The following is a 288,358-nucleotide window of genomic DNA, read 5'->3' as shown; positions in this document are numbered from 1 at the left end:
CACACAACCACAGTGGCTCACTGCCCAAAATGTTAAGTCTGGCCCTGTCTTGTGAATTCCAGGTGGATATCAGCCCTTATATGTAGATTCTAGGTACAATTAACTTGGCTCTGTATTCTAGGCATTACAGTAAGGAGAGAAAAACTGGAGGAGAAATTCCAACATGAAGGCTGCTCTAACACATACTGGAGAACCCTAGAAGCTGGACAAAATTTGGAACTGCAGATTTAGGTTTGGAGGGGCAGGAAAGGAAGCCACAGGGACACTTGGCACATTTATGGGTATTCAGGCAAGAGAATGAGTGAAATATTTAGATTCTCAGGCCTACTCAATGCAAATGTGTGAACCTAGCTGGGTTTTCAGGCCACATGCTATTTGAATCAATTTAAAGTCTGAAGATGCTGGGGGAATGAAAAGACACAGTGAGAATAGCTGATTAATGCCATGTTTGTTTTTGTAGAAATCTGGTCAAACTGCACTATTAAGAATGTTAGATCCCGGCCGGGCGTGGTGGCTCACGCCTGTAATCCCAGCCGAGGCAGATGGATCACAAGGTCAGGAGATCGAGACCATCCTGGCTAACACGATGAAACCCCGTCTCTACTAAAAATACAAAAAAAATTAGCCGGGAGTGGTGGCGTGCACCTGTAGTGCCAGCTACTTGGGAGGCTGAGGCAGGAGAATGGCATGAACCCGGGAGGCAAAGCTTGCAGTAAGCTGAGATCACGCCACTGCACTCCAACCTGGGTGACAGAGCAACACGCCGTCTCAAAAAAAAAAAAAAAACAAACAAAAAAGAATGTTAGATCCCAAATAGGCAGGAAGAACATTCAGCCTGCAGACTTTGAGGGCAGTGTGAACTTTGCTGCATGACTGTGGGTTGTGACTGGAAGCCCAAGAGAAAAAGGTCCATACAGAGTGAAGCCTTGTGAACACATTATGTGTTAATATCAGGTCTAGTAATTCTGAACAATGTGAGAGAAATATAATTAAAAACAGAGGCCAGGCACAGTGGCTTATACCTGTAATCCCAGCACTTTGGGGGGGGCGAGGCGGGTGAATCACGAGGTCAGGAGTTCAAGACCAGCCTGACCAACATGGTGAAACCCCATCTCTACTAAAAATACAAAAATTAGCCAGGCATGGTGGTGTGCACCTGTAATCCCAGCTACTCAGGAGACTGAGGCAGGAGAATCACTTGAATCCGGGAGGCGAAAGTTGCAGTGAGCCGAGATCAAGCCACTGAACACCAGCCTGGGTGACAAAGAAACACTCCGTAACCATCCCCCTCCCACTGCCAAAAAAAAAAAAAAAGACAACGATTGTTGTTGTCAGCAACAGCCAAATGGAAGAAATGTACAGGGCAAAAAAAGTGAAGGGGAAAAATGGGGTGGGTAGGTAACAGCTGTGATTAAAGTAATCCCCCATCTTTTGTGTTTTCCAAGGTCATCTTACTGCACAGAACACCCTTCCTGTTTTTGATATCACAAAGCCACAGACTCTCTAAATTCTTTTTTTTTTTTTGCCTCATAAATAATTGAATAATAAATTGTTAACCAAACTTTGCTTAAGTTTTTTTCCTTCCTCAGGCCTCCTAACTTAGACTCAATCTTACTCTAAGCTAACATACAAGCCCTTTTTATGACCCTCTTAAGAATAGGCTGAGTTCTGGGTGAAATATTCTCTCACCTAGGATCTGATTTTACCATGTTTTTTCCCTCCCTTCCCCTCCCACCTTTTTTTCTGACCCTTTTTGTGCTTCCTTATTATTCATACTAAATAATTTAATAGACAATCATATATAAACATTTCTAGAAGGTGCCAAGATTCATCTCATAAAATTTAGCATTAAACTTGGACATTCAGAGAGCAGAGTACAAAATAGAGATATCCACTGTTACAAATTCTAGATCCTATAAAAAAGAGGATCTGATGTTTTGACAAATATATGAAATTCATCAATTAATCTTTCACATTTGCTTGTGGAAATGTATTCACTTTCTATAGTCACAGTGGAAGAAAAATTTTCTCTATTTCTTTTCCCTAGTAGCATTCCCAAAGCAAAGTGAAAGAATTATTTATTTGAAATCACCCACTAAAAATAACAGACATGAAAAGCTAACTATGGCTGGGTGCAGTGGCTCACACCTGTAATCCCAGTACTTTGGGAGGCTGAGGAGGGTGGATCACCAGGTCAGGAGTTTGAGACCAGCCTGGCCAACATGGTGCAACCTCATCTCTACTAAAAATACAAAAATTAGCTGAGCGTGGTGGTGTGCACCTGTAATCCCAGCTACTCAAGAGGCTGAGGCAGGAGAATCACTTGAATCTGGGAGGCAAATGTTACAGTGAGCCAAGATCATGCCATTGCACTCCAGCCTGGGCAACAGAGTGAGACTCCATCTCAAAATAAATAAATAAACAGCAGGAAATTAGACTGAAGTGGCTCTAGTGCCCTGTGCTCATAAGTAAAATATCTGAAACCTAACTTGAATGCATTTCTTACAAATTACTATCTTAGGATGAAAAAAATTCAGGCTTGGCCTATCATAAACCTGCAATTAACCTCTAATTATATAAGGAGGACATTTCTACCTGGAACATGCAAGTAAGGTGACTGCATAACTGTAACCAATTCTTGAATCTGGTTTGCCTTCTCAAGCACTTTATAAAACCTTTCCTTCATGCCCCTCACATGAGCCACAAACCACGGTTGGGCGCTTTTCATTTCACCAATCACTGTTTGCTCCAATGAACTCATTAATGTTTAAACACTGATGTTCTTTAACTTTTAGTAGGAGAGACCATACGTGGCGGCTCACTCCTGTAATCACAGCACTTTGGGAGTCCGAGGCGGGCAGATCACCTGAGGTCAAGGAGTTTGAGACCAGCTTGGCCAACAGGGCAAAACCCCATCTTTACTAAAAATGCAAAAATTAGCTTGGTGTGGTGGTGCACATCTGTAATCTCAGCTACTCTGGAGGCAGAGGCACAAGAATCGCTTGAGCCTCAGAGGCAAAGTTTAGAGTAAAGCGATATTATACCATTACACTTTAGCCTGGGAGACAGAGCTAAACTCCATCTTAACAAAAAAATTTAATAGCAGTGTTGGGAACAGGCCCCCCAAAATCTGGCCATAAGCTGGCCCCAAAACTGGCCATACACAAAATCTCTGCAGCACTGTGATGTGTTCATGATGGCCATGATGCCCACACTGGAAGGTTGTGGGTTTACCAGAATGAGGGCAAGGAACACCTAGGCCACCTAGGGCAGAAAACCACTTAGAGGCATCCTTAAACCACAAACAATAGCACGAGCGATCTGTGCCTTAAGGACATGCTCCCACTGCAGATAACTAGCCAAACCCATCCCTTTATTTTGGCCCATCCCTTCGTTTCCCGTAAGGGATACTTTTAGTTAATCTAATATCCATAGAAAGAATGCTAATGACTGGCTTGCTGCTCATAAATACGTGGGTAAATCTCTGTTCGATGCTCTCAGCTCTGAAGGCTGGGAGACCCCTGATTTCCCACTTTACACCTCTATATTTCTGTGTGTCTTTAATTCCTCTACCACCGCTGGGTTAGGGTCTCCCTGACCGAGCTGGTCCTGGCAAGTGGCATCCATCATGGGGGCTCCAATGCAGGTCAAAGGGTTGCCGGAGCGATGGTTGGAAAACATGGAACTAAGCTGGAGGACACCCGAGTACTCTTAAAGCAATCCCCGTGGTGAGTAAAAAGGGGAGCTCAGAAGCATCAGGGTAAAAATGGGACAAGTGTGGGGTCTGGTTTGTTCCACCTTGGAACTTTTTCACACTGATGATGAGGAGGAAGGAGAGTATAACGAATTAACAGAAGAGGTTACAGAGCAGGTTTATTTGCCAGCTAAAGCTAAAGCGGCAAAGGAGGGAGAGGTTCATTCCTACCCTTCTGCACCCCCTCATTATTATTTTGAAGAAAAAGACCCTCCAGATCTTTCTTTTCTGGAGGACACTGGGCAAAAAGTAGTTGCCCCAGTGACTGTTCGAGCGGCGCCCCGAGTGACTGCTCTTAGTTCTATTCAGGCAGGAATTCAGCAAGCTAGATGAGAGGGTGATTTAGAGGCTTGGCAGCTCCCTGTTAGAATACACCCTCCAGATCAACAGGAAAATATTATAGCTACATTTGAGTCCTTTCCTTTTAAATTACTCAAAGAATTTAAACAAGCTATTCATACTAAAAAAGAATGTAGAAATAATCAGCGAGTCAGGCCGCCAGATAGGGGAAAAAAGAAAACTGCTGAGCCTGAAATATTTCCAAAATGTAAAAAAGGAAAATATTGGGCTAATCAGTGTCATTCTAAGTTTGATAGAGGAGGGAACCCAATTTTGGGCAACACCATGAGGGGCCCATCCTGGGCCCCGTTCTAAACTGGGGCATTTCCAGCTCAGGCTGTACTCACCCCTGTACAATGTCTGTCCCCCGCCACAGCTGGTAATGCCACAGTAGATTTATGCTGCACAAAAGCTGTGAGCCTTCTGCCTGGGGAACCCCTGCAAAAGGTCCCAACAGGAGTCTGTGGACACTTGCCAGCGGGGACAATAGGATTACTTTTAGGAAGGTCTAGTTTAAGTTTAAAAAGGGGTAGAAATACATACAGGAGTCATTAATTCAGATTACAATGGGGAAATTCAAATTGTTATATCTACTTCTGTTCCCTGGAAAGCAGAGCCAGGAGAGTGCATAGCACAGCTCCTGATTGTGCCGTATATGGGAATGGGAAAAAGTGAAATTAAACAAACAGGTGGATTTGGAAGCACAAATATACAAGGCAAAGCAGTTTATTGGGTAAATCAATTACTGATAAACGTCCTACCTGTGAAATAAATAACTATTCAGGGAAAGAAAATTAAAGGTTTGGTAGATACAGGAGCGGACATTTCAATCATTTCTCTACAGCACTGGCCATCTGTGTGGCCAATTCAACCTGCTCAATTTAACATAGTTGGAGTTGGTAAAGCCCCTGAAGTATATCAAAGTAGTTATATTTTGCATTGTGAAGGGCCCGATGGACAAGTTGGGACTATTCAACCAATTGTAATTTCTGTACCTATAAATTTATGTGGGAGAGATTTATTACAACAATGGGGAGCACAAGTTCTAATTCCAGAACAATTATATAGCCCTCAAAGTCAATGTATGATGCATGAAATGGAGTATGTCCCTGGTATGGGACTAGAAAAAAATTTGCAAGGTTTGAAAGAGCCACTTCAAGGAGAAAAGCAAAGTTCTCACCAAAGATTAGGATATCATTTTTGATGGCGGCCATTGTCAAGCCTCCAGAACCTATACCTTTAAAATGGTTAACAGATAAGCCAATTTGGATAGAACAATGGTGGCTAAGTAAAGAGAAACTGGAAGCTTTAGAGAAATTAGTTACTGAACAATTAGGAAATGGCTCCAACATTTTCCCCTTGGAATTCTCCAGTTTTCATAACTAAGAAAAAATCAGGTAAATGGAGAATGTTAACTGACTTAAGAGCTATCAATTCAGTTATACAACCTATGGGAGCATTACAGCAAGGATTGCCTTCTCCTGCTATAATTCCAAAAAATTGTCCTTTAATAGTCATAGATTTAAAAGACTGTTTCTTTACTATCCCTTTAGCCTAGCAAGACTGTGAACGGTTTGCATTTACAATTCCTGTGGTAAACAACCTGCAGCCTGCTAAGTGTTTTCATTGTTTTACAGATGGGTCTAGTAATGGTAAAGCTTCTTATTCTGGCTTGAAAAGTAAAGTTTTCCAGACTCCCTATAAAAAGCAAAGCTTGTAGCTGTAATTGAGGTATTGACTGCTTTTGATATGCCTATTAATGTGATTTCCGATTCTTCATATGTGGTTCATTCCACACAGTTAATTGAAAATGCTCAGTTACGATTTCATACAGATGAACAACTGATAACAAAAGCAAAAAAGGGGGCGAAATAGGGATTATGGGACAGCCCCTACACAATTGAATCTAGCATTATTAACTTTAAATTTTTTGAGCCTGACCAAAGGCCAGATGTTATCAGCAGCTGAACAGCATCTACAGAAACCAGCTGCAAAGACAGAAGCAGAACAACTGGTTTGGTGGAGAGATCTGATAACAAAAAGTTGGGAAATAGGTAAAATAATAACTTGGGGTAGCGGTTATGCTTATGTTTCTCCAGGCCAAAAGCAATAGCCGATTTGGATACCATCAAGACACCTGAAACCTTATCATGAGCCAGATGCCAAGGAAGAGACTCTGGGAGGATCCCAAGGACCCCCTGGTTGCAGCCATGTCAAGACTGACACTGAGAAGGACCCCAACTGTCATGAGCAACACCCATTGAACACAGCCACCCACTTGGGGACAGATCAAGAAGCTGTCACAGATGGTGAAAGAAAACCTGAGGAAAGTGGGACAACCAGTCACCATGAGTAATTTAATGGCAGCTATGATAGCAATGATCACCACTGCCATGAGTATTCCTTCAACAAAGGCTGACACAGAGAACAATTATACTTATTAGGCATATTTATCAATCTTAGCTGGAAATGATGCCTGGATGTAATCACTCTATGGCACAGTTACACATGCTTTCTGATCTCAGTATTTACCATAATAAATCTGCTGCTACATTGAGGCATACTGCCCTCAAAAACCTATTTGTAACAAAATTGACCTGGCCAGAAAATATGAATGTACTTGTTTAGGAAGATTGCATTGCAGAACAGGCAGAGGTGCTGCACAATGATTCCTATGGAATCATTGGTCCCCTAAGGGGATGTTTGGCTTGAATTGCACTTCTCAGTCTGCGTGCCATGGCCACACTATGTTCATATGGTCTGAACAAAATGGTCAGATGGTAGAAATGATAAAAAGTATGGCAAGAGTTCCTATTATCTGGAACAATGGTGGTATAGTGGCACCTCAACCTCAAAAGATATGGCCCATTGTAGGAGCTAAACATAAGGATTTGTGGCTTAATAAGATCAAAATTTGGGAAAGAATAAAAAAGCATCTAGAAAGACACTCTACAAACTTGTTTTTGGATAAAAGAACAAATATTTAAAGCATCCCAGGCACACCTGACCTTACTGCCAAGAACTGGAGTGCTTAAAGGAGCTGCAGACAGATTAGCAGCTAGTAACCCATTAAAATGGATAAAAACACTTGGAAACTCTGTGATTTCAATGATGATTGTACTTTTAATCTGTGTTGTTTGTCATTGTATAGTCCGCAGATGTGGATCCTGACTCCTGTGAGAAGTAGCTCACCGTGACAAAGCTGCCCTTGCTTTTATCGCTTTGCAAATCAAAGAAAGGGGACATGTTGGGAACAGGCCCCCCCCCAAAATCTGGCCATAAACTGGCCATAAGCAAAATCTTTGCAGCACTGTGACATGTTCAAAATGGCCATGATGCCCATGCTGGAAGGTTGTGGGTTTACTGGAATGAGGGCAAGGAACACCTGGGCCATCCAGGGCAGAAAACCACTTAAAGGCATTCTTAAACCACAAATGATAGCATGAGTGATCTGTGCCTTAAGGACATGCTACTGCTGCAGACAACTAGCCAAACCCATCCCCTTATTTCAGCCCATCCCTTTGTTTCCTATAAGGGATACTTTTAGTTAATCTAATATCTACAGAAACAATGCTAATGACTCGTTTGCTATTAATAAATATGTGGGTAAATCTCTGTTCGAGGCTCTCAGCTGAAGGGAGCAGCCCCACAGGGTCGGTGGGTCTCTCCCCATGTGTGGAGGTGAGAGAGTGTAGAAATAAAGACACAAGACAAAGAGATAAAAGAAAAGAGAGCTGGGCTTGGGGGACCACTACCACCAAGTCACAGAGACCGGTAGTGGCTCCGAATGTCTGGCTGTGCTGTTATTTAATGGATACAAAGCAAAAGGGGCAGGGTAAAGAGTGTGAGTCATCTCCAATGATAGGTAAGGTCATGTGGGTCACATGTCCACTGGACAGGGGGCCCTTCCCTGCCTGGCAGCTGAGGCAGAGAGGGAGCAGAGACAGAGAGAAAGACAGCTTATGCCACTATTTCTGCATATCAGAGACTTTTAATACTTTCACTAATTTACTACTGCTATCTAGAAGGCAGAGCCAGGTGTACAGGATGGAACACGAAGGTGGACTAGGAGCATGACCACTGAAGCACAGCATCACAGGGAGATGGTTAGGCCTCAGGATAACCACAGGTGAGCCTGACTAATGTTAGGCCCTCCACAAGAGGTGGAGGAGTAGAGTCTTCTCTAAACTCCCCCGGGGAAAGGGAGACTCCCTTTCCCAGTCTGCTAAGTAGCCGGTGTTTTTCCTTGACACTGAGGCTACCGCTAGACCACGGTCCGCTCGGCAATGGGCGTCTTCCCAGACGCTGACATTACTACTAGACCAAGGAGTCCTCTGGTGGCCCTGTCCGGGCATAACAGAAGGCTCGCACTCTTGTCTTCTGGTCACTCCTCACTATGTCCCCTCAGCTCCTATCTCTGTACGGCCTGGTTTTTCCTAGGTTATGATTATAGAGCAAGGATTATTATAATATTGGAATAAAGAGTAATTGCTACAAACTAATGATCAATGATATTCATATATAATCATATCTAAGATGTATATCTGGTATAACTATTCTTGTTTTATACTTTATTATACTGGAACAGCTTGTGTCCTCGGTCTCTTGCCTTGGCACCTGGGTGACTTGCTGCCCACATCAGCTCTGAAGGCTGTGAGACCCCTGATTTCCCACTTTACACCTCTATATTTCTGTGTGTGTGTCTTTAATTCCTCTAGTGCCACTGGGTTAGGGTCTCCCCGGCCAAGCTGGTCTCGACACCAGAGAGACTGGGGACCCCAGGGCTGCAGCTCCTCCCACACATACACTGAGTTGAGTTTCTGCCCTGATGACCTGTCTAGCATCTCTGAACACTCTGGGAAGACTCTGGGAACAATCTGCAGGTGCAGAGCTGCTGTTAGAAACAAATGCTCAGTCCCACAAAGGAGAATCAGCACTCTGGCAAAAAGCTTTCTCAGCAAGGCAATTTAGTTCTGCAGAAGGTTGCAGCTTGTGCCAGTCACAATTGCAAGAGCATATCGAACAAGGAAGGGAAGGGGCTTTTATCCCTAAAACAGTTAGTCCCCGTTGCTGTGTCATTGGGGCTGGAATGCACAATCTAAGCTAATCCTGATTGGCTATTTCAAATGGGGCAGAGGTGTGGGTTACAGTGGCAGTAAGAGCAGTTTGGACAGAAGGTCAGTTACAGAGCGGGTAATCAAGGGAACAGATGTGAGTTATAGATTAGGACTGGTGGGAAGGTTGTTTACCATAACTAGGGGCAAGGAGCTGCAAAGAATGAGGAAGTTAGGCTTTGAAAATTGAGATCAAAGAACAAGGAAGCTGAACAAGTTGACTCTTTGAAGAGGAACTCACTGTACCTAACACTGCCCAGAGAGTTCCAGATAGGGGGCCGTGCAGGGATGGGGAAGGATGCAAGGGTCCCAGCTGCAGGCCCAGTCACCATCTTGCAGCCAGAGGGGCCTGGAGCAGAGCTGCACCACCAGGGACTCAGGTCACGACTGGGAGCTGACTGTTGGGTGGCTGGTCCTGCTGGATTCACAGCCCAGGCTGGAGTGCAATGGCGCGATCTCAGCTCACTGCAACCTCTGACTCCTGGATTCAAGCAATTGTCCTGCCTCAGCCTCCTGAGTAGCTGGGATTACAGGTGCCAGCCACCAGGCCCAGCTGATTTTTGTATTTTTAGTGGAGATGGAGTTTCACCATTTTGGCCAGGCTGGTCTTGAACTCCTGACTTCATGATCAGCTTGCCTCAGCCTCCCAAAGTGCTGGGATTACAGGCATGAGCCACTGAACCTGGCCAAAAAAAAAAAAAAAACTTTTTAAAAAAGTTGTCTAAATATTCCTCTTCTTACCCTTAATTAGCCAATAAGGTGCATTATACAAGCCAACCCAGGTAAGGAAAAAAGCAAGTGCATTTCAAGTCTCAGCTCTCTTCTTAATTAGTTGCAGTACTCTGGGCATGTGACCCTGCATACTTGAACCTGTTTCCCAGTCCATAAAATGCAGTAATGCTGGGGAGGGTGGAGGTGGGATGTGGGTCCTGGAGCTTTATCCAATCAGTGGTGCTGGCATGGGAACTGCCCAATCAGGCTCTCAGAGAGGAGGGCGTGGCTTCTAGCATTTGGTGGGCCTTTTTCTCCCTCCCTCCAGAGCTTGGAATTCATTTCCACTGTTCTGCGTCCTCTTCCGGTTTTGCGTCCTCCTCCTTGGGAGCCCCCAGTGACTCTGTCACAGCCTCTGTTGCCCTGTGATGCAGGTCCTGGGAGACGCATAGCTAAGATGCCAGGACATCCTGGAAGCTGGGAAATGGTGAGTATGCAGGGTTGGGCATCCAGAGAGGGGAGACCAGGCTGTGAAATCACGGGACCGGCCTCCCCAGAGTCTGCTCCCATGTTGCCGTCCTGAGTCCCCACTGGCTCGGCTCCTCCCCAGGCCCTCTGGCTGCAAGATGGCAGGTGGGCCTGCAGCCAGGACCCTGGCATCGCACCTGGTGCCTGGGGGGCGCCCTACATGGAGCTCTCTGGGCAGCTCTGCACCTGCAGCCCCGAGTATTTCCCAGAGTGTTCAGGGATGCCAGGGGGGTCATCAGGGCAGAATCCTGACTTGGTGTGTGCATGGGAGGAGCTGTGGCCCATGGGGTCTTCATTCTCTCTTGTTATTTTTTTTTTGTTAAGATGGAGAGACAGAGGCTCACTCTGTCTCCCAGAGTAAACTTTAGTGGTGCGATCTTGGTTTACTGTAACCTCCTCCCAGGCTCAAGCAATTCTCATGCCTCAGCCTCTCGAATAGTTGGGATTACCTTTGCACTTCGCCTGGTTAATTTTTGTATTTTTAGTAGAGACGGGGTTTTGCGATGTTGACCAGGCTTGTCTGAAACTACTGGCCTCAAGTGACCTGCCCACCTCGGCCTCCCAAAGTGCTGGGATTACAGGCCTGAGCCACCAGGTGCATGGTCTCTTCTGTTAAAACTAAAGGGAGTCAATGTTAAAACATTAACGGGTTTATTTGAACAAACCGTGATTGGTGAAATGGAAAGCACCCGGCCCTGATTTGTGGTCCACCTGAGGGGGATAAAAAAAAAGGGTTTTATAAAGTGCTTGAGAAGGCAAACCAGATTCAAGAATGGATTACAGTTATGTAGTTACCTTATTTGTATGATCCAGGTGTAAATTTCCTGGTTTTGTAACCAGAGGTTAATTGCAGGTTTATAATCACTTAGGCCTGAGTTTTTTTCTCCCTAAGAGAGTAATTTATAAGAAATGCATTAGTTAGGTTTTAGATGTTTTACTTATGAACACAGGGCACTAGAGCCACTTCAGTCTAATTTCCCGCTGTTTAATTATTTTTATTTATTTATTTATTTATTTTAGTATTTATTGATCATTCTTGGGTGTTTCTCAGAGAGGGATGTGGCAGGGTCATAGGATAATAGTGGAGAGAAGGTCAGCAGATAAACACGTGAACAGGGGTCTCTGGTTTTCCTAGGCAGAGGTCCCTGTGGCCTTCAGCAGTGTTTGTGTCCCTGGGTACTTGAGATTAGGGAGTGGTGATGACTCTTAATGAGCATGCTGCCTTCAAGCATCTGTTTAAGCACTGCCCTTAATCCATTTAACCCTGGGTTGACACAGCACATGTTTCAGAGAGCACGGGGTTGGGGTTAAGGTTATAGATTCACAGCATCCCAAGGCAGAATTTTTCTTAGTACAGAACAAAATGATGTCTCCTATGTCAACTTCTTTCTACACAGACATAGTAACAATCTGACCTCTCTTTCTTTTCCCCACATTTCCTTCTTTTCTTTTTGACAAAACTGCCATCATCATCATGGGCCATTCTCGATGGTCGCTGTCTCTTCAGAGCTGTTGGGTACACTTCCCAGATGGGGTGGCCTGGCAGAGGCGCTCCTCACTTCCCAGATGGGGCGGCCGGGCAGAGGGGCTCCTCACTTCCCAGATGGGGCGGCCGGGCAGAGGTGCTCCTCACTTCCCTGATGGGGCAGCTGGGCAGAGGTGCACCTCACTTCCCAGACGGGGTGGCGGCTGGGCAGAGGCTGTAATCTTAGCACTTTGGGAGGCCAAGGCAGGCGGCTGGAAGGTGGAGGTTGTGGCGAGCCGAGATCATGCCACTGCACTCCAGCCTGGGCAACACTGAGCACTGAGTGAGCGAGAACTCCGTCTGCAATCCCAGCACCCCAGGAGGCCGAGGTGGGCAGACCACTAGAGGTCAGGAGCTGGAGACCAGCCAGGTCAACATGGCGAAACCCCGTCTCCTCCAAAAATACAAAAATCAGTCAGGTGTGGCGGCGTGCACCCGCAGTCCCAGGCACTCAGCAGGCCGAGGCAGGAGAACCACGGGAGCCCGGGGCAGGGAGGCTGCAGTGACCCGAGACCACAGCAGTACAGTCCAGCCTCGGCAACAGAGGGAGACAGAAGAAAGAGGGAGAGGGAGAGGGAGAGAGAGAGGGAGAGGGAGAGTGGTTTAATTATTTTAACTCTCCACAGGAAGACTGGTCTTTCTAATGTATGACAAGCAGGGCCTCTAAGCCACCACCGTTTTCCCCTAGCCTAACTCAGGCTTGCAGTAAAATTGTAAATTTCCACTTTTGTTCCTACATTCTCAAATTTTGGAAATGAGGCCATCTTCCTCTCTCCAACATACAACACTATACCATAAGTGTATTTTGACCTTCAGGAAATCCATAAGTAGTGTATTTCTTTTTCTTTCTTTTTTTTTTTTTTTTTTTTTGAGACGGAGTCTTGCTCTTGTCACCCAGGCTGGAGAGCAATGGCATGATCTTCGCTCACTACAACCTCTGCCTCCTGGGTTCAAGTAGTTCTCCTACCTCAGCCTCATGAGTAGCTGGGACTACAGGCATGTGTCACTACCTCCAGCTAATTTTTTGTATTTTTAGTAGAGACAGTGTTTCACCATTTTGGCCAGTCTGGTCTCTAACTCCTGACCCCAGGTGATCCACCTGCCTTGGCCTCCCAAAGTGCTAGGATTATAGGCGTGAGCCACCGTGCCCAACCCCATAAGTGTATTTCACATACCATAAGTGTACTTTGTGTACCATAAGTGTACACATACCATAAGTGTACTTTGACTCTCAGGAATTATGTGTATAGTGCCTTTGCCCCTAGAATTTCTCACCAAAAAATTATACAAGTTCATAGAGGACTCCTGGCTAATCTCTATTCCAGACCGTGAAACTGCAGCACAACCTGATCTCTTCATCAACCTGGGCTTGTGAGCCACCAATCGTAATCTCATCTGCCTGCATGGACACAGGAATATGTCAGAATATAGCCCTGCCTTGGTTAGTATCTGTAGCATAAGAGTCCTCCCAGTTACCATGCACTGTCCCCTATTAATGAGTTATTGATAGCATCTTTCCCTCTTCTGTCTTTTACTTCCCCACAAACACTTTTTGATGTGCAGAATGTGCCCAAGGCCAGCCCTCAGGTTCCTGAATCTAGCACCTACTAGAATTCAGATGTCCATGAGTTCAAGATTATGGCCCTAGACCTGGATGTTGTAAAAAAAGATACAAATTACAAATACAGGCTTCACCCTTCTTGAAAATAAGGGCAGAGATTTTTCTCTTTTCTTTTCTTAAATCATTTTCTGTACAAAACTTTTGTATGTAAATTCTTTTCCTGCCTAGTTGAAATATATACAAACTATTCTAACTGCTAAATAGGTCTTTTGTATTTTTGACTCAAGACTGTTTTTCTCTAGGACCTCAGAATTATTAATATTAATATATATATTTTTTGAGATGGAGTATCACTCTGTTTCCCAGGCTGGAATGCAGTGGCATGATCTCGGCTCACTGCAACCTCTACCTCCCAGGTTCAAGCGATTCTCCTGCCTCAACCTCCTGAGTAGCTGGGACTATAGGCACCCGCCACCACGCCTGGCTAATTTTTGTATTTTTAGTAGAGATGGGGTTTCACCATATTGACCAGGCTGGTCTCGAACTCCTGCCCTTGTGATCTGTCTGCTTCATCTTCCCAAAGTTTTGGGATTACAGGCATGAGCCACTGCACCCAGTTGACCTCGGATTTATTTATTTATTTATTCATTCATTCATTTTTGGGGGGAAGGAGTTTCACTCTTGTCCCCCAGGCTGGAGTGCAATTGTGCATTCTCAGCTCACTGCAACTTCCACCTCCCAGGTTCAAGCGATTCTCCTGCCTCAGCCTCCTGAGTAGCTGGGATTAGAGGCGTGAGCCACCACACCCAGCTTCTTTTTTAAACTTTTATTATTATTGTTCAATAGAGGTCTCGTCCACCACATTGCCCCCAAGATAGTCTCCAAATCCTGGCCTCCAGATATCCCCTCACCTTGGCCTCCAAAGTGCTGGGATTACAGGCATGAGCCATCTTGCACAGTCTGGTAATATTTTTGATGTGTTGATTCTTTCCAGTCCAGATGCATAATCTCATCCCTAAACATTCCTGCTGGTGTGATTATGACATATCACTTTACCCAGCACCAGAGTGATTTGATGCTCCTCCCTGGGCCCAGGCCACAAATGGGATTGTGACATATCCCTGGACCCAGAGAGGTGGTGTGACAATTCTACTGCCTTGGCACTGCCCACAGAGGACATTGTGACATATCACTGAGTTTGTACCCAGGTGGTGTGAATCTTCTCTCCTGCCTTGTCTCTTCCACAGGGGGCATTGTGTCATATCGCTGGGCCCCACACTCAGGTTATGTGACTCTTCTGCTTGTGCTCTTCCCATGTGGGTCATTGTGACATATTGCTCTGTCACACACCCAGGTGAGGTAACCATACTGCCTAGGTCCTGCCTACAGAGGACATTGTGACATCCCTGCACCCATCACACAGGTAATATGACTCTGTTCTCCTACGTGGCTCCTGCTCACAGAAGGGATTGTGACATATCACTGGGCTTGGCACCTAGCTGACATAACTCTCCTCCTTGTCTTAGGTTCTGCCTGCAGGGGATACTGTGACATGTCACTGGGTCTAATACTAAAGTAACGTTACTCTTTAGCCTTGCCACTGCCCTCAGAAGGCATGGTGATGTATTGCTGGGCCCAGAAGCAATGTGATGTGAGTCTCCTTCCTGACCCTTCCTGCAAGGTACCTACAAGATACATCTCTGGGCCATTTACTATTTTATGTGACTCTTCTCTCTACCTGGATGTTGCCCAAAAAGAGATTGTGACATAACTTTGGGCCCAGAACAGAGGTTATGTGACTCTCCTCTCCTGCCTGTGCCTTGCCCACAGAGGAGAGAGTGACTTATTACTGAGTTTAGCACACGGGTGATGTGATTCTTCTTCTGGCTCACGGAATTCATTGTGACATATATCTGGGCCCATCACTGACATTATGTGGCTCTTCCTCCTGGGACCTGTCCACACTGGGGAGTGTGACATTGCTTGGCCCTTCACCTTCATGATTTGACTCTCCTCTTATTCCTGGTCCCCACTCACTGAGATGATTTTGACATATAGTTGGGCCCAGCTCCAAGGTTATGTGACTCTACAGTTCTTCCTGAGCCCTACCCACAGCGGGAATTGTGTCATATGTCTGAGACCCTCAGTTAGGTGATGCAAATCTTTTGTTTGGGCCCTCTTCTCAGGGTGTTGTGATACATAGCTGGGCCCAGCATCTAGGTGATGTGACTCTTCTCTATTGTTTGGTCTCTGCCCAAAAAATAATTGTGATGTATCACTGGGTCAATAACCTAGATGAGGTGACTCCTCTCCAGCCTGGGACCTGCACACATTGTGTGTTGACACATATCACTGACTCCACCTCCTAGATAATGCAACTCTCCTGCGTGGGCCCTGCCCATAGGGGTATTATGAGCTATCATTTTATTAATCACCTAGGTGATGTGACACTCCTCTTCTGCCTGGGCCCTGCCAAAAAGCTTTGTTACATGTCGCTGAGCCCAGCACCTAAGTGATGTGACTCTTCTCTCATGCATGGGTCCTGCCAACTAGGGAGTTTGTTACTTGTAGCTGACCCCAGCCCTTAGGTCATGTGATTTTTTTTTTTTTCCAGAGCCCTACCTACATAAGGCATTTTGACATATTTTTGAGCCCAGAGGTATTATAACGTATCTTTCCTTTTTACTTTTTTGAGACGGAGTCTCGCTCTGTTGCCAGGCTGGAGTGCAGTGGTGCAATCTCGGCTCACTGCAACCTTCACCTCCCAGGTTCAAGCGATTCTCCTGCCTTAGCCTCCCCAGTAGCTGGGACTACAGGTGCCTGCCACCATGCCCAGCTGATTTTTGTATTTTTAGTAGAGACGGGGTTTCACCATGTTGGCCAAGATGGTCTTGATCTCTTGACCTTGTGATCCACCTGCCTCGGCCTCCCAAAGTGCTGGGATTACAGGCTTGAGCTACCGTGCCCGGACATAACATATCTTTTCATTCATCAACTAGGCAATGTAATGGTCTTCTGCCTAGGCCCTGCCAAAAAGGGGTATTGTGGCGTATCACTGGACCCAGCATGTAAGTGATGTGACTCTCCTGTTTTGCCTGGGCCTCCCATATTTTGGTTATTTTAAAATATCATTAGGCCCAACACCTATAGGATAGTATGTTCCTGCCTGGGCTCTGCCCACAGGGACCTTGTGACATATATCTGCATCCATGACCTAGAAGATATGACATTTTATAATCCCCTTCACAGGAAGGATTGTGACATATCCCTGGAACCAGACACCAGGTGATGTGGCTCTTCTGTCTTTGTCTTGACCCCAGCGAGCATTGTGACATAGTGCTGAGCTCAGCACCCAGGTGACATGAGTCTGTTGCCTGTGCTGTGCTTTCAGGAGAGAATTGTAACATATCCCTAGCTGAGCACCCAGGTGATGTGACACTCCTGCTTGGCTGCCTCCCTCAGGGAAGATTGTGAGATATCCTTGGCTGAAATCCAGGTGATGTGACTCTCCTGCTAGGTCCCTACCTAATTATGACATACACTGTTGTCAGCTTACAAATGTGATGATGGCTTTCATTAATCAAATCAGCTATTAGAAAAGATACTGTCTTTCATAGCTCGACTTAGAAAAATGAGCAACATCCTGGGTCCTCTCTTTGTATGCAGGTCATACAGGATTGCCACAACCCCACCTATAATATAATGCCTTCAAGTGTTAGAGAGAGTGTTATCACAGGGCACAGCACATTGGTGAGATTTTGTTTCTTATATGCACACCTCACCAGCCATTAGGATTATCACCCTCACACAGAGAAAGAGCCCATTGCTGAGGTCTTGAATTTCCCATGCAAACACAGCCCATAGTTGGAATTGTGACTGTCATATGTGAGCATCCAACCACTGTTTGAATGATGACACAGTTCTAAACCCAGAACATAAGCAGTGAGGACTCTACTATCTGGACCCAGCCAATTGGAGAGATGTTGACTCTAATATCTGGGCATAGGGCCATAGGTATGGTTGTGGTTGCATACAAAGATGAAGATCTGGCCAGACACGGTGGCTCACGACTTAACCCCAGCACTTTGAGAGGCCAAGGCGGGCAGATCATGAGGTCAGGAGTTCAAGACATCCTGGCCAACATGGTGAAACCCCATCTCTACTAAAAATACAAAAATTAGCTGGGCATGGTGGTGGATGCCTGTAATCCCATCTACTCGGGAAGCTGAGGCAGGAAAATTGCTTCAACCCAGGAGGCAGAGGTTGCAGTGAGCTGAGATCGTGCCACTGCACACCAGCCTGGGCAACAGAGCAAGACTCCATCTTGGTGGGGGGGGAAAAGATTCTCCCTTGGGGAAACAAAGATGAAGATCTCAGACTGAATTGTGATTCTCATTGACACTGTATAAAGCCTTTGGGTAGTATAGAGAGTGTACTAACAGGGCCCAGCTCACAGGGAAAATTGTGACAGTTGTATGCACACCCACACACAGTATACATTGTCATTTTCCCACATGAACACAGCGCACTTTTGAGGTTCTGAATCTCACACCTATAGGCAGTCAAAGGCCGGAAACTTGACTCTCAGATGTGGATCCAGTTCACTGGTGAGTTGGTGACACTCAGAGCAAGATTCAGCACACCTATGAGGCTGTGACTTCACTAATTAGACAGTCTGCAGGAGGAGTTGAGGCTCTCATGCACAAATTCAGTCAACCATTGCCATTGTAACTCCTGTTCTTAGACACAATATATAGGAAGTGTTAACCTCCTATACCTAATACCGGGACATGTGTGGGATTGTTAATTTCATCCCTGAACCTCCTGCAGGTTTAATTGTGACATTTTTCTCTGTTCATCAGCTGAGTGATCTGACTCTTGCATGGTCCAGCCCACAGATGGGATAGTGACATTTTGCTGAACCCAGAACTGAGGGTATATGACTCTATTCTGTGTTAGTGCTGCTTGCAAGGGACATTGTGACACCTTGCTGTGCCTTGCCACATAAGCAATTGTAAAACACTGCTGGGTCAAACACCCTGGTAATTTAACTCTACTGCCTGGGTTCTGCCATCAAGGGGCATAGTGACATATCTTTCCATCCATCACCCAGGTGATGTGACTGTCTTCTGCCTGGTTTCTCCAAAAACTAGGGATTGTGACATATCACTTGGCCCACTACCAACAGGGTGACTCTTCTTTTCATCATAAGTTTTGCTTGGATAAGAGATTGGGACATACTGTGGGGCTCAGCACCAATGTGAAATTACTGTTCTGCCTTGGCCTAGACCTCAAAAGGCATTGTGACATATTTCTGGGCCCAATAACAAGGTGATGAGGGTCTCCTGTCAGAACCCTGACAACAGAGCATTGTGAAATACCTTTGGGAAAATCAACTATTTGTTGTGACTCTCTTGCTATGCCAAGGCTTTGCTTATATAAAGAAGAGATTGTGACATATTTTTCAGCCCAGAAATCAGGTGATGTGTTTCTCCTGCCTGGGCTTTGCTCACAGGGAGCATTGTGACATATCACTGAGCCCGGCACCCACGTGACGTGACTCTACTGCCTCTGTCCTTCTTTCTTTTCTTTTTCTTTTTCTTTTCTGTTTTTTGGGGGTGGGGGGAGATGGAGTTTTGCTCTTGTTGCCCAGGCTGGAGTGCAGTTGCGTGATCTCAGCTCACTGCTACCTCCGCTTCCTGGGTTCAAGTGATTCTCCTGTCACAGCTTCCAAAGTAGCTGAGATTACAGGCCTGCACCATCACACCCAGCTAATTTTTTGTATTTTTAGTAGAGATGGGGTTTCACCATGTTGGCCAGGCTGGTCTCGAACTCCTGACCTCAGGTGATCTGCCCGCCTCAGCCTTTCAAAGTGCTGGGATTACAGGCATAAGCCACTGTGACCAGCCACAGTTTCTTCTTAAAAGAAGGGCAGGCCTGGCAAGGTGGCTCACGCCTATAATCCCAACACTTTGGGAGGCCAAGGTGGGCGGACCATGAGGTCTGGAGATTGAGAGCATCCTGGCTAAAACAGTGAAACCCTGTCTCCACTAAAAATACAAAAAATTAGCTGGGCATGGTGGCACGTGCCTGTAGTCCCAGCTACTCGGGAGGCTGAGGCAGGAGAATTGCTTGAATCTGGGAGGCAGAGTTTGCAGTGAGCTGAGACCATGCCACTGCACTCCAGCCTGGGTGACAAAGTGAGGCTCCATCTAAAACAAGGCAGAAGGCTCATGCCTGTAATCCCAGGATTGTGGGAGGCCGAAGCGGGTGGATCACCTGAGGTGATTATCACACATAGCCTAGCCGCTAGGTTATGTTACTCTCCTCTTTTCTTGAACCCTTCCCACAGTGGACATTGTGACATGTCTCTTGGCTGCTAACCTAAGTGATGTGACTCTCCTGCCTAGGCCCTCCCCTCAAGGGGTACTATGCCATATTGCTGGACTAAGAACCTAGGTTATGTGACTCTCTACTGACAGAAAAAGATTTTGATATATCACTGGGCTAGTATCCTAGGTAATGTTACTCTTCTGTTGCCTTGGCCCTGCATACATTATGTATTGTGACACATCACTGGGGCCAGCACCTACGTGAAGTGACCCTCCCGCATGGGCTTAGCCCACAAGGGTATGATGACATATCTTTTCATTTTTCACTCAGGTGATGTGACTCTCCATTTATGCCTGGGCCTTGACAAAATAGGGATTGTGACATATCTCTGGACCCAGCACCTAGGTAATGTGACTTACCTCTATTGCCAGGGCATGGCATATTGTGAGTATTGTGATATATCTCTGGGCCCAACACCTAGGGGATGAGAGGCTTCTGCCTGTGCCTTGCCCACAGGAGGCTTGATGGCATGTCTCTGTCTTCATTACCTAGAAAGGTGTGACTCTCCTCTTTTATCTGCATTCTTCCCACAGAGAAGATTGTGACATATCACTGGGCCCAGCAATTAGAAGGTGTTTCTCTCCCACCTGAGCCTTTCTCTCAGGAAAATTCTGACATATCCTTGGACTCAGCACCCAGGTGATGGGTCTTTGCCACCTATGGCCTGCCTACATAGACCATTGTGAAGTATAGCTGCTTTCAATACCCACGTGATGTAACCGTTCTTCCAGGGCACTGCCTTCTAGGGAAATTGTGATGCATTTCTGTGTGGATCACATAGGTGATGTGAATCTTTTCACTGGACTGATCCCTGCTCACTGGGGGATAACGATATGTATTGCTGGTTTCAGCACTGAGCTGATGTGATTCTTCTCTTCTGCAAGAAAACTGACGTATTGCTGGGCCCAACACCAAGGTTATTTTGCCTGGCCTGCCCTCAAAAGACATTGTGACATATTGCAGTGCCCAACATGAATGTCATTTGTCTCCTGCTCAGACCCTGCCTACTTGGGGCATTGTGGCATATTTCTTGGCCTATCAACAATTTGATGTGGCTCTCCTTTCTTACCTTGGCTTTGCCCATAGTAGAGATTGTGACGTATCTCTGGGCCAAGCACCTAGATGATGTGACTCTCCCCTTCTGTCTGGGCCATGCCCACAGAAAATAGAGTGACTTATTGCTACACCCAACACACAGGTGATTTCTTCCTTCTGCATGATCTCTGCTTACATGGACTATTGTGACACATCTCTGGTCCCATCACCTAAATGGTGTGACTCTTGGTGAAGGATTTATGTGATGTGACTTTCTTCTTGTACCCTGTCCACAAGGATGATTATGTCATATAGGTTTACCCAGCTTCTAGGTTACGTGACTCTCCTGTGACACACGTACACACACACACACATATATATATATAGAGATAGAGTCTCAATCTATTGCGCAGGCTGGAGTGCAGTGGCATGATCTCGGCTCACTGCAAATTCTGCCTCCTGTGTTCAAGCGATTCTATCTCAGCCTCCCAGGTAGGTGGGATTACAGGTGTGTGTAACCACACCCGGCTATTTTTAATTTTATTTTATTTTTCTAGGGGTCTGTCCTGCAGACCCTGACCCAACGATGGATGAATAATGTACACTAACACAGATATTATGCTTGTCAGACCGGCTGAGGGTCTAGGCCACTTACAGACTCAAAGGAGAGTGCTGTAAAGAGTTGCAGCTGTGGCCCTGACTCACTGGCCCTGCTGGCATTTATTCAGCACATATTAAATGACGAAGGCTTTGAGTCAACACCATCAGTGGGTAATCAATCTGGTTGCCCTCCCCCTACCCTGAGAGAGCTATCCTGCCCATAAACTATCAAAGGTTAGTTTTAGGACCACATAAGTAAACAAGTCATTTAGATAAACTACATTTCTGTGTATCTATGCCCTAAGCTTTTAAGAGAATTCAGCTGCCTTCAGCCCAACATTTTATGCAAACCCCCAGGCCTTCCACAAGTGTTTGTGATTATTTCCTATAATTTTACAATTTCTCCCACCATCCTGACTGAATCCCCCACATCTTCCCCTTTTCTGTTCTTTGCATCAGGTTCTGTTGACTGAAGAGTACAGATGTGGGAACAAACAGGTCTCTCAGGAGAGGTGGTCATTGCTCTTATTCCAACTTTGCATCCTAGAATTAGCAAATAACATAAGACAATCATGAGTATAATTAGCAACATTTTTTTCCAGTCAAAGAGTGACCTGTAGTGTTATTTGACACTTCAGTTCTATGTGTGCTGTTACTATGGAGCCCTACTAGGAGTAAATCTATCCCTCTTAGCCAAGCAGTTACATTATTTTATTTATTTTTTTTTTTTTTTTGAGACGGAGTCTCGCTCTGTCGCCCAGGCTGGAGTGCAGTGGCGCGATCTCGGCTCACTGCAAGCTCCGCCTCCCGGGTTCACGCCATTCGCCTGCCTCAGCCTCCCGAGTAGCTGGGACTACAGGCGCCCGCTACCACGCCCGGCTAATTTTTTGTATTTTTAGTAGAGACGGGGTTTCACCGTGTTAGCCAGGATGGTCTCGATCTCCTGACCTCGTGATCCGCCCGCCTCGGCCTCCCAAAGTGCTGGGATTACAGGCGTGAGCCACCGCGCCCGGCCAGCAGTTACATTATTAAAGGCTGGGAAGGGGATGTCTCCCCAGGTGACAGGGCAAAAGAAAGGTGGGTTCAAGTATGAGCCTAATAGAGTGTAGCAGGTACAGGTGGCCAGCAAAGCAAGAGTACAAAAAGGATCAATACCCTATGTGAGTTGCAATATACACAGAAAGCATAGCAAGGAAAAAATTTCCTGGAGTAATTGGTGTCAGTGTCCAGAGCAGGATTCGTTCAGCCTCCTGAGTTGTCCTCTTCAGCATCCCCCAGGTCCGGGGCTTGTGTCATCTGTGGAAGCTGCTTTGTTCAGGGCTGCGGGTACTGTAAGGTCAGTTTCTTCATTTCTGATATGGGGTTGGGTCCTAGGCATGCCATGGTATGGTTTGATGCATCGTGCTGGAATCCAAAGAGGACCTGAGGGGGTATGAACACAAGCATATCCTCTTCCCCACGTTAACAAAAACTGCAGGTTTTATGTCTTGAGAGGTTTTAGCAAAGTGCTTTTCTACAGCTGATTGAAATTTATCATCTAAATTTAGAAAATTAAGGGTCAATAAGGCTTGTGCCAATAGTGTTCCAGGGTCTTTACCCATACTCCCTCTTTTTTGTTTTTTGAGCATATTTTTAAGAGTGGAATGGGCACATTCTACTATGGCTTGTCCTTGGGGATTATATGGGATGCCTGTGAAATGTTGGATATTCCACGTGTGGCAAAACTGTTGAAATTGTGAGCTGGCATAAGCTGGACCATTATCAGTTTTAATTGTTGTGGGCCACCCCATAAACACAAAAGTTAAAAGATGTTTAATGACATATTGAGTGGACTTTCCGGGAAGGGCGTGTGCACTAATTAGACCTGTTGAAGGAGGGGACATGCCTGTAAGCTGGCAAGCTGAGCATTGCAGGATAATTTGTTTAGCCAGCCTCTGGGTAAGTTGAAATTGTTTAGATAAGTTTTTCTAATTTTGGTGGAAGAATTGATGTGATTTGCTGGCTTGGTTAAGCAGTGATGTTATAACAGGAAGGTCTGCTTGATAATTGCCATAAGTTAATGGGCAAGGCAGTGAGCTGTGGGATCGAATGTGTGCCCATAAAAATAGGATGTGTACATTGATCTAGCAATTGCTGAAGTCAGAGAAAAAGAGCACACAGGGCAGACTTTAGAGTGGACTTAATTAAGGTTGTCTCAAGATTCTGCAATAAGTAAACAGAGTAAGCAGAGTCACTCACAATATTGATGAGCTGAGTGGAAAAAGTTTCCAAGGCCAATATCAGGGCCCCAATATCAGCTCTCTGAGTGAAAGTAAACCCAGATTGAGTGAGTGAATTTTATGGTCTCCACCACACTGCCACTTTTCCATGTTTACCTGAACCGTCAGTAAACAGTGTTAAAGCATTAGGTATGGGGAAGTGAACTATTTTTGTAGGCAAAATCACAGGAGTACAAGATAAGAAATGAAGGAGTTTATTAGCAGGAAGGACATGCTCTATATGTCCTGGGTAATCAGAGAGAGCTATTTGCAGATCGATAGATACTGGCAATACTGCTTTGAATTGCCTTTTACTTAAAGGAATCCTGATGATATCAGGATCATAATCTAGCAACTGACTGCATCGTTTGTGGCCTGAATAGATGACTTTACTGAGTAATTGGATATAGGGAAAGAGTGTTTTAGTCCCAGTATATGAGCAAAAAAACTATCTAGGAAGCACAGTTCTGGGGTTATCTCTCCTATTAACCCTCTAGGGGAGTGTTTTACTGAATTGAGTAGCCTGGATATATGCAATCTAGCTGCCTCTGAGAGATGGATTGTTCTATTTCCTCAATTTCCCCTGTTTGCTGCAGGGGTTAAATTTCTGGGATAATCTAGGGCTGTATTGCCCGTTAAGATAGAAAACAGGTTTTGTAACTTATCAGTAGGAATCCCCAAAGTGGGGTAGAGTCAGTTAATATTGACCAGTAAGTTCTGATAATCATTTACTGTATGTAAGTTGCTAGTATTTAGTTTAACTTTTTGAGGTCTTACTGACTTGGAAGTTAGTATGTACCCAAGATGTTTCCAAGGAGAGGACATTTGTACTTTTTCAGGTGCTATGAGTAAACCTCTTAACTGTATTCTTTATGATAGAGGTAAATAAATTTAAAAGTAGCAGCTCCATTGGGACTGTTAGTAATATATCATCCATCAAATGAATAATCTTGCAATCAGGAAATTCTTTTATACTGGGGAGCAAAGCTTTATTTACAGGATACTGGCACATGGTAGGACTGTTTAGCATTCCTTGAGGAGGCACTTTCCAATAAAATTGACAAGCTGGCCTTTCATTATTGATAGCTGGTATTGTAAACACAAATTTTTCTTTGTCCTGTTCTGCTAGGGGAATCATATAAAAACAGTCTTTTAAGTCAATAATGATTATAGGCCAATCTTGAGGAACTGCCATGGGGAAGGGAACCCCTGCTGAAGGGGTCCCATAGGTTGCAAGTTGGCATTAATAGCATGTAGGTCATGTAAAAGCCTCCATTTACCTGACTTTTTGGGGATGACAAAAATGGGTGAATTCTAAGGACTATTAGATGGTTCTACATGCCCAGCTTTTACTTGCTTTTCAAGTAATTCATGAGCCATTTGTAATTTCTCTACCTTCAGAGGCTACTGCTTTACTTAAATTGGAAATGGAGAGAGTCACATTAGGGGTAAGAGAGAGATAAAAACAGTGGCCATTATTAGAAAGAGGTCTTTTAAATTCTTAAATTTTACTTAAATCTTAGCACAGAATTATAATCTGGGATATCAGTTGTGTCATGCATGTCCGTGTGAAGAGATGACCAAACAGGCTTTGTGTGAGCAATAAAGCTTTTTAATCACCTGGAGGCAGGCAGACTGAGTCTGAAAAAGGAGTCAGCAAAGGGAGATAGGGGTGGGGCAATTTTATAGGCTTTGGGTAGGTAGTGGAAAATTACAGTCAAAGGGGGTTTTTCTCTTGCAGGCAGGGCAGGGGTTACAAGGTGCTCTGTGGGGAGGTTCTGAGACTCATTGTCCAGGAGAAGGAATTTCACAAGGTCAATTGACCAGTTAGGGTGGGGCAGGAACAAATTACAATGGTGGGATGTCATCAGTTAAGGCAGGAATTGGCTATTTTTACTTCTTTTGTGGTTTTTTAGTTGCTTCAGGCCATCTGGATGTATACGTATGTGCAGGGTTGGGCTCAGAATCCTGACATTCCTGTCTTCTTATATTAATAAGGAAAACAAACAAAATAGTGGTGAAGTGTTGGGGTGGTGAAAATTTTGGGGGATGGTATGGAGAGATAATGGGTGATGTTTCTCAGGGCTGCTTCAAGTGGTATTAGGGGTGGCGTGGGAACCTAGAGTGGGAGAGGTCAAACTGAAGAAAGATTTTGGGGCAAGGGGTTATATTGTGGGGTTGTTAGAAGGAGCATTTGTCATATAGAATGATTGGTGATGGCCTTGATGTAGTTTTGTATGAGTTGAGAAACTAAACAGAAGACACAAGGTCCAAATAAGAGAAGGAGAAAAACAGGTATTAAAGGACTAAGAATTGGGGAGGACCCAGGATATCCAAATAGAGAGTGCCCAAGGGGTTCAGTGTAATTATTTGCTTGGTTGGTGAGTTTTGGGGCTCAATCCTTGTGATTTTTTTATGCTGTCCTATACCAGGCCAGATTGATTTAGGTCAAAACAACACCCTTCATTTAAAAATTTAGAGTCCTCCTTTTTCAGCAGTAATTCAAGGCCTATTTCTGTCTTCTTATACTAATAAGAAAAATAAAACAAAATAGTGGTGAAGTGTTGGTGTCATGAGGGGAACAGGAAGCTGTTCAGTCCTATTTGTGAAATGATTTTTGGGAGTAAAGGAAACTAGTGTACATGTGCCTGTCCAATTAATAGGTAGACACATGTAGGTGGAGGAGCCACAGAGGAAGAAGGGACCTTTGTAAGGCATAACTGGAAATGTAAAGTGAAAAGATGAGAACGAGAAAAACTGACCATGAGGGACCAAAGTTGGAATGCTAACTGCTTCTTTAGCTACCTTATCAGCATAAGCGTTGCCCTGAGCAATGGGATCTGATGCCTTTTGATGGCCCTTGCAGTGAACTACCCTAGCTTCCTTGGAAGTAGAGCAGCTTTAAGAAGAGTTTTTATTAAGGAGGTGTTAATGATGGAGGACCCCTGTGTAGTGAGGAAACTTCTTTCTGCCCATATAACAGCATGGTGGTAAAGGATGTGGAAGGCATACTTGGAATCAGTATAGATATTGACAGCTAGTCCCTTTGCAAGAATGAGGGCTTAAGTTAAGGCAATGAGTTCTGCTTGTTGAGAGGTAGTGGAAGGGGGCAGGGCTGTAGCCTCAATGATAGATGTGGAAGACACTATAGCATAACCTGCCTTTGCCGGTGATTGGCAATTGGACCTGGAAGAACTACCATCAGTAAACCAAGTGTGGTCTGGGTGGGGAACAGGAAAGGGGGAAATAGATTTTGAAAGCTATGGGAACTGTAGAGAGTAAGTGGAGCATAGCTTGTGATTTTGAGGGTGCCTAAAAGTATTAAAGCAGTGGCAGCTTCTGCACATAGACATGAGGGCTACCCCAGAATTGTGAGGTCAAGTTGTTTTGATAGAAAGGCAACAGGTCATGGGCCTGGCTCCTGTGTGAGGACTCCAGCAGCACAGCCTTGTATTTCAGCTGTGTGTAAGGAAAAAGGATGGGATAAGTCGGGGAGTGCTAGTGTAGGAGCTGCCTCCAGGGCCTTTTTGAGAGAGTGAAAAGAAGAATGGGGAAAAGACTTATGGTCTGTGGGATCAGTTAAGTTACCCTTTGTGAGTTTGTAAAGTGGTTTGGTTAGGATAGCAAAACCTGGTATCTAGAGTCAGAAATAACCAACAATGCTTAAGAAGGAAAGGAGTTGTGTGGTGGTGGGGATTGGGGTCTGGGAGATTAACTGAACCTGGTCTACGGGAAGGCACGTGTATGTCAATGGAAGATTATACTGAGATAGGTAATGCTAGGGGAAGAAATTTGTGTCTTGGAGGGGGATACTCTGTATCCCTTTGAGTAGAGATGTTGAAGAAGCAGGATAGTGTCCTGCTGGGAAGATTGGTAAGAGGGGCTACAAAGAAGATCATGAAAATATTGAATAAGGTGGAAGGCAGATGAGCAAACAGAAAGCAGATAATGAGAAAGGGCCTGGCCAAAGTAGTGTGGGCTCTCCTTGAACCCTTGGGGCGAACAGTCCAGGTGAGTTGCTGAGACTGATGAGTGTAAGGGTCAGTCCAAGAGAAAGCAAAAAGAGGCTGGGATGAAGGGTGTGAAGGAATAGTAAAGAAAGCATCTTTGAGATACAGAACAGAATAATGGGTTGTGGAGGGAGGAAATGAGGATAGGAGAGTATATGGGTTTGGCACCATGGGGTGGATAGGCAAGAAAATTTGGTTGATAAGATGCGGATCCTGGACGAGACTGTAAGACTTGTCTGGTTTTTGGAAAGGTAGGATAGGAGAGTTGTAAGGAGAGTTTGTAGGCTTTAAAAGGCCATGCTCTAACAGGCGAGTGATAACAGGCTTTAGTCCCCTTAAAGCCTATTGTGGGATGGGATACTGGCATTGAGTGGGGTAAGGGTAATTAGGTTTTAATGGGATGGTAAGGGGTGCATGATCGATCACAAAGGAGGGAGTACAGGTATCCCATACTTGTGGATTAAGGTAGGGAGACACAAGGGGAGAATGCAAAGAAGGCTTTGAACTGGGGAAAAGGGGGGCAATGAGGTGTGGCTGTAGCCCAGGAATAGTCATGGAAGCAGAAAATTTAGTTAAAATGTCTCAACCTAATAAGGGAGCTGGGCAGGTGGGGATAACTAAAAAAGAGTGTATAAAAGAATGTCCAAGTTGGTACAAGATTTGGGGAGTTTAAAGAGGTTTAGAAGCCTGGCCATCAATACCCACAACAGTTACGGAGGCAAAGGAAACAGACTCTTGAATGTGGAGTGGGTAGCCTCCATATTGATTAAGAAGGGGATGGACTTACCTTCCACTATAAGAGATTACTCAAAGTATCTGTGATGGTCCAGGAGGCTTCCGAGGTAATTGGGCAGCATCAGTCTTCAGCCACTAAGCCAAGATCTGGGAAGGAGTCAGTCAGAGAGCTTTGGGCTAGAATTCTAGGGGCTCTAGGAGTGGCTGCCAGGTGAGTTGGACAGTCCAACTTCCAGTGGGGTCCTGCACAGATGGGACACGGCTTAGGAGGAATCCTGGACTGCGGGCATTCCCTGGCCCAGTGGCCGGATTTCTGGCAATTGAAGCAAGATCCTGGGGAGGAGGTCCTGGAGGAACACCTGGCCCCTGCAGTTTAGGAGTTTTGAAGTTCTTGTGTGCTGGAGATGTAGCTGGGGTTTCTCTCACAGCAGAGGCAAGTAATTGCAACTCAGAAATACATTGCCGCTTGGCTGCCTCTTCTCTATTACTGTACACCTTGAAGGTGAGGTTAATTAAGTCCTGTTGTGGGGTTTTACAGCTGGAATCTAATTTTTGGGGCTTTTTTTAATGTCAGGAGTGGATTGGGTAATAAAATGCATATTGAGAATAAGACGGCCTTCTGGCCTCTCTGGGTCTAGGGCAGTAAAGCATCTAAGAGTTGTTGCCAAACGGGCCATGAACTGGGCTGGGTTTTTATATTTGATGTAAAAGAGCCTAAATGCTAACTGATTTGGGAGAGGTCGGATAAAGAAAAAGGAGCATTAACCTTGACTATGCCTTTAGCTCCAGCCACCTCTTTAAGAGGAAATTTTTGGGCAGGTGGGGGAGAGCTAGTTGTGGAACAAAGTTGTAAGCTGGACCAAGTGTGAGAAGGGGAGGTCATAGAAGGATTATAGGGTCGGGGAACAGAGGCTGAGGAAGAACTGGGACCTGGCTCATCCTGGTGAGCAGCAGCCTGGGGAGGAGAAGAGAGGTCAGATGGGTCCTTAGAAAAGGAAGATTTAAAGGACTCAGAACTTGGGGTGGAGACTGAAGGAACAGACAGGAGAGAAAGAAGAAAGATTTGGGATGAGTCACATTGGGAGCAGAGACTAGGGAGGGACCGATGTGTAAAAGAATGCCTGGATGTCTAGAACCTCAGACCATTTGCCCATTTTTGACAAAAGTCATCCAGGTCTTGTAAGATGGAGAAATCAAAAGTGCCATTTTCTGGCCATTTGGAACCATTGTCAAGTTTGTATTGGGGCCAGGCAGTGTTGCAGAAGAAAATAAGGCATTTAGGTTTTAGGTCAGGTGTGAGTTGAAAAGGTTTTAAGTTCTTGAGAACACAGGCTAAGGGAGAAGAAGGGGGAATGGAGGGTGGAAGGTAACCCATAGTGAAGTTTGAAGAGAAGGGTAGAGATGTGGAGAAGGGTGTGGGGTGAGCAGCCCTGGGCTGTAACATGGGTGAGCAGCCAAAGCAGGCATCCCCACAATTGTCTTGCCAGCAAGGGAATGTGGGTGAATGACCAAGGCAGGCATCCCTGCGGTGATCAGACACCAATGGAATGTGGGTGATCAGGACAGGCATCCCTACGATGATCAGACACCAATGGAATGTGGGTGAATAATCAGGGCAGGCATCCCCATGATGATCAGACACTAAGGGAAGACTGTCTTCCTGAGTCCATGACTGGTGCCAGAGTTTTGGGTTCATGGATAAAATGTGTCTCCTTTGTCTCTACTAGAGATGAAAAAGAACTGGAATTGGAAGGACAAGGAGATTGAAGGGTAGTAAGAGAGGCTGGAGAAGAAAGTGAAAAGACCGCTTACCTGATTTGAAATTGGTGAGATGTTCCTTAGGCTGGTTGGACTGAGGACCCGAGGTTGTAGGTGGATCTCCTCATGGAGTGAGGGTGAGGACAGGGGACCAGTCTCCCGAAGGAGTCCCCCATCCCGGGTCTTCAGCACCAAATGTCACGCATGTCTGTGTGAAGAGATAACCAAACAGGCTTTGTGTGAGCAATAAAGCTTTTTAATCACATGGGTGCAGGCAGACTGAGTCCGAAAAAGGAGTCAGCAAAGGGAGATAGGAGTGGGGCAGTTTTATAGGATTAGGGCAAGTAGTGGAAAATTACAGTCAAGGGGAGTTTTTCTCTTGCAGGCAGAGATGGGGGTTACAAGGTGCTTAGTGGGGAGGTTGTGAGACTCATTGTCCAGGAGAAGGAATTTCACAAGGTCAATTGACCAGTTAGGGTGGGGCAGGAATAAATCACAATGGTGGAATGTCATCAGTTAAGGCAGGAATTATTTTCACTTCTTTTGTGGTTCTTTAGTTGCTTCAGGCCATCTGGATGTGTACTTGCAGGCTTGGGCTCAGAGGCCTGATAGCTTGTATACAAGGAACACATGAAATTTTGCTGTGGGCTGCCCGTGGAGTTGGAGGGCAGCAGCGCGGGTCCTGGGGTGGCTGTCATGTTGCACTTGCCTAGGCGCCACTTTTTGCCTGTGCCACTTTTCGCTTGTGCTGCTCCCTTCCCCCACCACCAGGCTGCTGCTGGCTTGGCAGACCTTCCCGTGCACGCCTTCCACCCCTCCTTAGCAGGCTAGGTCTGGCATGCTGGGCCTGGCTCCCCATCCTCGACACCACACAGGCTGTTTTTGGGAGCATTTGCTGGCACCATGTCTGTGAGCTTCCCTGCTGCCAAACCTTTTCTTCTGCCCGCTGCCTGCTTGGCTGCACAGCTGTGGCCTCTAATGCCTTTTCTCAACTCTTTTTTTTTTTTTTTTTTTGAGACAGAGTCTTGCTCTGTCACCAGGCTGGGCCAGGTCGAAGTGCAATGGTGCAAACTTGGTTCACAGCAACTTCTGCCTCCCGGGTTTTCAAGTGATTCTCCTGCCTCAGCCTCCTGAGTGGCTGGGATTACAGGCGTGTGCCACCACTCCCAGCTAATTTTTGTATTTTTAGTAGAGACAGGGTTTCATCATGTCGGCCAGGATGGTCTCGATCCCTTGACCTCATGTTCTGCCTGCCTTAGCCTCCCAAAATGCTGGGATTACAGGGGTGAGCCACCGTGCCTGGTCTCTCAACTCTTTATGTAACTGGTTTCCTCATTGATTTTACATTACTGGGCAGGCTAATAGCTCCCGTTCTAATGCTACTTGCTTAAGACAGGGTTGCATTGCTGTAGTGTATCCCTCATCTTTTTTCCTATTTATTTGAGGAGGAGGCTTAGGTAAAACCTCTGTTTCTTCTTTGTTATTTTGGGGCTGAGGGAGAAGGAGGTGGTAAGGCAGGTGATGATTCCTCCTTTTTCCCCTTTTTAGGCTCTTCTGTGTATAATGGGACCAAGGCCACCCTCACTAGAGCCCATAATATTAAAGATGATACTGGGATGCGTTACCCTTGCACATGGTGTTGCTTAAGATTTCTCCCCACTTGTTCCCAGAGCTCTATGTCCAGCATGCCTTCTTTTGGGAACCGTGGGTTATGGGTTGCAACAGTTTGCATTAGGTCCCTTAATTGAGCCTTCAAAACTGAGGCTCCACTAGCTTTAAGCAGCTATTTCAATGCTTTTATATACTATTTCCGCTGAGCTGGTAACTGTTGTCCCATGATGAAACCTCAGCCTGAACAATCCCCGCCAAACTTGGAAATCTCATGTGGGCACCAATGACTTACCGATTACTCACTGACTGTGCAGTTCCTTTTTTACCATTGTTTGGGGGTCCGTCGTGCTCCCTGCACAGCATTCCTCACATGGGGCACCAGCTGCAGGGGTTTGTCCTGCAGACCCTGACACAATGACAGATGAATAATGTACACTGACACAGATATTGTGCTTCTCAGATCGGCTGAGGGTCCGGGCCACTTACAGACTCCAAGGAGAGGGCTGTAAAGAGTTGCAGCCATGGCCCTGACTCACTGGCCCTGCTGGCATTTATTCAGCACACATTAAATGACAAACGCTTTGAGTCAACACTAATAGAGGGTAATCAACCTGGTCGCCTTCCCCTCTAAAAGAGCCATCCTGCCCACGAGCTATCAAAGGTTAGTTTTAGAACCACATTTGTGAATAAGTTATTTAGGTAAACTAGTCTACATTCCTATGTATCTATGCCCTGAACTTTTAGGAGAATTCAGCTGCCTTCAGCCAAACAGTTTATGCAAATCCCCAGGCCTTCCACAAGGGTTTGTCTTTATTTCCTATAATTTTACAATTTCTCCCACCATCCTGACTGAACCCCCACATAGTTTTAGTTAGAGATAGGGTTTTACCATGTTGGCCAGGCTGATCTCTAACTCCTGACCTCAGGTTATCTACCTGCCTCCACCTCCCAAAGTGCTGGGATTACAGGCATGAGCCACTATGCCTGACTGACATATTTTTTGACTCGGCACCTAGGTGATGTCGCTCTTCTCCACTGCTTAGACTCTCAAGAAGATATTGTAATGTGTCACTGTGCCTGACACCTAGGTGATGATACTCTCTTCTCCTGCCTGGGCCCTGCATAAATTGCATATTTTGACATATCACTGGGTTCAGCAAATAGCTGATGCAACTGTCCTGCATTTTCTCTGTACATGGGGGTATTAGGACATATATGTTCATTCATCACCTATGTGATGTGACTGCTCTCTTCTCCCTGGTCCCTGCCAAAAGGCAAGATTGGGACATATCACTGGAACAAGAACTTAGGTCATGTGACTCTTCTGTTCCGCCTGAGAACTGCATATTTGGTACTGTGACATTTTACTGAGCCAGACTCCTAAAATGGGAGGCTCCTGCCTCAGTCCTGGTTAGGGCTGCAAAGCAGGTTGGATCATGTTTTTTTCTTTTTTTGAGACAGAGTCTCGCTGTGTCACCCAAGCTGGAGTGCAGTGGTGAAATCTCAGCTCACTGCAACCTCCACCTCACGGGTTCAAGCAATTCTCCTGGCTCAGCCTCCTGAGTAGCTGGAACTACAAGCACGTGCCACCATGCATGGCTAATATTTTATATTTTCAGTAGAGATGTGGTTTCACCATGTTAGCCAGGTTGGTCTTGATCTCCTGACTTCATGATCTGTCCACCTTGGCCTCACAAAGTGTTGGGATTACAGGCATGAGCCACCATGCCTGGCCTAAATATTATGTTTCTTGTAAGCACATTCTGCCTATTTTTAGAATTGTCACCCTCATACATAGACAGAGCCCACTGATGAGGTCATGATTCTCACATGCAGATCCAGTCCACAGTTGAAATTGTAACTATCATATCTGAACATCTGGCCAGTTGAGATGCTGACCCTTTTTTTTTTTTTTTTTTTTTAACATGGAGTTTCCCTCTTGTTGTCCAGGCTGGAGTGCAATGGTGTGATCTCTGCTCACTGCAACCTCCGCCTCCCGCATTCAAGCAATTCTCCTGTCTCAGCCTCCCAAGTAGGTGGGATTACGGGCAGTGCCACCACACCTGGATAATTTTTTTTTTTGTATTTTTAGTATTTCTCCATGTTGGTCAGGTTGGTCTTGAACTCACGACCTCAGGTGATCCGCCTGCCTCAGCCTCCCAAACTGTTGGGATTACAGGTGTAAGCCACCATGCCCAGGTGAGATGCTGGCTCATTTCTAAACCCAGCTCATTGGCAAGTGAGGACTCTCCTGTCTGGACCCTGGCAATATGAGAGATGTTGACTCTCATAGTTAGACTTAGGACCACATAAGATTAAGAATCCACAGAAGTACAAAGGTCTCAGAGCAGATTGCAACTCTCCTGCATACCATATAAAGCACCCAGGTGGTAAAAAGAGTGTACTGGCAAGGCTGAGCACACAGGTGAGATTGCGACAGTCATATTCACACCCAGTTAATAGCAAAGATTGTCATCTACTTAAATGAACACAACCCACTTTTGAGGTTCTGAATGTTACTTTTGGAGGCAGTTGAATGTTGGAAAATGGACTCTCGGATTCTTTCCATAGTTGGGTTGGTGACTCTTTAACCAAGATTCAGTGCACCTTTGTGGCTGTAACTTTAAGGCACAGAGTTTGCAAGAGAAATTGAGGCTCATGCACAAACCCAGTCCACCATTGAGACTGACTCCTGTATTTAGACCCAAAATGGAGGAGGTGTTGACTCTCATCCCTTCACTCGGGACATGTGTGTTATTGTTAATGTCATCACAGGACCTTCCTACAGGTGTGATTGTGACATACACCTCAGCCCAGCATCTGAATGGTTTGACTCTCTTCCCTGGGCCCAGCTCGCAGTGATATATCCCTGGAACCAGACTCTATTCTGCCTTGTAAAGCCCACAGGGGTCATTGTGACATATTGCTGAACCTTGCACCCAGGTGATGTGAGTCTCCTCTTTGGCCTTGGTGCTGCCCACATGTTTATTGTGACATATTGCTGGGTCTCACACTTTGATTATGTGACTCTCATGCTTGTGCCCTACCTACATAGGCCATTGTGACATATTGCTAAGTCCATCAGCCAGGTGAGGTAATGCTTCATCCTGGACCTTTCTACAGAGGGCATTGTAAGATACATCTTTCCAATCACCCTGGAAATGTGACTTATTTTTCCTGCCTGTTCCCCAATGACTGGGGGTATTGGGACATATTGTTGGGCCCAGCACCTAGCTGATATGACACTTTTCTTTCCTTTTTTCTTCTTCTTTTTGACGGAGTTTCACTCTTCTTGCTCAGGCTGGAGTGCAATGGAGTGATCTCAGCTCACTACAACCTCTGCCTCCCAGGTTCAAGTGATTCTCCTACTTCAGCCTCCCGAGTAGCTAGGATTAAAGGCATGTGCCACCATGCCCAAATAATTTTGTATTTCTAGTAGACATGGTTTCTCCATGTTGGTCAGGCTTGTCTCGAACTCCCAACCTCAGGTGATCTACCTGCCTCAGCCTCTCAAAGTGCTGGGATTACAGGCATGACCCATTGCGCCCGGCTGACACTTTTCTTTTTTTAAGTTTCTGCTCACAAAAGAGATTATGAGATACGACTGTGCCTAACAGTAAGGTGATATTACTTTTTTTGCTTTGGCTGTTCCCTTAGAAGGCATTGGGACATACTACTGGGCCCAGTACTAAGATGATGTGAGTCCTCTGCCTGAACCCTTACCACAGAGAGCATTGTGACATATTTCTTGACCCATTACAATCTCTCCTATAGACCAAGCTCAGGTAGATGCCCTTTTTACCTATGTGAGGTGACATTCCTCTCCTGCCTTGGCCATGTCCACAGAATAGAGAGGGACTTATTGCTGGGACAAGTAAAACAGTGGTGTATTATTCTGCCTGGTCCCTGCACACAGGAGTCACTGTGACATATGTTTGGGCCTCCCACCTAGATAATGTGACTCCTTTCTTCTGGGGTTTGTCCACAGTGGGAATTGTGATATGCCACTTGACATAATTCCTATGTGATGTGACTCCTCTTCATTCTTGGCTTCTTCCAACTGGGGTGATTGGAACATAAAGCTGAGCCCAGCACCTAGGCTATGTCTCTTCTCTTGTTTTTGAGACCTACCCACAAGGGACATTGTGACATATCTCTAGGCTTCTCACCTAGGTAATGTGACTTGTTTGCCTAGGCCATCCCCTCAGGGGTATTGTGAAATACTGCTGGACCAAGAACCTAGGTGATGTGACTCTCTGCTACTGCTTGGGGTGTGCTTAAGGGGAAATTGTGATGTGAATTTAGGTGCACCCTGCACCTAAGTGATGTTACTCTCCTCTCCTGCCTGAGACCCACATGCATCATGTATTACAACGTTATCTCTGGATCCAACAACATGGTGATGTGACTTTCCTGCATGGGCTCTCACACAGAAATATTCTAACACATGTTTTTGTTCATTATCTTGGTGATGTGACTTTTCTATTCTGCTTGAGCATTGCCAAAAAAAAAAAAAAAAGATTGTAACAGATCACTTGACCTAGCACCTAGGTGGTGTGACCCTCCTCACTTGCCTGAGACCTGCATATTTTGGTTATTGTGACATATCACTGAAACAAACACCTAGGAGTTGGAAGGCTTCTGCCTGAGGCCTTCCCACAGAGTGCTTTGGGATGTATTTTTTTAACCATCACCTGGGAGATGAAATCCTTTACTTCTGCCTGCATTCTGCCATAGAGATGACTGTGACATATTGACAGGCCCAGCAACCAGGTGTTTTGTCTGTCCTTTCTGGGCCTTGCCCACAGCGATCCTTGTAACATATCTCCTGGCCCACCATCCAGGTGATCTTACTCTTCTTCCTGTGCCCTACTTTCAGGAGAGGATTGTAACATCTCTGGTTGAGAACCCTGTGATATGACTCTCCTGTCTGGTGCATGCTCTCAGGGAAGATTGTGACATAACCCTGGCCCAGCACACAGTTGATGTGACTCTAGTGCTTGTTCTTTACCCACAGGTGGAATTGTGACATATAACTTGGCCAAGCACACAGATGTACTGAGGACTTTCATACCTCGAAGAAGCCAGTAGGAGAGATCATGTTGCTCATAGCTATGCTTAGGAAAACAAAGATGATCCTGGGTCTTCTTTCTGTATAAAAGTCATAGAGAATTACCACTCTCTCACATCTGTAAAGCCCTAGTGTGTTATAGAGAATGTCATAACAGGGTCCGGTATGCAGATGAGATTGTGTTTCTCCTATGCACACCCCACCCACCTTTAGAATTGTCACCCTCACACATGGACAGAGCTCACTGGTGAGGTCCTGAATCTCACATGAATCCATTTCACAGTTGGAACTCTGACTGTCATATGTGAACATCTGGCCACAGTTGAGATGGTGACTTTTTTTTTTTTTGAGATGGAGTTTCCCTCTTGTTGCCCAGGCTGGAGTGCAATGGTGTGATCTCAGCTCACTACAACCTCTGCCTCCTGGCTTCAAGCGACTCTCCTTCCTCAGCCTCCCAAGTAGCTGGGATTACAGGCACCTGCCACCACGTCCAGATCATTGTTTATATTTTTAGTAGAGATGAGCTTTCACCATGTTGGTCAGGCTGTTCTCAAACTTGTGACCTCAGGTGATCCAACTGCCTCAGCCTCCTAAATTGCTGGGATTACAGGCATGACCCATCATGCCCAGCTGATGGTGACTCATTTCTAAACCCAGCTCATAGGAAGGTGAGGACTCTTATCTGGACTTAGCCAATTAGAGGGATGTTGACTCTGGGCTTAGAACCAATGAAAAGAATCTGGATTTCCTTCTTGTTTGAAGATCACAGAGGATCACCACTCTTGCATATTGTATAAAGCCCTCAGGTGACACAGAGTGTCATAGGAGTGCACAGCACACAGGTGAGATAGTGTCTCTTGAATGCACACTCAGGCAACAATAAAGATTGTCATTCTCCCACATAAGCATATCTCACTGTTGAGGTTCTGGAGCTCACACATGGAGTCTGTTGAAAGTTGGAGAATTGACTCTCATATGTGGATCTGGTCCACAGGTGGGCTGGTGACTCTGACCAAACTTCAGCACACATATGAGGCTGTGCCTACACTGAGAGAACACAGTCTGCAGAAGAAATTGTGGCTCTCTTGCAAAAATTTTGTCAGCTATTGAGATTGTTACTCATGTATTTAGACCCAACATTACAGGAGGTGTTGACTCTCATATCTAGAACATGGACATGTATGGAATTTCTAATCTTATTCCTGGACTTTCAGGTATGATTGTGTCTGCTATGCATTTTAGTGATTTGACTCTCCTGCCTTGGCCCAGCCCACAGATGAGCTTGTGACATATATCTTGACTCTTCACCTCAAAGATGTGACCCTCTTTTCCAGCCTTGGTGTTGCCCACAAGTGTCATTGTGACATATGCCTGGGCCGTCCACCCAGGTGATGTGAGTCTTTTTTCTTCCCTTGGCACTGCCCACATGGTGCATTGTTACATTTTGCTAAGTTCTGCACTCGGGTTATGTGACCCCGCCCTTTTTTTTTGCCTAAGCCCTGAATATTTTCCATGTTAGGACATATTACTAGATCCAACACCTATAAAATAAGAGGCTTCTGCCTGGACCCTTTCTACAGTGGGGCTTCTGACATATCTATGCATCAGTCACCTATGAGATGTGACTCTCCATTTTTGCCTGCACTCTGCACACAGGAAAAATTGTGAATTATCACTAGGCCCAGGTGCCAGGTGATGTGTCTCTCCTGCATGGGTCTTGACCATATAAAGCATTGTTACCTGTTGCTGAACTCAGCACCCAGGTGATGTGACTCTGCTGCCTGTGTCCTACTTTTAGGAGAAGGTTGCAACATATTCCTGGCTGAGTATTAAAGTGATGTGATACTCCTGTTTGGTCCCTGCCCTCAGTAAAGATTGTGATGTATTCCTGGCCAAAAACCTAGGTGATGTGACTCTCCTTCTCTCTGTCTATTCACAGATGGGATTGTAAAATATATTTTGGCCTAGCTCACAGATGCAATGGTGATTCTCGTACCTCAAACCATCTAGTAGGAGAGATGCTGTCTTTTATAGCTAGGCCTAGTGTTGTAGTTATGATCCTGGGTCTTCTTTTTTTTGTATAAAGTCATAGAGAATTGTCACTTTCTTGCATACTATATAAATTTCTTGTAGTACAGAGAGTGTCATTCCAGGGTTCAGCACACAGGTGAAATTGTGGCTCTCATGTGTACACCCCACCAATTGTTAGGATTGTCACCCTCACACATGGATGGAGACCACTGGTGAGACCCTGAATTTCACACAGACACAGTCCACAGTTAAAATTGTAACTGTCATATGTGAACATCCAGCCAAAGTTGGAATGATGACTTATTTCTAAACCCAGTTCATTGGCATGTGGGAATTCTATCTGAATCTGTGAAAATTTTATCTGGGCTTAGGGCCAGAGTGAACACAGTTTACAGGAGGAATGAAAGCTCTCATGCACCAATCCAATTCATTGGTGAGATTTTCACTACCATACTTAGACCCAACATAGAAAATGTGGTGACTCTCATACCTAGAACTGGGACCTGTGCAGGATTGTTAATTCATTACTGGAATTTCCTGCGGGTATGATTGTTACATATGCCTATGTTCAGCACCTGAGTGGTTTGATGTTGCTGTCTGGGCCCAGTCCAAAGGTAAGATTGTGATATATCACTGTATCCAGCACCTCAGTGATTTGACTCTCCTCTTTTTGGGGGGACCCCACAAATTTTGGGTATTGTCAATTGTTGCTGAATCCTGCACCTGTTGAGACCAGCTCGGTCATGGAGACCCTAACCCAGCACTAGAGGAATTAAAGACACACACACAGAAATAGAGGGTGTGGAATGGGAAATCAGGGGTCTCCCAGGTTTCAGAGCTGAGTCTCAAACAGAGTTTGAACCGCACATTTATTGACAGAAAGCCAGTGATAAGCAAGATTAGCTAAAAGCATTCCTTATGGGAAACAAAGCATTCTCAGCAAGCAGCAGAGAAACAGGCTCTGGCTGATTATCTGCAGCAAAAACATGCTGTCAAAGCACAGGCCACTCTGCTATCATTTGTGGTTTGGGTGGTTTTTTGCTCTGGGCAGGGCCAGGTGTTCCTTGCCCTGCTCCAGTAAACCAACAACTTTTAGCAGTGTGCATGACAGCCATCATGAGCATGTCACATTGCTGCAGAAATCCTGTTTATGGCCAGTTTCTTTAAGGCCTGTTTATGATAGGCTTAGGGCTTGCAACCAACAAGTCCCCCTTTATGTTTCTGCAAAGCAATAAAGGCATAGGCAGCTTTGTCATGGAGGGCTACTTCTTGCAGGATTCGGGATCCACATCTACAGACTATACAAAGACAACACAGATTAAAAGCACAATCATCATTGAAATCACAGAACTTCCAAGTTTCTTTTTTATTATTATTATACTTTAAGTTTTAGTGTACATGTGCACAACATGCAGGTTAGTTACATATGTATACATGTGGCATGTTGGTGTGCTGCACCCATTAACTCATCATTTAACATTAGGTATGTCTCCTAATGCTATCTCTCCCCCCTCCCCCCACCCCACAACTGGCGCCAGTGTGTGATATTCCCCTTCCTGTGTCCATGTGTTCCCATTGTTCAATTCCCACCCATTCCATTTTAATGGGCTAATAGCTGCTAACCTGTCCACAGCTCCTTCAAGCACTTTAGTTCCTGGTATTAGCATCAGATGTGCCTGAGAAGCTTGAAATACTTGTTCCTTCAGTTTTGCAATATTCAAAGATAAATTTCCAGTATGACCTTTTAAATGTTTCTTAATTCTTTCCCACTCATGCTCTGATTCATTACAAGGGTGAGGAGTGATACAAAAGTCAGAATTATTCCAGTCGCATTTTAGCTGCATTCTATATTCTAAACTAGCTATTTGATCTCTTAGCCACATTACAGTATGTCAGAGATCATTGATTTGATTAACTATCTTTTGGTCTATTTTAGTTTGAGAGTTCCACAGCAGAGTAGAATTCTTTTGCCATTTATTTACAAAATCTGCTGTTTGCACTGATGAATGTAGTGCAACTCCAGCTGCTGCAGCAGTAGCTGTGACAGTGATCAGTCTTATAATAATCAAGATTAAAGTAACAATGAAACACTGAGAGCATCTCAGAATTTTCTGAAGAATTTCAGTAATATGGAGAGAGAGAGAGGCTTCCTAAGGATGGGAAAGCTTCACTGGTAACCATACTCCTTCTTGAGCTCTCACTACTAGGATAGAATGAATAGTACTAAACAAGGAAGAGTTCACACAAGAGAACAATCTACATTCCTGGTAAGTTACATGATAATTAGAGATGTCAAACTTTAGATCACCCATTACCAACAGAAAAGGAGGGTGAACACAACTTTGTATTCACATTGTATTGTTTTCAAAAAGTTCTAAAATGTAATTAGGATTATATTCTGATGGCATAGTATATTTTCCTTCCCAAATCTTGATCTTATTAAGAGCTGTTAATAGTTTCCACAAATCCTTATGTTTAGCTCCCAGAGTGAGCCATATCATTTGAGGTTGAGGTGCCACTATACTGCCATGTTTCCAGATAATAGGAACTCTTGCCGCACTTCTTACCATTTCTACCATCTGACCATTTTGTTCAGACCAGCTGAACATAGTGTGGCCATGGCACACAGACTGAGAGGTGCAATTCAAGCTAAACGTCCCCTTAGAGGACTAATCAATAATGATTCCATAGGAATCGTTGCGCATCACCTCTGCCTGTTCTGCAATGCAATCTTCCCAAACAAGTATGTTCATTTCTTCTGGTCAGGTTTAATTCTGTTTACAAATAGGTTTTTGAGGGTGGTATGCCTCAGTTATAGGAGCAGATTTATTATGGTAAATGCTGAGACCAGAAAGCACGTGTAAATGCATCATAGAGTGATTACATCCAGGCATTATTGCCAGCCAAGATTGATAAATATGCCCAATAAGTATAACTGTTCTCTGTGTTAGCCCTTGCTGAAGGAATACTCATGGCAATGGTGATCACTGCTATCATAGCTATCATTAAATTACTCACCGTGCCTGCTTTCCTCAGGTTTTCTTCCACCATCTGTGACAGCTTCTTGATCTGTCCCCAGGTAGGTGGCTGTATTTGATGGGTGTTGCTCATGATAGTTGGGGTCCTCCTCAGCATCAGTCTTGACATGACTGCAACCAGGGGGTCCTTGGGATCCTCCCAGAATCTCTTCCTCAGCATCTGGCTCATGGTAAGGTTTCAGGTGTTTTGATGGTATCCAAATCGGTTGCTGGAGAAACATAAGCATACCCTCTACCCCAAGTTATTATTTTACCTATTTTCCAACTTTTTGTTATCAGATCTCTCCACCAAACCAGTTGTTCTGCTTCTGTCATTGCAACTGGTTTCTGTAGATGCTGTTCATCTGCTGATAACATCTGGCCTTTGGGCAGGCTCAAAAAATTTAAGGTTAATAATGTTAGATTCAATTGTATATATGAGGTGTCCCATAGTCCCTGTTTATCCCCCTTTTTGCTTTTGCAACAGCTGTTTCAATGAGAGATTCGTTCTTTTCACTATGGCTTGTCCTTGAGAATTATATGAGATACCAGTAATGTGTTTAATATTCCATATAGAGAAAAATGTAGCTTGAGCTTTGCTCTAGCTTGGGGCATTGTGCATTTTAACTGAAGCTGGAATGCCCATGACTGTGAAGCATTGCAGGAGATGCCATTTAACATAGGCAGAAGATTCCCTTATTTGGCATGTAGCCCAAATAAAGTGAGAAAATGTATCTACACATACATGTACATAAGCCAATTTACCAAAAGAAGGAACATGAGTGACATCCATTTGCCGAAGAGAATTAGGTACCAATCTTCAAAGATTAACTCCTGTAAAAGATGTAGAATGCACCATTTGGCAAGTTGGACATTGTTGAATAATGGCTTTATCCTCTTTCCAAGTAATACTGTACCTGTGTTTGAGACCAGAGTCATTAACATGGGTTAAATTGTGAAAGTGTCTAGCATTAGATATTGCAGTAGCAACTAGGCAATTAGCCATCTGATTCCCTGCAGTCAAAGGTCCTGGAAGAGGTGTATGAGCTCTAATATGAGTAATGTAAAAAGGATGCATTCTATTCCTAACTGCTGTTTGCAATTGGGTAAATACAGTCATTAGTTGTTCATCTGTATGAAATCATAACTGAGCATTTTCAATTAATTGTGTGGAATGAACCACATATGAAGAATCAGAAATTACATTGACAGGCATCTCAAAAGCAGTCAGCACCTCAATTACAGCTACAAGCTCCACTTTTTGAGCTGAAGTATAGGGTGTCTAGAAAACTTTACTTTTTGATCCAGAATAAGAAGCTTTACCATTAGTAGACTTATCTGTAAAAACATTTCCAGCACCTTCAATTGGTTTAAATTTAGTTATTTTAGGGAGAATCTAATTCATTAATTTTAAAAATTAAAATAATTTTGTCTTTGGAAAGTGACTATCAAGAACACCTATGAAATCAGCTAAATGGTTTGCCAATTAAGACTATTTATAAAGACTTGTTGTATTTGTGCCTCTGTAAGAGGGACGATAATTTTTCCAGGATCATATCCATGCAATTTAATGATTTGAGTCCTCCCATTTCCTATCAGAGTAGCAGTTTGATCCAAATAAGGAGATAGAGTCTGTGAATTAGTATGTGGAAGAAAAAGCCATTCTACAAGATCTTGCTCTTGAACAATAACACCAGTAGGTGAATGCTGAGTTGGAAGAATCAATAAGTCTAAAGTCTTTTCTGGATCTATTCTATTTATTTGAGTTTTATGCACTTGCTTTTTAGTCAGCTGTAACTCTGTCTCAGTCTCATTTATTAATTGCCGAGGGCTAGTGAGATTAGGATCTCCTCTAAGGATAGAAAATAGATTACTCATGGCATAGGTAGGAATGCCTAGAGCAGGTCATATCCAATTAATGTCTGCTAGTAATTTTTGAAAGTCATTCAATGTTTTTAATTGATCCTTATGTATGGTTACTTTCTGTGGCACTGCTGTAGTGTCATTTACTAAGGTCCCTAAGTAGGAGTAAGGAGTAGTAGTCTGAATTTTGTCAGGAGCTATAATTAAACCAGCTCAAGAAACCGAGTTTTGTAAGTGATAATATTGGAATAATATTTCCTGAGTGGGGCAGCACAAAGCATATCGTCTGTATAATGAATAACGTAACACTGTGAAAATTTTTTACAAGTAGGTTCAATTGCTTGTCCTACATAAGTCTGACAAATTGTTGGACTGTTTAACATGCCTTGTGGTAAGACTTTCCAATGAAAACGCTTAGCAGGCTGCAGATGGTTTACCACAGGAATTGTAAATGCAAACCGTTCACAGTCTTGCTCAGCTAAGGGGAGAGTAAAGAAACAGTCTTTTAAATCTATGACTATTAAAGGACAATTTTTTGGAATCATAGCTGGAGAAGGCAATCCTGGCTGTAATGTTCCTATAGGTTGTGTAACTGAATTAATTCTCCATTTACCTGATTTTTTTCTTAATAACAAAGACTGGAGAATTCCAGGTGGAAAATGTTGGAGCTATGCATCCTTTTTCTAATTGTTCGGTAACTAAATTCTCTAAAGCCTCCAGTTTCTCTTTACTCAGTGGCCATTTTTCTATCCAAATTGACTTATTTGTTAACCATTTTGAAATTATAGGTTCTGGAGGCTTAACAATGGCCACCATCAAAAATGATATCCTAAACCCTGATGAGAATTTTGTCCTCCCACTTGAAGCAGTTTCTTTAACACTTGTAAATTTTTCTTAATCCCATGCCAGGTACATACCCCATTTCTTGCATCATATGCTAACTTTGAGGGCTATATAATTGTTCTGGAATTAGAACTTCTGCTCCTCATTGCTGTAATAAATCTCTCCCCCATAAATTTATAGGTAGAGAGTTATAATTGGCTGAATAGTCCCAGATTGTCCATCAGGTTCTTCACAATGTAAAATATAATTACTTTGATATGCTTCAGGGGCTTTACCAACTCCAGCTATGTTAAATTGAGAGGGTTGAGTTGGCCGTGCGGATGGTCAGTGCTGTAGAGAAATGATTGAAATGTCCACTCCTGTATCTACCAAACCTCTAAATTTCTTTCCCTGAATAGTTATTTCACAGGTAGGATGCTTATCAGTAATTTGATTTACCCAGTAGGTGGCTTTCTCTTGTTTATTTTTTCTGCCAAATCCTCCTGTCTGTTTAGTTTCATTTTCCCCCATTTCCACATATGACACAATCAGAAGCTGTGCTATACACTCTCCTGGCTCTGCTTTCCAGGGAACAGAAGTAGATATAACATTTTGAATTTCCCCATTGTAATCTGAATCAATGATTCCTGTATGTACTTGTACTCCTTTTAAATTTAAACTAGACCTACCTAGAAATAATCCTACCATCCCTGCTGGCAACATCTGACTGGAGACAGCAACACTCTTTAACAGTCCCATTACAAAAGTAGAACCTGGTCCATATTGATTAATACCTTGTTTAAATTCTTTAAGTATTTTAAAAGGAAAAGGCTCACACATAGCCATAATATTTCCCTATTGATCAGGTGGGTATATTCTAACAGAGAACTGCCAAGCATCCATATCACCCTCTCTAGCTTGCTGGATTCCTGCCTGAATAGAACTGAGAGCGGTCACTCAAGGTGCTGCTCAGTCACTGGGGCAACTACTTTTTGCCCAGTGTCCTCGGGAAAAGAAAGATCTGGAGGGTCAGGCCACTCTTTTTCTTCAAAATAATGGGGTGCAGAAGGCTAGGGATGAACCTCTTCCTCCTTTGAGGCTTTAGCTTTAGCTGGCAAACAAACCTGCTCTGTTACCTCTTCTGTTACTTTGTTATACTTTCCTTCCTCCTCATCATTATTGTGAAAATGTTCCAAGGTGGAACGAACCAGAGCCCACACTTGTCCATTGTTACCCTGATGCTTCTGAGCTCCCTTTCTTACTCACCATGGGGATTGATTAAGAGTACTCAGGTGGCTCCCTCTCCCTCTTCCTCTCCCCATGGTCTCCCTCTCCCTCTCCCCACGGTCTCCCTCTCCCTCTCTTTCCAAGGTCTCCCTCTGATGCCGAGCCGAAGCTGGACTGTACTGCTGCCATCTCTGCTCACTGCAACCTCCCTGCCTGATTCTCCTGCCTCAGCCTGCCGAGTGCCTGCGATTGCAGGTGCGCGCAGCCATGCCTGACTGGTTTTTGTATTTTTTTCGTGAAGACGGGGTTTCGCTGTGTTGGCCGGGCTGGTCTCCAGCTCCTAACCGAGAGTGATCTGCCAGCCTCGGCCTCCTGAGGTGCTGGGATTGCAGATGGAGTCCCGTTCACTCAGTGCTCAGTGTTGCCCAGGCTGGAGTGCAGTGGAGTGATCTCGGCTAGCTACAACCTCCACCTCCCAGCCGCCTGCCTTGGCCTCCCAAAGTGCCGAGATTGCAGCCTCTGCCCGGCTGCCACCCCGTCTGGGAAGTGAGGAGTGTCTCTGCCTGGCCACCCATCATCTGGGATGTGAGGAGCCCCTCTGCCCGGCTGCCCAGTCTGGGAAGTGAGGAGCGCCTCCTCCCAGCCGCCATCCCGTCTAGGAAGTGAGGAGCATCTCTGCCCGGCCGCCCATCATGAGATGTGGGGAGTGCTTCTGCCCCGCCGCCCCGTCTGGGAGGTGAGGAGCATCTCTGCCCGGCCGCCCCGTCTGAGAAGTGAGGAGCTCCTTCGCCCGGCAGCCGCCCCATCTGAGAAGTGAGGAGCCCCTCTGCCCGGCAGCCGCCCCTTCTGAGAAGTGAGGAGCCTCTCCGCCTGGCAGCCACCCCATCTGGGAAGTAGGAAGCGTCTCCGCCCGGCAGCCGCCCCGTCCGGGAGGGAGGTGGGGGGGCAGCCCCCGCCCGGCCAGCTGCCCCATCCGGGAGGGAGGTGGGGGGCAGCCCCCGCCCGGCCAGCCGCCCCATCGGGAGGGAGGTGGGGGGCGCCTCCGCCCGGCCGCCCCTTCTGGGAAGTGAGGAGCCCCTCTGCCCAGCCGCCACCCTATCTGGGAGGTGTACCCAACAGCTCATTGAGAACGGGCCATGATGACGATGGCGGTTTTGTGGAATAGAAAAGGGGGAAATGTGGGGAAAAGATAGAGAAATCAGATTGTTGCTTTGTCTCTGTAGAAAGAAGTGGACATGGGAGACTCCATTTTGTTCTGTGCTAGGAGAGATTCTTCTGCCTTGGGATGCTGTTGATCTATGACCTTGCCCCCAACCCTGTGCTCTCTGAAACATGTGTTGTGTCCACTCAGGGTTAAATGGATTAAGGGCGGTGCAGGATGTGCTTTGTTAAACAGATGCTTGAAGGCAGCATGCTCGTTAAGAGTCATCACCACTCCCTAATCTCAAGTACCCAGGGACACAAACACTGCGGAAGGCAGCAGGGTCCTCTGCCTAGGAAAACCAGAGACCTTTGTTCACTTGTTTATCTGCTGACCTTCCCTCCACTATTGTCCTATGACCCTGCCAAATCCCCCTCTGTGAGAAACACCCAAGAATGATCAATTAAAAAAAAAAAAAAAAGAAAAGTCCAGGAGGGAAAAAGCCTTAAACCATCATTTCACAATTGTGCTTCTAATTCACCATGATAAAAACAGGAACAATATGGCAAATAAATAAATGTAATTCACCTGTAAAAAAAAAAAAAAAGAAAAATTTTATTTTGAAAACCCTAAAAAAAAAAAAAAAGAGTACTCAGGTGTCCTCCAACTTAGTTCTATGTTCTCCAACTGTCGCTCTGGTGACACACTGACCTGGGTTTGAGCCTCCACGTTGGGCACTGCTTGCCATGACCAGCTCGATCGTGGAGACCCTAACCCAGCAGTGCTAGAGGAATTAAAGACACATACACAGAATATAGGGTGTGGAGTGGGAAATCAGGGGTCTCACAGCCTTCTGAGCTGAGAGCCTTGAACAGAGTTTGACCCACACATTTATTGATAGAAAGCCAGTGATAAGCATTGCTTCTATAGATTATAGATTATAGATTAGCTAAAAGCATTCCTTATGGGAAACAAAGGATTCTCAGAAAGGAGCAGAGAAACAGGCTCTGGCTGATTATCTGCAGCAAAAACATGCTCTCAAGGCACAGGCTGCTCCTGCTATCATTTGCAGTTTGAGCAGTTTTTCCATCCAGGCTGGGCCAGGTGTCCCTTGCCCTGCTCCAGTAAACCAACAACTTTTAGCAGTGTGCATGACAGCCATCACAAGCATGTCACATTGCTGCAGAAATCCTGTTTATGGCCAGTATCTTTAAGACCTATTTATGATAGGCTTACGGCTTGCTACCAACATTGCACCCAAGTTATGTGACTCTCTCAAATGTGTCTTACATGTTGTGTCATATTGGGGCTCAATATATCACATTAGACATTGTTACATTTTTCTGGGTTTAACACCTAGGTGATGTAACTTTTTTTTCTGGGTCTGCCTACAGGGGACCTTGTGACATAACTCAGTGCCCATCACCATGGTGATGTTACTCTTTTCTCCTGCCTGGTCTCTGCTCAGAGAAATTGTGACACATCACTGGCCTAGCATCTAGGTGATGTGATTCTCCTCTTTTTTTCAGGCTCTGCATATTTGGGTATTGTGACATATTGCTAAACTTAACACCTAAGGGATGGGAGTCTCCTACCTGTGCTCTTCCTACAGGGGCATTGTGACATGTCTCTGCATTCCTCACCTAGGAGATGTGACTCTCCTACCTGCACCCTTCCTACACGGAAAGTTGTGGCATATTGCTGTGGCCAGCAACCAGATGATGTGTTTCTGCTTCCTGGGTCTTTATTACAGGAAAGATGGTTGACATATCACAGGGCCCAGCATCCAGGTAATGTGACTCTCTTCTGCTGGTCCCTGCTTACAGGGAAATTGTAGCATATTGCTACACCCAGCAACTAGCTTATGTGACTCTTCTCTTCTTTTAGGTTTTGGTGTCAGGGGACATTGTGACATATTGCTGGGCCCTGCACTGACAATTTGTGACTCAACTGCCTGCAATTTGCCCACTTGGGCCATTGTGACATATTGCTGAGTTTAACACTCAGGTGATGTAAATTTTATGCCTGGGCCTTGGCTACAGGAGGCATTTTAAAATGTTTTTTGTGGCTGGGTACGGTGGCTCATGCCTGTAATCCCAGAACTTTGGGAGGCCGAGGCTGATGGATCACAAGGTCAGGAGTTTGAGCCCAGCCTAGTCAACATGGTGAAACCCTGTCTTTACTAAAAAAAAAAAAAAAAAAAAATACAAAAAACAGCCGGGCATGGTGATGGGCACCTGTAGTCCCAGCTACTAGGGAGGCTGAGCCAGAAGAATCACTTGAATTCAGGAGACAGAGGTTACAGTGAGCCAAGATCGTGCCACTGCACTCCAGCCTGGGTGACAGAGTGAGACTCCATCTCAAAAAAAAAAAAAAAAGATATCTCTGGCACCAGTCCCACAGGTGATATGACTCTCTTGTGTTACCAGGTCTCTGCTCATAGGGAGAATTGTGACCTTTCAAAGCATGTAGCTGATTTTTTTCTGTTATTTTTTAGTTTTTCCTGTGGGAAAAATTGTACAATATTTACAATATTACTGAACTAAGCACCAAAGGGATATTACTTTTTTTTTTCTTGGACCTGCACACATAAGACATTGTGACATATTGCTGGGCCCTACCCCTGATGATGCGAGTTTTCTGTCCATCAACTATTTTATGTGACTCTCCTCTCTTATCTTCACTTTGTCCATGGTTAGATTATAATATATCTTTGGGCCTGGGTCATGCTAACAGAAGTGAGAGTGACTTATTGCTGGGCCCAGCACACAGGGGATTTGATTCTTCTTGGTTCCTGCCCAAGTGGTCATTGTGACATATCTCTGGATGGCCTAAGTGATAGGTGTCTCCTTATCTTTCTGGACCTGTCCACAGTAGGAAATGTAACGTATCATTGGGCCCAGCACCTAGATGATGTAACTCATCTTTTGACTGGACCTTGCATATTTTGCATATTGTTATATATCACAGAGTCTGACATTAGGGGATGAGAGGCTCCTGCCTGGGTCCTGCCCACAGGTACCGTGTGACATATTTTGGCATCCACCACCTATGAAATGTGACTCTCCTCACCTACATGTACGATGCACGAAGAAAAGATTGTAGCATGTCAGTGGGATCAGCCACCAGGTGTGTGTCTCACCTCTCAGGGTGTTGCTCAAAGACAGCGTTGTAACATATCACTGGGCTCAGCACCCAGGTGATGTGACTTGTGGCCTATGCCCATCTTTTCTCTCTTTCTTTCTTTCTTCCTTTCTTTTTTTGACAGAATCTCACACTGTCATCCAGGTTGGAGTGCAGTGATGTGATCTCGGCTCATTTCAACCTCTGCCTCCTGGATTCAAGTGGTTCTCCTGCCTTAGCCTCCCAAGTAGCTGGGATTAAAGGCATGCATCACCACAACAGGCTAATTTTTGTATTTTTAGTGGAGGTGGGGTTCCAACATGTTGCCTTGGCTGGCAGGTGATCCACTTGCCTTGGTCTCCCAAAGTGCTGAGATTGCCAGCATGAGCCAGAGCACCCAAGTCTGCCTTATAGGAATTGATTTTAATGCATCCCTGGCTAAGCACCTAGGTGATGTGTTATGACTCTCCTGTCTGGTTCTTGCCCTCAGAAGAGATCGTGACATACCTTTAGACCACCCCCAGGTGATGTGACCCTTCTGCTCACTCCCTACTCACTAGTGTAATTGTGACATATATCTTGCCCCAGCTCGCAATTGCTATGATGATTCTCACACCTTGAACAAGGCAATAAAAGAGTTACACTCAGCTGGATGCAGTGGTTCACACCTGTAATCCCAGCACTTTGGGAGGCTGAGGTGGGTGGATCATGAGGTAGAAGTTCGAGACCAGACTGACCAAGATGGTGAAACCTCGTCTCTACTAAAAATACAAAAATTAGCCAGGCATGGTGGCAGGTGCCTGTAATACCAGTTACTTGGAAGGCTGAGGCAGGAGAATATCTTGAACCCGGGCAGCAGAGGTTGCAGTGAGCCGATATCACGCCACTGCATTCCAGCCTGGGTGACAGAGTGAGACTCCTTCCCCCACCCCCCAAAAAAAGTTACACTCCCTCCTAGCTAGTGTTAGGAAAATGAACACGATCCTGTCTTTTCTTTTCACTGAGTTCATAGAGAATTGCCACTCTCTCAAATATTGTACAAAGCCCTTGGGTGGCACAAAGAGTGTCATCAAGTGACAAAAACACGGATGATATTGTGTTTCTTTTATTTATTATTTATTTATTTTTTGGAGATAGAGTCTCACTCTGTCACCCAGGTTAGAGTGCAGTGGCACAATCTTGGCTCATTGCAACCTCTGCCTCCTGAGTTCAAGTGATTCTCCTGCCTCAGCCTCCCAAGTAGCTGGCACTACAGGCACGTGCCACCAAGCCCAGCTAATTTTTTTAGGGGTTTCACTCACCATGTTGGCCACACTGGTCTCAAACTCCACCCCTTAGGTGATCCACCTGCCTCAGCCCCCCAAAGTGCTGGGATTACAGGTGTGAGCCACCATGCCCAGCCCAAGATTGTGTTTCTTAAAAGAACATCCTGCCACACATTACAATTGTAATCTCTACATAGACAGAGCCCACTGGTGAGGTCCTAAATCTCATATGCAGATGCAGTCCACAGTTGGAATTGTGACAGTGATGTGCAAACATACAGCCAGAAATGGCTCATTTCTAAAGCTACAAATGATGACTCACTTCTAAATGTAGGTGATAGGCAGGTGAGGCACCTCCTATATGGATCAGCCAATTGGAGAGATGTTGACTCATTCCTGGGCTTAGAGCCACATGTACTATCATGGGTCCATACCATCACAAATGCCTTAGAGTGGATTGCTACTCACAAGCATATTGTATAAAGTGTGGGGGATCAGTCAGAGTGGTGGAAAAATTATAGGGAAAGATGCAAACCTTCTGAAAGGTCAGAAGGTACTGCAGAGCACCAGGGGAGAATAGCTGAAGGCAGCTGTTTTATAATCCTGAGACAGAGGAGAAGGGGTAGATACAAGGGAGTGTGAGGGAATTTATCTTAAAGAGACTTCTTTACATATTTACTTGTGTTCACCAGGAACTGACCTTTGATCATCTGCATGACGTTCTCTGAAAGGGGAACAATATATGTTAATTACCTGCAGGTTGTGTTGGTTCCAGGTTGTCAGCATTGTGCTTGCATGGAATAAAAGCAAGCAGCTCCAGTTTTTTGGATTGCACTCTGGCCACTAGAGCTGGGCAATCCCCTAGCTGCTCTTACACTGCATACCTGTGTCTGAGTACTCATTTCAACTGTCTGCCAGGATCTGTGGGACAGACCCAGCAGGTGGTGCCCCATGTAAGAAGCAATGAAATGCATCATGATGGAACCCTCAAAAACGAAAGTGAAGTTACTGCACAGTAAGTAATTGATGCCCGCTGGGGATTTCCAAGTTTGGGGGATTTTTCAACCTAGGGTTTCATCATGAGACAACAGTAATCAGCTCAACAGCAACAGTATATAAAAGTATTGAAACAACTGCTTAAAGCTAGTGAAGCCTCGGTTTCAAAGGCTCAATTAAGGGCCCTAATGCAAACTGTTATTTTCTGTAACCAATAATTCCTAGAAGAAGGCACACTAGACCTAGAGCTCTGGGAACAAGTGGGAAGAAATCTTAAATGACATTATGCACAAGGACAATGAGTCCCAGTAGCATCTTTAATGTTCTTTAATGTTATGGGCCTTAAGTTAGGACTGCTTTGGCCCCACTCTACACAGAAGAGCATAAAATGGGAAGGGAGGAAGAATCATCACCTACCTTACTATCTCCTCCTCTCTCAGCCCCGCCATTACCGAGTGAAGGTGCCACAGAGGAGACATAGATTTTCCCTGAGCCCCTCCCCCAGTAAATTGAGAAAAAGACAAGGGATACACTACAGTTATGGGACCCTGTCTTAGGCAAGCAGCATTAGAGGGGGAGCTCTTGGCTTGCCTGATGATGGAAGATCAACAAGGCAATCATGTACATGAACCCATTGCTTTCAAGACTTATAAAGAAATAAGAAAGAGCATTAGAGAAAATGGAGCCACTAGCCCATTTATGAAAGGATTAATTGAGGCCATAGCATATAACTTCCACATGACCCCATGGGACTGGTTAGTGCTAGCTAAAACAACTTCAGAGGCCAGTCAATACCTCCTCTGGAGGGCATAACATGATGAGTTATGAGAACAACAAGCTAACCAGAATCAATTGGCCAGGCAAAACATAACAGCTGCTATACTCCAGGGGAGGGGTCCCTATGTAAATGTACAACAACAATTAAATTTTTCCCCCAGCCTATGCACAGAGTCAGTGCACTCACAGGGCCTGGGACCAAATTCTCAAAGGTGGAGTTCAACAGTGATCTTTTCTAAATGTATGACAAGGGCCCCAGGAGCCATTTGTTGAATTTATCAATCATTTAACTTAGGTCATAGTGAAACGTGCCCATTCCACCCTTAAGAATACGCTTAAAATCAAAAAAGGGTGAATATGAGTAGGGACCTTACAACACTACTAGCACAAGCCTTATTTACTCTTAATTTCTTAAATTTAGATGATACATTTCAATGAGCCATAGATAAGCACTTTGCAAAAACCTCTCAAAATAGAAAGCCTTCAGTTTTATGGAAAGGTGTAAATAGTAATGTACGGTGTGGTCCAAATGATTTGCTAACGTGGGAAAGGGGATATGCTTGTGTTCACAGCCCCTTAGGTCCTCTTTGGATTCCAGCATGATGCATCAAACCTTACCACGGCATGACTAGGGCCCAACCTGCTACCAGAAATAAAGGAAATGACGATGCAGAACCCACAACCCTGGATGATGTGGCTTCCTTGGATGACACAGGCCCCAGACATTACCTGGGGAATGCTGAAGAACACAACTCAGGAGGCTGAACAAATCTGCTTCAGACACAGATACCATTCAATCCATATAATTTGTTCTTTGCTATGCTTTTTATTCCACATTGCAACTCTTATAGAATACTGATTCTTCTTATTCTCTCTTTTTGCCTGCAACCCACACCTGCTATAAACTATTGGGCCCATCTTCTAGATCTGCCTTTCTTACGGCATTTTACTTGGGAAGGTACCCCCTTCTCAGCCTCTGACAACGTGACCAATTGGCTGGGAGGTATTGACTTACCCCCGGTGGGGTCCCTCAGTAATGGCACACATTGGACTCAGGTGCCAAGTAACATTACATATCAATCCTTGATTGGAAAAGAATAATATTGATTATACTCATGTTTGTCTTATGTTATTTACTGGTTCTAGGGTGCAAAGCTGGAACACAAACTGTAACCATTGCACCAGTCAAACCTGTCGCTGCTCAGATCTGTATGCTTCAATCAACAAAACCTGATGCAAAAAAACAGAAAAAGGGGAGATGTGGGAGATTGGTCAGAGTGGTGGAAAAAGGATAGGGAAAGAACGCAAATTTTCTGAAATGTTGGAAGGTCCTGCAGAGCTCCAGGGGAGAATAGCTGAAGGCAGCTGTTCTATAACCCTGAGGCAGAGAGCAAGCAGTAGGTACAAGGGAGTGTGGAAGAATTTATCTTAAACAGGCTTATTTACTTATGTTGATCAGGAACTGACCTTTGATCATTTGCGTGTGTGACATTCCCTGAAAGGGGAACAATAAATGTTAATTACCTGCAGCTTGTGTTGGCTCCAGGTTTTTGGTATTGTGCCTGCACTGAAAAAAGCAAGTGGCTCCAGCTTCTTAGGGCTGCACTTTGGCTACTAAAGCCTGGCATTCCCTTAGCTGCTCTTACACTGCATACCTGTGTCTGAGTACTAATTTAATCCATAGACCAGAATCTGTGGGACACACCTGGCAATAAAGCCCTCAGTAATACATTGAATGCCCTTACATGACCAAGCACACTGGTGACATTGTGATACTGGTACTCAAAACCAGTCAGCAGTAACTACGCCATCCTTTTAGATAAACACAACCTACTTCTGAAGTTCTGAATCTCAACCCTGGAGGGAGTGGAAAGTTGCAACATTGACTCTCGTATGTGGATCTGGTCCACATCTGGGCTGGTAATTCAGACCAAGATTCAGCACAACTCTGAGGCTATGATTTTACTGAGAAGACCCAGTCTGAAGGAGAGATTGAGGCTCTTATTCAGGAATCCATCCACATTGAGATTGTGATTTGTGTACTTAGACCCAACCTCCAAATGGTCTTGACTCTCTCTTTTTTTTTTTTTTTTTTTTTTTTTTTTTTGGAGCAGAGTCTCACTCTGTCACCAGGCTGGAGTGCAGTGGCACGATCTAGGCTCACTGCAAGCTCCACCTCCTGGGTTCAAGCGATTCTCCTGCCCCAGCCTCCCGAGTAGCTGGGACTACAGTGCACGGAACCATGCCCAGCTAATTTTTGTATTTTTAGTAGAGACAGGGTTTCACCATGTTGGCCAGGATGGTCTCGAACTCCTGACCTTGTGATCCACCCACCTCAGCCTCCCAAAGTGCTGGGATTACAGGCATGAGCCACCATGCCCGGCCTGGTATTGACTCTCATACCTAGGATGGGAATATGTGAAAAATTATTCATGTTATCCCTGAGCCTTTCTGCATGTGTGATTGTCAAACATGTCTCTGCACATAGCCTGAGTGATTTGACTCTCCTGCCTGGGGCCAGTGCACAGATGGGATTGGGACATATTGTTGGAACAAGTATGTGGATGATGTGACCCTGTACTCATGCCTTGGTGCTGCCAAAGAGGGCATTGTGACATATCACTGGTCTCTGCACCCAGGTAATGTGTTTGTCATTTATGTGCCCTGCCCACATGGGCTGTTGTAACATATTGCTGGGTCTAACACCCATGTGATGTGAATCTCCTACCTAGACCCTGGCTACAGGAGACATTTTGCCACATTCCTGGACCCATCATCTATTTGATGTTACTCTCCACTTTTACATGGGCTTTTCCATAGGGGACGTTGTAACATATCTGGGCCAAGCACCTACATGATGTTACCCTTTGCTCCTACCTGGGCCCTGACCACAGAAGGGAGAGTGACTAGTCCCTAGGCACAGTATACAGGTGATGTAATTTTTCTGTCTCATACCTGTCTACAGAGGACATAGTGAATGTCCCTGGCCCACTAAACTAGATGATATGACTTTTTTTTTTTTTTTTTTGTCTCTGAGACCTGTCAACAGTGGGGATTATGACAGATCACTTGTCTCAGCACCTACTTAACATTTTCCCCATGCCTGAGCATTGCCCACTGGGGTGACTGTGACATATAACTAGGTGAAGGCCCTAGGTTATATAACATTTCTCTTTGACCTGAACTTCACCCACATAGGGCATTTTGACATATCTCTGAAGCTCTAAATTAGGTAGACTGCTGCATGGGCCTTTTGTTTTTTAGGGAGTTTTGTCCCATATTTTACTGACCTAGCAATAAGCTGATGTTACTCTTTTCTAGTGCTTGGGCTCTGCCCAAGGAGGGATTGTGATATATCACTGGGCCCAGCACCTTGGTGATGTGACTCTCCTCTCCTTCTACAGGGTTCAGGTGAGAAAGAAGAGTTACATCACTTAGGTGATAAATAAAATAATATGTCATATGTCCCCTGTTGGTAGGGCTTATGCAGGAGAGTCACATCAGCTAGGTGTTGGACCCAACCATATTTCAATATACAAATTGTATATTATGTATATTTAAAATTGTGTATATTGAAGTATGGCTGTGTCCAACAGCTAGGTGATGTGACTCTCCCCCATGAGCCCTTCTGATAAGGAAATTATGACATATTTTGTTTATCACCTAGGTGATTTAACTGTCCTTTTCTACTTGAGCCCTGTATAAAGGGGGGATTGTAAAATCACTGGCCCCAGCATCGAGTGATATCCCTCTTTCTTTCTTTCTTTTTTTTTTTTTTTTTGAGATGGAGTCTCACACTGTCACCCAGGCTGCAGTGCAGTAGCATCATCTTGGCTCACTGCAAACTCCACCTCCCAGGTTCAAGTGATTCTCCTGCCTCAGCCTCCTGAGTAGCTGGGATTACAGGTGTGCACACCCACAACTGGCTAATTTTTGTATTTTTAGTAACGGCAGGGTTTCACCATGTTGGCCAGGCTGGTCTCGAACTGCTGACCTCAAGAAATCTGCCCACCTCAGCCTCCCAAGGTATTGAACTTATGGGTGTCAGCCATTTTGCCAGGCCTTATCACTCTCATCTTTCAAATCGGCCCTGTGTATTTTAGGTATTAAGACATATTGCTGGGTCAAACCAAGTGGGTGAAAGGCTCTTGCTTGGGCTCTGCCTACAAGAGGCCTTGTGACATAGCTCTTCATCCATTACTTTGGAGGTGTGACTCTCCTCTTCCATCTGCACCATGCCCACACAGAAGATTGTGGCATGCCTCTGAGTTCAGCAACCAGGTGGTGATTTTCTTGTACACATGTCTTAACTGCAGAGAAAATTGTGACATATAGCTGAGTCCATTACCCAATTAATGTGACTTTGCTTTCTGTGCCTTGCTTTTGGAAGAGAATTGTAACATAACCCTGGCCAGGCAACCAAGTGATATGACTCTCTGCTTGGCCCCTGCCCTAAAAAAATTGTAACATATTTCTGTCCCAGCACCCAGGTGATGCTACTCTCCTGTTTTCTTTCTACAGTTTGGGTTGCGACATATACCTTAGCCAAGCTCACAGTTGTGATGTTGACACTAATACCATGAATCAGCCAAAAGGAGAGATACTGGCACTTGTAACTAAACTTGGAGAAATGGGTATATTCCTGGGTCTTCTCTAGATAATAACATCATAGAGGATTACTATTCTTTCACATTTTGTATAAAGTGTTTTGATGGTACAGAGAATGTGATGCCCACTGGAGAGATCCTGAATTTCACAGGTGAATGCAGTCCATAGTAAAAATTCTGACTGTCATGTGTGATCATGCCATCACAGTTCACATGGTGACTCATTTCTAAACCCAGGTCATAGGCAGGTGAACACTCTCTCTCTGGACCCAGCTACTTGGAGAGCTGTTGAGTCGCATACATGGGCTTAGTTCCACAGGTACAATTATGAGTCCATACTAGGAAAAAGTCTCAGAGAAAATTGTGACTATCATGCATATTGTATAAATACCTCAGGTGGTACAGAGAGTTTTATAATGAGGTCCATCACAGGTGACATTGTGACACTTATACGCACACCCAGCAAACAGTAAAGATTGACATCTTTCCACATGAACACAGCTCACTGTTGAAGTTGTGATTCTCACACCTGGAGGTAGCCAAAAGTTGAAAAATTGACTCTCACACATGGATTCAGTCTATATGTGGGTTGATGAGTCTCAGACCAAGATTCAACATACCAGTGAGGTTTTGACTTCACTGGGGACACAGTTCACAGCAAAGATTGAGACTCTTATACATGTATTCAGTCCACCATTGAGATTGTAACTGATGTACTCAAACTCAACTTACAAAGGGTGTTGATTCTAATACCTAGAAATGGGTCATGTGCAGGATTGTTAATTTTTCCCTACATTTACTGCAACTGTAATTGTGAAATACACCTCTGACCAGCACCTGAGTAATTTGATTCTCTTGCCTAGTGCCCAGCCTATAGATTGGATTGTGACATATCGCTGGACCCAACACCTAGGTGGTATGACTGTACATATGCCTTGACACTGCCCACAGAGGGCTTTGTGACATGTGACTGAGACCCACACCTTGGTTATGTGACTCTCCTGATTGTGCCCTGCAATTATGGATTATTGTGACATATTGCTATGTCCAACATCCAGGTGATGTAACTCTCCTTCCTGGGTCCTGCCTACAGGAAGCATTATGACCCACCTCTGTACCAATCACTGAAGTAATGTGACTCTCTTTTTCTACCAGGTCCCTTCACACATAAATGATTTTTTTTCTATTACTGGTCCCAGCACCTAGCTGAAGTGAGTCTTCTCTTCTAAATAGGTTCTGCTCACAATGTAGATCATGACATACTGCTGGACTGAACAAGGTAATGTGAGCCGTCTGTTGAAACTCTGCTCACAGCAGGCATAGTGACATATCTGTGAACCTACCATCTTAGTGCTATGACTCTTTTACTTGGGTTTGGCCTATAGGAGAGATTGTGACTTATCTCTGGGGGCAGCACTTAGAAGATGTGATTCTCCTTTCCTCTCACGGCCATGCTCCCATAAAAGAGAGTGACTTATCCCTGAGATCAGCACACAGGCTATGTCATTCTTCTGTCTGGTCCCTGTCCACAGAAGTTATTGTAACATATCTCTGGGCCCATCACCTAGATGATGTGACTCTACTCTCTTTCCTGGGGCCTGTCCACAGTGAAGGTTGTGACATATCACTTGGTCAAGTACTTACATGATGTGGCTCTTCTCATGCTTTGGCCCTGCCCACTAAGGTGGTTGTGATATGTAGCTGGGTCCAGCTCTTAGGTTATGTGATCTTTCTCTTCTTTCTGAGCCCTACTCACAGGGTGCATTGTGACATATCTCTGGGTCTCTCACCTAGATGATGTGACTTTTCTGCCAGGGCTCTTTCCTCAGAGGGTACTGTGACATTTCTGTACCCAGAACCTAGGTGATGTGACTCTCATTTACTGCTTTGGCTCTGCCCAAGATGTGACTCATTTTTTTGCCTGGTCTCTGCATACATTGTGCATTGTGATGTATGGCTGAAACCAGCACCTACGTAATATGAGTCTTCTGCATGGACTGTTTTCAGAAGGGTATTATGAAATATCGTTTTATCACTTAGGTGTTGTGACTCTGTTCTTATGGCTGGAGTCTGCCACAAATGGCAATTGCAACATATCACCTGACCCAGCACCTTGGTGATGTGATTCTCTTTATTTTTTGGGGGGGGTGGGTCTCACATATTTTGGGTATTGTGATATATTGGTGGGCTCAACTCCTAGGGAATAGAAAGCTCCTTTCTTGACCCTGCCCCTGGGGACTCTGTGACATATCTCTGCATCCATGACCTAAATATCTGACTCCTGTATTGTGCCTGCACCCTGCTTACAGGGATGATTGTGACATATTGCTAAATACAGTGTAAGTTGTGCTGACCTCCTATCTCATCCTGTGACTAAGAATGCCTAACCTGAGGATGCAGCCCAATAGGTCTCAGCCTCATTTTACCTGACACTATTCAAGATGGAATCACCCTCGTTTTAATGCCGCAGACAAAGAGATCAACTATAACATTATGAAAAAATTTTATTTAAATTATAGTGAATAAGAAATGGAAGACCTAAGATGGGCTATTGTGAAAGATTATAAAGACAAATAGTTATATTTGTTTTATAAGTTTTCCATTAACCTCTATTTGTTACTTCTGAATAGATACATTGTTTTATTGTCAAGTTTAAACAGATACACTTGATAATCAAAAGTTCCCCGCTGTGAAAGAAAAATAAATCTCAGGATGTCAAAATTACTAATCCAATAGAAAAGTCAAGCTGGAAACTATGTCAAGCAAAGCTGTCTTCTATTTTATTCTTAAATAAGATAGCTATGCAGATAAAAAAGCTATACACCTACCTCACAATTTGCTGACAAGAATATTTCTACTGAGTAGACGACAGACAGAACTCAAAGTCATCCCTCTGAGGCTCACCTGAGACAAATACATATCTGCTTACTTTCTCTGCTCTATTGTTAATATCAAAATGCAGATTCACTGAGCCAGACTAAATTGTGTACTCAGTGGGAGACTTATCAAGGGCTCAAATACATTTATTCTTTTTTCTCTTATCTACTTGTGATGCAGAAGCCCCAACCTCAAGTTTTCCCATCATACCTGACTAAACCAATGTACATCTTAAACATATTGATTGATGTCTCATGACTTTCTAAAATGTATAAGAAACTGTACCCCAACCACCCTGGGAACATTTCATCAGGACCTCCTGAGGCTGTGTCACAGGCTCCTACTTAACTGTGGCAAAATAAACTTTCTAAATTAATGGACCATTGCAGGGACTCTGCTCTCTTGATAACAATTGTTTCATTTGAATGGCTGATGGGCAGGTTTGTACCTGAGACTGCAGCACTGAGCTCCTGGGGGATGTGGGATGTTCCAAGCATCAGCTTTCAGCCAGTTTATCTTGTGACTCTTGAAAGTTATTTAGTGTAGTGTGAAGATGGGAATAAACGGCTCCTGAATGTTAACAATGGCTGTTCATTCTAGGGTGGTCCAAGGGGGCCATGCAGTGGTTCTGGGTTCTTCTGTGGCTTCTCTGTCTGTGGCTGATGGAGTGGTTTTGTTGGTCTTGTGATCCAGGGTGTGTGTGTGTAAGAGGAGTGGAGGGTAAGGTGGGAAAAGAAGGTGACAGCCAGGTTCCTGGAGGTCACCTCCTGGCATTATTCTTGTGGCTTGCCAAGATTCTTATGTAAATTCTTTTTATTGTTAATAGTTCATGTGTCCGGAGCAAGGAGGTGAAAATAAAAATAGCTCAGAGCAGTCTCAGCTCTGTAAGGTCTGCACAATTTATCAAGACCAGGGAGATGAAAGTGTGGAACTTTACACAGGGGAAATTCTTTTTTTGTGTGTTTGTTTGAGATGAAGTCTCACTTTGTCACCCAGGCTGGACTGCAGTGGCATGATCTTGGTTCATTACAACCTCTGCCTCCTGAGTTCAAATGATTCTTCTGTCTCAGCCTCACAAGTAGCTGGGATTACAGGCACATGAAACCACACCCAGCTAATTTTTGTATATTTAGTAGAGATGGGGTTTTACCATTTTGACCAGGCTGGTCTCCAATTGCTGGCCTCAGGTGATCCGCCCACTTAGGCCTCCCAGAATGCTGGGATTAGGGGCAATTGTTTATAGACATTTTGTTTCTGACTAGCAGTCTCATCCATTATTTCTGGAATTTGTAAAACAAAAGAATATATATAGCCAATCAATAGCTTATGCATTTAAATATGAATTCTTGGTTAACAACTTAGGAACTGCCTTCTCATTTTTTTGAAAAGACTTGCTTTGAATGGCTGCTAATTGAAATATATATCCAGGGCAACTTAAATTTGTTTTCCTGGTGGTCATCCTCAATATCTGACCTTGAGTAAATGTATTTCAGATTACATTTTAACCTTTTTGATTATTTTAAGTTGACTGAGGGCTGGCCTGCAACATTCTCCTGGGTGTAAATACTCAAACCATAGGTTAACTGCTCAGTAGGGAACACTAATCAACAGCAGGACCTAGCACAGGTCAAAGACACACGCAGTGGGAAGGTTTTTGGGGCCTGGCTCCTAATTGCAAGGACAGTTGCACAGGGGGTCTCTGAATGCTTAGACAGCCTGGCCTTTCCTGACCCAATGCCCCTCACCAGCTTTTTGAAGCACATCTTGACCTTTTGTCTTTCTGTTCCCTGGGATGAAAACTCATCTTCAGTGCTGTCTACAACAAAAGAGAAACATCATGTTACTAAAACCTCAGGAACAGAGATTGCAGATTGGGCTAAGATTGTACACTTTCTTAAGGATGATCTGCATGGAAAAGCAGCAAACAATTTCAGAAAGATACAAGAAAAATTGCCTCTAATGGGTACTTATACTGTAGTTCAACTCGATTTGTTCTGTAAGTGGTAGGGAAAATAGGATAAAATACTTCATGTTCAAGCATTTTTGCTGCTCAGTCAGAATGAAACCCTGCAGCAGGCATGGACATGTTTCCTGAGAGAAGTAGAAGAAAAAAATTTAGACAGACAAGCTGATCCTTTATTGCAAGCCCCCCCCCACCCCCGGCCACTTGGTTCAGTGGGCATTTTGGGGTGAAACAGAACCTCTTTCTGTCAGCTCTAAAGGTTCAGCTGTGTCCATCCTTTCTACCCCTAGTCCACCTGAAAGTTCTATTGAGGACCCTTCATCCCTCTTCCTTACCCATCTAGTCCCATTCTATACCCACCACTCCTTGAATAACTGAGCTCAGTGAGTACTACTCATAGTGGAGCTGCCTATCAACCTCCAAAGGGAAATGTTTGTCCACTTAGAGAGGTTGCAAATGGAGAAAAAGGCCTGTGAGAAGACATGGCCCCTTTTCTATGTCTGGTTTGGCTCTATATAAGACAAGTTTGGTTATTTCTCTGAATATCCAGGAAAATTCACAGATGAGTTTGAGAAGTTAACTTTGATCTCTAGTTTAACTTGGCAGGATCTGTATGTTTTGTTGTCTCTGTGTTATACAGTGGAAAAGAAACAATGCATTTTCAGGACAGCTAGGACCCATGCAGATGAGATATTGGCTCACAACCAGAACCATAATATATATCAGACAGGAGGTATAGCAGTTCCAGATCAAGTTCTAGAGTGGAACTATCACAGGGGCAGTGAGGACTTGGGAGAAGAGATCATATGGTCACTTGTTTTTTGGAAGAGATGAAGAAAGGCATGAAATAGCCTGTTAAAAGTGAAAAGGTTAACGAAGTTTCTCAGGGCAAAGATGAGAATCCAGCTCTGTTTCAATAGTGTTTAGTTGAGGCAACCAGGAGATATACTAACAGTGATCCTGCCTCAAGGAAAAGATAAACACTTCTGGGAGTCCATTTTATAACCCAGTCTGCCCCTGATACCATAGAAAACTAGTAAAAGCAGCTGTGGGTCCCCAAACTTCTATGGAACAGCTTTGGATATGGCATTTTTAGTTTTTAATAACAGGGAAAAAGTAGAGGAAGCAAAAAGAGCAAGAAGGACCTCCCACAAGGTGCAGCTCTTGGTTGCAACCTTAAGCTAACCTCCCACATGGGGCTGCCTCCTGAGTCTTGGCCTGAACAATAGAAACTGAAAGGTGGGAAGACCAAAGCTGGCCATCTGAGTCACTGTGCCTTGGGCATAAATCAGGGTGCACACTGTAAGAAAACTGGCCATTGGAAGAGGGATAATCCAGTGTTCTGAAGAGAGCCATCGGCACCCTAACTAATGATGAGTTAAACAGCCAGGCAAGTGCCCAAAAGTGATGGGGCCCGAGACCTTCCACCAAAGCTCCAATCAGACAACTAGCCATATTATCTGGAGAAGCCTTGGTAACCTTCACCATGGCAGGTAAGAATATTAACTTTCACCAGGCATGGTGACTCACACCTATAATTCTAGTATATTGGGAGGCCAAGGTGGGTGGATAACTTGAGGTCAGGAGTTCAAGACTAGCCTGGCCAACATGGTGAATTCCCATCTCTAATAAAAATGCAAAAAAAAAAAAAGCCAGAAACTGCTTGAACCCGAGAGGTAGAGGTTGCAGTAAGCTGAGATTGTGCCACTGCACTCCACCTAAGAAACAGAGCAAGACTCTATCTCAAAAAAAAAATATATATATATATATAAACTTTCTTCTGTACTGCTTACTCTGTTTTGACCCATTATAATGGGTTTCTGTCACCCCAAAACTGTATGGTCACAGGGATAGATTGAGAAGCCCATAGATGCCATTTTATCTATTCTGTAAGCTGTTTTTTAGAGACTTTGGTTTTCTTACATAACTTTCTTGTCATGCCTGGATGCCTCAGGGCAGTTGCAGCAACTTCTCTTTTGGTAGATAAAGCCAATAAACTGGCTTTAGAACAACACCCTGAGGTTTAAACCCACACCAAGTACAAGGAGTCCTAGAAGCTAAAGGACACCAGTGGATGACAGGGGGATGCTTATTGAAATATCAGGCATTTTGCTAGACACTCCTGATAAACTGTTGATGCGAGGTGCTAATCAGTGAAAAATAGTTAAACATTTGTATGACTCTGTTCATTTGGGAAGAGATTCCCTGTTTCAATTAATGTTGGCCTTTTATAGAAAAAGGATTACTTAAAACAGTAAACCCGGTAATTCGAGCCTGTGAACTATGTGCCTGGAATAACGCAAATGACCAACCAATGTTTATCTCCTCCTTTAGTAAGGCCTGTTCAGCATAGAGGAATGTACCGTGGTAAAGATGGCAAATAGACTATACTTAGATGCCCCCATGTAAAAGGTTTAAATATTTATTAGTATTCATTGACACATTTACTGTTTGGATCAAGGCTTTTCCTACCCGGTCTGAAAAGGCAATTGAGGTTCCTAAATTCCTACTAAACGAAATAATTTCGCCTGGCACGGTGGCTTATGCCTGTAATCCCTGCACTTTGGGAGGCCAAGGCGGGTGGATCACCTGAGGTCAGGAGTTGGAGACCAGCCTGGCCAACATGATGAAATCCCTGTCTCTACTAAAAATATAAAAAATTAGCCAGGCATGGTGGCGGGCATCTCTAATCCCAGCTACTCAGGAGGCTGAAACAGGAGAATTGTTTGAACCAGGGAGGCGGAGGTTGCAGTGAGCTAAGATCATGTCACTGCACTCTAGCCTGGGCAACAAGAGAGAAAATCCATCTCAAAAACAAAAGAAAGAAAGAAAGAAAAGAAAAAGAAATAATTCCTAGATTTGGGCTGCCTAAGAGCTTACAGAGAGATAAAGGCCTATCTTTCACAGTGACAATTACACAGAACATATCTTGAGCCCTAGAAATTTAGTAATGCCTTCACTCAGCATGAAGGCCACAGTCTTTGGTGAAAGTAAAAATAGCTAATCAAACTCAAAAGAGGACTCTTGCTATGCTATGCCAAGAAACATCAAAGACCTCACTGTCTTTACTATCTGTAGCCTTATTACAGATTCCAGTGGCCGCTAAGGGAAATCTGCAGCTCAGCTCTTTTGAAATAATGCATGCAAGGCCTTTCTCAGCTACATACCTTCTAATAGACACAGATACTTTCAAGCTACAGAATTATGTGACAAGCACAAAACACACTCTGAATATGAAAATCAAAGACTCCCTTTCCCAACTAAGGAAGATAATCTTTTTATAACCCAGCCAGGAAATTTGGTCCTATGAAAAACTTGGAAAGAAGGATCCCCAGCAGGTCAACTTTCCCCAAAATGGAAGGGACCTTACCAAGTTCTCTTTAGTACCCCAACTGCAGTTAAAAATTCTGGGAATAAACAGCTGGGTCCACTTATCTCAAATTAAACCTGTCTCTTATGAAGTCCTATAGGCTGGCGGAACACAAGAGACTGATCCTGTTTATTCCCATGAGCCAGTGACCTTTGACTCCTGTTCAGAAGAAATGAAAGGGATAGGTAACATAAAGATATAGACTGGCATTCTACTTTTGGGTATAAGTTGGAATCATGCAGAGAGTAACTTATTTACTGAGTGAGCACAGACTTCATCCTCTCTACATAATCAAACAAACTGTTGGGCATGCAGACATTTTAACAGAGACCCAAAAGGAAACCTGTGCTTTGATCAAAACCAAATGTTGTGTGTATGCTTCAGACTATTCACATAATATTACCCAGGCTATAAAAGTTTTAAGCACTCATATCTCTGCCATTTTTATGCACTATCAGTCAACCACGTATCAGCTTGGTTCCAACAACTGCCCACTTCTTGCAGAGCCTTCCTGTTTAGTTTACCTGGGATAATTTTACTAATTTTGCTTTGCTGTTGTGAAATATATTGTGGTTTTACTCTTTGTGTAGAAATGCAAGACAAGCTCACTAAATGCTTTCTTGAATTGGACATTTATTAGTCTTCCAGTAATCACCTTTTTTTGGAACTTGAAGTTATGAACGACCTTCACTATACAAACACTGTCTGACTGAGTTTCTCTCTACTCTGAATGCAAGAGGCCCCAACAGTTAGTCAGGAATATCATCGCCCCTACTCAGCCTGAAAAATTTACAGAAGGTGAATCTTTGTCTCTCTGCAACTCTTAGGATTAAGGATCCTCTTGTAAAACAAGGGGGAAAATATGTCAGAAGCATTTATACCAGAGCTACTCCATTTTGAGAGAGGGCTAGGAAAATGATGCTGAGACTTGCTGGGCTGCATTCTCAGCAAGTTAGACATTCCTAGCCTCTAGATGTTTACGATTAAGGGAACGAATTAATGTTTACTAAGCAGAACCAGACTTAGGACTGTCTAGATATCCCAATATCTGGAGAACAGAGGCATTCCTAATTTTGCTTTAAAGATAATATCGAGTTGGCGGATGTGGTGAATCACGCCTGTAATCCCAGCACTTTGGGAGGCTGAGGCGGGTGCATCTCCTGAGATCAGAAGGCCGAAACCAGCCTGGCTAACATGGAGAAATCCCGTCTCTACTAAAAATACAAAAATTAGCGGGTGTGGTGTTGTGCACCTGTAGTCCCAGCTACTCTGGAGGCTGAGGCAGCAGAATCGCTTAATCCCAGCAGGCGAAAGTTGCAGTGAGCCGAGATCGTGCCATTGCACTCCAGCCTGAGAAACAAGAGCGAAACTCCGTTTCAAAAAAAAAAAGTTTACATTTTGAATACATTGAAAAAAAGAGAGAGCAAAGAAGAGAGAGAATTTTCCCGTGCTCTGGGATTGGCCTGGCTCAGCTCAGGGAAGAAACCTTGCCTGAAAAGGCTACAACTTAGGCTGTCAATCTTTCTTCTTTCAGTCCAACCTCTGACCACATCTTCCATCACTCAGGGCCTGAGAAGGCGGGGGTCTTAAACGTTATCCAATCAGGGACGCTGTCCTGGGAACTGTCCAATCAGACACACAGCTGGAGGGAACAGGGCGGCTTCCGGTATTTGGTGGGGCCTTTGCCTCTGGCTTCAGTCGTTCCTCCTGGTGTTGTCCTCATTCCTCTGTGTCTTCTGCTTTTAGAGGCCCAGCCTCTGTGGCCCTGTGACCTGCAGGTATTGGACATTCACAGCTGAGACACGAGGACCCCCTGGAAGCCTAGAAATGGTGAAAGTGCTGAGTCCGACATCCCGAGAGAAGGGACGAGCCTGGTTGGAACCGGTGGGAAGCGGTTGATGGGACTCAGGCCTCTCCGCAGTCATCTCCACAATCTGCGCCCAGAGTTCTCCTTGCCCAGCTCGGCCTCAGTCCCCTTCAGCCATAAGATGGCGGCTGCACTGACAGCCGGGCCCCCCAGACGGCCTGTCTCTTCCCTGCGCAGTGACCATGTCCTGGCCTGGAGCCCTCTCTGGGCAGCTCTGGACCCGCAGCCCCGCATCTCTCCCAGATTGTGCAAGTACCATGGGAGGAAGGTCAGGGCAGAATCCTGATTCGGGGTGCAGGTTCACGAATGGGAAGAGCTTTTTGTCCGTGGGATTCCCAGGCCCTTTTTTTCTATTAAAAATTTATGGGCATCACCACGAAAATATTAAATAACTTAATCAAAGGGTGATTCAAAAATTGTTGAGCAGCACCCTGCTGTAGTTTGTAATTTGCAATTCATGGAAGGCGCTTGAAGGAAAGGTTTTTATAAGAAAACCAAATTCAATAATTGGCTTGGTACGGTTATGTAGTTTTTTGTTTTTGTTGTTTTGTTTTGATTTTCTATTTTTTGAGACAAAGTCTCTCTGTTACTCAGGCTGGAGTGCAGTGGCTCACCCCAATCCCCGCCTCCCAGGTTCAAGCGTTTCTTCTGCCTCAGCCTCGCTAGTAGTTGGGACTACAGGCGCTCGCCACCACATTTGGCCATTTTTTTTTTTTTTATTTTTTGTAGAGACAGGGTTTCACCATGTTGGTCAGGCTGGTCTGGAACTCCTGACCTCAGATGATCCACCCACCTCGGCCTTCCAAAGTGCTGGGATTACAGGCGTGAGCCACTGCGCCCAGCATAGTTTCTTAATTTTTATAATCAAGGTAAAGCTGGTTATGTAATCAGCTTAATTGGCAGTTTATAGTTGGTTAAGCCTGAATTTTGTTTCCTCCAATGTAGTTATTTACCAATAAATGCTCTTCAGTTTAGATTTTTTTTTTTTTTTGAAGTAGAAATCCAGGGACTAGAGCCACCTCAATCTAATTTCCTGCCTCTTACTGATTTTCACACTCCACAGGGGACTGATTTTTTTTCTGAATTTTTCACACGTGTCACAAGCAGGGCCTCAAGTTCACTCCTCATCACCTATTCCTCCAGTCTGACTCTGGCTTGCAGTAAAATACTAAATTTTCAGTTTCGTCTGACATTCCCAAATACCAATTTCCCCTCCCTAATTCACTTTATCAACAATTTGTCATTTAGTATACATTTTAATACCTATTTTAATTAATCTTTTTTTTTTTTTAACTTTTGAGATAGAGCCTTGCTCTGTTGCCCAGGCTGGAGTGCAGTGGCTTCATCTAGGCTCACTGCAGCCTCCACTTCCTGGGCTCAAACGATTCTGTTTTTTGTTTGTTTGTTTGTTTTGTTTTTTTTTTTTTTTTGACACGGAGTCTCGCTCTGTCGCCCAGGCTGGAGTGCAGTGGCGCAATCTTGGCTCACTGCAAGCTTCGCCTCCCGGGTTCATGCCATTCTCCTGCCTCAGCCTCGCGAGTAGCTGGGACCCCAGCTAATTTTTTGTATTTTTAGTAGAGACGGGGTTTCACTGTGTTAGCCAGGATGGTCTCGATCTCCTGACCTCGTGATCCGCCCACCTCTGCCTCCCAAAGTGCTGGGATTACAGGCATGAGCCACCGCGCCCGGCACAATTCTCTTGTCTCAATCTCTCAAGTAGCTGGAATTACAGGCACTCGCCAGCATGCCTGGCTAATTTTTGTATTTTTGGTAGAGACGGGATTTCACTATACTGGCCAGACTGGTCTTGAACTTCTGGCTTCAAGAAGTCCACCTGCCTCTGCCTCCCAAAGAGCTGGGATTACAGACCTGAGCCACTGCCCCTGGCTAATTAATTATTTTTTGACAAAGCATTTGATGGCACATTTAAAAAGATTTTTTTTGTACATATTTCCTATGAGAGTTAAGCAAAGAATAATCTGACACTATTGTAAAATATCTCTGTGGGTTTTTTTTCCTTCTATTTTCCGTTGACACAGATATCTTATCAGAATGTTTTTGGGTCAAGTTTTTTTTTTAGAAACATTATAGGGTGATGTGTTTTCAGTCACCCTTCCGGTTTTCTTGGACCTGGATTTCAGTATTGTATGGGAAAAACCACAATACCTACCATAACTATGTCTGCTAGAGTCTCTAGTGAATATCAGCCCTGGGGCTTATTTGCTCATAGGGCAACCTGAGGTATTGAGTGTAGCTTCTCAAGTGCACACATGGATGCCCTCAGGCTAAGAGGCATTTCCTGGTGTACTTTTTTTTTTTTTCAAAGTTAACCCCTTGAGACATTAATATTGTCTTCATCCAACCCAACTTTCATTTCTTGGAGACTCATTGCTGGTCAGCCAATCAGATACCAGTATTGAGGAGAAAAATAATTTCTGTGTCCTGGATTCCTTTAGGGGACAGAAAAATAGTACAAGAAAAACAGTAAAAAAATTCTAGAAAAAAAATCAGCACTCCAAAGACAAGAAAACCACCAAACCCCAAAAAGCTGACTCCATTGAGATGGTGTAAGAACTTGCAGAGTAAAATGTGCCTGAGGCACTCTCTGGGTCATAGTTCAGAGTCTCCTGAGACAGGGTTATTGAGCACTTAAGTGTGCAGGGTGGGGTGGGGCAATCTCTCAAGTAACGGAATGGCCTGATGTGACACATGAATAAGACATATCTGTACCTTGAAAAGATTTATTCACTTAATTTACCTAAGGTTTATTTATTTATTTTTTAAGACAGAGTTTTCCTCTGTCACCCAGGCTGGAGTGAAGTGGTGCCATCTCTGCTCACTGAAACCTCTAAATCCCAAGTTCGGGTGATGCTTCAGCCTCCCAAGTAGCTGGGAGTACAGGTGTTGACCACCACTCCCTGCTGGGTTTTGTATATTTAGTAGAGTCAGAGTTTCACCATGTTAGCCAGGCTGATCTCAAACTTCTGGCCTCAAGTGACTTACCTGCCTGGGCCTTCCAAAGTGCTGAGATTACAGGTGTTAGCCACTGTGCCCAGCTGTTTTTTTTTAATTGTATATTGCATTTTAGTAGTAGAGCTTGAAAGGTAAGAAAATATTTACAAAGGACATAAAAAAGGTGAGTCTTTTTTTTTTTTTTAATTGAGACAGTTTCACTCTTGTTGCCCAGGCAGGAGTGCAATGGTGCCATCTTGGCTCACTGCAACCTCCACCTCCTGGGTTCAAGTGATTCTCTTGCTTCAGCCTCCTGAGTAGCTGGGATTACAGGCATATGCTGCCAAGCCCGGCTAATTTTTTATATTTTTAGTAAAGACAGGGTTTCTCCATGTTGGTCAGGCTGGTCTCGAACTCCTGACCTCAGATGATTCGCCCTCCTCAGCCTCCCAAAGTGCTGGGATTACAGGCGTGAGCCACCGCGCCTGGCAGGTGAGTCTTAAAAACATTAATATCTAATAATACATTTTGTTTGTTGAAAATTTTCACTTACTTTTTTCTTTCTCAGAGTGAGTTTAGAAATTTTCTCAGGTGTGTGTTTTTATGGCAGAGTGATTTCATACAGTCCATCTAGCTTTTAGAATGGTAGCTACCAAGGAAGAAAACAAAGAAAAATTTCTCTTCAATTTCAGCTATAGACAATGAATACATTTCCACACACACACACACAAAATGTGGTTGGTAACTGGTTAGTTACATAGATTCCTGAAAACTTCAGTTCCTTTTGTTAGCAGGGTAAATTTTTGACCGTGAATATCTTTGTTCTATATCCTGTTTTTGTGTGTGTGTGTGTTTTTTTTTAAGATAGAGTCTCACAACGATGCCCAGGCTGGAGTGCAATCTCAGCTCACTGCCACTTTCGCTTCCCAGGTTCAAGCGATTCTCCTGCCTCAGCCTCCTGAGTAGCTGGCACTACAAACATGTGCCACCACACCCGGCTACGTTTTGTGTTTTTAGCAGAGATGGGTTTTCACCATGTTAGGCCGGTCTTGAACTCCTGGCCTCAAGTGATACATCCACCTCGACTTCCGAAAGTGCTGGGATTACAGGCGTGAGCCACCATGCCTGGCCCTGTATCCTGTTATTTTGATTTTTGAGTTTATTGCTAAATTTTATGTAATGAAAATTGGTGCCTCCTATAAGTGTTTCCAAGTGACTAATTTTTTTTTTTTTTGAAACGGAGTTTTGCTCTTGTTGCCCAAGGTGGAGTGCAATAGTGCAATCTCAGCTCACTGCAGCCTCTGCCTCCCTGGTCCAAGCGATTCTCCTGCCTCAGCTTCCCGAGTAGATTGAATTACAGGCTTCCACCACCATGCCCGGCTAATTTTTGTATTTTTAGTAGAGATGGGGATTTCACCACATTGGCCCGGCTGGTCTCGAACTCCTGACTTCAGGTCATCCACCCACCTCAGCCTCCCAAAGTGCTGAAATTACAGACGTAAGCCACCGCACCTGGCTGACTAATTGTTTCCTACATGAGTTTTAATACAAATAATAAAATAATACATTTATTGCCTGAAAGGAATAAATACTTTTGCTATTCTTTGAGGTATAAAGTGTAAGCGCCTTAAAATGTTCTTCCGTTACATGAACACTGTGTTTGAGTAATTTTGCTGAATGTTTCTAACACTTAGTTTTAGTTTCAAAAACCAAGTTAATAACTCTGATATGGAAATTAAAGCTTACGCTGCAGGAGGGTGCACATGAACAAAGGAAAGTAGGGGTTTTTTATTACCTCTGATGCAGCTTTTTCTTGTTACTGTGTCCTGCCTCCGCTGGCTGGAGTTGGACTGCATAATCTAAACTAAACCCATTTGGCTAACTTGAAAAATGCAGGAATGCAGTTATACGGTTGGGAAGGCAGGAAGATCAGTTTCGGCGGAAGTAGCCATTGCGATGGGAGGGGAAATTCACAGAGTCGATAATAGATTTGGAATGTGGGCTCCATAGATAAAAACTGGGAGAAGGTTGTTTACCAGGGCAGGGGGAACATACAGAATAAGAAAGTCTGGCCTTGAAAACAGGGAACAGAAGGGCAAAGAAACTTAAGCTAGCTAAACATTTGAAGAAGAATTTCTTATACTGTGTTCAAACTCTATGCATTACACGGTTAAGAAAATGCTCATTTAAATAGGTTGGCATTTATTACCTGGAAAGTTCTGAAAAAATACCAGGAGATAACTGCTTATTAGGGTGCTAAAGAAAGAACTACTTAAAATGACTGTTAAAAATGTTAGAACATAGGCCGGGCACAGTGGCTCACGCCTGTAATCCCAGCACTTTGGGAGGCCGAGGTGGGCGGATCACGAGGCGAGGAGATCGAGACCATCCTGGCTAACACGGTGAAACCCCGTCTCTACTAAAAATACAAAAAGTTAGCTTGGTGGCCGGCGTCTGTAGTCCCAGCTACTCGGGAGGCTGAGGCAGGAGAATGACGTGAACCCGGGAGGCAGAGCTCGCAGTGAGCCCAGATCATGCCACTGCACTCCAGCCTGGGCGACAGAACGAGACTCTGTCTCAAAAAAAAAAAAAAAAAAAAAAATTGTAGAACATGGAAGATACCTGTATCTTGTACTTTCCATAAAAATGATGTTTTCTTATGGTTAAATTCAGACAGTAATTTAGTAGGGGCCATATCTCAGTAGTGATGCTGTGTCCTTCTGGGTGGATCAGCACACTATAAAAAGTTTTCCTAGTGCAGTTGATGTTAATAACTCACTTAATAAACTCTCTTACAGAGTTTTTCACTATAGAGTTATTTTTCTCTTCATTAAGTATTTTTATGCAGTTGATGTGCATAAACCATCACATTTAATCTGGCAGCTGCTTTTTTTTTTTTTAAAGGTTTTCTTTGCATTTATCTTTCTTTGGTAAATGAAATTCTCATCTTTGTTTACAGGCCAGAAAAACTGAAAAAAAACACAGGCTCTTCCACTTACTGGATGTTTGACAAAATAGTATTTTGGTGCCAAACCATTGGCATAACTGGTGAGCTTGGTAGAGCCTAGTACCTCAGACTTTATTTCAGATCTCCTGAAAAAATAATCTGCCTTAATAAGATGTCCAGTTTATTGTACACATTAAAATTTGAGTGGTACCGTCTAACTCAACATGTCTATTTTGTCTGAAATATATAAACTATGTCTTTTTCTTCTGAAAAATATACACAACTAATTCTCTATTATGTAAATATAGCACTCAAAAATGTACATGTTCGTGATATGCCCTCAATTTTACACTTTTGTCATTCAGACAAGTATCACATATACACTGAGGTTGTGGATATTATGCCACTCTCTTATCTCATAGTTAGAGAATACCTTAGAAAACGTTTGTGTGTTGACAATTATTTTATTGGATAGTTTCAATCATTCTTTTAAGTCAGAACCAGTTCTATTCACTTTCTGATTTTACCTTGTGTCAAATAAAAAATTCTATTCATAGCCACTTTGTAAATATGTGTGTTTGTGTGTGTTTTCCAGGGACTGTTGACATTTAGGGATGTGGCCATAGAATTCTCTCTGGAGGAGTGGCAGTACCTGGACACTGCACAGAAGAATTTATATAGGAAGATGATGTTAGAGAACTACATAAACCTGGCCTTCCTGGGTGAGGATAACTTTAATACAAAATTCCTCAATATAAAATAAAAATTTCATTTCTCTTTGTAGAATGTTTTCTGGTACTTATGCTTTCATATTTCTGTTATCAAGAAAATCCTGGGGAGTTGTCTGTTTAGAAAAAATTTATTGAAGATGTTTCATCTTGACCTGAACTTTCCACATTCCTGAGCTGATCTGTGTCCTTCATTTTAGATTAGTGGTAATTTCAGAAGCTTAGTGGCATAAAATATTATTCACACCTTAAAATCTATCTGCTTCACCAATTTTTTTATTCAGCAGTGGCAGGCACTGAAATTAAGAACCTACAAAATTAAAATATTTTCTAAATATTTAAAAATTTCTGTTATAAATTAGTATATTGGGATAAACTTATTAGAATAATCTATTATATCCTTTTTACTGAGCACATTACTAAGTCGGTAATTGGAGAATATGAACAAAATTCATGTTAGCTATTTTTAATAAAACAGGTATTGCTTTCTCTAAGCCAGACCTGATCACCTGTCTGGAGCAAGGAAAAGAGCCCTGGAATATGAAGCGACATGAGATGGTGGATGAAACCCCAGGTAGGTGAGAGTGAATACAACAGACGACATGGATGAGAGGTCCAAAGTCAAGAAGAAAGTAAGTCTTTAAAGCGATTTGGGAAGCTGTGTTCCTAAGGAAATAGTTTCTGGGAAGCCTGAAATTGTTTAAAAATTACACTCTCACATAGGGCCATCTTCTGCTTATGCTTATAAAATCTCTAAGAATTCTACTTTCCCTTCAGTGATCTTCGTTGAAGTTTACAGTGACAGCCAAAGTACTGTTCATGGCATATAAAAGAGTGCACAATCTGACTTCTTGTTTTTGTGGACAGATACATATCTGCATAATTTTGAGATACTCTGTTAAACCATTTTATTTTGTTTTATGTTATTTTATTTTATTTGAGAGGCACCTTTGCTTTTGTTGCCAAAGTTGGAGTGCAGTGGCGCAATCTCAGCTCACTGCAACCTCTGCCTCACAGGTTCAAGTGATTCTCCTGCCTCAGCTTCCTGAGCAGCTGGGGTTACAGGCACACGCCACCACACCCGGCTAATACTTTGTATTTTTAGTAAAGATGAAGTTTCATCATGTTGGCCAGGCTGGTTTCAAACTCCTGACCTCAGGCGATCTGCCCACCTTGCCTTCCCAAAGTGCTGGGAACACAGGCGTGTGCCACCATGCCTGGCCTAAACTATTTTTAAGTTCTCTTTTTGCATCACATCTGGAATTTTGATAGGGAGTTTATTGAATCTAGAGATCACTTTGGATAATATGGCATTTTCACAATTCTTATTCTTTCAATAGAAATAAAATATTTTTAAATTTATTTGTTTCCTAATTTTTTTATTGATATATCTTTCATTTAAAAGATTTATGAGCTCTTGGCCTGGCTTGGTGGCTCACTCCTGTAATTCCAGCACTTTGGGAGGCCGAGGCGGGTGGATCATGAGATCAGGAGTTCAAGACCAGTGAGATGGTGAAACCCCGTCTCTACTAAAAATACAAAAATTAGCTGGGCATGGTGGCGGGCACCTGTAATCCCAGCTACTCAGGAGGCTGACGAAGGAGAATTGCTTGATCCCGGGAGGTGGAGGTTGCAGTGAGCCGAGATTATGCCACTGCACTCCAGCTTGGGTGACAGAGCAAGACTCTTGTCTCAAAAAAAAAAAAAGATTTATGAGCTGCTTAATTAAATTTGTTCTAAAATGGATTATTTTATGCTATCATAAATAAGATTGTTTTTTCCTCTGTCAGAGAGTTTGTTTTAAGTGTATGGAATGATTACTCAGAATTGTATGTTAATTTTATATTTTGCTAATTAACTGAGTGTATTCATTAGTTTAAACAGGTTTTTATGTACTTTTTATTTTTTATATATTAATATTACATGATCTACAAACAAACGTTTTACTTACTGCACTTCAACTTCAATGACTTTAAATTTTTCTTTTGACTATTTCTTCTTTCACATGCCTTCAGTGCAATGTTAAAATAGAAGCATTGACAATAAGAAACAATAGTTTTGCATTGGTGTGTGTAAATTTGAAGGAGCAAACACCTCTTCAGGATTTTATAAACTGGTTTCAGAAAGGAAAAATCTATTTTTATTAGGCCACCAGAGTGATAGAATGCCTCTGGGTTTGTAGTGAAGAGGGGTTTTAGGTTGGTTTTAAGCCTTCTGGATTTGCACAAGAATCCATTTAAGTGGTCTTGTTAAAAGGGGCTTGGATAGTTGTAATTCTCATTTAATTTTTGGACAGAGTGAATATCCTTCAGGACTTAGGTGCTCTGCAGGGCAAACCCAAGGGCAGGTTTCTGCAGTCAGGCCTGCATATGGTGGGCTTTATATCAGGATGTGGATGAGCATGGCTTTCACCAAGTACAAGAGAGAATTTTCCCAGGTCACTTTGGGTTTCTACATGGGCAGAACCGGCCATGAACTGTGGCTCAGGGAGCTGGAACTGCATCATGGAACTGCTTCAGGGACCACAGTAAAGGCAAAGGTCTGTAGGCCTACTGCATGGCTATAAATGCAGGTCTTCCTCCAGGCCTCTGGAAGGGCAAGACCTCCCCCAGACTATGGCTGGGAAGAGTTTGGGATTGTTACAGAGTAAGTTTAAAATTCTCAGTGGAACCAAGTTAGGTGGAACGTTTTCTTGTCTGTAGCCAAAAACAGTAGTCCTGTAGTTTGCCACCTGAATGAGGGCCTGTCTTCTAAACAGAATTACCTTCAGTCTTGGGCTTCAGCAGAGTTTCACAGCTCCCTTCCTGGATCTCAGAGCTCTTTTAAAAGCACTTATTTTTGAAATGGGGGTCTTCCTACATAACCCAGAAAGGTCTTAATATTTTGACTGCAGGCAATTCTCCTACTTTATTTTGCCACGTAGTTGTCATTACAGGTGTGAACCATGATGCCTGGTTCTCTCATAAAGGCGTTTTTATCAGGAATGGCTGACAAATTTTCTTGCTTTCAGGGGATAAGCAAGTAGGGCACCTTTTTAAAAAAATCTTATTAATGTCACTCTCCATATACATTTTTACTTTCTATTTTCTACTTCAAATTTGTCTGTAATTTTAGATTCAGAAATTTAGGGTACTATACTAGAATTTACATGTTGTGCCTGAATTAAATTAGATAATTAGTGTGCAGGCAGACAAAAAGGAATTATAGAATTTTCAACAAATTTATCAGCCTATATCTAAATAATAACATAATTTATTCCCCAAATATTCATTTTATATAGGAGGCTCTGACCATATGTGTATATATATACATATATATGTGTATATATATATAAAAGCAGTGTAAGGATTTTCTTTGCTTCTAAACTTGGATTACAGTAGTTATATTTTGTTTAAAAATAGCGTATATTTAAAACGTAAAAATTGGCACTAGTTTTTTTAAATGCTTAAATCTATTAAAAGTTTCTCATTAGCATCTCCCATTTATGATTGTTCTGCATTTTCTCTGAAATTTTATTGCCATAAAATGGATGCCAGTAATTTCAAATGCCTGCCTTCCATGAATGCACAGTTACAGTCAAACATTGCAGTTATCTAGACAAATTATTTGTTAATGTACATTAATGTTGCCAACTAGATTTTATGACTAAGCATTTCTGTTATTATTGTCTTGCAGTTGTACTTGCAGTTAGTGTGCTTTTTAGTGTAAGTTTGTTAACATCAGTTTATTGTGTCTATTGCTATTATTTAAGTATTATAATTTTAGACAATTAGCAGTTGTTTGTATACTTTAAGTTAATGTAAGTTTTAATTAAAAGATAAATGAGCCATGTGTATCACAATCAAATTATATATATGTGTGTGTTTTTATCTGCAAATATGACCCCAATTTTGGCTATACCTTATCTTGTATACATTCATACATTCTTAGCTCATTTTCTTTCTTTTTTTTTTTTGGAAATGGAGTTTTGCTCTTGTTGCTGAGCCTGGAGTGCAATGCAGGATCTCGTCTCACTGCAACCTCCGCCTCCCTGGTTCAAGTGATTCTCCTGCCTCAGGCTCCTTAGTAGCTGGGATTACAGGTATATGCCACCACACCCAGATACTTTTGTATTTTTTTTTTTTTTTTAGTAAAGATGGGCTTTCTCCATGTTTGTCATGCTGGTCTGGAATTTCTGATCTCAGATGATCTGCCCACGTTGGCCACCAAAAATGCTGGGATTACAGGCATGAGCCACCTTGCCCTGCCTCTTAGCTCATTTTCAATGTTGGTTTTATCTTTTCTAAGTGAGTGGCCTTGGAAATAGTCTTATTTTCACCATGTGTTTAATGATGAATATGTATTTCCTTTGTGTGAGAGAAACACTTTTGTGATCCGAAGGTAATTTTTAAAAAGATTTATAATTCTGTATTTTTTCCAGTTTTAAAAAAAAAAATGTTGTAAAAACACATAACATAATTTACCTTCTTAAATCTATTTAAATGTACATGTCAGGGCCAGGCATGGTGGTGGCTCACATCTGTAAAACCAGGATTTTGAGAGGCAAGGACAGGGGGATTTCTTGAACCCAAAAGTTTGAGACCAGCCTCGGCAAAATATGGAGACACCCTCTCTAATAATATTTTTTTTCTAAGAAATAGCTAGGCACGGTGGTGTGCACCTGTGGTCCCAGCTACTTGAGAGATTGAGGGGCAGGATTATTTGACCCTGGGAATCTGAGGCTGCAGTGAGCCATAATTGCGCCATTGCACACAATCTTGGGTGACAGATTGAGACCCAGTCTGAAAACAAAAACAAAAACAAAATGTATATTTTAGGCATGTCATGTATATTCACATTGTTATGCAAAAGACTTCTTGAAATTTTACATCTTGTAAAACTAAAACTCAGTATCATTAAATAACGTTTATCCATTTTACACTCTCTCCATCCCTTGAGAACCGCCCTTCCACACTCTGTTTTTATGAATGAGACTATTTTATATGTCTTAAATAAGTGAAATCATAACATCCATCATTTCATTATGGCTTATTTCAGTTGACATAATATTCTCAGAGTGTATCTTTAAATGTGAGAAGATTTTTTTTTAAGGCTGAATAATATTTCATTGTATCGAACATGTCTTCAAGGTCCTATGTTGCATATTTTAGATATAGATTCATAAATGGAATTGCTGTATTTGATAATTTATTTTTAATTATTTGAAGTACATTTATAACGTTATAAAATAATGGGTGCATCCTTATTTTCCACCGACAATCAACCCAACTAACTTTGTATTTTTAGCAGTGATGGGGTTTCACCATGTTGGTGAGGCTGGTCTTGAACTCCTGACTCATGATTTGCCCGCCTCGGCCTCCCAAAGTGCTGGGATTACAGGCTTGAGCCACCACGCGCGGCCAAGGGTTTCATTTTTATTGCATCATCGACAGGTTTGGTGTTTTTAAAAAATTGATAGTGGCCATTTAAATGAGTGTGAGGGGATTTTGTTTTTCATTCATTGTGATTTTTATGCATTTCTCTACAAATTAGTTTTGTGTGTCCTTTCAAATGTTTTGATGAAAATTTATTTCAATTATTGGCCTATTTCTAAATAAAGTTATTCAACTTTATTGTTTTGTTTGTTTGTTTTGAGATGGAGTATTGCTCTGTCGCCTAGGCTGTAACCTCCACCTCCCGGTTTCAAGTGATTCTCCCACCTCAGTCACCTGAGTAGCTGGGATAACAGGCGCATGCCACCACACCTGGCTAACTTTTGTATTTTTAGTAGAGATGGAGTTTTGCCATGTTGATCAGGCTGGTCTTGAACACCTGACCTCGTGATCTGCCTGCCTCGGCCTTTCAAAGCGCTGGGATTACAGATGTGAGCCACCGCACCTGGCTATTGTTCGGTTTTAAAAGTTGTTTATATTTTTTGAATATTGACTCCTATCACATATGATTTGTAAATATTTTCACCCATTTTCTAGGAGGCATTATCCCCCTATTAAATATTTATCTGTATTTATATGTGCAGAAATGGTGAAGTCATTATTTCTTTATAAATTATCCACTCTCAAGTATTCCTCTATATGCAAAATAATACAGTCTATAATGTTGTCTAGGTTTTCTGTTTTTTAATTGATTTTTCTATGTGAGTTTTCTATGATGGAAAATGGGGTCTTGATGTCTACAATTATTATGTTGCTATGTATTTTTTGCTTTACTTTTGTTAATATTTGCTTTATATATTTTGGAGCCTGATGTTATATATACACATACATAAAGAAAGGAAAGAAAGAAACAAAGAAAGAAAGAAAGAAAGAAAAAGAAAGAAAAAGAAGGAAAGAAGGAAAGAAGAAAAGAAAGAAAGAATAGTTATAGATTTGTGGTAAATCAATTCATTTTACTAATATATACTATCAATGTTTGTCTCACGTTAGCACTTGACTTAAAGGATATTATGTCTAATACCCAATTGTAGTTACTATTTTCATAAAATAAATTTTTTTTTCACCATGTGGTTTTCAGCCTATTTAACTCAGTGCTAAAATGAGTCCCTTGTAGGTGGCTTTTTCTTAAGCCACTAAGGCATTTTATTTTTTCTTTTTATAATTTCATTTAATTACTTGTTTATTCATTTATTTTTGAGATAGGTCTCACTCTCAACCAGGCTGGTTTGCAGTGTTGTGATCATGGCTCACAGAAGCCTCAACCTCCCAAACTCAGAAGATTCTGTCATTTCAGCCTCTCAGGTAGTTGTGTGTAGCCTCTCAGGTAGTGTGTAGCATCACACCCAGCTAGGTTTTTTGTATGTATGGTTGAGACAAAGTTTTGCCACATTGCCGAGGCTGGTCTCAAACTTCTGAGATCCAGTAATTAGCCCACCTTAACCTCCGAAAGTCCTGAGATTACATTTCTTTCTATTAAGTAGTTTAATTAATTTATATTTAAAATTATTTATTAAAATGAAGTTATTAGTTTTATTGTTATTGTTTTATGTATTCCTCAGTGGGTTTTTTAATATATTGTTTTATTGCCTTAAATTTTATTTTAATTGTGTAGTGACGTGCTTCAATTATTTTTTACATTTTGTTTTGCATAGTTTCTATAAATATTGTCTTCATAACCATCTTGTGTATTAGTCTGTTTTCATGCTGGTGATAAAGATATAACCCGAGACTGGGCAATTTACAACAGAAAGAGGTTTATTGGACTTACAGTTTCATATGACTGGGGAGACCTTACAATCATGCTGGAAGGTGAAAGGCATGTCTCACCTGGTTGGCAGACAAGAAAGAGAGCTTGTGGAGGAAAACTCTGCCTTATAAAGCCATCAGATTTCATGAGACTTATTTACTGTCGTGAGATCAGCACAGAAAAGACCTGCCCCCATGATTCAATTACCTTCCACCACTTTCCTCCCACAACATGTGGGAATTAAAGATGAGACTTGAGTTGGGACATGGCCAAACCATATCATCTTAAAAAATGGAGTTTACATGAAACATCTTAAAATTAAAACAATATATTTAAATCTCATGACAACTTAAATTGAATATAAAAATTTTACCTCTATATTTTTCAGTTTGTTATTAATATTAAAAATTATTTTATATTGTATATTAACATTTATGCCGGTTTTTCTGTTTTAAATACTCTACAGAATAGCTTTAAGACTTGTATACATCATCATTATGATAGTAAAGAGTTCTATATTTGTATATTTGCATTTAATAGAGCGCTCTGTTTTATGTATGGTTTTATGATGCTGTCCAGTATTTTATTTTTAAACAAAATTGACTCATTTTAGCATTTTTTTGGTTATATGCAGAGTCTCCCTGGATTACTCAGCGTGATCTGAAACTCCTGGTCTCTAGTGTTCTGACAGCCTTGGCCTCCTAAAACTATAAGATTACAGTCATGAGCCCACAGTGCCTGCCCCCATGTAGCATTTTTTCATAAAACTGTGCTAGTGGTGATGAACACCCTCATCCTTTATCTTGGATTTTTTTATTTTCATCTTCTTTTTAAAGTAAAATAAATTTAAATCAAATATTATTGGTTAGAATTTTTTCTTTTATTACGTCAAAATGTGGAAAGTTCTCACCCTTTTTTATCTTCAAGTAACCTCTATTATTTTTTTCTCATATTCTTCTTCCTTAATGAATATATTGATCTAGTTGATGGTATCTAATAAGTTTTACATTCCATGTTTTAATTTTATTTTGCAATTTTATATTTTTGTATATAAAATATATATATGTATTTGAGGGTATGTCACAACACATCTGTTAATTGTGTTTTGATTTTTTAGTATATATTCTAATTGTGCATGCCAATATTTAACTTTGTACAATTTAAGACATTGTGGAGCAAAATCATATATGAATTAGCCATATGTCTTTTCCAATAGAATTATCTCTATTTGCCTGGAAAAATGTTATCCTTGTTTTTTTTTATAACTTGTATATTTGTTGTGAAGGTTTGTTGTGAATAGTTTTTTAATCCTGTGTAGATGAGAAGTCATGAAATTCTTGTAATTTCAACATCCTATTAATTTGTGAATATATGTGATTTTTGCATGGGAGAAACACATTTGGTTTTGAATATAATTTAAAACTATCATAACTATGTATCTTTTAGGTATTATTGTTTATTTTTACTTGTCAATAAAACATAACAAAATTTACCACAAAATATTTTTAAATATTCAGTTTATCGTGACATTGTCATGGAACATATTGCTAAAACATTTTTATCTTGTAAAGCTAAATCTTAATACATATTAAACAACTACTAATTTTTCCATTGTCTACCAAATTTTCCAGAGTCTTGCTCTGTCACCCATACTGGAGAGCAGTGGCACGATCTCAGCTCACTGCAACGTCCACCTTCCAGGTTCAAGCAATTTTAGTGCCTCAGCTTCCTGAGTAGCTGGGATTACAGGTGCCAACTGCCATGCCTGGCTAATTTTTGCATTTTTAGTAGACGTAGTTTTGCTATGTTGGCCAGGCTGGTTTCAAACTCCTGAGCTTAGGTGATCCACCTGCCTTGGCCTCCCAAAGTGCTGAAATTACAGGTGTGAGCCACCATGCCTGGCCCCAGTTTTTTCTGTTTTATGGCACTTTTCAAATATCACTCTGTTCTTTGTTTCTAAAAGTGTAACTCCTTCATATATCTCATACAGTCTCTTTTTGTGGCTGACTCATTTCATTTTGCATAATGCAATCAAGATTTATATTTATAGTTGGCAGAATATTTCCTTCTTTTTGAATACTGAGTGATATTCCAGAATTTTTTTTCGTTTTTCTATTTCATTTTTTAGATGGAGTTTCCCCCTTGTTGCCCAGGCTGTAGTGTAATGGCATGATCTTGGCTCACCGCAACCTCTGCCTCCCAGGTTCAAGCGATTCTACTGCCTCATCCCCCCAAGTACCTGGGATTACAAGCATGTGTCTCGACGCCTCGCTAATTTTGTATTATTAGTAGAGACTAGGTTTCTCCATGTTGGTCAGGCTGGTCTTGAACTCTCAGTCTCAGGTAATCAGCCCGCCTCACCCTCTCAAAGTGCTGGGATTACAGGCTTGAGCCACCACACCTGGCCTCACAATTTTTATATTTCAAATTACATCTGCTGAATGATTTGGTGAAAGAAATTTGGGTTGCTTTCACCTGTTGGCTTACAGTAACAATGCTGCAATAATTATGAGTATGTAAATGACTCCTTATATGACCATATATGTGAAAGTTTATATGTGTGCTGCATTCTATTTTATGTCTACTTTTTTACCTTTATACTAATAGCAAATCATTTTAATTCTGTAGCTTTGTAATGTATTTTGAATTAAGAACTTAAATGCCTCCAGCATTTTTTTCTTTTTTTTGAAGATTGTTGGGCACTTTATAGTCTCTTGGGATTCTATATACTTTTGGGGTTGTTGTTTCTATTTCTTCAAAAATGCAATGAGAAATTTGGAAAACATTGCATTAAATATGTAAATTGCATTGAGCACAATGGACCTCTTCACAATTTAACTATTTCAACTTTTGTGTAAGAGCACACTTAAGAGTGTTTTGTTTAATTTCTGTGTATTTGTAAATTTTTCATTTTTGTTCTCATCATAGTATACTCTCATATCATTTTGGTCATAGAAAGTAGTTCATGGAATTTTACCTTTAAAAATGTTGGTAAGACTTCCTTTGTGGCCTAAGATGTGGTCTATCAAGGAAAATGTTATATGAGCTATTGAGAAGGGTATGTATTCTGATGTTGTTGAGGAATGTTCTCCATCACTCTGTTCGGAATAATTGTTTTATACTGCCTTTAAGTAGTCTATTCCCTTATTAACATTCTTGTTTTATTTTTGTTACAGAAAGTGTGGTATTAAAATATCTTTCTATAATAATACTGCTTTCTTTGTGTTTCTTCCATTCTGTCAATATTGGCTTTATATATTTGGAACACTAATGTGAGACACATACACACACACACACTCACACACACACAGAGAAATTTGTAATAGGTTCCCAGTTAATGAATCGATTATTTTTTGATGTTCTTCTTTGTTTCTTTGGAGTTTTAATTTCAAGTACATTTTATAAAATATTATACTTTTTGACTTAAGATGGAGCTTGTGTATGATTATTTTGACTGTTTATGCTGTCCTCTGATTAATGTTTGCATGGAATGTCTACTTCCAGTCTTTTTTAACCATTAAATTTCTTTTCTGAGATGGAGTTTTGTTCTTTCACCCAGGTGGGAGTGCAGTGGCATGATCTCGGCTCACTGCAACCTTTGCCTCCTGGGTTCAAGTGATTCTCCTGCCTTAGCCTTCTGAGTAGCTGGGACTACAAGCATCTGCCACCACGCCTGGCTAATTTTTGCATTTTTAGTAGAGACGGGGTTTCACCATGTTGGCCAGGGTGGTCTCAATCTCTTGACCTTGTGATCCACCTGCCTCGGCCTCCCGAAGTGCTGGGATTACTGGCATGAACCACAGCACCCAACCTCTTTTGTGTATTTATACGAATATGTTTGTGGTACTTTGGGGATTACATATAACCTCTGAAAAATACAACAATATATTTTAATCTGGTAAAAAAATAAGTTGCATACAAAAATTCTTTTTCATCTTCCCTCAAGTTTCATTGACATTGCTAGTTATGTCTTTTTGTGTTGTATATTCATTAACAGATATTTATAATTATTTCTATACTTTTTTCTTTCAAATTTCAGAGAATAATTAGAAATGTTTTTTGCACCACTAGGATAATGCTCAGAAATTCTAATTTTGTTTATTTGTGTATGTTTTCCAGAAAATTATTTTTGTATGATTATGTGGTGTTTTTTTGAATCATGTTATTTTCAGTAAAATATTTTCAGCACCCTTTATATGTAGGACATAAGCAGTACCAATATACTTTTTTAAAACTTGTTTATTTTGGAAAGTTTCTATATTTTTATTTGGCAGAACAGATTCACTGATGGTATTATTCTCACTTAATAGCTGCTTTTTCTCACAACTTTTTTATGACTACATCACACAGTTCCCTTATGGCCTGCAAAATTTTTGTTAACTCTTCACAGATTATCTCGTAAGACTGTGTTTGTAAATGGCACATCACTGTTTCCTTTTAATTTTTATTTTTTGGAGACAGAGCCTCACTCTATCCTCCCGACATGCTGGAGTGTACTGGTGCAACCTCAGCTAACTGCAACCTCCACCTCCCAGGTTCAAGCGATTCTCCAGCCTCAGCCTCCTGAGTAGCTAGGATTACAGGCACACACTTCCACACCCAGCTAAATTTTGTAGTTTTAGTAGAGATGGGGATTCGCCATGCTGGCCAGGCTGCCCTTTCTAAAGGCATTATGTTACAGTGAGAAGCAGGAAAAGCTGTGTTGGGTAAATTTATCAGACTTCTCTTTTTCTTCTATGTGGTTTTTCACATTGTGCTCATCTGGGACACTGCACACAACTCATTTATAAATTTTCCACAGATGTATTTTGGTCTCTATATTTTTGTTACATTTGTATGTCTGTGAAAGAATTAGGGCCTGTGGTATTTTGCAAAGCCATTTTATTTATGTAGATGGTATAAATTTATAGGTAAGATTTTTAAACTATATTCATGTGAGTCTAGTAAGTGGAGTAATTTATAAAAATTTTTTTTCAGTTATACATTCTCATGTTGCTCAAGACCTTTGGCCAGAACAGGGTATGGAAGATTCTTTTCAAAAAGTAATACCAAGAAGATATGAAAAATGTGGACATCAGAATTTACAGTTAAGAAAAGGCTCAAAGTGTGGATGAGCTTAAGGTGCACAAAGAAGGTTATAATGGACTTAACCTGTGTTACACAACTACCCAGAGCAAAGTATTTCAATGCGGTAAATGTTTGAAAGTCTTTTATAAATTTGTAAATTCAAACAGACATAAGACACACTGGAAGGAAACCTTTCAAATGTAAAAAAATGTGTCAAATCATTTTGCATGCTTTCACACAAAACCCAGCATAAAAGCATTTATACTACAGAGAAGTCCTACAAATGTAAAGAACGTGGAAAAATCTTTAATTGGTCTTCAACCCTTACTAATCATAAGAAAATTCATACTGAAGAAAAACCCTACAAATGTGAAGAATATAGAAAAGCTTTTAGTCTATCCTCAAATCTTACTACACATAAGATAATTCATATTGGAGAGAAACCTTATAAGTGTGAAGAATGTGGCAAAACGTTTAACAAATCCTTAACCCTAACCATATATAAGAGGATGCACACTGAAGAGAAACTCTACAAATGTAAAGAATGTGGCAAAGCATATGTATGGTCCTCAAACCTAACTAAACATAAGAGGATGCACGCTGGAGAGAAACCCTACAAATGTGAAGAATGTGGCAAAGCTTTTAGCCAATCCTCAACCCTTACTACACATAAGATAATTCGTACTGGAGAGAAACGCTACAAATGTGAAGAATGTGGCAAAGCATATGTATGGTCCTCAACCCTAACTAAACATAAGAGAATGCACACTGCAGAGAAACCCTATAAATGCGAAGTATGTGGCAAAACTTTTCATCGATTCTCAAATCTTAGTGCACATAAGATAATCCATACTGGAGAGAAACCTTACAAGTGTGAAGAATGTGGCAAAGCATTTATATGGTCCTCAACCCTTACTGAATATAAGAAAATTCATACTAGAGAGAAACCCTACAAATGTGAAGAATGTGGCAAAGCATTTAGCCGATCTTCAACCCTAACTATACATAAGAGGATGCATACTAGAGAGAAACTCTACAAATGTGAAGAGTATGGCAAAGCTTTTAGACAATCCTCAACCCTTACTGCACATAAGATGATTCATACTGGAGAGAAACCCTACAAATGTGAAGAATGTGGCAAAGCCTTTAACTCGTCCTCAACTCTTACTAAACATAAGATAATCCATACTGAAGAGAAACCCTACAAATGTGAAAAATGTGGCAAAAGCTTTAACCAGTCTTCAATCCTTACTAACCATAAGATAATTCATACTGGAGAGAAACCTTACAAGTGTGAAGAATGTGGCAAAGCTTTTAATCGTTACTCAAATCTTACGAAACATACAATTGTTCATACTGGAGAGAAACCCTACCAATGTGAAGAATGTGGCAAAGCCTTTAAATGGTCCTCAAATCTAACTAAACATAAGATAATTCATACTGAAGAGAAACCCTACAAATGTGAAGAATGTGGCAAAACCTTTAACCAGTCTTCAATTCTTACTAACCATAAGAAAATTCATACTGTAGAGAAACCCTGATAATATGAATAATGTGGCAAATCTTTTAACTTATCTTCAACTTTTAATAAACATTGAGGTAGTTTATACTGGAGTAAAACCCTACAAATGTGAAGAATGTGGGAAAGCCTTTTTCTCATCCTCATCCCTAACTACACATAAGAAAATTCATACTGGACAGCAACCCTACAAATGGAAAAAATTTGGCAAAGCCTTTAACCAGTCCTCACTTATTACTACAGATAAGTCATATTGGAGAAAAATCTTACAAGTGTTAATAATATGGAAAGCCTAAAAAAGTCCTCAATTCTTAACAGACATAAGATTATTCATATTGGAGAGAAACTCTACAAACCTGAAAGAAAAGACAATGCTTTTGACAACACCTCAAACTTTTCTAAACATAAAAACATGTTGCCAACAAATTCTAGAAATGTGAAGAATGTGACAAAGCCTTTAAATGATTGTCACGCTTGATTATAGATAAGATAATTCATGCTGAGAAAATTGACGGTGTGAACAATGTGGCCAAGCTTCTAACCAATGCTCACATCTTATTGCACTGTAAAGCATTTATACTTGAGAACCAATGTACAAATATTGACAAAAAAGCCATTAATACCTGCTCAAATCTTACTCAAAATCAGAATTCATACTAAATAAAAGCATTAAAAGTTTAATTACTATCAAAAGATCTATCAGAAAATATGTCTATAAAGTGCAGAAGAGTATTTATTTTGAAAAAGCATTACCAATATGAAGAGGGTTGTAATATCTTTGCTTGTATCACAGATCGTATTGTACACATTTTGTACTAGAGGAAAATCTTGAGGCAGTTGTTAAAATTTTGTTCAACATCAAGGAGTTTATACTGAAGAAAACCCTGCCAATGTAATAAATTTGGAAAAACATTTTTTTCAAAAACTGCAAATTATAAAACACCAAAGAGTTTATACTAAAATGTATTTTTGCAGATGCATTAAATATGAAAGATATTCAGTCCAAAGTTAGTTAGTTCTATGTAACTATCAGGGAATCATTCACAGTAGAAATATCTAGGACACTCAAACTTTAGACATTATACTAAATCAGAATGCTGAGTATAAAAAATACAGACTAAAGTTCATATAAACATTATTTGTATATAACTTTAAAAAAAAATTTTGGAGAGATGTAATTACACTCAAAGTATACTTTTTGTGAAAATATGGAATTTTTAAAAAGTGAATAATAATGGAATTAATGTCTTAAATTACTTCATGCTGTTTCATCATTCCTGGTGTATTCACATGTGAAAATATGTGACTAAACATTGCTGAATAAAAGATACGAAAGATTCTTTTTTTTAGGTAGGTGTTATTTATGACCTTTTCTATGGAAGGGTAAGGACATTATAATGTAGGATTCATGATGAAAATTTAAGTAGAGAGGCTCTTTGTGGTTAACTTATAACATTGAGTGATGTATGAGGTAGGTGTTCAGAGTAATCTGCATTATTAGGAAAGAAAAACTTTTAAATTTTGTTTAAGTTAGTATGTTATCTTATTAATTGTACTTTTATGGAATAATATTAATTATACTTTTAAATTATAAATTTTATGTCAACTTTCCATTTAAACATTTTTAACAGTTTAAATACTGTCATGAATTCATTGAAGTGTTATGCCACTAACTTTAGCCTATTACACCTTACTCAAGGGTGTAGGTAAAAGATGGTAACAATATATTATTTGGTAAGATAATGGACTGAAATCTCTAGTAATCTTTTTTGCCAGTGGCTTTAAATTGTCAATAAGTTACAGAATATTGTTCCTATAGGTGAAACTTTTATTCTTATTTTCACGTTTAAATTTATTTTTCTTAATTTTTGTGGATACATAATATGTGTATATGCATATGCCATATATGGCATATTTTGATACAGGCATGCAATATGTAATCATATTAGAGGAAAATAGTTATCCATTACCTGTAGCATTTATTCTTTGTATTACAAGCAATTCATTTCTTCAAATAACTAACTAGTTTTAGTTATTTTTAAATGTACAATTAAATTGTTATTGACTGCAGGATCACTTTTATGGTCATAATGAAAATTATGTAGAAACATAAGTAAAATGTGGCCTCTGCTTGCATGCACATATGGACTGTTAGTATTGATTTACAGAGTTAAATATACATCTATTAGTCTAAAGATAAATCTTAGGTGTAAATAAATTTTGGAGTAAATGTATTTGTGTTATTGTAAGTTTGAAACTATTTTTAGCAGAAAAAAGCAATTTTGGAGCAAAATAAATCATTTTAAGAAGGTGTCTAATTTACTAGAAAGAAATTCTCAAAAATGCTGAAAGCAAATCTATTCTGTCTGCTTTGTATTGAATTTATTACTGTATAATCCTTGGCTTATGCTTCAGAATCTCCCCATGAAAATTCTCTGTTTTAAGTTGACTATTACTCATGTTAGACCCATAATTTTTGTTTGTTTGTTTGTTTAATAGTTTTTTTTTGTTTTTTTTTTGAGACGGAGTCTTGCTGTATAGCCCAGGCGGGAGTGCAATGGTGCTATCTTGGCTCACTGCAACCTTGGCATGACATTTTCAAGCAATTCTTCTACCTCAGCCTCCCAAGTACCTGGGATTACAGGTGCCTGCCACCATGCCCAACTAAGTTTCATATTTTTAGTAGAGACAGGGTTGGTCAAGCTGGTCTCAAACTACTGACCTCAGGTGATTCACCCACCTTGGCCTCCCAAAGTGCTGGGATTACAGGCATGAGCCACTGTGCCCAGCCTGTGTAATAGTTTATGAAGTATTCATTATGTGAGCTAGTCTGTAATTATAAGAATAATTTTTTTTAAAATCTCATTGTTCCATAATTTAATGGGGTACAGGTGATACTTGGTTGGATGAGTAAGTTCTTTAGTGATTTGTGAGATCCTGATAGACCCATCAGCTGACCAGTATACACTGCACCATATATGTTGTCTTCTATCCCTCCTTTTTCCCACTCTTCCCCCCAAGTCCCCAAAGTCTATTGTATCATTCTTATGCCTTTGTGTCCTCATAGCTTACCTCCCACATATCAGCGAGGACACACAGCGTTCGGTTTTCCATTCCTCAGTTACTTCACTTAGAATAATAGTCTCTAATCTCATCCAGGTCATTGCAAATGCTGTTAATTCATTCCTTTTTGTGGTTGAGTAGTATCCCAACATATATATATATATACACACATATATACACACACATATACACACCACACCTTCTTTATCTACTCGTTGATTGATGGGCATTTTGTTTGGTTCCACGATTTTGAAATTGTGAATTGTGCTCCTAGAAACATGAATGTTTAAGTATGTTTTTCTATAATCAGTATTTGGGTTTATTTTTGGGTTCTCTGTTTCATTGTTCTATGTTTCAAATAATGACTTCTTTTCCTGTGGGTAGATACCCAGTGGTGGGATTAAATGGTAGTTCTACTTTTAGTTCTTTAAGGAATCTCTACACTCTTTTCTATAGTGGCTGTACTAGTTTACATTCCCACCAGCAGTGTAGAAGTGTTTCCTGATTGCTTCATCCATGCCAACATCTACAGTTTATTGATCTTTTGATTATGGCCATTCTTGCAGGAATAAGATGGTATTACATTGTGGTTTTGATTTGCATTTCCCTGATCATTAGTGATGTTGAGCTTTTTTAAATCTATGTTTGTTGGCCATTTGTATATCTTCTTTTGAGAGTTGTCTAATCAAGAGCCCACTTTTTTATGGGAATTTTTTTTTTACTGAGTTGTTTGAGTTCATTGTAGATTCTGGATATTAGTCCTTTGTCAGATGTATAGATTGTTAAGATTTTCTCCCACACTGTGAGTTGTCTGTTTGCTCTGCTGACTGTTCCTTTTGCCGTGAAAAGCTCTTTAATTTAATTAGGTCTTAGCTATTTATCTTTGTTTTTACTGCATTTGCTTTTGGATTTTTGTCATGAAATTTTTGCCTAGCCAATGCCTAGAAGGGTTTTTCCAATGTTATCTTCCAAAATTTATACAGTTTCAGGTCTTAGGTTTAAGTTCTTAAGTCATCTTGAGTTGATTTTTGTATAAGGTGAGAGATGAGGATCCAGTTTTATTCTCCTACATGTGGCTAGCCAATTATTCCAGCACCATTTGTTGAAAAGGGTGTTCTTTCCCCACTTTATGTTTTTGTTTGCTTTGTTGAAGATCAGTTGGCTGCAACTATTTGGGTTTATTTCTGGGTTCTCTGTTCCATTGGTCTATGTGCCTGTTTTTATACCAGTACTATGCTGTTTTGGTGACTATGGCCTTACAGTATAGTTTGAAATCAGGTAGTGTGGTGCCTTCATTTTTTTTTTTTTTTTTTTTTTTTTGCTTAGCCTTCCTTTGTCTATGTGGGCTCCATATGAATGTTAGAATTGTTTTTTCCAACTCTGTTTTTCTAACTCACCATCTTCAGAATGATGGTGGTATTTTGATGGGGATTGTGTTGAATTTGTAGATTGCTTTTGGCAGTATGGTCATTTTCACAATATTGATTCTACTCATCCATGAGCATGGGATGTGTTTCCATTTGTGTCATCTATTATTTCTTTCAACAGTGCTTTGTAGTTTTCCTTGTAGAGGTCTTTTGAGTCCTTCATTAGGTGTGTTCCTAAGTATTTTATTTTTGTTGAGTTATTGTAAAAGGGGTTGAGTTCTTGATTTAATTCTCCGTTTGGTTGCTGTTGGTGAACAAAAGGGCTACTTATTTGTGTAGGTTAATCTTGTATCCAGAAACTTTGCTGAATTATTTTATCAGTTCTAGGAGCTTTCTGCAGGAGTCCTTAGGGTTTTCAAGGTAAATGATTATATCATCAGCAAACAGAGGCAGTTTGACCTTTTGTTTACTGATTTGGATGCCCTTTATTTTCTGTCTTATTGCTTTGGCTAGGACTTCCAGGATTGTGTTGAAGAGGAGTAGTGAGAGTGGGCATCCTTGTCTTGTTCCCGTTCTCAGAGGGAATGCTTTCAACTTTTCCCCATTCAGTATTATGTTGGCTGTGGGTTTGTCATAGATAGCTTTTATTATATCAAGCTGTGTCCCTTGTGTGCCAACTTTGCTGAGAGTTTTAATCATAAAAGATGCTGGATTTTGTCAAATGCTTTTTCTGAATCTATTGAGATGATCTTGTGATTTTAGTTTTAAATTCTATTTATGTGGTGTATCACATTGTTTTACCTGTGTGTGTTAAACCATCCCTGCATCCTGGTATGCAATCCACTTGATCACAGTGAATTATCTTTTTGACATGTTGTTGGATTTAATTAGCTAATTTTTTGTTAAGGATTTTAGCATCAATGTTTATCAATGATATTGGTCTGTAGTTTTCTTTTTAGGTTGTGTCTTTTCCTGGTTTGGGTATTAGGGTGATGCTGGCTTCATAGGATGAATTAGAGAGATTTCCTTCTTTCTCTGTATTAGTACTGATTCTTTGAATATCTGGTACAATTCTGTTGCGAACCTCTCTGGTCCTGGACTTTTTTTTGTTGGTGATTTTTAAATTACCATTTTAATCTCCCTGCTTGTTATTGGTCTGTTCAGGGTATGTAATTCCTCCTGATTTAAGCTAGGAGAGTTGTATTTTTCCAGGAATTTAAGTATCTCTTCTAGGTTTTCTAGTTCTTTTGTAAAGGTGTTTATACTAGCCTTCAATGATTTTTTTGTGTTTCAGTGGTGTCAGTTATAATATCTCCTGTTTCATTTCTCAGTGAGGTTATTTGGATTTTCTCTTTTTTTCTTTCTTAGTCTTGCTAATGGTCTATCAATTTTATGTATTTTTCCTAAGGAGAAGCTTTTTGTCTCATTCATTTACCTTTTGTATTTTTTTTTGTTTCAATTTCATTTAGTTCTTTTCTGATCTTGGTTATTTCCTTTTTTTCTGCTGGGTTTGGGTTTGGTTTGTTCTTGTTTCTCTTTTCTCTAGTTTCTTGAGGTATGACCTTAGATTGTCTGTTTCTGCTCTTTCAGACTTTCTGATGTAGGCACTTAGGGCTATGAACTTTCCTCTTAGCACCACCTTTCCTGTATCCCAGAGGTTTTGAAAGGCTGTGTCATTATTGTCACTCAGTTAGAAAAGTTTTTAATTTCCATATTGATTTTGTTTTTGCCCCAGTGCTCATTCAGGAGCAGGTTACTGAATTTCCATGTTTTTGCATGGTTTTGAAAGTTTCTTTGTGTGTTGATTTCCAGTTTTATTCCACTGTAGTCTGAGAGAGTGCTTGAAATAATTTCAATTTTCTTAAATTTATTGAGGCTTGTCTTATGGCCTATCATATGATCTATCTTGGAGAAAGTTCCATGCGCTATTGAGCAGAATGTGTGTTCCATGGTTGTTGGATGAAATGTTTTGTGTATATCTGTTAGTCCATTTTTTCCAAGGTGTAGTTAAATTCATTGTTTCTTTGTTGACTTTCTGTCTTGATGACCTGTGTAGTGCTGTCAGTGGAGTATTGAAGTCCCCCACTATTATGATGTTGGTGTCTATCTCATTTCTTCTGTCTATTAGTAATTGTTCTATAAATTTTGGAGCTCCAGTGTGATGTTTGTATATTTAGGATTGCATATATGTTTAGGATTGTGATGTTTTCCTGTTGGGTCAGGCCATTTACCGTTATATAATGTCCTTCTTTGTCTCTTTTAACCACAGTTGCTTTAAAGTTTGTTTTGTCTGATATAAGCATAGCTACCCCTGCTTACATTTGGTGTCCATCTGCATGAAATGCCTTTTTACACCCCTTTACTTTATTTGAGTCTTTATGTTAGGTGAGTCTCCTGAAGATGGCAGATAGTTGGTGAGTTCTTATCCATTCTGCCGTTCTGTGTCTTTTAAGTGGAGCATTTAGGTCATTTACATTCAATGTTAGTATTGAAATATGAGGTACCATTGCATTCATCATGATCTTTGTTGGCTGCATACTTTGGTGTTTTGTTGTTGCTGTTGTTGTTGTTGTTGTTTTGGAATGGAGTCTGCTCTGTCACCCATGGTGGAGTGCAGTGGCTCGATCTTGGCTCACTGCAACATCCGTCTTCCAGGTTCAAGTGATTCTCCTGCCTCAGCCTCCTGAGTAGCTGGTACTACAGGTGCTCACCACTACACCGGGCTAATTTTTGTATATTTAGTACAGACAGGGTGTCACCATATCAGATAGGGTGGTCTCGAACTCCTGACCTTGTGATCCACCCACCTCAGTCTCTCAAAGTGCTTACTGGAATTACAGGTGTGAGCCACTGCATCGGGTATTTTTTTTTAACTTGTATTTTTATTTTATAAGTCTTGTTTGATTTATGCTTTAAAGAGTTTCTGGGCTGGGCACAGTGACTCACTCCTATAATGCCAGCACTTTGGGAGGCTAAGGCGGGTGGATCACCTGGGGTCAGGAGTTTGAGACCAACCTGATCAACATGGAGATACCCCCTTCTCTACTAAAAATACAACTGTTTCTTTCCTTCATATATGATGCTTAGTTTCATTGGATGCAAAATTCTTGGCACATAATTGTTTTGTTTGAGGAGGCTGAAGATGGGGCCCCAATCCCTTCTAGTTTGTATGGTTTCTCCTAAGTAGTCTGCTGTTAATCTGGTAGGTTTTCCTTTATAGGTTACCTGGTGCTTCTGTCTCACAACTCTTAAGATTCTTTCCTTTGTCTTTACTTTGGATAAGCTGATGACAGTGTGCTTAGGCGAAGATCTCTTTGCAATGAATTTTCCAGGTGTTCTTTGTGCTTCTTGTATTTGCATGTCTAGGTCCCTAGCAAGGCCAGAGAAGTTTTCCTTGATTATTCCCTCAAATATATTTTTCAAGCTTTTAGAATTGTCTTCTTCCTCAGGAACACAAATTATTCTTAGGTTTGGTCATTTAACATAATTCCAGACTTCTTGGAGGCTTTGTTCATATTTTCTTATTCTTTTTTATTTGTCTTTGTTGAATTTGGTTAATTCAAATATCTTGTCTTTGAACTCTGAATTTCTTTCTTCTACTTGTTACTGCTGAGACTTTCCAGAGCATTTCGTATTTCTAAAAGTCTGTGCAAAGTTGCCTGAATTTTTGATTTTTTTTTCTTTAAGCTATATATTTTGTTGAATATTTCTTCCTTCACTTCTCATATGATTTTTTTTTTATTTTGTTGCATTGGGCTTCACCTTTCTCTTGTCTCTCCATCATTAGCTTAAGAACTAACCTCCTGAATTCTTTTTTTAGATAAATCAGGGATTTCTTCTTGGTTTGGATCCATTGCCAGTGAGCTAGTGTGATTTTTTTTTTTTGTGGGGTGTTGACAAACCTCCTTTTGTCATACAACCTGGTTTGCTTTTCTGGTTCCTTCTCATTTGGGTAGTCCCTTTCAGAGGGAAGGTCTAGAGCTGAAAACTGTTGTTCAGATTTTTTTTTTTTATCCCTCAGGGTGTTCCCTTGATGTAGTACTCTCCCCCTTTTCCTGTGGATGTGGTTTCCTGTGAGCTGAACTACAGTGATTGGTTGTCTCTCTTCTGGATCTAGCCACCCAATGAGTCTTCCCAGCTCCAGACTGATACTTGGGGTTGTCTGCACAGAGTCCTGTGATGTGAAGTGTTTATGAGTCTCTCAGCCATGGATACCAGTGCCTGTTCTGGTGGAGGTGGCTAAGGGTGCAATGGACTCCATGGGTGTCCTTAGCTTTGGTGGTTTAATGCTTTATTTTTGTGCTGGTAGACCTCCTGCCAGGAGATAGTGCTTTCCAGAAAGCATCAGCTGTAGTACTGTTGAAAGGGACTAGCAGTGGGTGGGAACCCAGGACTCCCAAGATTATATGTCCTTTTTCTTCTGCTACCATGGTGTTTAGGGAAAGACCAATGGGTGCGGGGGGTGCTAGGCATGCCTGAGTTCAGAGTCTCCTTGGGTGGTTGTTGCTGAAGCTGCTGTGGCAGATGGGGGTGAGATTCCCAGGTCACTGGAGTTGTGTACCTAGGAGGATTATGGCTGTCTTTGCTGAGTCATGCAGGGTGTCAGGGAAGTGGGGGAAAGCTGGCAGTCACAGGCCTTACTCAGCTCCCATGCAAACGAAAGGGCTGGTCTCACTCTCACTGTGCCCTTCATAACAGACCTGAGTCTGTTTCCAGGTGGAGGGCGAGTTGGGCTTGAAAATTTCCCCAGGCTTTCTGTCTCCCAGCTGCGGGAAAAAAAAGGGCTTTAGTTCTTCCATGCCTGTGAAGTCTTCAAGCCGGATTCATGCCTTCCCCCAAGTTCTGGCCATAAGTCTTCTTGCCCCATTCAAATTGTTACAAAGTTCAGCTAGGGAAGTCCTTCTCCCCTTGGAAGTTTTACCCCCTGCTCCTCTGTCCTCCCCTTGATGGATCCCTGTGGTGCTAGGCAGGAATGGGCTCCTTGGGGATTCAGCGAGCTCCCAGGGCCTCTTTGTTGCCTCCTACACCCCTGTATTTCACTCAGCTTGGCTCTCTAACTTGACGCAGCTCCAGGTAGTTAGAAACTTCTCCCACAAACAGACTTTCAGCTTCTCCAGTGGGGTTGTGTGTTTAGGAGAGGAGGATCTCCCTTTCCCACTTCTGCAGTTGTGGCACTCACAGTATTTGGGGTGTCTCCAGGGTCCTGCAGGAGCAGTCTGCTTCCTTCAGAGAGTCTGTCCTGATGCCTTTAAAGACACAGTCTCAAGATGAAATGGTGATTTGTTCAGATAATCTCTCCTGAGAAGGAATCAGAGAAGAGAGGAAGAAATGGTTGATTGTCAGGTAAGTGTGTCCCAGGTCAAAATTCTGTCCACATTTTCTTCTAGAATGTCATGTATTTAGAATTGCAATAATTTACATTTCTACTTCTGATGCTTTTGCCTAACAAGATTATTTGAACTACATTTCTCTTGTCTTCTCGTGACAGTGAAAGGACCTCATTAAAATAATTCACTTCTATATATCAGAACCTTATCTTTATTCTCTCCATCCAGGCTTCTTACATATCACAACTAATACCTTGAATTTATACCCTGAAATATTGAGAGTATTCCCTTTGTTGACAGATCAGCCTGGGCAGGTGGGGATATAAAACATTCTTATTGGGGATGGTGCTGGGTCCTCAGATATCAGTGAGGGAGAAAACCGCACCTTTTGGGTTCCATCGGAGGGCTCCATCAGCTCTATGAAGAACATAATTTTTAAATGCACACTTTAAAAGGATGAAATTAATAGCCTGGAATAATTTAGAAAGATATTTAAAGGAATGAATTCAAAGAAATTTGCCTTCTAGAATGCTAAAAGAGTTTTTAGATACACTACTAGAAATTACAAAACATGGGCAACATATGTGGCTTGAACTTTACATAAAACACATTTTTCATGATTAGATTCAGATTATAATTTATGTTTTTTGGCCAGTAGTCTCACAGAGTCATGTTGCATCCTCCTATATGTATCAGCACCTGATACCAATCTGTCCCATTAATTTTATTAACTTGGTTAACGTGTTTTCTGAAGAATTTCTTCACTATAATGTTTCTTTTTAAAAACTGTATTATTAATAGGTATTTTGGAGAGGTGACTAATGTGCATAAACAATCACATTTACTCTGAAAGCTCCCCTATCATGCCAAGTGTCAGGTTCCAGCCTAATCTGAGGTCTAACAGGAGTGGGTGGGTGAGTGGTGGGTTGCTGGAAAAACAATCAAGGAACTATGGGAATTTTTGAGATGGCTTTTTTTTCTCTCTAGGCACAAGCCTGAGCACGAGCCCTGTGTACAGGGTGAGCAGCTTTACTCTCCCTCTCCCTCCTGTCCACCTGTCTGTGTACTCTTTTCACTCAATAGTGGATCAGAGCCAAGTATGAGCTTATACAACCAGGTTACATAATAAGTAGAATGGTGCACCTGCACTCTAAACTAACTGAGTCATGCTGAACCAGACGTTTACCATGGCCTATTTTTGACCACAGAACATCCATTTTTCTTACACTCTTTTTCTTAATAGTTTCTCTTTGTTTATACATTGCTTTGGAAAATGAAGGCTGTCATCTTTGTTTACTGGTCATATACATGGGGAAAAAACCCAGGTTCTATCACTTACTAGATGTTTTACAGAGTATTTTTCTTAAGCTAGAATCATTGACATCATTGGTGAGTTTGTTAGCAATACAGTAACTCAGGTCTCATCCCAGATCTCTTGAATTAGAATACGTATTTTAACAAAATCTCCAGTTTATTAATGTATGCATTAAAATTCGAGAGGTAACTTCTAACTTACTGTGACTTCTCCATATGAGAACTGTACACACCTTACTCTGTATAATGTATATATGGCACTCAAAACTGTAAATGCTTGTGTTTTTGCCATAAATATTATGCTGTGTCATTCAGAAAACTATAATACATACACTGGTTTTGTGGATCTTGTTTCATCCTCTTTCCTCAGAATGAAGGAATACATTAGAGAATCTTTCTCTATTGAACAATATTTTATTGGATAATGCCAGTCTCTTATGTGAAACAGAGCCAGTTCTCTTAACTCTCAAACACTTAGAGTAAAATTAATAATTCTGCCTATGACCACTTGCTAAGTATGTGTGGGTCTTTGGGTTTATTTTAGGAAATGTTAACTTTCAAGGCTGTGGCCATAGAATTCTCTCAGGAGGTGTGGAATGTCTGAATACTGCTCAGTGAAATTTGTTCAGAGATGCAGTGTTAGAGAACTGCCGAAAACTGGTCTCTCGGTGTCAATACATTTTCCCCAGGTTTTCTAATACACCCTAAGGCTTCTATTTTCTCCCTTTGTAGAATGATTTTGGCAGTTTTTCCTCTGCACAAATTATTTTTAGATCAACACTTTTAAGGAAAACTTGAAGGTTTACTGGAACAGAAAAGAAAATCTTCAAGATGTTTTAACAGGAAACTTCCCCTTTCTTGAGCTAATCTGTATTCTTCACTCTAGATTAATGGTCATTCTAGAAATTCAGTGGCATTAAATATTCTTGCCCAAATATTAAAATTCAATATCCAGCACCAATTTTAAATTCAATAATATTGAATAGTAGAGCTAAGGACCCAGAAATGTAAAATATGTTCTAAATATTCAAAAGTTTCTGTCAGAAAACAGTATTTTGGAATTAAATTTCTAGAATCTTTCATATTTTCTCCTCTCTACTGAACATGGTACAAGGTTGGTAACTGTAGAATCTCAGCAAGTTATGTTACTTTTTTCTAACAAAACAGGCCTTGCTGTCTCTAAACCTGATCGCATCTCCTGCCTTGAGCAAATAAAAGACCCCTGGAATGTGAAGAGACATGAGACAGTGGTCAAATACTCAGGCAGGTAAGCATGAATGAAGCAGATAACACAGACGAGAGGTACAAAGGTCAAAAAGAATTGCAGACCTTAAAATGTGGTATGGGATGCTCTGCTTCAGTGGAAATGTTTCCTAAAAAGCCATTTTTTATTCTGTAGCTTTTGTATAGGAGCATCATTTGTCCCATACCATTAAATTCTCTATGGACGTTACTTGCTATTTAGTGATTTTCCTTTGAAGGTACCGTGAGAGCTAAAGTCCTCTTTATGGCTTATAAGGTGCTGCATGATATGCCTCCTCTTCCATTGCTTCAAGGGGGGATATAAGAATATCTCTGAGTATTTTGAGGAAGTGCATGTTAGATCATTTCTGAAGTTTTCTTTTTCCATCATATCTGAAGTGTGTGAGAGCAGTGGTGACATTAAGATTTGTTTCAGAAATCTCAGGAACATCAATGACAGATGTTACTTGCTATTTCTGTATTTTTTCTTTTCTTTCTTTCCTTTTTGTTTTTGTTTGTTTGTTTGTTTGTTTGTTTGAGGCAGAGTTTTGCTCTTGTTGCCCAGGCTGGAGTACAATGGCATGATCTCAGCTCACCACCATCTTCCCCTCCTGGGTTCAAGTGATTCTCCTCTGGGTTCAAGAGATTCTCCCACTTCAACCTCTGGAGTAGCTGGGATTACAGGCATGTGCCACCATGACCAGCTAATTTTGTATTTTTAGTAAAGATGGTGTTTCCCAATGTTGGTCAGGCTGGTCTTGAATTTCCGAACGTAAGTGATCCTCCCGCCTTGGCATCCCAAAGTGCTGGGATGACAGGCGTGAGCCACCGTGCCCAGCCTCTATTTTTTCTTTTTGATATTAGTAATTTTAACAGATTTGAAGTCATACCTCATCACTGTTTTCATTTGCAGTTGCCTATTTGTAGGTGATATTAGGTATCATTTTCATGTAATAAACTAATTTTCTTTGAGTAGATACCCAATGATGAGGTTTCTGAATCAAATCGTAGTTTTATTTTTAGTTGAGATTGAGCATGTTTTTTATATGCGTGTTGGTTATTTGTATGTCTTTATTGAAAAATGCTTAGTAGTATTTGCTCATTTTTCAATGGGATTTCTTATTATTATGATATTTTTGAATTGTTTGAGTTATTTGTAAATTCTGAATATTGGTTTCATGTTGGCCCATAGTTTGCAAATATATTCTTTTATTCTGTAGGTTGCCTATTTATCCTGTTGATTTTTTTTTTTTTTTTTACTGTGCAAAAACTCTTTTGTGTCCCATTTGTCTATTTTTTATAATAATAATATAATAATAGTTTTCTTTGTTGTGTCCTTGGCTAGTTTTGGTATCAGGGTGATACTGACCTCAGAGTGACTTAGGGAGAATTTAATTATCTTCAATTTTTGGGAAGAGTTTAAGGAGGATTATTATTCTTTGTATATTTGGTAGAATTTGGCTGTGCGTTTATCCAGTCCTGAGCTTTTCTTTGTCGAGATACTTTTTATTACTGACTCAATCATGCTACTCATTACTGGTTTGTTCAGGTACTCTATTTCTTCCTGGCTCTATCTTGGGAGGTTGTATGTTTTCATGAATTTATTCATTCTTTTTAGGTTTTCAGGTTTATTAGTGTCTAGATGTTTATAATCATTTCTAGTGAACTTTTGTATTACTGTTGTATCCATTGTAATGTCTTCTTTCATAACTGATTTTGTTTATTTAGATTTTCATTCTGTTTGTGGTTAATCTACCTAGCAATTTACCCATTTTGTCTTTTTGGAAAACCAACTCTATTCTGTTGATCATTTTTATTGTTTTTCATCTCTATTTCATTTGGTTCTGTTCTGATTTTTGTTATTTTTTTCTTCTAACTTGGAATTTTGTTTATTATTAATTTTCTAGTTCCTTGAAGAGTGTGTGATGTCAGGTGCTCAATATGTAAGCTTTCTACTTTTTTGATGCAGTCATTTAGGCTGTAAACTGCCCTCTTAGTATTATATTTGCTTTATCTCACAGGTTTTATTATATTGTGTTTGTCTTTCCATCTTTTTTCCCACACATTTTTAATTTTTATCTTAATTTTCTTTTTGAAATGGGTTTTAATCTGTCACCCAGGCTGGAGGGCAGTGGAACAATCTTGGCTCACTGCAACCTCCACCTTCCAGGATCAAACCATCTTTTTATCTCAGCCTCCCGAGTAGCTAGGACCATAGGTGCGCACCATTACATCTAGCTATTTTTTAAAATTTTTTATAGAGATACAGTTGTGGCATGTTGCCCAGGCTAGTCTCAAAGTCCTGACCTCAGGTGATTCACCTGCCTCAGCCTCCCAAAGTGCTGGGATTACAGAGATGAGCCGCCACTCCTGGCTGGCCATTTTAATTACTTCATTTACAGTTTTTGGGAACAAGCCCCCCAAAATCTGTCCATAAACTGGCCCTGAAATTGGCCATAAACAAAATCTCTGCAGCACTGTGACATGTTCATGATGGCCATAACACCCACACTGGAAGGTTGTGTGTTTAGCAGAATGAGGGCAAGGAGCACCTGGCCCGCCCAGGGCAGAAAACCACTTAAAGGCATTCTTAAGCCACAAACAATAGCATGAGTGATCTATGCCTTAAGGACATGCTCCTGCTGCAGTTAATTAGCCCAACCTATTCCTTTAATTTGGCCCATCCCTTCATTTCCCAGCCTGACCAATGTGGTGAAACCTGTCTCTACTAAAAATATAAAAATTAGCTGGACGTGGTGGTGGGTGCCTGTAATCTGAGCTACTGGGGAGGCTGAGGCAGGAGAATTGCTTGAAACAGGGAGACAGAGACTGTAGTGAGCCTACATTGCACCACTGCACTCCAGCCTGGGCAACAGAGCAAGACTCCATCTCTCAAACAAGTAAAATAAAATAAGTAAATCAACATGCAGTAGTCAGTGAGCATCAGCCATGCAATTGTGCTAGGTACAGAAGATGGAAAAAATATCCTTGAGGTAGGAGAAACATGTTAACAGATAAATTACAGCAGACAGACTTGATAGACGAGGGTAAAAGTTATTAGGAACAGAAGGCCTAATTCTCCCTAGAAAAGGTACTATTTGAGATGGGTCTCAACGAAGAGTAAAGAGTAAATATTCTTTGCTGGGGGAAGGGGATGGAGACACAACAAAAAGAACAACCCATGCAACAGCAGGGGCAGTAAAGAATTATTCAGTGTGTCAGTGATGTGGAAGACAGAGACAAGAGCCAAGACTAGCAATTTGGTTTGGAAGCAGATATGGGTCTTCGTAAAACAAGTGAAGGAGTTTGGATTTTTCTTTTTGCAGACAGCAGGGAGGCAAGAGATGTTATTAGGCAGGCAAACAATGACAGCAGCTTTTGTTTTTGAGGATGATGACTCTGGCAGCAAGCTGGAAGATTAACAGCAGTAGAGAGAAACTGGTGGCAGAAAATTAAGAGGTGCTTATGACTCAATGAGGGCCTTAGGTCAGAAGTGATTAAACAGCCAAAGTCAGTGACTGAAGCATGGTTTTGAGGAGAGCCTGGTGACTGATTGGACATGGGGGTGAGAGAGACATGCATCAGGACAGCCATCAGTAATGTTCCTGGCCTAGTAGGTTGTGTGCATGGCAATCACCTTCCAGAAGGAATGGACATTACTTTCATTTTTACAAGTACTTGCAGGGTGAGGGACTTGTAGTGTGATCAGGATCACAAAAGATTACTGCTTCAGAAAAATTGTAAGTGAAAATGTAGAGTTAGAGTTGTCAGTTTATAGGTTAAAGGAGAGGGCACAAAAGCACCAGAATGCACAGGGCACTCTGCAGGAACAGAACTCACTCCCAAGTATGGGAGGTGAAAGGTTGCTGCAGAGAACAGGTACCTGGCAACTGACTGCAATGGGATGCTTACAGTCTGTCCACTGATTTCAGAATTTTAAAACAACTATTCTCAAGTGTTGCACATGTCTCTAAGGTAAGTGGGAGCCCAGACCACTGTGGAGGCAACTGTCTGCTTACTGCAGGCAGCCCTTTCTTTTCTGGAATTCAGTCTCCTCATCTTCCTGCCTTATCTCGTGCATATTTCCTGCTTGTGTAGTAGGGTGGAAAGTGGAAGGGCAGGACAAAGGTCAAATCAGTGGCACTTATTTGCTAAACATATACTAGACAGTTCTGGTGTGAGGCCTGGGGTCCCAGATCATATAAATTATCACTGTCTCCTTTATTGCATCCCTGTATTGTCCCCATCCATCTCAGCCAGGGCAGCTGGCTAACATCCACTCTCTCAAGACGACATGTGTGGACAGAAGACCTGGCTCAGAAACACCAGTCTATGAAAAGGGCAGATAGTTATGTAAGAATTTTGCAAAAACTTGAGAAATTAAAATAAGGGAGACTATGAATGCAAAAACATTAACTATCAAGCTAGTAAGAGCTAGTTCAAAGAATTTTTTTAAAAGATATACTCCACGTAACTGAAAACATGAGGGAGACTGGCAGATGACAGCATCAGAGCGAATTTCCTAAATAACTCAGGTAGGAGCCACCTACCAAAACAACTTTACAGAGCCAATGCATCTCATTTGTTGAAGAAGCTGATGAGTTCTAGAGCTCTTATTTACTATGGAGTTTTCAAATACACTGAATACCACTTAATGTTTTCCTCAATCCCAAGCTTCTTGTAAAACTTTGACCTTGCCAACCATGGCATCTTAGAGGCAAATAAAAGCTTACTTACTTTATGGAATTTCAGATTTCTAAATATAGCACATGCAATACAGGGAATGCACCCACTGTGCTTGTGGATGCAATAAAGGCCACTACTACACCTCTCAAGCAGGCTTGCTTGACTTCAGCTCTGCTGACATTTGTGGCTATCCTGTGCATTGTAATATGCTGAGCAGCATTTCTAGTGTCTGTATACTTAAGGCCAGTAGCACCCTTCCCCAAAGCAAATCACTCAAAAATTCAAAATTCTGGAAAGGAAATCCACAGTGGATACCCACAAAACTTCCTGATCTCAAAATAAACCACTTTATTCCATATGTAGGTTTTGAGTTTCTGGAACATTTATTTATCTTTACAACAATCCCATGAGGTAGAAAGGCTACTGAAAAGATGTCTATCATCATATTCATCAATGGCAACGTCACCAGAGGCTAAAGTTTCATTTGAAATTCCCTTATACCTTCAAATTCAATCAAATTTATTTTGAAAAAAAAAGGTCTTTATTAAAAATAACAACACACATACACAGAGGTAAATAAGCAGTATACATTTAAATCTATGATTTTTTTTTTTTTTGAGATCAAGCTGACTCTATAAAGCAGGTGTTCCATGGAGCTAGATGGTAGTTAGGAATTGTGGATGCTGAGCTTAATTTATTGCCAGCCACTGGGTACCTCATAAAGCAGCTATAAAATGGGTCAACATACCCACCCAACCCTAATAGTGTTGTTCTGAGTATAAACATGGAATCTTTCCTGAATGATTTCAAAGAAGCAGGGTGAAAATAACTTAGTCCAAGAAGGTACATCAAAATGAATAAAGAACATTTTAAAGTAATTAAACTACCAGAAATATCACACATTTATATAGTCCTACCCCATTGTCTCTGAGAACACGGAAAAAAGAGAAAATACAAAGCAAGCTAGGGAAAGACAAATACAGTTTTTAAAAGCTCTAATTAACCCCACTAAGAATTTTTTTGGCTACCTGGTGTATGTCAGGCACTGTACAATGTAGGGCAGTGCTCCTCAACCCTGTTGGCACCAGGGTCTGGTTTTGTGACAGACAATTTTTTCACGGATGTGGCAAGATGGTTTTCTATTGGTATGATTTAAGCGCATTACACTTACTGTGCACTTTGTTTCTATTATTACATTATAATATATAATGAAATAATTATACAGCTCACCATAACGTAGAATCAGTGAGAGCCATGGGATTGTTTTCCTGCAACTAAAGGTTCCCATCTAGGGGTGATGACAGACAGTGAGAGATCCTTAGGCGTTAGATTCTCGTAAATAGTGTACAACCTACATCCCTCACGTGCGCAGTTCACAATAGGGTCTGCACTCCTACGATAATCTAATGCTGCTGCTGATTTGTAATGCGAGTGATGGGGAGTGGCTGTGAATCCTGATGAAGCCTCGCTCATCCACTGCTCACCTCCTGCTGTGCGGTTTGGTTTATAACAGACCACAGACTGGTATCAGTCTGTGCCCTGGGTGTTGAGGACTCCTGATGTAGGGCAACAATGTTTATTCATTTATTTATTGAGTGTAGTGCTGTAATCTCAGCTCACTGCAATCTCTGCCTCCCGGGTTCAAGTGATTCTCCTGCCTCAGCCTCCCGAGTAGCTGGGATTACAGGCATGAGCCAAGAAGCACGGCTAATTTTGTATTTTTAGTAGAAATGGGGTTTCACCATGTTGGTCAGGCTGGTCTTGATCTCCTGACCTCAAGTGATCCACTCGCCTAGGCCTCCCAAAGTGCTGAGATTACAGGTGCAAGCCACCATGACCGGCTGGCAACTACATTTATTACCATCCATTTATTACTAGGTCACCCATGTTGTACAGTGCCTGGCACAGACCAGGTGGCCAATAAACAGCTATTGATCTAATGCAGGAATAATAAGGTAAGGTTTATTTTTTCTCCTTCAACATGCTGTACCTTTGCCAGATGCAAATAAGACCTCAAAAGTCTGCCTGAATAAACTTAAAATAAAAGACCCTTTCATCAAACGGTCACTTAGATGGTGTAACAAGTTAGGTATGAATGTATCACCTGTACCAGCTCAGTGAAATGCGTGTTAACCATCACATAACAAACTCGTGTCTGGCACGCTAAGGGCTTTGAGTCTGAATTTCTGATGAGAAATAAAGTGGTATATAGAAAACCCCAGAGAATGATATTCCATATATCCATAAGCATCAGTAGCACTTCTTAAAAGTCTCGCACATCCAGCAAACCCTTTAAAAATGAGATATCCTAATATGCAACCAGTTTAGCAGTATTTTTAAGAATGATAAGGGCTGGGCACGGTGGCCCATGCCTGCAATACCAGCACTTTGGGTGGCCGAGGTGGGCGGATCACCTGAGGTCGGGAGTTCAAGACCAGCCTGACCAACATGGAGAAACCCTGTCTCTACTAAAAATACAAAAATCAGCAGGGCTTGGTGGTGCATGCCTGTAATCCCAGCTACTGGGAAATCTGAGACAGGAGAATCACTCGAACCTGGGAGGCGGAGGTTGCAGTCAGCCAAGATCGTGCCATTGCACTCCAGCCTGGGCAACAAGAGCAAAACTCCGTCGCAAAAATAAATAAAATAAAATAAAATAAAATAAAATAAAATATAAAATAAAATAAAATAAAATAAAATAAAATAAAATAAGATAGGGCAACTTCATTTACCTAAAATGGAGCACAAGATCCTTTAGAAGGAACTCATACTCATTCCTGCAAAAATTCTGCCAACTCTTGAAGGTAGCACAGAATTAAGCATTTGTGTGTGTGTGTGTTTCCAAAGAGGTTTTAGCCAAGATTGTGGTCTCTAACAGACTCCCTGATTAAAATAGGGTTTAGAAACTATACTGCCTACTTGAAAAAGCATCAAATCTAGAGAATGCTTTTCACAGGTATGAAAAAAATGAAAACAAAATCACATTCTTCTATTTGCAATTCCCTTTCCCTCACTTTCCACTTCTATTAAATATACTTCAGTAACATTGTGCATAGGTGCAGAGACCACACATATCTAAAAAAGGAAAAAACCCTCAAATATATGGGGATGGACTGGCGACTCTGCCTTTGCAGAAATCATTTTGTTTCCTCCAGACAGAAGTGTCTCATTATTTTCAGCATTCCTATCTAAAAGGCAAACTTTGTTTCCATTGACTTTGAAAGGGCTAAGCTTAAATCTGAACTCTTAAACAAGGACAAGAGTTCAATTTTCTATTAATGAAAATCCCAGACAGGTTTTTCAGCCTACCAAATCGTTATACTTTTCTTATTCACTCTTCTATCTCTCTCCACAACCACCAACATTACCACCCACAAAAGAAGAAGAAAATCCCTCCAATGTTCCCTGAATGTGTGCTGCTGCTAGCTCGGAAGCTGTGTAGAGTTTTGTAATGGAGTGTGAACTGCTGCCCCGGATCTGGGCTGTATCTGTGTTCTATCTCCTATCCAGTCAGGAGAGAAAAAGGACAAATCCGCTGAGCAGGGAAAAATTCTTTCCGCCTCATTTATAACCTCTCATGGATGCAGCGCTGAAGAGGGTCGCTAGGCACACGGGGACCCTGTCAAGCTGCCCACTGGCCAGCGCGTTCTGCGCCGGGCGGGGTCTCCACGCCCTGCAGGTCTCCGCCTTGCCTGGAAAGGAAGCTGCCCCGCCAGGCAGTGAGATCGGTTGCCGTTCCCCACCCACACCCTTGGCCAGGGAATGGGTCACATCCTCGATGCGCCCTCGGCCCAGAAAACGCGCCGCTTTCCGGGCGGGGGGCGTCGGCGACGGGAAGGACCTCCCCTGCTCCTTAGCAAACACTAGGGTCGCAGTTTCCTAAGAGACGCGAGTGGGAAGGGGAGGAGGGAGCCCAAGAAGAGGCTGGTGCTGGGGGCAGAGAAAGCAACACTAGGATGCGGGCCGGTGTGGGAGGAGGAAGGGAAGCCCCGGAACTAGCTGCAAATTGTTCGAGCGGGAGAAGCTCCCCGCCTTCTTCCTGGACTAACGACGGCACCCGGCACCGAGCCCCCGACTGCAAGGAAGGTGCACTCCACATCGACGGATCCCTGTAAAACAAGGAAGGTGCAATCCACACCGACGGATCTCTGTAAAACACGCACTTAGCCAACGGAAGGGCAAGGACCGATAGGCGCCCCCATGGCCAGGCCCTGGCCCCCTTCTTTCCTGGGCGCCCAAGGTGGTAGGTAGTCAGCCACACCAAAACCGCCAGCCAGGAAAGGGCCAGGGCGCAGGGCTGCCTGCTGCCCCCTCGAAGCCAGTGTCCTCTGCCCAGGAAGATCAAATCCACAGAGCAGGGTGCGTCAGGGGCTTCCACCAAACACCCTGGTGAGAGCACCCCAGGAGGCCACCTCCTGGCCAGCACCCAGATGCTTTGCGACTGCAGGGGAAAGCAGGGGCCCTAGTTTCCAGGCTTCCCTGCCAGGGAGGGGCTGGAAAGACCTTAGAAGGAAAGTTTCTCTTTCCACAGGGGAAGGATGCTGGGAAAGAGAGGGCAGAAGGTGGGGAGCAGCGTCAGGAAGATGTTTCTGGCCTGCGAGGCTTGCACCATCTGAATCAGGGCGGTTCTGTAAGAAATAAATTCACCCCAGTATTCCGGGAGGCCAAGACAGAGGGAGCGCTTGCGCCCAGAAGTTTCAGACCAGTCTAGGCAACATGTTGAGACCCGGTCACTGAAAAAAAAATTAGTCAGGTGTGATGGGCCACACCTGTAGTCCCAGCTACTCGGGAGGCTGAGGTGAGAGGATCTCTTGAGGACACAGTGAATCATAATCTTGTGCCACTGCACTCCAGCCTAGGTGACAGAGCAAGATTCTTTCTCATAGAATAGATGATAGATAGATAGATAGATAGATAGATAGATAGATAGATAGATTACATATATATACTTGGCCGCCTGAGTTAGGCTGGATTAATACTATCCTCCAAAAGCTAATATAAATGTACATCAGGTCTTTCTAGTGCAGCGCTGAAGAGGCTGCCACTACGTGTGCTGGATGCTGCTTGGCATGGCTAATGGCTCAGTAAGAGGAGGAGTAGGAGTGGAGGAGTGAAGAAAGAGGAGGAGGAGAAGAGAAGAAAAGGAGGAGGAAAGAGAAGAACTAGAAGAGAAAAGGAGAAGAAGATAGGAAGAAGAGAGGAAGTGGAGAAAAAAAAAGAGAGGAGGACAACAGGACCAGGAGAGGAGAGGAAAAAAGGGAAGCTAGGAGGAAGTAGATTAAAAAGAGAGAGAAGGAGAAGGAGGAGAAGAATAAGAGAATGAGGAAAAAGAAGGAGGAGAAGGAGAGGAGGAGAAAAAAGGAGGAAAGGAGGAAAAGAAGGAGAGAAGGAGGAGGACAGGAGGAGAAGAAGAGGAGGAGGAGAAGAGGAGTAGAGGAGATGGAGAAGGAGGGGGGGACAAGAAGAAGGAGGAGAAGACGAAGAGAAAAAGGAGGAGAGAAGGAGAATGGGGAGCAGAAGGAGGAGGAGATGAAGAGGTGAAGGAGAGGAGGAGGAAAGGAGAAATAGAGAAGAAGGAGGAGAAAAGAAAGAGGAGGGGAGAAAAAGAAAGGAGAGGAGGAGAAAAATAGGAGGAGTAGGAGATGAAGAGGAGAAGAAGAGAAGAAAAAAGGAGGAAGAAAGGGATGGAAGAAAAGAAAAAGGAAATTTAGGAGGAGAGGAGAAGGAATAGAAAAGGAGGAGGAAGAGGAGGAGGAGAAGGAGGAAGAGAAGATGAAAGAGAAGGAGGAGATGAAAAGAATGAGGAGAAAAAAGGAGAGGAGGAGGAGAAGAGAAGGAGGAGTAGAAAAAAAGGAGAATGAGGAGGATTAGAGGAGAAAGAAAAGGAGAATTAGAAGAGGAGGAGAAGAGGAGAAAAAGAGAAGGAGGAAAAGAGGAGGAGGAAATGAGGATGAGAGGAGAAGAGAAGGAGGAGAAAGAGAAGGGGAGAAAAAGAGAAGGAGAAGGAGGATAAGAGAAGAAGGAAAAAGAGGATGGGAGGAAGAGGAGAGAAAAAAGGAAAAGGAGGATGAGGAGAGGAAGAGGAGAGAAAAAGGAAAAGGAGGAGATGAAGAGAAAAAGGAGTAGAGGAGGAGGAGAAGGAGGAGAGGAAAAGGAGTATGAGGAGAGGAGGAAGAGAGAAGGAGGACGAGGAGAAGAGAGAGAGAAGTAGAGGAGCTAAAAAGGAGGAAAAGATTGAGGAGAAGGAGGAAAGTAGGAGAAAAAGAAAAGAAGAGGAGAAAGGGGGGAAGAGAGTAGGAGGAAGAGGAGGAGGGGAAGGAGGAAAGGAGGAGGAGAGGAGGATGAGGAGAAGAAGGAGAAGAGGAAAATGAGGAGGAAGAGGAGAAGGAGGGAAGAAGGAGGAGAGAAGCCAAAAGAGAGAAGAAAAAAGGAGGAGGAGAAAGAGGAGAGGGAAAAAGGGAGGAGGAGAGGAAGAGGAGGAACAGGAGGAGAGGAGAAATATAGGAGGAGAAGGAGGAGGACAGCAGAAGAAGAAAGAGGAAAGAAAGGAAAAGTAAGAGAGGAAGAGAAGATGGAGAGGAGAAGAAGGGAGAGAAAAAGGTGGAGAAGAGGAGGGGAGGAGAAGAGGAGGAGGAGGAGAGGAGACGGAAAAGGAGGAGAAAAGGAGGAAGAAAGGAGAAGGAGGAGAGGAAAAGGAGAGGAGGGAGAAGGGAGGAGGAAGAGGAGAAGGAGAGGAGGAGAAAGAAAAGAGAAAAAGGAGGGGAGGACGAGGAAAGGAGGAGGAGACAGAAAAAGGAGAGAGGAAGAAGAGGAGAAAAAGAAGAGGAAAAGGAAGAGAGGAGATGGAAAATAGAGGAGGAGGAGAAAAGGTGGTGGAGTGGAGTAAAAAGGAGAAGGAGAGGAGGAGGAGGAAGGGAAAAGAAAAAGGGGGGAAGAACGAGAAGGAGCAAGAGGAGAGGAGGAGGAGAAGAAGAAGAAAAGGAGGTGGAGGGGAAAATGAAGAGGAGCAGGAGAGGAGAAAAACGAAGTGGAAGAGGAGAGGAGAAGGAGGAAGAGGAAAAGAGGAGAAGAAGGAGAAGAGAAGGACAAGAGGAGAAGTGGAGGAGGAGGATGGGAGAGGAGAAATGGAAAAGGAGGAGGAGAGAAAAAGGAGGGAAAAAGAAGGAAAAGGAGGGGAGGAGGAGAGGAGAAGGTGCAGGAGGAAAAAGAGAAGGAGTAAAAGAAGAAGTGGAGGAGAAGAGGAGAAGAAGGAGTAGAAGGAGGAGAGCAGAAAAAGTAGGTGAGGAGGAGAAAAAGGAGAGGAGGGGGAATGCAGAAGAAGTACAAAAAAGAGAAGGAAGAAAAAGAAGAGAGGAGAAGGAGGAGTTAAGAAGGAGGAGGAGAGGAGAAGTACGAAAAAAGAGAGAAGGAAGAAAAAGAGGAAGAGAGGAGAAGGAGGAGTGAAGAAGGAGGAGGAGAGGAGAAGAGAAGGAGGAGAGGCAGAGGAGGAGGAGAGTAGAAGAAGGAGTAGAAGGAAGAGGAAAAGAAGAGGAGAAGGAGGAGGAGTGGGGAAGGAAGAGGAAATGGAGGAAAAGGAGGGGGAGAGGAGATGGAGGAGGAGAAGAGAGAGAAGAAGAGAGGAGTAGAAAGAAAGAGGAATGAAAAAGGAGAAGAGAAGGAGAGAAAGAGGAGAGGAGGAGGAGGAAGAGGAGAGAAAAAGGAGAAGGAGAGAACAAGAAGGAGGAGGAGGAAAGGAGGAAGAGAGGAACACGAGTAGGAGTGAAGGAGGAGGAGAAGGAGGATAGGAGGAGGAGAAGAGGAAGAGAGGGGAAGGAGGGGAAGAAAGAGAAGGAGGAGGAAAGGAGAAGGAAGAGGAGATGAGAAAAAGGAGGAAGAGAGAAGGAGGAGGAAGAGAGGAGAAAGCAGAGGAGGAAGAGAGAAGGCAGAGGATGAGAGGAGAGGGATAGGAGAAAAAAGAAGGAGAAAGATGAGAGAAGGCAGAGGATGAGAGGAGAGGGATAGGAGAAAAAAGAAGGAGAAAGATGAGAGAAGAAGAGGAGGAGAGGAGAAGGAGGAAAGGGAGAAAGAAAAGGAACGGAGGAGAGGAAAAGAAGAAGAGGAAGGAGTAAAAGATGAGTAGGAGAAGGAGAAGAGGCGAAGGAGGAGAGGAGAAGGAAAGGAGGAAAAAAGGAGAAAGAGGAGAGAAGAAGAGGAGGAGAGGAGAAGGAGCAGGAGAAAGAAAAGGAAAGGAGAGGAGGAGAGGAGAAGAAGTAGAAGAGAAAGAGGAGTAAAAGATGAGAAGGAGGAAGACAAGAGGTGAAGGAGGGGGAGCGTAGAATAAAGAGGAGAGGAGAAGGAGGAGGAGAGGAGGAGGAGATTAAAAGAACAGAAGGAAAGGAGAAAGAGGAGGAGAGGGGAAGGAGAAGAGAAGGAGGAGCAGTGGAAGAGGAGGAGGAGGAGAAGGAGAGGAGGAAAAGGAGAGGAGGAGGAGGAAGAGAGGAGAAGGAGAGTAGAAGGAGTAGAAGGAGGAGGAAAAGAGAAAAAGAAGAAGGAGGAGGAAAAGAGGGAAAGAAGAAAGAGGAGAAGAAGGAAGAGGAGGAGAGGAAAAGGAGAAGAGAATAAAAGGAGGAGGAAGAGGAGAGAAGAAAAGAAGAGAAGGAGGAGGAGAAGAGAAGGAAGAGGAGAAGAGAAGGAGGAGGAGAAAAGAATGAGGAGAGGAGAAGTAAAAAGAGGGGAAAGAGGAGAGAAGAAGGAAGAGGACAGGAGAAGGAGGAGGAGAAAAATAAGGAGAGGAGAGGAGGAGGAGATGAGGAGAGGATGGGGAGTAAAAGATGAGTACTAGGAGGAGGAGTGGAGAAGGAGGAGGAGAGTTTTGGGGAAGGAGGAGGAGAGGAGGAATAGGACAGGAGAAGGAGAAGTAGGAGGAGGAGAGGAGAAGGAGAAGGAGAAAAGGAGAAGAGGAGTAGCAGGAGGAGAGGAGAAGGAGGAGGAGAAAAGTAGAAAGAGGAGCAGGAGGAGAGAAGAAAAAGAAGGAGAGGAGGAGGAAATGGAGAGGAAGAGCAGTGGAGGAGAGGAGAAATAGGAGAAAAGTAGTGGAGGAGGAGGAGAATGAGAGGATGAGGAGGAGAAAAATAAGAGGAAAGGAGAAGAAGAGGAGAAGGCAGAGGAGGAGGAGAGGGGAAGGAAGAGAAAATGGAGAGGAAGAGATGAGGAGAGGAGGAGGAGAGGAGAAGAGAGAAGGAGGAGAAGGAGGAGAGGAGGAGGAGGAGAGGAGGAGGAGAAGGAGGAGAGGAGGAAAAGGAGGAGAGGAGGAGGAGAAGGAGGACATGAGGAGAAGGAGGAGAGGAGGAGGAGAAAGAGAAGAGGAAGAGGAGGAAAAAGTGAGGAGGAGAGAAGGAGAGGAGAAAGAGGAGGAGGAAGAGAGGAGGATGAAACGAAGAGAAGTGAAGGAGAGTAGGAGGTGGAAGAGGAGGAGGGGAGAAATATGAGAGGAAGAAAAGGAGAGGAGGAGGAAGAAAGAGGAGAAGTGGAAGAGGAGGAGAGGAAGAAAAGGAGGGGAGAAAGGAGAAAAAGAAGAGGAGGAGAACATGAAGAGTGGAGGAAGAAGAGATGAGGAGGAGAGGAGGAGAAGGATGAGAGGAGGAGGAAGAGAGGAAAAGGAAAGGAGGAGATGCAAAGGAGGAAGAGAAAAGAAGGAGGAGGAGAAAAAAGTTATCACTTTGTGACAGTAATTATGACTATTTTCATGGCTTTGGATTACAGTTTATTTTATTTAATTAATTAATTAATTAATTTTTTGAGATGGAGTCTAGCTCTTTCGCCCAGGCTGGAGTGCAGTGGCGCCATCTCGGCTCCCTGCAGGCTCCGCCTCCCGGGTTCACGCCATTCTCCTGCCTCAGCCTCCCGAGTAGCTGGGACTACAGGCGCCCACCACCACGCCAGGCTAATTATTTGTATTTTTAGTAGAGACGGGGTTTCACCATGTTAGCCAGGATGGTCTCAATCTCCTGACCTCATGATCCACCCACCTGGGCCTCCCAAAGTGCTGGGATCACAGGCGTGAGCCACCGTGCCCAGCCCTGGATTAAAGTTTAAACTCAACAGGAGAGATGGGCACAAAGATAAAAAATCCATATTATTTCAGAGCTCAATTTCAGAGCTAAAGGAAAAGATATGTGGTAATACACCTGTGGACGTTGCCAATGCAAAAGAGTTGCATTATTTTGGTTTTGGATCCAGCCATGTGTCACCATACGCAATGTATGCAGTGCCTAGGAGAGAGCAGAGAGCCACAACACTTAGATGCTGGCCTAGTGATACATCACAATCTCTTTTTGGTCAGAGACCAAACAGTAGAGGAGAGCCACATCATCTAGGTTCTAGGTCCAGCAATACATCGCAATACTTTCTGAGAGGAAGACCAAAGCAGGAGAGCCACATCACCTAGGTGAGAGCCCCAGAGATACAGCACAATGCCTTCTGTGGGTAGGGCTCAGGAAGAAGAGGAAAGTTACATAACCTAGGGGCTACAGCCAGCTATATGTCACAATCACCCGAAGGGGCAGGGACAATGCATGAGAGGAGAGTCATATCAAGTAAGTGGTGAGCAAAGCAATATTAACAATCAGAGCAGAGTGTCATCTCCTACATTCTGGGCCATGAGATATGTTACAACCTCCCCTATGGGCAAAGCCCCAGGTAATAGAAGAGATTTACATCAAATAGTTGATGGGCTAAGAGATACTTCACAATGCCCCCTGCAGAAAGAGAGTAGGAGAAATAAATCAGATTGCCTGTGTGCTGGGCCCCAGGGATAAGCCAGTTTTTCATCTGTGGACATGGCCCAGGCAGGAGAGGGAGTCACATCACTGAGATGCTGGGCACAGAGATATGCAACAAGCTTTTCTATAAGCAAAACCCTGGTAAGAACAGAAAGATACATCAAATATTTTATGGACCCAGAGATACGTCACGATGTTTCCTCTTGACAGAGTCAAGGCAAGAAAGTGACATCACCTTGGTCCTGGGTCCCACAATAGGTCACAATGCCTTCTGAAGGCAGGGACAAGGCTAATGAGTAACATCTTAAAGCTGGGCCCAGCATATATGTAACAATCTCCCTTGTGGGCAGAACCTAGGAAGAAGAGAAGTGTCACATTAGCTAGGTGCTGAGCTCAGAGATATGTCACCTTCCCTCCTGTGAACAGAAACCAGGCAAGAGATGAGAGTACATTACCTGGGTGATGAGTGCAGAGAGATGTCACAATCCCCCCTTTAGGCTGGACCCAGGCAGAAGAGTCACATCACCTGGGTGTTAAAATGAGCAATATGACACAATGCCCCTTATTGGCAGCACCAAGGTAGGAGAGAAAATTTACATTACCTGACTGCAAATCCCAGCGATATGTCACAGTGCCTCCTGTAAGAGGCACCAAGGCTTGAGAATAGAGTCATCTCACCTGGGTGCTGGGTCCAGCAATATATCACAATTCTACCCGTGAACCAAGCCAGGCAGGAGAGTCAAATCAGGTGTTTGGCAGAGGTGTATGTCACAATCAGACCTTCAAAAAATACAGGGATGAAATTACCAATCCCTCACATGTTCTGGTTCTAGGTATGAGAGTCCACATGTCTTGTATGATGGGTAAAGTAGACAAGTCACAACCTCAACTGTGAACTGGATCTGTGCAGCAGCTTCTCAATGTTTTCTGGGCATTGTGTCCCCTTAGAAAAGTCACAGCCTGACACGTGTGCTAAATTATGGTTTAAGGGTCACAAAATCCATGCATAACGAATTCATGAATGAGAGTCAACATTGCAACTTTTGACTGCCTCTAGATATAAGATTCAAATCCTCAACAGTGGGCCATGCTCATGTGAGAGGACAACAATCTTTACTCTTGACTGTGTCTGCTTACTACTGTCACAATCTTACCTTTCAGCTAGGCTATTAGTACACTCTCTGTACCACCCAAAGAATTTATGAGATACATGGTTTGGCTCTATGTCCTCACCCAAATCTCATCTACAATTGTAATCTCCACGTGTCAAAGCAGGAAGGTAACTGGATCATGGGGCAGTTTCCTCCATGCTGTTTTCGTGATAGTGAGTGAGTTCTCAGGAGATCTGATGGTTTTATAAATGTTGGAAGTTCCTTCTTCATTCACTTTCTCCCTGCTGCCACCTGTTGAAGAAGGTCCCTGCTTCCTCTTCTGCCATAAATGTAAGTTTTCTGAGGCCTCCCCAGCCATGTGGAACTGTGAGTTAATTAAACCTCTTTTCTACATAAATTACCTGGTCTTGGGCAGTTCTTTATAGCAGTGTGAAAATGAAGTAATACAATATGATATGCATGTGAGTTGCAATCTGCATTAAGACCTTCATGCTGATATGGGCCCATGATTGTACCTGTCATTCTAAGCTCAGGTATGAGAGTCAACACCTCCCCAATTGGCTGTGTCTAAATAGAAGAGTACTCATCTGCCTATGAGCTGGATTTAGAGATGGGTCACTATCCCATATGTGTCCAGATGTTCACATATGACTGACACAATTCCATCTGTAGACTGTGTCTACGTATGAGATTCAGGATCTCACCAGTGGGTTGTGTCCATGTGTGAGGATGACTATCTTAAGGATTGGCAGGGTGTGTATACCAGAAATACAATATCTCCTGTGTCCTTGGACCTGTGGTGACACTCTCTGTACCACTAGAGGACTTTAGAGAGTGGTAAACCTCTGTGACTTTTGTACAAAAAGGACACCCAGGATCTTATCTTTTTCCTTAAGCTTAGCTATAAGAGACAGTATCTCTCTCATTGGCAAGTTGAAGGTATGACAGTCATCATCACACCAGTGAGCTGGGCCAAGATATATGTGACAATCACTCCTCCAGATCAGGAGTAAGCAGGAGAGTAACATTACCTGGGTTTGGGGCCAGATGTATGTCACAGTCTTCTCTAAGGGCTCAGCAATATGTCACAGTGATCTATGTATTCAAGACCCAGTCAAAAGAGACTCACCACCTTCTTGCAGGGTCCAGTGATACGTCATAATCTTTTCTGTTAGGAGGGTCCAGGCAGAAAAGAAGAGTCACATTTCCTACGTAGTGTATGTGGATATATGTCACAAGGCCCCCTGTGGGCAGGGCCCAGGCAGGAGCCTCTTATTTTCTAGGTGTGGGACCCAGCGTTATTTCACAATACACCAAATATGTGGGGCCTAGAAGAAAGGAGTCACATCACATAGGTGCTGAGCCAAATGATATGTTGTAATCCCCCTTTTTAGCAGGGCCCAGGCAGAAAAATAAAATGTGTCACATCATCCAAGTGATAAACAAAAAGAGTAACATTACCTATGTGCTGGGCTCAGCGATACATCACAATACCTCCTTGGTCAGAGCCCAAGAAGTAGAAGAGAGTTACCTCACCTAGGTGCTGAGTCCATCAATATATCACAATACCTACTGAGTGAAGGGCCCAAGAATGAGGATTACATCATTTCGGTGAGGGGCCCAGAGCTATGTACCAAAGCTCCCTGTAGGTAGGGCTTAGGAAAAAAGAAGAGAGTCACATAACCTGTCACATAACCTAGACAGATGAGCCCAGCCTTATGTCAAAATTACAAGTGGTCAGAGTCCAGACATGAGAGGAGAATCACATAACATAAATGTTGGGTGAAGGAATATGTCACAATCCCTACTGGGGACAGAAGCAGAAAAATAAGGAGAATTACACCATCTAGGTAATGGGCCCAGAGATATGTTGCAGTGACCCCTGTGGGCAATGACCAGGCAGTAGAATCACATTGCCTGTGTGTCGTGCCTAGTGATCATTTACTTTACATCCAGTGAGCATAGCACAGGCAAACGAGGAGAGTCACAACACCTAGGTGCTGGAATCAGAGACATGTCACAATCTCTTCTAATTGTAAAGCCCACATAAGCAAGAAGAGTCACATCAAATAGTTCATGAACTTAGAGATATGCCACAATGCCCCCTGTGGGCAGGGTCCAAGCAAGAGACTCATATCATGTTGTTGCTGAGCCCAGTAATATGTCACAAAGCTTTCTGAGGTCAGGACCAAGGCAAAAGTGTAGCATCACCTTACTATTGAGTCCAGAGACACATCACAATCTCTCCTGCAGGCAGAACCTAAAAAGAATAGAAGAGTCACATCAACTCAATGCTGGGCCCAGTGATGAGTCACAATATTCCCTGTGAGCAGCGATCAGGCAGAAGTGAGTCATATCACCTGGCTAATGGGTGCAGAGATGTCATAATGCCTCCTGTAGGAAGGGCCAAGGCAAGAGAGTTACATCACCTGGGTTCTGGACCAAGCAACATATCACAATGGGCCGTGTGGGCAGGGTACAGGTAGGAGAATCACATAACTTGGGTGTGGGGCCCAACGTCACAATGCCTTCTGTGCACAGTGACAAAACAGAAGAGGAGACTGACATTAACTGAATATAAGGCCTAGTGACAGTGATATGTCACAATGCTGTCTATGGGCAGTGCCAAGGCAGTGGAATAGAGTCCCATGATGAAGGTGCTGGGTTTAGCAATATGTCAAAATTCCATCTGTGGGTTGGGCCAAGGCAGAAGTGTTAAATCACTCAGTTGCTGGACAGAGGCATATGTCACACAGTCTCACATGCAGAAAGATACAGGGATAAAGTTAAAGTTCTTGCACATGACCCAATTCTAAGTATGGGAGTCAACATCTCCTCTATGTTGGGTCTAAATACATGAGTCACAATCTTAATGGTGGACTAGGTCTGTGCGTGGGAACCTCGCTTTCTTCTGTGCACTATGCCTCCTTAGTAGAGTCACAGCCTCACAGGTGTGCTGAATCTTGGACGGAGAGTCACCAGCCCACCTGTGGACTGGATCCACATATAAGAGTCACTTTTTCAAGTTTCGACTGCCTCCAAATGTGACATTCAGAACCTCAAAAGTTGGCTGTGTTCATGTGGCAGTATGATGTGCATACCAGTGTCAAAATCTCACCTGTGCTGTGCCTTGTCAGGAAACACTTTGTAGCACCTGAGGGCTTTATGCATGAGAGCCTCAATATGCTTTGAGACCTCCCTTCTGGTATGGACCCATGGTTATAATTTTTACCCTAACCGCTTGTCTCAGAGTCAACTTCTCTTCAATTGGCTCAGTCCAAACAGAAGTGAACTAGGTTTGGAAATGAGTCACCATCCCAACTTAGCAAATGAGAGAAACAATTCCAGCTGTGGACTGTGTCAACCTGTGTGATTCAGGACCTCACCTGTGGGCTCTGTCCACGTGTAAGGGTGAAAATCCTAATGGATGGTAGGGTGAGAATATGAGAAACACAATCTCATTTGAATGCTGGGTTCCGTGGTGACATTTTGTTCCACACTAGGGCTTTATACAATGTGTGAGAAAGTGGTAATTTTCTATAACCTTCATACAAAGAGGAGACATGGGATTTTACCCGTGTCTCTAACCTCAGCTAAAACAGACAGTATATTTTCTGTTGGCTGGTGTGTGGTATTAGAGTCATCATTGCAACTGTTAGCTGGACCAAGATATATGTCCCTACCTGTGGGTAGGGAGCAAACAGGAGAGTCGCATCGCCTATGTTCTGGTCCAGGAATATGTCACAATCTTCCCTGACAGAAGGGACCAGGCAGAGGAATAATATCACCTGGGTACTTAGCCAGGAATATGTTACAATCACAATCCCCTCCTGAAAGCTGGATGCAGGATGTAGACTGCAGAACCACATCACCTTGTTAATGGGCCCAGCGATGTGTCAAAATGCTTTCTGTGGGCAAGACTCAATTAGGAGAGACTTATCATCTGTTTGCTGAGGCCAGCAACATGTCACAATCTTCCCTGTAGGCAGGGTGCAGGCAGAAGAAGAGAGCCACATTGCTTAGGTGATAAATGCAGAAATATGTCACCAGGTCCACTGTGGACAGGCCCCAGCCAGGAGCGTTCCATTTCTAGGTATTGGGCCCAGCGATATGTCACAATACCCAAAACATGTGGGGACCAGGCAAAAAAAAAAAAAGAGAGAGAGAGAGACTCATATCACCTAGATGATGGATCAAGTGATATGTCACAATCTTCTTATTTGGCAGGTCCCAGGCAACAAAAATGTGTCATATCTCCTAGGTGATGAACAAACAGTATCATATAATACCCCTGTCTTCAGGGACCGTAGAGTAGAGTTGCATCACGTACTTGTTGGGTGCAGCCATATATTACAACACACAATGTATGCCGGGCCCAGGCAGGAGAGGAGAGTAACATCCCTTAGGCCCTGTGTCCAGGGATACATCACAATGCCTCCTTCAGCAGAGCCCAAGAAGTAGAGAAGGGTCACATTACTTAGGTGCCAGGTACAACAATTTGCCACAATACTTCCTGAGAGAAAGGCTTAGGCAGAGGTGTCACATCACCTTGGTGAGGGAACAAGAAATATGTAACAATGTCCCTGGTAAATACAGCTAGAAAAAAAGATAAGAATCACATAACATAAGGTCAGTGCCCACTTATCTGTCACAATCACACCAGTAGGCAGGGCTCAGGCAAGAGTAGAGAGTAATATAATGTAGGTGCTACAGCAAGAAATATGTCACAATTTTCACTGTGGACAAGTCCCAGAAAGAAAATGAGAATCACATCACCTAGGTCATGGGCCCAGAGATATGTCACAGTGGCCCTTGTGGACAATAATCAGGCAGAAGAATGACATTGCATTTGTGCTGGGCCTAGTGATAATTCATTATTCCTTCTGGGAGCCTGGCACAGGCAAAAGAGGAGAGTCACCAACACCTAGCTATTTGGCCCAGAGATATGTCACAATCTCTTCTATGGGCAATGTCCAGGTAAAACAGCAGAGTCACATCAAATAATTGATGCAGCCAGAGATATGTCATAATGCCTTCTGTTGGCAGGGCCCATGCAAGAGAGTCACAGTGTCACAAAACACAATGTATTCAGGGCTCAGGCAAGAGATGATAGTCACATCATTTAGGTCTTGGATCCATTGAAACATTACAATTTTGTATTGAGCAAAGGCTAAGCAGTCTAGAAGAGTCACATCACCTAGGCTTTACGTCCAGCAATACCTTGCAATAACCCCTGAGAGGAGAGCCCAGGTAAAAGGATAACTTTATTTAGGTGAGAGTCCTAGAAATACGTCACAATTATCTGTGTGGGTAAAGATCAAAATGGGAGGCAGTTCCAAGATGGCCGAATAGGAACAGCTGCAGTCTACAGCTCCCAGTGTGAGTGACGCAGAAGATGGGTGATTTCTCCATTTCCAACTGAGGTACCAGGTTCATCTCACTGGGGCTTGTCAGACAGTGGAGGCAGGACAGTGGGTGCAGCCCACCGAGTGTGAGCTGAAGCAGGGCAAGGCATCACCTCACCTGGGAAGCACAAGGGGTCAGGGAATTCCCTTTCCTAGCAAAGGGAAGGGGTGACAGACGGCACCTGGAAAATCGGGTCACTCCCACCCTAATACTGCACTTTTCCAACAGTCTTAGCAAATGGCACACCAGGAGAATATATCCCGTGCCTGGTTCAGAGGGTCCCACGCCCACAGAGCCTCACTCATTGCTAGCACAGCAGTCTGAGATCAAACAACAAGGCCACAGTGAGGCTAGGGGAGGGGCGCCCGCCATTGCTGAGGCTTGAGTATGTAAACAAGTGGCCAGGAAGCTCAAACTGGGTGGAGCCCACTGCTGCTCAAAGAGGCCTGCCTGCCTCCGTAGACTCCACCTCTGGGGGCAGGGCATAGCCAAACAAAAGGCAGCAGAAACCTCTGCAGACTTAAATGCCCCTGTCTGACAGCTTTGAAGAGAGTACTGGTTCTCCCAGCACAGAGTTTGAGATCTGAGAACGGACAGACTTCCTCCTCAAGTGGGTCCCTGACCCCTGAGTAGCCTAACTGGGAAGCACCCCCCCATAGTGGCAAACTGATACCTCACATGGTCGGGTACCCCTCTGAGATGAAGCTTCCAGAGGAAGGATCAGGCAGGAACTTTTGCTGTTCAACAATATTCGCAGTTCTGCAGCCTCTGCTGCTGATACCAGGAAAACAGGGTCTGGAGTGGACCTCCAGCAAACTCCAACAGACCTGCAGCTGAGGGTCCTAACTGTTAGAAGGAAAACTAACAAACAGAAAGGACATCCACACCAAAACCCCATCTGTAAGTCACCATCATGAAAGACCAAAGGTAGATAAAACCACAAAGATGGGGAAAAAACAGAACAGAAAAGTTGAAAATTCTAAAAATCAGAGCACCTCTCCCCCTCCAAAGGAATGCAGCTCCAGCAACAGAACAAAGCTGGACAGAGAATGACTTTGATGAGTTGAGAGAAGAAGGCTTCAGATGATCAAACTTCTCCGAGCTAAAGGAGGAAGTTCGAACCCAATGCAAAGAAGCTAAAAACCTTGAAAAAAGATTAGATGAATGGCTAACTAGAATAACTAGTGCAGAGAAGTCCTTAAATGACCTGATGGAGCTGAAAACCATGGCACAAGAACTACGTGACGAATGCACAAGCTTCAGTAGCTGATTCGATCAACTGGAAGAAGGTATCAGTGATTGAAGATCAAATGAATGAAATGAAGTGAGAAGAGAAGTTCAGAGAAAAAAGAGTGAAAAGAAATGAACAAACCTCCAAGAAATATGGGACTATATGAAAAGACCAAATCTACACCTGATTGGTGTACCTGAAAGTGATGGGGAGAATGGAACCAAGTTGGAAAACACTCTGCAGGGTATTATCCAGGAGAACTTCCCCAATCTAGCAAGGCAGGCCAACATTCAAATTCAGGAAATACAGAGAATGCCACAAAGATACTCCTCGAGAAGAGCAACTCCAAGACACATATTTGTCAGATTCCTCAAAGTTAAAATGAAGGAAAAAATGTTAAGGGCAGCCAGAGAGAAAGGTCGGGTTACCCACAAAGGGAAACCCATCAGACTAACAGCGGATCTCTCAGCAGATACTCTAGAAGCCAGAAGAGAGAGGGGACCAATATTCAACATTCTTAAAGAAATGAATTTTCAACCCAGAATTTCGTATCCAGCCAAACTAAGCTTCATAAGTGAAGGAGAAATAAAATCCTTTACAGACAAGCAAATGCTGAGAGATTTTGTCACCACCAGGCCTGCGCTACAAGAGCTGCTGAAGGAAGCACTAGACATGGAAAGGAACAACCGGTACCAGCCACTGTAAAAACATGACAAATTGTAAAGACCATTGATGCTAGGAAGAAACTGCCTCAACTAACGAGCAACATAACCAGCTAACATCATAATGACAGGATCAAATTCCCACACAACAATATTAACCTTAAACGTAAATGGGCTAAATGCTCCAATTAAAAGACACAGACTGGCAAATTGGATAAAGAGACAAGACCCATCAGTGTGCTGTATTCAGGAAACCCATCTCATGTGCAGAGACACACATAGGCTCAAAATAAAGGGATGGAGGAAGATCTACCAAGCAAATGGGAAACAAAAAAAGGCAAGGGTCACAATTCTAGTCTCTGATAAAATAGACTGTAAACCAACAAAGATCAAAAGAGACAAAGAAGGCCATTACATAATGGTAAAGGGATCAATTCAGCAAGAAGAGCTAACTATCTTAAATATATATGCACCCAATACAGGAGCACCCAGATTCATAAAGCAAGTGCTTAGAGATCTACAAAGAGACTTAGACTCCCACACAATAATAATGGGAGACTTTAACACCCCACTGTCAACATTAGACAGATCAATGAGGCAGTAAGTTAACAAGGATATCCAGTAATTGAACTCAGCTCTGCACCAAGCAGACCTAATGGACATCCTCAGGACTCTCCACCCCAAATCAACAGAATATACATTCTTCTCAGCACCACATCACACTTATTCCAAAATTGACCACATATTTGGAAGTAAAGCACTCCTCAGCAAATGCAAAAGAACAGAAATTATAACAAACTGTCTCTCAGACCACAGTGCAATCAAACTAGAACTCAGGATTAAGAAACTCACTCAAAACTGCTCAACTACATGGAAACTGAACAACCTGCTCCTGAATGACTACTGGGTACACAGTGAAATGAAGGCAGAAATAAAGATGTTCTTTGAAACCAATGAGAACAAAGACACAACATACCAGAATCTCTGGGACACATTTAAAGCAGTTTGTAGAGGGAAATTTATAGCACTAAATGCCCACAAGAGAAAGCAGGGACGATCTAAAATTGACACCCTAACATCACAATTAAAAGAACTAAAGAAGCAAGAGCAAACACGTTCAAAACCTAGCAGAAGGCAAGAAATAACTAAGATAAGGGAAGAACCAAAGGAGATAGAGACACAAAAAACCCTTCAAAAAATCAGTGAATCCAGGAGCTGGTTTTTTGAAAAGATCAACAAAATTGATAGACAGCTAGCAAAACTAATAAAGAAGAAAAGAGAGAAGAATCAAATAGATGCAATAAAAAATGATAAAGGGCATAACACCACTGATCCCAGAGAAATACAAACTACCATCAGAGAATACTATAAATGCCTCTATGCAAATAAACTAGAAAATTTAGAAGAAATGGATAAATTCCTGGACACATACTCTCTCCCAAGACTAAACCAGGAAGAAGTTGAATCCCTGAATAGACCAATAACAGGCTCTGAAATTGAGGCAATAATTAATCGCCTACCAACCAAAAAAAGTCCAGGACCAGACGGATTCACAGCCGAATTCTACCAGAGGTACAAGGCGGAGCTGGTACCATTCCTTCTGAAACTATTCCAATCAATAGAGAAAGAAGGAATCCTCCCTAACTCATTTTATGAGGCCAGCATCATCCTGACACCAAAGCCTGGTAGAGACACAACAAAAAAAGAGAATTTTAGACCAATATCCCAGGTGAACATCAATGCAAAAATCCTCAATAAAATACTGGCAAACCCAATCCAGCAGCACATCAAAAAGCTTATCCACCATGATCAAGTGGGCTTCATCCCTGGGATGTAAGGCTGGTTCAACATACACAAATCAATAAACGTAATCCATCATATAAACAGAACCAAAGACAAAAACCACATGATTATCTCAATAGATGCAGAAAAGGCCTTTGACAAAATTCAACACCCCTTCAAGATAAAAACTCTCAATAAATTAGGTATTGATGGAACGTATCTCAAAATAATAAGAGCTGTTTATGACTAACCCACAGCCAATATCATACTGAATGGACAAAAACTGGAAGCATTCCCTTTGAAAACTGGCACAAGACAAGTATACCCTCTCTCACCACTACTATTCAACATAGTGTTGGAAGTTCTGGCCAGGGCAATCAGGTAAGAGAAACAAATAAAGATATTCAAATAGGAAGAGAGGAAGTCAAATTCTCTCTGTTTGCAGATGACATGATTTTCTATTTAGAAAACCCCATTGTCTCTGCCCAAAATCTCTGTAAGCTGATAAACAACTTCAGCAAAGTTTCAGGATACAAAATCAATATGCAAAAATCACAAGCATTTCTATATACCAATAACAGACAAACTGACAGCCAAATCATGAGTGAACTCCCATTCACAATTGTTACAAAGATAATAAAATACCTAGGAATACAACTTACAAGGCATGTGAAGGACCTCTTCAAGGAGAACTACAAACCACTGCTCAAGGAAATTAGAGAGGACATAAATAAATGCAAAAATATTCCATGCTTATGGATAGAGAGAGTCAATATCTTGAAAACTGCCATACTGCCCAAAGTAATTTATAGATTCAACGCTATCCCTATCAAGCTACCACTGACTTTCTTCACAGAATTGTAAACAGCTACTTTAAACTTCATATGGAACCAAAAAAAGATCCCACATAGCCAAGACACTCCTGGGCAAGAAGAACAAACCTGGAGGCATCATGCTATCTGACTTCAAACCATACTACAAGTCTACAGTAACCAAAACAGCATGGTACTGGTACCAAAACAGATATATAGACCAATGGAACAGAACAGAGGCCTCAGAAATAATGCCACACATTTACAATCATCTGGTCTTTGACAAACCTGACAAAAGCAAGCAATGAGGAAAAGATTCCCTATTTAATAAATGGTGTTGGGAAAACTGGCTAGCCATATGCAGAAAACTGAAACTGGACCCCTTCCTTATATCTTATACAAAAATCAACTCAAGATGGATCAAAGACTTAAACATAAAACCTAGGACCATAAAAATCCTAGAAGAAAACCTGGGCAATACCATTCAGGACATAGGCATGGGCAAAAACTCCATGTTTAATACACCAAAAGCAATGGCAACAAAAGCCAAAATTGACAAATGAGATCTAATTAAACTAAAGAGCTTCAGCACAGCAAAAGAAACTATCATCAGGGTGAAAAGGCCACCCACAGAAAGGGAGAAAATTTTTGCCATCTATCTATCTGACAAAGGGCTAATATCCAGAATCTACAAAGAACTTAAACAAATTTATAAGAAAAAAAAAACCATCAAAAAGTGGGCAAAGGATATGAACAGACACTTCTCAAAAGAAGACATTTATGCAGCCAACAGACGTATGAAAAAATGCCCATCATCACTGGTCATTAGAGAAATGCAAATGAAAACCACAATGAGATACCATCTCATGCCAGTTAGAATGGTGATCATTAAAAAGTCAGGAAACAACAGATGCTGGAGAGGATGTGGAGAAATAGGGATGCTTTTACACTGTTGGTGGGAGTGTAAATTAGTTCAACCATTGTGGAAGACAGTGTGGCAATTCCCCAAGGATCTAGAACTAGAAATACCATTTGACCCAGGAATCCCATTACTGGGTATATAACCAAAGGATTATAAATCATCCTACTATAGAGACACATGCACACATATACTGCAGCACTATTCAGAATAGCAAAGACTCAGAAACAACCCAAATGTCCATCAATAATAGACTAGGTAAAGAAAATGTGGCACATATACACCATGAAATACTATGCAGCCATAAAAAAGGATGAGTTCATTTCTTTTGCAGAGACGTGGATGAAGCTGGAAACCATCATTCTCAGCAAACTATCACAAGAATAGAAAATCAAACAGCTCATGTTCTCACTCATAAGTGGGAGTTGAACAATGAGAATACATGGACATAATGAGAAGAACATCACACACTGGGGCCTGTCAGGCTGTCGGGGGCTAGGGAAGGGATAACATCAGGAGATATACCTAATGTAAGTGACTGGTTGCTAGGTGCAGTGAGCCAGCATGGCACATATATACCTATGTAACAAAACTGCACGTTCTGCACACGTACCCAAGAACTTAAAGTATAATTAAAAAAATTATATATTGAAACAAACAAGAGCCTGAATACTCAAGACAATCCTAAGCAAAAATAACAAAGCTGAAGATATCATGCTACCCAACTTCAAACTATGCTACGGGGCTATAGTAACCAAAAAGGCATGGTACTGGTACAAGAAGAGACACACAGACCAATAAAACAGAATAGAGAACCCAGAAATAAGACCACATGGCTACAACTATCTGATTTTTGGCAAAACTGACAAAAACAAGCAATGGGAAAAGGACACCCCATTGAATAAATGGTGCTGGGATAACTGGCTAGCCATAGGCAGAAAATTGAAACGGACTCTCTTCCTCCATCATCTTCAGCAAACTAACATAAGATCAGAAAACCAAACACCACGTGTCCTCACTTGTAAGTGGGAGTTGAACAATGATAACACATGGACACAGGGAGGGGAACAACATACACTAGGGCTAGTCGGAGGATGGGAGGTGAGGAGAGGGAGAGCATAAGGACAAAAAGCTAATGCATGCATGGCTTAAAACCTAGATAATGGGTTGATAGGTGCAGCAAACCACCATGGCATATGTATACCTATGTAACAAACCTGCACATTCTGCACTTGTATCCTGTAACTTAAAGTAAAATTTAAAAAAAGAAACTGAACTCCTTCCTTACAGCATATACAATAATCAACTCAAGATGGTTTAAAGACTAAAATGTAAAACCCCAAACTATAAAAACTTTGGAAGATAACCTAGGCAATACAATTCAGGACATACACATGGGCAAATGTTTTATGATGAAGATGCCAAAAGCAATTAAAACAAAGGAAATATTGATGAATGGGATCTAAGTAAACTAAAGAGCTTCTGCACAGCAAAAAAAAAAAAAAAGGAAAGAAAAAAAGAAAAGAAAAGAAAAAACAAAAACTATCAGCATAGTAAGCAGACCACGTACAGAATGGGAGAAAATTTTTGCAAACTATGCATCTGACAAAGATTTAATTTCCAGCATCTGTAAGAACTTAAATTTACAAGAAAAAAGTAAACAACCCCATTAAAAAGTGAGCAAAAGACAAAAAGAGACACTTCTCAAAAGAAGACATACATGCAGCTAAAAAAGCATATGAAAAAACCTCAACATCACTGATCATTAGAGAAATGCAAATCCAAACCACAATGAGATATTGTTTTATACCAGTCAAAATGGCTATTATTAAAAAGTCAAAAAATAACATATGCTGGTAAAACTTTGGAGAAAAAGGAACGTTTTTACCCTGTTGGTGGGAGTGTAAATGAGTTCAACCATTGTGGAAGACAGTGTGATGATTCCTCAAAGACCTAAAGACAGAAATAAAATTCAACCCAGCAATTTCATCACTGAGTATATACCCAAATGAATATGTCATTCTATTATAAAGTCATTCTATTATAAAGACACATGCACACACACATTCATTGCAGACCTATTCACAATAGCAAATACATTAAATCAACCCACGTGTTCATCAATGATAGACTGGATGCAGAAAATGTAGTACATATACACCACAGAATACTATGCAGCCATTAAAAAAAAAAACCAAGATCATGTCCTTTTTAGACATGGAAGAAGTTGGAGGCCATTATCTTTAGCAAACTAATGCAGGAAAAGGAAACCAAATACCACATTTTCTCACTTACAAGTGGGAGCTAGATGATGAGAACACACAGAAGGAACAACATGCACTGGGGCATATCATGAGGTGGAGAGTGGGAGGAGGGAGAGAAGCAGAAAAAATAACTAATGGATAGTAGGCTTAATACCTGGGTGATAAAACAATGTATACAACCAATCTTTATGACACATATTTACCTATGTAACAAAGCTGCACATCCTGCACATGTACCCCTGAACTTAAAAGTTAGAAAAAAAGTTGTAGCAAAAAGATAGATTATTTTTGACTGCCTTGGTGCACAGTCCAGAGTCAGCATGGACTGTCCAGCTCTAAGATTCTTATTTATCAGAAAGAAAGCATTCTGTCTTTTGTCTGCACTACTATTATATTGGGTATCCTTCTACTTGTAGGCAAATGTAATCCTAACCAAAGTGCTAGCTTTGACATGGAATCCCTGGTAATCTTCGGTAAGACATGTCTCTTTCTTAAGACATTTTCTTATCTGCATAGTGGTGGAGGCAGGAGTGGGGAGATTTAATTCTGAAGTTCTAGTGCTTCTATATGGCCCACCTCCATAATTCCTTGTACAGTAATAGCATCTCAGATTCTTTTTGTAGGACTACTCCACCACAAAGGGCTTATCAGTCCGTGTGTTAAGTGTGGATGTCACCACTTTCTAGATGCAGAGGACAGGGGACATATTGGGTATGCTCCAGTGGGAGCTGCTGGGGGATAAAGGTGGGTCCCACATGCACACATTGTCTGTGGGCCTTGAAGGATCCTGTGTGCATGACTTTTTGGACAGAAGGTCCAGCTGCCCAGTGCAGAACCCATCTATTTCTGCCCAAGTGAGGAAGATCTGGGCACACCCTCATCACAGCTCTGCTACACCCATCCTAGTTGGTAGGGAACTTGCACCATGTGCAGGCTGAGCTGTGGTTTAAGCACTTTGACATCTAACATCTCACTGGATAACTGGGAAATTGAAGTCTGGAGAGAAGCAGAGAATGGCCCAGAGAACATAAAGTTGGCAGAGTCCAGAGGATAAAAGAGCATTCTGACCTCATAGGCCAAGGTTCATCCTTATAATGGGGTTTGCTTTAGGAATGAGAGTCCCTGAGATCCTGAGAATTTCTGCCAATTTTCTCATATGCAGCAAACTCATGTCTGCATCATTAAACCTGCACAGTTTTGCATGCACGTGTGCACACACAGACACACACACACACACAGACTTCTCAGGTTAAAGGAAGAGTTAACACTGATGGAGTGACGAGAAGAAAGAAGACAGAGGATGGCGGCAGCTTTGCCATGGGGTAGGGGCACCCAGTCTCCTGGTAACATGTCCAGGACCTATAACTGATGACTTGGGAACTTCAAGGTTCCCATGGATCTGCCTGGGCTGTGGCCATCCCCAGGAAAGCTTTCAGAGGACAAAAACTTGGCTTCTGCATTCACTGCTCTCTGTAATTAAAACCGGGAGGAATCCCCCTACACCCAGTATGGAGGGGAATACAGTAGTGAAAACCTCAAACTTTTTTCTCTGTAAATTGAAGTAATTGACCTGAGTGGCCTCTAAATTTCAAAGGCTTAAAAAGGTGAGTTGACCTTGCTGTCTATCAGTTACCCACTCTACTCTCAGATCCTTAGAAATTTCTCTATTATCCTCTGGAGGTTTTTCAGAGCAAAAATTGGCCTGGCGGTTTGTGGGACTGAGCACTCAGCTTAGTATAGAACATGGCAGAGCATCCTATCACTGATCTGAAGGCCATCCCTGTCATAGCTTTGGGGTTCTTTTTTGGAAGTGGAACCAGAGTCATTTTCCAGGCTGGGATGATGGAGTCTTGTGAGTTAACTGGATACCTCAGAACAGCGGAGGCAAACAAGAAAGCATGGGAGGCTTCTGAGATCTCTTACATTGTCCTGGAGCCTGTAGGCCTCACTAACTTGCCCTCTTGTTTCTTAGTTTATTTTTTTGTTTGTTAAATTGTTTTAAATTTGGATTTTAAAATTTTGTTTAGTCTGCTGAAGGTTTGTCAATTTTTAACTTTTCAAAAAAGCCAAATTTTTTCATTGATTTCTGCTCTAATCTTTATGATTTTTTTCTTCTAATAACTGTGGGTTTGGTTTGTTCTTGCTTTTCTAGTTCTTTTTTTTTTTTTTTTTTTTTTTTGAGGCGGAGTCTCGCTCTGTCGCCCAGGCTGGAGTGCAGTGGCGGGATCTCGGCTCACTGCAAGCTCCGCCTCCTGGGTTCATGCCATTCTCCTGCCTCAGCCTCCCAAGTAGCTGGGACTACAGGCGCCCGCCACTACGCCCGGCTAATTTTTTGTATTTTTAGTAGAGACGGGGTTTCACCGTTTTAGCCGGGATGGTCTCGATCTCCTGACCTCGTGATTCGCCCGCCTCGGCCTCCCAAAGTGCTGGGATTACAGGCGTGAGCCACCGCGCCCGGCCTCTAGTTCTTTAAGATACATTATTAGGTTGTTTATTTGAAAATGTTCCCATTTTTGGGATGTAGTCACTTATACCTATAAACATTCCTGTTAGTACTGCTTTTGTGTATCCCATAGATTTTGATACACAGTGCTTTTATTATCATTTGTTTCAAGAACATTTTTAATTTTCTTCTTAATTTCTTCATGGACCCAATAATCACTCAGAAGCATATTGTTTATTTTTGTGTATTTGTATAGTTTTTATAATTCCTCTTCTTATTAATTTATAATTTTATTCCATTGTGGACAAATAAGATGTTTGATATTATTTCTAGTTTTTGAATGTTTTAGGACTTTTTTGTGACCTAACATATAGTCTATCCTTGAAAATAATCCATGTGCTAAAGAAAAGAATGCATTCTGCAACCATTAGATAAAATGTCCTGTAAATATTTACTAGGTACATTTGGTCTATAGTGCAACAGATTAAGTCCAATGTTTCTTTGTTGATAATGTGTCTGGAATATCTGTAACATCTATTCAATGCTGAAAGTGGGTTTTTGGAGTCTCCACCTATTATTGTATTAGAGTCTATCTCTCTCAGGCTCTAATAATATTTGCTTTATATATTTCAGTGCTCAAGAGTTGGTTGTATTTATATTTAAAATTGTTATACCCTCTTGTTAAATTTACCCCTTTATGATTACATAGTAACCTCTCTGTCTTTTTTTTTTTTTTTTTTTTTTTTTGAGATGGAGTCTTGCTCTTGAAGTGCAGTGGCATAATCTCAGCTCACTGCAACCTCCACCTCCCAGGTTCAAGCAAGTCTCCTGCCTCAGCCTCCCAAGCAGCTCGGACTACAGGTGCATGCCACCACGACCAAATAATTTTTGTAGCTTTAGTAGAGATGGGATTTCACCATATTGGCCAGGTTGGTCTCGAACTCCTGACCTCGTGACCCACACACTTTGGCCTCCCAAAGTGCTGGGATTACAGGTGTGAGCCACCGCACCCAGCCCTCTTTGTCTTTCCTTATAAATTTTGTCTAAAAATCTATTTTTCTGATGTAAGTATAGCTACTACTGCATTTTTTTAATTGACATTGAATATCTTTTTCCATTTCTAAAATTTTTAGTCTATGTATGTCTTTATAGATGAGGTGAATTTCTTACAGGCAAAGGATCAATATGTCTTGTTTTTATATACATTCATCCACTCTGTCTTGATTGGCGAGTTTAGTCCATTTACATTCAATGTTATTATTGATAAGCAAAACCTTACTTCTGCCATTTTATTTGTTTTATGGTTGCTTTGGGGTCTTTTTTATCTTTCTTTGCTTTTTGTCTTCCTTTTAGTGAAGGAGGTCTTCTCTTTTATCTTTCTTTGCTTTTTGTCTTCCTTTTATTGAAGGTAGTTTTCTCTGGTGATGTGACTTAGTTTTGTGCTTTTTATTTTTTGTGTATTCTTGTATGTTTTTTGGTTTGAGGTTACCATGAAGCTTGCAAATGCTATCTTGTAATCTATTATTTTAATCTAATAACAACTTAACACTGTTTGAATAAACAAAGAAGCAAAAAGAATAATAAAAACTGTATGCTTTAAATCTCTTCCCTCAGTTTTTGTTGTTTCTATTTATATGTAATTTTACTGTCTATGTCTTGAAAAGTTGTTGCAGTTGTTATTTTTGATTGGTTTATTGTTTAGTCTTTCTACCTTGCATAAAAGTAGTTCACACACCACAGTTACGGTGTTATAATATTATTTAATTTTCTGTGTACTTACTATCACCAGCAACTGTATTTAACTATATGGTTTAAATAATTCCTCCATCAGCAAGTGTTAGCCGAGTTTGGTTTGCTTTTTCTTTCCGTTATAACAGGAAAGCACTGAATTCAATGCCTCACAATTGCTGAACTCTCCCTTTCTGCACCATGCCACCATTGTTGGGGGATGTGGGAAAAATAGTGTAAAAGATTCAAGACTGTTATTCCTACCCGTTCAGTGCCTCTTTCAGCAATATGAAGTTAAAACCAGGTACCATGAGTGCTCACCTGACTTTTGGTTCTTACGAAGGTGCTTTTTAAATGTAGGTCATTGTTAAATTGGTGTCCTTGCAGGGGGGATGGTTGGCGAAGCCTTCCATTCTACCATCTTGATGTACCTATGAGCCATCTATGACATTTTAACTTAATTAGTTTAAAGCTACATAACCATATAAGCTTTCCATTGTCTAAATTATTAGAGGCCCAATTTTAAGATAAATTTTTGGCCTCTACATTTCTTTATTATAACATTTAGTAAATAGAAAATTATCAAAAAACTATTCAAAACATTTAGTCTGTAACTGTCATTGCTACCATACAATAAATTCTATGAGGGCAGGGACTCAGTCTGTGATTCACAGGTTCTCTGATATGTGACTGCTCTTTGTGGGAATTTAACCTCTGCATAAAATAATGAATACATGTCTGCACATTTAAAAAATAATTCCACATAAAATGTAGATCTATCTGATTATCTTAGGAAACTGTATATTCCTTCCACAGCATGAAGAGGTTATACTGTTTATCCTGGGGTCATGGCTTAGGAGAACAATGGGCCTGACTATAGAAAAAAACAAGCGGTAATCAGTTTAGAGTTGTTCATAAGCCAACAATTTGAATTATACAAAATAACCATATATACTGAAAAGATGTAGGAGAGAGTGTAAAATGATACAAAGGTGCTCCTTTAGGACAAAGATGCTTTGGGTGACTCTGGACTCATGTGAGAATTTAGGAGTGGTGTTGGACCTATGAATATGTTGGACCCACCACTTGTGTTGAACAGAATAAAGGTCATGGAGCTGTTGGCCCAGGTTATAATTTCCAAACACAAAACACTAAAAAATGATAAAAACATGACATGTCATAAATGTGGAATTCTGTTATTAACTACTCCAGAACAGTGTTTAAAATAATCTTTGTGTTCTTTATGGTGTTCCACTTACCAGTAACATACACAGGAAAAAATGACATTTACAAGCCTATTCAGAATTCAGCACATAATTTGGATATTAGAGATTCAAATATATTTGGAAGCATGTAGTTTAAGCTACGTTCACCTGAGGTTTTGGGGGCTGATGGTGATGACCTGGGAGATACTCAAGAGGCAGATGGTGCCAATGCACATGCTGTGGCCACTCTGTGAATACAGAAAACAACTTTCTATCTAATATTACTGAAAAAATATTTCAACTCCAAATCAGTCATTGTCTAAGGGACCTTTTTGGAGAGTACCAAGGAGTTGGCCATAGGTGCTTGAGAGTCAAATCTGTGTATCACAATGTGCATCTGGTAATTAAAGAAAATCTGATGTCAAGGAAGAAAAAAAATCCAACTATTTAACTATGGTCTGAGATAAGATCATTCCTACTGCTATATTACTGGAGACAATCTGATATTTTCAAGTAACTGATAATTTCATTTCCACGTGAGGAGATCTTTCATGGACAGATGAGGTCTGTTTTATGGAGAAAATAGAAACATTCTACTGTGTACTTCCCATTGTATCCAACTCAGAAATATTTTATTGAAACTTTTATTTCACAATACTTTTGTTCTAAAGAGAAAAACATATATATTCCCACTATACTATAACACTACTCTAGAATACTATAACAGGTTTTACATGTATTTTTATCATACATCTACAATGTGCTTTATTGTTCCCTTTTTACAGGTAAGGAGATATTAAACAAAAGAAGGCTGAATGACATTTCTAAAGTCACCTCATTGTAAAAAGAAAGTTTCAGGTGTAGACAATGTGCTTATCCACTATGTTTCTCAATCTTACAGACACAGATACACTTTAATATGTCACAAATTTGTTATTTTTAATTTTGCATATTTGTCAGTTATAAAATATATTTGTACTTTAAAAGAGTTTTGATTGTAGCGATCTCATTTAAATCTAACCAAATTAAATCTAACCATTTATTACAGGGAAAATTGTATTTTTAGTGAATGAAAACATCAAATAAAGTTATTTCAATGTTAGAATCATTAAATATATTAAAACAAATCCATTTTGGAGAGGAAAACTGGAGGCACAGATACTTATTTACTTAAATAATTGAAATAGTTGAATATTAAGCCTGGCAAGGGTTTAGAATTTTTTTTTTCTTTGAGACGGAGTCTCCCTCTGTTGCCCAAGCTAGAATGCAGTGGCACGATCTTGGCTCACCACAACCTCCGCCTCTTAGGTTCAAGTGATTCTCCTGCCTCAGCCTCCCAAGTAGCTGGGACTACAGGCACATGCCACCATGCCCGGCTAATTTTTGCATTTTTAGTAGAGATGGGCTTTCACTATGTTGGCCAGGCTGCGGCTTTAGAATATTTTTAAACCAAGAAGAAATGTCACAAACTATTCAATTCTGAAAACAATTGAAATCCATGCTTTTTTTTTTCTAATGTGAAAACATTAAGGTCATCAAGTTACCTTTCCTTGAATCCTCCTTCCCTGATTTAATGAAGCAAATAGTCTTATCATAATTGACAAAGACCAGATGTTTTCTGTCGCCATCCAATTATGATCTTTCTTAAGTATATAATATGCCCTAGCAGGTAAAATAACACAACAAAAAACCTACATTTAATATTTTTGAAAAGAATAAGATAATTCAATCAGCTACATTCTATGCACTTTATATGCATGAAGGTATTGGAGAAATATATCTACTAATCTTGGAGTCATTCCTGACTCTTGTAGAGAAAATAAGAGTTAGCGGATTAATAGTCAAAATGTATTGAAGAACTTTTCATAAAACATATTCCATATCTTTATACATCACAAAGCAACAATGAGGACCACTGAGAATTACATTATATTAAATTATGATCAGTTATGGAATGGCTTATGTTCTTGATATTATATTCTTTCCACAATTTCAGCCTATGAGTTAGTAATTATTTCACACCTTATGCATGGTTTTGGCAGTGGTCAGTTTCTGGAACAGAAGAGTTACTTTTTCAGACAAGGCACAACCTACAACAAATTTAATTTAAAGATGGAATTGGCTTATATTTGTAATTGTAGAGTTTTATGGATTCTACTTTGAGGCTCAAACAGCACTAATTCACTTGGGTTAGCTTCAAATGCATTATGAAGTCAAACTTAGCCAGTTTTTTGGTATCAATATTTGTTGTCTAAGATTCCCCAGGTCTTCCTGGATATTAATGCACCATTACATGTGCATTTTGTTTAATTTTGGTTCAGAGAAAGCAGATGGTACCTCCAGATGTGGCCCCTAAACAATCCCTGCAGCTCAACTCTACTGAACCCACAGAGCCCACTCCGTGTCCTCAATCTAGGTCTGGAGTGAAGCTTTGCCCAAGACAATCTATACAGAGCCTTTTCACAAGTGCCATTTCATGAAATGACAGTTAAATAAAGATGGGAGGAGACTGAGGTAAGGTCCTGGGTGAGTGCAAGCCAATGTGTCAGGTAGGAGACTGCAGAATCAAAGGTTAGTCAGTGCTAAACACAGCACTGCATTAAGAAGATAATCAACCAAGAATGACTATCACCTGGGTTGATATTGCCATTCTTCATGTCTCTTTCTTTTCTCTCTTTCTCCAGACTTCTTTCTTAGATAAGATCAGTCCTGAGAAGTCACTTCACAATGTATAATATGACATTTAGAACTTCAAATATGCCTTTTTTTTGGTGCCACAATCCAGTAATTAGGAAGAAACTCACATGTTGAAAAAAGGTTCTATGCTGACCAGTAGAAGAAAAAAAAAACTCACACTGAAAACTCTTATATGAAGTCTGGGCATTGTGGCTCAGCACTTTGGGAGGCAGAAGAGGGTGAATCACCTGAGCTCACTTTGGGAGGCAGAAGAGGGTGAATCACCTGGGGAACATGGTGAGACACCGTCTCTACAAAAATATAAAAATTAGCTGGGCACGGTGGCATTCGCCTGTAGTTCCAGCTACTTGGGAGGCTGAGGCAGGATAATTGCTTGAGCCCCAGAGGCAGAGGTTGCAGTGTGCCAAGATTGCACTATTGTACTCCTGCCTGGGTGACAGAGTGAGACTTTGTCTTAAAAAAAAAAAATTACATGGAGACAAACAAATGATCTATTTCTACTCTTTTCCCCAAATTACTATCTAATGTTAGTGAAGCCCACACATTAGGTAACAGCCAGGGGTATGTGGCTGGACTCATCCTCCCTTTCAAATCACAAAACCCTCAGTTTCTGCTAGTCCCTGCTGAGCATAGGGTCACCAGGGGAGAATGAACACAGCTTTTCATTTCTTGTGGTCCTGCATTTCCCAGCCTTCCTTCCATTTCTGAGCCCTAACCCGCAAACTATTCTTTTATGCTCCATCCTGCATGCTGAAGTTGACCTTTTGGTTTATTTTTTTGTCACACTCGAGCCTGAGTGTGACAAACAGGGAGAGAAAGAGAGAGAGAGAAAAAATGAGAGTAAGGGGAGAAGGTCTTAATTGTAATATTAATTATCTTTTACCTTTGTTCACTCATTTATTTATTGGTCTTTCATACTGTTTGCTATTTTTTGTTATTGTTATATATTCACTGTTGGTGTTTAAATTTATTTTGAGACAGATGTTGGTCGCAAGTGTTGGACTTAGCCAACAGCTTGCATTGTCTAAAGTCGACCAGGTGGCTCTTGCCGGCGGTAGTACCACACAGGTCCAGCAGAGGGATGCAATCGTGATTCACTGTGGCCTCCATCTCCCCGGTCTTGCCCAGGTGGTCTACCCATCTTGGCCTTCCGAGTAGTACGTGGGAGTACTCGCATTTTCTTCTTCTGTTTGTTCTCTAACCCCACTTTCAGATTGTTTCCATAGTACTTAGAGTGATTTGTTGTTGTTTCTCTTCTTTGTTCTTTTCTCTATTTTCCTTAGCTCCTTCCTGGACATTGAAATTGAAGTTTTAGATTTTATTTTTTGTCACACTCCAGCCTCGGTGTGACAAATGGAAAAAAGAGAGAGAGAGAGAGAAAAAAGAGAGAGGAAAGGAGAAGATCTCAATTGTGATATTAATTACCTTATACCATTGTTCACTCCCACTTTATTGGTCTGTAATATTGGTTGTTATTCTTTGTTATTGTTAAATATTTACTGTTGGGTTTTTTTGTTTATTTATTTTGAGACTGATATCGGCCTCGAGCCTCGGACTTAGCTTCCAGCTTACCATCTTTAAGGCTGACCAGATGACTCTCGCTTTGCCATATCTAAGGTCGACTGGATGGCTGTCGCTGGAGGTAGTACCATTCAGGTCCAGCAGAGGGATGCGATTGTGAATCTCTGCGTCCTTGATCTCCCTGGTTCCACCCAGGTGATCTTCCCATCTCAGCCTACCAGTACCTGGGACTACTCGGACCTTCTTCCTCTGTTTTTTTCCTAAACACACTTCCAGTTTGTTTCCACAATACTTAAGAGTGACTTGTTGTTGTTTATCTTCTTTGTTCTTTTTTCTTTCTATTCTCCTATGCTCCTTCCTGTACGCTGAAGCTGACCTTTTGGTTTGTTTTTTTTGGTCACACTCCAGACTGGGTGTGACAAAGAGACAGAGAGTGTGTGTGTGTGTGTGTGTGTGTGTGTGAAAATAAATGTTAATTTTGACACTAATTACCTTTTACCTTTGTTCACTCCCATTTATTTATTTATTGGTCTTTAATTTTTTTTGTTGTTATGTATTTACTGTAGGTTTTTAAATTTATTTTGAGACAGATGTCAGTCGCAAGCGTTGGACTTAGCCTCCAGCTTTCCATGTCTAAGGTTGACCAGATGGCTCTCGCCTTGCCATGTCTAAGATCGTCCATATGATTTTCACCAGTGGCAGTACCGTTCAGGTCCAGCAGGAGGATACAATGGTGATTCACTCTGGCCTTCACTTCCCCGGTCTTGCCCAGGTGGTCAACCCATCTCGGCCCCTTGAATACCTGGGACTACTCGGACCTTCTTCCTCTGTTTTTTCCAACCCCATTTTCAGTTTCTTTCCACAGTACATAGAGTGATTTGCTGTTGTTTTTCTTCTTTGTTCTTTTCTCTCAGTATTTTCCTACACTCCTTCCTGCACACTGAGGTTGACTTTTAGATTTTTTTATCACACTGTAGCCTGGGTGTGACATACAGGGAGAAAGAGAAAAGAGATCTTAATTGTGATATTAATTACCTTTTATTATTGTTCACTTCCACTTATTTATTGGTCAATAATATTGTATGTTACTATTTCTTTATTGTTAAATATTTACTGTTGTTTTTTGTGTATTTATTTTTTGACAGATCTCAGCCACAAGCATTGGACTTAGCTGCCAGCTTGCCATGTCTAAGGTCAACTAGGTATCTCTTGCCTTGCTATGTATAAGGTCGAGCAGATGGCTCTCGCTGGTGACAGTACAGTTTATGTGCAGCAGAGGGATGCGATCGTGATTCACTGTGACCTCAATGTTCCCAGTCTCACCTGGGTGATCTATCCATCTTGGCCTCCCGTGTACCTGAAACAACCTTCTTCCTCTGTTTTTTATCTAACCCTACTGATAGTTTGTTTCCAAAGTACTTACAGTGACCTGCTGTTGTTTTTCTTCTTTGCTCTTTTCTGTGTTTTCCTATGCTCCTTCCTCCTCAGTGAAGTTGACCTTTTAAATATTTTTTTATCACACTCTAGCCTGGGTGTGACAAAGGGGAGAGACACACACACAGAGGAGAGAGAGAGAAAGATCTTAATTGTGATATTAATTACCTTTGTTAACTCTCATTTATTTATTGGTGTTTAATATTGTTATCATTTCTTTGTTATTGTTAAATATTTACTTTTTTTGTTTATTTATTTTGAGAGACATTGGCAGTGAGCATTGGATTTAGCTGCCAGCTTGCCATGTCTAAGGTTGACCAGATGGTTCTCACCCTGACATGTATTAGGTCAACCAGATGGCTCTTCCCTTACCATGTCGAAGATTCACCACATGGCTCTCACTGGTAGCAGTACTGTTCAGTTCCAGCAGAAGGATGTGATCGTGATTCACTGCAGCCTCAATCTCCCTGGTCACACCTGCGTGTTCTTCTCATCTCAGCCTCCCAAGTACCCGGGACTACTCAGAACTTCTTTTTCTGTTTTTGTTTGTTTGTTTGTTTTTTTCTCAACCCACTTTCAGTTTATTTCCACAGTACTTATAGTGACTTGCTATTGTTTTTCTTCTTTGTTCTTTTCTCTATTTTCCTACACTTCTTCCTGTAAGCTGAAGTTAACCTATTTTCTTTTCTTTCTTTCTTTTTTTTTTTTTGTCACACTCCAGCCTGGGTGTCACAAATGGAGAGAAAGAGAGAGGAGAAAATCTTCATTGTGATATTTATTGTACTCTACCTTTTTCACTCCTCCTTATTTATTTTCTTTAATATTGTTTGTTATTATTTCTTTGTTATTGTTAAATATTTACTGTTGGGTTTTTTGTTTATTTATTTTGAGACAGCTGTTGGCTGTAAGCATTGGACTTAGCCACCAGATTGCTATGTCTATGGTCGACCAGATGGCTCTTGCCTTGCCATGTCTAAGGTCCTCCAGATGGCTCACGTTTTGCTGTCTAAGGTTAACCATATGGCTCTTGTCAGCAGCAGTCCCATTCAGCTCCAGCAGAGGGATGCAATCCTGATTCACTGCAGCCTTGATCTTTCCAGTCTTATCCAGGTAGTCACACAACAAAACGTCAACCTCGGCATGCAGGAAGGAGTGTAGGAAAATACTGGGAGAAAAGAACAAAGAAGAAAAACAACAGCAAATCACTCTATGTACTGTGGAAAGAAACTGAAAGTGAGGTTAGAAAAAAACAGGGGAAGAAGGTTCGAGTAGCCCCAGATATTCAAGAGGCAGAGATGGGTAGACCACCTGGGCAAGACCAGGGAGGTCAAGGGCCACAGTGAATCATGATCGTATCTTCCTGCTGGACCGGAACGGTACTGCCACTGGCAAGAGTCATATGGATGACCTTAGACATGGCAAGGCCAGAGCCATCTGGTCGACCTTGGACATGAAAAGCTGGCAGCTAAGTCCAATGCTTGCAACCGACATCTGTCTCAAAATATATTTAAAAACCTACAGTAAATATATAACGATAACAAAAAATAACAAACCATATTAAAGACCAATAAATAAATAAATGGGAGTGAACAAAGGTAAAAGGTAATTAGTACCACAATTAAGATTTATTTTCTCTCTCTCACACACACACACTCTCTCTCTCTGTCTCTTTGTCACACCCAGTCTAGAGTGTGACCAAAAAAAAAAAAAAAAAACAAAGATTAGCTTCAGCATACAGGAAGGAGCATAGGAGAATAGAGAGACAAAAGAACAAAGAAGATAAACAACAACAAGTCACTCTAAGTATTGTGGAAACAAACTGGAAGTGTGTTTAGGAAAAAAAAAAAAAAAACAGAGGAAGAAGGTCCGAGTAGTCCCAGGTACTCGGTAGGCTGAGATGGGAAGATCACCTGGGTGGGACCAGAGAGATGAGGCCACAGTGAATTACGATGGCATCCCTCTGCTGGACTTGAATGGTACTACCTCCAGCAAGAGCCATCCAGTCAACCTTAGACATGGCATAGCGAGAGTCATCTGGTCAGCCTTAAAGATGGTAAGCTGGAAGCTAAGTCCAAGCCTTGAGGCTGATATCAGTCTCAAAATAAATTTAAAAACCCAACAGTAAATATTTAACAATAATAAAGAAAGAATAACAAACAATATTACAGACTAACCCCACTTTCAATTTGTTCCACAGTACTTAGAGTGACTTGCTGTTGTTTTTCTTGTTTGTTCTTTTCTTTATTTTCCTATGGTCTTTCATGCACATTGCAGTTGAATTTTTAGGTTATTTTTCATTTGTCACACTTCAGCCTGGATGTGACAAAAGGAGAGAGACAGAGAGAGAAGATCTTAATTGTGATATTAATTACCTTTTTTTTCGCTCCCACTTATTTACTTTTGGTCCTTAATATTGTTTGTTATTTCTTTGTTATTGTTAATTTTTTTTTACTGTTGGTATTTTTGTTTATTAATTTTGAGACCGATGCCACCCATGACCCTTGGACTTAGCTGCCAGCTTGCCATGTCTAAGTTTCACTAGATGGCTCTCACCTGTGGCAGTACCGTTCAGGTCCAGCAGAGGGATGCAACTGTGATCCACTGCAGCCTTCATCTCCCCAGTCTCACCCGGGTGGTCTTCCCATCTTGGCCTCCTTGAGTACCTGGGACTACTGAGACCTTCTTCCTATTTTTTTTCTAACCCCACTTTCAGTTTTTTTCCAGAGTACTTAGAATGACTTGCTGTCCTTTTGCTTTTTTTTTTCTTTTCTCTCTCTCTTTTCCTACGTAGCTTTCTACACGCTTAAGTTTACCTTTTAGGGTGGGAGGAGCCAAGATGGCCGAATAGGAAGAGCTCCGGTCTACAGCTCCCAGCGTGAGCGACGCAGAAGACGGGTGATTTCTGCATTTCCATCTGAGGTACCAGGTTCATCTCACTAGGGAGTGCCAGACAGTGGGCACAGGACAGTGGGTGCAGTGCACCATGCGTGAGCCAAAGCAGGGCGAGGCATTGCCTCACTCAGGAAGCACAAGGGGTCAGGGAGTTCCCTTTCCTGGTCAAGGAAAAGGGTGACAGACGGCACCTGGAAAATCGAGTCACTCCCACCCTAATACTGCACTTTTCCAATGGGCTTAGGAAACGGCGCACCAGGAGATTATATCCCGCACCTGGCTCGGAGGGTCCTACGCCCATGGAGGCTCGCTGATTGCTAGCACAGCAGTCTGAGATCAAACTGCAAGGTGGCAGCGAGGCTGGGGGAGGGGCACCCACCATTGCCCAGGCTCGCTTAGGTAAACAAAGCAGCTGGGAAGCTCGAACTAGGTGGAGCCCACCACATCTCAAGGAGGTCTGCCTGCCTCTGTAGGCTTCACCTCTGGGGGCAGGGCACAGACAAACCAAAAGACAGCAGTAACCTCTGCAGACTTAAATATCCCTGTCTGACAGCTTTGAAGAGAGCAGTGGTTCTCCCAGCACACAGCTGGAGATCTGAGAATGGGCAGACTGCCTCCTCAAGTGGGTCCCTGACCCCTGACCCCCGAGCAGCCTAACTGGGAGGCACCCCCCACTAGGGGCAGACTGACACATCACACGGCCGGGTACTCCTCTGAGACAAAACTTCCAGAGGAATGATCAGACAGCAGCATTCGCGGTTCACAAAAATCCACAGTTCTGCAGACACCGCTGCTGATACCCAGGCAAACAGGGTCTGGAGTGGACCTCTAGCAAACTCCAACAGACCTGCAGCTGAGGGTCCTGTCTGTTAAAAGGAAAACTAACAAACAGAAAGGACATCCACACCAAAAACCCATCTGTACATCACCATCATCAAAGACCAAAAGTAGATAAAACCACAAAGATGGGGAAAAAACAGAGCAGAAAAACTGGAAACTCTAAAAAGCAGAGCACCTCTCCTCCTCCAAAGGAAGCAGTTCCTCACCAGCAATGGAACAAAGCTGGACAGAGAATGACTTTGACAAGTTGAGAGAAGAAGGCTTCAGACAATCAAACCACTCCGAGCTACAGGAGGAAATTCAAACCAAAGGCAAAGAAGTTGAAAACTTTGAAAAAAATTTAGACGAATGTATAACTAGAATAACCAATACAGAGAAGTGCTTAAAGGAGCTGATGGAGCTGAAAGCCAAGGCTCGAGAACTACGTGAAGAATGCAGAAGCCTCAGGAACCGATGCATTCAACTGGAAGAAAGGGTATCAGTGATGGAAGATGAAATGAATGAAATGAAGCAAGAAGGGAAGTTTAGAGAAAGAAGAATAAAAAGAAATGAACAAAGCCTCCAAGAAACATGGGACTATGTGAAAAGACCAAATCTGCATCTGATTGGTGTACCTAAAAGTGATGGGGAGAATGGAACCAAGTTGGAAGACACCCTGCAGGATATTATCCAGGAGAACTTCCCCAATCTAGCAAGGCAGGCCAACATTCAGATTCAGGAAATACAGAGGATGCCACAAAGATACTCCTTGAGAAGAGCAACTCTAAGACACATAACTGTCAGATTCACCAAAGTTGAAATGAAGGAAAAAATGTTAAGGGCAGCCAGAGAGAGAGGTCGGGTTACCCACAAAGGGAAGCCCACCAGACTAACAGCGGATCTCTCAGCAGAAACTCTACAACGCAGAAGAGAGTGGGGGCCAATATTCAACATTCTTAAAGAAAAGAATTTTCAACCCAGAATTTCATATCCAGCCAAACTAAGCTTCACAAGTGAAGGAGAAATAAAACACTTTACAGACAAGCAAATGCTGAGAGATTTTGTCACCACCAGGCCTGCCCTAAAAGAGCTCCTGAAGGAAGCACTAAACATGGAAAGGAACAACCAGTACCAGCCACTGCAAAATCATGCCAAAATGTAAAGACCATCAAGACTAGGAAGAAACTACATCAACTAACAAGCAAAATAAACAGCTAACATCATAATGACAGGATCAAATTCACACATAACAATATTAACTTTAAATGTAAATGGACTAAGTGCTCCAATTAAAAGACACAGACTGGCAAATTGGATAAAGAGTCAAGACTCATTAGTGTGCTGCATACAGGAGACCCATCTCACGTGCAGAGACACACATAGACTCAAAATAAAAGGATGGAGGAAGATCTACCAAGCAAATGGAAAACAAAAAAAGGCAGGGGTTGCAATCCTAGTCTCTGATAAGACAGACTTTAAACCAACAAAGATCAAAAGAGACAAAGAAGGCCATTACATAATGGTAAAGGGATCAATTCAACAAGAAGAGTGAACTATCCTAAATATATATGCACCCAATACAGGAGCACCCAGATTCATAAAGCAAGTCCTGAGTGACCTACAAAGAGACTTAGACTCCCACACATTAATAATGGGAGACTTTAACACCCCACTGTCAACATTAGACAGATCAATGAGACAGAAAGTTAACAAGGATACCCAGGAATTGAACTCAGCTCTGCACCAAGCAGACCTAATAGACATCCTCAGGACTCTCCACCCCAAATCAATAGAATATACATTTTTTTCAGCACCACACTACACCTATTCCAAAATTGACCACATAGTTGGAAGTAAAGCTCTCCTCAGCAAATGTAAAAGAACAGAAATTAAAACAAACTGTCTCTCAGACCACAGTGCAATCAAACTAGAACTCAGGATTAAGAAACTCACTCAAAACCACTCAAGTACATGGAAACTGAACAACCTGCTCCTGAATGACTACTGGGTACATAACGAAATGAAGGCAGAAATAAAGATGTTCTTTGAAACCAACGAGAACAAAGACACAACATACCAGAATCTCTGGGACACATTCAAAGCAGTGTGTAGAGGGAAATTTATAGCACTAAATGCCCACAAGAGAAAGCAGGAAAGATCCAAAATTGACACCCTAACATCACAATTAAAACAACTAAAGAAGCAAGAGCAAACACATTCAAAAGCTAGCAGAAGGCAAGAAATAACTAAAATCAGAGCAGAACTGAAGGAAATAGAGACACAGAAAACCCTTCAAAAAATTAATGAATCCAGGAGCTGGATTTTTGAAAGGATCAACAAAATTGATAGACCTCTAGCAAGACTAATAAAGAAAAAAAGAGAGAAGAATCAAATAGACGCAATAAAAAATGATAAAGGGGATATCACCACCGATCCCACAGAAATACAAACTACCATCAGAGAATACTACAAACACCTCTACGCAAATAAACTAGAAAATCTAGAAGAAATGGATAAATTCCTCGACACATACACTCTCCCAAGACTAAACCAGGAAGAAGCTGAATCTCTGAATAGACCAATAACAGGATCTCAAATTGTGGCAATAATCAATAGCTTACCAACCAAAAAGAGTCCAGGACCAGATGGATTCACAGCTGAATTCTACCACAGACACAAGGAGGAACTGGTACCATTCCTTCTGAAACTATTCCAATCAATAGAAAAAGAGGGAATCCTCCCTAACTCATTTTATGAGGCCAGCATCATCCTGATACCAAAGCCGGGCAGAGACACAACTAAAAAAGAGAATTTTAGACCAATATCCTTGATGAACACTGATGCAAAAATCCTCAATAAAATACTGGCAAACCCAATCCAGCAGCACATCAAAAAGCTTATCCACCATGATCAAGTGGGCTTCATCCCTGGGATGCAAGGCTGGTTCAATATATGCAAATCAATAAATGTAATCCAGCACATAAACAGAACCAAAGACAAAAACCACATGATTATCTCAATAGATGCAGAAAAGGCCTTTGACAAAATTCAACAACCCTTCATGCTAAAAACTCTCAATAAATTAGGTATTGATGGGACATATCTCAAAATAATAACAGCTATCTATGACAAACCCACAGCCAAAATCATACTGAATGGGCAAAAACTGGAAGCATTCCCTTTGAAAACTGGCACAAGACAGGGATACCCTCTCTCACCACTACTATTCAACATAGTGTTGGAAGTTCTGGCCAGGGCAATTAGGCAGGAGAAGGAAATAAAGGGTATTCAATTAGGAAAAGAGGAAGTCAAATTGTCCCTGTTTGCAGATGACATGATTCTATATCTAGAAAACCCCATTGTCTCAGCCCAAAATCTCCTTAAGCTGATAAGCAACTTCAGCAAAGTCTCAGGATACAAAATCAATGTACAAAAATCACAAGCATTCTTATACACCAATAACAGACAAACAGAGAGCCAAATCATGAGTGAACTCCCATTCACAATTGCTTCAAAGAGAATAAAATACTTAGGAATCCAACTTACAAGGGACGTGAAGGACCTCTTCAAGGAGAACTACAAACCACTGCTCAATGAAATAAAAGAGGATACAAAGAAATGGAAGAACATTCCATGCTCATGGGTAGGAAGAATCAATATTGTGAAAATGGCCATGCTGCCCAAGGTAATTTATAGATTCAATGCCATCCCCATCAAGCTACCAATGACTTTCTTCACAGAATTGGAAAAAACCACTTTAAAGTTCATATGGAACCAAAAAAGAGACCACATCACCAAGTCAATCCTAAGCCAAAAGAACAAAGCTGGAGGCATCACACTACCTGACTTCAAACTATACTACAAGGCTACAGTAACCAAAACAGCATGGTATTGGTACCAAAACAGAGATATAGATCAATGGAACAGAACAGAGCCCTCAGAAATAATGCCGCTTATCTACAACTATCTGATCTTTGACAAACCTGAGAAAAACAAGCAATGGGGAAAGGATTCCCTATTTAGTAAATGGTGCTGGGAAAACTGGCTAGCCATATGTAGAAAGCTGAAACTGGATCCCTTCCTTACACCTTATACAAAAATTAATTCAAGATGGATTAAAGACTTAAACGTTAGACCTAAAACCATAAAAGCCCTAGAAGAAAACCTAGGCATTACCATTCAGGACATAGGCATGGGCAAGGACTTCATGTCTAAAACACCGAAAGTAATGGCAACAAAAGCCAAAATTGACAAATGGGATCTAATTAAACTAAAGAGCTTCTGTACAGCAAAAGAAACTACCATCAGAGTGAACAGGCAACCTACAAAATGGGAGAAAATTTTCGCAACCTACTCATCTGACAAAGGGCTAATATCCAGAATCTACAATGAACTCAAACAAATTTACAAGAAAAAAACAACCCCATCAAAAAGTGGGCAAAGGATATGAACAGACACTTCTCAAAAGAAGACATTTATGCAGCCAAAAGACACATGAAAAAATGCTCATCATCACTGGCAATCAGAGAAATGCAAATCAAAACCACAATGAGATACCATCTCACACCAGTTAGAATGGCAATCATTAAAAAGTCAGGAAACAACAGGTGCTGGAGAGGATGTGGAGAAATAGGAACACTTTTACACTGTTGGTGGGACTGTAAACTAGTTCAACCATTGTGGAAGTCAGTGTGGCGATTCCTCAGGGATCTAGAACTAGAATTACCATTTGACCCAGCCATCCCATTACTGGGTATATACCCAAAGGATTATAAATCATGCTGCTATAAAGACACATGCATACATATATTTATTGCAGCACTATTCACAATAGCTAAGACTTGGAACCAACCCAAATGTCCAACAATGATAGACTGGATTAAGAAAATGTGGCACATATACACCATGGAATACTATGCAGCCATAAAAAATGATGAATTCATGTCCTTTGTAGGGACATGGATGAAATTGGAAATCATTATTCTCAGTAAACTATCACAAGGACAAAAAACCAAACACCGCATGTTCTCACTCATAGATGGGAATTGAATAATGAGAACACATGGACACAGGAAGGGGAACATCACACTCTGGGCACTGTTGTGGGGTGGCAGGAGGGGGAAAGGATAGCATTAGGAGATACACCTAATGCTAAATGACGAGTTAATGGGTGCAGCACACCAGCATGGCACATGTATACATATGTAACTAACCTGCACATTGTGCACAGGTACCCTAAAACTTAAAGTATAATAATAATAAAAATTTTTTAAAAAGTTTACCTTTTAGATTTTTTGGTCACACTCCAGCTGGGTGTGACAAATGAAGAGAGAGAAAGAGAGAAAAAGAGTGAAGAAGATCTTAATTGTAATATTAATTACTTTTTACCTTTGTTCACTTCCACTTATTTATTTACTGGTGTTTAATGTTTGTTGTTATTATTTCTTTGATATTGTTAAATATTTACTGTTGGTTTGTTTATATATTTTGTGATGGACATTGACCATGAGCGTTGGGCTTAGCTGCCAGCTTGCCATGTCTGAAGTCGACCAGATGGCCTCGCTGGTGGCCATACCGTTTCAGGTCCAGCAGAGGGATGTGATTATGATCCACCGTGGCCTCGATCTTGGTCTCACAAGGGTAGTCTTCCCATCTCAGCCTCTCAAGTACCTGGGACTACTAGGACCTACTTCCTCTGTTTTGGTTCTAACCCCACTTTCAGTTTCTTCCACAGTACTTAGAGTGACTTGCTGTTGTGTTAAATCTTTGTTCTTCTCACTCTATTTTTCTATGTTCCTTTCTGCATGCTGAAGTTGACCTCTTAGATTTTTTTTTGACACACTGCAGCATGAGTGTGACAATCAGAGAGAGAGAAAAATAAAGAAGATCTTAATTGTGATATTAATTACCTTTTACCCTTTTTCACTCTCATTTATTTATTGGTCTTTAAAATTATTTGTTATTATTTCTTTTTTTTTTTTAGACGGAGTCTCACTCTGTCACCCAGGCTGGAGGGCAGTGGCTCGATCTTGGCTCACTGCAAGCTCTGCCTCCCAGGTTCATGCCATTCTCCTGCCTTAGCCTCCCAAGTAGCTGGGACTACAGGTGCCCGCCACCATGCCCAGCTAATTTTTTGTATTTTTAGTAGAGACGGGGTTTCACCATGTTAGCCAGGATGGTCTGAATCTCCTGACCTCGTGATCCGCCCGTCTCGGCCTCCCAAAGTGCTGGGATTACAGGCATGAGCCACCACGCCCAGCCTATTATTTCTTAGTTATTGTTAAATATCTACTATTGGGTTTTTTTGTATATTTATTTTGTAACAGATGTTGGCTGCGAGCGTTGGATTAGTTGCCAGCTTGCCATGTCTAAGGTCAAACAGATGGCTCTCGCTGGTGATAAGGTTGACCAGATGGCTCTCACTGGCAGTAGTATTGTTCAGGCCCAGCAGAGGGATGCCATCATGATTCAATGCAGCAACGATCTTCCCGATGTCACCCGGAGGACTTCCCATCTCAGCCTCCCATTTACCTTGGACTACTCAGGCCATCTTCCTTCTTTTTTTTTTCTACTCCCACTTTCATTTTGTTTCCACGGTATTTAGAGGGGGTTGCTGTGGTCTTTCTTCTTTGTTCTTTGCTCCATTTCTTTTTTCTTTTTTGTTACCCTCCTTCCTGAACGCTGACGTGGATGTTTAAATTTGATTTTTGGTAGGTCTTCTCACTGTCACACCCTGGCTGGAGTGTAGGTGCTGGATCAGCAGTGAGCCGTTACCATGCCCCTGCCCTCCAGCATGTGTGTGAGAGTGTGACACATGGAGATCGATGGAGAGAGGGACAGAAAGACAGAGACACAAACAGACAGTGGCAGAGAGACAGAAACAGAGAGAGACAGGGAGGCAGACAACAATTAGTTGTTATATTAATTACATTTTACCTTTGTTCACTCCCACTTATTTATTTATTGGTCTTATCATTGTTTGTTATTTCTTTGTTATTGTTAAATATTTATGTGCCAGGCGAGGTGGTTCACACCTGTAATCCCAGCACTTTGGGAGGCCGAGGCGGGCAAACCAGCTGAGGTCGGGAGTTTCAGACTAGCTTGACCAACACGAAGAAACATCAACTCTACTAAAACTACAAAATTAGCCAGGCGTGGTGGCGCATGCCTGTAATCCCAGCTACTCCGGAGGCTGAGGCAGGACAATCACTTGAACCTGGGAGGCAGAGGTTGCGGTGAGCCAAGATCACGCCACTGTACTCCAGCCTGGGCAACAAGAGCGAAACTCCAGCTCAAAAAAAAAAAATATTGTTTGTTTATTTGTTTATACATTTTAGACAGATGTCAGCCACGAGTGTTGGACTTGGCCGCCAGCTTGCCATGTTTAAGGTTGACCATTTGGCTCTTGCTGGCAGTGGTACCATTGAGGTCCAGAAGAGAGATGTGATGACGATTCACTGCAGCCTGGATCTCCCCAGTCTCACCCGGGTGGTCTTCCCATCTTGGCCTCCCGAGTACCTGGGACTACTCAGACATTGTTCCTCTGTTTTATTTCTAACCCCACTTTCAGTTTGCTTCCACAGTACTTAGAGAGAGTTGCTATAGTTGTTCTTCTTTGTTCTTTGCTCTCATTCTCTCTCTCTCTCTTATTTTATTTTTTTTTACGCTCTTTCCTGTATGCTGAAGTTGATGTTTTATATATACACATATATTTTTTTAGCCAGGTCTTCTCAGTCTGTCACACCCTGGCTGGAGTGCAGGTACATGATCAGCAGTGAGCTGTGACCACACACGTTCACTCCAGCCTGGGTTTGACAGTGTGACACACGGAGATCAGGGAAGAGAGATTCAGAAAGACAGAGAGACAGAGACCCAGACTAAAACAGAAAGACAGAGAGAGGCAGAGAAATAGAGACAGAGAGAGATACAGTTAATTGTGATTTTAATTACCTTTTATTTTTGTTCACTCCCACTTATTTATTTATTGGTAATATTATTGTCCATTATCATTTCTTTCTTATTATTTACTGTCGGTTATTTATTAATTTTGAGGCAGATGTTGGCTGCGAGCATTGGACTTGGCTGCCAGCTTGCCACTTCTAAGGTCTACCAGATAGCTCTCACCAGTAGTAGTGTTCAGGTAAGGCAGAGGGATGCAATTGTGATTCACTGCGATATTAATCTCCCTGGTCTTTCACAGGTGGTCGTCCCATCCATCTTGGCCTCCAGAGTACCTGAAAATACTTGGACTTTCCTCCTCTGTTCTTTTTTTTTTCCAGCTCCACTTTTAGTTTTCTTCCGCAGTACTTACAGTGAGTTGCTGTGGTTTTTTTTTTTTTCCTTTCTTCTTTGCTCTTTCTCTCTCTTTTATTTTCTTATGCTCCTTTCTGCATGCTGAAATTGACGTGATATATATATATATATATATATATATATATATATATATAAAATTATTATTTTTAGCTAGGTCTTCCTACTGTATCACATTCTGGCTGGAGTGCAGGTGAGTGATCAGCAATGAGCTGTGACCACACACGTGCACTCCAGCCTGGGTGTGAAAGTGTGACACATGGAGATTGAGGAAGAGAGAGACAGAGAAAGAGAGACAACAATTAATTGTGACATTAATTACCTTTTATCTGTGTTCCCTCTCACTTATTTGTCTTGTTATTATTTGTTATTACTTATTATTGTTAAATATTTACTGTTAGTTGTTAGTTTATTTATGTTAAGACAGACTTCAGCCATGAGCATTGGACTTGGCCACCAGCTTGCCATGTCTAAGGTAGACCAGAAAGCGGTCACCAGTGGCAGTACTCTTCAGGTCCAGGAGAAGGATGCGATTGTGATTCCCTGCAGCCTCGATCTCCTCAGTCTTGCCCAGGTGGTCTTTCCATTCGGCCTCCCGAGTACGTGAAACTACTCAAGCTTCTTCCTCTGTTTTTTTTTCTAGCCCCACTTTTAGTTGGCTTCAACAGCACTTAGAGGGAGTTGCTGTGGTTTTTCTTCTGTGTTCTTTGCTCTCTCTCTCTTTTTAAAATCTTTTATGCTCCTTCCTGGATGCTAAAGTTGATAAGATCCACCCACCTCAGCCTCCCAAAGTGCTGGGATTACAGGCATGAGGCACCGCGCCTGGCTTTAATTTTGTATTTTTAGTAGAGACAGGGGTTTCTCCATGTTGGTCAGACTGGTCTCGAACTCCTGACCTCAGGTGATCCACTCGCCTCCGCCTCCCAAAGAAAAACTGGTCTAAGATCTAGCTATTTTCTTAAATTTTAGGTTTGATTAGCTCACTTTTGGCATGAGTGACTCATTTTGTTTTGTTTTGGTCTGTTTGGGAAGAGTGCACATGCTCAGTCCAGATGATGGCCATAAATAATTTTGTTTAAAAAATTCACCCCAGGCCGGGCTCAGTGGCTCAGGTCTGTAATCTCAGCACTTTGGGAGGCTGAGGCTGGCGGATCAAAAGGTCAGGAGATCCAGACCATCCTGGCCAATATGGTGAAACCCCGTCTCTAGTAAAAATACAAAAATTAGCCGGGCGTGGTGGTGCACACCTGTAGTCCCAGCTACTCGGGAGGCTGAGGCAGAAGAATCACTTGAACCCGTGAGGCAGAGTTTGCATTGAGCCGAGATTGCACCACTGCACTCCAGCCTGGGCAACAGAACAAGATTCCATCTCAAAAAAAAAAAAAAATTACCCTATTTGTAAGCTCTCACATAGGTCACGGTGTGACCAAAACTCAGGGCCTTAGTGCCACTCTGTTTCCATTATCTTTTTTTCTGTCTTTTTTTTTTTTTTAAGATGAAATCTCGCTTTGTTGTCCAGGCTGGAGTGCAGTGGCACTATCTCAGTTCACTGCTACCTCCACCTCCTGGGTTCAAGCAATTCTCCCACCTCAGCCTTCCGAGTAGCTGGGACTACAGGCCCATGCCACCACGGCTGGCTAATTTTTTGTATTTTTAGTACAGACAGGGTTTCACCGTGTTACCCAGGATGGTCTCCATCTCCTGACCTCATGATCCACCCACCTCGGCCTCCCAAAGTGCTGGGATTACAGGCCTGAGCCACCACAACAGGCCAATTTTTGTATTTTTAGAAGAGATGGGGTTTCACTATGTTGCCCAGGCTTGTCTCAAACTCCTGACCTCATGATCCACCCACTTCAGTCTCCCAAAGTGCTGAGGTTACAGGCACCGCACCTGTCCTATTTTGGGTTTTTGTCCTTATCATGTCATTCATAGGTTATGGTGTCTTCGTAGTCACATGTGTCTTTGAGTTTCTGCCATTCTGGTTTAAAAGAGATCATTTGACATTTTGGAGATGACTGCATGCAAACATTTATAACTTTTGAGAGAATACGGTGAAGTAGGGAGACACTACTATTTCAACTATCAGGAGAATGATACCAAGAGTTTGAAGCATGCTTTTTAGCCAGGGTCCCCACGAAACACCAACTAAAATTAAATAGGCCGAATAGTTAGCTAGATAAGTGGTCTACTCATTTCAACCAAGCACACTGTTCATTAATCCGCTGCAACTGCATCTCCGTGGATGCAGAGTAGGCTCAGGGAGCCTACACTACGTATTTCTCCATGTGCAACTACAAGTGTTAGCAACTTCATAGGTACTTCTCTGTTCATCCAATAAGTAATTAAAAGAAATAATATTATTGCTGGGCGCAGTGGCTCACGCTTGTAATCCCAGCACTTTGGGAGGCTGAGACAGGTGGATCACGAGGTCAGGAGATCGAGACCGTCCTGGCTAACATGGTGAAACCCCATCTCTAGTAAAAATGCTAAAAATTAGCCAGGCATGGTGGTGGGCGCCTGTAGTCCCAGCTACTCAGGAGGCTGAGGCAGGAGAATGGCGTGAACCTGGGAGGCGGAGCTTGCAGTGAGCCGAGATCGAGCCACTGCACTCCAGCCTGGGCGACAGAGCGAGAGTCCATCTCAAAAAAAAAAAAAAAGAAAGAATGAAATAATATTATTTAGCACAACTTTAGTAAGTAAATTTAAAATCTATTGTGTAATCATAGCCTTTACAGTATAATCTTCTATAGAGCCCTATTGGGGGGATACATTTCTAACCATTGCCTCATTTACTTTATACCATGGAAAGAAAGACCTAACAAATCATGGCCATTCAGAAGAGTAAGGGCATCCTGGAAATGCTCCTTAACTTATTGTGAAAAAGTTGTCCTTAACTTATGAAGTAGGTTAAGAGCAGTGGACCAATATTCTGTTTCTGATATTGTGAGGGAACAAATATCCCATAAAAATTTCTCACACAGGCTGGCCCTTCATCTTTTACCTATCAAGGTGTAAGTTTTTTCATATATAATGTTGGCTGCAAAATTCTCTACATTTAAGTATACCCCATAAGTGCACACAAGAGACCCCTTCTTTATTTCTATTGTTTGTAGAGCCATAAAAAACTGTGAAATAAGTGTGTCATGATAGCAGAGAAGTATGATCATGTTCTGAGTGTGTCTCACCATGAAACAAGCAAAAAAAAATTACTGCTGTTATTTTGAGATAGTGAGTTAGCATTTTGTGCAAATATGTACTATGTAATTTTTTATTGATATGTAACATGCATAGAGAAATACATGAAGAAATTCTTCATTCAAGTAAAGCTCAGTGAATTGTTATGAAGAAATATACTTGTGTAATCAGATAATAAAACTAGGCCGGGCACAGTGGCTTATGTCTGTAGTTCAGTACATTGGGAAGCCAATGCGGGTGGATTGCTTGAGCTCGGGAGTTCAAGACCAGCCTACCCAACATGGCAAGGCTCTGTCTCTACTTTAAAAAAATACCAAAAAAAAAAAAAAAGAACCAGGCAGGCTGGTGCATGCCGGTGGTCCCAGCTACTGGGGAGGCTGAGGCAGGAGGATCACTTAAGACTGAAAGTTTGAAGCTGCAGTGACCCATCATTCAGCCACTGCACTCCAGCTTGGGTTACAGAGTGAGACCTGTATGTGTAAACACACACACACACACACACACACACACACGTGCACATGGTGGGGGATATGAAAAAGAGAAAGTGTGGCTCCTGCAATTCAGTGAGACCTGGTTCTCCATCTTGGGAACTGCCCATCCACACTGAAACCACAACCTAGCACATGCCAATTCTTACGCTAAACCTGCTAAGATACCACTGTTTACCCTTAAGAAAAAAACTGAAGTATTTCACCTAAAAGAAGGGAAAAAGAAAAGAAGGATTTCACATCCAAAGCCTTTGTTTCCTTTATAAAACAACAGCCCCTTGTCATTTGAGTTGTCCAGAGGTGTCTGACAACACTAACACACTTATGGAATCAGCCAGGAAAAGTGAGCCTCTCAGGTGACAAAGAGGCACAATGGTAACTAAAGACAATCCATTCTCATCTCTACATGATGCCCCCCTCTCATGAAGTGGTGTTAACCATGTGAACCATATTCACCAGAGGAAAGTATGTTCAGGGCAACACAATCATGAGGTTGCAAATCAAACCAGGGGTGGGAAGCACATAGGAGGTTTCCATGGCCAAGACACTGGTGGCTATCCTTGGGTGTCATTTAAAAATTTCAGGTGAAAAATCCTTTTCTTCCAGTTGGCTCAGGAAAACTAACAGACATTACAATTGGAATTCGTTTTACTTTTTAGAATTTCTAAGACATAAAGCATGCTTCAAACACTCCAAAAGACATTCAGCTATACCTGAGGCTGAGGACCTGCCTCCTTCTCCACGTTAGGGCCCTGACAGCAGGCAAAGAGAAGGAGCACAGGGGCCGGGTGTGGTGGCTCACAGCTGTAATCTCAGCATTTTGGGAAGCTGAGGCAGGCGGATCACCTGAAGTCAGGAGTTTGAGATGAGGCTGGTCAACATGGCGAAAACCCTTCTCTACTAAAAATACAAAAATTAGCCATGTGTGGTGGTGTGCACCTGTAATCCCAGCTACTCAGGAGGCTGAGGCAGGAGAATCATTTGAACCGAGGAGGTAGAAGTTGCAGTGAGTCAAAATCGTGCCATTGCACTCCAGCCTGGGCAACAAGAATGAAACTGCCATCTGAAAAACAAAACAAAACAAACAAACAACAACAACAACAACAAAAGAGAGAAGGAGCACAGGCAGGTGGGGACAGAGAGCAGCCCAGGCCTATAGGGATCCCCAACAACCCCCAGAGCCACCCTACAGTGTCTGTAGGAGGGACTGTGTGGCAAAAATCAGGTAGGGAGCTGGGCTTCATGGAGAGGTTACCACCACTTCTGTATCTTTAACTTTTCCCAAGGATTTATGATTCCACTCTGGTTCTCCCCAGGTCCCCAACCCATCCTACCCTCACTCCCACACTGTGTGTTTATGTGGGTCTGGTTAAAATGAGGAGAATAATACTTCCAGATTGTAGCCTTCAAGGTATTCCCATCTGGGGTATGGGGAGTAGGGAGGCAAGTCAGAGTCTGTGGTGGTGCTTACTTCTGGGTCTGAGGGCAGGAAGGCCAGGGCTGGGCACATGGATATCTGGGGAAACACCACTGTTGATTCCTTCTCCCCACCCGGAGCTACAACCAGGCCAGGGCAATCACAATTAATAAAACCACTGCAGCTCACATCCTACACGAAACTAAAGTGTACCCCAACACCCAGTCCTACCACAGATCGAGAACTTCCCATCCCAGAACACAGGAAGCCCTCCGTCTTTTTGACCTAAAGCCTGGACTTTAAGCCAGGTTGGGCTTGGGGGTAGTGGCAGCAAAAGCAGCAGCCACAAGGTCAAACATACCAATGACCTGAGAAATCTCATCTGCACATCATTCACTCAGAACAGACCTGGGGTTGTGAACAAATTAAGAAAAAGGCCAGATCTATACACTCATGGGCATGGACACCTTCCACACTTGCTGGGGAGAATGAGAGGCACCTGTTTCCCAGCTGCAAGCTGATGTCCACATACACCCATTCATGTGTCTTCATTTAGGTCTCTGCATTGTATATTCATTGAACCAATACAAACACATCTTCGGTGGTGGGAGGAGGGGGGACATCATTTAGTGCAACACCACTCCCCACTTGTTATAGGGGGCACTCAGGAGGTATCTGGTCAGCTCCTAATTCCCTAGGACAAAGGTGGCGCCCCATTTCCAGCACTCACATCCAGCAGCGCCATCTCAGATTTTTTTTTTTTTAAACATGAACAGCATGAGGAAGCAGGCATGGTACGACAGGCTCAGGGCCACAGACAGCTGGCTGCTGGAGAAGCAGCACAGGCAGTCACATCTGTGGGTGGGGCCATGATAAGACAAGGCCACCATAGTTCCTACCCCTGACAGCCCTAGCCCAGATAGCATTCAAATCTTCCTTGATGGGCTTCATGGCTGTCACTCACCGGCTCTTTAGCACCGCCTTGTGTTGGTTACTCAGGGCCTGGGAGAGGTAGTGGGGATCGTAGATCCAGGGTGGGAAGCACCTCACACCCAGAGTTCACCTGGCCACAGGCCAGCAAGCAAGCCCAAGCAGCACAGTTCTAGACACTGAGCCTCGGCACCTCCAGCTGCACTTTCTATTTATATATCAGGTTTTTAAATTCCATAAATAAAGAGACACAAAAACAGCCACTTTGATTGAGGAGAAAGTGGGAGCCTAAAGCAGCTGACCCTCAAACATCTCCACCAAGCCCCAGGCCAGGCCAGGCCATCTGAACACTCCAAGGCCACATGATAGTTACAGAGGATGACAGTTCCCACAGGTACTTGTCAAGCACTGTGCTAGCTTCTCAATCACAGTCTCAGAATGCCTCCTTGCCAATACCCTGTGAGGGGAGGCTCTGCCTCACTAGAGCACAGGAGTTTCCTAAGCTCTTCCCAGGAAATGGTTAGCAAAGTGTCGAGCTAGGAGAAAGCCCAGTCAGAACAAGTGACTCCCCAGGGTCTTCCTAGACTCCATCTGCTCCTCCACATGCCGCCCGGAGGTGATACGGGCAGCCTCCTAACCCCCTCCATCCCACTCTCTCCTCAATCAAAGTGGCTGATTTTGTGTTTGCTTGTTTCTTTATGGGATTTTAAAAACCTGATATTTTATTTAGAGTAGTTTCAGGCTTGTATGTGTGTATTTGTATAGACTTTATTAGAAGGAAGAGGGCTTAATATAATAACATTTTTTTTCTTTTTTTTGTTATTGATCATTCTTGGGTGTTTCTCACAGAGGGGGATTTGGCAGGGTCATAGGACAATAGTGGAGGGAAGGTCAGCAGATAAACAAGTGAGCAAAGGTCTCTGGATTTCCTAGGCAGAGGACCCTGGGGCCTTCCACAGTGTTTGTGTCCCTGGGTACTTGAGATTAGGGAATGGTGATGACTCTTAACGAGCATGCTGCCTTCAAGCATCTGTTTAACAAAGCGCATCTTGCACCGCCCTTAATCCATTTAACCCTGAGTGGACACAGCACATGTTTCAGAGAGCACCAGGTTGGGGGTAAGGTCAACAGCATCCCAAGGCAGAAGAATTTTTCTTAGTACAGAACAAAATGGAGTCTCCTATGTGTACTTCTTTCTACACAGACACAGCAACAATCTGATTTCTCTATCTTTTCCCCACATTTCCCCCTTTTCTCCCTTTTCTATTCAACACAACTGCCGTCGTCATCATGGCCCGTTCTCAATGAGCTGTTGGGTACACCTCCCCAGATGGGGTGGCGGCCGGGCAGAGGGGCTCCTCACTTCCCAGAAGGGGTGGCCGGGCAGAGGCGCCCCCCACCTCCTGGACGGGGCGGCGGCCGGGCAGAGGAGCCCCCCACCTCCCTCCCGGACGGGGCGGCTGGCCGGGCAGGGGCTGGCCCCCACCTCCCTCCGGGTCGGGGCGGCTGGCCGGGCGGGGGCTGGCCCCCACCTCCCTCCGGGACGGGGCGGCTGGCCGGGCGGGGGCTGCCCCCCACCTCCTGGACGGGGCAGCTGCCGGGCGGAGACGATCCTCACTTCCCAGATGGGGCGGCTGCCGGGCGGAGGGGCTCCTCACTTCTCAGACGGGGTGGCTGCCAGGCAGAGGGGCTCCTCACTTCTCAGACGGGGCGGCCGGGCAGAAACGCTCCTCACCTCCCAGACGGGGTCGCGGCCGGGCAGAGGCGCTCCTCACATCCCAGACGGGGCGGCGGGGCAGAGGCGCTCCCCACATCTCAGACGATCGGCGCCCGGGAAGAGACGCTCCTCACTTCCTAGATGGGATGGTGCCGGGAAGAGGTGCTCCTCACTTCCCAGACTGGGTAGCCGGGCAGAGGGGCTCCTCACATCCCAGACCATGGGCAGCCAGGCAGAGACGCTCCTCACTTCCCAGACGGGGTGGCGGCCGGGCAGAGGCTGCAATCTCGGCATTTTGGGAGGCCAAGGCAGGCGGCTGGGAGGTGGAGGTTGTAGCCAGCCGAGATCACGCCACTGCACTCCAGCCTGGGCAACATTGAGCACTGAGTGAACGAGACTCCGTCTACAATCCCGGCACCTCGGGAGGCCGAGGCTGGCGGATCACTCCTGATTAGGAGCTGGAGACCAGCCCGGCCAACACAGTGAAACTCCGTCTCCACCAAAAAAATACGAAAACCAGTCAGGTGTGGCAGCGCGCACCTGCAATCGCAGGCAGTCGGCAGGCTGAGGCAGGAGAATCAGGCAGGGAGGTTGCAGTGAGCAGAGATGGCGGCAGTACAGTCCAGCTTCGGCTCGGCATCAGAGGGAGACCGTGGAAAGAGAGGGAGAGGGAGACCGTGGGGAGAGGGATGGGGGGGAGGGGGAGGGGGAGGGGGAGAGGGAGAGGGAGAATAACATTTTTAAAATGTCTCAGTGGGGAATAGACTTCCATGTCAGAAACCATGATGTTGGCCTATTTCTGCTGCCTTTGAGCAAAGTATAAATAGTGTGAGAACTGGCATGTGCTGGGTTGTGGTTTCAGTGTGGGAGAGCAGTTCCTCAAGATGGAAAAACAAATCTCACTGAGCCGTAAGAGCCATGCTCATCTTTTACCACATTCCCAACCAGGGTCTTTCACTTTTCTTCTGTGCTTGAATTTCTTTCAACATACATATTATTTTGATTATATACATAGGGTACATATATATGTGTGTATATATATATGTATGTGTCTCTGTGTGTGTGTGTGTGTGTGTATACACTCTGTCACCCAGGCTGGAGTGTAGTAGCTGAATGATGGGTCACTGGTCACTGCAGCCTCAACCTCCAGTGATGGTTCCACCTCAGCCTTTCAAGTAGCTGGGACTACAGGCATGCAACACCACATGAGGCCAATTTTTAACGTTTTTGTTGAGACTGAATCTCACTACATTGCCCAGACTGGTCTTGAACTCCTAGGTTTAAGCAATCATTCCACCATGGTCTTCCAAAGTGTTTGGATTACAGGTGTTAGCCATCAAACTCTGCCAAAAATATTTTTTAAGGAACTGTTACAACCAAGTTATTAGCTATGGTTGTGCCACTGTACTCCAGCCTAGGTACCAGAGTGAGACCTTGTCTCCAAAAACAAAACAAAACAAAAAAACTTACGACCAAATTAAAATTCTAAGGTTGTGTCATATGTGTCCCCTCCCTGCCCTGTAAGCTATCACTGTTAAATATAATGGTATTGGCCGGGCACGGTGGCAAATGGCTGTAATCCCAACACTTTGGGAGGCCGAGGTGGGCGGATCACCTGAGGTCAGGAGTTCAAGACCAGCCTGACCAACACGGAGAAACCCTATCTCTACTAAAAATACAAAATTAGCCGGGCGTGGTGGCGCATTCTTATAATCCCAGCTACTCGGGAGGCTGGGAGGATTGAGGCAGGACAATCGCTTGAACCCAGGAGGTGGGGGTTGAGGTGAGCTGAGATCATGCCATTGCACTCCAGCCTGGGTAACAAAAGTGAAACACTGTCTCAAAAAAAAAAAAAAAAATATATATATATATATATATATATATATATATATATATATATATACACATACATATACATATAAAATGGGTATTGAGAAAACTGTTATATATTATTAAGAAATTCCTGGCTGGGCGCGGTGGCTCATGCCTGTATTCCCAGTACTTTGGGAGGCCGAGGCAGGTGGATCACCTGAGGTCAGGAGTTTAAGACCAGCCTGGCCAATATGATGAAACCCTGACAGACCCAGGGCATGGTGGTGGGAGCCTGTAATCCCAGCTACTCGGGAGGTTGAGGCAGGAGAATCGCTTGAACCCAGGAGAAGAAGGTTGCAGTGAGCCAAGATCACACGATTGCACTCCCTTCTGGGCAACAAAAGCAAACCTCCATCTCAAAAAAGAAAAAATTCCTATATATTCTCTAAATGAGAATAAGTTATTCTGATGTGACCCAATATTTCCTCACTCTTACCTCCATGGTCTAACCCAGCAAATCAAATCAGGACACCCACAAAGGACAGTTGGCCATTTTCAAATAGAAATAAAATAGAAAATAAAATACCCCATTAGTGACAGTAATCCAGTGATTTTAAAAAAGAGAAGTCAGATTGAGATGCAGTGCAGTCAGGGCACAATTACCCTGGAATACACACTTCACACAGAATGATTGAGAAGTCTTTCTAAAATAAACAAATTTGGGTAACATAATTTTTGCTTAACCATTCTCAGCCACCGCTTTCCCCCACCCCTGCCCCATTCCTAATGGCCATCCCACGATGTGGTCAACAGCGTGGTATAGCATGATGAGAGAGGTACTCAGGGATGGGATGAGGGTCTTTCCTGCATTATCAAAATCATTAAAAAGTTGTTAAAATATGTTCAAATGGGCCAGGCATGGTGGCTCACGCCTGTAATCCCAGCACTTTGGGAGGCTGGGGTGGGAGGATCACCTGAGGTCAGGAGTTCGAGACCAGCCTGCCCAACTTGGCGAAACCCCGTCTGTACTAAAAATACAAAAAGTAGCTGGGTGTGGTGGCATGCGCCTGTAATCCCAGCTACTCGGGAGGCTGACGCAGGAGAATCACTTGAACCTGGGAGGCAGAGGTTGCAGTGAAACAAGATCACACCATTGCACTCAAGCCTGGGCAATAAGAGCAAAACTCAGTCTCAAACAAACAAAAATAATCCAAATGTTCTTTTCTTACCCTTAAGTAGCAAATAAGATGCATTATACAAGCAGACCCAGGTAAGGGAAAGAGCAAGTTCATTTCAAGTCTCAGCTTACTTCTTAATTGGCTGTAATTCCCTATGGTTGACACTCCCTGCTTTAGCCTGTTTTCCTGGGGGTGGAGGGAGTGGTACTGGGCGAGTGCTGGTGCTTTATCGAATCAGTGGCACAGTTGGAGAGGAGGGCGTGGCATCCGGCATTTGGCGGGGCTTTTGTCTCTCGCTGCAGCCAGAGCTTGGGATCGCTTTCTGCTATTCAACGTCCTCCACCTCTGCCCCCCTCTCGCCCCAGCCGGTGACAGGCTGTTGCCCTGTGATCTGCAGGTCCTGGGACGTGCACAGACAGCTAAGATGCCAGGACATTCCAGAAGGTGGGAAAGGGTGAGTGTGAGGGGTTGAGCATCCCGAGAGGGGAGAGCTGGCTGAGAAACCGACGGGACTGGCCTCCTCACCGCTCCTGGGTTGCCGACCTGAGTCCCTGCTGGCGCAGCTCCGTCCCAGGTCCCTCTGGCCGCAAGATGGTGGCTGGGCCCGCAGCAATGACCCGCGCGTCCCGCCCAGTCCCTGCGGCGCCCTATCTGGAGCTCCCTGGGCAGCTCTGCACGCAGCCCCGAGTGTTTCCCAGATTGTTCAGGGATGCCAGGCGGGTCATCAGGGCAGAATCCCGACTCGTGTGTGCGTAGGAGGAGCTGTGGCCGGTGGGGCTCCCAGTCTCTTTTGTTAAACATTTTGTTGGTTTGTTTGAGACAAAGTCTTGCTCTGTCGCCGAGGCTGGAGTGCAATGGCGTGATCACTGCAACCTCCGCCTCCCAGGTTCAAGCGATTCTCGTGCCTAAGCCCCCCGAAAAGCTGGGATTAAAGACCTGCACCACCACGCCTGGCTGATTTTTGTATTTCTAGTAGAGAAGTGGTTTCGCCATGGTGGAAGCTGGTCTGGAACCCCTGGACTCAAGTGATCCCCCCACCGCCGCGGCCTCCCAAAGTGCTAAGATTACAAGCATGAGCCACCGCGCCCAGCTTCTTCTCTTGCAAAGTAAAGGGAGTCAACGTTAAAACGTTAACGAGTTTATCTGAGCAGTGATTAGTGAAATGGAAAGCACCCAGCCATAATATGTGGGCCACCTGAAAGGCAAAAAGGGAAGGGTTTTGAAAAGGGCGTGTGAGAAGGCAAACCAAATTCAAGAATTGGTTACAGTTTATGTAGTCACCTTATTTGTATGATTCGGGTGGAAATTTCCTGGTTATGTAATCAGAGGTTAATTGCAGGTTAAGCCTGAATTTTGTTTCTGCCTAAAATAATTTATAAGAAGTGAATCCGAGATAGGTTTTACATTTTTTACTTATGAACACAGGGCACTAGAGCCCCTTCAGTCTAATTTCCTGCTTTTTAAATAACACTCCACAGGAGGACTGGTTTTCCTCTGTGACTTCCTAATGTATGGCAAGCAGGACTTCTAATCCACTACCCTTTTACCCTAGCTTAACTCAGGCTTGTAGTAAAATTATAAATTTCCACCTTTGTTCCTACATTCTCAAAAGTGGAAATGAGAACAACTTCCTCTCTCCAATTTACAACACTATCAACTATTTGTCCTTTATTTTACATTTCAAACACAGTGTTTTTATTATTAATCATGTTCTTACACAGCAGTGGATGGCAGGTTTTAAAATAATTGTTGTCTGTATACAATTTTTTTTTTCTTTTTTTTTTTGGAGATGGAGTTTCACTCTTGTTGCCCAGGCTGGAGTGCAGTGCAATCCCCGCCTCCCAGATTCAAGCGATTCTCATGCCTCAGCCTCCCAAGTAGCTGGGATTACAGGCTCCCACCACCATGCCCGGCTAATTTTTGTATTTTTAGGAGAGACAGGGTTTCCTCATGTTGGCCAGGCTGCTCTTGAATTCTTGACCTCAGGTGATCCACCCGCCTCAACCTCCGAAGTCTGTAAACATGTTACGTGAGAAAATAATCCTCTGGAACTCCACTGTTAAAAAGAAAAAAAATCTCTGTGACTGTCCTTTTATCTTCCCTGGTGCATACACCTTGTTAGTAGGTCTTTCGGTTGAAGTTTTGCTTTGGAGAAATTCCAGGGCCCTTTGTGGCAGCCCTCCGGTCTTTTCTTGTTCATGATTTTCAGAACCGTCAGGGATAACCCAAGATGCCCACAGTGGCCATATCTCTTGGAGTGTCTAATGAATATCATCCCCTGGGTCATCTCTTAGAGGACAGCCTGAGGAGGAAGAGTGTAGCCTCTCAGAAGAGCAGCTGGATGGCTTAGGCCTGTGGAAATTTCCTCGCATACCATTTGTCTTAGAAAGCTAACCTTTTAGAAAATTAAAATTATTTTTTCACAAAGGAACGCGTATACACTGTTGATGGGAGTGTAAATTAGTTCAACCATTATGGAAGACAGTGTGGCAACTCCTTGAAGACCTAGAGACAAAATACCATTTGACCTAGCAATCCATTATTGGGTATTTACCCAAAGCAATGTGAATCATTCTATTATAAAGACACATGCATGCATATGTGCATTGCAGCACAATTCACAATAGCAAAGGCATGGAATCAACCTAAATGCCTATTAATGATAGACTGGATAAAGAAAGTGTAGTACATATACACCATGGAGTACTGTGCACCCATTAAAAAAAAATGAGATCATGTCCTTTGCAGGAACGTGGATAGAGCCATAAGACATTATTCTTAGCAAACAGAGGAATAGAAAACTAAATACTAGCTGGATGTGGTGGCTCACAGCTGTAATTCCAGCACTTTGGGAGGCCAAGGCAGGTGGATCATCTGAGGTCAGGAGTTTGATACCAGCCTGAGCAACATGGTGAAACCTCATCTCTACTAAAAATACAAAAAATTAGCCAGGCGTGGTGGCAGATGCCTGTAATCCCAGCTACTCAGGAGGATGAGGCAGGAGAATCTCTTGAACCCGGGAGGCAGAGGTTGCAGTGAGCTGAGATAGTGCCACTGCACTCCAGCCTGGGTGACAAGAGCGAAACTCCATCTCAAAAAAAAAAAAAAAAGCAAAACAAACTACTACATATTCTCACTTATAAGTGAGAGTCAAATGATGGGAACACATGGGCCCATAGAGGGGAAGAACACATACTGGGGCCTATTGGAGGAGGGAGAGGATCAGGAAAAATACCTAATGGGTACTAGGCCTTAATACTTGGGTGATGAAATAATCTGCACAACAAACCCCCGTGACACACGTTTACCTATGTAAAAAACTTGAACATATACCCTTGAACTTAAAAGTTAAAAAAAAAAGAATTTGGTAGCTTTTCCAATAATTCCCTGACAGCATTTTGATTTTATGTGTATATGACACCTATTAAGTATCAGACATTTGGATTACACAGATGAACAGGGTTCAACATACCTGCCCCATAGGAGTTTATAGTTCATTAGCATGGATAGGTGTGTAAATGATTAATTTATTCTGGAGAGAATAACCCTTGTACATAAAAAGACTTATAAAGTATTGAGGAGCTAAATGGTAATAGTGATCAATTCTGCCAGTGACATAGCACTGGGAAAATCAAGGAGGGCTTTATAGAGGATGTGACATTTGAGTGGGTGTCAGGGTTTACTAGAACTTTTTGTGTTAATGCTGCTAGTGCAGAGTATGCTTTTTTTTTGAGACAGTCTTTCTCTGTTGCCCAGGCTAAAGTGCAGTGGTGCAGTCTCGGCTCACTGCAACCTCTGCCTCCCAGCGATTCTCTCACCTCAGCCTCCCTCCGCCTTTAAGCGATTCTCTCACCTCAGCCTCCCAAGTAGCTGGAATTACAGGCATGAGCCACCACACCTGGCCGCAGAGTAAAAAATTATTTCCAGCTTGGCCAACATGGTGAAACCCCGTCTCTACTAAAAATACAAAAACATTAGTCAGGCATTGTGGCATGTGCCTCTTCCTGAGTTTTTTACCTTGGAAAGATTTTTTCACATTTCTATTTCAGTTTTTTAATAACTGTAACTTATATTTTATCAGAAGAGTTTAAAAGATGTTTAAAAAGTCAGACTATGAAAGGTATATTTCAGAAAAATCTACTCATATATTTTATGTATTAAAGATTCTTATTTACCTTTATCTTCTCCAGAGTGAGTGTAGTAAGTTTCTCATGTCTGCTTTTCCTGGTTGCATGATTTTAAATAGAACCCCAGGCTTTGCTTTGGGAATGCTACCAGAGAAAAGAAATAGGAAAAATCTTTTTTTCATTATGGCTATACAAAGTGAATATATTTCCACAAGCAAATGTGATAGATTAATTGGTGCATTGTATATATTTCTCAAACCATCAGCTCCTCTTTTTTGTGGTGTCTAGAATTTGTAACAGTGGATAATCTCTGTTCTGTATTCTGTTGTCTAGATGTCCAAGTTTAATGCTAAATTTTATGAGATGGAACTTGACATCTTCTAGAAATGTTCACATATGATTGTTTATTAAATTATCTATCATGGAAATAGTTAAATGAGATGTTTATCATCTGAAAAGGACAGATGCTTTTTTTTTTTTTTGAGATGGAATCTTGCTCTGTTGCCCAGGCTGGAGTGCATTGGCACAATCTCGGCTCAGTACAACCTTTGCCTCCTGAATTCAAGCGATTCTCCTGCCTCAGCCTCCCTAGTAGCTGGGATTACAGTTGCCAGCTGCCACACTCATCTAATTTTTGTATTTTTAGTAGAGATGGGTTTCACCATGTTGGCCAGGCTGGTCTCGAACTCCTGACTTCAGGTGATCCTCCTGCCTCGGCCTTCCAAAGTGCTGGGATTACAAGTGTGAGCCACCATGCCCAGCCTTACTTAAGCTTTTTATATTGTAGTTGAAAATTTAAGTCTTACAATTTCCTTACACTATTCTATAAACAGTGTGTTGGAGTGATTTTGCACTTTTTTGAAACATTGGTCATTTTTTTAATTATTATTATTTATTTATTTTTGAGACTGAGTCTCACTCTGTTACCCAGGCTGGAGTGCAGTGGCACGATCTTGGCTCACTGCAACCTGCGCCTCCCAGGTTTAAGGGAGCCTCCCAGGTTTAAGGGAATCTCGTGCCTCAGCCTTCTGAATAGCTGGGATTACAGGCGCATGCCACCACGCCCGGCTAATTTTTGTGTTTTTAGTAGAGATAGGGTTTCACCATGTTTGCCAGGCTGGTCTCGAACTCCTGACCTCAAGTGATCCACCTGCCTCAGCCTTCCAAAGTGCTGCAATTACAGGCGTGAGCCATCATGTCTGGCCATACATTGGTCATTTTCTTATTTCAAACTAAGTGAATAATCCTGACTGGGAAGTAGAAGCCTGAACTCAGTGACTGCAAGCTAAGGATAGTTTTGCCTGCAAAGGGAGATCATTGAAAAAGCAGCTCTTCTGCCTGAGGAGCCTCCCCTGCAGATGTCCTGGCCTGCTCACAATAGCCATGGACAGAGCCTTTATACTTAGAGAAGCCACAGAGCCTTGAAAACCTTGAAATCCACAGGCAGATGCAGTTGGGATTGGCACAAAGGTGGGGTTGGGAGGCTCTTTCTGGGAATGGAGTTGTTATTGTTCTGAGGTTGTTTCTAGATTTTGTAAAATATGATGAATCTAGATTTAGGTAAGAAGTTATTTATTTATTTATTTTTATTTTATTTTTTTTTTTTTTTGAGCCAGGGTCTCATTCTGTTACTCACACTGTAGTACAGTGGCATGATCTCGGCTCACTGCAACCTCAGTCTCTCAGATTCAAGCCATTCTCCTGCCACAGCCTCCCTAGTAGTTGGGACTACAAGCAGGCTCATCAACACCCACCTAATTTTTGTATTTCTAGTCAGAAGGTTTTGCAAAGCCTCCTGGGAGAATAGCTGAAGGCAGCTGCTTTATAACCCTGAGGCAGAGGGCAAGGAGTAGGTACAACAGAGTATAGGGGAATTTATCTTAAACAGGCTTGTTTACTTTTATTGACCAGGAACTGACCTTTGATCATCAGTGCGAGTGATGTTCCCTGAACTTTTTTGGTTTTATTTTTCCTTCCTTCCTACCTTTCTTTCTTCTCTCCTTCCTCCTTTCCTTCTGCTTTGTGTTCCCAGGGCTGGTGTCAAAATTCTGTGCTCAAGCAATTCTCCCATTTCAGCTTCCCAAAGTGTTGAGATTACAGGTTTGAGCCACCATGCTCTGTCCTCTTTTATTTTCTTCTTGTTTTTCCTTTTCATTCTTCCTTTTCCTCTCTTCCTCCCTCCCTCCCTCCCTCCCTTCTTCCCCATCATCTTTTTTTTTTTTTTTTTTTTTTTTCCGAGATGGAGTCTCACTCTGTCACCCAGGGAGTGATGGGAAGCTCACAGACTTAGACGCCAGAGGGACGTTTTCAGGGGCGAGCGCCACACATGGCCTGCAGGGTGGACACGTTGGCTTCTCGGTCTGGCCACCGGGTGACCAGATGTGGGTGGCGAGCTGTGGCCAGTAGTTGTGGCTGCTGGCCTCTCGTTTGGGTGGACCAGGGATTCAAAGCTTAGGAAGGAAGGTCGGCAGACTTAGAGGCTGGCTGCGGAGGTGGGCCGCCTTGGGGGAAATAAGGTTCCAACAGGGACAGCTTCAGGCCGCGAGTGCCACATGTGGCCTGTACGGTAGACACAGTGGGCTTCTGCTTCTGCCTCCACCACCAGCTGGCTTCTCTTTCTGGCTGCCAGGTGTACAGGATGTGGGCCACGAGCGTAGGACTTGGTTGCCAGCTGGAAATGTTTACGGTGGACCAGATGGCTCTCACCGGGACAGTACAGCTTCGGTCCAGCAGAGGAGTTCAATGATGGCTCACTGCACTCTTTACCTTCCTAGGCTCATCCAGTTGATCCTCTTATTTTGGCCTCCCAAATAGCTGGGGCTCTCAGGATCTTTCTGTTTCTTTTTCTTTTCCTTTTTTTTTTTTAGCACCACTTTGAGTTTGTTTTCACAGTACATTGAGTTCTGTTGTTTTTTTCTTTTTTTCTCTTTGTCTCTCTTGCTCCTTCCCGTACACTGAAGTTGCTGTTGTTTTAGATTTCTTTCACCCAGGCTAAAGTGCAGGTGCATGATCACAGCTCACTGCAGCCTCGACCTCCCTGGGCTCAGGTGATCCTCCCGTCTCAGACACCCCACTTCCCAGTAGCTGGGACTAAAGGCATGCGCCACCACACTGGCGCTTTATTTTGTATATTTTACTTTTTATTTTTGTAGAGATAGGGTCCCATCATGTTTTCCAGGCTGATCTCAAACTCCTGCAGCCAGACGATGTGCTGGCCTAGACCTCTCAAATTACTGAGCTTACAGGCGTGAGCCACCATGACTGGTTCTATCTATATCTATCTATCTGTCTATCTGTGTGTCTCTCTGTCTACCAATCAATCATCTATGTTTTTTTTTTTTTTTCAGTAGAGATGTGTTCTTGCTATGTTTTTCAGGCGCTGGTCATATATATATATATATTTTTTTAACTGTAATTATTATTTTTTAATATAGGTGTTGTCTCACCATGTGGCCCCCAGGATAGTCTCAAAATCCTAGGCTCCAGATATTCTCCCGCCTTGGCCTCCCAAACTGCTGGGATTACAGGCATGAGCCACTGTGCCTGGTTTGGTCATTTTTTTTTTTTTTTTTTTTTTTTTTTGAGATGGAGTTTCACTCTCATTGCCCAGGCTAGAGCGCAATGGCGCAATCTCGGCTCACCACAATCTCCGCTTCCTGGATTCAAGCAAATCTCCTGCCTCAGCCTCCCGAGTAGCTGGGATTATAGGCATGTGCCAGCACACTGGCTAATTTTGTATTTTTAGCAGAGACGGGGTTTTTCCATGTTGGTCAGGCTGGTCTAAACTCCCGACCTCCGGTGATCCGCCCGCCTCGGCCTCCCAAAGTGCTGGGATTACAGGCGGGAGCCACTGTGCCCGGCCTGGTCATATTTTTGATGTGTTGATTCTTCCCAGTCCAGATGTATAATCTCATCCCTGAACATTTTTGATAGTGTAATTATGACATATGACTTTACCCGACACCAGAGTGAGTTGATGCTCCTGCCCAGCTTACAGAAGGGATTGTGACATATCACTGGACCCAGCACCAAAGTGATGTAACTGTTCTACTGCTTTGGCACTTCCCACAGTGGGCATTGTGACATATCACTGGGTCTTGTACCCAGATGGTGTGAATCTTCTCTCCAGCCTGGCTCTTTCACAGGGGGCATTGTGTCATATTGCTGGGCCCCACACATAGGTTATGTGAGTCTCCTGCCTGTGCCCTACCCATGTAGGCCATTGTGACATATTGCTGGGTCCAACACCCAGGTGATGTAACTCTACTGCCTCGGTCCTGCCTACAGCGGACATTGTGATATAACCCTGCACCCATCACACAGGTAATGTGACTCTCTTCTCCTGCCTGGCCCCTGCTCACAGAAGGGATTGTGACATATCACTGGGCTCAGCACCTAGCTAATGTGACTTTTCTCCTCTTCCTGTGTTTTGCCTGCAGGGGATATTGTGAAATGTCACTAGGCCTAATACTAAGGTGACATTACTCTTTTGTCATGGCACTGCCCTCAGAAGGTATGGTGATATATTGCTGGGCCCAGAACAAATGTGATATGAGTCTCCTGCCTGGACCCTGCTTACAAGGTGTATTGTAACATATCTGGGGCCCTTTGACTATTTTATTTATTTTATGTTATTTATTTTAATTTTATTTTTGAGACAGAGTCTCACTCTGTCACCCAGGCTGGAGTGCAGTGGTGTGATCTCAACTCACTTCAACCTTTGCCTCCTGGGTTCAAGTGATTCTCCTGCCTCAGCCTCCTGAATAGCTGAGGTTACAGGTGTGCACCACCACGCCTGGCTAATTTTTGTATTTTTAGTAGAGACGAGGTATCACCATGTTGGCCAGACTGGTCTCAAACCCCTGACCTCAGCCGATCTGCCCGACTCAGCCTCCCAATGTGCTGGGATTATAGGGGTGAGCCATTTCGCTTGGCCCTTTTTGACTATTTTATGTGACTCTACTCTCTTACCTGGACATTGCCCAAAAAGAGATTGTGACATATCTTTGGGCCCAGCACCAAGGTGATTTGACTCTCCTTTTCTGCGTGGGCCTTGCCCATAGTAGAGAGAGTGACTTATTGCTGAGTTTAGCATACAGGTGATAGATTCTTCTGCTGGCTCCCAAAAGTCACTGTAAGATATATCTGGGCCAATTGCTGAGATTGTGTGACTCTTCTCCTGGGACCTGTCCACAGTGGGGATTGTGGCATATTGCTTGGCCAAGTACCTACATGATATGACTCTTTTCTTAGGTCTGGGCCCTGCCCACTGAAGTAATTTTGACACATAGCTGGGCCCAGCTCAAAGGTTATGTGACTTCACACTTCTTCCTGAGCCCTACCCATGAGGGCCATGGTGTCTTATCTCTGAGACCGCTTATTAGGTGATGTGACTCTTTATTTTTTTTGAGATGGAGCCTGGCTCTGTTGCCCATAATTTAGAAGATGTGACTCTTTTGCGCCAGAATGGGTACTGTGACATATTGCTGAACCCGTTACATAGGTGATGTGACTCTCTTGCATGGGCCCTCCTCCTAAGGGGGTAGCGTGACACATTACTGAGCCCAGTACATAGGTGATGCGACTCTTTTCTATGGCTTTGCCCAAGCAGGGATTTGTGATGTGTTGCTGGACTCACCACCTATGTGTTATGACTCTCCTCTTCTGCCTAAGCCCTAAATGCATTGTGTGTTGTGACATATGCCTGGATTCAGCACTTAGGTGATACAACTTTATGACATGGGAACTGCCCACGGAAGTATTATGACATGTCTCCTTTCCATCACCTAGGTTATGTGACCCTTTTATTTTTCTTATTTCTGGCATATTTTGGATATAGTGATGTATCATTGAGTTCAACAGACATGAGATGGGAGGCTTCTGCCTGAGCCCAGCACATAAGTGGCCTTGTGACATATCTTTGTACCCATTATCTTTGAGATTTAACCCCCCTTTTCTGCCTGCACCCTCACCACTGGAAAGATTGTGATGAATCACTGTTCTCAGGAATCAGGTGATCTGTTTTTCCTTCCTGGTCCTTGCCCACAGATCATTGTAACATATCACTGGGCCTAGCATCCAGGTGATGTGACTGCTGACTGTATTCTGCTTTCAGGAGGAGACTGTAACGTATCCCTAATTGAGCACCCAGGTGGTGTGACACTTCTGCCCTGTCCCTGCCCTCAGAGGAGATTCTGACATATCACTGCCCCAAAATGCAGGTGCTGTGAGTCTACTAGTCAGTCCCTTTTCATTGGTGGGATTGTGATGCATATCTTGTTCAAACTTAAAGGTGCAATAATGATTTTCAAACTTCGAAAAAACCAATAGCAGATACACTATCTCTCATAGCCAGGGTCAGGAAAATGAGTAATGTCTTGGGTCTCCTCTTTGTATGAAGGTCATAAAGAACACTCTGTCACATACTGTGTAAAGTTGTCAAGAGGTACAGAGAATGTCCTAACAGAACTCAGCACACAGAGGAGGTTGTGACACTCATATGCATAGCCTGCCAACAGTAAAGACTGTCATCCTTCCACATAAACACAGCTCACTGTTGAGGTTCTGAAGCTCTTATGCAGATGCAGTCAAAAGTTGGAAAATTGAATCTCATTATGTGAATTCGATCCATAGAGATGTTAGTGTCTCTGACACCAAGATTCAGCACACCTGTGAGTCGGTGACTTCACTAAAATGACACAATTTGCAGGAGGGATTGAGGTTCTCATATGCAAATTCAGACTATCATTGAGATTGTCACTCAGGTACTTACACCCAAGATACAGAGGGAATTATGTCTCAGCTAGAACTAAAAAATGTGTGAAATTGTTAATCTCATACCTCAACCTTAATTCAGCTGTGTTTGTGACATACACCTTTTTTTAGCACCTGAGTAATTTGACTCTCCTGCCTGGACCCAGCGTACAGATGGGATTGTGCTTCATTGCTGGACCCAGCATTTAGGTAATGTGAGTCTATTCTTATTTCACAGAGGGCATTTTCACAGAGGGCAAGGGAGGATTGTGGCATATCACTAGACCCAGCAACTAGGTGTTGCAATTCTCCTGTTTTTCCTCGGCCTCACATATTTTTGGTATTGTAAATATTACTAGGCCCACTACCTATGAGATTGCATGCTCCTGCCTGGGCTGTGCCCACAGTGACCTTGTGACATATATCTGCATCCATGACCTAAAAGATGTGACACTTCTTGCCTGCAACCTGCCCTGCACAGGAAAGATTGCGACTTCTCCCTGGAAGCAGACACCAGGTGATGTGGCTCTCCTGCCTCTGTCTTGCCCCCAGGGAGCATTGTGACATAATGCTGAGCTCAGCACTTAGGTGTTGTGACTGTTGCCTATGCTGTGCTTTCAGGAGAGAACTGTAACATATCCCTGGATGAGCACCCAGGTGATGTGATATTCCTGCTTGGTTCTTTCCCTCAGGGAAGATTGTGAGATACCCTTGGCTGAAATCCCAGGTGATGTGACTCTCCTGCTAACTCTCTACCTACAGGTTAAATGGAGGCATGTACTGTAGTCAGCTTATAAGTGTAATGATGACTCTCATACCTCTAGTCAGCTATTAGAAGAAATACTGTCTCTCATAGCTCGACTTAGAAAAATGAGTCACATTCTTGGTCTTCTCTTTTTATGAAGGTCATACAGAATTGCCACCCTCCAACATATCATATAATGCCCTCGAGTGTTACAAAGAGTGTTATCCCAAGGCACACAGCACAAAGGTGAGATTGTTTCTTATATGCACACCTCACCAACCATTAGGATTATCACCCTTACACATGAAAAGAGCCCATTGCTGAGGTCTTGAATCTCAAATGCAAACACTGTCCAGAGTTGGAATTGTGACTGTCATATATGAGCCTCCGGCCACAGTTGAGATGGTGACACACTTCTAAACTCAGAACATAGCAGATGAGGACTCTACTATATAAACCCTACCAACTGGAGAGATGTTGGCTCTAATACCTGGACTTAGAGCCACAAGTATGGTCATGGGTGCTTACAAACATGACTTTAGAGTAAATTGTGACTCTTATTTATACTGGATAAAGCCTTTGAGTAGTATAGAGAGTGTACTAGCTGGGCGCCATGGCTCATGCCTGTTATCCCAGCACTTTGGGAGGCTGAGGCAGGTAGATCATGAGTCAGGAGTTTGAGACAAGCCTGGCCAACATGGTGAAAACCTGCCTCTACTAAAATTGCAAAAAATCAGCTGAGCATGGATGTGGCCGCCTACTGGGCCTTTCCTGCAGGCCCTGGCTGATGGATAGAATTAGTACTCAGACACAGGTATGCAGTGTAACAGCAGCTAGATAATGGCCTGCCTCTAGTGGCCAGAGAGCTGCCCCAAGAAGCTGGAGCTGCTTGCTTTCTTTCAGTGCAGGCACAATGCCAAAAACCTGGAGCAAACACAACCTGCAGGTAATTAACATTTATTGTTCTCCTTTCAGGGATCGTCACTCCCGTGGATGATCAAAGGTCAGTTCCTGGTCAATATAAGTAAACAAGCCTGTTTAAGATAAATTCCCCTACACTCCACTGTACCTACTCCTGGCCCTCTGCCTCAGGGTTATAAAGCAGCTGCCTTCAGCTATTCTCCCCTGGGTCTTTGCAGAACCTTCCGAACTTTCAGAAGGTTTGCGTCCTTTCCCTATAGTTTTTCTTACCATTCTGACTGATCCCTCACAGGCGCCTGTAATTTCAGCTACTCCGGGGGCTGAGGCAGGAGAATCGCTTGAACTCGGGAAGCAGAAGTTGCAGTGAGCCAAGGTCGCACCACTGCACTCCAGCCCAGGCGACATTGTGAGACTCCATCTCAAAAAAAAAAAAAAGAAAAAAAGTGTACTAACAAGACCCAGCACACAGAGGAGACTTTTACCATTGTATGAACACCCATCAAACAGTACACATCATCATTGTGAGTTCTGAATCTCACACATAGAGGAAGTCAAAGGTGGAAAACTTGACTCTCATATTTGGATCCAGTCCACAGGTGAGTTGGTGACATTCAGAGCAAGAATCAGCACGCCTATGAGGCTGTGACTTCACTAATTAGACTAAGTCCACAGCAGGAGTATGGGCTGTTAGGTACAAATTTTGTCTACTGTTGAGATTGTAACTCCTGTTCTTAGACACAACATATAGGAAGGGTTAACCTCCTATACCTAAAACCGGAACATGTGTGGGATTGTTAATTTGATCCCTGCACCTTCTCACAGGTTTACTTGGAACATATTTCTCTGCCCAGCACCTGAGTGATCTGACTGTCTTGCCTACAGATGGAATAGTGACATATAGCTGAACCCAGAACTGACTCTCTTTTTCTGCATTGGTGCTGCTCACAGGGGGCATTGTGACATATCGCTGGGCCTTGCACTTAGGTGATGTGAGTCTCCTTTGCCTTGGCACTGCCCACAGAATGCATTGTCACATATCTCTGGGCCCCACACCAGGTTTTTTGACTTTCCTACCTGTCACCTGACCACATAAGCAATTGTGACATATTGCTGGGACATACACCCTGGTAATGCAACTCTACTACCCACAAGGAGCATTGTGACATATATTTTCACACCTCACCCACATGATGTGACTTTCTTCTCCTGCCTGGTCCCTGCTCACAGGGGGAGTTGCGACATATCATGTGGCTCAGTACCAAACAAGTGTGATTCTTCTTCCATCATAGGTTCTGCTAGCAAGGAAGACTGAGACATATTGTGGGGCTCTACGCCAATGTGACATTACTGTTCTGCCTTGGCCTGTACCTGAAAAGGCATTGTGACATATTGCTGGGCCCAGCAACAAGGTGGCATGAGTCTTCCGTATGGACCCTGACAACAGAGCATTGTGACATATCTTTAAGAGCATCAACTATTTGATGTGACTCTCCTTTTCTACCAAGGCTTTCCTCATATGAGAGATTGTGACACATCTTCTGGCACAGAAATCAAGTGATGTGTTTCTCCTGCCTGAGCTTTGCTCATAGAAAGCATTGTGACATATCTCTGGTCTCAGCACCCAGGTAATGTGACTCTACTCTCTGTGCCCTGATTTCAGGAGAAAATTTATATGCCTAAGCACCCAGTTTTTAACTCTTCTGCCTTGTGCCTGTTCTCAGAGAAGATTGTGACATATACCTGGCCTATTACACAGATGATATAAGTCTCCTGCTCTCTCCCTATCCACAGGGGAGATTGTGACATATATCTTTGTTCAGATCATTGGTGCAATGTTGACTCTCATATCTGAAATCAGCCAATAGGAGACATACTATCTCTCATATGTGGGCTTAGGAAAATGGGTAAGATTCTGGCTCTCCCCTTTGTAGGAAGGTTAAAGAAAATTACAGTCTCTCCCATATTGTATAAAGCCCTCCAGTGCTCCAGAAAGTGTCATAACAGGGTCCAGAAAACGAGATTGTTTTATATTTGCACAGTTTGCCAATTGTTAAGATTGTCACCCTCATCCATGGACAGAGCCTACTGGTGAGGTCTTAAATTTTACATGTGGATGCAGTGCAGAGTTAAAATTGTGACTGTCATATGTGAACATCAGGCAACATGAGGTGGTGACTCATTAGCCTAGCTTATAGGCAGGTGTCAACTCTCATATCTGGACCCAGCCATTACAGAGATGTTGACTCTCTCATCTGAGCATAGAGCCACAGGTATGATCATGGGCCCATACCAGCACAAATGTTTCCTAGTCACAAAAGATTGTGACTCTCATGCATACCTTATAAATCCTCGGTTGGTACAGAGAGTATTCTAGCTAGACTCAGTGTACAGCTGTTTTGACATTCCTGTATACCCAGTCGACAGTAAAGATTATCATCTTTTCACAAGAACGGTCCACTGGAAATTCTGAATCTCATATGCAGAGACAGTTGCAAGTTGTAAAATTTACTCATAAGTGAATCCAGTCCAAAGGTAAGTTGGTGACTTTCAGACCAAGATTGAACACACCTGTTTGTCTGATTCCACTAAGGTGACACAGCCAGTAAGAGGGATTGAGTCTCTCATTCAGTGATTCAGCTCATTCTAAAAATTGTGACTATGTACTTAGACCCAACATACAGGAGGTGTTGACTCTCATACCAAGAATTAGGGTACGTACAGGATTGTTAATCTCATCTCTGGTCTTTCCTTCAGGTGTGATTTTGACGCACACTTCTGCCCAGCACCTGAGTAATGTGATTCTTCAGAATTGGCCCGGCCCACAAATAGGATTGTGCCACACTGCTGGACCCAGTGCCTAAGTGATGTAACTCTATTCTTCTGCCTTGGTGCTACTCGAAAAAGACATTGTAACATATCTCAGAGCCTTACACCCAGGTAATGTGAGTCTCCTCTTCTGCCTTGCTGCTGCACACAGAAGCGGAATATGTACAGGATTGTTAATCTCATCTTGGATCTTCCTGCACTTGTGATTGTGACACATGCCTCTGTGTAGAACCTGAGTGAGTTTACTCTCCTGCCTGGATTTAACCCATAGATGGAATCGTGACATATCACTGTACCAGAAACTAGGTGATGTGACTCTATTTTCTTGCCTCTGTGTTTTTATATGGGGCATCGTGACATATCACTGGGCCTTGCACCCAAGTGATGGGAGTTTTCTCTCCTGCTTTGGTGCCGTCCACAATGAAAATTGTGAAATATTGCTGCCCTCCCCACTAGGTTATGTTACTCTCCTGCCTCTGCTTTGCCCACATGGGTCACTGTGACATATTGCTGGGTCTAAAACCCAGGTAATGTCACTCTCTTGTTTGGGTTCTGCCTGCAGGAGTCATTGTCACATATCTCTATGCTCATCACCCAGGTAATATGATTCCCTTTTACTGCTTAGTTCCTTCTCACAAAACAACTTGTGACATATTGCTAGGCCCAATACACCTAGCTGGTGTAACTCTTCTTTTCTTTTCTTTCCTTTTTTTTTTTTTTTTTTTGAGATGGAGTCTCACTCTGTTGCCCAGGCTGGAGTGCAGCGGCATGATTTCAGCTCACTACAGCCTCTGCCTCCTAGGTTGAAGCGATTGTCCTGACTTGGCCTCCCAAGTAGCTGGGATTAAAGGCATGTGCCACCACGCCCGGCTAATTTTTGTATTTATAGTAGAGACAGGGTTTCGCCATGTTGGCTAGGCTGGTTTCGAACTTCTAACCTCAGGTGATCCTCCTGCCTCGGCCTCCCAAAGTACTGGAATTACAGGCATGAGCCACTGCACCTGGCCTGATTCTTCTCTTCTTTCTAGGTTTCAACTGCAGCAGAGATTGTAACAAACCACTGGGCCCAGCCGCATAATGATGTTACTCTTTTGCCTTGGGCCTGCCCTCAGAAGGCACTGTCACATATTCATGGGCCCAACGCCAAGGTGATATGTGTCTCCAGCCTGGACCCTGCCCACAGGGGGCATTGTGACATATCTCTTGGCCCATCAGATGTTTGATTGTTATCCCCTCCCCTCTTCTACCCTGTGTTTGCCTATAAAAGACACAGTCATATGTTCCTGGGCCCAGCACCTAGGTGTTGTCTTACTGGAATGTGTCCACATGGGGATTGTGATATGTCACGTGGCCCAGTACTTAACTTGATGTGACTCTCCTCTCATGCCTAGGCCTTGTAGAGAATCCCCTTCCCCTTTTGTTTTCCTTTTTTTCTTTGCAGATCCAGGAGATAATCAACTAAGAGCCAGGCACCCGTTTAGGTCTAATAAACATTTTACAAACTGCTCTCTCTTTTAATTCACCTATCTGAGAGATTCCTCTGTACAATAAAACTTGGTCTCCACAATCCTTTACCTTAACCTAAACCTTCCCTTTCATTGATCCCAGGTCTTCAGATTCCACCACTTGTCAACCACAAAATATTTAAATTTACCTGGAAGCCGCCCGCTTTGAGTTGTCCCGCCTTTCTGAACCAAACCAATATATTCCTGCAAAACCGGCCATGATTAAAACATCAAAAAATAATACATGTTGGCGTGGCTGTGGTGAAAAAAGAATACTTTTTCACTGCTGGTGGGTATGTAAACTAGTACAACCACTATGAAAAACAGTATGGAGATTCATTAAATAAAAGTAAAGCTACCATTTGATTAAGCAATTCTACTACTGTGTATCTACATGAAGAAAAAGAAATTATATGTGTAAGACACTTGCACACACATGTTTATAGCAGCACAATTTGCAATTGCAAAAATATGGAAGCAGCCTAATGCCCATCAGCTAATGAGTGGAAAAAGAAAATGTGGCATATATATACCAATGCATACTACTCAGCCCTAACGAGGAATAAAATAATAGCATTTGCAGCAATCTCGATTTAGTTGGAGACCATTATTCTAAGTAACTCAGCAATAAAAAACCAAGCATTGTATGTTCTCACTTATAAGTGGGAACTAAGCTATGAGAATGCGAAGGCATAAGAATTATGTAATGGACTCTGGGTACTCAGCAGAAAGGGCGGGAGAGAGGGGTGAGGGATAAAAGACTACATATTGGGTACAGTGCACACTGCTTGGGAGATGGGTGCACCTAAATCTTAGAAATGATTACAAAAGAACTTATCCATGTGACCAAACATCACCTGTACCTTAAAAACTTTGGAAGTAATAATAATTACAAACAAAAACAAAAAAACACAAAACCCCGTAAGTTTAACTTTCTATGTTTTGGCTGTTTTGTTTTGTTTTGTTTAGAAAAGGTCTCTGTCACCCAGAATAGAGTGAAGTGGCTCAATGAGGGCTCACTGCAGCCTCGACTTCTGGGCTCATGCAATTTTCCTCCCTCAGCCTCCTGAATAGCTGGTACTAAATGTGCAGGCTACCATGCTCAGTTAATTTTTAAATTTTTTTTAGACATGTGTTTTTGCCATGTTGCCCAGGCTGGTCTCAAATTCCTGGGCTTAAACAGTCTTCATTACTTGCTCCCCCAAAGTGCTGGGATTATAAGCATGAGCCAACATGCCTGACTATAATTTTTTTATTTTATTTTACTTTTTATTTTTTGAGACGGAGTCTCACTCTGTCAGCAGGCTGGAGTGCAGTGGTGCGATCTCGGCCCACTGCAACCTCTGCTTACTGGGTTCAAGTGATTCTCCTGCCTCAGCCTCCTGAGTAGCTCAGACTACAGGAGCACGCCACCATGCCTGTCTAATTTTTGTATTTTTTAGCAGAGACAGGGTTTCACCATATTTGCCAGGCTGGTCTTGAATTCCTGACCTCATGATCCACCCACCTCAGTCTCCCAAAGTGCTGGGATTACAGGCGTGAGCCACTGCACCCAGCCCAGAATCTTTAATATGTTATAAAAAAGCTAACTATATTTAGATTCGTTTACAGAAAATTAAAAAAAAAATCTTTTATTAAATGTTAGAAGCAAATTTTTGATGCCGCAAAGGAAATAGTACTTGAATGTAAATTTTCTCAGCAAGACAATATTTACTTTTATAGAAGGGTGCATCTTGCGAATGGAGCAATGGCAAGAGCACACCTGAACAAGGGAGGGAAAGGAGTTCTTAGCCCTGATGCAGGTAGCCCCTACTGCTGTGTCATTCCCCTATTGGCTAGGGTTGGACTGCACAGTCTAAGCTAATTCCCATTGGCTATTTTAAAGAGAGGAGGAGTACAAGCCAGAGTGGTGGGGTGAGCAGTTTGGGTGGGAACTACTGTTATGGAACAGGTGACCAAGGTGACTCAGGTCAGAGCAGGTGACCAGGGGTGACTCAGGATGGAGCAGGTGACCAGGGGTACAGATGTAAACTACTGATTAGAACTGGCGGGAAGGTTGTTTACTAAAACTGGAGACAAAAACAACAAAGAAGTTAAACTTTAAAATGGAGAATGAAGAACAGGGAGCTGAATATACTGACATACTGATTCTTTGAAGAGCAATTTAGAACTCACTGTATTTAACATTAAAATATATAAATGTTTTTTATCTACAAATATTAATATAAAACAGTTCAAAATTACTTCCTAGGGATTTCACTAAAAATTAGTTTGTTAAGGGTTAATGTAATTAATAAAAGACCACTAGATGTAAAAAAACTAATTCTTCAAAGAGAATGTTTAAGGCCAGGTGTTGTGGCTCACGCCTTGTAATCCCAACACTTTAGGAGGCCGAGATAGGCAGATCATTTTGAGCTTAGGAGATCGAGACCAGCCTGAGCAACATGGCAAATTCCAGTCACTACTTCAAATAAGGAAATAAACCGGGCATGATCGCGCACGCCTGTAATCCCAGCTACTCCAGAAGCTGAGGCTGGAGAATCGCTTGAATCTGGGAGGTGGAGGTTGCAGTGAGCTGAAATCATGCCACTGCACTTCAGCCTGGGTGACAGAACAAGCTTCTCTCTTGGAAATTAAAAGAAAATAGAGAGAGTATAAACAAAAGCAAAATATGCTTTTGATGAAGAAAGTTAGAAACATTTGTCTGCTTTGAAATTACTTAAAGGTTCCTTCAAATTGAAAAAGTAAAAATAATGTAGATTAAAATGAAATATAAAAAGTTAAACAATGGACCGGCATCATGGCTTACCCATGTAATCCCACTACTTTGGGAGGCTAAGGCAGGTGGATCACCTGAGGCCAGGAGTTCGAGACCAGCCTGGCCAACATGGTGAAACCGCATCTCTACTAAAAATACAAAAAATTAGTCAGGTGTGGTGGTGCACCTGTCATCCCAGCTACTCCAGAGGCTGAGGGAGGAGAATCCCTTGGACCTGAAAGGCAGAGGTTGCAGTGAGCCGAGATCGTGCCGCTGGACTTCAGCCTGGGCCACAGAGCAAGACTCAGTCTCAAAAAAAAAAAATTAAAAAATTATAAGAGATCATAAAATATGTATAAAAATCTAGAGAGGTCAAAAAAATTTTAATGTATTTTTATTTTTATTTTTTGCTGGGGTGCAGTGGCATGATCTCAACTCACTACAACCTCCGCCTCCCGGGTTCAGGCGATTCTCCTGCCTCAGCCTCCGGAGTAGCTGGGATTACAGACGTGTGCCACCATGCTCAGCTAATTTTTATATTTTATTTTTCATTTTTTTGAAATGGAATTTCACTCTTATTGTTCAGTCTGGAATGTATTGGCGCGATCTAGGCTTACTGCAACCTTGGCCTCCCGGGTTCTAGCAATTCTCCTGCCTCAGCCTCCCGAGTAGTTGGGATTACAGGCACGCACCACCATGCTCAATAATTTTGTATTTTTAGTAGAGATGGGGTTTCACCATGTTAGCCAGACTGGTCTCGGACTCCTGACCTCAGGAGATCCACCTGCCTCGGCCTCCCAAAGTGTTGGGATTACAGGTGTGAGCCACGGCGCCCGGCTGAGAGACTTACAATGTTTTATCAAATTAGCTTTATTATTGATAATACACAATAAAGTAAAAGTTGATTTTCTCTGGAACAAAAATTTTATGTATTATTAATATACATCAAATATTTTTGTTCACATTTTGAATACATTGAAAGAGAGCAAAGAAGAGAGAGGATTTTCCCATGCTCTGAGGTGGGCCTGGCTGAGCTGAGGAAGCCCTGCCTGAAAAGGCTGCAGCCTACGCTGTCACTCTTTCTTCATTCAGCCCAGTGTCTGATCACATCTTCTGTCACTCAGGGCCTGAGAAGGCGGGGCCTTAAACGTTATCTAATCAGGGACGCTGGGCTGGGAACTGTCCAATCAGGCACAAAGCTGGAGCGGACAGGGCGGCTTCCGGGATGTGGCTGGGCCTTTGTCTCTCGCTGCCGCCGGAGTTTCCAGGTCTCGACTTCACTGCTCTGTGTCCTCTGCTCCAGGAGGCCCAGCCTGTGTGGCCCTGTGACCTGCAGGTATTGGAGAGCCACAGCTAAGATGCCAGGAACCCCTGGAAGCCTAGAAATGGTGAGACTGCCAGGTGCGACGTCCCGAGAGAGGGAACGGGGCTCGTTGAAACCGGTGGGATGCGGCTGTGGCGAGCCTCAGGCCTTCCTTCAGTCAGCTCCACAATCCGTGCCCGGGTTCTCCTTGCCCAGCTCGGCCTCAGTCCCCTTCAGCGATAAGATGGCGGCTGCGTTGACAGGCGGGCTCCGGGCGTCCTGTCTCTTCCCTGCCCAGTGACTGTGTCCTGGCCTGGAGCCCTCTCTGGGCAGCTCTGCTCCCGCAGCGCCGCGTCTCTCCCAGATTGTGCAGGGATCACGGGAGGGTCGTCAGGGGAGAATCCTGACTGGAGGTGCTGGCTCATGAATAGGAAGCACTTTAGTCCGTGGGGTTCCCAGGGCCTCTTTTTTTCTATTAAAAATTTATGGGCGTCACCGCGAAAAGATTAAATAATTTAATCAAAGAGTGATTCAAACATTGTAGAGCACCCAGCTATGGTTTGTAATTTGTGGTCTATGAAAGGCCTTGAAGGAGATATTTTTATAAGGTTCATGGTAAAGAAAACCAAATTCAGTAATTTGCTAGGTACAGTTATGTAGGTTTTGTTTTGTTTTGTTTTTTGAAAAGGAGTTTTGCTCTCTCGCGCGGGCTGGAGTGCAGTGGCGTGATCTCGGCTCACCGCAACCTCTGCCTTCCGGGTTCAAGCGATTCTCCTGCCTCAGCCCTAGTAGCTGGGATTACAGGCGCCTGCCACCACACCAGGCCAATTTTTTTATTTTTCGGAGAGACGGGGTTTCACCTTGTTGGCCAGGCTGGTCTGGAACTCCTGACCTTAGGTGATCCACCCACCTTGGCCTCCGAAAGTGCTGGAATTACAGGCGTGAACCACCGCACCTGGCCTAGTTTCTTAATTTTTACAATCTAGGTGGAAATATCCTTCTTATGTAATCAGAGCTTAATTGGCAGTTTATAGTTGCTTAAGCCTAAATTTTGCTTCTGCCAATGTAGTAATTTACCAAAAAATGCTCTTGAGTTTAGATTTTTATTTTTAGAAGTAGAAATCCGAGGACTAGAGCCACCTCAATCTAATTGCCTGCCACTTAATTTTTCTCACACTCAAAAGGGGACGATTTTTCCCTGAATTTTTTACATGTGTCTCAAGCAGGGCCTCAAGTCCACCCCTCATCCCCTGTTCCTCCAGCCTAACTCTGGCTTGCAGTAAAATACTAAATTTCCAGTTTCGTCTGACATTCCCAAATGCCAATTTCCCCTCCCTAATTCACTTTATCAACTATTTGTCCTGTAGTGTACATTTTGATACCGATTTTAATCATTTTTATTTTTAATTTTTGAGACAGAGCCTTGCTCTGTCACCCAGGCTGGAGTGCAGTGACGCACTAGGCTCACTACAACCTCCGCCTACTGGGCTCAAATGATTCTCCTCTCTCAGTCTCCCAAGTAGCTGGACTTACAGGTGCCCACGACCACGTCTGGCTAATTTTTGTATTTTTAGTACAGACAGGGTTTCACTATGTTGGCCAGGCTGGTCTCGAACTCCTGGCCTCAGCTGGTCTGCCCACTTCGGCCTCCCAAAGAGCTGGGATTACAGACGTGAGCCACCGCATCTGGCCAATTAATTTTTTTTTTGACAAAGCATTTGATGGCACATTTAAAAAGATTTGTTTTTTTTGGTAAATACTCCCTGTGAGAAGAAAGCAAAGAATAATCTCCTGACACTGTATGGTAAAATATCTCTGTGCGTTTTTTTCGTCTATTTTCCCTAGACGCAGCTATCTTACCAGAATGTTTTTGGGTCAGGTTTTCCTTTTGGAAACTGTATAGGGTGATGTGTCTTCAGTCACCCTTCAGTTTTTTCTTGGACCTAGATTTCAGTACTGTATGGGGATAAACCAAGATACCCACCATGGCTATGTGTGCTAGAGTGTCTAGTGAATATCAGCTTCTGGGTCATATTCTCTCATAGGACAACCTGAGGTATTGAGTTTAGCTTCTCAAGTGTGGACGTGGATGCCCTGAGGCTGAGAGGCATTTCCTGGTGCACTTTTTTTTAAAGTTAATTCCTTGAGACATTAATATTGCCTTCACCCAATTCAGCTTTCATTTCTTGGAGACACATTGCTGGCCAGCCAATCAGATACTAGTATTGAGGAGAAAACAAATAATTTCTGCCTCCTGGATTCCTTTAGGGGGCAGAAAAATAGTGCAAGAAAAATAGTAAAAAAATTTCTAGAAAAAAAATACCCAGCACTCCAAAAGACAAAAAACAAAAAAAAACCCAAAAAACCAAAAAACTGACCCCAGTTAGATGGCGTAAGAACTTGCAGAGTATAATGTGCCTGAGGCACTCACTGGGGCATAGTTCAGAGTCTCCTGAGAGGGGGTTATTGAGCACTTAAGTGAGCAGGATGGGATGGGACAATCTCTCAAGTAATTGAATGGCCTGACTTGACACATGAGGAAGACATATCTGTATCTTGAAAAGCTTTGTTCACTTATTTTGACCTAAGGGTTTTTTTTTGTCTTATTTATGAGTCGAAATCTTGCTCTGTCGCCCAGGCTGGTATGCAATGGTGTGATCTCAGCTCACTGCAACCTCTGCCTCCTGGATTCAAACATTCAAGGAATTCTCCTGTCTCAGCTCCCCAGTAGCTGGGATTACAGACGTGCACCACCACTCCCAGCTAATTTTTGTATTTTTAGTAGAGATGGGGTTTCACCATGTGGCCCAGGATGCTCTCAAATTCCTGCCCTCATGATTTTTCCACCTTAGCTTCCCAAAGTGCTGGGATTACAGATGTGAGCTGTCGTGCCTGGTTCTATATCCTGGTATTTTGATTTTTGAGTTTAATGCTAAATTTTATGTGATGAAACTTGATACCTCCTAGAAGTGTTCCCATGTGACTATTTTTTTTTCTTTTTTTTTTTTTTTTTGAGATGGAGTTTCACTCTTGTCACCCAGGCTGGAGTGCAGTAGTGCAATCTCAACTCACTGCAACCTCTGCCTTTTGGGTTCAGGTGATTCTCCTGCCTCAGCCTCCCAAATAGCTGGGATTACAGGCGCTTGCCACAACGCCCGGCTAATTTGTGTATTTTTAGTAGAGGCGGGGTTTCACCATGTTGGCCAGGCTGGTCTCGAACTCCTGACCTCAGGTGATCCACCCACCTCAGCCTCCCAACGTGCTGGAATTACAGGCATGAGCCACTGTGCCCGGCAGACTAATTGTTTGCTACGTGATTTTTGATACAAATAATAACATAATATATTTATTGTCTGAAAGGAATAAATACTTTTGCTTTTCTTACTGAGGTATAAGATGTAAACACCTTAAACTTTTCTTCCCTTGTATGAACACTGTGTTTGCATAATTTTGCTGAATTATTCTACCACCTAGTTATAGTTTCAAAAGCCAAGTTAATAACTCTGACATAGAAATTAAAGCTTAAACCCAGTGACTCCAAGCTAAGCCTTTTGCAGGCTTGAGCCTGCAAAAGGAGGTTTTTAAAGACCCACTTAGTTCCTTCTGGGGAGCCTCCCCTGCAGATGTCCCAGCTTGCTCACCTCAGCTATGGAAGAAGCCCCTATACTGAGACAATCTACAGAGCCCTGGAAAGCTGGCAACCCACACGCAGATGCAGTTAAGATTAATATAAAAGGGTATTGGGAGGGTCTTACTGAAGATGAAGTTATTGTTTTGAGGCAGTTTCTAGACTTTTTAAAATAAAAGTTAGATGTATGTAAAAACTTGAATTTCAAAGGAGTATTGCAACAGGAGGAAGTAGTGACTATAAGATTTTTAAAGATTGCAAAGATGAGGCAGACAGTGGCTTTTTTTCCTAGGGAAAAGCAAACAAGATTAGTAAGGAGGTAGGAGGGGAATGTTTAAACAGAGGGTAATAAAATCAGATTTTGAGAATGTTTTACCCTGAAGTCAGCATGTTCTTAGGATAAACATAAAATGGGGTTGTATGGTGGCTCAGACTGAGGGTAGCTCAAAGTTCAGGAGCCTGTGGGAAGAAAATAAACTTAAGTTCAGTTAGATTAAGAAGTATTTTATGTTTACCACTGAAGACAAAGTCAGCTGATTTTTAATGAGGAAGAGGAGAAAATGCACAAAGCGTTTTTCTGGCTGTGTGATAGGTAAGAAAAGAGAGCAAAAAAATAGATACTGTCAAGGTTTCAGAGAAAAGGGAATACTTATACATTGCTGTTAACAGTGTACATTAATTCAACCATTGTAAAAAGCAGTGTGGCAATTTCTCACAGAACTAAAAACAATTACCATTTCACCAAGCAACCCCATCACTGGGTATATACCCAAAGAAATACAAATTATTCTCTCATAAAGACACATGCACAAGGGTGTTCACTGCAGCACTATTCACAATAGCAAAGACATGGAATCAACTTGAATGCCTATCAATGGTAGACTGAATAAAGAAAATATGGTATGATCAGGCACAATGGCTCATGCCTGTAATCCCAGCACTTTGAGAGGCCAAGGCAGGTGGATTGCCTGAGCTCAGGAGTTTGAGACCAGCCTGAGCAATATGGGAAAATCCCATCTATAAAAATGCATCTCTAAAAAAAAATACAATAAGAAAAATTAGGCATGGTGGCACACGCCTGTGGTCAGAGCTACTTGGACAGCTGAGGAACAAGAGTATTGCTTGGCCCACCACGATGGCTCATGCCTGTAATCCCAGAACTTTGGGAGGCCAAGGTGGGTGGATCCCTTGAGGTCAGGAGTTCAAGACCAGCCTGGCCAACATGGTGAAACCCCGTCTCTACTAAAAATACAAAAATTAGTCGGGCGTGGTGGTGGTGGGCATCATAATGAAAAGGGTTTTTCCGCCCCCCCACCATAAAGTGTTCTTGGAGAACACAAAAGATAGAGAATTTTATTAATCACAGCTGTTTATCATCTATGTGCTTCATCTTTTTCCACCTTTATTCTTGGTCTTATACATTTTTTTCACATGACTTTGTTGGGGTTGTACCTTTTTCTTTTCTGAGACGGAGTTTTACTCTAATTGCCCAGGCTGGAGTGTAATGGCACAATCTCGGCTCACCACAACCTCCGTCTCCCGGGTTCAAGCAATTCTCCTGCCTCCACCTCCCAAGTAGCTGAGATTACAGGCATGTGCTACCATGCCTGGCTAATTTTGCATTTTTACTAGAGACAGAGTTTCTCCATGTTGGTCAGGCTGGTCTTGAACTCCTGATCTCAGGTGATTCGCCTGTCTCAGCCTCCCGAAGTGGTGGAATTACAGAAGTGAGCTGGCGCGCCTGTCCCGGGTTGTATCTTTTATGTGAAAATGGTAAATATGACTACAGTGTTCCGCTGAGTTCTGTGAGTAGCTCTAACAAATTAGTAAATTTCAGTAACATTATGGGAGTCCCCAGTTTCTAAACAGTATCTCAGAAGCATAGATGGGCTTATAGAGTTTGTGACTGGCATCTGCAGTGAGGACAATGTTGTGAGACTGAGCCCTGAATCAAGGTCTGTGCTGACTCTGGGTGGTGTCAGAATTGAAGTTTTAGATAATAAGTTGGTGTTGGAGAATTGCTTGGTGTTTAGCAAACTCTACAGATTTGGTGCCAGAAGAAAGATACCACAGACTCCTGGATTAGTATAAACCTCTGGGTGTCCAGGAATGAGAGGCTGTGCACTCTACACAGGCTGTCACACTGTCCCTTGTTCTGTGATTCCAGCTCCCCTTCCAGGGTGACAGAGGACCTAAAACTTAGAGGAAAGGAGCTCTGATGGCAGATCCCCTTTTGCCACAGCCACCACCACAAGATTTTCACCCACTCACTAACATACCCACTAGACATTAATGTGTCCACACCTCTCCCAGGACAGGGAACCACACTCAGGAATTTTACTACAGCATTTTTGATCCTAGTGTTTTTTTTTTTTTTTTGCCAAAAACTTACAGAAGTATCTCCAAGTCTTCTGGCATATTCCCACCTCCAGACACTGAATCTGCAGCAGCAGGCTGTTTTGTCCACCAGCCTGGGGTTCTGGACCACCTGTTTATAAACTCATCTGCCTGCATGGACCCAGAAATAAATCAGAGTACAGCCCCACCTGGGCCACTATCTGTAGCACAAACCAGTCTTTCTACCTGGAGTGTACTCTTCCCTACCCAGGGAGTTTTTTTTTTTAAACTTCTATTTTTGGTTTAGGGGTACACATGCAGGTTTGTTATACAGCTAAAATTGTGTCATGGTGGTTTTGTGTATAGATTATTTTGTAACTAAGGTACTAAGTATAGCACCAAAGAGGTATTTTTTCTGACCCTGTTTCTCCTGCCACCCTCCACCCTCAACTAGGCGTCAGTGTCTGTTGTTCCCCTCTGTGTTCATGTTTTTATTATTTAGCTCTTACTTATAAATAACATGCATTTGGTTTTCCATTTACGCATTTGTTTTCTTTCTTTCTTTTTTTTTAAAAGATGGTTTCACTCTTGTCACCAGGCTGGAGTGCAATGGCGTGATCTTTGGTCACTGCAACCTCCACCTCCTGGGTTCAAGCAATTCTCCATCCCCAGCCTCCCAAGTAGCTTGGGATTACAGGTGCCCACCACCATGCCTGGCTAATTTTTGTATTTTTTAGTAGAGATGGCGTTTCACCATAATGGCCAGGCTGGTCTCCAACTCCTGACCTCAGGTGATTTGCCTGCCTTGGCCTCCCAAAGTGCTGGGATTACAGGCGTGAGCCACTGCATTTGGCCTCCGCATTGGTTTTCCAAGAATAATGGTCTCCAGCTTCATGTTGCTATAAAGGGCATAATCTTGTTTTTTTCTGTACCAGTTCCATGTTACTTTGTTTACTGTAGCTCTGTAGTATAATTTGAAAACAGGTAATGTAATGCCTTCAGTTTTGTTGTTTTGCTTATGTTTACTTTGGCTATTCAGCCTCTGTTGTGGTTTTATATGAATTTTACAATTTGGTTTTATATGAATTATACAAAAACAATGTTTTTGGTTATTGTTTTCTGTTTGTTTTTTATGACCACACGGTATTCCATGATGTTTATGTATCATATTTTTTTATTATATATTTTATTTTATTTTAGAGACAGGGTCTCACTCTGTTGCCCAGGCTGAAGTACGGTGACATAATCTTGGCTCACTGCAACCTCCGCCTCTCGGGTTCCAGCAATTCTCCTGCCTCAGCCTCCTGAGTAGCTGTGATTACAGGTGTGCGCCACCACGCCCTGCTAATTTTTGTAGTTTTAGTAGAGACGGGGTTTCACCATGTTGACCAGGCTGGTCTGGAACTCCTGACCTTAAGTGATCTGCCCACCTCTGCCTCCCAAAGTGCTGGGATTACAGGCATGAGCCACTGTGCCTGGCCTTTTTTTTTTTTTTTTTTTTTTGAGACAGTCTCACTCTTGTTGTCTAGAATGAAGTGCAATAGTGCCATCTCAGCTCACTGCAACCTCTGCCTCCCGGGTTTAAGCAATTATCCTGTCTCAGCCTCCTGAGTAGCTGGGAGTACAGATGCCCACCACCACCATGCCCGACTAATTTTTGTATTTTTAGAAGAGATGGGGTTTTACCATGTTGGCCAGGCTAGTCTTGAACTCCTGACCTCAGGTGATCCACCCACCTTGGCCTCCCAAAGTTCTGGGATTACAGGCATGAGCCATCGTGGTGGGCCAAGCAATACTCTTGTTCCTCAGCCTTCCAAGTAGCTGGGGCCACAGGTGTGTGCCACCATGCCTAACTAATTTTTCTTATTGTATTTTTTTTAGAGATGCATTTTTATAGATGGGATTTTCCCATATTGCTCAGGCTGGTCTCAAACTCCTGAGCTCAGGCAGTCCACCTGCCTTGGCCTCTCAAAGTGCTGGGATTACAGGCATGAGCCATTGTGCCTGATCATACCATATTTTCTTTATTCAGTCTACCATTGATAGGCATTCAAGTTGATTCCATGTCTTTGCTATTGTGAATAGTGCTGCAGTGAAACACCCTTGTGCATGTGTCTTTATGAGAGAATAATTTGTATTTCTTTGGGTATATACCCAGTGATGAGGTTGCTTGGTGAAATGGTAATTCTGTTTTTAGTTCTGTGAGGAATTGCCACACCGCTTTTTACAATGGTTGAATTAATGTACACTGTTAACAGCAATGTATAAGTATTCCCTTTTCTCTGAAACCTTGACAGTATCTATTTTTTGACATTTTAATAGCTGTTCTCACTGGTGTGGATGGTATCTCATGGTTTTTCTTGGCATTTCTCTAATGATTATTGATGAACATTTTATTGCATGCTTGTTAGCCAAATGTTTGTCTTCTTTCGAAAAGCATCTTTTTCATGTTTCTTGTCTACTTTTTAATGAGGTATTTTTTCCTTGTAAACTTGTTTAAGTTCCTTATGGATTCTGGATATTAGACGTTTGTCAGAAGCATAGTTTGCAAATATTTTCTATTATTCCGTAGGTTGTCTGTTTACTGTGTTGATAGTTTCCTTTTCTTTGAAGGAGATTTTTAGTTTAATTAGGTCCAATTTGTCAATTTTTACTTTTGTTGTAATTGCTTTTGGTATTTTCATCATGAAATCTCTGCCAGTTTCTGTGTCTAGAATGGTATTTCTTTGGTTATCTTCCAGGGTTTTTTATCATTTTAAAATTAACATTTCAGTCTTTAATTAATCTTGAGTTGATTTTTGTGTATGGTGTAATAAAGGGGTCCAGTTTTAGTCTTCTCCATAGTGCTAGCTGGTTATTCCACAACCATTTATTAAATAGGGAATTCTTTCCACATTTCTATTGTTACTTTTGGTGAAGATCAGATGGTTGTAGGTGTGTGGCATTATTTCTGGGCTCCCTATTCTGTTACATTCATCTATGAGTTTGTTTCTGTACCAGTTCCATGTTGCTTTGTTTACTGTAGCTTTGCAGTATAATTTGAAAACAGGTAATGTAATGCCTTCAGCTTTGTTGTTTTGCTTATGTTTACTTTGGCTATTCAGACTCTTTTTTGGTTTTATATGAATTTTACAACAGTTTTTTTTTCATTCTGTTAAAAATATTTTGGTCATTTGATATCGAACAGCATTAAATCTGTAAATTTTGGAGGACAGTATGATCACTTTTAGGATATTGATTTTTTCTATTTATGAGCATAAAGTTGTTTTCCATTTGTGCCATTTCTGACTTCTTTAAGCATTGTTTTGTAATTCTTATAGAGATCTTTCACCTTCCTGGTTAGCTGTATTCTTAGATATTTTATTATTTTTGCAGCAATTGTGAATGGGATTATGTTTATGATCACATTTGGCTTGGATGTTGTTGATTCACAGGGATGCTACTAATTTTTGTCCATTTATTTTGTATCCTAAAATTATTTTTTTCCAAAGGCATGTAAAAATATATTTTTACTTTAAAAATAACTTAGTTACAGTAGTACTTTGCCTGTATCTTACCAACATGTAGCTGACAGTTAAAATTTTGCAATGTAGATATAATATATAGGGATATATAAGAACTACAAGAAAATCTCCAAAACCCGTAAAATTCAAATGTGAAAACAGAAAAGTTTTAACACTGGAGAATTCTCTACGGTGAGCCCAAGCAATATATAGAAAAGAGTCTAGAAAAAAGGCTGAGGTGTTAAATATGTTTTTACTTCCTCTTGCTCAGAAAATGTTGGAGTGCTGTAAAGTTCTGTAAATTTCTAATGTGACACGTCCAGCCCTTTGTAGCTAGTGCCAATCCTGGCCAAGCTAGATTTCTTGTGTGTCTGCAAACAATATCTGAGCCAAACATCACCAATGCCTGCTGAAAATGGATTCTGACTGACAGATTTCCTCGTTTTGCCAAGACAGGATTTTTTTTTTCTAAATTGTTTTTGCAAACAAGCTATAACAGGTAAAAAATAAAAATGCTTTATAAGAATATTATTTTAGAAAACCCATCACAAAACTGCAAATACAGCTTCAGAAGCCCTTCTGTTCAACTGCAGTTAGTTTAGTTTGTTTTTGTACCTTCTACCCCAAAGGAAATAAGTTCGCATCCTGTTACTTATTTTTTTCCGTGACATTCAGCCCCTCATCCAAAAGTGAGGGCCCAATATCAAGCTGCAGGGGGAGGAGGGAACCTGTAAGATCAGAGAGGGACTCCTCTGACTTAGTCTTTCCCTTGATGAGCTTGCATGACGCGGGATGGTGAAACATGTCTTCGGCTGGCCATTCGGGGTACTGTTCGGACAGGTTGGAGGAGTGGCTGTCCCTGCCCTGTCTGGACTGAGATGCGGAACCGCTGGAGCCCCATGAGGTGTCTCCCTGGTGGACTGTCCCGTTCTCCAACAGACTGCTTTTCTCCTGACCTTTTTCCTCCATGACGGGCTCGCAGCTAAGCCTTGGCAACTTTGCTGGCCGAAAGGACTCCTGTTTGGAATTAAAGTTCACCGGTGACAATAAGAGCAACATGAGAGCTTGGGACCCTCCAGTGATCGTGAGGGAGATGGTATTTTTGACCACTGAGGAGGGTGTTTCTGTGAACACAGAGTCTGAGGTGCTGTTGGCCCGGAAGAACTTACTATGCCCGGGGAGCTGACCCAGGTGTGCTTTCTCCTAGTTTCCAGGTAAAAGCTCATTGTTCCCTTGAAGAAAGGAAATATCTCCAAAGACGTCATGCTTGGCCCTCTTTGCCGATTTGGATGGTATGGCAAAAGCCTCCAAGAGGGGGACTGATGATATCGGGAGACAGAATGTCTCAGTTTAAATTTCTTTCCTTTCTTGTTATTGGCTGCTTTCAGGTAAATTGGGGCCTTGGCTGGCATTTTGGAATTTGAGAATGTCTGTTTTGCAAGCGGAAGAAAGGGCAACTTTTTTCACAGATGGTATATGTTTCTGAAGAATCTTTTTCGTTAGGAACTGTCAAATTTTTCTCAAGTGGCTTCAGAAGTGGCTCTAGCTGTGCGCGGTTCCGGCGTGGTGGGCGGTGACCTGCAGGGAAGCGAGGCCACCTGAGTGCACTGCCCTGGCCAGGCTGCAGCTCCCCAGGTCCCTTGCAGCCCGGGATTGGTTGGGCGCGGAGGGCTGTATCCTGAAATTATACTGAAGTTATTTGTAAGTTTAAAGAGCTATTCTGCCAAGTCTCTACGGTTTTCCTGATGTGGAAACCTGTTGTCTGCAAACAGGGATAGTTTGACCTCCTCTGTTCCTGTTTAAACGCCTTTAATTTTAATTTTAATTTTTTTTTAGATGGAGTTTTGCTTTGTCGCCCAGGCTGGAGGGTAGTGGCACGATCTCGCTAACTGCAACCTCTGCCTCCTAGGTTCAAGCGATTATCCTGTCTCAGCCTCGTGAGTAGCTGAAATTACAGGCACGTGACACCACGCTTGGCTAATTTTTGTATTTTTAGTAGAGACAGGGTTTCACCATGTTGGTCAGGCTAGTCTCGAACTCCTGACCTCGTGATCCACCCGCCTTGGCCTCCCAGAGTGCTGGGATTACAGGTGTGAGCCACTGCATCCAGCCAAATGCCTTTTATTTTTATCTTTTGCCTGATTGCTCTGACCAGGACTTCCAATTTTATGTTGAATAGTAGTGTTAAGAGAAGGCATCTTTTGCCTTTTGCCAGTTTTCAAGGAGGAATATTTCAAGCTTTTTTTTTTTCTTTTTGAGGTAGTCTCCCTTTGTCTCTCATGCTGGAGTGCAGGGGCACAATCTTGGCCAACTGCAGCCTCTGCCTTCTGGGTTCAAGCGATTCTCCTTCCTCGGCCTCTTGAGTAGCTGGGATTACAGGCACCCGCCACCACACCTGGCTAATTTTTGCATTTTTAGTAGAGATGGGGTTTTGCTATGTCAGCCAGGTTGATCTCAAACTCCTGACCTCAGGCGATCCACCTGCCTTGGCCTGCCAAATTGCTGAAATTACAGGACTGAACCACTGTACCCATCCGCTTCCAGGTTTTGTTTATTCAGTATATTGGGGCTGAGGGTTTGTCATAGATAACTTATTTTAAAGCATGTACCTTCAATGCCTAGGTTGTTGAGGATTTTTAACATGAAAGATGTTAAAATTTACCAAAAGCTTTTTCTGCATCTACTGAGGTAATCTTGTGGTTTCTGTCTTTAGTAGTTCTTTTTATGTGATGAATCACATTTATTAATTTGTGTATGTTGAACCAACCTTGCATTCCCAAAATAAATTCTACTTGCTCATAGTGGGTTAGCTTTTGGATATGCTGCTGGATTTTGTCATGATTTTGTTGAAGATTTTTGTATCAGTGTTCAAAGATACTGGCCTGAATTTTATTGGTTTGTTTTATCTCTGCCAGGTTTTGGTATCAGAATAATGCTGTTCTTATATAATGAGTTGGAGAGAAGTTACTTTTTCTTAATTTCTTAAAATAGTTTTAGTAGAAATAATACCAGCACTTTTTTGTACGTCTGGTCCACCTGTGAATGTCTGGTCCTTGGCTTTATTTGGTTGGTAGGCTATTTATTACAGTTCAGTTTTTGAGCTTCTTGTTCATCTGTTTAGGGCTTTGATTTCTTTTTTGTTCATTCTTGGAAGGATGTATTCCTTAATACTTTTTTTCATTTTTTCTAGATTTTCTTGTTTGTGTGCACAGAGGTGTTCATAATAGACTTCAAGATGTTTTTGTGGGGTCAGTGGTAATATCTCTGTGTGTTTGGTTTGTATAATTTTGAGATTTTTGAATTTCCTGAGGATTTTTTTATTTCTGATTGTGTGGTCAGTATGTGCCACGTGGCGATGAGAAGAATGTATGTTATGTTATTTTTAGATGAAGAGTTCTGTAGATACCTATTAGGAATATTTGGTCAAGTGTTGAGTTTAGGTTCTCATATTTTGTTAATTTTCTTCTTCAATTATCTGTCTATTAGTGCCTGTGGGATGTTGTAGTCTCCCACTATTATTGTGTCTGAATCTAAATCTCTTCATAGGTCTCTGAGAACATGCTTTATTCATCTGAACCTATGAATTTTATGTAACACCTTTCTCTCTTCTGTTTTTTCTTCCATAAACATTCTTTCATGTGCACACAGTGTGCAAAATTTAGATGTCCAGGAGTTCAAGAACATGTTTAGAGACCTGGCTGTTGTAAAAGAAAATATAAATTAGAAATAAGAGGCTTAATTAGTCTACATAAAAGTAAGAAAATATCTTACTAAAATCTCTTTTCTTATAACATTTAGATTACGTATATATTTTATCTCCCTTTTTTTGAAATATATATAAATCAAATAACAGCTGAATAAACCTTTTGTCATTTTTTTTTTTTTTTTTTTTGTCTCAGGATTGTCTTTATCTGGGACCCGAGATTAATTGCTTCGTTTTTGCTTTGGCAAAAGATTGTTCTTACAATTTTTAGTCTTTTAAAGTTGACACAGATTTGTTCAGTCTTGCTCATTCTAAAAGCACACAAAAGTTGAGCATAAAAATAGGATTAAATTTAGCAATAAAGAATTATAAAGACTAAAAGATACTGAGTAAGTTGTTTGACAGAAACCTGATTATCCATGATGATTATTTGCAGGCTAAAGTATTTATACTACAAAAGAAAAAAGAGTTCAGTTTATGGCTGGGCGCGGTGGCTCATGCTGGTAATCCCAGCACTTTGGGAGGCCAAGTCGGGCGGATCACCTGAGGTTGGGAGTTATAGACCAGCCTGACCAACATGGAGTAATCTTGTCTCTACTAAAAATACAAAATTAGCTGAGCATGGTGGCGCACGCCTGTAATCCAGCTACTCGGGAGATTGAGGCAGGAGAATCACTTGAATCCAGGAGGTGGAGGTTGAGGTGAGCCGAGATCATGCCGTTGCACTCCAGCCTGGGCAATGAGAGCAAAACTCAGTCTCAAAAAAAAAAAAAAAAGAGAAAGAAAAAAAGAGTTCAGTTTATAAACTGAAAAGTGGAGTGTGTTGTCATACCTTTGTTTCTATTTATTCAGTACAATTAGCATAGTAATGTATAATGTTTGTAGACAACCTGCATTCATATACATTCAATAGTATTTTCTGCAAGAGTATGAATATAAAGCCACAATATTTACTTTGAATGAATTCCTTAAATAGTTGTTTTAATATTGTGATTCATAGTTTTGAAATGTAGTTTTTCAACTGAATTATAGTTGCAGAAAATTTTTTAAAATCCTACATACATTATGAGTAGTATATTAAAATTATTCATAATTACATATTTATATCTAATATCCAAAGAAAATGTATTACCAAATTGTTACAGTAGAGATTAGTCTGATATACTTATTAATTTAACCAATAGGGATAGTTATAGGTAAGTATAATTTTAGTGGCTTTCATTTCAGAAATTGGAATGCTGCTATTACAGGACAAATAAAGGCAGGTGATTTGGCCACCCCAAAACTGTATAGCTGTTTAGTTAGTTATGTTGCAGGCTCACATATATTCCATTATATTAACACAGGTTTTAATTTTTTTAATCAAAAAGTGCTGGTGGTAGTTGTCAGATATATTTCTATATAGATTCCACATTTAATGGGCAGCAGATTAGAGAGCAGCAGAGATAGAAAAAAATCTTCTAAAATTCTGCTGATAATGTGCCCTTTCTTCATAACACTCATGTTTCTCATGCTGTGAGTAGCTATGCACTTTGGATATTTAGAGAGAAATTATTTTTAGAGGAATATTTTCTGGCTGACTTGATCAATCTTATATGTAATCTCAGTTTTTTCTTAAGACGCTTTTAACTTGTTTTTTTCTCTCAATATAATCTTTCTCGGAATGAGAGCTGTTTTTCTTTCTAATGCTTTGTGTATCTGTTTTAGAAACCCTATTAGTATCCCATAATGTCTGTGAAAGACATGGGCTGTCACAGTGAGAACTCTTAGAGCTATCTCTATCTGGATGCATGCTGGAAACCCAGCAGTATATTTTCCATGTCACCATTATAAATAGAAACTGTGGCTTAGATAATGCTCGCATTCCCATTATTGTGAAGGTGCGATTCTACCCGGGAGGCCTGCAAGCTCTCCTTCTGCAGCTCAAGCTTCACTCTTTTTTTTTTTTTTTTTTTTTTTTTTTTTTTTTTTTGAGACGGATTTTCCCCCCATTGCCCAGGCCAGAGTGCAATGGTGCAATCTCGCAATCTCGGCTCACTGCAACCTCCGCCTTCTGGGCTCAAGGGATTCTCCTTCCTCAGCCTCCTGAGTGCTTGGATTACAGGTGCCCACCACCATGCCCAGCAAATTTTTTATTTTTATTTTTAGTGGAGATGGGGCTTCACTATGTTGACCAGGCTGCTCTTGAACTCTTGACCTCATGATCTGCCCACCTCAACCTCCTAAAGTGCTGGGATTACAGGCATGAGCCACCGCACCCGGCCAGACTTCACTCTTTGATGTGACACTAAAGTGCTGCTGTGGCAATTGTCGTTCATCTAAGATGTGAGCTGCCAGCTGTGAGCCGTGTGCTGTGGGCTGTACCACAGTGGCAGATGGTAGGAAACAAAAGAGGACACTGGCCACCAGAAGAGGGGAAGCAGGAGTGCACTAGTCAAGTCCTCAGGGAGTAGAGAGCCAGTGCTTTAAAATGCAAGTAGCCAAAAAGATAGCACCCTATTCAACCACTTTTGTAGAAGAGTGAAAGTCTACCTTAAGCAGGCACCTGGCTTCAAGTTGCAAAACTACCTTCTGCCATGAAGATGTGAAAAGCTTATTTTGTCATTGAATATAACCAATTAGCATACATGGATGACCTCCCCAATGACCAGGTGAATTTAGGATGAACTACCTATGACATGGCGCTGTAAATTCTTCTACTTGTGAACTAATTACGGTAACCGTCTTTATTTCTTTTCAATCTCTTAAGCAGATGGATTGTAATGCATGTGACATTCAGACTTAATTGTGTAATGAGACAGTTTTCTTTCTGTTCTATTACTGTGGTTTCTCTGGTGCTGAAGAGAATTAATAAAAATTATATTTCCCAAACACTGTGTAGAATTACCAGACATAATATAAACACATAAGGTGCCAACCAAGCTCTACTCTAGAGGGGACTTTCCCTCTCAGGCTTCCAGTCAACTCACAGTTACGCTGTAAAATGTGTGCTGTCACCTAAATATGCAGGCAGAATTGTGTCTCTGCCTATTTGGTAGTTTCATTTTCTATTTAGAATCAGCCTGAGTCTCTCTTGCTGGCTTATTATTGGACCATCAGCCCAGGGTCACTGGAAATGCTCTCACAGTCACCTAGGTATCTTTGAGACATTTGAGAATCTCCAGAACAGAATTGTGTCAGGCTGACTAGAGTGGTTAATTTTGCTTCTAACTTAGTGTAAAAGAAATGAGTCATCCTGTGTTTGCTCCTCCCCTCATACAAGAGATGTCTTTGGTTGGTACCCAGGTGAGAGTTTCTCTAGTTCCCTGGTACTTGAGTGAAAAATGATGAGGAGGTCTGGAGACTCAAACAAATAAACTAATTGCTTCCAATTCATATAGTCATTAGAAAAATAGATGAAGCAGTCATGGTCCCTACCATGCAAGAACTTTTAGTCTAGACTAGCAACTGGATAAGTGGTTTAATTATGCATCAAAAGGTTGGGTACAATAAATAGATGTGTGCAAAAATATGGGCTTTATTTGGGCCGTTTTCTTTATATTTTTGTGACTTGTGATGTCTACACCTGAACATATATTAATAAACAAAAAAGTTATTATTTGTATTTTTTATGCCCTGCTAAGAATACTTATTTATCATCTAAAAAATTATTCTAGAAAACCTTAAGGGATTTGTTTAAATTGCTTATTAGTATGTGATATAAAATTGAAAGGGCAGTGGGGCTAAAAAAGATTAAAATTACACAAACTCTGAGATTTAAGTTTCTGTTTTCGTTTTTGTTTTTTAGCTAAGTTTAAAAAAAGAAACGGAACTAAAAATACTCCCCAGTGGCATAAAGAACAGAATTTTACATCAACTCTACACCCTGCTTCAGCCCTGTTTAGATTCACCCTTTTTGAAGGCCTTATTTAAGTCTTGCCCTACCCTGGAGTTTTGCCTCGCAGAACTAACTAGTAGAGATCAGAGTTTTGGGTAATGAATCCTGTTGCCTTTTTAGAGTTGGTGCTCACACTTTTCTGAAACCCAATAGCAGATAAATGGAAAAATAACATGTATTATAGGGTCTTAATTTAATAATTTTATATTAAAACCAGTGTTTACAGAGACATTCCATTTAGCAACTTGTTTTCTGTTCCTGCAGATACAGTAGTTGATTCACAAGTCACAAAATAGTAAATATAAACATAATAATTCATCTAAATTACATTACACTCTATCTGTATCCCTCTCATCTGTCTATATTTAGATTTTATTCTATGCATTTTTTTAAAAAAATGAGTGACAAAAACAGAAGAAGAAATAAAAATGCTGGATCCTTATTCTAAATCCTTGGGATTATTCAACACTTAGTATCAACTCACAGGGTGTTATTAGAATTAAATCAAATAATGAATTATCACAGTGCTCTGTAACATCCTGTTGATTACATAGTACCTGCTTAATAAACATTGCATTAGTACATGTGCACATGTTGTTTTCCAAATGCAGACTTACTCAGAAATTGCTGTTTTCTGTTTTCTTTGTGAACTTTAAAGAGCCAGCAAGTAGTATACTTTAAGATAGAGAATGGTTGTCTTCATTTGTATCAGAAGTATTTGTGTTGTGACAGGAGTGCTGAGTGTAAGGGACTCTGTGCTGTGCCTCATTTTTCTAACAAATGCTAATAATGAGACCAGAGAGAGTGACATCAGCACTGACAGGGGACTTGTTTAGAACACCCATTTATGGACCATTTCCAAACCTGCAGAATCACATTACATAGAGTGGGGCCAAGTTTACCAAGTGATTTATAAGCTAATTAAAGCTTGAGTGGCAATGCTTAGGTAAGTGGTTATAAGCTCAGGATTCTAATTAGAAGCACATGGCCAATTCACAGAACTCTCTTGTGCCCTTTTCACAGTTTCTGTTTAATGTTCTGAAGATAGCATCTATTTGTTTTAATTAAGTGTCTCCTGTGACTCTAAGGTGCCAGAATCAAGTATGAGAAGTTTAAGATACATTCATGAGAGTTAAGTTCCACCTTTGCACTAAAGGGTGGTCCAGGAACCTGTTCTATTTGGATTTGGTAAGGACAGGACAGTGTGGCCAATATTTGTATTACTGTAGCAGAAATTGCTGATGTCCGTAGCAGGGGAGGGCACCTGAGGACAAAAAAAAAAGAGAAACTTATATTTTTATCTCTGTGGAGCAGCTCATTGTTCTGAATCTTTTCTGTTATTCAGGACAGAAATGGGTAGAGTTTTTGTGTCTTGGGCCTTCTGCCTTTGGGTGTGGTGGTAATAGGTAAACATGTGCTCAAATTATTAAAGGCAAATTCTCAAAATGCAGACATAATTAGTCCAGAAAAACTCATCTGAGAAAGAATTTGAGAGGAGGAGGAGAAAGAGAAAAAATGGCTTTTTTTCAGCTAAACATGTCTCAGATCAAGAGCTGTGTCCACTCTGCCTCGTGGAATGCCACGCGTTTAGTACTTGCAAATTTTTACTTCTGTACCTGTATTTTTTCTCCCTAATGAGTTTGTCTTAACTACTTTTAAAAATGCTTATGATAGGCCAGGCGTGGTGGCTCACGTCTGTAATCCCAGCACTTTGGGAGGCCGAGGCGGGCAGATCACCTGAGGTTGGCAGTTTGAGACCAGTGTGACCAACATGGAGAAACCCTGTCTCTACAAAAAATACAAAATTAGCTGGGTGTGGTGATGCATGCCTGTAATCACAGCTACTCGGCAGGCTGAGGCAGGAGAATTGCTTGAACCCGGGAGGCAGAGCTTGTGGTGAGCCGAGATCGTGCCATTCCACTCCAGTCTGGGCAACAACAAGAGCAAAACTCCGTCTCAAAAAAAAAGAGAAAAAAAAAAAAGCTTATGATAGTCAAGGATCTCTGAAAATATTTCTTTTCTATCTACCAGAGCCTTCTCTGCATGATGGCTTCTTATATGCCATGCAGAATTCTCACCATGAATTTGTGATCTGCAATATTAAAAATGTTCTCTTTGTGGCTGTTGAACATGGAAAGGTGTGGATAATCTATTTCTATGGAGAAAACCTGGGATTCTTAGTGAAGATGGAGAACATATAATGTTGAGGTTCTGTTTTTTTATTATCTCTGTGCATTACAGGATTAAGAAAGTGCTCATTTAAACAGGATGGCATTTATTACCCAGAAAGTTTGGAAAAAATTATCAGGATATAGCTGCTTATTAGGGTGTTAAAGAAAGTACTTAAAATCACTATTAAAAATTGTAGAACACGGAAGATACCTGTACCTTGAACTTTCCATGCAACTGATATTTTCTTATGGTTAAATTGAGACTGTAATTTACTTTAGTGGGGGCAATATGGTGCATCAGCATACTATAGAAACTTGTCCTAGTGCAATTGGTATTAATAACTCACTTGCTTAATAAGCTCTCTTACAGATTTTTTCACTACAGAGTTATTTTTCTCTTCATCATTAAGTATCTTTATGCAGGTGATGTGCATAAAACATCACATTTAATCTGGCAGCTGCCCTTTTTTTTTTAGGTTTTCTTTGCATTGATCTTTTTTTGGTAAATGAAAGCTCTCATCTTTGTTTACAGGCCAGAAAAACTGAAAAAAACACAGGCTGTTCCACTTACTGGATGTTTGACAGAATAGTCTTTTGGGGTCAAAACATTGGCATTACTAGTGAACTTTTTAGAAATTCAGTAATTCAGACTTTATTTCAGATCTCCTGAAAAAATAATCTGCATTAACAAGATGTCTAGTTTATCATACACATTAAAATTTGAGTGGTACTGGCCAGGCATGGTGGCTCATGCCTGTAATCCCAGCACTTTGGGAGGCCGAGGCGGGAGGATCACGAGGTCAGGAGATCGAGACCATCCTGGCTAACACAGTGAAACCCTGTCTCTACTAAAAATACAAAAAATTAGCCGGGCGTGGTGGTGGGCACCTGTAGTCCCTGCTACTCGGGAGGCTGAGGCAGGAGAATCACGGAACCCGGGAGGCGGAGCTTGCAGTGAGCTGAGATTGCGCCACTGTGCTCCAGCCTGGGCAACAGAGTGAGACTCTGTCTCAAAAAAAAAAAAAAATTTTGAGTGGTACCTTCTAACTCAACGTGTCTATTGTGTCTGAAATATATAACAACTATGCCTTTTTCACCTGAAAAAAATACACAAGTCATTCTGTATTATGTAAATATAACACTCAAAAATGTACTTGTTAATATTTATGCCCTCAATTTTACACTTTATCATCTAGACAAGTATCATATATACACTGATATTGTGGGTATTATGCCACTCTCTTTTCTCAGAGTTAGAGAATACATTACAAAACGTTTGTGTGTTGACAATTATTTTATTGGATAATTTCAGCCACTCTTATAAGTCAGAACCAGTTCTAGTCACTTTCTGATTTTACCTTGAGTCAAATGAAAAATTCTGCCCATAGCCACTTTGTAAATATGTGTGTTTGTGTGTGTTTTTCAGGGACTGTTGACATTTAGGGATGTGGCCATAGAATTCTCTCCGGAGGAGTGGCAATGTCTGGACACTGCACAGCAGAATTTATATAGGAATGTGATGTTAGAGAACTACAGAAACCTGGCCTTCCTGGGTAAGGAAAACTTTAATACTAAGTTTCTAATATAAACTAATGGTTTTACTTCTTTTCTTTTTTTTTTTTTTTTTTTTTGAGACAGAGTCTTGCTCTGTTGCCCAGACTGGAGTGCAGTGGCGAGATCTTGGCTCATTGCAAGCTCTGCCTCCCAGGTTCACACCATTCTCCTGACTCAGCCTCCGGAGTAACTGGGACTACAGGCGCCCACCACCATGCCCGGCTAATTTTTTTTTTTTTTTTTTTTTTGGTATTTTTAGTAGAGACGGGGTTTCACTGTGTTAGACAGGATGGTCTCGATCTCCTGACCTCATGATCTGCCCGCCTTGGCCTCCCAGAGTGCTGGGATTACAGGCTTCATTTCTGTTTTGTAGAATGTTTTCTGGAAATTTATGCTTTCAGATTTCTGTTTTCAAGAAAATCCTGGGGATTTGTTTGTTTAGAAAAGAATTTCCTCAAGATGTTTCATCTTGACCTGAACTTTCCACATTCCTGAGCTGATCTGTGTCCTTCACTTTAGATTAGTGGTAATTTCAGAAGTTTTGTGGCATAAAATACTGTTACTCACACCTTAAAATCTAATTGCCATCACCAGTTTTTGATACAGTAGTACCAAGCAGTAAAATTAAGAACCTATAAAATTAAAATATCTTCTAAATATTTAAACATTTCTGTTACAAATTAGTATATTGGGACAATTTATTAGAATATTCTATTATATGCTCTTTACTGAGCACATTACTAAGTTGGCAGGTGGAGAATATGAGCAAGACTCATGTTAGTTATTTTTAATAAAACAGGTATTGCTCTCTCTAAGCCAGACCTGATTACTTATCTGGAGCAAGGAAAAGAGCCCTGGAATATGAAGCAACATGAGATGGTGGATGAACCCACAGGTAGGTGAGAGTGAATACAACAGACGACAAGGATGAGAGGCCCAAAGTCAAGAAGAAAGCAGGTCTTTAAAGTGATCTGAGAAGCTGTGTTCCAAAGGAAATAGTTTCTGGGAAGCCTGAATTTTTTTTTTAAATTATGCTATCACTTCTGTTAATGCTTATAAAATCTCTAAGAATTCTACTTTCCCTTCAATGATCTTTCTTCAAGTTTACAGTGACAGCCAGAGTACTGTTCATGGCATAGAAAAGAGTGCATTTTGCTAATTTTACATTTTGCTAATTTTTTGCATTTTACATTTTGCTAATTAACTGAGTGTATTCATTAGTTTAAACAGGTTTTAAAGTACTGTTTATTTATATATATATATATATATATATATATATATATATATATAAGATTACATGATCTACAAAAAGCAACATTTTACTTACTGGTCTTCAATTTCAATGACTTTAAATTTTTCTTTTGACTGTTTTGTCTTCCACATACTTTGAGTGCTATGTTAAAATAGAAGCATTGACAATAAGAAACAATAGTTTTGCATCGGTGACTGTAAAGAAGGAGCAAACACTTGTTCAAGTATTTATAGACTGGTTTCAGAAAGTAAAAATCTATTTTTATTGGGTCCTCAGAGTGATAGAATGTCATCTGGGTTTGTAGTGAAGAAGGGTTGTAGCTTGGTCTTAAGTCTGCTGGGTTTGCACAAGGGTCCACCTTTAGTTGTGTTGTTAAAAGGGGCTTGGATAGTTATAATTCTCATTTAATTTTTGGACAGAGTGAATATCCTTCAGGACTTTGCTCTGCAGGGCAGACCCAAGGGCAGGTTTCTGCAGTCAGGTCTGCATATGGTGGGCTTTATATGAGGATGTGGATGAGCATGGCTTTCATCTAGTACAAGAGAGGATTTTCCCACGTTACTTTGGGTTTCTACATAGGCAGAACCGGCCATGAACTGTGGCTCAGAGAGCTGGAACTGAATCATGGACCTGCTTCAGGGACCACAGTAAAGGCCAAAGTCTGCAGGCCTGCTGCATGGCTATAAATGGGTGTCTTCCTCCAGGCCTCTGGAAGGGCAGAACCTCCCCAAGTCTGTAGCTGGGAAGAGTTTGGGATGGTTACAGAGTACAGTTCAAAATTCTCAGTGGAACCAAGTTAAGTGGAATATTTTCTTGTCTGTAGCCAAAAACAGTAGTCCTGTAGTTTGCTGCCTGAATGAGGCTTGCCTTCTAAAAAGGATTACCTTCGATCTTGGGCTTCAGCAGAGTTTCATAACTCCCATCCTGGATCTCAGAGCTCTCTTAAAGGCACTTATTTTTGAGATGGGGTCTTGCAACATAACCCAGGCAGGTCTTAATATTTTGACCGGAAGCAGTTCTCCAACTTTAATGTGCCATGTAGCTGTCATTACAGGTGTGAACCATGATGCCTGGTTCTCTCACAAACGCATTTTTGTCAGGAATGGCTGCCAAATTTTCTTGCTGTCAGGAGATAAGCAAATAGGGCATCTTTTTTTTTTTATCTTATTAATGTCACTCTCCATATAAATTTTTATTTTTATTTTCTACTTCAAATTTGTCTGTAGTTTTGGATTCAGACATTTAGGACAATATACTAGAATGTACATGTTGTGTGTGAGTTAGGTAATTAGTATACAGGCAGGCAAATAGGAATTACAGAATTTTCAGCCACTTTTGTCAGCCTGTAACTAAATAATAACATAATGTATTCCTCAAATATTTGTTTTATACATGAAGCTCTAACCATATTTTGCTAAATATATACATAATTTAGCAATTTAAGGCTATAGTTGGTTCTAAACTTGAATTACAGTAATTTTATTTTGTGTAAAAATAGCACATATTTAAAACATAAAAATTGACACTAGTTTCTTTTAAATGCTTATCTATTAAGTTTCTCATTAGCATCTCCTATTTATGATTGTACTACATTTTCTCTGGGATTTTATTGCCATACAATAGATACCAGTAATTTAAAGTGCCTGCCTTCCATGACTGCACAGTTAGTCAAACATTGCCGTTTTCTAGACAAATTATTTGTTAACGTACATTAATGTTGCCAACTAGATTTTATGAGTAAACATTTCTTTCATTATTTTCTTGCAGTTCTACATTAGTGTGTTTTTTAGTGTAAGTTCCTTAATATGAGTTTATTGTTTTTTGGTTTTACTTATGTATTATAATTTTAGACAATTTGCAATTCTGTTTGTATACTTTAAGTCAGTGTGGGATTTAATTAAAAGATAAATGAGCCATATGTCTATCACAATCAGATTATATATGTGTGTTTTTATGTCTACAAATATGACCCCAGTTTTGGTTATAGCTTATCTTGTATATATTCTTTCTTATCTCATTTTTTTTTCTTTTTTGTTTTTGAGATGGAGTTTTGCTCTTGTTGCTGAGGCTGGAGTGCAATGCATGATCTTGGCTCACTGCAACCTCCACCTCCCAGATTCAAGCGATTCTCTTGCCTCAGCCTCTAATGTACCTGGGATATCAGGCATGTACCACCATGCCCGGCTAATTTTGTATTTTTCTTTTAGTAGAGACAGGGTTTCTCTCATGTTGGTTAGGCTGGTCTTGAGCTCCTGACCTCAGGTGATCTGCCTGCCGTGGCCTCCCAAAGTGCTGGGATTACAGGTGTCAGCCACCTTGCCCAGCCTCTTAGTTCACTTTCAATGTTGGTTTTGTCTTGTGTAAGTGAGTAGCCTTTGAAATAGCATTATTTTCACCATGTGTTTAATGATGAATATGTATTTCCTTTGTGTGAAAAAAAGTTTTTGTGATTTGAAGGTAATTTTCAAGAAAATTTATAATTCTTTATTTTTTCTGTCTTTTTTCCTAAAATAATTGTTGTAAAAACACATAACATATAATTTACCTTCTTAAATCTATTTCAATGTACATGTCAGGGCCAGGCATGGTGGTGGCTCACTTCTGTAAGACCAGGATTTTGAGAGGCCAGGACAGGAGGATTGCTTGAGCCCAAAAGTTTGAGACCAGCCTGGGCAAAATATGGAGACACCCTCTCTACAAACATTTTTATGTAAGAAATATCCAGGCATGATGGTGTGTACCTGTGGTCCCAGCTACTTGAGAGATTGAGGGGCAGGATTATTTGAGCCTGGGAGTGTAAGGCTGCAGTGAGCCATAATGTGCCACTCTACTCAAGCTTGTGTGACAGATTGAGACCCTGTCTCAAAAAACTAAACAAAACTGTATATTTCAGGCCTGTTAATATTAACATTGTTATGCAAAAGACTTCTAGAAATTTTACATCTTGCAAAATTAAAATGAAATGCCCATTAAATAACATTTGACCATTTTATGCTCTCTCTAGCCCTTGACAAACACCCTTCCACTTTCTGTTTTTATGAGTGTGACTATTTTATATATCTTAGTGAAATCATAACATTTATCGTTTCGTTACTAGTTTATTTCAGTTGACATAATCTCAAAGTGTATCTTTAAATGTGACAAGTTTTTTGTGTTTTTTTTTAAGGTTGAATAATACTCCGTTGTATCAAATATGTCTTCAGGGTCTTATGATGCATATTTTAGATATAGATTCATAAATGGAATTGCTGTATTTGATAATAATTTTATTTAAAGTACATTTATAACATTATAAAATAATGGGTGCATCCTGCTTTCCACCAACAATCAATATAAGTTTTGTTTGTTTGTTTGTTTGTTTTTTGCTTTTTTTTTTTTTTTTTATTGATCATTCTTGGGTGTTTCTCGGAGAGGGGGATTTGGCAGGGTCATAGGACAATAGTGGAGGGAAGGTCAGCAGATAAACAAGTGAACAAAGGTCTCTGGTTTTCCTAGGCAGAGGACCCTGCGGCCTTCCGCAGTGTTTGTGTCCCTGGGTACTTGAGATTAGGGAGTGGTGATGACTCTTAACGAGCATGCTGCCTTCAAGCATCTGTTTAACAAAGCACATCTTGCACCGCCCTTAATCCATTTAACCCTGAGTGGACACAGCACATGTTTCAGAGAGCACAGGGTTGGGGGTAAGGTCATAGATCAACAGCATCCCAAGGCAGAAGAATTTTTCTTAGTACAGAACAAAATGGAGTCTCCTGTGTGTACTTCTTTCTACACAGACACAGCAACAATCTGATTTCTCTATCTTTTCCCCACATTTCCCCCTTTTCTATTCGACAAAACTGCCATCGTCATCATGGCCCCTTCTCAATGAGCTGTTGGTTACACCTCCCAGACGGGGTGGTGGCCGGGCAGAGGGGCTCCTCACTTCCCAGAAGGGGCGGCCGGGCAGAGGCGCCCTCCACCTCCCGGACGGGGCAGCGGCCGGGCGGAGGCGCACCCCACCTCCCTCCCGGACGGGGCGGCTGGCCGGGTGGGGGCTGCCCCCCACCTCCCTCCCGGGCGTTGTTTTTTTTTTTCTGAGACAAATTCTTGCTCTGTCGCCCAGGGTGGAGTGCAATGGCACGATCCTATCACACTCCAACCTCTGCCTCCTGGGTTCAAGCGATTCTCCTGCCTCAGCCTCCTGACTAGCTGGGATTACAGGCACACGTCACCACACCTGGGTAATTTTTGTATTTTTAGTAGAGACAGGGTTTCACCACGTTTAGCAGGCTGGTCTTGAACTCCTGACCTTGTGATCTGCCTGCCACGGCCTCCCAAAGTGCTGGGATTAAAGGTGTGAACCACTGTGCCCAGCCAAGGGTTTCATTTTGATTGCATTATCAAGAGATTTGGTGCTTTTAAAAAATGGATAGTGACCATTTAAGTGGGTGTGAGGGGATTTTGTTTCTCATTGTGATTTTAATGCATTTCTCTACAAATTAGTAATTTTGTGTGTCCTTTCAAATGTTTTTTTATTTGTGTTTTTTTATGAAAATTTATTTTAATTATTTATTTCTAAATAAAGTTATTTAACTTTATTGTTCCGTTTTAAAAGTTGTTTATATTTTTTGGATATTCACACTTATCACATGTAATTTGTAAATATTTTCATCCATTTTATAGGAGGCATTATTTCTCTATTAAATGTTTACTTAAGTATGCAGAAATTTTGAAGTGTAGTGTAGTTAAATTATTCTGGTTTTTTTCTTTGTTGCTCATGCATTTAATGTTGTATCTAAGAATTTGGCACCAAGACTAATGTCATGTGTTTCATATATATATAGAGAGAGAGAGAGAGAGAGAGAGAGAGAGAGAGAGAGAGAGAGAGAGAGAGATGGAGTTTCGCTCTGTCACCCAGGCTGGAGTGTAATGGTGTGATCTTGGCTCACTGCAACCCCCACCTCCTGGGTTCAAGCAATTCTTCTGCCTCAGCCTCCTGAGTAGCTGAGACTACAGGCACGTGCCGCCCCGCCTGGCTAATTTTTGTATTTTTAGTAGAGACAGGTTTTCACCATCTTGTTCAGGCTGGTCTGGTCTTGAACTCCTCACCTTGTGATCCACCTATCTCAGCCTCCCAAAGTGCTGGGATTACAGGCATGAGCCACAGTGCCCTGCCTCCCCTCTATGTGTTTAAGAGATTAAAAATTTATGCGGCTGGGCCTCGTCGCCCAGCGCTTTGGGAGGCTGAGGTGGGTGGATCACGAGGTCAAGATTTCGAGACCAGCCTGGCCAACATGGTGAAACCCTGTCTCTACTAAAAATACATAAATTAGCCAGACGCTGTGCCCGGTGCCTGTAATCCCAGCTACTCGGGTGGCTGAGGCAGGGTAATCGCTTGAACCCGGGAGGCAGAGGTTGCAGTGAGCCGAGACTGCGCCACTGCACTCCAGCCTGGGTAACAGTGAGACTCCATCTCAAAAAACAACAATAACAAAACAGCAACAACAACAAAGTTACCTTCTTATGTCTAATTAAAAGATTTTCACATATGGTTTAAGGAAATAATCTTTATTTTATCAGAATGGATATTCAGTTTCTAACAGAATTTTTTGAAAAGGTTATCTTCCATTGTGTGCTCATGTCAATTTTGTGGGAGATTATTTGGCCATATACAGAAGGGTTCATTTCTGGCCTCTCTACTCTGTTCTTTCATCTGTTTATCTGTGTGAGTACCTCATTGTTTTTGTTATTGTTGCTTTTAGTACGTTTCAAAATCAGAAGTTATAATGCCTTTGTTTTTTTTCCATGGGTGTTTGGCTATAGTTCGTAACAAAATTTTAACATCTCAAACAGTATTTCTTTAAAAAACTACTGTTGGGATTTTTATAAAGATTCTATTGAATTTGTGTACCACTGTTGGTTGTATTGACATCTTTGAAAAATTAATTTTTTTATTCCTGTGCAAAAATATGTTGAAGAGTTTTTTATTTTCATGTATTTTTGGATTTTTCAGTTTTAATCTCCAGTTTGAGTTTTGGTCAGAAAACACAAAGTGGATAATATTGATATTCTTAAATTTATTTGTTGTTTTTTTGTGTTTGTTGTTTTTGTTTGAAGACAGGATCTTACTCTGTCACCCAGGCTGGAGTGTATTGGCATAATCTTGACTCACTGCAGCCTCAACCTACTGGGCTCAAGTTATCTTTCCACCTAAGTCTCTCAAGTAGTTGGGACTACAAACAAAGTACCATGTCTGAATAATTATTTGATTATTTTGTAGGGATAGGGTCTCACTATGTTGCCCAGGCTGGCCTGAAACTTTTAGCTGTAAGTGATCCTCACACCTTGGTCTCTCTATGTGTTGGGATTATAGGCATGAGCTACACCACCCACCTGGCATTCTTAAATTTAATAAAACTTAGTATGTGTCGTAACAGAATACACCAGGTGCAAATAAAAATATTGCATATTCCCTTGCTTTTGACTGAAAAGTTTTGTACATGTCTGTTAAACCTAGTTGGTCTATAATATGGTATTGATGTTGATGTTACTCAAACCTTATGCTGCAATGTAATTCTTGATGTTAGATGTCGGACCTGGTAGGAGGTGTTTGGGTCATGGGGCAGAGTCCTTATGAATAGTTTGGCACCATCCTCTTGGTAATCAAAATGTGTGCACTTTATTAATTCAAATGAAAGCTGGTTTGTTAGAAGAACCTGGCTCCTTCACCTCGTACTTGCTCTGTCTGTTATCTTGTGGTGTGTACAGTTAATCTTCGCCTTCAACCGTGATTGTAAGCTTGCTGACACTCTCACCAGAAGCAGATGCTGGCACAGACTTTTTATACAGTCTGCTGAATTGTGAGCCAAATAAACTTGGTTTTTTAATAAATTATCCATTCTCAGGTATTCCTCTATATGCAGAATGATAAATCAGTGTATAATGTTGTCTAGGTTTTCTGTTTTCTTATTCATTTTTATATGAATCTTCTATTTATCGAAAATGGGATTTTGGTGTCTACAATTACCATTTTTATTCTGTTTTAAATATTCTATAGAAGATCTTTAAGGATTTTAAGCATCATCATTATGATAGTAAAGACTTCTGGTCAGCCCCCCGCCAGGCCAGCCGCCCCGTCTGGGAGGGAGGTATGGGGGTCAGCCCCCCGCCCGGCCAGCCGCCCCATCTGGGAGGGAGGTGGGGGGGTCAGCCCCCGCCGGGCCAGCCACCCCATCCGGGAGGTGAGGGGCGCCTCTGCCCGGCCGCCCCTACTGGGAAGCGAGGAGCCCCTCTGCCCGGCCACCACCCCGTCTGGGAGGTGTACCCAACGGCTCATTGAGAACGGGCCATGATGACAGTGGTGGTTTTGTGGAATAGAGGAGGGGGAAAGGTGGGGAAAAGATTGAGAAATCGGATGGTTGCTGTGTCTGTGTAGAAAGAAGTAGACATGGGAGACTTTTCACTTTGTTCTGTACTAAGAAAAATTCTTCTGCCTTGGGATGCTGTTGATCTATGACCTTACCCCCAACCCTGTGCTCTCTGAAACATGTGCTGTGTCCACTCAGGGTTAAATGGATTAAGGGCGGTGCAAGATGTGCTTTGTTAAACAGATGCTTGCAGGCAGCATGCTCGTTAAGAGTCATCACTACTCCCTAATCTCAAGTACCCAGGGACACAAACACTGCGGAAGGCCGCAGGGTCCTCTGCCTAGGAAAACCAGAGACCTTTGTTCACTTGTTTATCTGCTGACCTTCCCTTCACTATTGTCCTATGACCCTGCCAAATCCCTCTCTGCGAGAAACACCCAAGAATGATCAATTAAAAAAAAAAAAAAGACTTCTATATTTGTCTGTGTATTTACATTTAATAGAGAGCTTTATTTTATATATGGTTTTATGATACTGTCCAGTATTTTTTTAAAACAAAACTGACTCATTTTACTGACTCATTTCAGCATTTCTTATTGTTATTTACAGAGTCTCACATTACTCAGGCTGATCTGAAACTCCTGGTTTCTAGTGTTCTGACAGGCTTGCCTCCTAAAACTGTAGGATTACAGGCATCAGCCCACGGTGCCTGGACACCATGTAGCATTTTTTTTTTTTTTTGTAGAACTGTGCTAGTGGTGATGAACACGCTCACTTTTTATTTTGGAAATTTTTTATTTTCATCTTCTTTTTAAAGTGAAATAAATTTAAATCAAGTATTCTTAGTTAGAATTTTTTTTCTTTTATTACATCAAAATTTGGGAATTTCTCACCTTTTTTTATTTTCAAGTAATCTCTGTATTATTTTTTCCCATATTCTTCTTCTAAGATTTTTTAATGAATATGTTAATCTAGTTGATGGTGCCTAATAAAGTTTACATTCCATGTTTTAATTTGGTTTTGCAATTGTATATTTTTGTGTTATATATTTTAGGGTATGCCACTACACATCTGTTAATTGTGCTTTGATATTTTAGTATAATAATTGTGCATGTCAATATTTAACTTTATGCAATTTAAGACAGTCTGGAGCAACATCAAATATGATTGAGCCATATGTCTTTTTCCAATAGAATTATCTCTATGTTTGTTTGCCTGTATAAATATTATCGTTGTATTTTTTATAACTTGTATATTTGTTGTGTGGGTTTGTTGTGAGTGATTTTCTAATCCTGTGTAGCTGAGTAGTCATAAAATTCTTATAATTTCAACATCCTATTTATTTCTGAATCTATATTTTTTTATGGGAGAAACACTTTTAAATGTGAATATAATTTAAAACTATCATAACTCTGTACTTTTAGTTATTATTATTTTTACTTGTCAAAAAAAAAACAAAATTTACCAGAAAATAAATATTTAATTTAGTCATATTAATCATCTTGAAATTTTCATGCAACATATTGCTAAAATGTTTTTACCTTGCAAGCTAAATCTTAATACATATTAAACAACTACCATTTTTTTTTTCTTGAGATGGAATTTTGCTCTTGTTGCCCAGGCTGGAGTGCAATGGCGCGATCTCGGCTCACCACAACCACTGCCTCCGGGTTCAAGTGATTCTCCTGCCTCAGTCTTTGAGTAGCTGGGATTACAGGCATGTGCCACCACGCACAGCTAATTTTGTATTTTTAGTAGAGAGGGGTTTTCTCCATGTTGGTCAGGCTGATCTCAAACTCCTGACCTCATAATCTGCCTTAGCCTCCCAAGTAGCTGGGATTACAGGCATGTGTCACCACACCTGGCTGATTTTTGTAGTTTTAGTAGAGACGGGGTTTCACCATGTTGGCCAGGCTGGCCTTGAACTCCTGACCTTAGGTGATCTGTCCTCCTTGGCCTCCCAAAGTGCCTAAAATACAGGTGTGAGCCACCATGCCTGGCCTGGCCTGGCACATCACTTTTATTTTGCAGCTTCAAAGATTTTTTTTTTGTCTGTGACTTTTGAAATTGTGCTTATATATGTGTTTGTTATAAATATCTTTCTGTGATCCTAGTTTGTTGAGCTTCTTTATTTTTACATCATTTTTTCTTACTTTTAGGATCTATCAGTTTTTATATTTTTACCTCCACAATTTCTGCTTTTTTGAAATCTTAAATATTTTTGTTCTCATCCTCATTTTTCCGATTTTCCATAGTTGTCTCTGTTCCTATTTTAATCAGTGAGTATTATTCATTACCAATTCATAAAATTAATGTATACATCTCTTTTATGGTTTCTTTCAGAAAATTTTATAATATTTTGGTGGCATCATATTGCCCTATTTTGTATACATTATAATCTTTGATTGAGATTTGGACATTTAAAAAAGCTAACTGTCAAAGTCTTTATAATGTAGTTTTGTCCTGGCATAGTTTGAAAACAACTGTCTTGTCTAATGATTATGGGAATTTCTCAAATATGTTCTTAGGATATGTGTTGTCTGAAATTTTGTGTTTATGTCTTAATTAAGAGTGTTTACTTATGTTACTTTGTAGGAGTCAGTAATCACTTGCTATGCCTGTTTCCTTTCTGTGGTACTGCAGTCTCTCTGCTGCTGTAACATTTTTCTTTGGTCTCAGCAGACTCAAACTTTCATTCCAAATTATGCCACGGTTTCTTTCAACACTTATGTCATGAGAGAGGGAAATCAGTGTCAGGAAAAGCCCCTAAAAGCTGTAAATAAAAATGAATGGGCTACTATTTTACCTTTCTTTTAAAACATAAACCAGGAGTTGGCAATTTACTTCTAAAGGCACTCTGTTATAATGGGAAGCAGGAAAAGCTGTGTCAAGTAAATTTAACAGACTTTTCTTTTTTTTCTGTGTGGTTTTTTGCATTGTGCTCCCCTGAGACACTGCACACACTTAACTCATTCATAAATTTTCCATAGATGTAATTTGATCTGTATGTTTTTGTTACATATATATGTCTATGAAAGAATTAGGGCCTGTGCAGGGTAATGGCGTGAACCCAGGAGGCAGGGCTTGCTGTGAGCCAAGATTGCACCACTGCACTCCAGCCTGGGTGACAGAGCGAGACTCCGTCTCAAAAACAAACAAACAAAAAAACAAAAATAGAATTAGGGCCTGTGGTATTTTGCAGTGCCATATTGTTTATGTAGTTTGTATAATTTTGTAGGTAAGATTTTTAAACTATATTCATGTGAGTCTAGGTGAGTGGAGTAATTTATTATTTTTAGTTTTTTTTTTTCAGGTATATGTCCTCATTTTCCTCAAGACTTTTGGCCAGAGCAGAGCATGGAAGATTCTTTTCAAAAAGTATTACTGAGAAAATATGAAAAATGTGGACATGAGAATTTACAGTTAAGAAAAGGTTGTAAAAGTGTGGATGAGTGTAAGGTGCACAAAGAAGGTTATAATAAACTTAACCAGTGTCTCACAACTGCCCAGAGCAAAGTATTTCAATGTGGGAAATATTTGAAAGTCTTCTATAAATTTTTAAATTCAAACAGACATACGATAAGACATACTGGAAAGAAATGCTTCAAATGTAAAAAATGTGTCAAGTCATTTTGCATCCGTTTACACAAAACCCAACATAAATGCGTTTATATTACAGAGAAGTCCTGTAAATGTAAAGAATGTGAAAAAACCTTTCATTGGTCCTCAACCCTTACTAATCATAAGGAAATTCATACTGAAGATAAACCCTACAAATGTGAAGAATGTGGCAAAGCTTTTAAGCAGCTCTCAACCCTTACTACACATAAAATAATCTGTGCTAAAGAGAAAATCTACAAGTGTGAAGAATGTGGCAAAGCATTTCTATGGTCCTCAACCCTAACTAGACATAAGAGGATACACACTGGAGAGAAACCCTACAAATGTGAAGAATGTGGCAAAGCTTTTAGCCATTCTTCAACCCTTGCTAAACATAAGAGAATTCATACTGGAGAGAAACCCTACAAATGTGAAGAATGTGGCAAAGCTTTTAGCCGTTCTTCAACCCTTGCTAAACATAAGAGAATTCATACTGGAGAGAAACCCTACAAATGTAAAGAATGTGGCAAAGCTTTTAGCAATTCCTCAACCCTTGCTAATCATAAGATAACTCATACTGAAGAGAAACCCTACAAATGTAAAGAATGTGACAAAGCTTTTAAGCGACTCTCAACCCTTACTAAACATAAAATAATACATGCTGGAGAGAAACTCTACAAATGTGAAGAATGTGGCAAAGCTTTTAATCGATCTTCAAATCTTACTATACATAAGTTTATTCATACTGGAGAGAAACCTTACAAGTGTGAAGAATGTGGCAAAGCATTTAACTGGTCCTCAAGCCTTACTAAACATAAAAGATTTCATACTAGAGAGAAACCCTTCAAATGTAAAGAATGTGGCAAAGCATTTATATGGTCTTCAACCCTAACTAGACATAAGAGGATACACACTGGAGAGAAGCCCTACAAATGTGAAGAATGTGGCAAAGCTTTTAGGCAATCCTCAACCCTTACTAAACATAAGATAATTCATACTGGAGAGAAACCCTACAAATTTGAAGAATGTGGCAAAGCTTTTAGACAATCCTTAACCCTTAATAAACATAAGATAATTCATAGTAGAGAGAAACCCTACAAATGTAAAGAATGTGGCAAAGCTTTTAAGCAATTCTCAACCCTTACTACACATAAAATAATTCATGCTGGAAAGAAACTCTACAAATGTGAAGAATGTGGCAAAGCTTTTAATCATTCCTCAAGTCTTTCTACACATAAGATAATTCATACTGGAGAGAAGTCTTACAAGTGTGAAGAATGTGGCAAAGCATTTCTATGGTCCTCAACCCTAAGAAGACATAAGAGGATACACACTGGAGAGAAACCCTACAAATGTGAAGAATGTGGCAAAGCTTTTAGCCATTCTTCAGCCCTTGCTAAACATAAGAGAATTCATACTGGAGAGAAACCCTACAAATGTAAAGAATGTGGCAAAGCTTTTAGCAATTCCTCAACCCTTGCTAATCATAAGATAACTCATACTGAAGAGAAACCCTACAAATGTAAAGAATGTGACAAAACTTTTAAGCGACTCTCAACCCTTACTAAACATAAAATAATACATGCTGGAGAGAAACTCTACAAATGTGAAGAATGTGGCAAAGCTTTTAATCGATCTTCAAATCTTACTATACATAAGTTTATTCATACTGGAGAGAAACCTTACAAGTGTGAAGAATGTGGCAAAGCATTTAACTGGTCCTCAAGCCTTACTAAACATAAAAGAATTCATACTAGAGAGAAACCCTTCAAATGTAAAGAATGTGGCAAAGCATTTATATGGTCTTCAACCCTAACTAGACATAAGAGGATACACACTGGAGAGAAGCCCTACAAATGTGAAGAATGTGGCAAAGCTTTTAGCCGTTCCTCAACCCTTACTAAGCATAAGACAATTCATACTGGAGAGAAACCCTACAAATGTAAAGAATGTGGCAAAGCTTTTAAGCACTCCTCAGCCCTTGCTAAACATAAAATAATACATGCTGGAGAGAAACTCTACAAATGTGAGGAATGTGGCAAAGCTTTTAATCAATCTTCAAATCTTACGACACATAAGATAATTCATACTAAAGAGAAACCTTCCAAGAGTGAAGAATGTGACAAAGCATTTATCTGGTCCTCAACCCTTACTGAACATAAGAGAATTCATACCAGAGAGAAAACCTACAAATGTGAAGAATGTGGCAAAGCATTTAGCCAGCCTTCACACCTTACTACACATAAGAGGATGCACACTGGAGAGAAACCCTACAAATGTGAAGAATGTGGCAAAGCTTTTAGCCAATCCTCAACCCTTACTACACATAAGATAATTCATACTGGAGAGAAACCCTACAAATGTGAAGAATGTGGCAAAGCTTTTAGGAAATCTTCAACTCTTACTGAACATAAGATAATTCATACTGGAGAGAAACCCTACAAATGTGAAGAATGTGGCAAAGCATTTAGCCAATCCTCAACCCTAACTAGACATACGAGGATGCACACTGGAGAGAAACCATACAAATGTGAAGAATGTGGCAAAGCTTTTAATCGATCCTCAAAGCTTACTACACATAAGATAATTCATACTGGAGAGAAACCTTACAAGTGTGAAGAATGTGGCAAAGCATTTATATCATCCTCAACCCTAAATGGACATAAGAGAATTCATACTAGAGAGAAACCCTACAAATGTGAAGAATGTGGCAAAGCATTTAGCCAATCTTCAACCCTAACTAGACATAAGAGGTTGCACACCGGAGAGAAACCCTACAAATGTGGAGAATGTGGCAAAGCCTTTAAAGAGTCCTCAGCTCTTACTAAACATAAGATAATTCACACTGGAGAGAAACCCTACAAATGTGAAAAATGTGGCAAAGCCTTTAACCAGTCTTCAATCCTTACTAACCATAAGAAAATTCATACTATCACACCTGTAATCCCACTACTTTGGGAGGCCGAGGCGGGCGGATCACGAGGTCAGGAGATGGAGACCATCCTGGCTAACACAGTGAAACCCCTTCTCTACTAAAAAATACAAAAAATTAGCCGGGCGTGGTGGCGGGCGCCTGTAGTCCCAGCTATGCGAGAGGCTGAGGCAGGAGAATGGCGTGAACCCGGGAGGCGGAGCTTGCAGTGAGCCGAGATCACGCCACTGCACTCAAGCCTGGGCGACAGAGCGAGACTCCGTCTCAAAAAAAAAAAAAAGAAAATTCATACTAGAGAGAAACCCTACAAATATAAAGAATGTGGCAAATCTTTTAACCGGTCTTCAACCTTTACTAAACATAAGGTAATTCATACTGGAGTAAAACTCTACAAATGTGAAGAATGTGGCAAATCCTTTTTCTGGTCCTCAGCCCTAACCAGACATAAGAAAATTCATACTGGACAGCAACCCTACAAACAGGAAAAATTTGGCAAAGCCTTTAACCAGTTTTCACACCTTACTACAGATAAGATAACTCATATTGGAGAGAAATCTTACAAGTGTGAATAATGTGGTAAAGTCTATAAAAAGTCCTGAATTCTTAACAGACATAATATTATTCATACTGGAGAGAAACTCTACAAACCTGAAAGATGTGCCAACGCTTTTGACAAGTCAAACTTTTCTAAACATCAAGAAAATCATGCTGCTGAGAAATCCTAGAAATGTGAAGAATGTGACAAAGCCTCTAAATGATTGTCACACTTGATCGTAGGTAAGATAATTCATACTGGAGAAAACTACCAGTGTGAACAATGTGGCCAAGCTTTGAACTAATGCTCACACCTTAATGCATAGGAAAGCATTTATGCTTGAGAAAAAGTGAACAAATATAGACAAAAAGCCATTAATACCTGCTCACATCGTACTCAAATTCAGAGCGTTCATACTAAATAAGAAGTGTAATTACTGTCAAACGACTGATCAGAAAATATGTCTTTAAAGTACAGAAGAGTATTTTGAAAAAGCATTACAAATATGAAGAGGCATTATTTATGACCTTTTCTATGGAAAGGTAAGGACATTAAAAATGTAAGATGCATGATGAAAATTTAAGTAGAGAGGATCTTTATGGTTAACTTATAATATCGAGTGATGCATGAGGTAGATGTTCAGATTAATATTCTGCATTATTATGAAAGAAAAACATTCTTAATTTTAGTTAAAGTTTAGTATGATTTATTGTATTTTTATGAAATATATGTAGCATATTTTTAAATTATAAATTGCATGTGAACTTTTCAACCAAACAGTTTTAACATGTTAAATACTATCATGAATTCAATGAAGTGTTATTATGCCAGTAACTTTAACCTATTCCACCTTACTCAAGGGTGTAGGTAAAAGATGGTAAAAATACACTATTTGGTAAGATAATGGACTGACATCTCTAGTGATTTTTTTTGCCAGTGAGTTTTAATTGCCATTAAGTTAAAGAATATTGTTCCCATAGGCTAAATTTTTATTTTTATTTTCTCATTTAAATGTATTTGACTTAATTTTTGTGGATACCTAATATGTGTACATATTATGCCATATGTGGCATATTTTGATACGGACACACAATATATAACAATCGCATTAGACTAAATGCGGTCTCCATTACCTCTAGCATTTATTCTTTGTATTACAAATAATTCAATTCTACAGTTTTAGTTATTTTTAAATGTACAATTAAATTGTTGTTGACTACAGGATTATTTTTATGGTCATAATAAAACTTATATACAAACATAAGTAAAATCCATATATTTCTGAGTCCCGAATAAATCTTTTTTAATTTTTTCATATATTTTTCTTCGAACATGTGGCCTCTGCCTGCAAGCACATATGGACTGTTAGTATTGATTTACATAGAGTTAAATATACACATCTGTTAGTCTAAGATGAATCTTAGGTGTAAATAAATTATGGAGTGTGTTTAAGTTCGAAACTATTTTTAGCAGAAAAAAGCAATATTGGAACAAAATCATTTTAAGGAGGTGTCTAATTTACTACAAAACAAAAATTCTCAAAAATGCTGAAAGCAAATTTATACTCTGCTTTGTATTGAATTTCTTGCTGTACAATCTTTTGGCTTATGGTTCAGAGTCTCCCCATGCAAATTCTGTTTTAACTTGACTGGTACTCATGCTAGACCCATAATTTTTTGTTGTTGTTGTTTAATAGGTTTTTTGTTTGCTTAATTGTTTGTTGTTGTTGTTGTTTGTTTGTTTTTGAGACAGAGTCTTAATCTTTCTCCCGGGCTGGAGTGCAATGGTGCAATCTGGGCTCACTGCAACCTCCGCCTTTCAGGTTCAAGCAGTTCTCCTGCCTCAGCCTCCTGAGTAGCTGAGATTACAGGCATGCATCACCACGCCCGGCTCATTTTTGTATTTTTAGTAGAGACGGGGTTTCACCGTTTTGGTCAGGCTGGTCTCAAATTCCTGACCTCGTGATCCACCCGTCTCTGCCTCCCAAAGTGCTGGATTACAGGCGTGAGCCGCCTCGCCTGGACTAATTTTTGTATTTTTAGTAGAGACAGGGTTTCACCATGTTGGTCAAACTGGTCTCCAACTCTTGACCTCAGGTGATCCACTCACCTCGGCCTCCCAAAGTGCTGGGATTACAGGCATGAGGTACCAGGCCCGGCTGGCCTGTGTAATAGTTTATGAAGAATTCATTATGTGAGCCTGTCTGTAATTATAAAAATACTTTTTTAAAATTTTATTGTTCCATAAGTTACTTATGTACAGGTGGTATTTGGTTAGTTGAGTAAGTTCTTTAGTGGTGATTTGTGAGATCCTGGTGCATCCATCACCCAAGCAGTATACACTGCACCATATATGCTGTATTTTATCCCTTCCCCTTTCACTCTTCCCCGCAAGTACCCAAAGTCCATTGTATTATTCTTATGTCTTTGCATCCTCATAGCATACCTCCCACATATCAGTGAGAACATACGATATTTGGTTTACCATTCTTAGAATAATAGTCTCCAATCTCATCCAGGACATTGCAAATGCTGTTAATTCATTCCTTTTTGTTACTGAGTAGTATTCCAACATATATATATGTATGTGTGTGTGCATGTGTGTGTATATATACATTTTAAGTGTTTATATATTTATATATATATACACACACATATATATATTTCACAGATTCTTTACCCACGCGTTAATTCCTGGGCATTTCAGTTGGTTCCACGATTTTACAATTGTGAATTGTGCTGCTAGAAACATGCATCTGCAAGTACGTTTTTCAAATAATCATTTCTTTTTCTCTGGGTAGATACTCAGTAGTGGGATTGCTGGATCAAATGCTAGTTCTACTTTTAGTTCTTTACAGACTCTCCACACTGTTTTCCATATGCATTTATATGTTTTCCATGGTGGCTCTATCAGTTTACATTCTCACCAGCAGTATAGATGTGTTCCCTGATTGCCACATCCATGCCAACATCTAGTTGTTTGATCTTTTGATTATGGCTATTCTTGCAGGAATAAGGTGGTATCGCATTGTGGGTTTGATTTGCATTTCTTTGATCATTAGTGATGGTAACCATTTTTTATATGTTTGTTGGCCATTTGTATATCTTCTTTTGAGAATTTTCTATTCATGTCCTTAGCCCACTTTTTGATGCGATTGTTTTTTTCCTTACTGATTTGCTTGAGTTTGTTGTAGATTCTGGATATTAATCTTTTGTCGGAGGTATAGATTGAGTTTGTTGTAGATTCTGGATACTAATCCATTGTCAGATGTATAGATTGTGAAGATTTTCTCCCACTGTGTGAGTTGTCTGTTTACTCTGCTGACTGTTCCTTTTGCCATGCAAAAACTCTTTAGTTTAACTAGGTCCCAGCTATTTATCTTTGTTTTTATTGCATTTGCTTTTGGGTTTTTGGTCATGAAATTTTTGCCTAGCCAATGCCTAGAAGGGTTTTTTTCCAATTTTATCTTCCAGAATTTTTATAGTTTCTGATCTTAGGTTTAAGTCCTTAATCCATCTTGAGTTGGTTTCTTTTATAAGGTGAGAGATGAGGATCCAGTTTCATTCTACATGTGGCTAGCCAATTATCCCAGAACCATTTGTTGAAAGGGTATACTTCCCCACTTTATGTTTTTGTTTGCTTTTTTGAAGATTGCTTGGCTGTAATTATTTGGGTTTATTTCTGGGTTCTCTGTTCCATTGGTCTATGTGCCTATTTTTATACCAGCACCATGCTGTTTTGGTGACCATGGCCTTACAGTATAGTTTGAAATCAGGTAGTATGGTGCCTCCAGATTTGTTCTTTTTGCTTAGTCTTGCTTTGGCTGTGCAGGCTCTTTTTTGGTTCTATATGAATTTTAGAATTGTTTTTTCTAACTCTGTGAAGAATGACGGTGGTTTTTTGATGGGGATTGTGTTGAATTTATAGATTGCTTTTGGCAGTATGGTCATTTTCACAAATTATTCTACCCATGCTTGTGCATGGGATGTGTTTCCATGTCTTTGTGTTGTCTATGATTTGTTTCAGCAGTGTTTTGTAGTTTTCCTTGTACAGGTCTTTCGACTCCTTCGTTAGGTATATTCATATAATTTTTTTCCCGCTATTGTAAAAGAGGTTGAGTTCTTGATTTAATTCTCCATTTGGTTGCTGTTGGTTATTAGAAGAGCTACTGAGTTGTGTACATTAATCTCGTATCCTGAAACTTTGCTGAATTGTTTTATCAGTTCTAGGAGCTTTCTGGAGGAGTCCTGAGGGTTTTCAAGGTAAATGATCACATCATCAGCAAGCGGACAGTATGACTTCCTGTTTACTGATTTGGATGCCCTTCATTTCTTTCTCTTGTCTGATTGCTCTGGCTAGGACTTCCAGGGCTATGTTGAAGAGGAGTAGTGAGAGTGGGCATCCTTGTCTTGTTCCCGTTCTCAAAGGAAATGCTTTCAACTTTTTTCTATTCAGTATTATGTTGGCTGTGGGCTTGTCATAGATAGCTTTTATTTATTACATTAAGCTGTGTCCCTTGTATGCCAACTTTGCTGAGAGGTTTAATCATAAAGGGATGCTAAATATTGTCAATTTTTTTTTCTGCATCTATTCAGATGATCATGTGATTTTTGTTTTCAATTCTATTTATGTGGTGTATCACATTTCTTGACTTGTGTGTGTTAAACCATCCCTGCATACCTGGTATGAAATCAGCTTGATCATGGTGGATTATCTTTTCGACATGTTGTTGGATATTCTTTTCGACATGTTTTTGGATATTGTTAGCTAGTATTTTGTTAAGGATATTAGCATCAATGTTTATCAAGGATATTGGTCTGTAGTTTTCTTCTTTGGTCGTGTCTTTTCCTGGTTTTGGTATTAGGGTGATGCTGACCTCATAGAATGAATTAGGGAGGGTTCCTCCTTTCTCTGTCTTGTGGAATAGTGTCAAAAGAATTGGTAGTAATTCTTTGAATATCTGGTAGAATTCTGCTGTGAATCCATCTGGTCCTGGACTTTTTTTGTTGGTAATTTTTAAATTACCATTTTAATCTCACTGCTTGTTTTTGGTCTGTTCAGGGTATCTAATGCCTCCTGATTTAAGCTAGGAGGGTTGTATCTTTCCAGGAATTTATTCATCTCTTCTAGGTTTTCTAGTTTATGTGTGTAAAGGTGTTCATAGTAGTCTTGAATGATTCTTTGTATTTCAGTGGTGTCAGTTATTATATCTCCTGTTTCATTTCTCAGTGAGGTTATTTGGATTTTCTCTCTTCTTGGTTAATCTTGCTAATGGTCTATCAGTTTTATTTATCTTTTCAAATAAGCACTTTTTGTTTCATTTACTTTTGTATTTTTTTGTTTGAATTTTATTTAGTTCTGCTCTGATCTTGGTTATTTCCTTTTTTTCTGTTGGGTTTCGGTTTGGTTTGTTCTTGTTTCTCTAGTTCCTTGAGTTGTGACCTTAGATTTTCCGTTTTTGCTTTCAGACCTTTTGATGTAGGCATTTAGGGCTGTGAAGTTTCCTCTTCATCACCTTAGCTGTATCCCAGAGGTTTTGATAGGTTGTGTCATTATTGTCACTCAGTTTGAAGAATTTTTTTATTTCTATATTGATTTTGTTTTTGCCCCAGTGCTCATTCAGGAGCAGATTATTTAATTTCCATGAATTTGCATGGTTTTGAACGTTCCTTTGGGAGTTGATTTCCAGTTTTATTCCACTGTGGTCTGAGAGAGTGCTTGATATAATTTCAATTTTCTTAAATTTATTGAGGCTTATTTTATGGCCTATCATATGATCTATCTTGGAGAAAGTTCCATGCACTGTTGAGTAGAATGTGTGTTCTGCGGTTGTTGGATGAAATGTTTTCTAATATCTGTTAAGTCCATTTGTTCCAGGGTATAGTTTAAATCCATTGTTTCTTTGTTGTCTTTCTGTCTTGATGACCTGTCTAGTGCTGTCAGTGGAGTATTGAAGTTTGCCACTATTACAGTGTTGCTGTCTATCTTGTTTCTTAGGTCTATTAGTAACTGTTTTATAAATTTGGGAGCTCCAGTGTTAGGTGCATATATGTTTAGGATTGTGATGTTTTTCTGTTGGACCAGGCCATTTACCATTACATAATGTCCCTTTTTGTCTCTTTTAATCACTGTTGCTTTAAAGTTGGTTTTGTCTGGTATAAGAATAGCTACCCCTGCTTGCTTTGGGTGTCCATTTGCATGAAATGCCTTTTTCCACCCCTTTAAGTTTATTTGGGTCCTTATGTATTAGCTGAGTCTCCTGAAGACAGCAGATAGTTGATTGGTGAGTTCTTATTCATTCTGCAGTTCTGTGTCCTTTAATTGGAGTATTTAGGCCATTTACATTCAATGTTAATATTGAAATGTGTGGTACCATTGCATTCATCATGCTCTTTGTTGCCTGCATAGTTTGGTGTTTTGTGTGGTTTCTTGAGACAGAGTCTTGCTCTGTCTCCAAGACTGGAGTGCAGTGGTGTGACTCCCAAGATTATATGTTCTTTGTCTACCACTACCAGGTTGGGTAGGGAAGAATCATTGGGTGCGGGAGGTGCTAGATGTGTCTGAGTTCAGACTCTTCTTGGGCAGGTCTTGCTGCGGCTGCTATGGGGGATGGGGGTGAGATTCCCAGGTCACTAAAGTTTTGTACCTAGGAAGATTATGGCTGTCTCTGCTGAGTCATACAGGATGTCAGGGAAGTGGGGGAAAGCCGGCAGTCATAAGCCTCACTCAGCTCCCATGCAAACCAAAGAGCGGGTCTCACTTTCACTTTGCCCCCACAACAGCCCCGAGTCTGTTTCCAGGTGGAGGGCAAGTTGGGCTTGAAAATTTCTTAAGGCTTCCTGCCTCCCAGCTGGGAAAGAACAGGGCTTTAGTTTTTCCCTGCCTGTGAAGTCTGCAAGCCAGGTTCTCGCCTTCCCCTGGGTTCTGGCCAGGAGGCTTCTTGCCTCATTCAAATTCTTGCAAAGTTGAGCTAGGGAAGTCCTTCTCCCTTCAGTGTTTTACACCCTGCTCCTCTGTCCTCCCTCCTGATGGATTCCTGTGGTATCCAGCAGGAATGGGCTGCTTCGGGATTCAGCGAGCTCCCAGGGCCTCCCTACTGCCTCCTCCACCCTGTATGGGGGTGTGTGTTCAGGAGAGGAGGGTCTCCCTTTCCCATTTCTGCAGTTGGGGCACTCACAGTATTTAGGGTGTCTCCCGGGTCCTGCAGGAGCGGTCTATTTCCTTCAGAGGGTCTATCCTAATGCCTTTGAAGATACATTCTCAAGATGAAGGTGGTGATTTGTTCAGATAATCTCACCTGAGAAAGAATTAGAGAAGAGAGAAAAAATGGTTGATTCTTAGATAAGTGTGTCCCAGGTCAAAACTGTTCACATTTTCTTCTACAATGTCATGTATTTAGAATTGCAATCATTTACATTTCTACTTCTGATGCTTTTGCCTAACAAGATTATTTTAACTACCTTTTCCCTTTTCTTCTCATGACAGTGAAAGGATCTCTTTAAAATAATTCTCCCCGATTTATCAGAGCCTTAACTCTCTCCATCCAGCCTTCTTACATATCACAAATAATACTCACTTGAATTTATACCCTGAAGTATTGAAAGCATTTTTCTTTTCTTTTCTTTCTTTTTTTTTTTTTTCTTTTTCTGTGGTTGAGTCTTGCTCTGTCTCCCCAGCTGGAGTGCAGTGGTGTGATCTTGGCTCACTGTAACCTCTTCCTCTAGGGTTCAAGCAATTCTCCTGCCTCAGCCTCCAAGTAGCTGGGATTACAGGCATGCGCCATCATGCCCAGCTAATTTTTGTGTTTTTGTAGAGATGAGGTTTCACCATGTTGGCCAGGCTGGTCTCAAACTCCTGACCTCAGGTGATCCGTCCACCTCGGCCTCCCAAAGGGCTGGGATTACAGGCATGAGCCACCGTGCCCGGCATGAAAGTATTTTCTTTGTTGACAGATCAGCTTGGGCAGGTGCGGATTGCAAGGCTCTTATATTGGTTCGAACCCTGAGAGCGTGCCAACAGACAAGATGAGGCAATGTGGAGCAACACACTGTTTTAATGAGCATCTCGGTGCAGGCGGGCTGAGGCCTGAAATGGCATCAGCCCCAAGTAAGGACAGGGCAGGGGTTTTATAGTCCTCTGTAAAAAGGAAGTGTCCCAGTCTGACGCAACTGTTACATGGTACCGGACAGCCTCCCTCTCAGTCTTCAGGTGGAATGTGTCTCCTGGCCATATCTCTTCCTGCTTCTGCTATCTTGCTGATGCACGCTACTTGGACAAGTGGCCTTGCACCTTGGAACTGGGCCTGAGGAGGGAGAAGTTATTCATTCCCTTAAGCGTTCAGACCCCAGGGAGAATCTTTCATTCCTGTCTATTTGGTTATAGAAAAAAGGGACAACTTTCTCAATAACTACTTCAGGCATGACATAGGGGTGGCATGGGCACCTTCGCAAAATAAAAACTTAATTTTTGGGGTATTCTTGAGAGACGGGTTGGTATCCATCGTGTCATTGTAGCAGGAGCATGGTCTGGATTGTCTGGCAGCTAACTTTAGTTTCAATAAGAGTTTTAATGGCTTTTATTATTAGTGGGATAACACAGGAGAGAAACAGGAGGAACCCAGTGATGAAGATTACTGGTCCTACCAGCATTTTAAATCCCCCTAAATTAGAGAACCACCCTCCTTAAAGATTTGTTGGGCCCCACCCCTTCCAGGTTTGGACTGGCACATGGGCTTCTCTTCTGATGTTTGAAGTGATTTCTAGTACTGCTTTTCTGTTATCGTCTATGTTAAGACAACAATTGGAGATATTAAACTGACCACAGACCCCACCTTTTTCTGCTAATAAGTAGTCTAGTGCTAGCCTGTTTTGATAAATTGCTGCACGCATTTGGTTTTCTTGTTGCGTGAGCATTTCCAAGGCTGAGGCGGTTTGGTTAGTGATTATCTCTAGAACCCCCTGTAGTCTAATTATTATATTTAGAGTATATATGGGAGTGCAATAACCCCATGAACTATCCTCAGTCCAAGTGGCAGGACTGTTAATATTCGATGATCCGTTGCGGAGGCCATTCATCCTGTTGCCATCTTTGGCTTCCTCCTGCCTTTATGGATCATGGTTGTTTTTGTTTGTTTGTTTGTTTTAAATTATTATTACATACAGGTACTCCGAGAGTGTTGCCCACGTTAATGTTTTGGAGGAAGGAGTAGCCTTGGGGGTGAGCTTGACCCTAGTGCGATGAATCCAGTTGAGGAGTCCTTGGACTCTCACTGCAGTTGGCATGCTGCGTATCACAGTGTAGGGGCCTGTCCACTTCAGTTGTAGGTTTTTGTGAGGCTCGGGTTGGCAGATAAACACATCTGTGCCTGCAAGACAGTTATGTTGAGAGGACAAGGAGGTGTTGACAGGAAGGGGCATGGCCTCATTTGCCGCTTCACGAATGAAAGACCATGTCTGGATTAAGGAGGGGAGGTAATTCCTGAATGGCTCAGAATCTGGGAAGGGTAGAGGCCCCAAGACAAAAGTTTGGCTATCGGGGGAACCAGCCCCCAATATTTCAATGTAGGTTATTTTCTGTTTTCCCTAAGTGTCGGCTGGTCTGAGAAATAAAGGGAAAGAGTATAAAGAGAGAAATTTTACAGCTGGGCCTCCAGGGATGCCATCACATATTGGTAGGACCATGATGGCGACCCCAAGCCACAAAACCAACAAGTTTTTATTAGGGATTTCAAAAGGGGAGGGGCGTACGAATTGGGAGTGAGTCACAGAGGTCACATGCTTCAAAGGGCAATAAAAGATCACAAGGCAAAAGGGTAGAGCAGGATCACAAGGCAAGGGCAAAATTAGAATTACCAATGAGTGTCCATGTCCCGCTAGGCACACATTGTCTTGATAAACATTTTAACAGGAAACAGGGTTCAAGAGCAGAGAACTGGTCTGACTAGAATTCACTAGGCTGGAATTTCCCAATCCTAGCAAGCCTGAAGACACTGCAGGAGACCAGGGTGTATTTCATCCCTTCTCTCAACCGCATAAGACAGACACTCCCAGAACAGTCATCTGTAGGCCTACCCCTGGGAATGCATTCCTTCCCCAGGGTTATTAATTATTAATATTCCTTGCTGGGAAAAGAATTCAGTGATATTTATCCTACTCACACGTCCATCCATAGGCTGTCTGTGAGAAGAAAAATATGGCTGTATTCTGCAGTCAGACTGCAGAATAGAGATAACCATAAGGCAGTCAGACCTTATGGTTATCTTTCCTTGTTCCCTGAAAATCGCTTATTCTGTTCTTTTTCAGGGTGCCCTGATTTCATATTGCTCAAACACCTACGTTTTACAATCAGATTTCATACTGTTCAAACACACATGTTTTACAAACAATTTGTACAGTTAACTCAATCATCACAGGGTCCTGAGGCAACATACATCCTCAGCTTACAAAGATGATGGGATTAAGAGATTAAAGTAAAGACAGGCATAGGAAATTATAAGAGTATTGATTGGGGAAGTGATAAATGTCCATGAAATCTTCACAATTTATGTTCAGAGATTGCAGTAAAGACAGGTGTAAGAAATTATAAAAGTATTAATTTTGGGAACTAATAAATGTCCATGAAATCTTCACAATTAATGTTCTTCTGCCACGGCTTCAGCTGGTCCCTCCGTTCAGGGTCCCTGACTTCCCGCAACATTCAGCCATACATGATTTCAAAGGGACTATAAAAAGAGTGTGCCTTTGGTGTTGCACAGAATCTCATGAGGGAAAAAGGGAGATTTTTTTGTCCACCACTGGAGGGTTACTAGAGCCAACTTGGTGAGTTTAACAAGAGAGGTAATTTTTTTCAACTTTGCCTGAAGATTGAGGCCTGTAGGGTGTGTGGAGAACCCATTTTATACCTAAGGATATAGAGATGCCTTGGGTAATTTGTCTGAGGAAGGCAGGCCCATTATTGGACTGGATGGATGTTGGCAGTCCAAAATTGGGAATTATATGCATGTTGAGAGTTTGTGTGATGACATTTGCACTTTCTGAAGTTGTTGGGAATGCTTCTGCTCACCCAGAGAAAGTACGGACAAAGACTAGAAGATAGCAGAGCCATTATTGGGTGGCATGTGAGTGAAGTCTACTTGAAAATCTTGCCTGGGTACCTGGCCCTGGGCTTAGTGGGTAGGAAAAGGCAGTGGCCAAAGGGAACTGTGGGGTGATACTGAGTGGCAGATAGAGCAGGACTGGGTAATCTCTCAAACACGGCTGGAAAGGTGAAGACAAGTGAGGATAGGGTGGAGAAGTTGCAGGAGAGGTTTGTAATTGACATGGAAAGAGTTGTGGAGGCTTTGGAGGATAGAGATTGTTTGAGAGTGAGGAAGAAGGAAGCACCCTTCCTTGACATACCATGGTCCTTGTTTTTGAAGGTTTTGGGCTTGGTAGTCCTCCTTTTCTTCTGGAGAGTAAAGAGGAGAGAACGAGGACAGGCACAGAAACTGGCCTTGTACAGGTTGTAGGGCTACTTGTTTGGCTTCTCTATCTGCTAGATTTCCCACCAAAATAGGATTGTCTGGGGTTTGATGGTCCCTGCAATGAATGACGGTAGCTTTCTGCAGGAGTCTGGCAGCTTGAAGGAGCTTGCTGATAGAGTCATTTATGACAGGAGTGTTTTTTTGCAGTTAGGAAACTCCATTCTTTCCAGATGGACGAGTGTGAATGCACTATGTGGAACGCATAATGAGAATTTAAATATATGTTGATCTGTTGACTGGCTGCTAGAGTGAGAGCTCGAATGAGGGTGATGAGTTCAGCTTTTTGGGAGGTGGTGCCTAGGAAGAGCATATTGGCTTGAACAGTGTGTAGGGGGGGTGACACTATAGCATAGCCAGCATGCCGGCATCCTTGATGTAGGAAGGAGCTGCCATCTACAAACCAAGTAAAGAGGCATCTGGAAGGGGTTGGTCTGTTAGGTTTGGAAAAGGTATAAGAAAGGTTTGAACAGTGTTGATACAGAAGTATGTAGGATCTTTGGCGTGGCCAAGTTTAGATGGGAGCTGGTTACCATGGTGATGTGCGGAGCTTCTATGAATAGAGCATACAGTTGGAGGAGCCGTGGGGGAGAGAGGAAACTGCGGTGAGCTAGCATGTCTTTCTTTGACGTTATGGATTGAATAAACTGTTAAGTTGGCATGGAGAGATAGTTTAGGCTTTCAAGGGCAAGGACAGCAGCTGCCGTCAATGTTCAGAGGCAGACAGGCCATCTGAGAACTGTGGCTTCAAGCAGTTTAGAGAGGTAGGCAAAAACCTGGAGGGTGGGTCCCTTATACTAGGTTAGAACACCTACTGCAACTCCACACCATTCATCGGTATAGAGGGAGAAAGGTTTAGTGGTTCCTTCTGGGATAGCTGGGTCTACGTTGGTATACTTTCTCATGGCGTCAGTTAAACAAGAGAGAAAAAGGGCTGGGTTTTTGTTATGACCTTGGGTGATTTCTGAAAGTTTTTCATAGTTTACCGCTTTATGGGCACCCTTTTTGAGTCCTGCAAGGAGACACACAATCATGTTGTCTCGATGGTGGCATCCAGGGACCACATCTTGATAATCTCAGTGGGGTCCTGGTTGGGAACTGCCTGTGCACCAGTAGGCTGGGCAGGAGCCTGGTGATGAATTGTATTGGCATGCACCTGAGCTGGGGTCTAGATACGGTCCTCGTCTTCTGGGGAGAGGGTGGCAGAGAGGATAATGTAGAGGTCATGCCAAGTTAGTTCATAACACTGGGTGAGGTACTGAAACTCTAATATAAGAGGTAGGGTCTTCTGGAAATGAACTGAGTCTTTTTGTTAATTTGAGAGATATCAGTGAGGGAGAAGGGAATGTGAACTCTAACAACATGTTCAGTTTCTGCCACTTCCTGAAGGGGGCACTGTAGCACAGCCGCTGAAGTAAGAGTGGGGCATGGGCTAAAGGTGGCGCCTGAGCAAGTGTGGATGGGAGAGAAGGAGGAACCTGGAAGTGGTTCCTGCTGAGGGTTTGAACAGGGGAGGGGGGTTGAGTTAACAGGCAGTGGAGGATAGATAGGAGTGTAAAGTGGCGGGATGGGTTTACAAGCCTCAGGAGAGGGCGGTGGGGGAGGTCAGTGGGTACAGGCAATACTAGAATTGTCCTGAGGAGGGGACGATATAGGAAAAGAAGTGGATACTGCTGACTGGGAAGATGGTGGCTGGGAATATTGCTGCTGAGAAGATGGTGACTGAGAAGATTGTGGCTGAGAAGATAAAGAAAAGGCTTGGGGGTGAAAGAAGATGGTTGAGAGGGAGAGGTAGGGGCTGGGAGGGTGGACAGCAGTCTGCTGGATCCAAAGAGGAAAAAGAGGTAGGGTCGGGAAGAGGAAGGCAATCTGGGTGGTGAGAACAGAGGAGGAGGATTTGAACACATGAGCAAGAATTGCAGAGGTTGGGTTGTGATCTGAGTGCAAAAAAGGCCTGGATATAAGTAATTTCTCCTCATTTTTCCAGTCATCAGCAATAATTGATTAAGTCAGTTAAAATTGTAAAGTCCAATGTTCCGTTTGTGGGCCATTTGGACCCATTATCCAATTCGTATTGTGGCCAGATTGAATTGTAAAACAAGACAAGGCACGGATATCTTGACTGAGGCCTGAGGTTTGTAGGTTTTTTTATGAGGCAGCCTAGAAGGATGTCCTTTGGAATGGAAAACTTGAGATTTCCCATAACCGAGGTTAGGCTAGAGAGAACAGGGAAAAGGGGACCATCCTGGGAAGCTGGAGGGAGATGATAAAAGGAGCGATTGTCACCACTGCCTTTTTTGTTCCTAGAACGGGATCAAATGGCTTAGAGGCATCCCCCTAAGACCAAAAGATCAGCAAGTGCCTGGCACATGCCAGAGCCTTCTTGGGCCAACATTGGATTTTTGGACTGGAGAGAGCAAGAGAGGCTGTGTGGATTTTTCCCTGTTAACTGGGCTCCCAGGATACTTACTGGTAGGTGAGATCAGTGACCGAGGGGCATGCACAGACAGGCGACTGGAGGCTGAGGAGCTTCTTTTGTCCAGCTGCTGTACCCAGATGGCCTCCCTCTGGATCTTCAGGGGGTATGTGTCTTCCTGCCAACTGTTCCTGCTTCCGCTCTCTTGCTGACGCACGCTGCTGGTGCAAGGGGCTTTGTGCCTTTGGACTAGGCCTGTGGAAGGAGGAGTTATTCATTCCCTTAAGTTTTCGGGAGAATCTTTCAGGGATATAAAACATTCTTATTGGGGTTGCTGCTGGGTCCTCAGATATCAGTGAGGGAGAAAAGTGCACCGTTTAGGTTCCATCTGAATGCTTCATCAGCTCTCTGAAGAACATAATTTTAAAATCCCCACTGAAAAAGGATGGAATTAATAGCCTGGAATAATTTAGAAAGATGTGTATGTAAAGGAATTAATTCAAAGAAATGTGTCTTCTAGAATGCTAAAGAGACAGTATTTAAATAGACTGCTAGAAATTACAAAACATGGGCATCATATGTGGCTTGAACTTTGCATAAAACATGTTTTTCATGATTAGATTCAGATTATAATTTATGTTTTTTGCCGGGCGCGGTGGCTCACCTCTGTAATCCCAGCAATTTGGGAGGCCGAGGCGGGCGGATCATGAGGTCAGGAGATCGAGACCATCCTGGCTAACACGGTGAAACCTCGTCTCTAATAAAAATATAAAAAATTAGCCAGGCATGGTGACGGGCGCCAGTAGTCCCAGCTACTCGGGAGGCTGAGGTAGAACAATGGCGTGAACCCGAGAGGTGGAGCTTGCAGTAAGCCAAGATCACGCCACTGCACTCCAGCCTGGGTGACAGAACGAGACTCCATCTCAAAACAAATAAATAAATAATAATAATTTATGATTTTTGGCCAGTAATCTCACAGAAGTCATGTTGCATCCTCATATATGCATCCGCACCTGATGCCAATCTGTCCATTTTATTCACTTGGTTAGCATGTTTCCTGAAGGAATTCTTCACTTTAAAATTACTTTCTAAAAACTGTATTATTAACAGGTATTTTCGAGAGACTTTCTGACTAATGTGCAGAAACAATCACATTTAATCTGAAAGCTCCCCTGTCATGCTAAGTGTCAGGTTCCAGCCCAAGCTGAGGTCTGATAGAAGTCAGTGGGCGAGTGGTGGGTTGCTGGAAAAACACTCGAGGAATTGTGGGCAGTTTTGATATGGCTTTATTATCTCTCTGGGCAGAAGCCTGGGCATGAGCCATGTGTGCAGGGTCAGCGGCTTTACTCTCTCTCTTCCCCTCCTGTCTACCTGTCTGTGTACTCCTTACACACGATAGTGGCTCAAAGCCAAGTATGAGCTTACAGAACTAGGTTACATAATGAGCAGAATTGTGCACCTGCACTCAAACTCACTGAGTCATGCTGAACCAGATGTTTACCTCAGCTTATTATTGACCACAGCACATCCATTTTTCTTACATCCCTTATCTTAATAGTTTCTCTTGTTTATATCTTGCTTTGGAAAATGAAGGCTGTCATCTTTGTTCACTGGTCATATACATGGGGACAAAACCCAGGTTCTATCACTAGATGTTTTACAAACTATTTTCCTTAAGTTAGAATCATTTATGTCATTGGTGAGTTTGTTAGCAATGCAGTAACTCAGGTCTCATCTCAGATCTCTTGAATTGGAATCCATATTTTAACAAAATCTGCAGCTCATTGATATATACGTTAAAATTGGAGAGGTACCTTCTAACTTACTGTGACTTCTCCATATGAGAACTGGACAGAACTTACTGTGTATAATGTAAATATGGCACTCAAAACTGTATATGCTTGTGTTTATGCCATAAATTTTATGCTGTATTATTCAGAAAACTACAGTACCTACAGTGGTTTTGTGGATCTTTTTTCATTTTCTTTCCTCAGAATGCAAAAATATATTACAGAATCTTTCTCTATTTAACAATATTTTATTGGATAATTCCAGTCTCTGTAACTCTCAAACACCTAGAGTAAAATTAACAATTCTGCCCATGGCCATTTGCTAAATATGTGTGGGTGTTTGGGTTTGTTTAGGAAATGTTAACATTCAAGGCTTTGGCCATAGAATTCTCTCAAGAGGAGTGGGAATGTCTGAATCCTGCTCAGTGAAATTTGTGTAGAGATGCAATGTTAGAGAACTATAGAAACCTGGTCTCTCGGTGAGAATAAATATACCCCAGATTTTCTAATATACCATCAGGCTTCTATTTTCTCCCTTTGTAGAATGATTTTGGGAGGTTTTGCTCTGCATAAATTATTTTTAGATCAGTACTTTTAAGAAAAACTTGAAGGTTTATTGGAATAGATAAGAAAATCTTCAAGATGTTTTATCTTAATAGGAACCTTCCCCTCTCTTGAGCTAATCTGTATCCTTCACTCTAGATTAATGATAATTCTAGAAATTCAGTGGCATTAAATACTGTTGCACAAATATTAAAATCCAATATCCAGCACTAATTTTATATTCAGTATTGGATAGTAGAGCTAAGGACCCAGAAATGTCACGTATGTTTTAAATATTCAAAAGTTTCTGTCAGAAAACAGTATTTTGGAATTAAATTTCTAGAATCTTTCATAATATTCTCTCCTCTCTACTGAACATAGTACTAGGTTGGTAACTGGAGGATCCCAGAAAGTCATGCTAATTTTTCTAACAAAACAGGCCTTGCTGTCTCTAACTCTGATCTGATATCCTGCTTTGAGCAAATAAAAGAGCCCTGGAATGTGAAGAGACATGAGACAGTAGTCAGCTTCTCAGGTAGGTAAGCATGAATGAAGCAGATAACAGAGACGAGGGATACGAAGGTCAGAAAGAATTTCAGACCTTAAAATGTGGTATAGAATGCTCTGCTTCCATGGAAAGGTTTCCTAAAAAGCCATTTATTTCTCTAGCTCCCAAATAGGAGCATCTTTTGTCCCATACCCTTAAATTCTTTAAGGATCCTACTTCCTATTTAGTGATTTTCCTTAGAGGGTACCGTGAGAGCTAAAGTCCTCTTTATGGCTTATAAGGTGCTGCATGATATGCCTGCTCTTCCATTGTTTTGGGGGAGTATAAGAATATTTCTGAGTATTTTAGAGGAACTGCATGTTAGATCATTTAACGTTTCTTTTCCCATCATGTCTGAAATGTGTAAGAGGAGTGGTGATATTAAGATTTGTTTCAGAAATCACAGGAACATGAATGACAGATGTTACTTCTCTATTTTTTTTTAATATTAGCAATCCTAACAGATTTCGAGTGATAGCTCATCATTGTTTTCATTTGCAGTTGCCTTTTGGTAGGTGATATTGAGCACTTTTTTATATATCTATTGGTCATTTGTATATATTTGTTGGCAAAATATTTTTTTCACTCTTTCAACCATTTTTTAGTTGGATTATTATTGTTATTATTATACTTGCTTTTGCTTTGAATTTTCTATATATTTTGAATATTAAGCTTTTCTGATATATACAGTTTGCTGTTGTGAGCATGCTGCAATAAATGTGCAAGTATACGTATCATTTTCATATAATAAACTATTTTTCTTTGGGTAGATACCCAATGATGAGATTTCTGAATCAAATGATAGTTCTGGCCAGGCGTGGTAGCTCACGCCTGTAATCCCAACACTTTGGGAGGTAGAGGCGGGCAGGTCATGAGGTCAGAAGTTTGAGACCAGCCTGAGCGATATGGTGAAACCCCGTCTCTACTAAAAATACAAAAGTTAGCCAGGCGTGGTGGCACTTGCCTGCAGCCCCAACTCCTCAGGAGGCTGACACAGAAGAATTGCTTGAACCTGGGAGTCAGTGGTTGCAGTGAGCTGAGATCGTACCACTGCACTCCAGCCTGGACAACTAAGACTCCGTCTCAAAAAAAAAAAAAAAAATGGCAGTTTTATTTTTAGTTGAGATTGAGCATTTTTTTCATATGCGTGTTGGCTATTTGTATGTCTTTATTGAAAAATGATTAGTAATGTTATTTGCTCAATTGTCAATAGAATTCTTTATTATTACTATTATTATATTTTTGAGTTGTTTGAGTTATTTGTAAGTACTGAATATTAGTTCCATGTTGGCACGTAGTTTGCAAATATTTTCTTTTATTCTGTAGCTTGCATATTTACCCTGCTGATTTTTTTTTCTGTGCCAAAACTTTTAGTTTGATTTCCATTTGTCTATTTTTTATAATAATAATATAATAAATAATAATTTAATAATAGTTTTCTTTGTTGTGTCCTTGGCTAGTTTTGGTATCAGGGTGATACTGACCTCTGAGTGACTTAGGAAGAGTTTTATTATCCTCAATTTTTGGTAAGAGTTTCAGGAGGATTATTATTGTTTGTACACTTGGTAGAATTTTGCTGTGCATTTAGTCCTGAGCTTTTCTTTGTCAAGACATTTTTTTTTATTGCTGACTCAATCATGCTACTCAGTATTGGTTTGTTCAGGTACTCTATTTCTTCCCGACTCTATCTTGGGAGGTTGTTTGTTTCCATGGATTTATTCATTCTTTCTAGGTTTTCAGGTTTGTGAGTGTCTAGTTGTTTATAATCGTTTCTAGTGATCTTCTGTATTACTGTTGTATCCATTGTAATGTCTGTTCTTTTATATCTGATTTGTTTATTTAGATTTCTATTCTATTTGTGGTTAATCTAGCTAGCAATTTACCAATTTTGTCTTTTTGAAAAACCAACTCTTTATTCTGTTGGTCATTTTTATTGTTTTTGGACTTCATGTCATTTGGTTGTGTTCTGATTTTTATTTATTTCCTCTTCTAACTTGGGATTTGATTTGTTATTAATTTTCTAGTTCTTTGAAATGTGATGTCAGGTCCTTAATATGTAAGCTTTCTATTTTTTTGATGCAGGCCTTTAGGCTATTAACTTCCCTTTTAGTACTACATTTGATGTATCTCACAGGTTTTATTATATTGTGTTTCTATTTCCATCTTTTTTCCCACAAATTTTTAATTTTCATCTTAATTTTTTTTTTTTTTTTTTGAGATAGGTTTTACACTGTCACCCAGGCTGGAGTGTAGTGGCACAGTGTTGGCTCACTGCAACTTCTGCCTTCCAGGCTCAAACGATCGTTTTATATTAGCCTCCCGAGTAGCTAGGACCATAGGTGCACACCACCACACCTAGCTATTTTTTCATATTTTTTTTTGTAGGGACAGGGTTTTGCCATGTTGCCCAGGCTAGTGTTAAACTTCTTACCTCAGGTGGTCCACCTGTCTCAGCCTCCCAAAGTGCTGGGATTACAGGTGGGAGCCACCACCCCTGGTCAACCATCATAATTACTTCATTTACATAGTCACTGTTGAGGAGTATGTTATTTAAATTCTTTGTAAATTTATAGTTTCTGAAATTTCTCTTGATACTGATTTGTAGTTTTATTCTACTGTGGTCTAAGTAGGTAGTTCGTATAATTTTGATTTGGGGGGATACTTTGTTGATTTGCCAGATTTCCTATCTCAATGGTCTCTCTAATGCTGTGAGTAGAATGTTGAATTTCTCCACTATTATTGTATTACTGTCTATCTCGTTCTATAGATTTAATAATATTTCTTTGTAAATCAGGGTGCTGTGATGTTGGGTTCATATATATTTAGAATTGTTATATCTTTTGGCTGAAATGATTTCTTTATTATTGGATGATGATCTTTATCCTTTTTTGTTACAGCTTTTTAATTTAAAGTCTGTTTTATTTGATGTAAGTATAGATACTCCTATTTACTTTTGGTTTCTGTTTGTGTTAATATATTCCCCCCCATTTGCCTTTAATCTATATGTGTCTTACAAGTAAGGTGAGATTTTTGTAGGCAACATAGATTTGCGTTATTTTTTCTCATTCATTTCATAAATCTATACTTTTTTTTTTTTTTTGAGACGGAGTCTTGCTCCATCGCCAGGCTGGAGTGCAGTGGCGCGATCTCGTCCCACTGCTCACTGCAACCTCTGCCTCCCCTATTGAAGTGATTCTCCTGTCTCAGCCTCCTGAGTAGCTGGGACTACAGGCACACACCACCACGCTCAGCTAATTTTTGTATTTTCAGAAGAGACGGGGTTTCATCATATTCACCAGGCTGGTCTTGATCTCTTGACCTCGTGATACCCTCACCTCACCCTCCCAAAGTGCTGGGACTACAGGCGTGAGCCACCGCACCCAACCAAATCTATACATTTCAATGAAGGATTTAATTTATTTATATTCAAGGTAAATATTAATATGTAAGGTTTTGTTACTATCATAATGTTAATTATTTTCTTGTCTTATTTTTTTATCTGTCTTTGTAGTTTAATAAAATTCTGTCATGTTGTGATTTGATTTATTTCACTTTGTTTTGTTTTGTAAGACCTGTTAGTTTTATACTTTTATATATTTTAATAATGGTGAATATCAATCTCTTGTTTTTATATTAGAATTTTTTTTAACATCTTTCATAGGCCCAGTCTAGTGGTAATTAGTTTCCCCAGCATTTATTTGTCAGGGTAAGACTTTATATTCTTCATTTGTGAAGGTTATTCTAGCTTGATATAAAATTTTTGGCTGGCAGTTTTCTTTTTTTTCAACACTCTAAAAGTGCCATCCCATTCTCTTCTGGTCAGTAAAGTTTCTGCTGAGAAGTCTGCTTTTAATCTAATGTGGTTTTCTTTATAAATTACTAGATGCTTTTCTTTTGCTTATTTTAGAATTACTTCCTTCACTTTGACTTTAGATATTCTGATTATCATGTGCCATTATGATGTCTGTTTTGCAATATATTTTGTTTATATTTTGTTGTATTTTGTTTGCTGAGCTTCCTGTGTATGTATGTCTAATTCTATTGCTAGAGTTGGAAAGTTTTCATCAATTGTTTTCTTAAATAGGTTTTCTAAACTTTTTGATGTTTTTTCTTCCTCAGAAACACTGATAATTTTAAAGTTTAGTTACTTCATGTAGTTGGAAACAAAGTCTTCATTCTTTTTTATTCTTTTCTCCTTATTTTTGTCTGAGTGTATTATTTTAAAAGACCTGTTTAAAGGTTTGAAAATTATTTTTATGTTTCTTCCAGTCTATTATTGAATCTTTGAATGTATTTTCTTTTGCCTGCAATAAATCTTCAGTTCCATAATTTTTGTTTCAGTTTCTATTAAAAGATATCTATCTCCTTGGAACATTTCCCATTTGGACTCTAAATTTATTTATTTATTTTTGTACTGGTTTTCAGATTTCTCTTGCCTCTCTTTGAGTTTCTTTAAAATCTATATTTTGAAGTCTTTTTAAAGTATTTTAAAGCCATTTCAATGAATTTTTTTTTCTTAGAGTACTGGAGAATTATTGTGTTCCTTTGAAAGTGTCATAAGCCTTGCTTTTCTGTGTTTCCTGTGTCTTTATGTGTCTTTATATTGATTTCTGCACATCTGGAGAAATAGTTGTTTCATTTTATTTTCGAATTTACATTCATTGGAGGAAGTTTTTTTTTTTTTTTGAAGTTATTACCATAATGTTTATTGCATAGGGCCATGTGGCTTTACTTTTGGGTTTGTGCAGTGGGAAAGACTCTGTATGAGTTTCTTCAGTATAAACAAATATATATATATACACACACACATACACACACACATATATATACATGTCTGTGTATGTGTGTGTTTATAAATACATATATATATAAAACAAATGTTTTATTGGCTCGGGGTCATCTTTTCTCTTAGGTTGATTTTGAATTCTAAGTCTAAGTCTAAGTCTCAGAAAACAATAAATTTATCTTTGTTGTGTTGGTCATTGAGGGCCAGCACACCTGACATGAAAGAGTAAGAAGGTAGGGTGGGGTAGATGGTGAGAAATTACTTAATAGTTATAATGTACATTATTCGAGTGATGGATACCATAAAAGCCCTGACTTCACCACTATGCAATCTATGCATGTAACTAAATTATACTTGCACCCAACACATTTGTATAAATAAATTAAACACAACCACTAGTTAAAACTTGCTATCTTGCTTATTCATACATACAAATACGTTATAAATGTTTCCCATGACATTAACTATTATTGATACAGGAGTTAAAAGCAGGAGAACGGCATGAACCTGGGGGGCGGAGCCTGCAGTGGGCGGAGATCACGCCACTGCACTCCAGCCTGGGCGACAGCGAGAATCCATCTCAACAAAAACAAAAATGAATAAATAAATAAATAATTTAGGCAGATAGTGAGTGAGGGCAAAAACAGTCCTTGGTAAAGTTTTCCTTTTAATAAAAACCCCCAAATTATTTCTTTTTAACAAAGAGCAGCCTGTAAGATTGAGCTGCAGACATAGATAAGCGAGCTGGAAGCTTGCATGAATAAATGCCTGCAGCTCTGCTAATAGGAAAAGGAGCTACCTGGAAAGGACACATGTTCAAAATGGTGGCTCCATCTTCCCTTTTCTTTGTAAACCACGTGTAGAGTAACGAACAGGCAACATGGTGCTGGCAAGTGCTCCATTTGCATAATTGAAGATTAGCTAGCTTCCTCCTAAGCTGTGTAAACATCCATACCTGATCCAGCCAATCTTTGGCCCCTATGTAAATCAGACACTGCCTCCTGAAGGCAGTCTGTAAAATCCAGTGCACTTCTCTGCAAGCTAAAAGTCCCACTCTTTCTCAGGAGAGAGAGCTATTCTCCTTTCTCTTTCTTTTGCCTATTAAACCTCTGCTCCTAAACCAAGTTTTTCTGTGTCCATGTACTCGATTTCCTTGGTATGAGATGATGAACCTCAGGCATTCACCCCAAACAAGTGATTCCACTTCATTATGTTAAAATTAATATATTAGTTAAAATTACTATATTAAGAAATGTAGCACATTTTAAAGGCTGCTGATGCACAGTGTAAAACCTGCCATATACAAATATGACATCAAATTGTACTTCCGGTAACAGTGTTAGAAAGCTCTTGTTTCCCTACAATTATCATTTATGAAGAGTTTAATGGAACATGTTATTTTAAAAAGTATTTTCCGGGGTTCCAAGATGGCCGAATAGGAACAGCTCCAGTCTACGGCTCCCAGCATGAGTGACGCAGAAGACAGGTGATTTCTGCATTTCCAACTGAGGTACTGGGTTCATCTCACTGTGACTTGTTAGACAGTGGGTGCAGCCCATGGAGTGTGAGCTGAAGCAGGGTAGGGCATCACCTCACCCAGAAAGCGCAAGGGGTCGGGGAATTCCCTTTCCTAGGCAAGGGAAGCCGTGACAGATGGTACTTGGAAAATTGGGACACTCCCACCCTAATGCTACACTTTTCCAACGGTCTTAGCAAACGGCACACCAGGAGATTATATCCTGTGCCTGGCACGGAGGGTCCCATGCCCATGGAGCCTTGCTCACTGCTAGCACAGCAGTCCGAGATCAAACTGCAAGGTGGCAGCGAGGTTGGGGGAGGGGCGTCCACCATCGCTGAGGCTTGACTAGGTAAACAAAGCAGCCGGGAAGTTTGAATTGGTTGGAGCCCACTGCAGCTCAAGGAGGCCTGCCTGCCTCTGTAGACTGTGCCTCTGGGGGCAGGGCATAGCTGAAGAAAAGGTAGCAGAAACTTCTGCAGACTTAAACATCCCTGTCTGACAGCTTTGAAGAGAGTAGTGGTTCTCCCAGCACAGAGTTTGAGATCTGAGAATAGACAGACTGCCTCTTCAAGTGGCTCCCTGACCCCCGAGTAGCCTAACTGGGAGACAACTCCCTGTAGGGGCCAACTGACATCTCATACAGCCGGGTGCCCCTCTGAGACGAAGCTTCCAGAGGAAGGATCAGGCAGCAACATTTGCTGTTCTGCAATATCTGTTGCTCTGCAGCCTCTACTGGTACCCAGGCAAACAGAGTCTGGAGTGGACCTCCAGCAAACTCCAACAGACCTGAAGCCTGAGGTTCCTGACTATAACAAACCTCCACGCTATGCACATGTACCCTAGAACTTAAAGAATAATAAATAAAAAGTTTAAAAAATTCCAGTTAAAAAAATTCTTTTTTGGTATGTGAAAAACTGGCGTCTCATTATTTTAATATGCATTTTAGTAACTATTTAGGTAACTTGGTTTTATATATGTTTAGTGTACTACTTTTGAATTACCTAGTAAGGTCTTCTGCTTATTTTGCTACTGAATTATTTAACTTTTTACTGATTTGTATAAGCTTTTGGTAACCCCATTATAATAATCATTTGTTCAAAATTATTTTACATATATCTCCATTCAGCTCCTAGTGTTCATATTCAATGTTTTTGAGAGAAAAGAAGTCCGTCCCTTCTAAAATTGTCTACTCTCTAAGGAGTTTAAATAAGTACCAATTAGTAAATACAATTAGGGAAGTTTAAACATTGTCTAATTGAATTTGATTTGTGGAAAATAAATGTTTCTCACCTTCTATTATTATTTAACCATGTATAGGAAGGCAGCCAATACATTCTGGGCTGAAAAGTCTCTTTTTAAAAAGGGAAAATGTATTCTATCAAAAAGGGTACCAAATTACAAGTTTGCACTGCACGTTGCTGAACACATTGTCTTTTTTCAAGCTTAAACTTTCTAAAACGTTAGCAGTGTTCCCTCTGAAACACAGAGCTGCTCACATTACAGCCCTGCTCCAAAACATTTGATGGCTCATAACAGCCTACACAGCTGAGCCCCTCATCCATTTTCCTAAGGCCAGTATCTCTCATCATGCCAACTCTACACAACACTTCCAAACTATATTCTCTTGTCACACTCTACTTCTTGTCCTACCCTGTCCTCAAATAAGCCTTATATTTTAATACTTCAAGTCCTGTACTTAAACTACTTTTTTGCCTAAATTTACATTTCTTCTTTCCCACACTCTTCCTCTACACATGGAAAACATGTACATTTGAGGGTATCACCTTTTCTTTGCACTGCAACTTTTCACTTGCCAGTTCTCCACTTGTTCTTGCTGTTTGTGAGTCACTGGTGAATTTTAGAACTAGAACCATATTATATCAATCTTTATAGTTCCGCAGCCTGGTACCAGGTGTGGGCATCAAAAAATGGTTCCCAATCCAAGCTTGCTGAAAGTGATATTCAACAGATGACAAAAGAAAGGAGCCAGAATGCTGGTCTGCTAATCCACATTGCTTTCCACTATTGCTTTGCTGAAACTCTCCCAATGTCATGAGAAATATAACAATGATAATAATAATACTAGCAGTAAATAGAGAAGACAAGTCAGTTAAAATTGAGCTGGTAGCATGCATGACTTCATTTCTCTATTTATTCCTAGTTTCAAAATAGTCCTTATCCACAGATAGGAAGAAACAGGAAACAGACCCTCAAGTGCTTATCACAATGCAAGATTTCCCAATTTCATAACTTGTTCAGGCACCCTCATAAAAGAATCTAGGCACACTGGTGACCCCATCTCAAACATACTCAAAACACAGAAGGTCTTCCTCTCACTGTCCTCCAGTACATGTGGCTCCTCCTGCTTAAAAAGCAAAACAACAAAGAAATAATACCTCCCAGAGGCTATCACAGTTGAGCTTGGACAAATCTTTAGATTAGATGAGTAGTCAAGCCAATTCAATTGTTGCCTTTACTTGGCTCATATCACGTTATGAACTTTTTAGGATCACCCCAATGCAAATTCTGAGGCAAAACCTTGAGTTTCTATAATATGTAAAGTAACAATAACCTATTATAACAAACCAATAGACCTGTTCTCAAGGCGTTGGGCCTACCCAAAGCAAAACTAAATTTCCCAAACACTTATGAGTGTACAGTTTGAAATCTCTTCAAAAGGAGGTTTCATATGGGTCCTTGAATAGGGCTCAGCACTTCCAGTGAGGTTAAAAGTGGGTGTCCACAAAAAAGGTTTCAAAAGATAAGAGAGTCCCCCATGATCCACCACACAGAGGACCAGCAGAATCGCAGAGTCCATGCCCACCCTTTTTCACTTCTGGAATATTTCCCACCATGTGAAAGACCACCTCTTTTTCACACATTATCCTTTGCAATGAGAACATGGTAAAAATTTGATCCTTGACAGGCTTTGTTCAGGGTTTCACTCTTCTTTCCCACTGGGTCTCAGCCTGCTAGTATTCTGCTTTAGTGTCTTGTTGAACCTCCCCTCTTTAAGGGCACACAAATCCAAGTCAGTCAGTTCATGTAGTAACACGACCTATGCAAGCCCCTCAGTCCACAGAATACCAATCTCCATTCCTGATCATCACAGAAGGGAAGGTCCCACTTATGTCGTCAAATATTAGGTAAAATGAGGTGTTGACTAGGTAAGCTGTGATTTATTTCTGGAAATCAGGACCCTGTCCTGGCACACTTATACTTTTTCCTTGGGGTGCCCATCTTTTCGCTTGATGTGCCTAACAGGGAGAACTCTGCACACAGGAGATTTTCAGTTAGTATTTGTTTGGTGAACGAATCGTGTCTCTATGGTAGGTAGTCCGGCAGGGGTCAGAAGCACAGCCCTGGAGACAAACTTAACAGTTTGAGTTCTAATAGCTGGCTGCCTCCCTGGGTCTCTGTTTTCTCACGTGAATCCTGAGGATAATAATTACATCTACATCCCTCTGTCATGTAATGAATGAAAAAGATGATGTGTTAAAAAAAAAATTAGGATGCTGGTAGCTAGTGGTCAGTAATTGTTAGATCTTATGACTTCTGCTCTTACTGCCATCATGGTGAGTGTGTTTCTATGTAAAAAAGCTAACAACCAACAAAGGGTGAAAATTAAAGTTCAACTTTTGATTATTGACTTACAGACTGGATTCCTATCGATTAATAATAGGTCTAGCACAGGTAGAAGAGAAACAGAAAGATTTAACTTCTGGTTTATATGATTTAATGCAAATACAAACAAACCTGGCTAAGAAATGGTTTTCACCAAAGTTTGTCTGCAACTTGAATATTGTAGGTTAAACTTATTTAAAAGTACTCTAGACAGATTTGTTTGTAATAGAAGCATGTCATAGTTTCTGGTTAGGACTGGATTTCTGTTTATTTAATTTTCTGAAGAGACACCAGAGACAGCCCTAGCTACTATCAGACTTCTTAGAGACAAGCTGGGCAAATGAGCCCTTACAAAACTCCATTTACTGTAAAGATAATAATGAAATAAATAATAATCTCTAAACATAAGAATTTGACCAGTGTTAACCACTCCACTTCTCCAATACACTGATACTTCTCCCTTTCTCTTAGCATAACACAAAACAAACACATGACCACACACTATCCACTCTCCAGTGCAGAACAGAGTAACAAAGGCGCACAGCAAGCTTCAGAACACACAGACCACCATGTTCACCACATCTACATCTAGAGCTGCTTAAAAAAAGCCAAATCCATGAGAAACGGAGAAGATGAGTGACTACCCTGTTTTCAGCACTTACTGTCACAAGAAGACCAAACATACACACACACTCTCATTCTGAGGCACAGCATCCGCTTTCCTGAAGAAAGAGTAATTTTACAGCATATATCCTGATCTCACATTCTTAGCAACATGACACTGGCTTTGGGCATGCAAAGAATAGGCATATTACAGACAACCCTAAGACACATCGCATGGCCTGTATTACCAGATATAATTTTTAATTTCTCTGAAGTAAACTCAAATTACTTCTCTGAAGTAAACTCAAATTTCAAACTTGTATTTCTTTATTAACTTAATTAATTTCCTCAGGGACTTCACAGAAAATATATTCAACTTTCATTCACTTAGTCTTACCACAATAGAAGGTCTAACATATACAGAAGACAGCCATATGTAAGACATGCCCATACCCCAAAGCATAGAAAATGTAACACACCAGGGCCTTGAGGAAGCAGCACTATAACAGTGCAAATACACAAATATTTAGGAAAACTTACATCACCCAACAGACAGCATGTATGGTCACCATTATCCAGCACTCTCCAAAATAAGTAGCTATGAGTGGCTTATCTAAAAGTTGCCTTATATATACTTGTCACCACAAATTGTTTCTGAACATACTATTGATTCCAATTTTGGATATTCACAACATGGTAATTATCTGGTAAGATATATTTATGACTAACTTGTAATTAGACTTCTAAATGCATGCATACGCTTGGGTCACAGTGAGGCAAAAACTCTGAGTTATTTGTAGAGTACCTTAAGATTTAACTTTTCAAAAACCATATTTAAGCTTAGCTTTAGAAGTATTCTTCCCAGCATCCCTTCACCAAGCTATTTCAATTTTTTAAAGTGAGGAGTAGGGAGGGCTTTTTAAAGTATTATTCCTTTATATTCAGTTTCTCTTATCCCATATAGAAATGGAATAAAGCATGGTGTCCATCCTAATGATATTTATGGTGTGGTGATGCAGAATTATCCATGGGCTCAAGCAAGAGATGAAAAATCATATTCTCCCCAAAATGGGAAAATCAGTGCTACCAGGGGCCCAAAGGGATGTTCAGGTTACATCTGTCAGGATTAATACCATAACAGAGGACCATCTTTGGAGCACAGTGGGGCTCACCTCCGATTCTGGTGAGTCATGTGGATGACATCAGAGACAAGCATTACCCAAAATGAGCATCCCAATAAGACTTTCATGTGAGATGGTATTAGAAGACTTTCTTTCTTTTTTTTTTTTTCTTTTGAGACGAAGTCTGGCTCTGCTGCCAAGGCTGGAGTGCAGTGGCACAATCTCGGCTCACTGCAACCTCCACCTCCCAGGTTCCAGTGATTCTCCCACCTCGGCCTCCCGAGTAGCTGGGATTACAGGCGCCCGCCCCAACACCCGGCTGATTTTTATATATTTAGTAGAGGCGAGCTTTCACCATGTTGACAAAGCTGGTCTCGAACTCCTGACATCAGGTGATCCGCCTCAGCCTCCAGAAGTGCTGGGATTACAGGCATGAGCCACCATGCCTGGCCGCGAGTCCCAGTAAAACTTTTATGTGAGATGGTCTTAGAAGATGGTGGCCTAATTCACACGGAAGAGGATGGCTGTGCAGCCAAGTGAGACAGATATTTTTTCTCAGGAGCAGAAATCTTAAGGTAGAAGATGGTCACTCGCTGAGTAGTTGAGGCATGCCTTGATGGAACTCTCTGGGGGTCAGATTGCATGCTGTCTCCCTGAGTTGCATAAAGCACAGGACAGCCTGCCTGCACTCCAGCTTCTAGCATGTACCAACTCAGCAGACAACATCACTATTTTGTTTGCCATTAAAATACACAGTACTTTGTTTGCCATTAAAAAATATAGTACAATCTCAAGGACTGCTTAGGGGTAGGTAGAAAGTCTGTCATCACCAGAAGTATTTAAATGCTGGCTAGACAAATACTCTGTGGAAATAAGTTTCACTCTTTGTGAAAGGGGTAAAATGAATCATTTTCTTTGGCACTGACAGAGCTAGTGAAGATCTTAGCATCCAGTAGATAAACAGCAACTTCCGTTTACTACATAAACTTTATTTTCACAGATTACTGCTGAAGCAAAATATTGATACATCTCTAAGACATTAAGCATATCACAAGACCACTTATGTTCTTCATGGGCTTTCAATTAAGAAATGACTTGAAAAATCAGGCCTTGAAAGGAGTTCTGATGCTCCTAATTAGCATCAGAACTGCTCTGATGGGCTTAAGCCATCCTGAGAGTCCTAGCTTGCTTCCTACCCGAAGTCTCTTCTCATGAATCCTATGCTTCCAAGTCAAACAGATAAAGCATCACTAAATCAAATACAAACTTCAACACTCTTAACATTTAGGTGTACATCTCATCTGAAAATCATTCAAAAGCTCAGGTCATCTACAAGAAATCTTTTCTTTGCATTTTAGTATCAAAAAATTGAAAGAAGGAAAAGAATAGGAGAAAGCCATTTATTTTCATAGAATGTAATTTATTTTCAAGAATGTAACATTGGTTTATCAGTTACATAAGTACATTTAATGCGTCATCCATGCCAGGTACATAATTTTTAACCAACTAAAACACATTACAAGTGGAGAAATAGCTAAAAACATGGAAAACATATACATAACTCTTTAAAGGGTAGGGAACATGCCCTGTTCATATACATTGCTTAATCCAGCATTCCAGTCTCAATGAGGCACCACCATCCACCCAGCTATAAAATCCAAGATCAGGAAGTTATCTATCCCTTCCCCACACCATCCAATCAGCAAGCCTCTCTTACCTCTTAAACCTTTATCAAATCCATTTGAGCTCCCATCTTTACTGTCACGATGCTGCAGGCCATCACTGCTTTTCAAAGTTTTCATAAACTAGCCTTCTAACTGATCTTCCAAACAGAAGGCCAATCATTATTTCCTTCTACCTGGTCTATTTACTACTTGGGTAAAAATAGTCCTTAGCATGCAAATTTCATCATACTACTTTTTGGCCCAACAGTTTTCAAAGCTTTCCAGAGTTCTTACAATCTGCTCTAGCCCCTATCTACTTCATCATTCCTGTCATTCACCTCATTCAGTGTCTTTTCTTCTTCCAGACACTGTACTTCCCCCATTTCCCTGACACATCCACCTTTTCAACCTCAGGGCTTTTGTACCAGCTGTTCTCTGAAGCATTCTTTTTCCTTCTATCACACATCCTTCAGATATTAGCTCAAATGTTACTTCCACAGGATGCCTTCCTTGACCTGCATCCTGGCATCCTCCATTCCTCTCCCATACACAAAGGCCAAACTTTACTTCATAGCTTCTTGTCATACTTAACTTTGAGCAGTTAACACTGATAGAAGTGACCTGTTCATGGCTAGATGAGTCTCTCTCATTGTGATCTATCTTTAATGAGATTAGCAACTGTATGTCTTTGCCATACCGGTAGGCTTGGTGGTAAAGACAGAACCTTCACAAGCAGATATTTGGATATTTATGGACTAAATACAGATCTGTAAAAGTAAAAAAAAAAATGGGAATGGTAAATTTGGTAGTAAAAAACTGTCTTCTAAAAGGAGGCTAAGTCCGATAGAAAAAAATTGTACTTAGGAAAATTAAGTTGTGAAACCTTAAGCTTTTGAACACAAAAATCGTTCTTTGAAAACTTAATTTCATAATTTAAACACAAATCAAATTCAGAGAAACACAAGTTAAGACTCCTTTAAGTTACTCTTGGTTTAAAACTTTGACGTAGAATATTTTAACCAAATACATATAGATTTAACCAACCAAATCACAGAAAACCTGTTCGGGTTGTTAATTAAACCATTATAAACCACTTAACAAACAATTAAAACTCTAAAGTAAAAGATAAAATGGCTTAAAAAAATCTATTTTCTGTATCACAGAGGAAAATACACAAGCCTCCTCAGAAATGAAACTAAGTTAGAATCTTATGTCTAAATGTATCTGCCAGGTATGAGTCTAAATACTAGTTAGCATGTAAGCACTTATTAAAAGACATTTAAAGTTAGTAACGTATCTTTAATCAATCAGGATTTCATCTTGTATAAAGATACTAAGGATACTTCACCCATAATGCAAACTTTTTCTTTGTTAAAAATTTATTGTTTGACAAAAAAAACCCATTCAAATGTTTCACCTCGTGTTTCAGAACACCTACCTTATCTTCTGGGTATCCCTTTTATTTCTGAAGATACATGTACCTCTTTTAAAAGAAAGTTAAATTTTTGATTTTTAGTAGTTAGAACAATGCTTTGTTGTTTTTAACAATAAAGTATCAGGGTAAAGTATGTTCTCCTAAAACAGTACACATGATTCTTTTTATAAATATGATATATAATCAATTATTATCAAGTATGTACATTGCACACACATCAAGCAAGATTTATACCCTGTAGGTTTCTGGTATTGCATTCAATTTTTAAAACCAAGAATTATGGAATAAAGAGAATTTATGTACAAAGCAACACTCCTATTAACTCATGCCACTAGTGAAACAAAACTCTAAATAAGTAGAGAAAACGGGTTCACACATTGGAGCTCTGAAATGATCTGGGTCCTTTATCTGTGCATTTATTTTTCCTATTGAATTTGAAGTTCAAACCAAAATCCATTAAAAATGTTTAGAATTATTAAAGGCCACAGTGTGACAGCTTTTAGTGCAAGCAGGCATTAGCAAGCATTTTCTTTTCTCTTTAAGCTGAGCCAGCTTTTGTTTTAGAATTTCTGTAATTCAACAGTATTTCCCACCAAAGCACCAAAATCTTTTCCACCTTGCAGCAAACTACTGCATGACAGATGTGCCAAAGTTGTTAGTTTATACCCACTTCCTTTGCTGAATGTGTAGTAATAGTTAGGCCTTAGCTTCCAATTTACATGATGGTATTCTCCAAAATCTTCAAAAATTTCATTTTTATATCGGAAATCAGCATGCAAGTCCAGGCATGGTGTCTTATGCCTGTAATCCCAGCATTTTGCCAGGCCAAGGCAGGCGGCTCACCTGAGGTCAGGAGTTCAAAACCAGCCTGACCAATGTGGTGAAACCTGTCTCTACTGAAAATACAAAAATTAGCTGGACGTGGTGGTGGGTGCCTGTAATCGGAGCTACTTGGGAGGCTGAGGCAGGAGAATTGCTTGAAACCGGGAGGCAGAGCCTGCAGTGAGCCAAGATTGTATCACTGCACACCAGCCTGGATAACAGAGCAAGACTCCACCTCTCAAACAAGTAAAATAAATAAATCAACATGTAGTAGTCAGTGAGCACCAACCATGCAATTGTGCTAGGTACAGAAGATGGAAAAAATATTCTTGAGGTGGGAGAAACATGTTAACAGATAAATTACAGCAGACAGACTTGATAGATGGGGGTAAAAGTTATTAGGAACAGAAGGCCTAATTTTCCCTAGAAAAGGTAGTATTTGAGATGGGTCTCAACAGAAGAGTAAAGAGTAAATATTCTTTGCTGGGGGAAGGGGATGGAGACAAAACAAAAAGAACAACCCGTGCAACAACAGAGGCAGTAAAGAATTATTCAGTGTGGCAGTGATGTGGAAGACAGAGACAAGAGCCAAGACTAGCAATTTGGTTTGGAAGCAGATGAGGGTCTTTGTAAAACAAGTGAAGGAGTTTGGATTTTTCTTTTTGTAGACAACAGGGAGGGAAGAGATGTTATTAGGCAGGCAAACAATGAGAGCAGCTTTCATTTTTGAGGATGATGACTCTGGCAGCAGGGTGGAAGATAAACAGCAGTAGAGAGAAACTGGAGGCAGAAAATTAACTCAAGAGGTACTTATGACTCAATGAGGACCTTAGGTCAGAAGTGATTAAACAGCCAAAGTCAGTGACCGGAGCATGGTTTTGGGGAGAGCCTGGTGACTGATTGGACATGGGGGTGAGAGAGACATGCATCAGGACAGCCATCAGTAATGTTCCTGGCCTAGTAGGTTGTGTACATGGCAATCACCTTCCAGAAGGAATGGAGATTACTTTCATTTTTACAAGTACTTGCAGGGTGAGCGACTTGTAGTGTGATCAAGATGACAAAAGATCACTGCTTCAGAAAAATTGTAAGTGAAAATATAGAGTTAGAGTTGTCAGTTTATAGGTTAGAGGAGAGGGCACAAAAGCACCAGAATGCACAGGGCACTCTGCAGGAACAGAACTCACGCCCAGGTATGGGACCACAAAGGTTGCTGCAGAGAACAGGCATTGGGCACCTGGCAACTGACACCAATGGGATGCTTACAGTCTGTCCACTGATTTAAGAATTGTAAAACAACTATTCACAAGTGTTGCACATGTCTCTAAGGTAAGTGGGAGCCCAGACCACTTTGGGGGCAACTGTCTGCTTACTGCACGCAGCCCTTTCTTTTCTGGAATTTAGTCTCCTCATCATCCTGCCTTCTCCCTTGCCTATCTCCTGCTTGTGTAATAAAGTGGAAAGTGGAAGGGCAGAACAAGGCTCAGATCAGTGGCACTTGTTTGCTAAAAGTATACTAGACAGTTCTGGTGTGAGGCCTGGGGTCCCAGATCATATAAATTATCACTGTCTCCTTTATTGCATCCCTGTATTATCCCCATCCCTCTCAGCCAGGGTAGCTGGCTGACATCCACTCTCTCAAGAGGACATGCATGGACAGAAGACCTGGCTCAAGAAACAGCGCTCTATGAAAAGGGCGGATAGTTATGTAACAATTTTGCAAAAACTTGAGAAATTAAAATAAGGGAGACTATGAATGCAAAAACATTAGAGAGCTTGCGCCCAGAAGTTTCAGACCAGACTAGGCAACGTGTTGAGACCCCGTCACTAAAAAAGAATTTAGTCAGGTGTGATGGGCCACGCCTGTAGTCCCAGCTACTCGGGAGGGTGAGGTGAGAGGATCTCTTGAGGCTACAGTGAGTCATAATCTTGTGCCACTGCACTGCAGCCTAGGTGACAGAGCAAGATTATTTCTCATAGAATATATCTATAAATATATATGTGTATATATATATGTATACATACGTATATACATACATATGTATATACGTATATATATATATATACTTGGCCGCCTGAGTTAGGCCGGATTAGTACTATCCTCCAAAAGCTAATATAAATGCACATCAGTTCTTTCTAGCGCAGCGCTGAAGAGGGTGCCACTACTTGTGCTGGGTGCTGTTTGGCATGGCCAGTGGCACAGTAAGAGAAGGAGTAGGAGTGGAGGAGTGAAGAAAGAGGAGGAGGAGAAGAGAAGAAAAGGAGGAGGAAAGAGAAGAACTAGAAGAGAAAATGAGAAGAAGATAGTAAGAAGAGAGGAAGTGGAGAAAAAAAGGAGAGGGGGACAACAGGACCAGGAGAGGAGAGGAGAAAAGGGAAGCTAGGAGGAAGTAGGGAGAAAAAAGGAGGAGAAGAAGAAAAGAATGAGGAAAAGAGAAGAGGACGAGAGGAGGAGGAGAGGATGAGAAAAAGAGGAAAGGAGGAAAGGAAGAGAAGGAGGAGGAGGAGAAGGAGGAGTAGAGGAGATGGACAAGGAGGAGGAGGGGACAAGGAAGAGGAGAAGACGAAGAGAAAGGAGAGGAGGAGAATCGGGAGCAGAAGAAGGAGGAGGAGATGAAGAGGTGAAGGAGAGGAGGAGGAAAGGAGAAGAGAAGGAGGAGGAGAAAAGAAAGGAGTGGAGAAAGAGGAGAGGAGGAGAAAAAATAGGAAACGAAGAGGAGAAGAATAGGAGGAGGAAAAGGATGGGAGAAAAGAAAAAGGAAAAGTAGGAGGAGTAGAAAAAGAGGAGAAGGAGGAAGAAGAAAGAGAAGGAGGAGACGAAAAGAATGAGAAAAAGAGGAGAGGAGAATGAGGAGAAGGCGTAGAAGAAAAGAAGGAGGAGAGGATAAAGAAGGAGAAGTAGAGGAGGAGGAGAGAAGAGGAAAGGAGGAGGAGAGGAGAAGAGAAGGAGGAGGAGAAAGGAGAAGAGAAAAGGAGGAGGAAAAGAAGGAAAAGGAGGATGGGAGGAAGAGAAGAGGAAAAGGAAAAAGGAAGAGGAGAGAAAAAGGAAAAGGAGGAGAAGAGTAGAGGAGAAGAAAGGAAAAGGAGGATGATAGGAAGAAGACGGAGGAGAAGAGGACAGAGAAGTAGAGGAGAAAAAAGGAAAAGAATGGGGAGAAGGAGGAAAGTAGGAACAAAGAAAAGGAGGGGGAAGAGAGTAGGAGGAAGAGGAAGGGAAGAGGAGGAAAGGAGGGGGAGAGGAGGAGGAGGACGAGGAGAAGATGGAGAAAAGGAAGATGAGGAAGAGAAGGAGGGGAGGAGGAGAGAAGAAAGAAGAAAAGGAACAGGAGGAGAGGAGAAAGGAGAGGAGAAGAAGGAGAGAAAGGAAAAGTAAGAGGAAGAGGAGAATGTGGATAGGAGAAGGAGGAAGAGAAAAAGGTGGAGAGGAGGAGAGGCGAAGGAAAAGGAGGAAGAACTGAAAAGGAGGAGAGGAAAAGGAGACAAGGGGAGGGGAGGAGGAAGAAAAGAAAAAAACGGGAGGATGAGGAAAGGAGGAGGAAACAAAAAGGAGAAAGGACGAGGAGAAAAAGAGGAAAAGGAGGAGGAGAGATGGAAGAGGAGAGGTGGTGGAGGGGAGTAAAAAGGAGAGGAGGAGGAAGGGAAGAAAGATGAGAGGAAGAAAAGGAGAGGAGGAGGAAGAAAGGGGAGAAGTGGAGGAGGAGGTGGGGGAGAAGTGGAGGAGGAGGTGGGGGAGAAGTGGAGGAGGAGGTGGGGGAGAAGTGGAGGAGGAGGTGGGGGAGAAATGGAGGAGGAGGTGAGGAAGAAGAGGGGAGAAAGAAAAAGGAGCAGGAGAACATGAATGGGGAGGAAGAAGAGATGAGGAGAGGAGGAGAAAAGTGAGGAGGAGAAGACGAAAAGGAATGGAGGAGATGGAAAGGAGGAAAAAGGAGGAGGAGGAGAAAAAAGTTATCACTTTGTGACAGTAATTATGACTCTTTTCATGGCTTTTGGATTAAAGTTCAAACTCAACAGGAGAGACACACAGATAAAAAATCCAGATTATTTCAGAGCTCAATTTCAGAGCTAAAGGAAAAGATATGTGGTAATACACCTGTGGACGTTGCCAATGCAAAACAGTTGCATTGTTTTGGTTTTGGATCCAGACATATGTCACCATAGGCAATGTATGCAGTGCCTAGGAGAAAGTAGAGAGCCACAACAGTTAGGTGCTGGGCCTAGTGATACATCACAATCCCTTTTTGGTCAGAGACCAAACAGTAGAGGAGAGCCATATCACCTAGGTTCTAGGTCCAGCAATACATCACAATACTTTCTGAGAGGAAGACCAAAGCAGGAGCGCCACATCACCTAGGTTTGAGAGCCCCAGAGATATGGCACAATGCCTTCTGTGGGTAGGGCTCAGGAAGAAGAGGAAAGTTACGTAACCTAGGGGCTACAGCCAGCTATATGTCACAATCACCCCCAAGGGGCAGGGACGATGCATGAGAGGAGAGTCACATCAAGTAGGTGGTGAGCAAAGCAATATGTAACAATCAGAGGAGAGTGTCATCTCCTACATGCTGGGCCATATGTTACAACATCCCCTATGGGCAAAGCCCAGGTAAGAGAAGAGATACACATCAAATAGTTGATGGGCTAAGAGATACTTCTCAATGCCCCCTGTAGAAAGAGATGAGGAGAAATAAATCAGATTGCCTGTGTTCTGGGCCCAGGGATAAGCCACTATTTCATCTATGGACGTGGCCCAGGCGGGTGAGGAGAGTTACATCACTTAGATGCTGGGAACAGAGATATGTAACAATCTCTTCTATAAGCAAGACCCTGGTAAGAAAAGAAAGATACATCAAATATTTATGGACCCACAGATGCCCCCTTTTTGACAGAGTCAAGGCAAGAAAGTCACATCACCTTGGTCCTGGGCCCAGCAATAGGTCACAATACCTTCTGAAGACAGGGCCAAGGCAAATGAGTAACATCTTGGAGCTGGGCCCAGGATATATGTAACAATCTCCCCTGTGGGCAGAACCTAGGAAGAAGAGAAGTGTCACATGAGCTAGGTGCTGAGCCCAGGGATATGTCACCATCCCTCCAAGCAAGAGATGAGAGTACATTACCTGGGTGAGGAGTGCAGGGAGATATCACAATCCCCTTTTTAGGCTGGGCCCAGGCAGAAGAGTCACATCGCCTAAGTGTTAGAATGAGTGATGTGTCACAATGTCCCTTCTGTGCAGCACCAAGGTAGGAGAGAAAACTTACGTCACCTGAGTGCAAGTCCCAGCGATATGCCACAATGCCTCCTGTAAGAGGCACCAAGGCTTGAGAATAGAGTCATCTCGCCTAGGTTCTGGGTCCAGCAGTATATCACCATTCTACTTGTGAACGAAGCCCAGGCAGGAGAGTCAAATCAGGTGTTTGGCTGAGGCGTATGTCACAATCACACCTTCAAAAAATCCACAGATGAGATTATCAATCCCTCACATGTTCTGGTTCTAGGTATGAGAGTCAACATGTCTTGTATGTTGTGTGAAGTACATGAGTCACAATCTCAACTGTGAACTGGATCTGTGCAGCAGCTTCTCAATGTTTTCTGGGCATTGTGTCCCCTTAGATAAGTCGCAGCCTGACACGTGTGCTAAATTATGGTTTGAAGGTCAACAAATCCATGCATAACAAAAATCCATGTATGAGAGTCAACATTGCAACTTTTGACTGCCTCTAGATATAAGATTCAAATCCTCAACAGTGGGCCATGCTCATGTGAGAGGACAACAATCTTTACTCTTGACTGTGTCTGCTTACTAGTATTACAATCTCACCTTTGAGCTGGGCTCTGTTAGTACACTCTCTGTACCACCCAAAGAATTTATGAGATACATGGTTTGGCTCTATGTCCTCACCCAAATCTCATCTACAATTGTAATCTCCATGTGTCAAAGCAGGCAGGTCATTGGATCATGGGACAGTTTCCCCCATACTGTTTTTGTGATAGTGAGTGAGTTCTCAGAGATCTGATGGTTTTATAAGTGTTGGAAGTTCCTTCTTTATTCACTTTCTCCCTCCTGCCACCTTGTGAAGAAGGTTCCTGATTCTCCTTCTGCCATGATTATAAATTTCCTGAGGTCTCCCCAGCTATGTGGAACTGTGAGTCAATTAAATCCCTTTTCTACCTAAATTACCTGGTCTTGGGCAGTTCTTTATAGCAGTGTGAAAATGAACTAATACAATATGATATGCATGAGAATTGCAATCTGCATTAAGACCTTCATGCTGATATGAGCCCATGATTGTACGTGTCAGTCTAAGCTCAGGTATGAGAGTCAACACCTCCCCAATTGGCTGTGTCTAAATAGAAGAGTACTCATGTGCCTATGAGCTGGGTTTAGAAATGGGTCACTATCCCATAAGTGTCCAGATGTTCACATATGACTGACACAATTCCATCTGTAGACTGTGTCTACGTGTGAGATTCAGGATCTCACCAGTGGGTTGTGTCCATGTGTGAGGATGACTATTTTAAGGATTGGCAGGGTGTGCATACCAGAAATACAGTATTTCTTGTGTCCTTGGACCTGTGATGACACTCTCTGTACCACTTGTGGGCTTTATACAACATGCAAGAGAGTGGTAAACCTCTGTGACCTTTGTACAAAGAGGACACCCAGGATCTTACCTTTTTCCCTGAGCCTTGCTATAAGAGACAGTATCTCTCTCATTGGCTAGTTCAAGGTATGAGAGTCATCATCACCTGTGAGCTGGGCCAAGATATATGTCACAATCACTCATGGATTGGGAGTAAGCAGGAGAGTAACATTACCTTGGTTTGGGGCCAGATATATGTCACAATCTTCTGTGAGGGCTCAGCAATATGTCACAATGATCTACGTATTCAAGACTCAGTCAAAAGAGCCTCACCACCTTGTCGCGGGGTCCAGTGATGTGTCATAATCTTTTCTGTTAGGAGGGTGCAGGCAGAAAAGAAGAGTCACATGTCCTAGGTAGTGTATGCAGATATATGTCACAAGGCCCACTGGGCAGGGCCCAGGCAGGAGCCTCTTATTTTCTAGGTGTTGGACCCAGTGTTATTTCACAATACACCAAATATTTGGGGCCTGGGAGAAAGGACAGTCACATCACATAGGTGCTGGGCCAAAAGATATGTTATAATAACCCTCTTTAGCAGAGCCCAGGCAGAAAAATAAATGTGTCACATCACCCAGGTGATAAACAAAAAGGTATGGCATAATACCCCTATGGGCAGGGCTCATGCAGAAGAGTTGCACCACATAGTTGTTAAGATAGGCCATATGTCACAATACACAATTTATGCTGAGCTCAGGCAGGAGAAAAGAGTAACATTACCTATGTGCTGGGCTCAGCGATACGTCACAATACCTCCTTGGTCAGAGCCCAAGAAGTAGAAGAGAGTTACCTCACCTAGGTGCTGAGTCCATCAATATGTCACAGTACTCACTGAGTGAAGGGCCCAAGAATGAGGATTGCATCATTTAGGTGAGGGGCCCAGAGCTATGTACCCATGCTCCCTGTAGGTAGGGCTTAGGAAGAAAGAAGAGAGTCACATAACCTGTCACATAACCTAGACAGATGAGCCCAGCCCTATGTCAAAATTACAACAGTGATCAGAGTCCAGACATGAGAGGAGAATCACATCACATAAATGTTGGGTGAAGGAATATGTCACCATCCCTACTGGGGACAGAAGCAGAAAAATAAGGAGAATTACACCATCTAGGTAATGGGCCCAGAGATACATTGCAGTGACCCCTGTGGGCAATGACCAGGCAGTAGAATCACATCACCTGTGTGTTGGGCTTAGGGATAATTCACTCTACCTTCTGTGGGCATAGCGCAGGCAAACAAGGAGAGTCACAACACCTAGGTACTGGAATCAGAGACGTGATAATCTCTTCTAATGGCAAAGACCAAGTAAGCAAGAAGAGTCACATCAAATAGTTCATGAACTTAGAGATATGTCACAATGCCCCCTGTGGGCAGGGTCCAGGCAAGAGACTCACATCATCTTGGTGCTGAGCCCAGCAATATGTCAGAAAGCTTTCTGAGGTCAGAACCAAGGCAAAAGTGTAACATCACCTTACCGTTGGGTCCAGAGACACATCACAACCTTTCCTGCAGGCAGAACCTAAAAAGAATAGAAGAGTCACATCAACTCAATGCTGGGCCCAGTGATGAGTCACAATATCCCCTGTGAGCAGAGATCAGGCAGAAGTGAGTCACATCACCTAGGTAATGGATGCAGAGATGTCACAATGCCTCCTGTAGGCAGGGACCAGGCAGGAGAGTTATATCATCTGAGTTTTGGACCCAGTAATATATCACAATGGGCCATGTGGGCAGGGTACAGACAGGAGAATCACATAACTTGGGTGTCACAATGCCTTCTGTGCACAGTGACAAAACAGAAGGGTAGACTCATATTAACTGAATATAAGGCCTAGTGACAGTGATATGTCACAGTGCTGTCTGTGGGCGGTGCCAAGGCAGTGGACTAGAGTCCCATCATGAAGGTACTGGGTTTAGCAAGATGTCAAAATTCCATCTGTGGGATGGGCTCAGGCAGAAGGGTCAAATCACTTAGTTGCTGGACAGAGGTGTATGTCACACAATCTCACATGCAGAAAGATATAGGGATAAAATTAAAATTCTTGCACATGACCCAATTCTAAGTATGGGAGTCAACATCTCCTCTATGTTGGGTCTAAATACATGAGTCACAATCTTAATGGTGGACTAGGTCTGTGCGTGGGAACCTCGCTTTCTTCTGTGCACTATGCCTCCTTAGTAGAGTCACAGCCTCACAGGTGTGCTGAATCTTGGACGGAGAGTCACCAGCCTACCTGTGGACTGGATCCACATATAAGAGTCACTTTTTCAAGTTTCGACTGCCTCCAAATGTGACGTTCAGAACCTCAAAAGTTGGCCGTGTTCACGTGGCAGTATGACAATCTTTATTGTCAACTGGATGTGCATACAAGAGTCAAAATCTCACCTGTGCTGTGCCTTGTCAGGAAACTCATTGTAGCACCAGAGGGCTTTATGCATGAGAGTCTCAATATGCTCTGAGATCTCCCTGCTGGTGTGGACCCATGTTTATAATTTTTACCCTAAGCTCTTGTCTGGGTCAACTTCTCTCCAATTGGCTAGGTCCAAATAGGAGCATCCTCACCTACCTATGAACTAGGTTTAGAAATGAGTCACCTGGCCGGGCGCGGTGGCTCACACCTGTAATCTCAGCACTTTGGGAGGCCGAGGCGGGCAGATCATGAGGTCAGGAGATCGAGACCATCCTAGCTAAGACGGTGAAACCCCGTCTCTACTAAAAATACAAAAAATAGTTAGCCAGGCATGGTGGCGGGTGCCTGTAGTCCCAGCTACATGGGAGGCTGAGGCAGGAGAATGGCATGAACCCGGGAGGCGGAGCTTGCAGTGAGCCAAGATCGCGCCACTGCACTCCAGCCTGGGCGACAGAGCGAGACTCCGCCTCAAAAAAAAAAAAGAAAAGAAAAGAAATGAGTCACCATCCCAACTGTAGCATATGACGGAAACAATTCCAGCTGTGGTCTGTGTTGACGGAAACAATTCCAGCTGTGGTCTGTGTCGACCTGTGAGATTCAGGACCTCACCTGTGGGCTCTGTCCACGTGTAAGGGTGAAAATCCCAATGGATGGTAGTGTAAGAATATGAGAAACCCAATCTCATTTGGATGCTGGGCTCTGTGATGGCATTCTGTTCCACACTAGGGATTTACACCATGTATGAGAAAGTGGTAATTTTCTATAACCTTCATACAAAGAGGAGACATGGGATCTTACCCTTTTCTCTAATCCCAGCTAAAACTGACAGTATCCTTTCTATTGGCTGATGTGTGGCATGAGAGTCGTTATTGCAACTGTTAGTTGGACCAAGATATATGTCACAGTCTTACCTGTGGGTAGGGAGCAAACAGGAGAGTCACATCACCTGTATTCTGGGCCAGGAATATGTCACAATCTTCCCTGACACAAGGGACCAGGCAGAAGAGTCACATCACCTGGGTACTCAGCCAGGAATACGTTACAACCCCTGCAGGGTGCAGGCTGCAGAGTCACCTCACCTCAGTAATAAGCCCAGCAATATGTCAAAATGCTTTCTGTGGGCAAGGCCCAATTACGAGAGACACATCGTCTGTTTGCTGATGCCAGCAATATGTCACAATCTTCCCTGTAAGCAGGGTTCAGGGAGAAGAAGACAGCCACATCTCTTAGGTGATTAATGCAGAGATATGTCACCAGATCCACTGTGGACAGGCCCCAGGCGGAGCCTTCCATTTTCTAGGTATTGGGCCCAGCAATATGTCACAAAACCCAAAACATGTGGGGACCAGGCAAAAAAAAAAAAAAAATCACCTCACCTAGATGCTGGGTCAAGTGATATGTCACAATCTTCTTATTTGGCAGGTCCCAGGCAACAAAAATGTGTCACATCTCCTAGGTGATGAATAAATTGTATCATATAATACCCCTGTCTTCAGGGCTCATGCAGAAGAGTCGCATCACCTACTTGTTGAGTCCAGCCATTTATTACAATACACAATGTATGTTGGGCAAAGGCAGGAGAGGAGAGTAACATCCCCTAGGTGCTGCATCCAGGGATACACACAATGCCTCCTTGAGCAGAGCCCAAGAAGTAGAGAAGAGTCACATTACTTAGGTTCTGGGTACAAAAATTTCCTACAATACTTCCTGAGAGAAAGGCCTAGACAGAAGTGTCACATGACCTTGGTGAGGGGACAAGAAATATGTAGCAATGTCTCTGGTAGGTAGGGCTAGAAAAAAAGAGAGGCCTCATATAACATAGAGTCAGTGCTCACTTATCTGCCACAATCACACCCATGGGCAGGGCTCAGACAAAAGTGGAGAGTAATATTATGTAGGTGCTGCACCAGGCAATATGTCACAATTTCCACTGTGGACAGGTCCAAGAAAGAAAACGAGAATCACATCACCTAGGTCAGGTCATGGGCCCAAAGATATGTTGCAGTGGCCCTTGTGGACAATAACCAGGCAGAGGAATGACATTGCTTGTGTGCTGGGCCTAGTGGTAATTCATTATCCCTTCTGTGGGCCTGACACAAGCAAAAGAGAAGAGTCACAACACCTAGCTGCTTGGCCCAGAGATACGTCACTATCTCTTCTATGGGCAGAGTCCAGGTAAAACAGCAGAGTCACATCAAATAATTGGTGTGCCCAGAGATATGTCATAATGCCTTCTGTTGGCAGGGCCCATGCAAGAGAGTCACATCACCTAGGTGTTGGACCCAGCCATATGTCACAATACCTCAGGCAAGAGATGATAGTCACACCATTTAGGTCTTGAATCCATTGAAACATTACAATTTTTCCTTGAACAAAGGCTAAGCAGTCAAAGAGAGTTACACCACCTGCTTTAGGTCCAGCAATACCTGACCCCTGAGAGGAGGGCCCATGTAAAACGATAACATCATCTAGGTGAGAGGCCTAGAAATATGTCACAATTTTCTGTGTGGGTAAAGATCAGAATGAAGAGGGAAGTTGCATAACCTAATAGGTGGGCTGACGTATATGTCACAATCACTCCAGTGAAAAGAGTTCAAACATGAGAGAAGAGTCACACCACATAGGTGCTGCATATTTTGCAATACAGAATATATGCAGAGCCCAGAAAGGAGAGGACAGTCACATCACCTAGGTGCTGTGCCCAGCAATAAATTGCAATCTCTTTTAGGGCAAAGCCCAAGCAGTAGAGGTAATCCTTGCTGCTGGACCCAAAAATATGGCACAATACACCCTGAAAAAAGAGCCCAGGAAGAAGAGTTACGTCATCTGGGGAGGGTTCCAAAAATATGTAAACATGCCTTCTGTGGGTAAGCCTCAGGATGAAGAAAAGAGAAAAATAACCTAGGGGCTGGGGCCAGCTGCAGTTACAACCTCAGTGAGCAGGGCCCAGGCATGAGAGGAGAGTCACATAACACAGATGCTGTGCCAAGTGATATGTCACAACTCGCACTGTGGACAGGTCTCTGGAAATAAAGGAGAGTCACATAATCTAGTTTATGGTCGCAGAGATACATCACAATGTGTGTATCTCTTGTCTTTATGGACAGGAACCAGCAAGAACAATCACATCTCCTGTGGGCTGCATCCAGGGACAAGTTACCCTCCCTTCTGTGATCAGAGCCCAGGAAGAAAAGAAGAGTCACATTACCTAGGTGGGCCCAGAGATGTGTCACAATGTCACCTGTTGGCAAATACCAAGTAAGAGAGGAGAATAACATCAAATAGATAATGGGTCCAGAAATATGTCACAATTCCCCCTGTTCGCAGAATCTAGGCAGGAGACTCACATCACCTGGGTTTTAGACCTAGGAATATGTCACAAGATGCAATGTGGGCAATGCCAAGACAAAAGAATAAAAAACATACACCCTAGGTGCTAGGGGCAGGAATATATGTCACAATTCCATGTGACATTCATGGACCTACACCTAGGGTATTTGCCTGTATTGTGACATTCTCACTCAGGTACTTGGCAGAAGTGTATGTGATAATCAGAGCTGCAGGTAGGTTCAAGGATAAGATTAAAGATCCTACACGTGTCCCTGTTCTGGCTATGAGAGCAAACACCTCTTGTATGTTGGGTCTAAGTACAAAATTCACAATATTAACAGTGGACTGAATTTGTGCATGAGAACTTCAATCCCTTCTGTGGACTGTGTCTTATTCATGGAATCATAGTCTGAGATTCACCAACCCACCTGTGAATTACATCCATGTATGAGAGTCAATTATCCAACTTTTAACTTCCTCCTAATGTGAGATTCAGAACCTAAGCAGTAAACTGAATTCATGGGCAAGAATGAAAATCTTTACTATGAGTTTTGTGTGCATAAGAGTGTCACAATCTCACCTGGGCCAGAGATAAATGTTACAATCCCCTCCTGAAAGCAGGACACGGGCAGCAAAGTCACCTCACCTGGATGCCAAGCCCAGCAGTAAATTACAATGTTCTCTGTTAGCAAGGAACATGAAGGAGAGACACATCACCTGGCTTCCGGGCCCACTGATACATCACAGTCTCCCCTGAGGGAAGAACATAAAAAGAAGAGGAGTCACATCAGCTAGGTGCTGGGTTAGTCACAGGTCACAATCCCCCCTGTGAGCAGGAACCAGGCAGGAGAAGTGAGTTCCAACAATGTGCCCTGTGGGCAGCACCAAGGCAGGATAATAGAGTCACATCACCTAGGTGCTGGGTCCAAAAATAAGTCACAATCCTGTATGTGGGCTGGTCCCAGACTGTAGGTCAAATCACTCAGGTGCTGGCCAGAGGCATATATCACATTTACACCTGTAGGAAAGTCATAGAATGATATTTACAATCCAGCCATGTCCTGTTTCTAAGTATGTGAGTTAACACCTCATATATGTTGGGTCTAAGTACATGAGTTCATCTCAACAATAAACTGGATCTGTGCATGAGAGGCACAATCTTTCCTGTGTGCTGTTTTATCTGGGTGAAGTTACAGCTTCACAGGTGTGCTGAATATTGGTCTTAGAATCACCTGCCTACCTGTGGACCAGATTCACATATAAGAGTCAATTTTCCAACATTTGACTGCTTTTGGTTGTGAAATCCAGAGCCTTAACAATGGGCTGTGTTCATGTGGGAAGATGACAATCTTTTCTGTCGACTTGGTGAGTCTCACAATCTCACCTATGTATCACCCTAGGGCTTTATACCTGATGCATGAGATTCTCAATCTGCTCTGAGACATTTGTGCTGGTATGAATCATGATTGTACCTGTGGCCTTAAGCCCAAGTATGAGAGTCAACATCTCTCCAATTAGCTGAGTCCAGAATGAAGAATGTTCACCTTCCTATGAGCTGACCTTAAAATGAGTCATCATCCCAACTGTGCTTACATGTTTATGTATGATAGTCACAATCTCAACTCTAGACTGTGTCCACCTATAAGATTCAGGACCTCAATAATGGGCTTTGTTCAAGTGAGAAAATGATGAGAAACAAAACCTCACCTGTGTCTTGGACTCTGTGTTGACACTCTCTGTATCACCCAAGGACTTTCTATGAAATGCGAGACAGTGGTTAATTCTCTATGACCTTCATACAAAAATGAGACCTAGATTTGACCCATTTTCCTAAGCCCAGCTAAGAGAGATAGTATCTTTCATATTGGCTGGCTCAAGTTATGAGAGTCATTGTGACACCTGTAAACTGAACTAAGATATATATGACAGTCCCACAATTGGGTAAGGAGGGAGTGAGCAGGAGAATCACACCATCTGGGTGCTGTGCCAGAGATATTTGCAACCGTCTCTGAGGGCAGTGACCAGGCAGGAGAGTCATATCACGTTGTTGCTGGGCTAGGGTTATGTCATAATTTTTCCTGAGAGTAGGGACCAGCAAGAGAGTCACAGTACCTGTGTTTTCAGCCAGGGATATGGTATAATCCCCTCCTGAAAGCAGGACTAAGGCAGCAGAGTGTCTTCACCTGGTTGCTGGGCCTAACGATATGTCACAAAGTCTTCTGTGGCTAGACCCAATCAGCAAAGGCACATTACCTACTGCTGGCTCCAGTGATGTGTCACAGTACTTTTTTTTTTTTTTTTTGGCATGGCCTAGGCAGAAGACAAAATTTGAAATACCTAGTGATGAACAAAAGACACACCATAATAACCTTGTGGGCAGGACCCATGCAGGAGAGTCACGTCACCTAGGTGTTGGACCCAGCCACATTTCACAATACACAATATACGTGGGGGCCAGGCAGGAAAAGAGAGTTATATCACCTGCTGAGCAGGCTCAGTGATGTGTCACCATCTCCCCTGTGCACAGGGTGCAGGCCAAAGAGGAGAGTCACATTTCCTAAATGATAGATGTAGAGATATGTCACAGGCCTCCTGTGGGCAAGGCCCAGGCAGGAGCCTTTTATTTTCTAGATGTTTAGTGCAAAAATACGTCACAATACCCTAAATATCCAGGGCCCAGACAAAAGAGGAGTGTCATGTTACCTAGAATCTGTGTCCAGTAATATGTCACAATCCCCACTTTTGGCAAGACCGGCAGAAGAGGAGAGACACATCACGTAGGAAATAGACATAAAAAATATATCGTAATGCCTCTGTGAGCAGGACTTATGCGAGAAAGTAGCATCACCTAGGTGTGATAACATGCAACATGTCACAACACACAATATGTGCAGGGCCCAGGCAGGAGAGGAGAGTCACATCACCTGGATGCAGCGCACATCAACACATACAAATTCCTTATTGGTCAGAGTCCAAGATGTTGAGAAAGTCACATCACCTAAATGCTTGGTCCAGCAATATGTCACAATACCCTCTGAGTGAAGGCCCCAGGCAAGAGAGTGAGTCACATCACCTAGGTAAGAGACCCACAGATAAGTCACAATATTTTCTATGACCCAGGTCCTGGCAAAAGAAACACATCATCTGGTTTCTGGATCCAGTGATATGTCAAAATTCTTTCTGTGGTCAGGGTGTAGGCAGAGGTGAAGAGTCACATTTTCCAGGTGATATGTCACAATGCCTACTGTGGGGACGGTCCAAGCAAGAAACTCAACTCACCTTGGTAATAGTCCAAGTAATTTGTAATAGTGCCTTTTGAAGGCAGAGCTAAGGCAAAAAAGTGACATCACCTTGGTGTTGAGTCCAGCGATATGTCACAATGCTTCCTGTAGACATCACCAAGGCAGAACATGAGACTCACATCACCTGGGGGGCAAGGCCTACCAGTATGTCACAATGCCCCTGTGGACATTGTCAAGGAAAGAGTAGAGTCACATCACCTAGCTACTGGGTTCAGTGATATGTCATAATCCCTTCTGTGGGCTGGGCCCACATAAGGAGAGTCAAATCACTTGGGTGCTGGGAAGAGGCACATGTCACACGTGCAAGAAGGTCCAAGGATGAGATTAAAAATTCCACAAAGGTCCAAATTCTAGGTATGAGAGTCAATGCTTCCTGTATGTTGCTTCTATATACATGAGCCACAATCTCTACAATGGACTGAATCCACTCATGAGAGCCTCAATTTTTTCTGTGTACTGTGTTCCCTTATTAGAATCACAGTCTCACAGGTGTGCTAGATTTTGATCTGAGAGACAGCAGTCAACCTGTGGACCAGATCCACTCATGAGAGTCAATTTTCCAACTTTTGACTGTCTCCAGGTATGAGATTCAGAAGCTCAACAGTGGGCTGTGAAAGGATGATCATCTTTACTCTTTGCTGTGTGTGTGTAAGAGTGTCACAATCTTACCTTTGTTCAGGGCCATGTTAAGACATGTTCTGTTATCACCCAAGGGCTTTATATGGTATGCATGGGAGTCACAACTTCCTCTAAATCCTTTGTGCTGTTATGGACTCATGATAGTGTCTGTAGCTTTAAGCCCAGGTATGACAGTCGACATCTTTCTGATTGGCTGGGTCCAGATAGGAGAGTCCTCACCTGCCAGAGCTGGGTTTAGAAATGAGTCACCATCACAACTCTGGACAGAAATTCACAAATGAATGTCACAATTTTAACTGTGGACTGCATCCATGTGTGAGATTAAGTACCTCACCAGTGGGCTTCATCCATGTGTGAGGGTGACAATCCTAATGGTTGTCAGGATGAGCACACAAGAAACACAATCTCATCTGCACGCTGGGCCTTGTGATGACACTCTCTCTACCACCCAAGGGCTTTATACAATATGCGAGAGAGTGGTAACCTTTTATAACCTCCATACAGAAAGGAAACCCAGGATCTTACCCATTTTTCTACACCTAGCTATGACAGACAGTATTTGTCCTCTTAGCCAGTTCAAAATATTAGAGTCATTATTGCACCTGTGCACTGAGCCAATATATATGTCAAAATCCTACCTGTGTGTAGGGAGCAAACAGAAGAGTCACATCACCTAAGTTCTGGGCCAGAGATATGTGACAAACTTTTCTGAAAGAAGGGACCAGAAAAAAGAGACACATCACCTGGGTTCTCAGCCAGGGATATGTTACAATTCCACACTAAAAGCAGGGCACAGACAACAGCAGCACATCACCCTGATTCAGGGCTCAATGATATGTCACACTGTTACCTTTGGGTAATACCCAGGCATGAAAGACACATCACCTGGTTCGTGGGTTCCACCATATGTAGCAATCTTTTCTATAAGCAGCATGAACGCAGAGGAAGAGAGTCACATCTATTAGGTGATGGGTGCAAAGATATGTCACAAGGCCTCTGGTGGTCATCGCCCAGGCAGGAGTCTCTCATACAGTATAAGTTGGGACCAGCATTAGGTCATGATATTCAACATATGCAGGGCCCAGGGAAATGAGAAGAGTTACATTACCTAGGTGCTCAATCCATTGATATGTTACAATAACCTTTTTTTTTTTTTTTTTGGCAGGGCCCAGACAGAAGAGAAGAGTCACATCATCTAGATGATGAATGAAAAGATATGTCATTATTCTCCTTTGGGCAGTGCTTCTGCAGAAAAGTTGCACCTTCTAGGTGTTGGACTCAGCAATATATCACAATGTCTGCAGTATTTTGGAAGGAGAGGAGAGTCACCATTACTTAGGTGCTAGGCCCAGCAATACATCTCAAGCACTTCTTGGGCAAAGCCCAAGCAGTAAAAAAGAGTCACATTACCTAGGTTCTGGGTATAGCAATATGTCACAAATGCCCCTAAGAAGAGGGCCCAGGAAAAGAGAGTCACCTTGGTGAGAATGTCAGAGATATTCCATTTTTGGGTATTCACAAAAAAGAATAAAGTCCCATAACCTAGAAGGTGGGCTCTGCTCCATGACACAAATCACCCTAGTGGGCAGGTCCATTAAAGAGAAGGCTGTCAAAGCACATAGATGCTGGGCAAAGTGATATGTCATAATCCCCATGATGATAGGCCCAGAGACATGTCACAATGACCTCTTTAGGCAGAGACCAGGCAGAAGAATCACATCACTTGTGTGCTGGCCCTAGTGATAAGTCACTCTCATTTCTGTGGACATGGCCCAGGCAGAAGAGCAGAGTCACATTACCTAAGCGCTGGGTCAAGAGATATGTCACAATCTTTTACATGGGCAAAACCCAGGTAAAAAAGAGGAGTAATATCAGATAGTAGGTGTTGCCAGAGATATGTCAAAATGCCCCCTGTATGAAAGACTCAGGCAGTCAAAACACATTAGTTGGTTTCTTAACCTAGTGATATGTTATAATCTTTCCTGTGGGTATGATGCAGGCAGAAGACGAGAGTCATGTGATGGATGCAGAGACATGTCACAAGGTCTTCTGTGGGCAGGGTCCAGACTGAAGCCTTCCACCTGCTAGGGGTTGAGCCCAATGATATGTCACAATACCCAAATTATGCAGGGCCCAGGCAAAAAAAACGAGAGGCACATCACCTGGGTTCTGGATCCAATGATATATCACAATTTTCTATTTTGGCAAGACCCAGGCAGAAAGAAAAGTTACATCACCTAGGTGATGAATGAAAATACATATTATAATAGTTTTGTGGGCAGGACCCATGCGGGAGAGTCACATCACCTAGGTGTTGGACCCAGAAATATGTCACAATATACAGTGTATACAGAGCTGAGGCATGAGACAATAGTAACTTCACTCATTTGTTGAGCCCAGCTATACAATCCTTTTTTGGGCACAGCCGAAGTAGTAGAGGAGAGTTACATCACCTTGGTGCTGGGTCCAGCAATGTGTCACCATACCTGCTGAGGGGAGGGTACAGGCAAGAGAGCCACATCACTTAGGTGAGGGGCCCAGAGATATCTCACAGTACCCCCTGTGGGTAGAACTCAGGAAAAAGGAGAGAGTCACATAATCTAGAAGCTGAGCTCAGCTGTATGTTACAATCACCCAGTGGACAGGTCCCAGGCATGAGAGTAGAGTCACATCACATAGGTGCTGGACCAAGCAATTTGTCACAACCTTCACTGTGGACAGGTCCCCAGAAAAAGAGAATCACATCATTTAGGTAACAAAACCTGAGTTAGTCACTGTTACTTGTTTGGGCAGAGGTCAGGAAGAAGTGTCACACAACATGTATGCTGGACTAAGCAATACGTCACTCTCTCTGTTTTAGGTATGGCCCAGGCAGGAGAGAAGGGTCATATCACCTAAGCTCTGGATTCGCAGATAGGCCCCAATCTCTTTTTTGGGCAATGCTCGGGTAAGAGAGCAGAGTCACATCAAGTGGTTGATGGGCCCAGAGATATATCACATTGCCCCTTGTGGACAGGGACCAGGCAGGGGACTCACATCACAATAGAGGTAGGACAAGGAATACATCACAATACGTTTTGAGAGCAGAACCAAAAAAGAGTAACATAATCTTTGTGTTGAGTGCAGCAATATGTTACACTTTTCTTTGTGGGCAGAACGTGTAAAGAAGGAAAAAGTTGGCCGGACACGGTGGCCTGTAATCCCAACACTTTGGGAGGTCAAGGTGGGCAGATCACCTGAGGTCAGGAGTTCAAGACCAGCCTGGCCAACATGGCAAAACGCTGTCTCTACTAAAAATACAAAAATTGGCTGGGTGTGGTGGCAGGCACCTGTAATTCTAGCTACTCAGGAGGCTGAGGCAGGAGAGTCACCTGAACCTTTGAGGCAGAGGCTGCAGTAAGCAAAGATCACGCCACTGCACTCCAGTGTGGGTGACACAGCAAGACTCCATCTCAAAAGAAAAAAAAATAAAGAAAGGAAAAGTCACATAAGCTAGGCACTTGGCCCGTGATATGTCATAGTCACCCATTTGAGAAGGGAACAGCGAAGAGAAGAGAGTCACATCACCTCTCTGGTGGACACAGAGATATCTCACAATGCTCTCTGTAGGCAGGGCCAGGGCACAAGAGTTATATAACTCGGGTGTTAGACCAAGCAACATGTCACAATGGCTGATATGGGCCAGACACAGACAAGGGAGTCACATATTTGGGTGTAGGGCTCAGTTATATGTTGAAATGCCCCCTGTGGGCAGCGACAAAGCAGAAGATTCACATCACCTGGATATAAGGCCCGGTGATACGTTACAATTCCCCTGTGAGCAGCGCTAAAGCAGAAGAATAGGGTAATATCACCTAGGGGCTGAGTCCAGTGATATGTCACAATTCCATCTGGGCTGGGCCCAGGCAGATGTGTCAAATCATGAAGGTTCTGTGAAGGTGCATATATCACAATCACACCTGCAGGAAGGTCCAATAATGAGATTAACAATCTCACACAGGTCCGGGTTCTAGGTATGAGAGTCAACACCTGTGTGTTGGATCCAAATAGATGAGTCGTAGTCTCAACAATTGACTTGATCCATGTGTGAGATCCTAGTTTCTATTTGCATTACTATTGGTACCAGTACCTATTAATTCTTCCACCTTCTACATCTTTGTTCTGTATGAATGTATATACAAAGATTGATACATATACAAGATTATATGAGTATTTCTATGTAAATATGTACACAAAAATTGTTCCTCCAAAGACATTTTTCAGTATCTTAGCATATTCTAAGGGTGCAGATGTAGAATTATTTCTCTTCTCTGGCTCAGTAGCATGTCAGAATGGAACATAGGTATAGAATGTTTTTTGTATAGACAAAGCTTCACTTTCAGGGGCAAGGTTTGGGAAATAAGCTGATAGTAAAGTCATGTAACACTTTCTGTGCAGGTTAACATTTCTGGACCTTGCTTTCCTTCTCAGTGTATGCATGAGCTATTCTCATGCACCACTGGGGGCCAGTCTTGATTAATCTACAGTTGAAATTTAGAGAACTGGCTGATTGAATCCACCTGGGCTGAGCTAACTGACATTGAAATCAGCTGGGCTGAGCTTATTGGCCAGTTAAAATCATCTGGGCTCAAATATCGGCTGACTGGAGTCACCTGGGCTAAACTAATTGGCTGATTTTAATCTCCTGGGATTGGTTAATTGACTGTAATGACCTGATTTGAGTTAATTGACTGATTGAAATCAAAAGTGCTGACCTAATTGGCTGATTGAAATCACCTAGAATGAGGTAACTGACTGATTGGATTTACCTGATCTGAGCTAATTGGCTGATCAGAATTACCTAGACCAAATTAATTGGCTAATTGGAATACACTGGGCTGAGCTAATTGGCTGATTGAAATAATCAGGGCTGAGTAAGTGGGTTGCTTGTATTCACCTCCCCTGAGAAGAATAAGTAGGGAAATGATCTCTGACTTACCTTTTTTTTTATAAGACATACTCATAAATGGACATTACATAGATATATTTATATATTGTATGTGTTTGTATGTGTTTATCTACATATATTATATCTGTTAACCTTCAAGTTAAAGTGTGCAAAGGAATCTGAAATTTGCTTTCAATATTGCAGTCTATCTTCAATTTACAGACCTTGGCTTTTCTACCCCAATTCAAGAAGTCACTTCTTCAGTCAACCAAACCAATTACAAAATTGTGTTCCAATGTCACATGTTCAAAAATAAACAGTTCCTGAAAAGATGTAAGCTTTAAATGGAATTAGTCAGCATTTTCAATTTTGGTTAGTGCCTTTAAAGCTAGTTTATCTCTGTTTCTATATTAATCGGAATGAAAAGAAACATTTTTGACTTGGCATTGAATGACAGTTGTGATTTTAGTAAATTTCTTGCTCACACATAGGAGCAACAAAAAAATACTTTTTTTTTTTTGAGACAGAGTCTCACTCTGTTGCCCAGGCTGGACTGCAATGGCACAATCTCAGCTCACCACAACCTCCATCCACCAAGTTCAACTGATTCTCTTGCCTTAGCCTCCCAAGTAGCTAGGATTACAGGCATGTATCACCAAGCCTGGCTAACTTTGTATTTTTAGTAGAGACAGAGTTTCTCCATTGTTGGTCAGGCTGGTCTCGAACTCTCAACCTCAGGTAATCCACCCACCTTGGCCTCCCAAAGTGCTGGGATTACAGGCATGAGCCTCCGCACCCCGCCAGTTTCACAATACTTTTGAGCATGGGCATCAAAGTATCCTCAAGGTTAAAAATGTTGGGGTCCAAGCATTCTACCTCTTTGATTTGTATGGTTTGAATTATGACTCAGCATTTTAGGAACATGTTGGCTCCATAATCTTTCACCCACACCCCACTTGAAAAAGAAGATAATTTTTCAGATACACTTGCAGATACAACTACATATTATCCACATCATTTTTCTTGGAACTGAAAACTGGTTTTATACTCAAACATCCTATTGGGCAACTGTCAAATAAATTAATTCTGACATTTGTTAAAAATTGGAAAGAAAGACTTTAATACTATTGCAGTAGATGTTATGGCCATTTTAATAGGATTCAAAAATTGATCACAACTCTGAACACAGACAACTCAGGATTTATAGTCAATAGAAAGAATAGATCAGTGGATAAAAAATTACTGAGAGAAATTTGATAAAATACCAAAAGAAGAGAGATTGTTTTCCAACAGGATTATGGCTACAGGCAGGCTAACGACTTAAATATCAAGGAAGGGGAATTAAGTTTTCAGAAGCTGTAAAGAATATGTGGATTCTTACTAAGCAATCTTAGCAGGATTTCTGAAAATGAGCTTCTCAAACCAGGAGTAGGGTAGTAAGTCAAGGTTGGCTTAGTCAAAAAGAAGGTTCAGTTAAGCTTGACTAACCTTTGGTCATAAAGGGAGTGCTTGTCAGAATGAAGACTTTTTCCCATCTAATCTGAAAATAAATAAACAGTAAAAGAGGCTTTGTTTGGAAAATAAGTGCCCACTTCACCTGAGAATAACTCCATCTTCTTCTCTTTATCTTTGAATTTAGTGTAGCAAAAGAGCACTGGTCATTGCCACAGTTTTTATTTTTCTTTCATTCTTAAAAAGAGAGATTCTGTTTCATTCAAACAGCAAGTTACCAGACACAAAAACTATAGTTCTTGACCCCTATTGAAGCTGACAATGACTAGAGGACGTTCAGGACATTTGGGTGTAAGCAGAAGTATTGATGGAACTTTGGGGAGACTCCTTAGTTGAAGCTAACACAGCTGTGTGAGTCACTTTGACTTTGCACCTTTTCTCCTCCTTTGCTCTTTGAAATGCACATGGTGGTTGGTGCAGGCTGGTGCTCCTACAGCCATCTTGGGCCATGAGACAGCCTACAGCATAAAAACCATCTACCAAAATATTGTAGCAGAGAAGGATGCTGAGATACCTGATTAGAAGCAGCTACGATGTGTGGCTCTCATGGAAAGGAACAAGAAGAGAGTAAATGCAGCATCTTCAACTGAAACACCCAAGTATTTGCCTTGGGACTCATGAAGGAAACAGCTCAACCCATGGAGAATGGAGGAAAGCAGGACAGGGCCACTGACCACTCATGAATGACACAGAGCCAAGGGAAACTACCCTGCCCAGGGAAGTGATGAGTGACTGTGTGATCCTGGAAAACCACACTTCTTCCATGGATCTTTGCCATCCTTGGGTCAGGAGATTTTCTCTTGAACCCATTCCACCAGGGCTTTTGGTCTGACACACAGAGCTGCATGGTCTTGGCAGAGCAACTACTCAGGCACAAACAGAATCTCAGGAGCCTTAGATACTCTGGCTCCGGGATCTCTGGCAAAGGTGAAAGCTACTCAGAAAATGCAAGAATTTGGACCTCTGTAAACACCCCTAGGAAGAAAGCTGAATCCATGGGGCTGAGCAGCATCAGTCTGTGGACCCCACTTTCATAGAGCTTCACAGGATAAGACCCACTGGCTTTGAATTCCAGCCACTCCCCAGCAATGGCATTGCATCTACCTGGGATGGGTCAGAGTTCCTGGAGGCAGGGGCAGGCTGCCATATTTGCTGTTTGGATGACTCAGTCATTCCAGCCTGTGGGTTTAGGAAAGTCCAAACAAAACTGACAGCCTATGGAAAGAAACCTCCAGCAAAGCACAGTGGCTCTACCAAAATGTGGCCAGACTGCTTCTTTAAGTGGAACCCTGACACATTTTTTGTCTCAGGGTGGGGCCTCCTATCAGGGACTCCAGCCGGCCCCTCCCATATTCTCTGGCAGACAGGGATTTGATTTCTCTCTGGGATGCAGTGCCTAGTGGAAGGAGTGGGACACCGTATTTGGTGTTTGGACAACTCAGCCATTCTAGCCTGTGGGCTTAGGAGAGACCAAATCATCAAGGGACAGAAGGAATCTCCCAGCATAGCACAGTGGCTCTACCATAATGTGACTAGACTGCTTCTTTAAGCGGGACTATGATATGCTCCTCATCTCTGAGAGATAATTCCCAACCAGAGCCTCCAGCTACTCCCACTGATGTTCTCTGGGCAACAGAGGTTTGAAAACATTTTGGGGCATAGTTCCTAGAGAGAGGGTTGGGCCAACATCTTTGCTGTTTTGCAATGTAGCTGTTTCAGCCTCCAGGCTTGGGAGAGCCCACCCTGATGAGGGGCAAAAATGGTACCCCAGCACAGCATGGCTGCTCTATTAAAGTGGGGCTAAACTGCTTCTTTAAGTGGGTCCCCAATTCTGTTCCTCCTAGCTGGGCGAGACCTTCTAACTGGGATCTCCAGTCGCCTCCTCCAGATGTGTTTGGGCCAGCAACATGTCTGCACCTCCCCTGGGGATGGAGCTCCCAAGGGAAAGAGTGGGCTGCTATATTTGCTGTTTCACAGCCTTCAGTGGTGATACCTCCAGATACTGAAAAATCCAAGAACTAGGAACTGGGGCAGATGCCCAACTAACTGCAGCAGCTCTACAAAGAATGGCCAAATAGTTAAAAACAAACAAACAAACAAACAAACAAAAACTCCCATTCATAGGTCAGCAACCTCAAAGATTAAAGGTAGATAGGCACACAAAGGTAAGAAAGAATCAGCACAAGAATACTAAAAACTCAAGAAGCCAGAGTGCCCTCCCTTCTCCAAATAACCATATTACTTCTTCAGCAAGGGTTCAGAATGGGGCTGAGGCTGACATGGCTGAAATAACAGAAGTAGACCGCAGAATGTGGATATAAATGAACTTCACTGAGCTAAAGGAGGATGTTCTAACTCAATGCAAGAAAGCTAAAAATTATAATAAAACATTGCAGGAGCTGACAAACAAAGTAGCTAGGATAGAGAAGTACCTAATCAACCTGGTAGAGCTGAAAAACACAATAAAATAATTTCATAATGCAATCACAAGTATTAATAGCAGAATAGACCAAGCAGAGGTCTGAGAAAAATGGGATTATGTAAAGAGACCAAATCTATAACTGATTGGTGTACCTGAAAGAGCTGGGGAGACTGGAACTAATTTGGAAAACATATTTCAGAATATCATCCATGAGAATGTCCCCAATCTTGCTTTCCAGGCCAACATTCAAATTCAGAAAATGCAGAGAACCCCAGTGAGATACTCCATAGACAGATCATACCCAAGACATATAAAAATCAGATTCTCCAAAGTTGAAATTGAAATGAAAAGAAAAAATGTTAAGGTCAGCCAGAGAGAAAGGTCAGGTCACCTACAAAAGGAAGCCCATCAGACTAATAGCAGACGTCTCAGTTAAAACCCTGCAAGCCAAAAGATGTTGTGGGTCAATATTTAACATTCTTAAAGAAAAGAAATTTTAACTCAGAATTGTATGTCTTGCCAAACTAAGCCTAAGCTGGGGTGAAATAACATTCCCTTTAGACAAGCAAATGCTGAGGTAATTCATTACCACCAGATCTGCCTTTCAATAGCTCCTGAAGGAAGCACTAATTTGGAAAGAAAAAATTATTACCAGCCACCACAAAAACACACTGAAGTACACAGACCAGTGACTCTATAAATCAACCACATAAACAAGTCTGCAAAATAACCAGCTAGCATCAAGATGACAGGATTGAATCTACATATTACAATACTAACCTTAAATGTAAATGGACTAAATGCCCCAGTTAAAAGACACAGAGTGGCAAGTGGATAAAGAACCAAGACCCACTGGTATGCTGTCTTCAAGACACCCATCTCACATGCAATAACATACATAGCCTCAAAATAAAGAAATGGACGAAATTTTACCAAGCAAATGGAAAACAGAAAAAAGCAGGGGTTGCAATCCTAGTTTCCAACAAAACAGACTTTAAACCAACAAAGATCAAAAAAGACAAATAGAGGCATTACATAATGGCAAAGGGTTCAATTAAACAAGAAGAACTAACTATACTAAATATATATGCACTGAACACAGGACCAACCAGATTTCTATAACAAGTTTCTAGAGGTCTTCAAAGAGACCTATACCCCCACACAATAATAGTGGGAGACTTTAACACCCCACTGATAATATTAGACAGATTATTGAGACAGAAAATTAACAAAGATATTCAGGACCTGAACTTAGCTCTGAATCAAATGGATGTGAAAGATATTTACAGAACTTTCCACCCCAAAACAACAGAATATATATTCTTCTCTTCACCACATGGCACTTTGTCTAAAATTGGTCACATAGTCACATAGTAAAACACTCCTCAGCAAATGCAAAAGAACTGAAATCATAATAAACAATGTCTCAGACCACAGTACAATCAAATTAGAACTCAAGACTAAGAAACTTACTAAAAACCATACAATTCCATGGAAATTGAATAACCTGCTCCTGAATGACTTTTGGGTAAATAATGAAATTAAGGCAGATATCAAGAAGTTCTTTGAAACTAATGAGAACAAAGACAAAATATACCAGAATCTCTGGGACACAGCTAAGGCAATGTTAAGAAGAAAATTTATAGCACTAAATGCCCATATCAAAAATCTAGAAAGATCTTGGGTTGACAACCTAACATCACAACTAAAATAACTAGAGAAACAAGAGCAAAGAAATCCTGGAGCTAGGAGAAGACAAGAAATAACCAAAATCACTGGGCATGGTGGCTCACGCCTGTAATCCCAGCACTTTGGGAGGCTGAGGTGGGCAGATCACGAGGTCAGGAGATCAAGACCATCTTGGCTAACATGGTGACACCCTGTCTCTACTAAAAATACAAAAAATTAGCTGGGCATAGTGGCAGGTGCCTGTAGTCCCAGCTACTCGGGAGGCTGAGGCAGGCGAATGGTGTGAACCCGGGAGGCGGAGCTTGCAGCAAGCTGAGATCGTGCCACTGCACTCCAGCCTGGGCAACAGAGCAAGACTCCATCTCAAAAAAAAAAAAAAAAAAAAGAACCAAAATCAGAGCTGAACTAAAGGAGATAGAGACATGAGAAACCATTCAAAAGATCAACAAATTCAGGAGCTGTTTGTTTGTTTGTTTTAAAAAATCTAATAATATAGATATACCACTAGATAGACTAATAAGGAAGAAAAGATCAAAAATTCAAATAAACACAATCAGAAATAATAAGGGGGATATTATCACTGACTCCACAGAAATAAAAATAACCATCAGAGAATATTATAAACACCTCTATGCACATAAGATAGAAAATCTAGTTGAAATGGATAAATTCCTGGACACATATGCCCTCCCGAGACTAAACTAGGAAGAAATTGAATCCCTGAAAAGACAAATAACAGGCTCTGAAACTGAGGCAATAATAAAGAGCCGGCCAACCAAAAACACCCCAGGACCAAAAAGATTAACAGCTGAATGCTACGAAATTTACAAAGAAGAGCTGGTAAAATTCCCACTGAAACTGTTTCAAAGAATTGAAACAGAGGGTCTCCTTCCTAACTCTTTCTATGAGGCCAGCATCATCATGGTACCAAAACCTGGCAGAGACATACACACAAAAAGAAAACTTCAGGCCAATATTCTTGGTGAACATTGATGCAAAAATTCTCAACAAAATACTGGCAAACAAAATCCAGCAGTATGTAAAAAAGCTTATCCACCACAATCAAGTAGGCTTCATCCATGGGATGCAAGGTTGGTTCAACATACACAAATCAATATGTGATTGATCACATAAACAGAATTAAAGACAAAAACCACATGATTATCTCAATAAATGCAGAAAAAGCTTTCAATAAAATTCAACATCCATTCATGTTAAAAACTCTCAATACACTAGGTATTGAAAAAACATACCTCAAAATAATAAAAGCCATATATAACAAACCCACAGACAACATCATACTGAAAGGGCAAAAGCTGAAAGCATTCCCCATTAAAACCGGCACAAGACAAGGATGCCCTCTCTCACCACTCCTATTTAAGATAGTATTGAAAGTCCTGGTCAGAGCAATCAGGCAAGAGAAAGAAATAAAAGGCATTCAAATAGAAAGAGAGGGAGTTAAACTATGCCTGATGGCAGACAACATGATCCTACATGTAGAAAACCCCATCGTCTCAGCCCCAAAGCTTCTTAAGCTGATAAACATCTTTAGCAAAGTCTCAAGATGAAAAATTAAGGTGCAAAAATTACTAGCATTCTTTTTTTTTTTTTTTTTTTTTTTTTTTTGAGACGGAGTCTCGCTCTGTTTCCCAGGCTGGAGTACAGTGGCGCGATCTTTGCTCACTGCAAGCTCCGCCTCCCGGGTTCACGTCATTCTCCTGCCTCAGCCTCCTGGGTAGCTGGGACTACAGGTGCCCGCCACCATGCCGGCTAATTTTTTGTATTTTTAGTAGAGATGGGGTTTCACTGCCTTAGCCAGGATGGTCTCGATCTCCTGACCTCATGATCCGCCCACCTCGGCCTCCCAAAGTGCTGGGATTACAGGTGTGAGCCACTGCACCCGGCCTACTAGCATTCTTATACACCAACAACAATCAAGCCAAGAGCAAAATCCTGAATAAACTCCCATTCACAATCACCATGAATAGAATAAAACACCTAGGAATGCATCTAACAAAGGAAGTGAAAGGCCTCTACAAGGAGAACTATAAAACACTACTCAAAGAAATCAGAGCAGGGCATGGTGGCTCATGCCTGTAATCCCAGCACTTTGGGAGGCTGAGGTGGGCAGATCACAAGGTCAGGAGTTCGAGACCAGCGTGAGCAACATGGTGAAACCACATCTGTACTAAAAATACAAAAATGAGCCAAGCACGGTGGTGCACACCTGTAATCTCAGCTACTCAGGAGGCTGAGGTAGGAGAATCGCTTGAACCTGGGAGGCAAAGGCTGCAGTGAGCCAAGATCACACCACTGCACTTCAGCCTAGGTGACAGAGCAAGACTCCAACTCAAAAAAAAAAAAAAACAAAGATGATATAAGACTTAATATTGTTAAAATGGCCACACTGCCCAAGTAAATGTGTAGAGTTAATAGAATTCCCATTAAACTACCACTGACATTTTTCACAAAACAAGAAAAATGTATTTTAAAATTGATATGGAACCAAACGAGAACCTGAATAGTCAACACAATCCTAAGCAAAAAGAACAAAGCAGAAGACATCACACTACCCAACTTCAAACTATGCTAAGGTGCTACAGTAACCAAAAAAGCATGGTACTAGTACAAGAACAGACATAGACCAATGAAACACAATACAGAACTCAGAAATAAGACCGCATATCTACAACTATCTCATTTTTGATAAACCTGACAAAGACAAGCAATGGGAAAAGGACTCCCTATTCAATAAATGGTGTTGGGATAACTGGCTAGCCATATGCAGAAAATTGAAACTGACCCCCTTCCTCCATCATCCTCAGCAAACTAACACAGGAACAGAAAACCAAACACCACATGTTCTCACTCATAAGTGGAAGTTGAACAATGATAACACATGGACATAGGGAGGGGAACAACATACATCAGGGCTAGTCAGGGGATGGGGGGCGAGAAGAGGGAGAGCATAAGGACAAATAGCTAATGCATGCAGGGCTTAAAACCTAGATGATGTGTTGATTGCTGCGGTAAGCCACATGGCACATGTATACCTATGTAACAAACCTGCATGTTCTGCACTTGCATCCTGGAACTTAAAGTAAAATTTAAAAAAAGAACTGAACTCCTTCCTTACACTATATACAATAATTAAGTCAAGATGGTTTAAAACTTAAATATAAAACCCAAAACTATAAAAACTTTGGAAGACAACCTAGGCAATACGATTCAGGACGTAGGCATGGGCTAATATTTTATGATGAAGATGCCAAAAACAATTGGAACAAAGGAAATATTGACAAATGGGATCTAATTAAACTGAAGAGCTTGTGCACAGCAAAAAAAAAAAAAAAAAAAAAATGCCTACAGAGTAAGCAGACAACATACAGAATGGGAGAAAATTTTTGTGAACTATGCATTTGACAAAGATTTAATTTCCAGCATCTACAAGGAACTTAAATTTACAAGAAAAAAGCAAACAACCCCATTAAAAAGTGGGCAAAGGACAGGAAGAGACACTTCTCAAAAGACATACACACAGCTAATAAAGCATGTGAAAAAACCTCAACATCACCAATAATTAGAGAAATGCAAATCCAAACCACAATGAGATACTGTTTTATACCAGTCAAAATGGCTATTATTAAAAACTCAGAAAATAACAGATGTTGGCAAAGTTGTGGAGAAAAAGGAACATTTTTACCCTGTTGGTGGGAGTGTAAATGAGTTCAACCATTGTGGAAGACAGTGTGATGATTCCTCAAAGACCTAAAGACAGAAATATTATTCACCCCAGCAATCTCATCACTGAGTATATACCCAAAGGAATATAAGTCTTTCTATTATAAAGACACATGCACGCACACGTTCATTGCAGATCTAGTCACAATAGCAAATACCTTAAATCAATCCATGTGTTCATCAGTGATAGACTGGATAAAGAAAATATAGTACATATACACCATGGAATACTGTGCAGCCATAAAAAAAGAAGAAGATCATGTCCTTTGTAGAGACATGGATGAAGCTGGAGGTCATTGTCTTTAGCAAACTAACAAAGGTACAGAAAACCAAATACTGCAAGTCCTCACTTATAAATGGGAGCTAGATGATGAGAACACACAGACACATACAGGGGAACAACATGCACTAAGGCATATTGTGAGGTGAAGAGTGGGAGGAGGGAGAGAAGCAGAAAAAATAACTAATGGATAGTAAGCTTAATACCTGGGTGATAAAACAATCTGTACAACCAATCTTTATGACACATCTTTACCTATGTAACAAACCTGCACATCCGGCACATGTACCCCTGAACTTAAAAGTTAGAAAAAGAAAAAAAAAGTAGCAAAAAGATAATTTTTGACTGCCTTGGTGCACAGTCCAGAGTCATGGACTGTCCAGCTCTAAGATTCTTATTTATGAGAAAGAAAGCATTCTGTATCTTGTCTGCACTACTGTTATATTGGGCATCCTTCTACTTATAGGCAAATGTAATCCTAACCAAAGTGCTAGCTTTGACATGGAATCCCTGGTAATCTTCGGTAAGACATATCACTTTCCAAGGACCATTTTTTTATCTGCATAGTGGTGGAGGCAGGAGTGGGGAAGATTTAATTCTGAAGTTCTAGTGCCTTCATATGGCCCACATCCATAGTTCCTTGTACAGTTAATAGCATCTCAGATTCTCTTTGTGGGACTACTCCACCACAAAGGGTCCATCAGTCCATGTGTTAAGTGAGGATGTCACCACTTTCTAGATGCAGAGGACAGGGGACATATTGGGTATGCTCCAGTGGGAGCTGCTGGGGGATAAAGGTGGGTCTCATATGCGCACATTGTCTGTGGTCCTTGAAGGATCCTGTGCGCGTGACCTTTTTTGGACAGAAGGTCCAGCTGCCCAGTGCAGAACTCATCTATTTCTGTCCAACTGAGGAAGATCTGGGTACACCCTGATCACAGCCCTGCTACACCCATCCTAGTTGGTAGGGAGCTTGCACCGTGTGCATGCTGAGCTGTGGCTTAAACACTTTGACATCTAACATCTCACTGGATAACTGGGAAACTGAGGTCTGGAGAGAAGCAGAGACTGGCCCAGAGAACATAAAGTTGGCAGAGTCCAGAGGATAAAAGAGCATTCTGACCTCATAGGCCAGGGCTCATCGCTATCACGGGGTTTGCTTTGAGAATGAGAGTCCCTGAGATCTTGAGAATTTCTGCCAATTTTCTCGTATGGAGCACACTCATATCTGCACCATTAAACTTGCACAGGTTTCCGTGCATGAGCGTGCACACACACACACACACAGACTTCTCAGGTTAAAGGTCAGAAGAGCAGTTAACACTGATGGAGTGACAAGAAGACAGAGGATGAGGGCAGCTCTGCCACGGGGTAGGGGCACCCAGTCTCCTGGGTAACATGCCCAGGACCTATAACATGGGGAGGAGAAAAGATAACAGGCTGATGACTTGGGAACCTCAAGGTTCCCATGGATCTGCCTGTTCTGTGGCCATCCCCAGGAAAGCTTTTAGAGGACAAAAACTTAGTTTCTGCATTCATTGCTCTGTGTAATTAAAATTGGGAGTAATCCCCCTACACACAGTATGAAGGGGAATACAGTAGTGAAAAACCTCAAATTTTTCTCTGTAAATTGAAGTAATTGACCTGGGTGGCATCTAAATTTCGAACGCTCAAAAAGGTGAGTTGACCTTGCTGTCTATCAATTACCCACTGTACTCTCAGATCCTTGGAAATTTCTCCATATCCTCTGGAGGCCTTTCAGAGCAGAAATTTGCTTGGGGGTTTGTGGGACTGAGCACTCAGGCTAGTGTAGAATGTGGCAGAGCATCAGATCACTGCTCTGAAGACCATCCCTGTCATAGCTCTGGGGTTCTTTTTTGGAAGTGGAACCAGAGTCATTTTCCAGGCTGGGATGATGAACTTGTGAGTTAACTGGATACCTCAGAACAGTGGAGGCAAACAAGGAAGCACAGGAGGCTTCTGAGGTCTCTTACATTGCCCTGGAGCCTGTAGGCCTCACTCATTTGCCCTCTTGTATCATAGTTTATTTGTTTGTTAAATTATTTTACGTTTGGATTTAAAATTTTTTTTAGTTTGTTGAAGGTTTGTCAATTTTTAACTTTTCAAAAAAGCCAATTTTTTCATTGATCTTTTGTATTTTTTGTTCAATTTTTTTTCTGCTCTAATCTTTATGATTTTTTTCTTCTAATAACTGTAGATTTGGTTTGCTCTTGCTTTTCTAGTTCTCTAAGATACAGTATTAGGTTGTGTATTTGAGATTTTTTTGGGGGGGGGATGTAGGCACTTATACCTATAAACTTTCCTGTTAGTACTGCTTTTGTGTATCCCATAGATATTGATACGTAGTGTTTTTATTATCATTTGTTTCAAGAAAATGTTTAATTTTCTTCTTAATTTCTTCATTGACCCACTGATCATTCAGGAGCATATTGTTGATTTTTCATGTATTTGTATAGTTTTTATAATTCCTCTTTTTATTAATTTCTAATTTTATTCCATTGTGGACAAATAAGATATTTGATATTATTTCAAGTTTTTGAATGTTTTAGGACTTGTTTTGTGGCCTAACATATAGTCTATCCTTGAAAATAATCCATGTGCTAAAGAAAAGAATGTATATTCTGCAACCATTACATGAAATGTTCTCTAAATCCCTATTAGATACATTTGATCTATAGCACAGATTAAGTCCAACATTTCTTTGTTGATATTCTGTCTGGAATACCAATTCAATGCTGAAAGTGGAGTGTTGGAGTCTCCAGCTATTATTGTATTGGAGTCTATCTGTCTCTTTGGCTCTAATAATATTTGCTTTACATATTTCAGTGCTCAAGAGTTGGGTGTATTTATATGTAAAATTGTTATAGTCTCGTTAACTTTACCCCTTTATCATTATATAGTAACCTCTTTGTCTTTTCTTATAATTTTTGTCTTAAAATCTATTTTTCTAATGTTTAAGTATAGCTACTACCGCATTTTTTTTGTTTCCATTGACATTGAATATCTTTTTCCACTTCTAAAACTTTCAGTCTATGTGTGTCTTCATAGATGAGGTGAATTTCTTACAGGCAAAGGATAAATATGTCTTGTTTTTATATACATTCATCCCCTCTGTCTTGACTGGAGAGTTTAGTCTATTTACATTCAATGTTATTATTGATAAGCAAGAACTTACTTCTGCCATTTTATTTGATTTATGGTTGCTTTGTGGTCTTCTCTTTTATCTTTCTTTGCTTTTTGTCTTCCTTTTAGTGAAGGTAGTTTTCTCTGGTGATATGATTTAGTTTTGTGCTTTTTATTTTTTGCGTATTCCTTGTATGTTTTTTGGTTTGAGCTTACCATGAGGCTTGCAAATGCTATCTTATAACCTATTATTTTAATCTAATAACAACTTAACACTGTTTGAATAAACAAAGAAGCAAAAAGAATAATAAAATCTCTATGCTTTAATTCTTTTCCCTTACTTTTTGTTGTTTCTATTTATATGTAATTTTACTGTCTATGTCTTGAAAAGTTGTTGTAGTTGTTATTTTTGATTGGTTTATTGTTTAGTCTTTCTACCTTGCATAAGAGTAGTTCATACATCACAGTTACAGTGTTATAA

At 41.8% G+C, this 288,358-nt stretch overlaps 1 protein-coding gene, 9 long non-coding RNA genes and 4 pseudogenes across 23 annotated transcripts, besides 8 other annotated features; 5 read left to right on the top strand and 9 right to left on the bottom strand.

The window, feature by feature from the left end:
* Positions 10,324-10,618: a silencer, noted in NCBI's record as "tiled region #124; K562 Repressive non-DNase unmatched - State 2:TssF". NCBI's record gives its function as "represses a minimal TATA promoter and a strong SV40 promoter by Sharpr-MPRA in K562 cells {active_cell/tissue: K562}" and the evidence as "EXISTENCE:reporter gene assay evidence [ECO:0000049][PMID:27701403]".
* Positions 11,058-14,697, bottom strand: LOC105372339 (uncharacterized). Its single transcript, XR_936488.3, has 3 exons — positions 14,444-14,697; positions 11,242-11,333; positions 11,058-11,157 (listed from the first exon to the last, which is right to left on the bottom strand). It is a non-coding gene; the product is annotated as an uncharacterized LOC105372339 (long non-coding RNA).
* Positions 14,698-21,576: 6,879 nt separating this feature from the next.
* Positions 21,577-30,543, bottom strand: LOC105372338 (uncharacterized). Of its 2 annotated transcripts, none has more exons than XR_936486.2 (3): positions 30,376-30,543; positions 28,616-28,710; positions 21,577-22,982 (listed from the first exon to the last, which is right to left on the bottom strand). It is a non-coding gene; the product is annotated as an uncharacterized LOC105372338 (long non-coding RNA). The 2 variants fall into 2 exon arrangements; XR_001753885.2 differs by having other exon boundaries at positions 21,577-22,103.
* Positions 47,029-47,642: an enhancer, noted in NCBI's record as "NANOG-H3K27ac hESC enhancer chr19:23715585-23716198 (GRCh37/hg19 assembly coordinates)". NCBI's record gives its function as "activates a minimal SCP1, AML or CMV promoter by ChIP-STARR-seq in naive H9 embryonic stem cells {active_cell/tissue: H9 hESC(naive)}" and the evidence as "EXISTENCE:reporter gene assay evidence [ECO:0000049][PMID:30033119]".
* On the top strand, positions 47,747-54,794 carry LOC105372337 (uncharacterized). Its single transcript, XR_936485.3, has 3 exons — positions 47,747-48,894; positions 52,411-52,507; positions 53,838-54,794. It is a non-coding gene; the product is annotated as an uncharacterized LOC105372337 (long non-coding RNA).
* Positions 52,519-52,638: an enhancer, noted in NCBI's record as "active region_14392". NCBI's record gives its function as "activates an Ori minimal core promoter by ATAC-STARR-seq in GM12878 lymphoblastoid cells {active_cell/tissue: GM12878}" and the evidence as "EXISTENCE:reporter gene assay evidence [ECO:0000049][PMID:35858748]".
* Positions 54,658-55,159: an enhancer, noted in NCBI's record as "NANOG hESC enhancer chr19:23708068-23708569 (GRCh37/hg19 assembly coordinates)". NCBI's record gives its function as "activates a minimal SCP1, AML or CMV promoter by ChIP-STARR-seq in primed H9 embryonic stem cells {active_cell/tissue: H9 hESC(primed)}" and the evidence as "EXISTENCE:reporter gene assay evidence [ECO:0000049][PMID:30033119]".
* Positions 74,443-90,559, top strand: ZNF725P (zinc finger protein 725, pseudogene; annotated as a pseudogene).
* LOC105372334 (uncharacterized) lies at positions 90,957-105,396 on the top strand. Its single transcript, XR_936479.2, has 3 exons — positions 90,957-90,985; positions 97,971-98,114; positions 100,580-105,396. It is a non-coding gene; the product is annotated as an uncharacterized LOC105372334 (long non-coding RNA).
* VN1R92P (vomeronasal 1 receptor 92 pseudogene) lies at positions 135,236-136,137 on the bottom strand (annotated as a pseudogene).
* LOC105372335 (uncharacterized) lies at positions 142,209-177,903 on the bottom strand. 4 transcript variants are annotated; one of them, XR_007067208.1, is made up of 3 exons: positions 177,802-177,903; positions 168,253-168,348; positions 142,209-142,481 (listed from the first exon to the last, which is right to left on the bottom strand). It is a non-coding gene; the product is annotated as an uncharacterized LOC105372335 (long non-coding RNA). The 4 variants fall into 4 exon arrangements; XR_936480.3 differs by lacking the exon at positions 142,209-142,481 and adding an exon at positions 166,069-166,133; XR_936481.3 differs by lacking the exon at positions 142,209-142,481 and adding an exon at positions 166,069-166,133 and having other exon boundaries at positions 177,811-177,891.
* Positions 164,071-164,726: an enhancer, noted in NCBI's record as "NANOG-H3K27ac hESC enhancer chr19:23598501-23599156 (GRCh37/hg19 assembly coordinates)". NCBI's record gives its function as "activates a minimal SCP1, AML or CMV promoter by ChIP-STARR-seq in naive and primed H9 embryonic stem cells {active_cell/tissue: H9 hESC(naive and primed)}" and the evidence as "EXISTENCE:reporter gene assay evidence [ECO:0000049][PMID:30033119]".
* On the top strand, positions 164,351-181,192 carry LINC01224 (long intergenic non-protein coding RNA 1224). 2 transcript variants are annotated; one of them, NR_126448.1, is made up of 6 exons: positions 164,351-164,531; positions 175,090-175,167; positions 175,317-175,474; positions 176,678-176,705; positions 176,916-177,219; positions 179,378-181,192. It is a non-coding gene; the product is annotated as a long intergenic non-protein coding RNA 1224 (long non-coding RNA). The 2 variants fall into 2 exon arrangements; NR_126449.1 differs by lacking the exon at positions 175,317-175,474 and having other exon boundaries at positions 176,932-177,219.
* Positions 164,727-165,384: an enhancer, noted in NCBI's record as "H3K27ac hESC enhancer chr19:23597843-23598500 (GRCh37/hg19 assembly coordinates)". NCBI's record gives its function as "activates a minimal SCP1, AML or CMV promoter by ChIP-STARR-seq in naive H9 embryonic stem cells {active_cell/tissue: H9 hESC(naive)}" and the evidence as "EXISTENCE:reporter gene assay evidence [ECO:0000049][PMID:30033119]".
* Positions 184,684-185,552: an enhancer, noted in NCBI's record as "H3K27ac hESC enhancer chr19:23577675-23578543 (GRCh37/hg19 assembly coordinates)". NCBI's record gives its function as "activates a minimal SCP1, AML or CMV promoter by ChIP-STARR-seq in naive H9 embryonic stem cells {active_cell/tissue: H9 hESC(naive)}" and the evidence as "EXISTENCE:reporter gene assay evidence [ECO:0000049][PMID:30033119]".
* On the top strand, positions 184,954-275,421 carry ZNF91 (zinc finger protein 91). 9 transcript variants are annotated; one of them, XR_007066978.1, is made up of 7 exons: positions 184,954-185,100; positions 205,661-205,787; positions 206,588-206,683; positions 217,700-221,995; positions 241,371-262,384; positions 265,999-266,149; positions 271,328-275,421. XR_007066978.1 is itself a non-coding variant. In XM_024451693.2 (4 exons), exons 1-4 carry the CDS (start codon positions 185,071-185,073, stop codon positions 238,261-238,263), a joined length of 357 nt encoding a protein of 118 aa, XP_024307461.1. In that variant the 5' UTR covers positions 184,954-185,070; the 3' UTR covers positions 238,264-239,701. The 9 variants fall into 9 exon arrangements, 3 of the variants coding, with proteins under 3 accessions (XP_024307461.1, NP_003421.2, NP_001287880.1); XR_007066979.1 differs by lacking the exon at positions 265,999-266,149 and adding an exon at positions 235,279-238,255 and having other exon boundaries at positions 241,538-241,698; XR_007066982.1 differs by lacking the exon at positions 206,588-206,683.
* Positions 194,945-196,095, bottom strand: CDC42EP3P1 (CDC42 effector protein 3 pseudogene 1; annotated as a pseudogene).
* BNIP3P8 (BCL2 interacting protein 3 pseudogene 8) lies at positions 199,552-200,108 on the bottom strand (annotated as a pseudogene).
* Positions 256,709-257,502: an enhancer, noted in NCBI's record as "H3K27ac hESC enhancer chr19:23505725-23506518 (GRCh37/hg19 assembly coordinates)". NCBI's record gives its function as "activates a minimal SCP1, AML or CMV promoter by ChIP-STARR-seq in naive H9 embryonic stem cells {active_cell/tissue: H9 hESC(naive)}" and the evidence as "EXISTENCE:reporter gene assay evidence [ECO:0000049][PMID:30033119]".
* LOC107985285 (uncharacterized) lies at positions 261,911-264,352 on the bottom strand. The gene is made up of 3 exons (XR_002958408.2): positions 264,268-264,352; positions 263,690-263,802; positions 261,911-261,999 (listed from the first exon to the last, which is right to left on the bottom strand). It is a non-coding gene; the product is annotated as an uncharacterized LOC107985285 (long non-coding RNA).
* On the bottom strand, positions 266,891-268,414 carry LOC124904674 (uncharacterized). Its single transcript, XR_007067206.1, has 4 exons — positions 268,334-268,414; positions 267,929-267,977; positions 267,134-267,239; positions 266,891-266,974 (listed from the first exon to the last, which is right to left on the bottom strand). It is a non-coding gene; the product is annotated as an uncharacterized LOC124904674 (long non-coding RNA).
* LOC124904675 (uncharacterized) lies at positions 269,140-269,589 on the bottom strand. The gene is made up of 2 exons (XR_007067207.1): positions 269,501-269,589; positions 269,140-269,294 (listed from the first exon to the last, which is right to left on the bottom strand). It is a non-coding gene; the product is annotated as an uncharacterized LOC124904675 (long non-coding RNA).
* Positions 275,422-288,358: the final 12,937 nt, after the last annotated feature.

Source organism: Homo sapiens, chromosome 19 (assembly GCF_000001405.40).
Source record: "Homo sapiens chromosome 19, GRCh38.p14 Primary Assembly".
Lineage (NCBI taxonomy): Eukaryota > Metazoa > Chordata > Mammalia > Primates > Hominidae > Homo > Homo sapiens.
Note: the sequence above shows the minus strand (reverse complement) of the source record. Positions and strands in the feature narration are given on the sequence as shown.

Coding starts and splice junctions, on each gene's coding strand:
- ZNF91 (NM_003430.4), top strand. CDS start 185,071: ATGCCAGGAACCCCTGGAAGCCTAGAAATG. Junction 185,101..205,660: donor CCCCTGGAAGCCTAGAAATG/GTGAGACTGCCA, acceptor TGTGTTTTTCAG/GGACTGTTGACATTTAGGGA. Junction 206,684..217,699: donor GATGGTGGATGAACCCACAG/GTAGGTGAGAGT, acceptor TTTTTTTTTCAG/GTATATGTCCTCATTTTCCT.